This window comes from Pan paniscus, chromosome 7, assembly GCF_029289425.2.
Source record: "Pan paniscus chromosome 7, NHGRI_mPanPan1-v2.0_pri, whole genome shotgun sequence".
NCBI classification, from domain to species: Eukaryota; Metazoa; Chordata; class Mammalia; order Primates; family Hominidae; genus Pan; species Pan paniscus.
The window spans coordinates 85402520-85690877 of record NC_073256.2 but is presented as its reverse complement, the minus strand read 5'-3'; the positions used below and the strand labels follow the sequence as shown (position 1 = coordinate 85690877).

At 41.1% G+C, this 288358-nt stretch overlaps 1 protein-coding gene and 4 pseudogenes across 2 annotated transcripts; 3 read left to right on the top strand and 2 right to left on the bottom strand.

The window, feature by feature from the left end:
• Positions 1 to 14842: 14842 nt before the first annotated feature.
• Positions 14843 to 17855, bottom strand: LOC100978255 (syntenin-1-like; annotated as a pseudogene).
• Positions 17856 to 99288: 81433 nt separating this feature from the next.
• LOC134730979 (BAG family molecular chaperone regulator 4-like) lies at positions 99289 to 100573 on the top strand (annotated as a pseudogene).
• Positions 100574 to 103751: 3178 nt separating this feature from the next.
• LOC134730980 (uncharacterized) lies at positions 103752 to 104613 on the top strand (annotated as a pseudogene).
• Positions 104614 to 126357: 21744 nt separating this feature from the next.
• SLCO5A1 (solute carrier organic anion transporter family member 5A1) lies at positions 126358 to 287220 on the top strand. Of its 2 annotated transcripts, XM_003831340.7 has the most exons (9): positions 126358 to 127951; positions 197720 to 197852; positions 203947 to 204164; positions 221372 to 221536; positions 254311 to 254509; positions 277224 to 277383; positions 279941 to 280182; positions 282887 to 282951; positions 286231 to 287220. In XM_003831340.7, the coding sequence occupies exons 1-9, from the start codon at positions 127045 to 127047 to the stop codon at positions 286686 to 286688; spliced, it is 2547 nt and encodes an 848-aa protein (XP_003831388.1). In that variant the 5' UTR covers positions 126358 to 127044; the 3' UTR covers positions 286689 to 287220. The 2 variants fall into 2 exon arrangements, with proteins under 2 accessions (XP_003831388.1, XP_054972618.1); XM_055116643.3 differs by lacking the exon at positions 221372 to 221536.
• Positions 160841 to 167307, bottom strand: LOC130541730 (thioredoxin-related transmembrane protein 1-like; annotated as a pseudogene).
• Positions 287221 to 288358: the final 1138 nt, after the last annotated feature.

Below are 288358 nucleotides of genomic sequence, written 5' to 3'. Positions count from 1 at the left end.
ATATCTCTTGCACAGGATTATAGAAGCTGAAAGAGGAAACCTGGACCTATAAGTCAAAGAGAAACTATAGGTACATTCTAAAGGTACATTCCTTTCTGTGTATGTGACTGTTTCCTCCTCGCAGCCTTTCTGTAGGCAGATTGCTTATTTAATTAGAGAAAATGTTGATATGGAATGAGATAAACACTGTGTACTTAAAAATTAAATTAAATACACCAGGCACCATGGCTCACGCCTGTAATCCCAGCACTTTGGGAGGCTGAGGTGGGAGGATCCCTTGAGCTCAGGAGTTTGAGACAGTCAGGGCAACATAGTGAGACTCCCATCTTTATAAATAATAATAAAAAAATATATTAGCTGGGGCCGAGCGCGGTGGCTCACGCCTGTAATCCCAGCACTTTGGGAGGCCGAGGGGGGCAGATCATGAGGTCAGGAGATTGAGACCATCCTGGCTAACACGGTGAAACCCTGTCTCTACTAAAAATTAAAAAAAAAAAAAATAACTGGGTGTGATGGCGGGCGCCTGTAGTCCCAGCTACTCGGGAGGCTGAGGCAGGAGAATGGCTTGAACCCGGGAGGTGGAGCTTGCAGTGAGCCAAGATTGCGCCACTGCACTCCAGGCTGGGCGACAGAGCGAGACTCCATCTCAAAAAAAAAAAAAAGAAAAATATATTAGCTGGGTGTGGTGGTGCACGTCTGTGGTCCCAGCTACTCTGGAAGCTGAGGTGGGAGGATCACCTGAGCATGGGAGGTCAGGGCTGCAGTGAGCCAAGATCACGCCACTGCACACCAGCCTGGGTGACAGAATGAGACCCTGTCTCAAAAAAAAAAAATTGTATGTAGAAAAACGTGACATTCATAAGGAATATACACAGATCCTTTGCTCTTTATCACATATACTATAGATGAATAAAGTTGCATAATTAAAACAGCATGGCATGAAAGGAAAGTGTGTAACACCCCAGATGGTAGGAAGGCACCACTGAAGAAGGGGGCACTGTATGTACTCTGGATGTCTGTTTGTATTTTTTCTTTTTCTTTTTGAGAGGGAGTCTTGCTCTGTGGCCCAGGCTGGAATGCAACTGCACAATCTCAGCTCACTGCAACCTCCGCCTCCCAGGTTCAAGCGATTCTTCTGCCTCAGCCTCCCAAGTAGTTGGGATTACAGGCAGGTGCCACCATTCCCGGCTAATTTTTGCATTTAGTAGAGACGGGGGTTTCACCATTTTGGCCAGGCTGGTCTTGAACTCCTGACCTCAGGTGATCCACCCACCTTGGCCTCCCAAAGTGCTTGGATTACAGGCGTGAGCCACCGCACCTGGCCTAGATGTCTGTTTTCATGAGACTGTTAACTTTACCAACATCTGAAGAGGTTCTTTAATTCAGGACCTTATAATAACATCAAAAGTGTTCTTTGAGGACAGGCATGGTGGCTCACACGGGTAATCCCTGCGCTTTAGGAGGCTGAGGCGGGCAGATCACCTGAGGTCAGGAGTTTGAGACCAGCCTGGCCAACATGGCCAAACCCTGTCTCTACTAAAAATACAAAAATAAGGTGGGCTTAGCGGCAGGCACGGGTATCCAGCTACTCAAGTGGCTGAGGCAGGAGAATCCCTTGAGCCCAGGAGGCGGAGGTTGCAGTGAGCCAAGATCGAGCCATTGCACTCCAGCCTGGGCGACAGAGTGAGACTCCATCTGAAAAAAAAAGTATTTTCTGAGAATGGCTGAACTACACAATGAAGTGAGACTTCTGTTTTCTGAAACCACTGGCTTAAGCGTGAGTAAATATATCACAAACACCGTGTTGTGTGGCTTTGGTATTAAGCCCTAATTCATCCTGGGGCAGCTGTGGGGCCCTGGACTGGGCATGTCAGGAGATGTCTTCATCTGTCACACCCGGAACCCTGTGGCTGCCCTGGTTCTTTTCTGGCTCTTTCTCTGCTGCTCCCTGATGATAGGCACCAGATGGATACCAACCACGGAAACACTAGGTCTCTCTCTGCAGTTGCTCAGAGCTCTGAAGAGTTGAAGTTCGCTCACCTTTGGAAGTTCCCACTTCATCCTGGGAGGGTTGGCGCCTCACTGCACTGTCTGCAGCTCTCTCATCTGTCACTCTCAGAGTCCCCGTGAGCCAGGTGCTTGTGTCGGTGGGGATGCAATGGGGATACTGCTCAACTTTTGGATACTAGCACACAGCAGCTTCCAATTTGAATTGCACCTAAAAAATCCTCCTCCCCAAAGCAGGAATTATAGACTCTGAGATTCATTCAGTCTTTCGTTCATTCATTCATTCATTCATTCATTTTGGTCTTTTTTCCCTCGTAGTAGATAAAGCAATCAAACCCAAATTTGATCATGTTATTATTATTATTATTTTTTGAGACAGAGTCTCAGTCTGTTGCCCAGGCTGGAGTGCAGTGGCGCAATCTCGGCTCACTGCAAGCTCCGCCTCCCAGGTTCACGCCATTCTCCTGCCTCAGCCTCCTGTGTAGCTGGGACTACAGGCGCCTGCCATCACGCCCGGCTAATTTTTTGTATTTTTAGTAGAGACGGGGTTTCACCATGTTAGCCAGGATGGTCTCGATCTCCTGACCTCGTGATCTGCCCGCCCCGGCCTCCCAAAGTGCTGGGATTACAGGCGTGAGCCACGGCGCCCGGCGATCATGTTATTTTTCTGCTCAAAAAATAGCCAAAGTGCCACTGCCCTTAGAAAGAACTCTAAGTCTGTATCTTGGCTTACATGTCATTCTTTGGGTCTTTGTCATGAGCTCTATGCCATGTGCAAGGCCAGTTTTAAGATATTTGGGATGGATCGGTGCAGCAAATAAGACCCCCCATGCCACAGGGGCTTGCATTCTGGCCAGGGGAGACAGTAAATATAAACATGACATGGAAGTAAATTATAAAGATTGTTAGGTGATAAGCACTTGGAAGAAAGAAAAAGTAGTGCATGGGCCGGGCGCGGTGGCTGTTGCCTGTAATCCTAGCACTTTGGGAGGTGTAGGTGGGTGGATTGCTTGAGGTCAGGAGACCAGCCTGGCCAGTATGGTGAAACGCTGTCTCTACTAAAATACAAAAATTAGCTGAGCGTGGTGGCTACTGGGGAGGCTGAAGCAGAAGAATTGCTTGAACCCAGGAGGCGGAGGTTGCAATGAGCCAAGATCACACCACTGCACTCCAGCCTGGGCAACAGAGTGAGACTCTATCTCAAAATAAATAAATAAAATTAAATAAAAAGAAAAAGTAGTGCATGGAGTACAGGTGTGTGGTGGTGAGTTGTCCTTTCAATCAAGACCCGAACTGCTTATCCTTGCCCTGGGCCTCCCTGTACACCTACCACAAAGTGCTCTGCCTCAGCGCTTTTGTGCTTGTTCCTCTGCAGGGAGTGCCTCTCATACGGATCCAGTTTTTTTGTCACTTCAGTCAGTTGTCTCCTCAAACGTCATCTCCTCTGAGAAGACCTTCCTGCCCACTTAATCTAAAGTTCCCCCACCCACCCCCAGCAAACTCTATCTCCTTATCTTGCTGTTTTCTTCATGATAATTAAACAGGGTTGTGTGATATTTGCATTGGTTATATATTTGTCCTCTCTCTCTAGCCACTAGAACATAAACACCACAAAGTCAGGGATTTTGTGTGATATTTTTGCTTTTCCATCACCAACACCTAGCTTTTTTTTTTTTTTTTGAGAAGGAATCTCGGTCTTTCGCCCAGGCTGGAGTGCAATGGCGTGATCTTGGCTCACTGCAACATCAGCCTCCTGGGTTCAAACGATTCTCCTGCCTCAGCCTCCTGAGGAGCTGGGATTACAGGCGCCACCACCATGCCCAGCTAATTTTTGTATTTTTGTAGAGATGGGGTTTCACCATGTTGGCCAGGCTGATCTTGAACTCCTGACCTCAGGTGATCCACCTGCCTCGGCCTCCCAAAGTGCTGGGATTATAGGCATGAGCCACTGCGCCTGGCCTCTTTTTACATTTTCTTGTACTTTTGTTAACACTGAGCCTAGTATTTATTTCATTCTTGGTTCTGAATTGCTGCTGCTGCTGGGGGTGGAGGTGGATGCTGATGGGACCAATAAGTCCTCACCCAGAAGCTTCCTCAAATATTAAATATTCTCTCAGGGGACTGCCCCAGGTGTTCTTTGTCTAATGCTCACCTTTCTGAGGCTCCATGTAGGTCTTTATAATATGAATCCAGGGCTCCGATTATGCTGACACCAAATTGGCGTGTTCTAACCTCAGCTTCAAAAGCTTCATTAGAATCACAATGGCTAATATGATGGAGCACTTACTTTGCTGCCGACTTCCTGCTAATCTCTTTCTGTGCTTCAAACGTTTTCAGTCTCACCCCTCTGAGGTGAATACTATTATTGACCCCAATTTTACAGATGAGGGAGCTGAGGCTCAAGGTCACACAGCTGGTGCAAAGCCGAACCGAGATGGGAAAGCAGCCCACCCCACTCCAGGATGCTACCTTTCGCTGCAGTGGACCACTGGTTCCAGATTGGCCCTCATTTTGGAAGATGGGTTTCTGTACTCCCACAGTCCAAGCCCCTTTCTCAGCTTCTACTGAGATGTTGGTGCCCGCAGGCAATATTCTTCTTTTTAATTCCTGTTAAAAACTTGTCCCAAACCCCTGTCAGGTTTCTCCTACTGAGAAGCTTCGGGGGACAGCATGGAAACCTCAGACTTTCTTCCTCCTGTCTCAAGGCCCAGAGAAGAAACAGCTGGAATCCGTCTGTTCTGGGCTTGCTTCCTCTAACCTGGGCCCCGCGGGGGTCCTGCTGGGCCTGTTAGAGGTGAGAGCACCTCACAAGCTGAAGGGTCCCTAAAGCCCCTCTTTCTTGCACTTGTTTTATTGGGTGGCAGGGCCTTTTGAGCACTGTTTCTGTTCCCATAGAAAGTTCTACCCTCCAGTAATGTTACTAAATTATGCATCTGGTAGACAGGATTTCGTCCTTTATCAGAACTTCTCTGTAGGGTTGGGAATACAGGAGGGAAGGAGGCCTTGACCTCTCTTCCTAAAGGTTAGAGGGTCTGACCCAACACAAAGCAACATGCATTTGGACTTTAGGTTTCATTTCAACAAAGAGGTGATGATTTTCCAAAGTGACATATAATCATTAACCTCCTAGTTGGATTGGAAAATGGATCTCTCCTTGCAGCTTCTATGCTCAAACCACTTCATCACACTGTTGTCTTTGGGTAATTTCAATTAGAGTATAGACTGTCTAGCAGAGTATCATGTCCCCAATAATACGGTGGCTGGATAAAGGACAGGAGAGATGAAGGAGTTATGTAAATCATATTCTGTTTCCTAAAATGTTTTCTAGAGCAATATTCTGTTTCCTAGGTTTGCATGTCTGTGGGTAAGCTAGGGTGCTTGGTGACTCACATCTGCTTACACATTCAGATCTTTGTGAGGGAGTCGTATAATACTGAAGTTCAGCTAGGTATGTAAAAATCTATATATTTAGCCAGTAGGATAACATTTGATTGAAACACTTCTTCAAGGACCAAAGACTTTCCCCGTGCCAGGGAGCTGAAATACAACTTTCCCAAAAGATCTTGTTTGCTTCTAAGAAGAACCACATTACTGAACATTGAGCCTCAGTTGTCAATTTTATGGGTACCTGTGGATAAGATATTGTGATTCTTTGTTTGTCTTTGCCTATTGTGTGTGTAGACTGTGGTGTAGAAGTTCAAAAACAGAACAGTCCTTTCAGTACTCCCCCAGCTGTGCATCCCATAGACCCACAGGGGAGAACTAAAGCTTGTACCAGTTTATGCTGTTGAAGGATTCAGGTCCTCTTCCCTAGCCCTAATGCCCTAATGGCCTCTTCTTTCTTTCTTTCTTTCTTTTTTTTTTTTTTTTTTTGAGATGAAGTCTTGTTCTGTCACCCAGGCTGGAGTGCAGTGGCCCGATCTCGGCTCACTGTGACCTCTGGCTCCTAGGTTCAAGCAATTCTCCTGCGTCAGCCTCCCAAGTAGCTGGGACTACAGGCGGCCACCACCACGCCCGGCTAATTTTTTGTATTTTTAGTAGAGACGGGGTTTCACCGTGTTAGCCACGCTGGTCTCGATCTCCTGACCTCGTGATCTGCCCGCCTCAGCCTCCCAAAGTGCTGGGATTACAGGCATGATACACTGCGCCCGTCCTCTTTTTTTTTTTTGAGAAGGAGTTTCTCTCTTGTCGCCCAGGCTGGAGTGCAATGGCACAATCTCAGCTCACCGCAATGTCCGCCTCCCAGGTTCAAGCGATTCTCCTCCCTCAGCCCCCTGAGTAGCTGGGATTACAGGCGTGTGCCACTACACCTGGCTAATTTTTGTATTTTTAGTAGAGATGGTGTTTCGCCACATTGGCCAGGCTGGTCTTGAACTCCGGACCTCCGGTGATCCGCCCACCTCAGCCTCCCAAAGTGCTGGGATTACAAGCGTGAGCCACTGTGCCCGGCCTGCTTTTTCTTTATTTGTGGTGAGAGCACTTAAGATCTACCCACTTAGTAAATTTCAGGTATACAATACAGCCCGCTTCTATGCCAATGAAAATGAAACAGGAAAATGGTATTAATAGTCATGGAGCCTACAGAAGCTGGCAAGAAATTACTGAGATGAATTGAGATCGGTCCAGTTTAAGAGAAGGGATAGGTTCTTTCCTGCTGAAATTAGCAGATGGTATCCCAAGCGATGCACATTTTCTAGATCATATTGATGGCTACTGCTCTGTAACCCATAGATTCTCAATAAAAGTTTATAATTGAAATGGACATAAAAAGCATTCCACATAAAATTTAAAAAGCAGCTAATTTAATATGAAATGAAAATACTTTCAAACTAAAGAGAACATAAAACTTCATTCAATAAATACATCAAATGATAAAATAGATAATTTCCAGTAACCATTAGGGAGCAATAATAAAAGCAAACTAAGATGAAGAAGGGAAATATTTGAGCCGAGTCATAGATGTTCTGTTAAGCACTATGTCGTGCAGACAATAAAAAATAAAAGTGGACTTGATGGGCCAAATCAAGTATTACTAAATGCAATCGAGGATAAATGTCAAGGCCCTTGATTTGTCAGAAAAGAATCAGCTGCAGAAGTATGGAGGGGTAGAAATATTAATAACTTGGCACTTAGGTGTCAAATAGGCTTTATCTGTGTGTCAGCTGTCAGTGGCTGATTGAAGATTGTGTTGAGAAGGAACCTGAGAATACTTCTAACTTTTGAGTGTTAGAAGAAAAACCTAGGCTGGGCATGGTGACTCATGCCTGTAATCCCAGCACTTTGGGAGGCCGAAGCGGGCAGATCACCTGAGGTTAGGAGTTCGAGACCAGCCTGGCCAACACGGTGAAACCTCGTCTCTACTAAAAATACAAAAATTAGTTGGGTGTGGTGGCTCATGCCTATAATCCCAGCTACTTTGGAGGCTGAGGCAGAAGAATCGCTTCAACCCAGGGGGCAGAGGTTGCAGTGAGCCAAGACAGCACCATTGCACTCCAGTCTGGGTGACAGAGCAAGACTCCATCTCAAAAAAAAAAAAAAAAAAAGGAAAAACCTTAAACAAATTAAGTTGAACACAGTTTAACTGAGAAACAACCGATATCGAGTTAGGCAGCCTCCCGAGCCAGAGTAGGCTCAGAAAGTCCAGCGCAGCCATATGGTGGATTTTATGGACAGAAAAAGGAAAATGTCCTACAGAAAACGGAAGTGAGGTATAGATACAGCCAGATTGGTTACAGCTCAGTGTTTGCCTTATTTGAAAACGGTTTGAACACCTGGCAGCCTGTGATTGGCCCAAACTCAGTGACTGGCACAACAGTGTGTTATAGTCTGTTTACACATCAAGTGAGGTTACAGTTCACTATGTATGGAGACACCTTTAGGCCGAACTTAAAATACACAAGGAACCAGCTTTAGGCTAAACATGACTTAACACAGGGAACAATGTGACACATTGAGTGGCATTGCCTGTCATAGATGGCTGGTGGTACATATGTAGTAAATATCAATTCATGAAATCATCTATGCATTTTAGTAGATGGAAAGTTCTGAATGTGTCAACAGTGTAATGTGACTGCCTCACATCATTATACTATGTTAGAGGAAGTATAGTGTCAGGAAGAAAAGAGGCCATGCATCGCAGGAATCCTGTGCTCAGTACCGGGTCTGCATTTTTTGGAAGGACATTGATGAGCTCATTAGAGTGTGTTGGAGATGGGCATCCAGGGTGGCGAAGAGATTGAAAACCATGCCAAATGAAGAAGGAAAGTGTCAGGGATAGTCTGGATGTGAATGGAATTAAGGTGGCACTTACGGCCTAGATACATAACTATTATGTGAAAGAAGAATTAGGTTGAACTCAGAGGGTAGAAATAAGACCAGAGTCGAAGTTGTAAGGAGGCAGATTTCCACTTAACACAAGGAAGGATTCCTTAACAATTTAAGTGTTTTGAAAATGGAACGTAGGGCTGGGTGCGGTGGCTCACGCCTGTAATCCTAACACTTTGGGAGGCCAAGGCTGGAGGACTGCTTTAGCTCAGGAGTTTGAGACCAGCCTGGGCAACATGGCAAAATCCAGTTTCTACAAAAAATACAAAAGGTAGCTGGACATGGTGGTGTGTGCCTGTAGTCCCAGCTACTTGGGAGGCTGAGAAGGGAGGACCACCTGAGCCTGGGGAGGTCAAGGCTGCAGGGAGCTGAGATCACACCACTGCACTGCAGCTTGGTCGACAGAGTAAGACCATTTCAAAACAAACAAACAAAAACCCACAAAAAAATCCAACAGAATAATCCTTAATAAATGGCTCACTTTTAACATGAAAAATGATTTATAGTAATGTCTTTACCCTTGACTTTGTCACCATCTTATTTTATTTTTTGAGACAGGGTCTCACTCTGTCACCCAGGCTGGAGTGCACTGGTGAGATCTCAGCTCACTGTCTCCCAGGCTCAAGTGATCCTCCCACCTTAGCCTCTAGAGTAGCTAGTACTACAGGTGCATGCCATCATGCCCAGCTAATTTTTTTTTTTTTGAGACGGAGTCTCACCCTGTCGCCCAGGCTAGAGTGCACTGGTGCCATCTCAGCTCACTGCAAGCTCCGCCTCCCAGGTTCACACCATTCTCCCGCCTCAGCCTCCCTAGTAGCTGGGACTACAGGCGCCTGCCACCATGCCTGGCTAATTTTTTATATTTTTGGTAGAGACAGGGTTTCACCGTGTTAGCCAGGATGGTCTTGATTAATTTTTGTATTTTTTAGTAGAGATGCGGTTTTGCCATGTCGTCCAGGCTGGTGTCAAACTCCAGGGCTCAAGTGATATACTCGCCTTGGCCTCCAAAGTGCTGGGATTGCAAGCACAAACCACCATTCCTGGCCTTGTCACCATTTTTTATTTTTTATTTCATTTTTTTGAGACAGAATCTTGCTGTGTTGCCCAGGCTGGAGTGCAGTGGTGCGGTCTTGGCTCACTGCAAACTCCACCTCCTAGGTTCAAATGATTATCCTGCCTCAGCCTCCCAAGTAGCTGGGATTACAGGGACATCCCATCTCAACTGGCTAATTTTTGTATTTTTAGTAGAGATGGGTTTTTGCCATGTTTGCCAGGCTGTTCTCGAACTCTTGATCCCAGGTGATCTGCCTGCCTCAGCCTTCTAAAATGCTGGGATTACAGGCATGACCCACTGTACCCGGCTCTTGTCAACATTTTAATCAAAGACTTGGATGAATATAAATAAAATCTACTTATCAAATTGTAAATAACATGAAGTTGAAGGGGGTTGTAAATGTATGGCATCATAATTCTGAAAGATCAGATCATATTGCCTGGCTAGAATGATAGGTGAGATCTAAGAAATAGAAATGTAAAGGAAATCAGTATAAGGTTCTACGATGGAATCTGAAAACCCAACTGGACAAATTTGCATGAGAAAGACTCACAGACTGGCAGCTAATTTGAATAATTTGGAGCAGCATGATCTGATAGAAAAAGAATACAAGCCATGCATAAATTTTGCATTTTCTAGTAGATTCCTTAAAAAAAAAAAGAAAAGAAGCAGATGAAATTAATTATAATAATATATTTTTACTGAACTAAATATATCCAAAATACTCATATTGATTACATGTTGAACATGTATAAATTATTGATATATTTACATTTTTATATAAGGTTTTTGAAATCCAGTGTATATTTTATATGTACAGCATATCTCCATTCAAAAGCTAAATTTAAGGTTGAGGTCAGTGGCTCATACCTGTAATCCCAGCAATTTGGGAGGCTGAGACAGGTGGATTGCTTGATCCCAGGAGTTCAAGACCAGCCTGGGCAATAGGGTAAGACGCTGTCTCAAAAAAAATACAACCACACACACACAGAAAAACAGGCACATTGGTGTGCACCTACAGTCCCGGCTACTTGGGAGGCTGAGGTAGGAGGATTGCTTGAACCCCGCAAGTTTGAGGCTGCTCTGGGCAACATAGCCAGATTTTGTGTCTAAAAAAAAGAAAAAAAAAATTGAAAGATTTTCAGCTAGGTGTGGTGGCTCATGCAAATCCCAGCCCTTTTGGAGGCTGAGGCAGGAGGATCACTTGAGGCCAGGAGTTTGAGACTAGCGTAGGTGACAGAGTGAGACCTTCTCTCTCTCTCTGTTTTTCGTTTTTGTTTTTGTTTTTTGTTTTTGAGATAGAGTCTCACTCTATTGCTGAGGCTGGAGTGCAGTGATTTAGCCTTGGCTCACTAAACCTCTGCCTCCCAAGCTCAGGTGATCCTCCCACCTCAGCCTTGCAAGTAGCTGGGACTACAGGTGTGTGCCACCATGCTTGGCTAATAAAAAATTTTTTTTGTTTTTGTTTTTGTAGAGATGGGGTTTAGCCATGTTGTTTAGGCTAGTCTCATGCAATTCATCTGCCTTGGCCTCCCAAAGTGCTAGGATTACAGGCTTGAGCCACTGTGCCTTGCCTCTTCTTATTTTGAAAAATTATTATTATTATTTTTTATCTTCTCCACAGATAAAGAAGAGAACTTGTCTCTGACATATATATTTAGGAATTGAATTGAGTCTGTTTTTTACATTTAAATGATATAAAACTAAAAATTTGGCTGGGCATGGTGGCTCACGCCTGTAATCCCAGCATTTCGGGAGGCCGAGGTGGGTGGATCGCCTGAGGTCAAGCATTTGAGACCAGCTTGGCCAACATGGTGAAACCCCGTCTCTACTAAAAATACAAAAAAATGTAGCTGGGCATGGTGGTGCACATCTGTAATCCCAGCTACTCAGGAGGCTGAGGCAGGAGAAGCACTTGAACCCGGGAGGCAGAGGTTGCAGTGAGCCGAGATTGTGCCACTGCACTCCAGCCTGGGCAACAAGAGTGAAACTCCATTTCCCCCCCAAAACAAAACAAAACAAAACAAAACAAAACCCTAAAAATTCAATTTCTCAGTTGCATTGGCCATATAGTCAGTGCCCAATAATCACATGTGATTGGTGGCTACTGTATTGGATCATGTAGCTGAAGCGGTTTTAGTTGGTTTGAGTTGTTTAGGAGTTTACTAATAATTTGAAATAAAAGTACATATTTTGAACAAGGAAGTTGATGGTTCTGTTCTACTCCACTTTAGTTAAACTTTACCTGAAGCGTTTCACTCACTTCTAGGTAGTAGAGTTTAAAGGGACAAAGACAAACTGGGTGTGTGTGTGCTTGAGTGTGTGAATATAGAAAGTGGCCCTTGGAGCAGGAGTGAGGCTTACCTGAGGGTGTAGGATTAGGGCCAAGGCTTGGAAGCCCACACAGTATGGGTTGTTGTGTGATGTAATGGACTGATGACTCCTGGAGGACCACAATTTTCTGGGAGAGATATGGCAGAAAATTTCCAAGAGCGGAATGGCTTTTTGAGCTGGATTCCCCTCATAGTCCCTTTCAACTCTGATTTCACAAATTCTTTCCTTTTACTAAGGGATCATTTAGGATTCCTTTTGGGGGAGAACAAAGTAACATTTATGAATCAGATGGTACTTTATTATTATTATTAGATTCTTGCTCTGTCACCCAGGCTGGAGTGCAGTGGCATGATCTCGGCTCACTGCAGCCTCCTCAACCCAGGTTCAAGCAATTCTCACGCCTCAGCCTCCTGAGTAGCTGGGATTACAGGCGCACGCCACTATGCCTGGCTAATTTTTTTTGCATTTTTAGCAGAGACTGGGTTTTGCCACATTGCCCTGGCTGGTCTCAAACTCCTGACCTCAAGAGATCCACCCACCTTGGCCTCCCAAAGTGCTGGGATTACAGGCATGAGCCGCCGTGCCTGACCTCACCCTTATTATTATTATTTTATTTATTCTTATTATTTTTTTGAGATGGAGCCTTGCTCTATCGCCCAGTCTGTAGTGCAGTGGCGCGATCTCGGCTCACTGCAAGCTCTCTGCCTCCCAGGCTCACGCCATTCTCCTGCCTCAGCCTCCTGAGTAGCTGGGACTACAGGCACCCGCCACCACGCCTGGCTAATTTTTTTTTGTATTTTTAGTAGGGACGGGGTTTCACTGTGTTAGCCAGGATGTCTCGATCTCCTGACCTCGTGATCCGCCCGCCACGGCCTCCCAAAGTGCTGGGATTACAGGTGTGAGCCACCGCGCCCGGCCACCCTTCTTATTTTCTAGATGAGAAAGCAGGGACTCTAAGAGAGCCTGCTCAAGGTCACATGGCTTTTTGGCCTTAGAGAGGTGCCTGGGAGCTGGCACTTCTGCGGTGGCATGGGTTAGGTCTGCTCCAGATGGATACAAGTCTTGTTAAGGGGAGAATTTTTAGATGAAGGCACAGGGAGTGAGGCTATATTCTTTCTCTCTTACTTAGAATAAAAGGAGTCATTATGTAAGATGCATCTGTGCCTAGTATGATTCCGGAAAGGTCAACGCGTTCTTTCAGTTGAAACCAGTACACGGGTGCCACCTACAGGATTTGTAGAAAACAGATGTTCAGCATTTTCCTATCAATAGGCTTGGCTTTCAGCACAAAGGTATTAGACATTCATTTAAGGCCATCTGAAAATTACTATTATTAATATTCAAAGGGGGCTGATAACTGGTGGTTTTGCTGAGGAAAAATGTGTAGCCTAAGAGACCTAGGAGTGACAGAGAAGGCTGTGAGGTTGTGTGCCTATGGGATGTGACATCAGGACCATCTTTTTTTTTTTTTTTTTTTTTTTTTTGAGACGGAGTTTAGCTGTTGTTGCCCAAGCTGGAGTGCAATGGCGCGATCTCCAGCTCACCGCAACCTGCGCCTCCCGGGTTCAAGCGATTCTCCTGTCTCAGTCTCCAGAGCAGCTGGGATTACAGGCCACCATACCCAGCTAATTTTGTATTTTTAGTAGAGACGGGGTTTCTCCACGTTGGTCAGGGTGGTCTCGAACTCCCAACCTCAGGTGATCCGCCTGCCTCGGCCTCCCAAAGTGCGGGGATTACAGGCGTGAGCCACCACGCCCGGCTGGACCATCTTAACAAAACCTCTTTCCTTCTTCCCCATAAGGCCCATCATTTACCAAGGATTTACTCCTTTGTCTCTTAATTTCTTCTTCAAAACACTGTCATTTAGTGAAATACAATTCCTAGGAAGTATTTTGCTTGAGAGAGACATAATGGGCTGGGCACAGTGGCTCATGCCTGTAATCCCAGCAACTTGGGAGGCTGAGGCAGGTGGATCACTTGAAGTCAGGAGTTTGAGACCAGCCTGGCTAGCATGGTGAAACCCTGTCTTAACTAAAAATACAAAAATTATCTGGGAGTGGTAATGCATGCCTGTAGTACCCAGCTACTTGGGAGACTAAGGCAGAAGAATCACTTGAACCCAGGATTCAGAGGTTGCAGTGAGCTGAGATGGTGCCACTGCACCCCAGCCTGGGCAACACAGCAAGATTCTTTCTCAAAAAAAAAAAAAAAAAAAAAAAAGAGAGAGGCAGAATGGAGTAATGAGAACAGTGCAGGGTTTTGATTTCAGTACAGATGTAGGTCCAAATTCTGACGATGTAACATTTAATACATGACCACTGCCCTCAGTGTCTTCATCTGCAATGAGACATTAATACTGTTTACCTTGTAGGGTAGTACTGAGGACTGAAGATACACAAGATTCTAGTGTCAAGTCTGGAAGTGCTATAGGGCTAATGGTAATGATTTTTATCAGGTTTCATCTATGAGGGGAATTGATGCCTGTAATCATGGGGCATCTGTAGGTGCCTGAAACCTCTCCTAGAATACCGGCTGGGTTTGGGAGCGGCATGGCAAGCACTGAACCTCAAATGTTTTTTCATTATTCTCAGTTCCATGTGAACTTTCCTTGTCTGCTGTAACCTATTTGTGCCTCTCTGATGGTGTTGGCCACATTCTGGCTTGTAGAATATGATAATTTGTGTATGTCTAATCTTCACTTTTAGATCATAAATTCACTATAGACAGAGACTGGATTCAAACCTTTCAAATCTCCCCAGCATCTAGCATCTCCCTTGCCCATAAAAGGCACTTAAAATGAGCTTATTTATTTATTTTGAGACAGAGTCTCACTCCGTCGCCCAGGCTGGAGTGCAGTGGCCCGATCTTGCCTCACTGCAAACTTCACCTCCTGAGTTCAAGGGATTCTCCTGCCTCAGCCTCCCTAGTAGCTGGGATTACAGGCGTGCACCACACGCTCAGCTAATTTTTGTATTTTTAGTAGAGACGGAGTTTCACCATGTTGGCCAGGCTGGTCTTAAACTCCTGACCTCAGGTGATCCGCCAGCCTTGGCCTCTCGAAGTGTTGGGATTACAGGCGTAAGCCACCACACCCGGCCTTAAAATGAGCTTATTAAGTGAATGCCTGAAGTATGGAAGGATGGTATAATGGGACATGTTGGGGAAAATTATTTATAAAATAATTCTTTTAAAAAAATTTTATGTATACATATTTAATTAAAATAGAATAGGTATAAACCAAAAAGAAGAAAAAAATCGGGATAAAGCATCACTACCATTTTGTTTGCAAAAGGAGTCAGGATATGAAACAAATTACCAGAAAAATACTCTAAGTTCATCCCAAAGTAGCTAGGTTACAATCTTAAGAATCAAATACCATAATTAAGTATTATACCACTTAATCCACAAATGAACAAAAGGGGAGTCAAAAGTTTATCCTGGTTTAGGGTAATAATTTTTACATTAAATATATAGTGATTTGCTTCTCACAAAGTGGTACTGGCAACTTTTTTTTTTTTTTTGAGATGGAGTCTCACTCTGTTGCCCAGGCTGGAGTGCAGTGGTGCGATCTCGGCTCACTGCAGCCTCTGCATCCTGGGTTCAAGTGATTCTCCTGCCTCAGCCTCCCAAGTAGCTGGGATTACAGGCACGCACCAGCACGCCTGGCTAATTTTTGTATTTTTAGTACAGACAGGGTTACACCATGTTGGTCAGGCAGATCTTGAACTCCTGACCTCAGGTGTTCCCCCCCGCCTTGGCCTCCCAAAGTGCTGGGATGACAGGCGTGAGCCACCGCACCCGACCTCAAAGGCAATCATTCTAAATGTACTATGGTAGCATGTTAAAAATGGAAGTATGCTATAGAACTAAAGTAATATGAATAGCACTACTCACTACCCAGGAGAAAGGTACTGGTTCTCATGCAAAGCTAAGCCTGTATCAGTCATCCTAATCACAATGGCTTATAAAAGCATCAGGTTTCCAGTAGAGAAACTATTCTAGGAATGTCAGTAATCTCTTGAAAATTTCACATCTGTTAAACCAGGATAAGTCTACAACTATTTTGAAATCTGAACAAGGTATCACATGAAACAGTAAGATTCCCAGCCATAATGTAAGATAGAAAGGTCCTCATGCATATGCTTGCGGGCTCTAGGAAAGCTTCATGTGCATAATACAGAAGTTGCCAAAGAAGGAAACTGGAGCTACATTTCCGTGGTGCTGTGAATTTTAAACCTCAGGAATGGTGTGATCCATTAGGCTTTTCATAATGCTTGGTGCCATCCGCTTAATAATATGCTCACGGCTGGGTGCGGTGGCTCACGCCTGTAATCCCAGCACTTTGGGAGGCCGAGGTGGGCAGATCACGAGGTCAGGAGTTCGAGACCAGCCTGGGCAATAGGTGAAACCCTGTCTCTACTAAAAATACAAAAATTAGCTGGGCGTGATGGCAGATGCCTGTAATCTCAGCTACTTGGGGGGCTGAGGCAGAAGAATCGCTTGAACCTGGGAGGCAGAGGTTGCAGTGAGCCGAGATTGCAGCATTGCACTCTAGCCTGGGTGACAGAGTGGGACTCTGCCTAAAAAAAAAAAAAAAAGTTCAAAGATAAAAGGAGGCATGATTGTAATAGTAACTACAGTCCCATATGTTGACAGTATGTCTGCAATTTGAGAGTTCTTCAATCCAATGACATTCTGTCTGTTGATTTCATAGATGTTATGTTCTGTGAGAAGACCATTTCTGGCTGCAGAGCTGTTTTTCACTGTGGATCACTGTGGACGTTATTTTTCCTTTTTTCTTTTCTTTCTTTCTTTTTTTTTTTGAGATGGAGTCTTGCTCTTGTCACCCAGGCTAGAGTGCAATAGTGCGATCTTAGCTCACTGCAACCTCCACTCTCGGGTTCGAGCGATTCTCCTGCCTCAGCCTCCCAAGTAGCCAGGCACCTGCCACCATGCTCGGCTAATTTTTTTTTTTTTTTTGAGACGCAGTCTCACTCTGTTGCCCAGGCTGGAGAACAGTGGCCTGATCTCGGGTCACTGCAAACTCCGCCTTCCGGGTTCAAGTGATTCTCCTGCCTCAGCCTCCTGAGTAGCTGAGATTACAGGCTCCCGCCACCATGCCCGGCTAATTTTTGTATTTTTAGTAGAGACGGGGGTTTCACCATGTTGGTCAGGCTGGTCTTGAACTCCTGACCTCGTGATCCACCTGCCTCGGCTTCCCAAAGTGCTGGGATTACAGGCATGAGCCACCGTGCCCGGCCTATTTTTCCATTTTTAAAGATAAAACCAACATGTCCAGTGCTATCCTTATGCTTGGTAATCGTCCGTTCAAAGGGCCTGTCACGAATTGTCATGTCATGGTAATCTTCTCTCCAAAAGCCTGTTTGAGCACCTTGTGCGCTTTATCAGAGCTCCACCCGGCAGTTTTCACCACTGATCTGGAGTACTTGGTCCCCAAATCTCAGACCAACCAATGAGGCTGGAGAATTAGCCTGGACTAGCTGAACAAATATATCATTATCTATTGATTTAAGCCTGAGTCCAATTTTTCCATCTTGATCCTTACACAAAATGACTTCGCGAATCCCTTGTTTAATTTCTGCTCTACGAATTCCAGCATCATTTTCAGTTACAGGAACCACCATACAGATCATACCGGAAGGTCTTGCTACCAACTACATCTGAATTGATGCACCAGAAACCACGGCCACATTTGCACGTATTTCTTCTTCATTTCAACTCAGGCCCATGTATTATTGAGAGAGCTCCGGATATAGTTTGGGATAGAGATTTCCATCTTGAGGGATGGGAGCAGCAGCTTCTGACAAAATTGCTGGGTTGGCAGGGTTTGCAGAAAAAGCAGTTTGAGCCTGAGTTACATTGTCTTCCTTCAAGTCTTCAAGAGATGGATAGAGAGACATTTTTGCAGGATTCTTCTAGCTCACAAGGACCCACTCGCTGCCGCTGTCGCCTCCGGTCACTGGCACCGACTTCTGAGGCCCGAGGGTAAGAGAGCGGCGCGCGCCGAGGACCGTTCCCGAGGCGCGTCACGGCGCCGCCTAAAAGAATTCTTCATAGCTGGCAATATTTTACGTATTTTTGGTGACTGTTCTAAGGGGTGGCTTGCTGGGAAGGGCTGTTGAAGCTGCAAGGATTTCTCTGGGCAATTGCACGCTATCTCCTCCTATGTAAGCATACCTTTGAATTCCTTCGGGCTTCCATTCTTGTCTCAAGCCCCTGTATACCAGTTCTGGAGCTAGCCAGGCAACCAACCTAAACCTCCGGATTTTCCCCAGGAGTGGCTGACTCTGCTGTTCTTTCTACTTATACCAGAGCGCCCTCTGCTGGACACACCCAGAAGTAATTCTCAAATCTCGATGTTTGGAGTTGGCCCTCTCCCTCATTTGCCAGGAAAGTGACCCCTTTTCCTAGTGTGGGAGAAAGGCGAGTATTTCACTTCCTCCTATTTTCCCTCATCCCTCATCCCTCATCTCTCTCTTCCACCAAGACGGAGCTCTTCCCATGAAGCGAACATTTCTGTTCGTGAGGTGGCTCTGAGCAGGGGTGAGACGCTCAGTTTTGTCTTGTTGCTGAGCCCAGCTCCCAGGTGACCTTGTTCAGGGTGAAGTGACACTGTGCAGACCACTGGCCCCTTGGGAAGGGCACCTAGAAACTCTAACTTATTTGCATTGGGATGGAATCGTTACGAAGAATGAGGTTAGAGCCCAGAATATACAGTCAGAAGCGGGGCATAAAACTCTCTTTGAGCTTTTTAGCAACCAGCCCGAGGAGGATGGTGTAATCAGACAGGACAGTGTGGCGAAGAACAGTGACGGTCCCTCAGCATGTGTTGATGAACAGCAAAGCTGTCCTAACGTGCACTGAGATGTCAGGTTCACTCATTAGCAAGAGTTTCATATCACATCCTGGCTTTACAGTGGTTGTGAGTTAAACAACTGACATGTCTGTTTTGAATAGCTGAACATGCAAAGATCAAATCTGCAAATGCCAAGAATCTATGGTTCATGGTGTGTATCTAAAAATAAACAGGCTGCTAAGGGGAAGTACAACTATCCCTGGGGCTGAAACCAAAGACAATTTCTACTGTCTAGTAGAAGACATCGTATTGTGCAGTGACCAACATCCTCTGCAACATTCTTATGATAAATATGAATGCCATGTGGTTCTTTTAATATTTCCTTGTTGTAGACTGAAGTCATGCTACCAAAGCATAATTCACTAGAAAGAATTTGAGGGTGAGGCAGGGCTGTGTTTGGTATAAAAAGAATGGAGTCCAAAACACACATCAGGAGGAGGACTATTCTGGCGAGGTGGTAAGTCACTGGATGTTTGCCTGGGTACATTTTCTTCCATAGTGAACCTTCCAAGCTGATTGAGGGCACTATTTTCAGCAATGGATTATCCTCTTTCCTAGCTGCTAAATGATCATTTTTATTTCTTAATACTCAGCAAAGACCTACTCCATCCCAGTTAATGAACACAGGATTTTTCTGACCTTGAGCAGAAAATTAGATTATTTGAAACAAAATGTAGAATGCTGAAAAATTTGTGGTCTTGCAGGGAATGCAGAAGACTCATTAGTCAATGGTTTAATAACTCTAAGCTATTATGTAGCATCACTTCTTAATCAGTTTTCATAATTAGATTGATTATATATCATATAATGGTGTGTTAAACTCATGGAAGGTCATGTCGATTTAACCCAGACAAGATAATTTGACCAGGCTCAACTTTTCAAAAATTATCAGTGACGGGGCTGGGCACAGTGGCTTATGCCTGTAATCCCAGCACTTTGGGAGGCCGATGTGGGTGGATCACGAGGTCAAGAGATTGAGACCATCCTGGCCAACATGGTGAAACCTTGTCTCTACCAAAATACAAAAATTAGCTGGGTATGGTGGTGCGTGCCAGTAGTCTCAGCTACTTGGGAGGCTGAGGCAGGAGAATCTCTTGGACCCGGGAGGTGGAGGTTGCAGTGAGCCGAGATTGCACTACTGTACTCCAGCCTAGCAACAGAGCAAGACTCTGTCTCAAAAATAATAATAATAATAATAATGATAATAATAATCAGTGATGGAGTCTCACTGTGTTGCCCAGGCTGGGCTGTAACTCCTGGGCTCAAGCAATACTCTCATCTTAGCTTCTGGAGTAGCTGAGACTATAGGCATGAGCCACCTTGCCTGGCATCAGTAATAATTCTTTTCTCTTTAACAGTGAAGGAAAGTCTGGGTGTGGTGGTTCAAGCCTGTAATCCCAGCACTTTGAGAGGCTGAAGCGGGATGATTGCTTGAGCCCCAGAGTTCAACACCAGCCTGGGCAACATGGTGAAACTCCATCTCTACAAAATTAGGCAGGCATGGTGGCATGTGCCTGTAGCATGGTGGTGCACACCTGTAGGCCCAGCTACTCAGGAGGCTGAGGTGAGAGACTCACTTGAGCCCAAGAGGTTGAGGCTTCAGTGAGCCGAGATCACACAACTGTACATCAGCCTGGGTGCCAGGGTGATCCCCTCGTCTCAAAAAAAAAAAAAAAAAAAAAAGTGAACTAAAAAAATAGGTGATCAATATATTTGCCTTAATTTGTGTATTTGTTTTTGTGGAGCTTTTACATGTCTGAATTGAGGCTGGGTTTTAAGTGGATGGTCCTGCATCTGCTTGTGGCTTGCCTAGGCAATATTGTATAGAGGAACCACATTAGGGTGTGGGTCTTGACATGGAAGACAGGCTCATCAGAGGATTTCCAGGTAACATAGACCAAGCCTTCTCAGGAGGGAGATTTGAGAGGGTGGTGGGGGGAACATCATTACTAAGAGGTGGGAATTAATTCTGGGGAGAGAAGGGACAAAAAATCACAGATATTTATTTCAACAGATATTACAATGGCTTGTGGCTTCCAAAGAGCCACAGTACATACAGAGATACATGGTATATCCGTAGTATTAAAATTTCATGGTGAGGCATGATTAGGAAAAAATGTCTGCTGGTATAGAACGGTGCATTGATATGCTGGGGCAGCTCTTGAGGTGTGTTAGAGGCCAGGCGGTGATGATGAAGATGATCAGGGTGATGCCATGCCTTTGTTGAGCGTGTATTTATTGTATGCTAGGCCTGTGTAAACACCACATGTGCATGATGTCATTTCATATTCAAAAGACTAAGTACGGAAGGTGAGATTTGCAGAAGCTGGGCAAGTTGTCCAGGGGAGGAGGTAATGTTTAGTGTTTGAGAATTCAGGCTGAGGTATGAGACCCGGCCTCCAACGATAGCATTTACTAGTCATTGGACCTCTGTTAGGCCTCACTTCCTCAATTATAAGTTGGAAATATTAATAGTAGCTTCTAAAGGGTTACTGGGAGAACTATATGACAAAATGCATATAAAGTGCATAGTAAAATGCTGAATAAAGGTTAGTTATTATAAGAATTATTATATTAAATATTATAATATATTTAATACATATACTATTTTAAATACAATGACTATATATCATATCTATAATATAAACGTAAATATAATACATTCTATTTATAACATAAATATAACAATTATAATATTTTACAATATATAATATAATAAAATTTTATTATTATTATTAAAGTCTGCACTCTTCACCACTTCCTTTTTTGTTTTTTTTTTTTTTTTTTTTTTTTTTTTTTTTTTTTTTTGAGACAGAGTCTCGCTTTGTCACCCAGGCTGGAGTGCAGTGGCTCGACCTCGGCTCACTGCAAGCTCCGCCTCCCAGGTTCACGCCATTCTCCTGCCTCAGCCTCTCCGAGTAGCTGGGACTACAGGCGCCCGCCACCACGCCCGGCTAATTTTTTGTATTTTTTAGTAGAGACGGGGTTTCACCGTGGTCTCGAACTCCTGACCTCGTGATCCGCCCGCCTCGGCCTCCCAAAGTGCTGGGATTACAAGCGTGAGCCACCGCGCCCGGCCCTTTTTTGTTTCAGCTAGAGTGCTACACTTGGTTTCTTTTCTTTTCTTTTTTTTTTTTTGAGACAAAGTCTCGCTCTGTCACCCAGGCTGGAGTGCAGTGGTGCGATCTCGGCTCATTGTAGGCTCCGCCTCCCGGGTTCATGCCATTCTCCTGCCTCAGCCTCCTGAGTAGCTGGGACTGCAGGCGTGTGCCACCACACCGGCTAATTTTTGTATTTTTAGTAGAGACGGGGTTTCACCATGTTGGTCAGGCTGGTCTCGAACTCCTGACCTTGTGATCTGCCCACCTCAGCTACCCAAAGTCCTGGGATTACAAGTGTGAGCCACAATGCCCAGCCCCTAGAGTTGGTTTCAATGTGTGTACTTTTTTTTTGCTTGTCTCCACTTCTTTTGTGTTTGATTTCTTCTCCTATACATATATTTTAAATATAGAGACAGGGTCTCACTATGTTGCCTAGGCTGGTCTTGAACTCCTAGACCCAAGCAATCCTCCTGTCTCAGCCTCCCAAAGTGCTGGGATTACAGGCGTGAGCCACTGCACCTGGCCTCTTTTCCTATTCTTTTTTTTTTTTTTTTTGAGACGAGGTCTCGCTGTGTTGCCCAGGCTGGAGTACAGTGGCATGGTCTTAGCTCACTGCAGCCTCTGCCACTCGAGTTCAAGTGATTCTCCTGCCTCAGTCTCACGAGTAGGTGGGATTACAGGTGGCTGCCACCACGCCCAGCTAATTTTTTGTATTTTTAGTAGAGAGGGGGTTTCACCATGTTGGCCAGACTGGTCTTGAACTCCTGACCTCAGGTGATCCACCCGCCTCGGCCTCCCAAAGCGCTGGGATTGCAGGCGTGAGCCATTGTGCCCAGCCAACTTCTATTCTTGATAAACATCAATAAATACGTCTTTAGGGATAATAAGCTGACATTTTAGGGCATAGCCAAGCGCACATAAAATAATATTCAATTTCACAGATGCTATTTTATCTTTCAAATATATTTGATATTTGAAATGCATCTTCAATAAAAGACAGATGACCAACTCAAACATTTTTTCTACATATATGAAAGGATTGGTATAATTAATAATGAAATTGCTTTTAAAAATCACTAAAAGATGATAACTCTTCCAATAGAAATGGGCAAAGGACAAGATGAGGCAATTCATGCCAAAAAAGGAACAAAAATGGCTAATAAACAGGTAAGCAGTGTTTACTCTGGTAACAATGAATTGTCTTTCTTTTTTTTTTTTGGAGACTGGGTCTATCTTTTTTTTTGAGATGGAGTCAGGCTGTCACCCAGGCTGGAGTGAGGGTCTCACCATCTTGCCAAGGCTGGTTGTAAACTCCTGGGCTCAAGCCATCCTGCTGCCTTGGCCTCTCAAAGTATTGGGATTATAGGTGTGAGCCACTGTGTCCAGCTGAATTGTCATTTTTGTTCATGAAATTGGTGAAATTTATTTTTTATTTTATTTATTTATTTTTTTTGAGACAGAGTCTTGCTCTGTCACCCAGGCTGGAGTGCAGTGGTGCTATCTCGGCTCACTGCAACCTCCACCTCCTGGGTTCAAGCAGTTCTCCTGCCTCAGCCTCCCAAGTAGCTGGGATTACAGGCATGCACCACTCACACCCAGCTAATTATTTTGTATATTTAGTAGAGATGGGGTTTCACGGTGTTGGCCAGGCTGGTTTCAAATTCCTGACCTAAAATGATCCGCCCTCCTGGGCCTCTCAAAGTGCTGGGATTACAGGCATGAGCCACCGTGCCTGGCCAAAATTTAAAATGATCATTATATCTCTTGCTAGTGAGAATGTGAAAACATAAGCAATCATGCACTATTGTTGGCAGCATAAAATAATTTAACCTGTTAATAAAAAGCAGAGCTGTTTTTGGAGGAAAGTTTATATGTATCAAAAGCCTTACAAATTATGCAAGACTTTTGATCAGGGATTCCATTTCTAGGAGTTTATCTTAAGGAAAAAATATTTTCTTTATATTTTCATCTGAATGCAAAGATGCATATGTAAGGATTATTATTGCAGTTGTCTTTATAATAATAAACAATTAGAAACAAGTTAAATACGGGCCGCGTGCTGTGGCTCATGCCTGTAATCCTAGCACTTTGGGAGGTTGAGGCAGGTGGATCACTTGAACTCAGGAGTTCGAAACCAGCCTGGGCAAACATGGTAAATCCCCTTCTCTACTAAAAATACAAAAATCAGTTGGGTGTGGTGATGTGCGTCTGTAATCTCAGTTACTCATGAGGCTGAGGCACAAGGGTTGCTTGAAACCAGGAGGTGGAGGCTGCAGTGAACTGAGCTCTTGCCACTGCACTCCATCCTGGATGACAGAGTGAGACCCTGTCTCAAAAAAAAAAAAAAAAAAAAAAAAGAAACAAGGTAAATTCTTAGTAATAGCTATTTCAGTTATTATTGTCAAAGACACTATTGTTCAATAAAATGGAAAGATTTTTCTTTTCTTTTTTTTTTGAGAAAGGGTCACACTCTGTCTCCCAGGCTGGAGTGCAGTGGCACAATCATGGCTCACTGCAGACTGGATCTCCCAGGCTCAAGGGATCCTCCTGCTTTGGCCTCCCGAGTAACTGGAACTACAGGCATGTGCCACTAGCCCACCTAATTTTCTTATTTTTGGTAGAGATGGGGTTTCACCATGTTGCCCAGGCTGGTCTGGAACTCCAGGGCTCTATTGATTCGTCTGCCTTACCCTCCCAAAGTGCTGGGATTACGGGTGTGAACCACGGCACCTGGCTGATTTTTCAACTAATGTTGTCAAGGTAAAAAAATCAGAGCATAGAATGGTACCTGTTCTATGATACTGTGCTTGCTTAAGTAGAAAAATGTGTCCATATGGCCATAGAAAAATATTGGAAGCACATAGCTCAAACTGTTAAAAGCAATTGCCTTTGCATATAGAATTATGGGTGATTATTTTCTTTTTTGAAGTTTCTGCAACAAGCAGGTTTTATGTTCTAGTTATTATTGCTGCATTATAAACCATTGTAAACTTAGTGACATAAAAGAACAATTGTTTTATTATGTCAACAAGTTCTGGAATCAAGAATTTGGAAGGTCAGAGTGGGGATGGCTTGTTTCTGCTTCATCCTGTCTCAGATCTTAGCTGGGAAGTGACTAAACAGCTGGAGGCTGGAATAATCAGAAGGCTAATTTGCTCACCTGCCTGACACCTGGGCTAGGAGGACATTAACGGCTGGTCTGATGCCAGGCGCAGCAGCTCACGCATGTAATCCCAGCACTTTGGGAAGCTGAGGTGGGTGGATCACTGGAGGTCGGGAGTTCGAGAGCAGCCTGATCAATATGGTGAAACCTGGTCTCTACTAAAAAAGATACAAAATTAGCCTGGATGCAGTGGCTCATGCCTGTAATCCCAGAACTTTGGGAGGTCGAGGCGGGCAGATTATGAAGTCAGGAGTTCGAGACCAGCCTGGCCAACATGGTGAAACCCTGTTTCTACTAAAAATACAAAAATTAGATGGGCGTGGTGGCGGGCGCCTGTAATCCTAACTACTCAGGAGGCTGAGGCAGGAGAATGGCTTGAATCCAGGAGGCAGAGGTTGCAGTGATCTGAGATTGTGCTACTGTACTTCAGCCTGGGTGGCAGAGCAAGACTCCACGTCAAAAAAAAAAAAAAAATTACAAAATTAGCTGGGCGTGGTGGTGCATGCCTGTAATCCCAGCTACTTGGGAGGGTGAGGCAGGAGAATTGCTTGAACCCGGGAGGCAGAAGTTGTAGTGAGCTGAGATCGCACCCTTGCACTCCAGCCAGGGAGGACAACAAGAGTGAAACTCTGTCTCAAAAAAACAAAACACAACAAAAAGATATATAGGATTTCTGACATCGCCTGTAATCCCAGTTCTTTGGGAGGCCGAGGTGGACGAATCGCCTGAGCTTAGGAGTTCAAGACCACCCTGGGCAACATGGTGAAACCCCATCTCTACTAAAATACAAAAAATTAGGCAGGCATGGTGGCAGATGCCTGTAGTCCCAGCTACTCAGGAGGGTGACGCATAAGAACTGCTTGAGCCTGAGAGGTGGAGGTTGCAGTGAGTTGAGATTGTGCCACGGTACTCCAGCCTCGGGAACAGAACAAGACTTCATCTCAAAAAAAAAAAAAAAAAAAAAGGACTGGTCTGCCTCCTGCAGCCCCTACCTGCGGCTTTTCCATGTAGCTTGGCTTCCTACCACCAGCATGCTGGCCTCGGTATAGTTGGACTCTCATGACAGCTCAATAGAAGTTGAATTTCAGCAAGTCACAAGCCAGTCCATACTTCAAGTCGCAAACCTATCCATATTCAAGCCATCCATATTCAGTTTGAACTTCTACAAGTCTTAAGCCTGTCCATATTTATGAGGAAAGGGACACAGATACCACCTCTTGGTCACTTTGTGGAAAAGTGGGATGGGAGACATAGTTGCAGCCATCTTTGGAAATACATATATATTACTTTTGTATTTGGAAAAAAATCCATAAATATCATTGCAGTTAAAAAAAAGTCTATAAAATACCTAGGAGCCTAATTATCTGAGGTATTGATTGCAGAATCATTTTGCATAATTGAGTTGAAAAGAACTTTCCTAGGTTTTGGAAGGAAGGACATCTGTGTGTTGCTCCTTGTGTCCTGGGTGAAGGTGTTACCTTTGAGATAATCCTGTGTGTGGGTGCCAGGGTAGATGTGGGGAAGGATGGGGGCAGGATTGCCAGACACAACACAGGACATCCCGTTACATTTTTTTTTTTTTTTGAGATGGAGTCTTGCTGTGTCTCCCAGGCTGGAGAGCAGTGGCACTATCTCGGCTCACTGCAACCTCTGTCACCCTGGTTCAAGCTATTCTCCTGCCTCAGCCTCCCCAGTAGCTGGGATTACAGGTGTGCACTACCACGCCCAGCTAATTTTTGTATTTTAAGTAGAGACAGGGTTTCACCATGTTGGCCAGGCTGGTCTCGAACTCCTGACCTCAGGTGATCCACCCGCCTCGGACTCCCAAAGTGCTGGGATTACAGGCATAACCCATTCCATTAAATCTGAATTTTAGATAAGTTACAAATGTTTTGTGTAAGTGTGTCCCATGTCCCAAATATTGCATGTGCCATACTTATACTAAACAAATTTTCTTTGCTTATCTGAATTTCAAATTTAACTGGGTATCTCATATTATTGTTTTTGCTAAATCTGGCAGTCATAATTGGGGGCAGTTCTGGAGATAAGCCCGAATGGGCCATTGCCACCTTCTTATAACTCTCCCACTGCCCAGCAGTGACAAAAAGAGCTCTGGCAGTGGTAGGGAGATTCTATTTTCAGCGTGGGCATCAACACAGTCTGAGAATAGAACAGGGCAAGGGATGGGTGAAGGAAAGAATGTTTTCCAGTATGTGAAGGGGGATCTGCCAGTAGGGCTGGAAACCTGGACTTGATTCCTGGACTAGTTGAAAACTCACTTTGACCTTGGACAAGTCACTAAATCCCTCTATGGCCAAGTTTCTTGTATAAATCCTACTAGTCCAATAGAGGGTTCTTGGGAAGATGAATATGAAATGAGTAAAGCTGCTTTGAAAGCCTTAAAAAGGAGCCCTAGGAAGGAAAATTCAAAGTATTGGTGCTAGTTCCCTCATTCTGAGCTGGCCAACACAGGACACCTGAAGGGCTTTCTCTACAAACTTTTTCTGGATGAGCTCACATCATTGTTTTTTATTTTTCGAAGTATTTTATTTTATCTTTTTTACAGATAGGTCTGTCTTCATCACCCAGGCTGCAGTACAGTGGTGAGATCATAGCTCAGGGCAATCTCAAACTCCTGGGCTCAAGCAGTCCTCCCACCTCAGCCTCCCAAGTAGCTGGGACCACAGGAATGAGCCACCACACCCTGCTAATTTTTAAATTAATTTTTTTGTTTGTTTGTAGAGACAGGGTCTCACTATGTTGCCCAGGCTGGTGTCTAACTCCTGACTCCTGGTCTCAAGTGATCCTCCCACCTCAGCCTCCCAAAGTGCTGTGATTACAGGAGTGAGCCACCACGCTTGGCTAACATTGTTTTTAAACAAAATATCAAGCCAAAGTGTTGTTGCTTTTTAAAATCTATCCCCTGGCCCACTTTGGGCTACATGAACTAGGACAACACCAGACGTTTCTGTGAATTAAAGAGGTAAATGTGCTGTGTCATTAAGTACTGCTTTTTCTTCGTCTTCACTTATCTGCTATGACTAGTCTGCTGTGAAGTTCACACTAGTTAGATGCATAATGTGCTCTAAAAAGCTGTGTTCTTTTCCTTCTCTCTCTGCTAAGATGCAATTCCAGTAGCTAAAGTAAGGTTAGTGAATTTATGCCTATTTCCAAATAGAGATCTGGCCAATGACAAAGGTTTTTTTTTTTTTTTTAATTTTTTATTTATTGGTTACTAGGTAGAAAAGGCTCCTGCATGGCTACAGTCCGACATAGTTCTGCACAGCAGGAGGGAGGCAGGCAGCCTGCTCCACTAACAAGAGGAAGTCATTTTTACATAATTTTCACAAAGATAGAAGGGTTTCCATTTTCTGGGGGGGGGGGGCGATTACAGGCACCTGCCACCACGCCCGTCTAATTTTGTATTTTTAGTAGAGACAGGGTTTCACCATGTTGGTCAGGCTGGTTTCAAACTCCTGACCTCAGGTGAACCACCCGCCTCGGCCTCCCAAAGTGTTGGGATTACAGACATGAGCCACCGCGCCCAGCTAAAACCTCTATTAACTGGGAACCAGTTGTTTGGAATCTTCAAATTCACCCCACTTCCAAGTCTACATTTTAGCATTTAGTATATTTTTTATCAAATACTCAAATATTTTCTGAGTATTGATTTCGTAAAGCAAGCCACTCTTAAGAAAGTCACATTATAAGTTTATTAAAAAGGAATAAATAAAAACAATCTTAAGTATCTCCTGAGGTGGCTATACATTCAGCTCTGTTCCTTATTTTTGTATTTTTTATTTTGAGTGTAGCAACAGCATTGTAAACATAAAATGCATAGTGAGACTTTGGGTCCAGTGCTATGGCTAAAGCCTGGCAAAATCCCCAGGATTAAGTACCCATGTATTTTGACTATATGGGTACTTAATCAGTCAAGGGGAAAGGCTTTTGTTAAAAACAAGGTTTTTCCCTACAATTAAATAAATAAAAATGTAAAAAAATTCAGGATCTGCCGGGTGCAGTGGCTCACACCTGTTATCCCAGCACTTTGGGAGGCTGAGGCGGGCAGATCATGAGGTCAGGAGTTTGAGACCAGCCTGGCCAATATGGTGAAACCCTGTTTCTACTAAAAATCCAAAAAGTTAGTCAGGCGTGGTGGTGGGTGCCTGTAGTCCCAGCTACTCGGGAGGCTGAGGCAGGAGAATCGCTTGAACCCGGGGGTTGGAGGTTGCAGTGAGCCAAGATCACTCCAATACACTCTAGCGAGACTGTGTCTACAAAACAAAAAACAAAACAAAAAAAAAAAACGGGATCCAGGACATAGGCTCATTTCACAGAAATTTAAACAATTTAAACAATTGCATGAATAACATCTTCTTCATAATCATAGTTTTACCATATGCTAGGTAATACTAATATTAACTCACTCCTATTTCCATGACAACTATGATCCAGTAAAACACTTGCAAAAGTCATGTCTCATTGGAAATATGTATTGGATATTTGAAGGTTATTTGACGATGAGCTAGACCCGGCTTAGACTGTACCTAGAGTGCATAAATCCTGTTTGCACATTAGATTTCTATGGAGGTGGGACCTGGTTCACCTTATTCTCCAGGCACTGACAGATAATTGAATCTCACTAAATATTTGATGAACAAAGTAAATAAACTGAAGAATAGTATTTCTTTTTTTCCTTTTCTTTTTTTTTTTTTTTTTTTGAGACAGAGTCTCGCTGTGTCACCCAGGCTGGAGTGCAGTGGCACAATCTCGGCTCACTACAAGCTCTGCCTCCCAGGGTTCATGCCATTCTCCTGCCTCAGCCTCCAGAGTAGCTGGGACTACAGGCTCCCGCCACCACGCCCGGCTAATTTTTTTTGTGTGTGTGTTTTTAGTAGGGACTGGGTTTCACTGTGTTAGCCAGGATGGTCTCGATCTCCTGACCTTGTGATCCGCCTGCCTCGGCCTCCCAAAGTGCTGGGATTACAGGTGTGAGCCACCGCGCTCAGCCCTAAGGGTAGTATTTCTTTCTTTCTTTTTTTTTTGTTTTTTTTTCGCTCTTGTTGCCCAGGCTGGAGTGCAATGGAGTGATCCCAGCTCACTACGACCTCCGCCTCCCAGGTTCAAGCAATTCTCCTGCCTCAGCCTCCTGAGTAGCTGGGATTACAGGCAGGAGCCACCATGCCCAGCTAATTTTGCATTTTTAGTAGAGATGGGGTTTCTCCATGTTGGTCAGGCTGGTCTCGAACTCCCAAGCCTTAGGTGATCCACCCACCTCGGCCTCCCAAAGTGCTGGGATTACAGGCGTGAGCCACTGCGCCCAGCCAAGAGTAGTATTTCTTAAACTTGGGTCTTATAACTAAGGCTTAGAGAGGTTAAGTAAATTCCTCAGGGTCACACAGTAAGTGATGGAGTGGGGATTCCAAACCGAGGACCCCAGGTCCCATGGCCTTAACTGTTACTGTCAATTGCCTGTTATGGTTAATTGACTCCTTAAATTATACATTCATACATACATACATACATACATACATATGTGTGTGTGTGTATGCATACAGTCATGTGTTGCTTAATGGTGAGGACATGTTCTAAGAAATGAGTTATTAGGCAATTTCGTCATTGTGTGAACATCACAGGGTACACTTACAAGCCTAGATGGTATAGACTACTACACACCTGGGCTCTGTGATATAGTTACATACCTGTACAGCATGTTACTGTACTGAATACTGTAGGCAACTGTGATGCAATGGTATTTGTGTATCCAAACTAGAAAAGGTATGGTAAAAATACAGTATAAAAGACAAAAAATGGTACACCTGTATAGGGGGCACTTACCATGAATGGAACTCACAGGACTGGAAGTTGTTCTGGGTGAGTTGAGTGACTTTATATATTATAATAAAGCATTTAATAATAACAACACATTATTACTATTATTACTACCAATAAATTATTACTATTATTAATAACAAGAGATTATTACTATTATTAATAATAAATTTTTATTACTATTATTAATGTAAAATTTAATTTATAAAGCAGCACTCTTCTTTCTTTTAAAGACTCCAGCACTCAGTAGTCCTAGGATTCTCCTATCCAAGTCCTAACCAGGCCTGACCTGGCTTAGTTTCTGAGATCAGAAGAGACTGGCTACAGTCAAGGTGGTATGGACATAGGCAAATACTCTTCTTTCTTCAATAATAAATTAACCTTAGCTTACTGTAACTTTACTTTTTTTTTTTTTTTTTTTTTTTCTGAGACGGGAGCTGGCTCTGTTGCCCAGGCTGGAGTGCAGTGGCTCAATCTTGGCTCACTGCAACCTCTGCCTCCTGGGTTCAGGTGATCCTCCTGCCTCAGCCTCCTGAGTAGCTGGGATTACAGCCAGCACCATGCCTGGCTAATTTTTGTATTTTTTGTAGAGTTGGGGTTTCACCATGTTGCCCACGCTGGTCTCGAACTCTTGGGTTCAAGCAATCCACACACCTTGGCCTCCCAAAGTGCTGGGATTACAGGCATGAGCCACCACGCCCAGTCTAACATTTTACTTTATAATAAACTTTTTAGTTTTTAAATTTTTCAACCATTTTGTAATAGCACTTTGCTTAAAACACAAACACATTGTATAGCTGTATAAAAATATTTTCTTTTTATTTTATTAAATAGCGATGAGGGGGTCTTAGCTTGTTGCCCAGGTTGTCCTTGAACTCCTGGACTTAAGCAATTCTCCCGCCTTGGCCTTTCAAAGTGCTGCGGTTACAGGTGTGAGCCAGTGTGCCTGGCCAGTTTTCTTTCTTTATATCCTTATTCTATAAGCTTTTTCTCTGTTTTAAAATTTTTACTTTTTAAACTTTTTTGTTAAAAATTAAGACACAAACACATTAGCCTAGGCCTACAGAGGGTCAAAATCATCAATATCACCATCTTCTACCTCCACATCTTGTCACTGGAAGGTCTTCAGGGTACCCTAGGAGCTGTCATGCATGGAACTGTCATTTCCTATGATAACAAAGGTATTCTTCCTCTGGAATACCTCCTGAAGGAACTGCCTGAGGCTGTTTTACAGTAAATTTCTTTATAAGTAGGAGTACACTCTAAGATAATAATAAAAAGTATATTATAACCAGGTGCAGTGGCTCACGCCTGTAATCCCAGCACTTTGGGAGGCCGAGGCGGGTGGATCATGAGGTCAGGAGTTCGAGACCAGCCTGACCAACATGGTGAAACCCCGTCTCTACTAAAAATACAAAAATTAGCCAGGTGTGGTGGTGCGCACCTGTAATCCCAGCTACTCAGGAGGCTGAGGCAGGAGAATTGTTTGAACCCGGGAGGCAAAGGTTGCAGTGAGTCAAGACGGCGCCACTGCACTCCAGCCTGGGTGACAGAGCGAGACTCCATCTCAGAAAAAAAAAAGTATAGTAAATACATAAACCAGTAACATAGTCATTTATCTTCATTATCAAGTATTATATCTATACATAATTATATGTGCTATATGCCTCTACTGGCAGCACAGTAGGTTTGTTTATACCAACATCACCACAACACACATGAATAATGCATTGTGCTACAACATCGTTGTGCTATAATGGAGTTTTCAGCTCTATTATAATCTTATGGGATCACCATGTCCATGTTATGGGAACGTTATGGGAACACCATTTATATGTTTCACCACATTACTGAATACTGTAGGCAGTTGTAACACAGTGGTAATCATGTTTGTGTATCTAAACATGTCTAAGCATAGAGAGGTACAGTATAGAAATACTGTATTGTAATCTATGGGACCACTGTCATATATGGAGTCCCGTATTGACCCAAATGCTGTTATGTGGTACGCGACTATACTTAGTTCTTTGGCCAGACATTTTGTTGTTTCTAGTGAAAATACTTGTACAAACAGCATTAGTTAAGAGTATGGACATAGGCCGGGTACGGTGGCTCATGCCTGTAATCCCAGCACTTTGGGAGGCTGAGGCAGGCAGATCACCTGAGGTCAGGAGTTCGAGACCAGCCTGGCCAACATGGTGAAACCCCCATCTCTACTAAAGATACAAATCTAGCTGGGTGTGGTGGCAGGCACCTATGATCCCAGCTACTCGGGAGGCTGAGGCAGGAGAATTGCTTGAACCCAGGAGGTGGAGGTTGCAGTGAGTCGAGGTCGCGCCATTGCACTCCAGTCTGGGTGACAGGGCAAGACTCTGTCTCAAAAAAAAAGACTGGAAAGGTAGGCTAGGGAAAGACCTTGTAAGCAGTTTGTTGTTTTATTTTGACTTGTGTATACCAGTATTTCATGTATGCTAATAAAAAGTAATATAAATACACTTAACAATAGTGCATTATCAATAATTATAACATACTGATCTCTCAAAAGTGTTCTGGGAAATAAAAATTCATTTCTCAGTTTTTTTTTTTTTTTTTTTTTTTTGAGACAGAGTTTTGCTCTGTCATCCAGGCTGGAGTGCAGTGGCACGATCTCGGCTCACTGCAAGCTCCGCCTCCTAGGTTCAGGCCATTCTCCTGCCTCAGCCTCCCAAGTAGCTGGAAGTACAGGCACCCGCCACCAGGCCCGGCTAATTTTTTTGTATTTTTAGTAGAGACTGCATTTCACCATGTTAACCAGGATGGCCTCGATCTCCTGACCTCGTGGTCCGCCCGCCTCAGCCTCCCAAAGTGCTGGGATTACAGGTGTGAGCCACCGCGCCCGGCCTCTCAGTTTTTTAATCTTTGGGTCTGAACCATGTCAAGTGTTTTCTGTTACTCTCTGAAGGACAAAACTTCCTCTCTGTCTTATGGTTGTTAAACTGTTCTGCGGCTCACTGAGAGGTGGAAGGGACGCACGGCCTGCCCTGGCCACGTTTGCCTGGTGAGGCTGCTTCAGCTTCCTCTCTTGGTGGAAATGCCAGGGTCTCCCTTGATTTCCTTGGAAACAACACAGTGATGTGGGCTCCAGCTGTGACAAGAACGAGACTTTGTCTCAAAAAAAAAAAAAAAATCAAACTGCATTTATTTTTATCTTATTTTTTATTTTTGAGACTGAGTCTCGCTCTGTTGCCCAGGCTGGAGTGCAGTGGTGCGATCTCAGCTTACTGCAACCTCCGCCTCTTGGGTTCAAGTGATTCTCCTGCCTCAGCCTCCCAAGCAGCTAGGATTATAGGTACATGCCACCACACCCAGCTAATTTTTGTATATTTAGTAGAGAGGGGGGTTTCGCCATGTTGGCCAGGCTGGTCTTGAACTCCTGACTTCAAGTGATCCCCTCGCCTCAGCCTCTCAAAGTGCTGGGATAACAGGCATGAGCCACTGCTCCCAGCCATGTTTTCTCTGTATTTTCTTTCTTTTTTAAAAAATTATTTCCTCTAGTGTTTAAACTTAACATGTTTTCTTCTTTTATGGTTTCTTCTTTTTTACACTTAAATATTTGATTCATTTAGAATTTATGTAGGATAAGATAGGGATCTCTTATTTTTAATTTTAATTTTTCAGATGGCCACTCAATTGTCACAATATTATTTATTGGTTAACCTATCTTTTCTTTGCTTATTTGAAAGTCCACTTTTACCATATACTAAATGTCTATATAAGTCTGGGTTTATTTTTTACTTTTTTCTGTTCTATTGATGATTCCAAACAAATCTGACAACTTTTAAGGGATTTTAAAAATGATTTGGAATTTAATTGAAACGCAATATTTCCTATTATTTTAGACAATTAAAATAACCAAAAATTTAAGATATTTGATTTATTACTATTCCTCAATTAACCTTTTATTGTAGTCAATATGTTGAACCCAACCTTCATTAAAAAACGCCTCCATGTTGACTCTCTTAGTGAACATTGTGGGTTCCCATGGGAATATTATGCAAGAAAACGAACTATTTCAGATTTGTTTTACTCACTGTCTTCCTTGTTTGCTCTTTTGTCATTTAATATTAAAGTATACATATTTATGTAAAATAACTATTGTAAGCACAATGTCTTTGCACTTTATTGTTAAAGCTGAAACTTTTAAATATGTCTCCATCTACTTTTTCTTTCCCAAGTAAAACATTTTAAAATTATGGTAAAATATACATAAGAGAAAATTTACCATTTCTAGCCTTTTTTTTTTTTTTTTTGAGATGGAGTCTTGCTCTGTCGCCCAGGCTGGAGTGCAGTGGGGCGACCTGAGCTCACTGCAACCTCCATCTCCCGGGTTCAAGCAATTTTCCTGCCTCAGCCTCCTGAGTAGCTAGGATTACAGGCATGCGCCACCACACCCGGCTACAGTTTTTGTATTTTTAGTAGAGACGGGGTTTTGCCTTGTTGGCCAGGCTGGTCTCGAATTCCTGACCTCAGGTGATCTGCCTGCTTTGGCCACCCAAACTGCTGGGATTACAGGCGTGGGTCACTGCGCCCGGCCCATGTCCAGCCATATATAGTGTATATAGTTCAGTGGTGTTAAGTACATTTTTAAAGTGTATATAGTTCAGTGGTGCTAAGTACATTCATACTGTTGTGCAACCATCAGCACTAACCATTTACTTTTTAAAATAAATTTAAAATTTGTCTTTAAAAAGACAGAGATAAGCTTAAAATGGCATGTTGAATTCTTGGGAAGCAAAAGCCAGTCAGTAATTTGAAGCCGACACGCACGGCATCTCCCTGGAACACAAATGCATTCTATAAAAGGAATTTGTTTCTTGGCTCTAAATGGCAATACATTAAATTTGCCCATTTAGAAATTGATCTGAAAGCTGGTTCTTAAACTCTCAGATTCAGCATGAGCTCAGAGGCCAAGTTGTGACCTCAGCTTCTCCTGTTCTTAGGACAACAGGACACACCAGCATCACCCACTCAATCACTATAGACTTTGTGAATTTGTCCAAGACCTGGAACTTCTCATTTTTTTTTTTTGATGAGGGTCTCTCACTGTTAGAGAAATGGAAAAATGCCTCTTTCACACATCCTGAATGCTGATCCCCTGCACCCTTCTCACCTTGCTGCATGTGTCACTCCTACCCGATGAGCCAGTTCGTCTGGGAATATCTTTTTTCTTTTTCTTTTTTTCTTTTGCGTGTAGCCATATGCCATGGAGCTCCAGATGAAGAGGTGCTAGCACGCCATATTGCGGTGCACTGCCACATAAAAGGTGTTTCCAGGCCAGACTCTAAGGGTTATCCTTCTGAGTGTAGAGGCACTTTTAAAAAAGGAGTGCTTTCCTTCTCGGTCTTGTAGAGTGACATATGTTAATGAATGGGGCGGAAGAGAGTCAGTTAAAGGAAGCCGGGGCCTCGCTCAGCGGAGTCAGCTCTCAGGTGGTCCTTGCTTGGAGCCAGATTGGGAGCAGCTGTGTAGTTCTTTCCTGACAAAATCCTGACCCTCTGCACATTAAAGAGTCTGCTTTTCAACAGATTGCTGCAATAATGGAAAATGGAATGGGCATAATTTTCCCGTTTTCCTGTAGCTATTGCACTTTATTTTGTGCATCCTTTTTGGCTACGCTTATTGCATAACTTGTCTCACAAAAGTTAAAAATTGACATCATTACAAAAAATTATAGGACATAGTACATTATACGTATTACTGGAATTAATCTTTGAATGAGAAAGGAATGAAGATTTCCCCTCTCTCCGCTTTTGCAACCATGCCGAGAGAAGCTGGAAAGAAAAAAAATTGGAATGAGCATTGATCCAACTAATGAAAGTCATAAAGTGCAAGAAACAATGTCAGTATCTTGGTCATTTTTTTTTCCTGTAGATAACTTGAAGCTAAATTGATCAGTTTTTCTTCCCTGTAAAATGAGGATAATAATAGTGTCTTTCTTATAGGGTTGTGTTGAGGATTAAACAAATTAGCAGACAGTGCTTAGGACAGTGCCTAGAATGGAATAATCTAAATGCTAGTTATTGTGATAGGTATTTTAATTCTTACATCATTTCTTATTCCATCTCTGAGTACATTTGGAGACATCAGCATTTTTGAGAAACTCTCATATTTTTCTTCTCTTTGAGCATTGGTTCCACTTGTTCTTAGAGGAAAAAGTTACCACGACCCCCATCTCACCATAAAACAAAACAGTAACATCACTACAAATTATATTTTGATTTGGATCAGAGCTAGACATTATATTGCTTTTTTTTCTTTTTTCTTTTTTTTTTTTTTGAGATGGAGTCTTACTCGGTCACCCAGTGCAGTGGTGCAATCTCGGCTCACTGCAACCTCTGCCTCCCAGGTTCAAGCGATTCTTCTGCCTCAGCCTCCTGAGTAGCTGGGATTACAGGCACGTTTCACCACACCTGGCTAATTTTTGTATTTTTACTAGAGACGGGGTTTCACCATGTTGGCCAGGCTGGTCTTGAACTCCTGACCTCGTGATCCACCCACCTCAGCCTCCCAAAGTGCTGGGATTACAGACATGAGAAACCGCTCCCGGCCTCTCTTTTTGTTAGACAGATTCTCACTCTGTCGCCCAGGCTGGAGTACAGTGGCATGATCTCAGCTCACTGCAACCTCTGCCTCCTGGGTTCAAGTGATTCTCCTGCCTCAGCCTACCGAGTAGCTAGGATTACAGGCATGCACCACCATACCCAGCTAATTTTTGTATGTTTAGTAGAGACAGGGTTTTGCCATGTTGGCCAGGCTAGTCTGAAACTCCTGACCTCAAGTGATCCACCTGACTCGGCCTCCCAGAGTGCTGGGATTACAGGTGTGAGCCACTGTGCCCGATCTGCTTTCTTTTCTTTAATAAATACAGTAATGCTTTCTTTAAGTGTATTTGCTCATAGAAAGATATTTTGGAAGAGAAAATGGGTCCTGGAAAGTTAGAGTTGGAGAGTCCCTTTTATTCATTCATTCAACTGCCAGGTACTGTTCCCTTAGCTGAGAAGACAGAAATGGGCAAGCAGATGTGGCTCCTGCCCTTAGGGAGCTTTCCTTATTGGGGGAAGATAGGCAAGAAACATGCAAAGACAATTTCAATTTTATGAATATGTGTCACAAGAAAACAAGAACAAAACTGTATCTCATTGATAAAGAGGGACTTGGGGTAGTGGCATGCACCTGTGGTCCCAGCTCCATGGGAGGCTGAGTGGGGAGGACTGCTTGAGCCTAGGATTTCTGGGCTGTAGTGCGCTATGTCCATTGGATGTCCACACTAAATTCAGCATCAATATGGTGACCTCCTGTGAGCGGAGACTACCCAGTTGCCTAAGGAGTGGTGAACCAGCCCAAGTTGGAGACAGAGCAGGTTAAAACTCTTGTGCTGATCAGTAGTGGGATTGAGTCTGTGACTAGCCACTGCACTCTAGCTGGGCAACATAGTAAAACCCTGTCTCTTAAAAAAAAAATTTTATACATACATACATATATATATATATATGGGGAGGGGTAGGGGAGGGCTGCTTAAAGTCACATGGTCTTGTAAGACTTCTCTAAGGAGGTAACATTTGAGGTCAGAATGGTCAGGGGGAGGAATCAACCCTGGGAAGACCTGGGGGAAGAGCATTCAAATTAGAAGGAACAACGATTCCAAATCCTAACACAGCGTCCAGGTTGCTCTGTTTGAGGGACTGAAAGGCCAAGGGGGATAAAAGGATAAACTGAGGCTGGTGTGGGAGGCAGGGCCAAGGTCTTGTAGGGCTCCTGTTATAGTAAGGAATTTGTTTTTTGTGTTTTTTTAAAGACAGAGTCTTGCTCTGTCACCCAGGCTGAAGTGTAGTGGTGTGATCTCGGCTCACTGCCACCTGTGCCTCCCGGGTTCAAGCGATACTCCTACCTCAGCCTCCCAAGTGTGGTGGTGCATGGCTGTAGCTGGGACTACAGGCATGCACCACCATGCCTGGCTAATTTTGTATTTTTAGTGGAGACGGGGTTTCTCCATGTTGGCCAGGCTGGTCTCGAACTCCTGACCTCAGGTGATCCGCCCGCCTCAGCCTCCCAAAGTGCTGGGATTATAGGTGTGAGCCACCATGTCTGGCCATAGTAAAGAATTTGGATTTTGTTCTAGGTGGAATGTGAAGCTATTTGAGGGCTTCAAGGAGGAGATCATGACCTAATTTGCATTTTAAATTGGTCTAGTTGTTGAACAGAGAATGAATTACAGTAAGGGGCAAAGAGTGGAACCAGGGAGTGGGGTCAGGAACCTGTTGCACTGGTCCTGGTAAGAGAGACGATGGGGGCTAGGGTCATCATGCAGGACAGAATGGTCACTTTGTAGACATGTTGTGGACATGGAATCAACATGACATGCTGATGGCTGGGTGTTGGGTGGAGAGAAGGAGAAGCTTCAAGGATGACCCTTGCATTTTTGGCTTCAACAACTGGATCAACTCTGAGTTCATCTAGTCTAGTTCCCCAATTTGAATTCGATGAACCACTAACAGGACAAAATTGGTGTAGTCAGCATATTGATGCTATTGTTTCTTTTGTCAAGTCAGTTTATTACAAAAGCAATAGCTATCATCATTTCCTGGCACCATCATTTCCTAGAAGAGAGGATACTCTACCAATGAAAAAGTAGGAAAGGTTAATTTTGAATAATCTTAGAATTAAGAGAAATCCTTTCAATTCAATCAAGTGAGTTCTAGGGAAAATTCATGACCTTGTTCTTTGTTCTTTATTTTTTTATTGTTTTGTCATTGATCAGTAGAAATGTTGTCATACCTGGACAGGTACTTGGGAACCATTGGTCTATTTGATCCTTCTAATCCAGGCAGAACAATGATCTTCCAGCTTCTCCATGAATACTCTCCATGAAGGGGTACATCTCGCTAGGTAGCCCATTCCGTTGTGAAAGAGTCCTAATTAATAAATTAATACATGGTCCCCTGCCACCTCCATGTCCTTGCATTGCCCTCTGGATGTACAAGGAGTAACGCTAATCTCTGGCATCACAGTCTTTCTTTCTTTTTTTTTTTTTTTTTGAGACCTCCGTCTGTCTGTCTGACCTCTGTTGCCCAGGCTGGAGTGCAGTGGCACAGTCTTGGCTCACTGCAATCTCCGCCTCCCGGGCTCAAGAGATTCTTCTGCCTAGCCTCTTGAGTAGCTAGGACTACAGGCACGTGCCACCATGCCCGGCTAATTTTTGTATTTTTAATAGAGATGGGGTTTCACCATATTGGTCAGGCTGGTCTTGAACTCCTGACCTCGTGATCCGCCTGCCTCCGCCTCCCAAAGTGCTGAGATTACAGGCGTGAGCCACTCTACCCGGCCTCACAGTCTTTCAAACCTACGAAGAGGTCAGTCATGTCCGCCTTCTGAAAGGGCAAACATTTCTAGCTCTTTTAACCAACAATTCTCCCTTGATACAAATTCAGAATATATAGATAACATGGTGTACTAGTTCGTTCTCGCATTGCTATAAGAAACTACCTGAGACTGGGTAATTTATTAAGAAAAGAGGTTTAATTGACTCACAGTTCTGCAGGCCGTACAGGAAGCATGGCTGGGGAGGCCTCAGGAAACTTACAGTCATGGTGAAAGGCGAAGGGGAAGCAGACAGAGACACATCTTCACATGGTGGAGCAGGAGAGAGAGAGAGAGAGAAAGGGGAAGTGCTACACACTTTTTTTGTTTGTTTGTTTATTTTTTGAGACAGAGTCTCACTCTGTCACCCAGGCTGGAGTGCAGTGGCATGATCTTGGCTCACTGCAACCTCCACCTCCCGGGTTCAAGTGATCTCCTGCTCACTGCAACCTCACTGCAAAGGATTTAAAGGCTGGATACCTGGATATTTATTCTGGAATTGAGGCAGGATGAGGAATTTGACTGCACACAGAGGTCTTGATCTCATAACCCTCTAGAATATTAACATCATTTGTTTAAGAGAGACCTGGATTTAGAGGACAAATTAGTTCATGTTCAAAGCTTTAGGGCTTAAAAAAAAATCTGGCCCTGCTCATTGTGATGAATGTCAGAGGGACTATTTCTGACTTAACAGGCATGTAATTTAGAACTCGTATTTATGAAAGCACCTCACATGGTGTCTTGCTACTTGGTGAAGGTTTATTTCTTTTTCCTTACTCCCTTGCTGACTTCTTTTCCTCCTTCCTTTCTTCATTCTTCTGATTTGAATCTGTTAAGAGAACACTGCCAGGGTTCATTAAATATCTGAAGCATGTCAGAGCACAAGCTGAATTTGCAAATATCTGGCTTCAACTTGACAGTCCTTTGACCCTTGTATGCTTAATGACAAATGAAAAAACTATGTTCCTTTAACGTAGTTTTCTTTTCTTTTCTTTCTTTCTTTTTTTTGAGACAGAGTCTCACTCTGTCATCCCATCTGGAGTGCAATGGCGCGATCTCGGCTCACTGAAACCTCCACCTCCGGGTTTCAAGCAATTCTCCCACCTCAGCCTCCCAAGTAGCTGGGATTATAGGCACCTGACATCATTGACATCTTGCCTGGCTAATTTTTGTATATATATATATATTTTTTTGAGATGGAGTTTCATTCTCGTTGCCCAGGCTGGAGTGCAATGGCGTGATCTCGGCTCACTGCAACCTTGGTCTCCCGGGTTCAAGCAATTTTCCTGCCTCAGCCTCCTGTGTAGCTGGGGTTACAGGTGCGTGCCACCATGCCTGGCAAATTTTTGTATTTTTAGTAGGGACAGGGTTTCACCATGTTGGCCAGGATGGTCTTGATCTCTTGACTTCGTGATCTGCCTGCCTCGGCCTCCCAAAGTGGTGGGATTACAGGCATGAGCCACCGTGCCCGGCCCCAGCCAGGTAGTTTTCTAAGAAAGCTATTTCCTAGGTTGTATACATGTTGGACCTCAAGAATCCTAAATATATAGATAGAGTTCTTCTAGTTTAGATATTTGTACTTAATAGTAAACAAACTCATAGGCAGAGGATGAAAAAAAATTCCAGCTGGATATAGTGGCTCATGCCTATAATCTCAGCACTTTGGGAGGCTGAGGTGGATGGATCACCAGAGGTCAGGAATTTGAGACCAGCCTGACCAACATGGTGAAACCTCGTCTCTAGGAAAAATACAAAAATTAGCCAGGTGTGGTGGTGCACACCTGTAATCCCAGCTACTTGGGAGGCTGTGGCAGGAGAACGTGGGAAGTGGAGGCTGCAGTGAGCCAAGATCACACCATTGTACTCCAGCCTGGGTGACAGAGCAAGACTCTGTCTCAAAAACAAACAAACCCACCGCCCCAAACCCCCACAAACACCAAAAAGTTCCATGCAAGGGGCACAGAGAGCTCCCATAAAGTAATGGTGGGTCTTAATTTTTCCTTGTATTTGTTTGCTTTTTATTTTTGGATGCTGTGTAGTAGAGTTTTTAAAGGCCAGGGATGATTATATCTTCTACGTGGATGATACATTTTGCCAATATAAAGTGTGCCTTAAACCTTGTGACTGGAATTCCCCTTTCCTGATGTTAAACTTGAACTTCTTTTTCCTTTTCCGTAATAATGACCTGGCCTGTCTGTCCCAGTGTTCATGGTTAATGTTGGTGGGTGCTTGTTGGCATTTCAGAGGGGAGCAGGGCTTGGGGAGGGCGCAGTGGCCAGTGCCAAATTAACCTCTTCTAACAAAGCTTTCCTGATTTCACTCACCGTTCACCCTTTGCTCTGGTTGTGCTCTGCTGTCTGTCCCTGCTTGGTGAATATATACATATATATATGTGTGTGTGTATATATGTGTGTGTGTGTGTGTATATATATGTGTGTGTGTATATATATATATATATATTTTTTTTTTTTTTTTTTTTTTTTTTTGAGACGGAGTCTCGCTCTTTCGCCCAGGCCGGAGTGCAGTGGCACGATCTTGGCTCACTGCAAGCTCTGCCTCCTGGGTTCACGTCATTCTCCTGCCTCAGCCTCCCGAGTAGCTGGGGCTACAGGCGCCCGCCACCACGCCTGGCTAATTTTTTGTATTTTTAGTGGACACGGGGTTTCACCGTGTTAGCCAGGATGGTCTCAATCTCCTGACCTCGTGATCCGCCTGCCTCAGCCTCCCAAAGTGCTGGGATTACAGGAGTGAGCCAACGCGCCCGGCTGGTGAATATATTTAACTGTGGACATTCTGTCACCTGACCTGAAGTTGTGAGTTTCTTGATGACAGGGTTTTTTCATACACACACTGCAGAAGACCGCAGTCCACACTCTGATTAACTTTCACGTGTAGGGAACATTTTCTTTGGCGAATGCTTCAAGTTTAACAAACTACCTCTCCTCTTGAGTAATTTACTATTATTTTGTGCTTCCTGTCCATGTAAAAATGCTAATTCTACAAATCAAATGCAGTATCAAGTGCATGATTGCTACAAAAAATTCCATCATAGAGAATTGGGGGTCCAGTTAACTACCAATAGAATATTTACCATTATTTCTACTTTTAAAATTAAAGTTATTATTATTATTGCCAGGTGTGGTGGCTCACACCTGTAATCCCAGCACTTTGGAAAGCCAAGGCAGGAGGATCTCTTGAGCCCAGGAGTTCAAGACTAGCCTAGGCAACATAGTGAGACTCCATCTCTACAAAAAAAAAAAATTAAAAAATTAGCTGGGCAAGGTGACATGTGCCTGTAATTCCAGCTATTCTGGAGGCTGAGGCAGGAGGATCACTTGAGCCCTAGAGGTCAAGGCTGCAGTGAGCCGTGATTGTGCCACTAAACCCCAGCCTGGGCAACAGAGCAAAACCTTGTTTCAAATAAAATAAAATAAAAAAGATATATTGACTCGTGAAAAAAAATAACGGATTACAGCATGCTATATATAATATTATTATAGTTTTATAAAAAATTTTATATCTCCCTACAATTATTGAATAGCAATATTCCAAAAAATTAGCAGTGGTCACCTCTGATTATTTTTCCCTTCTTATCGCTTATCCGTATTTCCTAGATTTTCTACTACGAGCACACATTTCATTGGTAATAAAAATAAAAATAAGCATTTCTTTAAAAATATTTTCTAGGTATTTCTGAAGCTCTACCAGAACACAGAAAAAAATTAATTAATTTCATTTTTTTTGAGATAGAGTTTCATTCTGTTGCTCAGGCTGGAATTAAGTGATGTGATTATGGCTCACTGCAGCCTCAACCTCCCAGGCTCAAGTGATTTTTCCACCTCAGCCTCCCAAGTAGCAGCTGAGACTACAGGGGCATGCCACAATGCCTGGTTAATTTATTTTTATTTTTATTATTTTTATTATTATTTTTTTGAGACAGAGTTTTGCTCTGTCACTGAGGCTGGAGTGCAGTGGGATGATCTCAACTCACTGCAACCTCCACCTCTCAGTTTCTAGCGATTCTTCTGCCTCAGCCTCCCAAGTAGCTGGGACTATATGCCACCACGCTTGGCTAATTTTTGTATTTTTAGTAGAGATGGGATTTCACTATGTTGGCCAGGCTGGTCTCAAACTCCTGACCTCAAGTGATCCACCCACCTTAGCCTCCTAAAGTGTTGGGATTACAGGCCTGAGCCACTGCGCCCAGTCTATTTTATTTTTTTAGAGATGGGATTTCCCCATGTTGCCTAGGGCCTCTTGACCTCCCAGGCTGATTCGGATTTGAGAGGCCATGGAAGCGGCCAGGAAGCCAAGATGGTTCTGTTGCAGTTTGTCACAGACAACACTGTTAAAACACAGCATTGTGTATATAATCAACTGTTAAGAGAAATATATACTTATAAGGGCAAATCACAAAATAGCTTTCGGCTGGCTATGGTGGCTCATGCCTGTAATCCCAGCACTTTGGTAGGCCCAGGAGGGAGGATTGCTTGAGCCCAGGAGTTCGAGACCAGTATGGGCAACATAGTGAGACCCTATCTCTATTAAAAACAAAAAGGCAAAATAACTTTCAAAGCATGTCTAATAATGATATATATATTTTTTCTATTTAAAATGTATTTCACACAAATGTGCTTCTTATACCTCCTAAACCTCCCAGCTGGGGTCATTGATTTACGCATTCATTTTACTAATATTTTTGAGTATGTAGCATGTGTTGGGCACTGTGCTTCATGCCCAACTGAGATACAGCATGGCACTTGGGAAGGTGTAATTCACTCTTGCTTCCTGCACTTTTCCTGTCACTCCTGTGACAGCATCTGGCAGGTTCTAGTCAGGTTTGCTTATCACCATCTTATTTTCCCTTAATCTAAGGAAAGGAATGTTAACTTACTTTGATTAAAGTCCTCCTTTTTATTTGAGTTCAACCTCCACCTCAGAGTGACCCACTCTAAGTAGTTCTGTGATTTGCCTCTTCTGTTCCTTCAAAATGTCATATCTTAGGTCAGGCTAAGATGCCACAGACTGGGTAGCTTAAGCAATAGACATCTATTTTTCTCAGAGCTCTAGAACCTGGGGAGTCTAAAATCGTGGTCCAGCAGTGTCCAGTTTCTGGTAAGGGCCTGCTTCCTGAATTGCAGAAGGCTGGGGAGAGAGAGGGAGAGGAAGAAGGGGAGAGAGAGAGAGAGGGAGGGAGAGAGAGAGAGAGAGAGAAAAAGAAAAGAAAAAAGAAAGAAAAAAGAAAGAAAGAAAGGGGACTCTGTAGTGTCTCTTCTCTTAAGGGCACTAATCCTATCATGAGGACCTCATCCTCATGACCTCATCTAGACCTAATTACCTCCCAAAGGCCCCATCTCCAAGTACCATCATATTGGGGGTTAGGTTCTTATGAATATGAAGGGTTGCAAACATTCATTCCATAATGGTCAAGTCTGTATAATCAGATTGAAGTCAATAAACTTCTTAAACTGCATAAGAAGTCTCATACCTATTAATGTAGCGCTATATAGTGTCCCTCAAAAAGCATGTGCTGGAAACTTAATCCCCAATGCAACAGTGTTCAGAGGTGGGACCTAATGTGAGGTGTTTAGATCATGAAGGCTCCATCCTCATGAATGGACTAGTGATGATTTAAAAAGGGCTTGAGGCCGTGAGTTTGATCTCTTGCTCTCTTGTCTTCTCTTACTCTCTTGCCTTGTGCCTTGGGATGACATAGCAAGAAGGCCCTCACCAGATGCCAACACCATGCTCTTGGGCTTCCCAGCCTCCAGAGCTGTGAGCCAATACATTTCTGTTCTTTATAAGTTACCCACTCTCAGATATGCTGTTATAGCAGCACAAAGTGTACTAAGACACATAGCATAATTTTCAGACACATTATGATGACTTATTTTTCTTTTCCTTTTTTTTCTTTTGAGATAGGGTCTTGCCCTGTCATGCAGACTGGAGTGCAGTGGCACGATTATGCCTAACTGCAGCCCTGACCTCTCAGGCTCTGGCGATCCTCTCACCACAGCCTCCTGAGCAGCTGGGACTAGAGGTGTGTGCCACCATGCCCAGTTAATGTTTTAATTTTTTTTTTGTAGAGATGGGGTCTTACTATGTTGCCTAGGCTATGAGACCTTAGTAATATTACTAACATACATTGTAAAATAAAATGCATATCACATAAAATTGACATTTTATTTTAAGACAAAGTCACAGGGCAGAGATTTTCGAAATTTTTCAGTTCACAGTGCCCTGAGTTTTCACCTGTTAAGTAGTTAGGTCTAAGCAATAGTATTTGGTAGCCATTTGAAAATTATTAAACTCATAAATGGAAATAAAAAATTATTTTATTCTTAAATAACCATAATTACTAATAATATGTGTGTACTTCTTGGGCCCTGCACAACTTCTCAAATTTTGGAATCAGACAAGATAGCCACCTTCATTTCTTGTTCCACACTCAGTTTTATGTGATTATTATTATTTTTTTGAGAAAGGGTCTCACTGTGTTGCCCAGGCTGGAGTGCAGTGGTGTGATCTTGGCTCACTGCAACCTCCACCTCTTGGGTTCAAGCAATTCTCATGCCTCAGCTTCCCGAGTAGCTGGGATTACAGGCATGTGCCACCATGCCAGGCCAATTTTTGTATTTTTAGTAGAGACAAGGTTTTGCCATGTTGGTCAGGCTGGTCTCAAACTCCTGACCTCAAGTGATCCACCTGCCTTGGCCTCCCAAAGTGCTGGGACTACTGGCGTGAACCACCGTGCCTGGCCTGATTTTTATTTTTTTAAATTTATATAAAAGGAACTGGCAAAAATTTAGCTTTGCAAAGGCATGACATCATTGAAATGAATGTAGCTATCTTATGTTGAAGTTGTGAAATGCCTCAAGTTAGCAGCTTGCCTGGTGTCTGACAAATATCAAATGCCTTTAGAAAACTTTAAATATCCTGTTCACTGTGGTGCCACAGAATGTCTATGTTGTTGGAGAACAAGATCAATTCTTTAGAGATCCCTGTTCATGTAGGATTACTAATTCCATAAATGAGCACAAACTGCCATTATCCTTAGACTTGTTCAATTAGGATAGTTGAAAGGTAAACCCTTGAACTAGTCTTTTATTTATTTCTTTATTTCTTTTTTTATTTATTATACTTTAAGTTCTAGGGTACAGGTGCACAAAGTGCAGATTTGTTACACAGGTATACATGTGCCATGCTGGTTTGCTGCACCCATTAACTTGTCATTTACATTAGGTGTTTCTCCTAATGCTATCCCTCCTCCTGTCCCCCACCCCATGACAGGCCCCAGGTATAATGTTCCCTGCCCTGTGTCCATGTGTTCCCATTGTTCAGTTTCCACCTATGAGTGAGAACATGCTGTGCTTGGTTTTGTGCCCTTGTGATAGTTTGCTCAGAAGGATGGTTTCCAGCTGCATCCATGTCCCTGCAAAGGACATGAACTCATCCTTTTTCATGGCTGCATAGTATTCCATGGTGTATATGTGCCACAGTTTCTTAATCCAGTCTATCATTGATGGATATTTGGGTTGGTTCCAAGTCTTTGCTATTGTGAATAGCACCGCAGTAAACATACATGTGCATGTGTCTTTATAGTAGCATGATTTATAATCCTTTGGGTACATACCCAGTAATGGGATTGCTGGGTGAAATGGTATTTCTAGTTCTAGATCTTTGAAGAATCGCCACACTGTCTTCCACAATGGTTGAACTAATTTACACTCCCACCAACAGTGTAAAAGCATTCCTATTTCTCCACATCCTCTCCAGCATCTGTTGTTTCCTGACTTTTTAATGATCGCCATTCTAACTGGCATGAGATGGTATCTCATTGTGGTTTTGATTTGCATTTCTCTGATGATCAGTGATGATGAGCATTTTTTCATATGTCTGTTGGCTGCATAAATGTCTTCTTTTGAGAAGTGTCTGTTCATATCCTTTGCCCACTTTTTGATGGGGTTGTTTGTTTTTTCTTGTAAATTTATTTAAGTTCTTTGTAGATTCTGGATATTATCCCTTTTGTCAGATGGATAGATTGCAAAAATTTTCTCCCATTCTGTAGGTTGCCTATTCACTCTGATGGTAGTTCCTTTTGCTGTGCAGAAGCTCTTTAGTTTAATTAGATCCCATTTGTCTATTTTGGCTTTTGTTGCCATTGCTGTTTGTGTTTTGGTCATGAAGTCTTTGCCCACGCCTATGTCCTGAATGGCATTGCTTAGGTTTTATTCTAGGGTTTTTACGGTTTTAGGTCTAACATTTAAGTCTTTAATCCATCTTGAATTAATTTTTGTATAAGGTGTAAGGAAGGGATCCAGTTTCAGCTTTCTCCATATGGCTAGCCAGTTTTCCCAGCACCATTTATTAAATAGGGAATCCTTTCCCCATTGCTTGTTTTTGTCAGGTTTGTCAAAAATCAGTGGTTGCAGATGTGTGGTATTATTTCTGAGGGCTCTGTTCTCTTCCATTGATCTATATATCTGTTTTGGTACCAGTAACATGCTGTTTTAGTTACTGTGGCCTTGAAGTATAATTTGAAGTCAGGTAGTGTGATGCCTCCAGGTTTGTTGTTTTTGCTTAGAATTGTCTTGGCAATGTGGGCTTTTTTTTTGGTTCCATATGAACTTTAAAGTAGTTTTTTCCAATTCTGTGAAGAAAGTCATTGGTAGCTTGATGGGGATGGCATAGAATCTATAAATTACCTTGGGCAGTATGGCCATTTTCACGATATTGATTCTTCCTATCCATGAGCATGGAATGTTCTTCCATTTGTTTGTGTCCTCTTTTATTTTGTTGAGCAGTTGTTTGTAGTTTTCCTTGAAGAGGTCCTTCACATCCCTTGTAAGTTTGATTCCTAGGTATTTTATTCTCTTTGTAGCAATTGTGAATGGGAGTTCACTCATGATTTGGCTCTCTGTTTGTCTGTTATTGGTGTATAGGAATGCTTGTGATTTTTGCACATTGACTTTGTATCCTGAGACTTTGCTGAAGTTGCTTATCAGCTTAAGGAGATTTTGGGCTGAGACGATGGGGTTTTCTAAATATACAATCATGTCATCTGCAAACAGGGACAATTTGCCTTCCTCTTTTCCTAATTGAATACCCTTTATTTCTTTCTCCTGCCTGATTGCCCTGGCCAGAACTTCCAACACTATGTTGAATAGGAGTGGTGAGAGAGGGCATCCCTGTCTTGCACTAGTTTTCAAAGAGAATGCTTCCAGTTTTTGCCCATTCAGTATGATATTGGCTGTGGGTTTGTCATAAATAGCACTTATTATTTTGAGATACATTCCATTAATACCTAGTTTATTGAGAGTTTTTAGCATGCAGGGCTGTTGAATTTTGTTGAAGGCCCTTTCTGCATCTATTGAGATAATCATGTGGTTTTTGTCATTGCTTCTGTTTATGTGATAGATTATGTTTATTGATTTGCATATGTTGAACCAGTTTTCCATCCCAGAGATGAAGTCGACTTGATCGTGGTGGATAAACTTTTTGATGTGCTGCTGGATTCGGTTTGCCAGTATTTTATTGAGGATTTTCTCATCGATGTTCATCAGGGATATTGGTCTAAAATTCTCTTTTTTTTGTTGTGTCTCTGCCAGGCTTTGGTATCAGGATGATGCTGGCCTCATAAAATGCGTTAGGGAGGATTCCCTTTTTTTCTATTGATTGGAATAGTTTCAGAAGGAATGGTACCAGCTCCTCTTTGTGCCTCTGGTAGAATTCGGCTGTGAATCCATCTGGTCCTGGACTTTTTTTGGTTGGTAGGCTATTAATTATTGCCTCAATTTCAGAGCCTGTTATTGGCCTATTCAGAGATTCAACTTCTTCCTGGTTTAGTCTTGGGAGGGTGTATGTGTCCAGGAATTTACCCATTTCTTCTAGATTTTCTGGTTTATTGGCATAGAGGTGTTTATAGTATTCTCTGACGTTAGTTTGTATTTCTGTGGTATCAGTGGTGATGTTCCCGTTATCATTTTTTATTGTGTCTATTTGATTCTTCTCTCTTTTCTTCTTTATTAGTCTTGCTAGTGGTCTATCAATTTTGTTGATTTTTTCCAAAATCCAGCTCCTGGATTCATTGATTTTTTGAAGGTTTTTTTTTGTGTTTCTATCTCCTTCAGTTCTGCTCTGATTTTAGTTATTTCTTGCCTTTTGCTAGCTTTTGAATTTGTTTGCTCTTGCTTCTCTAGTTCTTTTAATTGTGATGTTAGGGTGTTGATTTTAGATCTTTCCTGTTTTCTCTTGTGAGCATTTAGTGCTATAAATTTCCTTGTACACACTGCTTTAAATGTGTCCCAGAGATTCTGGTATGTTGTGTCTTTGTTCTCATTCGTTTCAAAGAACATCTTTATTTCTGCCTTCTTTTCGTTATTTACCCAGTAGTAAGGAGTATTCAGTATTCAGGGGCAGGTTGTTCAGTTTCCATGTAGTTGTGCGGTTTTGAGTGAGTTCTTAATCCTGAGTTCTAATTTGATTGCACTGTGGTCTGAGAGACAGTTTGTTGTGATTTCTGTTCTTTTACATTTGCTGAGGAGTGCTTTACTTCCAACTATGTGGTCAATTTTGGAATAAATGCGATGTGGTGCTGAGAAGAATGTATATTCTGTTGATTTGGGGTGGAGAGTTCTGTAGATGTCTATTAGGTCTGCTTGGTGCAGAGCTGAGCTCAAGTCCTGGACATCCTTGTTAACCTTCTGTCTTGTTGATCTAATATTGACAGTGGGGTGTTAAAGTCTCCCATTATTATTGTGTGGGACTCTAAGCCTCTTTTTATGTCTCTAAGGACTTGCTTTATGAATTTGGGTTTCCTGTATTGGGTGCATATACATTTAGGAAGGTTAGCTCTTCTTGTTGAATTGATCCCTTTACCATTATGTAATGGCCTTCTTTGTCTCTTTTGATCTTTGTTGGTCAAAAGAGGGACCTGACTGTTAGGAGGAAAACTAACAAACAGAAAGGAATAGCATCAACATCAACAAAAAGGACATCCACATCAAAACCCCATCTGTAGGTCACCAACATTAAAGACCAAAGGTAGATAAAACCACAAAGATGGGGAGAAACCAGAGCAGAAAAGCTGAAAATTCTAAAAACCAGAGTGCCTCTTCTCCTCCAAATGATCGCAGCTCCTCACCAGCCATGGAACAAAGCTGGTCCCTCTTTTGATCTCTGTTTTATCAGAAAATAGGATTGCAACCCCTGCTTTTTTTTTTTGCTTTCCATTTGCTTGGTAGATCTTCCTCTATCCCTTTATTTTGAGCCTGTGTGTCTCTGCATGTGAGATGGGTCTCCTGAATACAGCACACTGATGGGTCTTGACTCTTTATCCAATTTGCCAGTCTGTGTCTTTTAATTGGGGCATTTAGCCCATTTATATTTAAGGTTATTATTGTTATGTGTGAATTTGATCCTGTCATTATGATGTTAGCTGGTTATTTTGCCTGCTAGTTAATGCAGTTTCTTCCTAGCATCAATGGTCTTTACAATTTGGCATGTTTTTGCAGTGGCTGGTACCGATTGTTCCTTTGCATGTTTAGTGCTTCCTTCAGGAGCTCTTGTAAGGCAGGACTGGTGGTGACAAAATCTCTCAGCATTTGCTTGTCTGTAAAGGATTTTATTTCTCCTTCACTTATGAAGCTTAGTTTGGCTGGATATGAAATTCTGGGTCAAAAATTCTTTTCTTTAAGAATGTTGAATATTGGCTTCCAATCTCTTCTGGCTTGTAGAGTTTCTGCTGAGAGATCTCCTGTTAATCTGATGGGCTTCCCTTTGTGGGTAACCCGACCTTTCTCTCTGGCTGCACTTAACATTTTTTCCTTCATTTCAACCTTGATTTCAACCTTGGTGAATCTGACAATTATGTGTCTTGGGGTTGCTCTTCTCGAGGAGTATCTTTGTGGCATTCTCTGTATTTCCTGAATTTGAATGTTGGCCTGCCTTGCTATGTTGGGTAAGTTCTCCTGGATAATAACCTGAAGAGTGTTTTCCAGCTTGGTTCCTTTCTCCCATCACTTTCAGGTACACAAATCAAACATAGATTTGGTCTTTTCACATAGTCCCATATTTCTTGGAGGATTTGTTCATTTCTTTTTCCTCTTTTTTCTCTAAATGTCTCTTTTTGCTTTATTTCATTAATTTGATCTTCAATCACTGATACCCTTTCTTCCACTTGATCGAATCGACTATTGAAGCTTGTGCATGTGTCACGTAGTTCTTGTGCCATGGTTTTCAGCTCCATCAGGTCATTTAAGGTCTTCTCTACACTGTTTATTCTAGTTTGCCATTTGTCTAATCTTTTTTCAAGGTTTTTAGCTTCCATGTGATGGGTTTGAACATCTTCCTTTAGCTCAGAGAAGTTTGTTATTACTGAGCTTGTGAAGCCTACTTCTGTCAGCTCGTCAAAGTCATTCTCCATCCAGCTTTGTTCCATCGCTGGTGAGGAGCTGTGATCCTTTGGAGGAGAAGAGGCACTCTGGTTTTTAGAATTTTCAGCTTTTCTGCTCTGGTTTCTCCCCATCTTTGTGGTTTTATCTACCTTTGGTCCTTAACGTTGGTGATCTACAGATGGCGTTTTGGTGTGGATGTCCTTTTTGTTGATGTTGATGCTATTCCTTTCTGTTTGTTAGTTTTCCTCCTAACAGTCAGGTCCCTCAGCTGCAGGTCTGTTGGAGTTTGCTGGAGGTCCACTCCAGACCCCGTTTGCCTGGGTATCACCAGCGGAGGCTGCAGAACAGCAAATATTGCAGAACAACAAATGTTGCTGCCTGATCCTTCCTCTGGAAGGTTTGTCACAGAGGGGCACCTGCCTGTATGAGGTGTCAGTCGTCCGCTACTTGGAGGTGTCTCCCAGTTAGGCTACACGGGGGTCAGGGACCCACTTGAGGAGGCAGTCTGTCCATTCCCTGAGCTCAAACACCATGCTGGGAGAAACACTGCTCTCTTCAGAGCTGTCAGACAGGGATGTTAAAGTCTGCAGAAGTTTCTGCTGCCTTTTGTTCAGCTATGTCCTGCCCCCACAGGTGGAGACTACAGAAGCAGCTGGTCCTCTTGAGCTGTGGTGGGTTCTGCCCAGTTGGAGCTTCCCTGGCTGCTTTGTTTACCTACTCAAGCCTCAGCAATGGCAGACACCCATCTCCCTGCCAGGTTGCTGCCTTGCAGGTTGATCTCAGACTGTTGCTGTAGCAGTGAGCAAGGCTCCGTGGGCATGGGACCCATCAAGCCAGCCATGGGATATAATCCCCTGGTGTGCCATTTGCTAAGACCGTTGGAAAAGTGCAGTATTTGTGTGGGAGTGTCCCATTTTTCTAGGTACCATCTGTCGTGGCTTCCTTTGGCCAGGAAAGGGAAATCACCTGACCCCTTGTGCTTCCTGGGTGAGGTGATGCTCTGCCCTGCTTCAGCTCACCATCCGTGGGCTGCACCCACTGTTCAACCAGTCCCAATGAGAAGAACCAGGTACCTCAGTTGGAAATGCAGAAATCACCTGTCTTCTGTGTCGTTCACACTGGAAGCTGCAGACCAGAGCTGTTCCTATTCGGCCATATTGGAATGGAATATATTTTTTTCTTTTGAGACAGGGTCCCACTCCGTCACCCAGGCTAGATTGCAGTGGTGCAATCTTGGTTCACTGCAGCCTCAATCTCCCAGGCTCAAGCAATATTCCTACCTCAGGCTCCTAAGTAGCTGGGAGTACAGGAACATGCCATTATGACTGTCTATTTTTGTATTTTTTGTAGAGACAGGGTTTCCCCATGTTGCCCAGGATGATCTTGAACCTCTGAACTCAAACAATCCTCCCGCCTTGGCCTCCCAAATGGACTCTTGAAAATGCTAAATGAGGCCGGGCATGGTGGCTCACTCCTGTAAATCCAGCACTTTGGGAGGCCGAGGTGGGCTGGTCACCTGAGGTCAGGAGTTCGAGACCTGCCAGGCCAACATGGCAAAACCCCATCTCTACTAAAAATACAAAAATTAGCCAGGTGTGGTGGTGTGTGTCTGTAATCTCAGCTACTCAGGAGGCTGACGCAGGGGAATCACTTGAACCTAGGAGGCAGAGGTTGCAGTGAGCCAAGATTGCACCACTGTACTCCAGCCTGTGTGACAGAGTGAGACTCAATCTCGAAAAAAAAAAAAAATGCTGAATGATTCTTAAACTGCAGGATGTCATTAAGTTTCACGGATAATTTTTTTTCCCTTTTCTTCAAGCTGTTAATACATTTGGGGAAATAAAACTCCAAATATTGGAGAAGGCTGTTTTTGAATTTGGCAGTCTGATAGGCATATGATAATAAAATGAAATAATATTGGAAAATTAACAAGGTTATCTTTTTTTTTAGGGTCTTCACTCTTTACTGCCTCTGTCACAGAAAAGGAGCCTTAGTCATTGAGAACCACGTTACACAGACTAGACAGACAGAATATAAGCATGTGCAGCCACTTACCTTATCATACAGCACAGACAGCTCAGCACACACAGAAGCTGCTGTTCCTTGCAGGGAATGGCTTCCCCCAGATCAGGCAAGCCAAGCCCATGCCCCCTAAGTGGGTTTGGAGATGAGTTGGACTTGCAGGTCTTTATGGCCAGGCTGTCTGTGGTGGCTTGGGCTTCGCTGTTGAGTCAGTCCAAGAAGGATTCCCAAGCCTACTCTTGGGAAGGGTAAGTTGGGTAAAGTTGGGAGTGGCCTAAAAATCTGGTCCTTGTGGTAGGAGAGGGCTGTACAGAGGCTCTTCCTGAGTCTGGGGGACAGTACAAAGTCAGGCTGTGCAGAATGGGGCAGGTTTGGCTCTGTGGTGAGAACTCCTCCTTGTAGTGTCCTGCAAGAGACTCCAGAGGTGATCTGGTGGGCTAGGACCTCCTCACATTGCAGGGCTTGCTCTCTGGCCTTCGGGGTGGCCAAGCCTAACTTTGCGTTTCCGTGTCTCCCCTTCCTCACTATTCTCTGAGCCCTAATGGCCTTCTTTCTCCTTCTGCAGTAAGCCAATCTTGTTCCCACCTCAGGCCCTTTGCATTTGCTTTTGCTGTAACTTTCTGCCTTTTAAATTTATTTTTCTATTTTTCTTCATGTTAATTATCTAAATTAATTTAATTTTATTTTTTTGAGAAGGTTTTTCACTCTTGTTGCCCAGGCTGGAGTGCAGTGGTGCGATCTCAGCTCACTGCAACTTCTGCCTTCCGGTTTCAAGTGATTCTCTTGCATTAGCCTCCCGATTAGCTGGAATTACAGGTGCCTGCCACCATGTCTGCCTAATTTTTTTGTATTTTTAGTAGAGACGGGGTTTCACCATGTTGGCCAGGCTAGTCTCCAATCCTGACCTTGTGATCCGCCCGCCTTGACCTCCTCAAGTGTTAGTATTACAGGCATGAGCCACCCTGCTGGCCTATTTATTTATTTATTTATTTTTTGAGACGGAGTTTCACTCTTGTTGCCCAGGCTGGAGTGCAATGGCACGGTCTCGGCTCTCTGCCTCTCAGGTTCTAGTGATTCTCCTGCCTCAGCCTCCCGAGTAGCTGGGATTACAGGCATACGCCACCACGCCCGGCTAATTTTGTATTTTTAGTAGAGGCAGGGTTTCTCCATGTAGGTCAGGCTGGTCTTGAACTCCCGACCTCAGATGATCTGCAACCCCTTAGCATCCCAAAGTGCTGGGATTACATGTGTGAGCCTCCATGCCCACCTATTTATTTATTTTTAATTGACAAATAATAGTTTTGTATATGTATGGGGTACAATGTGATATTTTGATGTATGTACACATTGTAGAAAGATTCAATCAAGTTAATTAACATATCCATTACCTTACCAGCTTATCATTTTTTTTTCTTTTGGTGAGAATGTTAAAAAATATTGTTTTAGCAATCTTTTTTTTTGAGACTGAGTCTTGCTCTGTCACCCAGGCAGGACAGTGCAGTGGTGCAATCTCAGCTCACTGCAACCTCCACCTCCCAGATTCAAGTGATTCTTCTGCCTCAGCTTCCTGAGTAGCTGGAATTACAGGCACACGCCACCATGCCCAGCTAAATTTTTGTATTTTTAGTAGAGACAGGGTTTCACCATGTTGGCCAGGCTGGTCTCTAACTCCTGACCGCAAGTGATCCACCCTCCTTGGTCTCCCAAAGTGCTGGGATTACAGGCGTAAGCCACTGCGCTTAGTTCTTTTAGCAGTTTTGAAATATACAATTATTAATAATTCTGGGCCAGCTAGGTGGCTCACACCTGTAATTCCAGCACTTTGGGAGCCTGAGGTGGGCGGATCACGAGGTCAGGAGATCGAGACCATCCTAGCCAACAAGGTGAAACCCCATCTCTACTAAAAATACAAAAATTAGCTGGGCGTGGTGCCATGTGCCTGTAATCCCAGCTACTCGGGAGGCTGAGGCAGAAGAATCCCTTGAACCTGGGAGGTGGAGGTTGCAGCGAGCCGAGGTCGTGCCACTGAACTCCGGCCTGGAGACAGAGGTAGACTCTGTCTCAAAAAAAAAAAAAAAAAAATTGTGGGCCAGGCACGGTGGTTCATGTCTGTTATTTCAGCACTTTGGGAGGCCAAGGCGGGTGGGTCACCTGAGGTCAGGAGTTGGAGACGAGCCTGGCCAACATGGTGAAACCCCATCTGTACTAAAAATACAAAAAATTAGCTGGGTGTGGTGGCGTGTGCCTGTAATCCCAGCTAGTCAGGAGGCTGAGGCAGGAGAATTCCTTGATCCTGGGAGGAGGAACCTGGTTGCAGTGAGCTGAGATTGCACCACTCTACTCCAGTCAGGGTGACAGAGCGAGACTTCATCTCAAAAAAAAAAAAAAATTGTGTTCAGGCTGGTGCAGTGGCTTATGCCTGTAATCCCGGCACTTTGGGAGGCAAGTGGATTGCTTGACCCTCGGAATTCAAGAGCAGCCTGGGCAACATAGCAAAACCCATCTTTATTTAAAAAAAAAAAAAAATTAGCCAGGCATGTTGGTGCATGCTGGTAGTCCTAGCTGCTTGAGAGGTTGAAGTGGGAGGATCACTTGAGCCTGGGAGATTGAGGCTGTAGAGAGGTGTGATCCTGCCACTGCACACCAGCCTGGGTGACAAAGCAAGATCCTATCTCAAAAAAAACACAAAAAACAAACAGAAAAACCAGCTGTGGTCATCATGCAGTATAATAGATTACTAAAGCTTATTTCTTCAGTCTGAGACTTAGTACCTTTTGATTAATACCTTCCTTTTGCCCATCCGTCCTCTTCCCCACCAGCCTCCAGTAACTACCTTCCTAGTCCCTTTTCCTATGCCTTTGATGTTTTTAAATCCCACATGTAAGTGAGATGATATAGCATTTGTCTTCTTGTGCTTGGATTATTTCACTTACCATAATGTCTTCCAGTTCCATTCGTGTTGTTGTGACTGACAAAAACTTTCTTCTTCTTAAAGACTGTATAATATTCCATTGTGTATATACACCACATTTTCTTTTCTTTCTGTTTTTTTAGAGACAGGGTTTTGCTCTGTTGCCTAGGCGGGAATGCAATTGTGTGCTCTCAGCTCACTGCACTCTTGATTCCAGTGGACTCAAGCGACCCTCTCACCTTAGCCCTCAGCCTCCTGAGTAGCTGGGACCACAGGCATGTGCTGCCAAGCCCCGCTCATTTTTGTATTATTTTGTATAGATGGGGTTTCACCCTGTTGCCCAGGCTGATCTTGAACTCCTGGGCTCAAGCAATCCACCTGCCTTGGCTTCCTAAAGTGCTGGGATTATAGGTGTGAGCCACCATGGCTGGCCTACCACATTTTCTCCATTCATCTGTTGATAAACACTTAGATTGCTGTCATATCTTGGCTATTGGGAATAATTCTGAAATGAACATAGGAATGCAGATATCTCTTTGACATTGTGATTTCAATTCCTTTGGGTATACACTCAGAAGAAGGATTCCTGATCATATGGTAATTCTAATTTTAGTTTTTTTTGAGGAATCTCCATCTACTTTCAAAATGGCTTAAATGTAAGAGCTGAAATCATAAAACTACTAGTAGAAAAGCTCAACATTAATCTGGGCAGTGATTTCTTAGATAGGACTCCAAAAGAACAGGCAATGAAAACAAAAATAAACAAATGGGGCTGGGTACAGTGGCTTATGCCTGCAATCCCAGCACTTTAGGAGGCTGAGGTGGGTGGATCACCTGAGGTTAGAAGTTCAAGACCAGCCTGGCCTACATGGTGAAACCCTGTCTCTACTAAAAACACAAAAAATTAGCTGGGCATGGTGGCAGGTGTCTGTAATCCCAGCTACACAGGAGGCTGAGGCAGGAGAATTGCTTGAACTGGGAGGTTGCAGTGAGCTTAGATTGCACCACTGCACTTCAGCCTGGGCAACACAGTGAGACTCTCTCTCTCAAAAAAGAAAAGAATGCACCAGGTGTCGTGGCTCACGTCTGTAATCCCAGCAATTTGGGAGGCCGAGGAGGGAGGATCACCTGAGGTCAGGAGTTTGAGACCAGCCTGGCCAACATGGCAAAACCCCATCTCTACTAAAAATACAAAAATTAGCCAGGCATGGTGGCAAGTGCTTATAATCCCAGCTACTTGGGAGGCTGAGGTGGGAGAATCGCTTGAACCTGGAAGGTGGTGGTTGCAGTGAGCCAAGATCATGCCACTGCACTCTAGCCTGGGTGACAGAGCGAGACTGTCTCAAAAGAACAAACAAACAAACAGAAAAAAACAAAAAAGAAAAGAATGCTCAAAGGATCTACATAGACATATGAACGGCCAATATATACATGAAGAAAATGCTTAATAGATACACGAAAAAAATGCTTAACATCTCTAATCATTAGGGAAACGCAAATTAAAAACCACAATGAGATATCACTCCATGCCTGTTAGGATGGCTGCTAACAAAAAGATATATAAGGCTGGCATGGTGGCTCAAACCTGTAATACCAGAACTTTGGGAGGCTGAGGTGGGTGGATCACCTGATGTCAGGAGTTTGAGACCAGCCTGCCCAACTTGGCGAAACCCCATCTCTACTAAAAATACAAAAATTAGCTGGGCTTGGTGGTGGGCACCTGTAATCTTAGCTATTCGGGAGGCTGAGGCAGGAAATCACAGGTTGCAGTGAGCCAAGATCGCACCATTGCACTCCAGCCTGGATGACGAGTGAAACTCCGTCTCAAAAAAAAAAAAAAAAAAAAGATATATAAGTATTGGTGAGGATGTAGAGAAAAGGGAACCATTGTACCCCGTAGGTGGGAATGCAAACTGGTTTAGCTTTCTGCCATTTTTAGATATTCATATGGTTGGCTCTATTGTTTCACTCAAGTTTTGCCTCAAGTGACACTTTCTCTGAGAATCCACCTTGATATCTCCCATCATCCCTTCTAGGCACAACGTCCTGTTTTCTTGCCTTCAATGCACTTATTTTGCACATTTATATACTTGTTGTCTTTCTTCTTCCATTAAAATATAATCACCAGAACAGCAGAGACCACATCTGCCTCATTCAGTGCTGCATCCCCAGTGTCTAGAATATAAAAGAAGTTCAATACCTGTTGCATGGATGGATGAGTAGATGAACCTCCCAGGAGTTGAATTTCCCTAGAAGACTGTCCAGTTCCGTTTTTGGAAGAGAGGCACAAGAGGCTGTAGCTTTAGTGACTTCTCAGTGCCTAGTGAACTTCTCCATGATGTGTGGTAAAACAGGCCCTCTTTTCCCCTTAGGTGGAGGGGACTACTCAGCTGACTTAGCTTGTAAGTTCTTATTTGAGAAAATGGTCTAGTGCCCAGTGGGGCGTGTGTGTGAGCGTGTGTGGGTGTCTGGCATCTCAGCTTTATCATGATAAAGCTTCTTTCTTCTTCCTAGTGAAGAAGAAAGAAAGAAGGGGAGGGAGTAGGAGTGGAAACTTTATTATAAGAAATCATCTTGGGGCCTGCCAAGGGAGGTGAAACAATATGGAAATACAAGATAGGCTAGTGTACAAGACCACAGTGTGGGTTCTTGGGGTACAGAGGGCAGAAGACCTCTAATCTTCCCTATTTGTACTCTGGGCTTTGTTCAATGGCAAACTTCTAGTCACATTTCTTGGTAGCCATAAGAAAAACCAATCATAGCTGGGCACGGTGGCTCTCGCCTGTAATCCCAGCACTTTGGGAGGCCGAGACAGGTGGATCACTTGAGGTCAGGAGTTCCAGACCAGCCTGGCCAACATGGTGAAACCCTGTCTCTATTAAAAATACAAAAATTAGCTGGACGCAGTGGCGTGTGCCTGTAATCTCAGTTACTCAGGAGGCTGAGGCAGGAGGATTGCTTGATCCTGGGAGGCAGAGGTTGCAGTGAGCTGAGATTGCACCACTGCACTCCAGCCTATGACAGAGTGAGATTCCATCTCAACAAACAATGAAGCAACCCAGAAAAACCAATCATAAGTAAGAAAATTATATTGGAAGGAGAAAGGGAATAAAAAAGTAAAATAGAGGTAAAAAGCTAGAGGAGTTAAAATTAAGAATCATAAGAAAAAAATTAAAAAAGAATACTAAGCACTTAAAGTTTAAGACATTTTGAAAATGAGAGTGATGTAAAAGAGTTAAAAGACATGGAAAGCTAGACTACTGAAATGAAAAGGTAACTCTGAAAGTGAGAAGGAAATATGTTAAAAATATAGCTAGAGTTGAGAATAAAGAATTCAGGCTTGAGCCACCGCTCCCAGCCTAACATAACTCTTAAGTGGTTGAAGAGGAGCTGTCTCTTTTTATCAGTGGAAAATCTTTTCCAGAAACCCTCCTTCCTCCCACAGCCGACTTTCCCTCATGTCTCATTAGTCAGAATCATGCCACGTGCTCATATCTCAACCAATTATTGGGTGAGGGAAATAAGAGTATGATTAAACCAGTCATGGTTAGGAAAGAGTCTAGACTCATGTGAAATAATGGGTGTGTGTTACTCGAATGAAACTGAGATACTATTAGCAAGGCAGAAGGTGGAGGCATGACTGTGAATATAGGCAACCACCAGTGTCCGCTTGTATGTCTGACTATGGAATGTTTTCAGATCTGACAAGAAGTCAGGCTGTAAACATTTTGCCCAAAAACTTGGTGTTACAAATGTGATCTTTTGAGAGAACAGCTTGTCAGGAGCCCAAGGAAAGAACACTTCATACAGTTGGAGATGGCTTTAATCATTTCTGCTTTACTCTGAATAATATTTGTCCTCTTAAATTGCTCTCCACATCTTTTTCAACCTTTTAAATCATAATTGTGGGTAAGCTGAGAATTTTTCTAAGTTTCAAATGGGAGGTAAGAACTTAGGAAATAATACATTCTGTGTGTACTGAATTCCAGGAGAAGAACGAAATGTGACTTCAAATTGCTGACATTATAAGATGTATCTGTAAACCAGAAAGTGGTAAAAATAATGTGAAGTTAGCCAAACTCTAGGGCTCACATCACGGGCAGCCGAGTGTGTTGTCATCATCCAAGGAGGAAATGGTCTCTTAAAGGAGACCCTGTCTTTATGCATTGCATTAGCCATTGTAATTTCATGCAAAAACCTTCATGCAGACAGTATGAATGTAGCAGATAGAATTAAATGGGACTTAGGAAATTGAACCGAAAGAGATTTTTTCCCCCCTATATGAAGTCATTTACGAAGTTTTCTGGAAACTTTTTGTTTTTAGCTGTGTTTAGTTTCCAACTATATTTACCCAGCATAAAGTATGTTTATTTACGTGAAACCCATAGGTTTATTTTGTTAAGAATTCTGTGGGAAGTGTGTGTGTAATGTCGTATTCGTTTGTTCCAACATTGGTGTAGTGAAGCTATGAGGACTGGAATCTGAAGGCTTGGAGTGTGTCTCAATTTGGCCACATGTTGCCATGACTTAATCAGTTAGATGAGCTAATACTCCAAGGGCATTTATCTCAGGGCCTGTCATATGATGAATACTCAATCCCAACCACAGTTAAATCTCACACATTATATGGTAGGTAGTAGGGTTATCCTCACTTTACATATAAGGGAATTAAGGCTCATAGACAGCAAGTAATTTATTTAGTTAGTAAGTGGTAGAGCTGGGATTTGAGCTTTTAAGGTGACGCTAGGCAGATAACCCTCTGAACCTGTTTTCTTAGCTGCATGAATAAGATATTGGCTGAGTGCAGTGGCTCATGCCTGTAATTCCAGCACTTTGGGAAGCTGAGGTGGGAGGATTGTTTGAGGCCAGGAGTTTGAGACCAGCCTGGGCAACATAGTGAGACCCTGTCTCTCCAAAAAATACAAAAATTAGTCAGGTGTGGTGGCACACACCTGAAGTCTCAACTATTTGGGAGGTTAAGATGAGAGGATTGCTTGAGTCCAGGAGATCTAGGCTTCAGTGAGCCATGATCACACCACTGCACTCCAACCTGGGTGACAGAGCAAGACTCTGTCCCAAGGAAAAAAAAGAAAAGGAAGAAGGTACTAGTGAACCCCTATTTCCTCATGGTTACACTACCGTGGGTAACAATTGCAATGATGTTTAGAGTCCCAGTTCCCCTCTGGCTCCTTCCCTTCTTCTATTGGGGGCTCAAGCCCTTTCTTGGACTTTACGCTTCAGATGTGGCTATTCACAGCCCTTCTCCTTGTATTTCCATAAGGGGCCCCGTCTTTTTGCTCTTATTTTTTAACCGCTTTTCTTACTTTTATTTATTTTTATTTTTTGAGATGGAGTCTCGCTCTGTCACGCAGTCTGGAGTGCAGTGGTGCAATCTCAGCTCACTGCAATCTTTGCCTCCCGGATTCAAGTGATTCTCCTGCTCCAGCCTCTTGAGCAGCTGGGACTACAGGCATGCGCTACGATGCCCAGCTAATTTTTGTATTTTTAGTTGAGAAGGGGTTTCACCATGTTGGCCAGGCTGGTCTCGAACTCCTTACCCCAAGTGGTCCACCCACTTTGGCCTCCAAAAATACTGGGATTACAGGCGTGAGCCACCAAGTCAGCCCTGTTTTTCTTTTATTTATTTATTTTTAATTTTTTTTCGCAGATGTATTTAGCTGCTTTTCTTGCAGTTGGTGGGATTGAAGGAAGTTCTTGTTCTATACTCACTGATTATATCCAGTTTCTAGGCCTTTGAAAGGTAACCCACCTCTTTTAGGGACAAAGGTTCTTGGGGCCAGTGACTGCAGGCATCTGAGGGACACCACTCAGTCTATAGCCTAATGCATTCCTTGCTGGCTATTTATTCACTTAACAATTGTTTCAATGTGCGCATGTGTTCACCATGGTCTTTGTTATTTTTACCTTCTTGTATCCCAGATGTTCCCTCTGGTATCACATTCTTTTTATTTTTTACTTTTATTTTTGAGACAGAGTCTCACTCTGTCACCCAGGCTGGAGTGCAATGGCATGGTGTTGGCTCACTGCAACCTCTGCTTCCTGGGTTCAAGTGATTCTCCCGCCTCAGCCTCCTGAGAAGCAGGGACTGTAGGTGCGTGACACCAATCCTGGCTAATTTTTGTATTTTTAGTAGAGACAGGGTTTCACTATGTTGGCCAGGCTGGTCTCCAACTCCTGACCTGATGATCCTCCTGCCTCGGCCTCCCAAAGTGCTGGGATTAAAGGTGTGAGCCACCGCGCCCAGCCTGGTATCACATTCTTTATACGTGGGAAGTAAAACTATGAGAACTTCCTTTAGTGAAGATTTGCTGGTGGTAAGTTCTGTTTTTGTCTGCCTGAAAATGTCTTTATTTTCTTCTTGTTAAGGCTACCTTTGGTCAGTATAGAACTCCATCTAAATTGATAGCTATACTTTTTCCATAACATTGAAGGGATTGCACTGCTTTCTGGCTTCCACTATTGCTGTTGAGAAGATGGCTGTCGGTCTAACTCTGTTAAAGTTAATTTGTCTTTATTCTTGGATAATTTTAAGTTTTTTTTTTCTTTTTCGCGACAGAGTTTCACTCTGGTGCCCAGGCTAGAGTGTGGTGGCACAATCTCCACTCACTGCAAGCTCCGCCTCCCAGGTTCATGCCTTTCTCCTGCCTCAGCCTCCCAAGTAGCTGGGACTACAGGCGCCCGCCACCATGCCCAGCTAATTTTTTGTATTTTTAGTAGAGACGGGGTTTCACTGTGTTAGCCAGTATTGTCTCGATCTCCTGACCTCGTGATCCATCTGCCTCGGCCTCCCAAAGGGGTGAGATTACAGGCGTGAGCCACTGCGCCTGGTCAATTTTAAGATTTTTTGGGGTTTGTTTTGGCCTTCTATTTTATTATGATGTATTTATTGATGGATTTGTTTTTGCTTATTTTGCTTGGAATACATTGGGTTCCTTGAATCTGTGTATTGGTGTATTTGATTATTTTGGAAAATTACCAGCCATTCTCTCTTCACATATTACCTCTGTTGCATTTTTCTGCCGTTTTCTCCCAGAACTTTGATTAAATGTGGCTTAAACCTTCTCTCTCTATATCCTCCATGTTTCTTCCCCTCTCTTTAATATTTTACGTATTTTTTTTTCTCCAAGATGTAGTCTTGCTTCTGAGGTACCTTCTAGTTCATTAATTCTCTATTTATTTTGCTTTAAAACATATCTAGTGAGTATTAAATACTATTATTCTGTTTTGTATTTCTAGAAGTTCAATTTTATGTGTGTTTGTGTGTGTGTTGCTTGTGTTATTTATTTATTTATTGAAACAGGGTCAAAACATTGAAACATTCCCCAAGAATATCTTAAAAGAATTGTAGAGGGTCCATGCCCCAATTTTTTGCTTGCATTAAGTGTTTGTTCTCAGCTTTGCACCTTATTGCCTCATGTGTTCTCTCTTTTTTATGTCGATACTATTCATATATTATACCAAAGAGACGTAATGCATCACCTTTTCCTTATGCTTCTCCTTACTCTATCATCCACATAAGCCTTATATGTAACTCATTTTATCAAAAGTTAATCACACCTGTAATCCCAGCACTTTAGCCGAGGAGGACAGATTGCTTGAGCCCAGGAGTTCAAGACCAGGCTGGGCAACATGGCAAAACCCTGTCTCCGCCAAAAATACAAAAAATTAGCTGGGCATGGTGATGTGCGCCTGTGGTCCCAGCTACTCAGGAGGTTAAGGCTGAGGGAGGATAACTTGAGCCTGCGAGGCTGAGGCTGCAGTGAGCTGACATCATACCACTGCACTCCAGCCCTGGTGACAGAGTGAGACCCCTTATCAATTAAAAAAAAAAGTTGGGAGCATTAAAGAAGGGCTGCACATCAACGATCCGAGAGCAGCAAACAATAACAAATTAGAATGAGTATCTCTACTCTTAAGAATTCCAGCAACTGGTCATTTCTTACTGGCCTATTTCTCACTGGCAGTTTTCTCCTAGGAACTTCTCTCATGCATTTTTTTTTTCATTCTCCTTTTGCATGAAGAGCCCTCATCACCCTTCAAATTTATGTTCATTTCTCATGCTGTGCAGTTTTAGGCCCCCAGCCTTCCTGCAAAGCACCTCCATCATTATCTTCAAATATCCAAGAATTCACTATGATGTTCTGTTGATTAAGTCTGTGCTGTGGTTTAAATGTTTGCCCCCTCCAAAACTCACGTTGAAATGTAATCCCAAAGTGATAGTATTGAGAGGTGGGGTCCTTAAGAGGTGATTGGATCATGAGGGCATTCATGGATTAATGGGTTATCATTAGAGGACTGGTGGCCTTATAAGAAGAGGAAGAGAGACCTGAGCTAGCACTTTAGCCCTGCATCACCCCTGGGACTCTGTGGAGAGTCTCCGCAATCAAGAACGCCCTCTCTAGTTGTAGCACCTAAACCTTGGACTTAGCCTCTAGAAATGTAAGCACCTAAACCTTGGACTTAGCCTCCAGAACTGTAAGAAATAAATTCCGTTTTAAAATAAATTACCCAGTTTCTGGCATTTTATTATAAGCAAAACAAAACAGACTAGGAAAGTCGTTAATCTCTTCTTTAACATAATCAAAGTTTTAAGTAAGCTTTCCCTCCATCATCAGCTTTTGTTAACAGAAGGAAACAGTGTAAAGTTTATCTCCTGGACTGGGCATGGTGGCACATGCCTAAAATTTTAGCAATTTGGGAGGCCAAGGTGAGTGGATCACCTGAGGTCAGGAGTTTGCGACCAGCCTGACTAACATGATGAAACCCTGTCTCTACTAAAAATACAAAAAAAATAGCTGGGCATGGTGGCATATGCCTGTAATTCCAGCTACTTGGGAGGCTGAGACAGGAGAATTGCTTGGGAAGCTGAGAGGCGGAGGTTGCAGTAAGCTGAGGTCGTGCCATTGCACTACAGCCTGGGCAACAAGAGCGAAACTCTGTCTCAAAAAAAAAAAAAGTTTATCTCCCTAATGATGTAAATGGTGGTGTCACTCATCTTCACTTATAGGGATAATTATTGGCAATTGGATTTTTTTGTTGAAAATAGCCTATTTCCCCCTTCTGATCAAAATAAATAAATATGTACTTACGTGTGCAGGAATGTACATATATTTGTATACCCACACCCTTACACACAACTTCCCCCTCTGAAAGATAACCTAGTGATATATCTAAGATTTTCCTAAAATCTCTGCTTTAGATTTACTACAACGCGTGAATAAATAGGTGACAGAGACTGTCAAGTCCTAGGTCATGGATGAGTGATTTTCTTTATTTTTTTTTTGAGAGAGAGTCTCGCTTTGTCATGCAGGCTAGAATGCAGTGGCACAATCTTGGCTCACTGTAACCTCCACCTCCCTGGTTTAAGTGATTCTTGTGCCTCAGCCTCCTAAATAGCTGGGATTACAGGTGCATTCTACCATGGCTGGCTGATCTTTGTATTTTTAGTAGAGATGAGGTTTCCCCATGTTGGCAAGGCTGGTCTTGAACTCCTGGCCTCAAATGATCCACCTGCCTTGGCCTCCCAAAGTGCTGGGATTACAAGTATGAGCCACTCTGCCTGGCCATGGATGAGTGGCTTTCAAATTGCGTTCTAAGAAACCCTGAAGATTGGTGAAGCCCGTTTAGGAGAAGGAGATGTGGGAGTGAGGGGTGAGGATAAAGAGGAGAAAAAGAAACAGATTAATTGGCAGGAGGATTCAAGCTCTCCTGCCTCTCTCACAACCAGATCAAATTTTGCCCCGTGTTACATATTTGGATACCGGTAAAATTTTGTTTGTATAGTGAGTTCAGAGGCTAGTAAAACATTTGCATTACTGCCATAAAACCTGGATCTGCAAACTGTGGCCCACAGGCCAAATGTGGCCTGAGTGAAGTTCGTCTTTGTAAAACCTGTGAGCTAGGAACAGTTTTTACATTTTTAAGGAGGTATAAAAACAAAACCCCCCAAAAACCCAGAAGATGAACATTTGAGAGACAGAGAGAGAGACAGAGAGAGAGAGAGAGAGAGAGACAAAGAGAGATCATATGTGACCTGCAAAGCCTAAAAAATAGTTGCTGTCTGGCCCTTTACAGAGAAAGTGTTATGGAACATGGAACATGGCTATGGAACATGGCTGTGGCACTATTTGAGGTAAAAATGAAAATCTAGCTAAATACACAGTAAAGAAGTAATTAGATAAAGCATATGCATTGCTTAGGATTAGATTCAGCTACGAATAAAGGAGATCCTCAAATATCAGCAGTTTGGGAAAATATAAGTATATTTCTCAGTCAAGCATTTGAAAGGTCTTCAGTGTTATAAAATACCGTGGGTCAGAGATCTAGGCTTCACTTCTCTGTGGCTCTACCATGGATTACTTTCATTCTCTGGGTCACTACTTGGTATCCAAGATGGTTGTTGGAGCTCCAGGCTTTTTGTTTGCATTCCAACCAACAGGAAGAATGAAGCAGGGAAGAAAATGAAGCATTCTACTTGTATTTTATTTATTTTTTTTGAGACAAGATCTTTCTGTTTCTCAGGCTGGAGTGCAGTGATGTGATCGTGGCTTACTGCAGCCTTGACTTCCTGGGCTCAAGTGATCCTCCATCCTCAGCCTCCCAAGTGTCTAGGACTACAGGTATGTGACACCACGTCTAACTAATTAAATGTTCCTTTCTTTTGGTAAAGATTGGGTTTTGCTCTGTGTTACCCAGTGTGGTCTTGAATTCCTGGGAAGCAATTCTTCCACCTTGTCCTCCCAACGTGATGGAATTGGTCTCTACTTCTACTTCTTTTTTGTATTTTTTTCTTTTTCTTTTGTAGAGATTGGGTTTCACCATATTGGCCAGGCAGGTCTTGAACTCCTGACCTCAGGTGATCTGCCTGCCTTGGGCTTCCAAAGTGCTGAGATTACAGGCGTGAGTCACCATACCCGGCCTTCTGCTTTTATCCCTTTGGGCATAGGTTAATTATATGGTCACATCCAGCTTCAAAGGAGCCTGGGAAATATAGCCTTGATTCTAGGCATTCCTGTAGCCCGTTAAAAATTTGGCAATCAATTATATGGAAGAAATGGAGACTGGATATTAGAGTCTCTATTACACTATAGAGAGTCAACTCATTAATTAATTTATTTGTTCAGCCTCCTACCATGTACCAGGTGCCCTGCTAAACATTGGGAATACAAATTGGATACAACATGGTACATTTCCTGGAGGAATTCAAAGTCTAGAAATCTTCTTATATTTTGAATGGCTTCTAATGGCTTTTCCAAACTCTGTGGTCTTGATTCATTGCAATTCAATGTTAGCTTTTTTTTTTAATTGGCTTGCTTAGAATGCATATTTTTGACCACTGTCAATTGTGCATTTAGATTGCATCTTTTACTTTTTTTTTTCTTAAAAAAAAAAAAACTTAAGAGTTCTAATGCACAGGGTCTGAGCAATGAACATGGAGTTCTTTGTCCTTCTGCTATCATTGTTAGGATGTTTGAATTATTCTGTAGGTATCTATCATTCTGGAAGTAACATTGACATATCCACAGCAGTCCTGTACTGGGAAGCAAAACAAAAAGTCTCCACGAGGATTAAATGGGGCCCTTTATTTTTAACTTTATACAAATTTGCATTAGACCAGTATTCATTAAATGAGTAAAAACCCTGCATACTCAGTGATGACAGGATGCATTTATAAATGCGTTAATCTCTCAGTCGGATGAGCGATTTTCTGGGAATCTTTTGCCAAAACCCCTCAGGCTCAAATGTATGGTGAGTGAGCTCGGGCTTTTATCCTTTTCTAGGTTGACTCGTGTAATTCTAAACTCTGATAACAACGGATATTCAAGGGAGGGGGTTGTTTAAAGTGAAAAAGCGTTTTTGTTTAACATATGTTTTAATCATGGGTTTGATCAAACTGGGATGCTTTCTCTCATTAAGAATTCCCTAAGCCAGTAAAATATTTGGGAATATCATTTATTGTTTATGAGTTTTACTTCGATTAAATAAATGCACATGCTACTAACATTCAGGCACTTTGTATTCACAAACCACTTTATGGCTGCTGCTGTAGTTTTACCAGTAAGTCTGGTTTTCAGTGATTTTTTTTTTCCCATTTCTTTTTTTCACTTGCCTTTGTTTCGCTTTGCCTTCTGAAATGTTTTCTGCCAAAAATCAGGTGAGCTCCCAGATTAGAGGTGAGGGAGTTGGGAAGACAAGACATAACCAAGCCCTATACACCAATGCCAACTCAGTAAGTGACACTTTGACAACTGAAAAATGTAATCTCAGAGGTATCGTGTGTTCTTCAAAATGGCTAATGTATTTTGGAAGGCAAGGATATCAGGACATTAAAAAAAAAAACTAATTTAAAACATACTTAGGCTAGTCCTGTCATTTTTTTTTTTTTTTTTTTGAGAGAGTTTTGCTTTGTCCCCCAGGCTGGAGTGCAGTAGCATGATCTTGGCTCACTGCAACCTCCACCTCTTGGATTCAAGCAATTCTCCTGCCTCAGCCTCCCGAGTAGCTGGGACTACAGGTGAGGGCCACCATGCTCAGCTGATTTTTGTAATTTTAGTAGAGAGGGGATTTTACCATGTTGGCCAGCCTTTCCCCCTGAACTCCTGACCTCAGGTGATCCTCCTGCCTCAGCCTCCCAAAGTGCTGGGATTACAGGCATGAGCCACTGTGCCCAGCCTAGACCTGTAATTTTTAACATTCGTGGTGATATGTGATATGAAAAACACAAATCGGTTATTAAATACATCTTTTTAGAAATGATTTCTAGTTTCTTAAGAAATAAGAATAAAAGTAATATGAAATCATATCAAATGTTTCCATATGAAAAATCTTTTTATGATTCAGCAAAAAGTGGCTTTGTTAACAAAAACAATACTATATAATATTCAATTCCAAGATTTAACCCTTTATGACCTGAATGTTTATTTTATTTTCTCTCTCTCTCTCTTTTTGCTTTTTTTTTGGAGACAAGGTCTCACTCTGTCACTCAGGCACAATCATAGCTCACTGCAGCCTCAACTTCCTGGGCTCAGGTGATCCTCCTGCCTCAACCTCCCAAGTAGCTGGGCCACAGATGTGCGCCACCATGCCCAGCTAAATTTTGTATGATTTATAGAGACAGGATCTCGATATGTTGCCCAGGCTGATCTTGAACTTCTGGATTCAACTGATCATCTCATCATGGCATCCCAAAGTGCTGGGATTATAAGTGTGAGTCACCTCTCCCGACCTATTTATTTCCTTTTCTTAGGAAAGGAATAATGTCAACCTAATTTACAGAGTCTCTGTGAGCCCATACTTATTCTCTTTTGGAAGACTATGAGAATATATATATATATTTTGGAAGACTATAAGAATATATATGTAAATCTTTGATGTCTACTATGTGGTACTCTTGTGCAGGCAAAGGCTGCACAGTCTTCTGCTCTGGTCCTATGTGGAGATGCTCTTGCTGGAGCATATTTGCGTAGCCTCTGCAGGTATTGGCTGAAGAGCACCTGCTCCCCAGTTGCATAGGATAGTCTGTATAGTAGAGAATCTTAGTCCTGTAATAATTAGTATCACAAATGGGGAATTCTCTTCTTTTTCTTCTCTTTCTCTCTCTCCTACTTTAATTATGTCTACTTCCTTCTCTCTTCTCTTGTGTCAATATTTTTTCTTTTCTTAAAAACTCAAACGTTTAGCGGGGCACGGTGGCTTACACCTGTAATCCCAGCACTTTGGGAGGCTGAGGCGGGCAGATCACCAGGTGAGGAGATCAAGACCATCCTGGCCAACATGGTGAAACCCCATCTCTACTAAAATTACAAAAATTAGCCTGGTGTGGTGGCGTACACCTGCAGTCCCAGCTATTCGGGAGGCTGAGGCAAGAGAATTGCTTGAACCCGGGAAGCAGAGGCTGCAGTGAGCCGAGATAGCGCCACTGCACTCCAGCCTGGGCGACAGAGTGAGACTCCTCCTCCAAAACAAACAAAACAAAACAAAACAAAAAACCAAAACAAAACTCAAACGTTTTTATTATGAGAATTAATTCTAATACACAGAATGTTGAAAGAGTATAATAAGGACTCATAGATCCACCAATTATCTTCAACAATTGTTAGCACTTTGTTATTTTGCTTCATATCTATCTTGGTTTAAAAACATTTTAAAATGTGGTAAACTATACATTACATTAAACACTAACTCCATTGTCTGTCCTGCCAGCCCCTGTTAACAACTATTCAACCACTGTTGTACTTTCTTCCTTTATGAATTTGCTTACTCTAAGTACCTCAAATATTGAAATCATGCAATATTTATCTTTTTGTGTATGGCTTATTTTATGAAGCATATGTCTTCAGGTTCATCCATATTGTGGCATGTGCCACAATTTCCTTCCTTTTTAAGGCTGAATAATAGTCTATTGTACACACACATATTTTGTTTGTCCATTCATCTGCAGATGTACTTTTGGGTTGTTTCCACCTTTTGACAATTATGAATAATGCTGCTATGAACATTGGTGTACAAATCACTGTTTTTATTTTTTGGCTGAAACATTTGAAAGTTCCTGAAACATGGCATTTTCCCTTTCAGTTCTTCATTATGTCTCTTCTGATAATAATTGAATTTTCCTATATCACTATAGCATCATAGTCACATCTAAGAAAATTAACAGGGATTCTCTAATCTAATGTCATCTAACACTTATCACATATTTAAATTTTTCCATTGTTCCAAAAATGTGTCTTAAAACTGTGTTACCTTTGATCAGAGTTCAGTCAAAATTTCTGCATTTCAATTGGTATGTCTTGTTAGTTTTTCTTTTTCTTTTTTGATACAGAGTCTTGCTCTGTTGCCCAGGCTGGAGTGCAGTGGCGTGATCTTGGCTCACTGCAACTTCTGCCTACCAGGTTCAAGTGATCCTCCTGCCTCAGCCCCCCTAGTAGCTGGGATTACAGGCATGCAGCACCAGGCCCAGCTAATTTTTGTATTTTTAGTAGAGATGGGGTTTCACCATGTTGGTCAGGCTGGTCTCAAACTCCTGACATGAGGTGATCCAACTGCCTTGGCCTCCCAAAGTGCTGGGATTACAGGCATGAGCCACTGCACCTGGCCTTTTTTTTTTGAGACAGAGTCTCACTTTGTCACCCAGGCGGGAGTGTAGTGGCGTGATCTTGGCTTACTGTAGCCTCGACCTGCTGGACTCAAGCAATCCTTCCACCTCAGCTCCCTACATAGCTGGGACTACAGTGGCACACCACCTTGCCTGGCTATTTTCTTTTCTTTTTTTTTTTTTGGTATTTTTTATACAGATGAGGTCTTGCTATGTTGTCCAGGCTGGTCTTGAATTCCTGAGCTCAAAAGATCCACCTGCCTCGGCCTCCCAAAGGGCTGGGATTACAGGCATGAGCCACGCTGTGTGGCCACTTGCTATTTTTTTTTTAACATTTTTATTTGGAGCATTTCAAACATACCCAAAAGTAAGTATACCCAAACATACACCAAAGTAGACATGATTGAACAGTGGCTGCTGGTTGGTGGAGCCTCTGATCCTGCATACCCAGCACTCAGTTCCACCAACCAGCAGCCACTGTTCAATCATGTCCATTCACACTCCTAGCTACTTAACCCTCCTGTAGAATTTTGAAGCAATCCCAAACATCATATCATTTTCATCTGTAGCTATCTCCATATACATTCCTAAAAGATAAAAACACTTTAAAAAACATAATAACAATATCATTATTACACCTAAAAGCTTAACAATAATTTTTTTCTTTTTTTTTGAGACGGAGTTTCGCTCTTTCATCCAGGCTGGAGTGCAATGATGCCATCTCGGCTCACTGCAACCTCCATCCCCCCCATTCAAGCGATCCTCCCACGTCAGCCTCCCAAGTACCTGGGATTATAGGCACCTGCCACCACGCCCTGCTAATTTTTGTATTTTTAGTAGAGACAGATTTCGCCATTTTGGCCAGGCTGGTCTCAAACTCCTGACCTGGTGATCTGCCTGCCTCAGCCTCCCAAAGTGTTAGGATTACAGGCGTGAGCCACTGCACCTTGCCAACAATAATTCTTTAATATCATCAAATATCCATCAGTGGGTGAATTTTACATGTATGAGACAATTTCCAGTTGTCTCACATATGTAAACAACATTTTAAATAGTTAGTTTAATTGAACCAGGGGTTTTTAAATTTATAAGGCCCCCTTTATCTCCTTTTTCTTTTCTTCCAGTTTTTGAATAAATTAGATTGTTTGGCTGATGGTTTCCCATAGTGGAAATGCTTCTGATTGCATTTCTAAGGTATAATTTAACACGGTCCTTAGTCCTTTGTATTTGCTTTATTAATTTTATTTTATTTATTTTTATTTTATTATTATTTTTTACTGTTCCTTGCAGAGCAGGGCTACCCCATGGGCCTGTATTTGCTTTAAATTGATAATTGGATCTCGAGGCATGCTCAGATTCAGATTGGATTTGTCTTGGCAAGATCATTCATAGCTGGTGTTGGTTTCTTTCATTAGAAGTCACTTAATAATTAGTTATCTATTTTTGGGGGATGTTAGCAGACTCTGATGCTCAATGGCTATCTATTAGTTCATTAGGGCTTTCAAAAGTATGAGATTCTAATCTAGTTTATAAAATTTATTAGCTGCAATACTTCCATAAAGATAATTTTCCCCTTATCTTCTATCTGGTTGTCCAATGCTATAATTCATATAGAAATAGCAGGAAAAATATTTGAGTCTTTTATCAGTTTTCAAAATAAGTTGGTTCCCTGGTATCCTTAAACAACACCTTTTAAAAAAAGTATCATTGTGAACTGAGAGATTGAAATATATCAAATATATTTCAATCTGTTGCAGTTATTTTTCTTATTGATTTTTACATTCTTCTTCGGCCAGTAGGAGCCTTTTCAAATTGGCTCCGTGTCTTTTTGACATTACCCTAGTAATATTTGACCACTTCTTTGCTATGTGGTAAAAGATGTTCCAAGAATAGATGTTATTTATTTCTTGCCCCAAACCTGGAATTAACATTTTTCTCCCCATGGAATGCTGGTTACTTATTGTACATTAACATGCAATTTTAAGAATTAATACAGAGAGACTTGGTGTACCCTTTATCTAGTTTCGCCCAGTGGTAACATCTTACAAAACTTAAGTAAAATGTCACAACCAGGATTTTGAAATCAGTACAATTAGAATAAAGATGAGTTCTATCACCACATGAATCCTTCATGTTTCCCTTTTATAGCCACACCTACCCTTCACTCCAGCCCTCTGCCCATTTCTGACTTTTGGCAACAACTAATCTGTTCCTTATTTTCATAATTTTGTCATTTTGAGAATGTTATATAAATGGAATCACACAGTTTATAACCTTTGGGGTTGGATTTTTTTTCAATCAGTGTAATTTCCAGGAAATTCATCCAAGTTGTTACATTTATCAATAGTTTGTTCTTTTTATTTATTTATTTATTATTATTTTTTGAGGCAGAGTCTCCCTCTGTTGCCCAGGCTGGAGTGCAGTGGTGTGATCTTGGCTCAGTGCAACCTCACCTCCTGGGCTTAAACAATTCTCCTGCCTCAGCCTCCCAAGTAGCTGGGACTACAGGTGCACGCCACCATGCCTGGCTAATTTCTGTAATTTTAGTAGAGACGGGGTTTCACCATGTTGGCCAGGCTGATTTTGAACTCCTGACCTCAAGAGATCTGCCTGCCTTGGCCTCCCAAGTGCTGGGATTACAGGTGTGAGCCACCCCGCCTGGCCAATAGTTTGTTCTTTTTAAATTGCTGAGTAGTATTCCATGATATGTAGTTCGTTTAACCATGCACCTGTTGAAAGACAAATGGGTTGTTTTCAGTTTTTGACAATTATGAATAAAACTGCTATGAACATTTGTGTACAGATTTTTGTGTATACATAATTTTTCATCTCTCTGTCATACATGTCCAAGTGTGCAATTGCTGGATCATAGGGTAGTTGCTTGTTTAGCTTTACTAGAAAGTGAATGCACCATGTTACATTCCCACCAGCAGTGTAAAAGCCTCAGTTTTAGACATTCTAATAGATGTGTAATGATATCCTATCAAGGTTTTAACTGAATTTTTCTAATGACTAAGGATATTGAACATCTTTTTTATGTGCCTTTAAAAATTTATTTATTTATTTTTTGAGATGGAGTCTCACTATGTCGCCCAGACTGGAGTGCATTGGTGCCATCTCGGTTCACTGCAACCTCTGCCTCCTGGGTTTAGGCAATTCTCCTGCCTCAGCTGCCAGAGCAGCTGGGATTACAGGCACGTGCCACCATGCCCAGCTAATTTTTGTATTTTTAGTAGAGATAGGGTGATGGAGTTTCACCATGTTGGCCAGGCTGGTCTCGAACTCCTGACCTCAAGTGATCTGCCCACCTTAGCCTCCCAAAATGCTGGGATTATAGGCATGAGCCATTGCACTTGGCCTTATGTGCTTTTTCCCCCCTTCTTCTTCTCTTTTTTTTTTCCATAAGCAGATCCTCTTTGGTAAAATATCTTTCCAAATATTTTGCCAATTTTATTATTGGGTTGTTTGTTTTCTATTATTGATTTTTAAGAGTTCATTACATATTTTCATAGAAGTTCTATACCAAATACATGGTTTGAAAATATTTTCTTCTGGTCTTTATGTTTTTATTCTTTTTAATCAGTGTCTTTCATAGAGAAGATGTTTTTCTTATTGAAATGCAACTTTACCAGTTTGTTTTTTTATGGATTATGATTTTGGTGTTACATGTAAAAAATGTTTGCTTAACCCAAGGTCATGAAGGTTTTCTCCTAAATGTCGTATAGCTTTAGATTTTATGTTTAGGTCTATTACATTAGTCTGTTCTCACATTGCTATAAAAAGCTACCTGAGACTGTGTAATTTATAAAGAAAAGAGGTTTAATTGACTCACAGTTCTGCAGGCTCTACAGGAAGCATGGCTGGGGAGGGCTCAGGAAACTTACAATCATGGCAGAAGGCAAAGGGAAGGCAGACATATCTTCATATGGTAGAGCAGGAGAGAGCAAAGGGGGAGGTGCTAGACACTTTTAAACAACCAGATCTTGTGAGAACTCACTCACTATCACGAGAACCACCTCCATGATTCGATTCAATCACCTCCCACCAGGCCCCTCCTCCAACACTGAGGATTACAATCTGAAATGAGATTTGGGTGGGGACACAGAGTCAAACCATATCATCTATGTTGTATTTTGAATTAATTTTTGTATACGGTACAAGGTATAAACAAAGCTTGTTTATTTATTTTTGAGACAAGGCCTCACTCTGTCACCAGCCTGGAGTGCAGTGGCACGATCTCAGCTCAGGGCAGCCTCAACCTTCTAGGCACCAATGATCCTTCCACCTCAGCCTCCAGAGTAGCTGAGACTACAGGTGCACACCACCATACCTGGCGAATTTCTGTATTTTTTTTTTTTTTTTTTTTTTTTGTAGAGATGGGGTTTCTCCATGTTGCCCAGGCTGGTCTCAAACTCCTGGGCTCAAGTGATCCATCCGCCTTGGCATCCCAAAGTGCTGGGATTATACGCTGGAGCCACTGCTCCTGGCCCAAAGTTTATTTTCGTGCATATGGATATCCAATTATTCCATCAGCATTTGTTGAAAAGACTATCCTATCTCTACTAAATTACTTTTATATCTCTGTTGGAAAGCATTTGTTCATTTAAGTGTGTGTCTAGTTCTGGACACTCTATTCTGTTCCATTGATTTGTCTGTTGTTATGCTAATACTACACTGTCTTGATTAGTCGAATTAGATTGTAATCTATAATATATATTCTTCTTTTTCTAAGTTGTTTTGGCTATTTTAGGTTCTTTGCATTTCTACACTTGATCTTAGCCAAAAGGCCGAGAAGTGATTGTTCTTTGCATTTCTATATGCGTTTTAAAATCAGTTTGTTAATCTACATAAATGCCTTCTAGGATTTTGATTGGGATTACATTGAATCTAAAGATCAATTTGGGGAGAGTTGATATCTTAACAATCTTGAGTCTTTGGACCAATAAACAAGTTATATCTCCCCATTTATTTAGGTCTTCTTTAATTTCTCTCTGAAATGTTTTGTAAATTTTCAGTGTACAGGTAAAAATTCTGTCAGATTTATCCCCAAATATTTAATTTTTAAGGACTATTGTCAATGATATTGTTTGAAAATTCTAACATCCAATTACTCATTGCTAATATAAATAATATTGACTATTGTAAATACATCTTGTATTTTACAACTTTATTAAACTCACTTATTAGTTCTAGTAGTTTTTTTTGGAGATTGCATCAGATTTTCTACATAGACGATTATTGATATGGTTTTGCTATGTCCCCATGCAAATCGCATCTTGAATTGTAATCCCCATAATTCCCACATATCTAGGGAGAGACCTGGTGGGAGGTGATTGAATCATGGGGGCAGTTTCCCCCATGCTGTTCTTGTGATAGTGAGTGAGTTCTCACAAGATCTGATGGTTTTGATGGTTTTATAAGGGGCTCTTCTCCCTTCACTCCTCACTCTTCTCTCTCCTGGTGCCATGTGAAGGAGGTCCTTGCTTTCTCTTTGCCTTCCACCATGATTGTAAGTTTGAGGCCTCCCCAGCCATGTGGAACTGTGAGTCAGTTAAACCTCTTTTTTAAATAAATTACCTAGTCTTGGGTTTTTTGTTTTGTTTTGTTTTTTGAGACGGAGTCTTGCTCTGTCGCCCAGGCTGGAGGGCAGTGGCGCGATCTCGGCTCACTGCAAGCTCCACCTCCCGGGTTCACGCCATTCTCCTGCCTCAGCCTCCCAAGTAGCTGGGACTACAGGTGCCCGCCACCACGCCCGGCTAATTTTTTGTATTTTTAGTAGAGACGGGGTTTCACTGTGTTAGCCAGGACGGTCTCGATATCCTGACCTCATGATCTGCCCGCCTTGGCCTCCCAAAGTGCTAGGATTACAGGCGTAAGGGTTTTTCTTTATAGCAGTGTGAAAACAGACTAATACAATCATTTTGCCTGCAAATAAGACCATTTTACTTCTTCCTTTCCAATCTGGAAACTTTTAAATTTCTTTTTTTTTTTGAACTATTTTACAGGTTAGAATTTCCAGGGAGTGTTGAATAGAAATAGTGAGAGCAGACATTCTTGCCTTGCTCCTCATCTTCGGAGGAAAGCATTCAGTTTTCCACTATTAAGTATCATGTTAGCTCTAGGGTTTTTTTTTGTAGATGCAGTTGCCTGTGCTGCTAGAGCCTGGGTACTGGGGGAGCTGCATATGTTGCAGCGACCTGCTCAGCAAGCACGCCTGATCCAGGAAAGAAAGCACTTTCTCCCTGCAATGTCTCTTCTATGCCCTCCACTGACAAAACTTAACATTAGTCAGCTGACAAAGCAAAACATATAAAGGGCCTACGCCCAGTTTTGTAGATTACACAAGGAAGGGCAAATATGGAGCCAAGAGGCAATAAATTCAAAATTGGAATACTGTCTTTCAGGGATTACTATCTGTCATTACCTCACATTCAGTATCTTGCAAACTGTCGTTTTGTGTATTTTGTCCGCTGTTTGGTTGCTTTAGGCAGGAGAGTAAATCTGGTCTTTGCTATCCCATCTTGACTAGAGGCAGAAGTACCCCCTTTACTACTTTTTTGAATAGTAATTTCAGCATGCCATCTGTTTCCTTCTAGAACCCTGATGGATGCATGCGTATTTCTTCTATATTTGTATATGTAGTAGTTAGGTTGAATGGTTTGTTCAGACTTAGGTTAAACGTTTTTTTGCAAGAATTCATTCATAGATCATGTTGTGTATCTCATATTGCCTCATATCAAGTTGTTTCACTTCTAGCCATACTAACTTTGATCACCTGGTCAAGGTGATGATCATCAGATCTTACTGTTATAAAGGGACTTTCCCCTTTATGTTTAGAAAGGAATATGTGGGGTGACACTTTTGCACCTTGTGACTATCCTGTTGCAGAAACATTTTCACCTTACATTTTTTAGTATGCACTGGTGATCCTTGCTTGAATCAGTGTCTTTATTAGGGTTTGGAAAACAGTGAATTTCCAGTTGTTTCATTCCTCCTACATTTGTTATCTGGCATTCTTCTGTAAAAGAGAGCTTTCCACCATCAGCTGGGGATGAAATGTTGATTTTCTTGAAAAGATAGGGTAAATACTTATTTTTCCACATTAATTACTGATTTTTAGAGAAATGAGTTAGTTTAACAGTCACCTCCAATGGTGAATGGGTTCTCTTCTCTCTCCCTCCTTTAGTGTTACTTCGGACTCAAGCATTTGATGTATCCAATATTTATAATAAGCTATAGTTATAATTTAAGAAAATTCTTGTATTGTCCCAAATTTGGCCACAGATATGCTTCCAGTGGTATCTGATCCTTTGCATGTGTCCCCTCAACCCTTTCCCATTAGTCTTTAGTAGCATCTTTGCTTTCTGGAATTGTATACCCATCTTGTTCATTCCTTGACCTACAGTTGGAATCACTGTTTCTTCAAGGAGTCTTGGGGAAGTTTTTGGAAAAGGATCTGTGTGTTAGGCGGATGTGTTAGAGTTTTCCAGAGAAACAGAACTAGTAGGATGTGTGTGTGTGTGTGTGTGTGTGTGCATGTGTGTGTATTTATTATGGGAACTGGCTTACATAATTGTGGAGGCTGAGAAGTCTCATGATCTGCCATCTGCAAACTGGAGAAACAGGAAAGTTGCTGGTGTAATTCAGTCTGAGTCCGAAGGTCTCAGAATCAGGGGAGCCAATGGCAAGACTCTGTCTCAGGCCAAAGGCTTAATATTTGGGGGGAGGAGGAGTCTGGTGTTAGTCCTAGAGTCTAAAGCCCCCAAAACCAGGAGCTCTAATGTCCAAGGAAAGGATAAGGTGGATGTCTCAACTCAAGAAGAGACAATAAATTTGCCCTTCTCTGTCTTTTTGTACCATTCAGGTGCTCAATGGATTGGATGATGCCCACTTTGCTGAGGGTGGGTCTTCTTTCCTCAGTCCACTGATTTGAATGCTAACCTCTTCTGGAAACACCTCACAGACACACCCAGAAATAAAATTTTACTGCTATCTGGGTATCCCTTAACCCAGTCAAGTTGACACAAAATTAACCATCACAGTGGGTTCATTTTCACTTGAGTCTCATTGACTTTAGGCTCTAACTATGAACAGGGCTACCAAATATGTTAACGGGAAGAAATCATGAGTTTATATTAACTTTCAATTCTGTTTCACATTATCAGAAAATATTTATAAATCATATTGATAAGAAACTTGTATCAAGAATATATACATATATACAATTCAACAATAAAACTCAATTAAAAAATCTAATTAAAAATGGGCAAGAGGCCAGGTGCAGTGGCTCATGTCTATAATCCCAGCACTCTGGGAGGACAAGGCGGAAGGATGGCTTGAAGCTAGGAGTTCTAGAACAGCCTGGGCAACAAAGCAAAACTCTGTCTCTACATAAAACAAAAAAATTAGCCAGGCATGTGGTTCATGCCTGAAATCCCAGCTACTCAGGTGGCTGAGGTGAGAGAATCACTTGAGCCCAGGAGATAGAGGCTGCAGTGAGCTATGACTGCACCACTGCATTCCAGCCTGGGTGACAGACCGAGAACCTGTCTTAAAAAAAAAAAGAGCAAAGGATTTGAATAGACATTTCTCCATGGAAGACATACAAATGGCCAATAAGCACATGAATGGGTAGATGATCAACAGTATTAATAATTAGGGAAATGCAAATCAAAACCACATTGAGATACTACTTAATCCCTACTGGGATGGCTAAAGTAAAAGACAGACATTAACAAGTACTTACAAGGATGTAGAAAAATTTGAATGCTTATACATTGTTGGTGGTAATGCAAAATGATATACCAACTTTGGAAAACAGTTTGGCAGTTCCTCAAAATATTAAACATAGTTGCCATATGACCCAGCAATTCCACTTTTAGTTATATTCTCTAAGAAATGAAAATATATATCCACAAAGAAACCTTATACATGAATGTTCATAGCAGCATTATGTATAATAGCCAAAAAGTAGAAACAACCCAGATGTCCATCAATTAAGGAAGATTTATATATATATGTATATATATATATATATACTCGGGAGGCTGAGGCAGGAGAATCACTTGAACACGGGATATGGAGGTTGCAGTGAGCCGAGATCACACCATTGCACTCCAGCCTGGGTAACAGATTGAAGCTCCATCTCAAAAAATATGTATATGTAGTATTCTCATTTCACAGGCCCACAGATGGAGAAGGATTTTTCCACAGGATGGTTCATATGCAGAGTCTCACTCATACCTGACTTAGATACCAAGATTTGAAACTTTTGAGCTGATGAGATTTTGGACTTAGTGTTGATGTTGCAATCATTGAGATTTTTTGAGGATTTTGGGATGGGTGAATGTATTTTGCAAGTAGGTTAGATGTGAACTTTTGGAAGTCTGAGGATAGACTGTAGTGGATTGAATGAGCCCCCCTCAAAAGATATATTTATATCCTAATCCACCATACCCATGAATGTTACCTTATTTGGAAAAGAGGTCTTTGCTGATGTACTTAAATTGACTACCTTGAGTTGAGATTATCCTGGATTATCCAAATAGGCCAGAAATTCAATGACAAGTGTCCTTATAAGAGTCACACAGAGGACAGAGAAGAGGAGAAGGCAATGTGACCACGGTGGCAGAGATTGGAGTGATTTGTCCACAAACCAAGGAATGCCTGGAGCCACCAGTAGCTGAAAAGCAAAAAGGAACAGATTGTCCATCTATTTGAGCTTTTGGAGGGAGTGCAGCCCTGCTGACACCTTGATTTTAGACTTTATTATTTTTTTTGATACAGGGCCTCCCTGTGTCACACAGGCTGGAGTGCAATGGTGCAAACATGGCTTACTGAAACCTCAACCTCCTGAGTTCAAGCAGTCCTCTTGCCTCAGCCCTCCTGAGTAGCTGGGACCATAGGCGTACACCACCACACCTAGCTAAATTTTTTTTTTTTGGTAGAAATAGAGTCTCACTGTGTTGCTGAGGCTGGCCTGAAACATCTGGACTCAAGGAATCTTCCTGCCTCATCCTCCCAAAGTGCTGGGATTACAGGTATGAACCACCATGCTCAGCTCAGACTTTTGGTTTTGAAAACCGAGAGAAAATAAATTTCCATTGTTTTAAGCCACCCAATGTGTGGTGATTTGTTATAGCAGCAACAGGAAACTAGGACAGATTTACTTTGCGAAGTCAAAGTAGCCGGTTACAAAAGTCTAAATATTGTTTGATGTTATTTATATAAAATGTCTAGAATAGGCAAATCTATAGAGACAGAAAGTAGGTAAGCGGGAGAGAGAATGGGAGAGACTGCTGATTGGTATGAGATTTTCTTTTGGGGTGGTAAAAAAATGTTCTGAAATTAGATAGTGGTGATTGTTGCGTGATTCTGTGAATATAACAAAAATCAGTAAGTTTTGTACTTTATTATTTATTTTTTTAGAGATGGGATCTCTCTGTGTTGCCCAGGCTTGTCTTGAACTCCTGGCCTCAAGCGATCCTCTTGCCTCAACCTCCTGAAGTAGCTGGCTTACAGGTGCAATCTACCACACCCGGCTCTGAATTTTGTACTTTTTTTTTTGTCTTTTGACAAAACCAAATGGGTTGTGGAATGAATTTTGTGCTTTAAAAGATTAATTTTATGGTGTGTGAATCATATTTTAATAAAGCTATATAAAACATTTTGGCCAAGTGTGGTGGCTCACACCTGTAATCTCAGCACTTTGGGATGCCAAGGTGGGCTTGCTTGAGGCCAGGAGTTCAAGACCAGCCTGGGCAACATAGTGAGACTCCAGCTCTATAAAAAACATAAAAACTTAGCTGGGCATGGTGGGGCACACCTGTGGTCCCAGCTACTTGGGAGGCTGAGGTGGGAGAGGCTCACTTGAGCCTGAGAGGTTGAGGCTGCAGTGAGCTGTGGTTGTGTCATTGTACTCCAGCCTGAGTGACAGAGTAAAACCCTATCTCAAAAAAGAAATCAATGTGGTTTTCTTAACTTATTGATTTTATATTTATATCTTTTTAAGTTGGAAATTGAAAAAATAAGATTAACATATTTATTTGCTTGATCCTAGTAGACACATAAAAGGGCTTCAAAATTACAATGTCAATATTATCACATCATTACAGCAATAAAAATATGAGGCGAATTTTGAGAATTTTTTAGGTAGTTCTTTATTTTTAGACTATATCCCACTAAAGAAGGAACTGTCCAATAGGTGTCTAAAACTCACTTGAAATAAATTTTTGCTTTGTGTCAGTATGTTGCTCACTGGATATAGAATTAAGTTTTCTTTTTCTCAATTTTAGGGTTTCTTTCCCTTTTTGATGTAATTTTACCTATTTCATGAACATTTAAAACATTTAAGTAGGTAAAAACTCAAAATTATATAAAAAGGCATATTCAGAAAAGTCTTACTACCATCTCTATCCTTCTCCTTATTCCCCACTTTCTAACCCCCATACAACTAGCTCTATTAGTATTCATTTCTGATTTATCTTTCTAGAGTTTCTGGAAAAATAAGCAAAACTAAAAACACACATATATAGTGTGTATGTATAATACATATATTGTGTATATATAGTCTTATTTTACCTATTTTCTTCCTCCCTTCCTTCTTTCCTTCCTTCCTTCCTTCCTCCTTCTCTTTTTCTTTTTTTCTTTCTTCCTATATTTAAAAAAATTTCATAGATTTCCTGTGTCACTCAGGCTGGTCTTGAACTCCTGGGCTTGAGTGATCCTCCTAACTCAGCCTCCCAAAGTGCTAAGATTATAGGTATGAGCCACTGTGCCCAGTCTACCTCCTTTCTTATATAAAATGTAACATTTTATGTATACTGTTGATATGATTTGGCTGTGTCTCCATGCAAATCTCATCTTGAATTATAGTTCCCATAATCCCCATGTGGGATCTGGTGGGAGGTAATTGAATCATGGAGGGAGGTTCCCCCATTCTGTTTTCATGCTGGTGAGTTGGTTCTCATGAAATCTGATGGTTTTTATAAGGGGCTTCCCGCTTTGCTGGGCACTCATTCTTTTCCTTCCTGCCATCATATGAACAAGGACGCATTTGCTTCTCCTTCTGCCATGATTGTAAGTTTCCTGAGGCCTCCCCAGCCATGCTAAACTTTTAACCCTTTTTCCTTTATAAATAACCCAGTCTTGGGTATATCTTTATTAGCAGTGTGAGAACAGACTGATGCAACTGTAGTGCATTTTTTTTTCACTTAATATATACTGGAAACTACCCCTTATCAATACATAGAAATCTTACTTATTTTTTCCATGACCGCCTATATTTCATTGTGGGGGTAGTTTATTCAGTCATTTTTTTATTGGTGAAACATTTGGGTTGTTTCCAATCTTTTGCTGTCACAAACAGCTCTACAATTACTATCCCAGTGAATATTTTGTTTAGTATTTATGTAGATTCAGGATAGATTCCTAGAAGTGAGATTGCTGGGTCTAATGGTAAATGCTTCTTTAATTTATTCCTGTCAGCAATGTATGAGAGAGCTGGTTTTTCCCCAGGCTTATCAGCCAAATGAATCGTCAACCTTTGGATTTTTGCCAATCTGACATGTGAGAAATTATATCTCACTGCATTTTGAATTTGCATTTCTCTTATGAATTGAGGTTAAGCATCTTTTCCACATGTTAACAAGCAAATGACCTGTCTTTTTCTGAGATTTCTTTATATTTTGTTTTTTAGAGATGACATCTCACTGTATTGCCTGGTCTTGAACTCCTGGCTTCAAGCGATCCTCCCGCCTCAGACTCCTGAGTAGCTGGGACTACAGGCTGTTTATGTTTTTAAAATCTTTTTCTATAGGTATCTTTGTCTTTTTTTTCCCTGAAATTCTAAGAGCTTTTGTATGTTAGTTCTTTGTGATGTAAGTTGTAAATATTTTCTTATAATCATTTATCTCTTAACTTTTCCTTGTCGCTTTTGAAATGGCAAAAATAACATAACAAAAATTAAAGAAAAAGTCATATTATTCCATGGCCTCAACATAACTATTTTTACTTTGCGAATGCCCTCCTAGATATGCCTAGATTTATGTTTAGGTCTAATCAATTCTAATCACTGGTCATATCTTTTGGATTCTGCTTTTATTACTTAAGATTAGGGGATAACCCGCTTGGATGGGTCACATTCTAACTGATTAATTTGTTGACACATGGCAATTACTTAAAATCAGCGTGCTCAGGTGTCTGGAGTCCTGATTCGCTTCCACACTTCTCAAGGTCACTGGAAATTGCAGGAGGGAATCAAATCCTCCCCAGCACTTGGAAGGCTGAGTCAGTTCTGTGGCCAAAAACAACTGGATGCCAGACTGCCATTTGGCGTTTTAGGACTAGTTAATTCCAAGGCTTTTATGTCTGTCCTCAGTCACCACCCTCAAGTGCCAGCGGCTGGAAGACTCAGTCCGTCCTCCCCTGTTCCCTCATTTTAATAGGCTGCTGCTTCCGACATGTACACAGTGATCTCTCTTTCTCCCCGTCTCCTCTCTTCCTCCTCCCCTTTCTGAGTCTTGGCCTTTTATAAAGAACATCACATTTATAGTTGTTAGTGTGGAGATAATTTACTAAGTGTTTAAATTGCGTCTAATCTAATTTTTCTCCTGGTAGCGGAGGAGGTTAGCGTTTCTATCTGCATGTACCCCGACCCCCTACAACCTTGCTTTGAATATTTTTCTTTGGCAAGTGCAAGGTGACCAGATTCAGAATTCTGAATAAATAAAAAGCAAAATTTTATGATTTCTTTTTTTTAAAAGCTTAAAAGCTTTTTTTGGGCCAGGCACGGTGGCTCACGCCTGTAATCCCAGTACTTTGGGAGGCTGAGGCGGGCGGATCACGAGGTCAGGAAATCGAGACCATCCTGGCTAACACGATGAAACCCCGTCTCTACTAAAAATACAAAAAATTAGCCGGGCATGGTGGCGGGCAACTGTAGTCCCAGATACTCGGGAGGCTGAGGCAGGAGAATGGCATGAACCCGGGAGGCGGAACTTGCAGGCGGAGCTTGCAGTGAGCCGAGATTGCGCCACTGCACTCCAGCCTGGGCGACAATATGAGACTCCGTCTCAAAAACAAACAAACAAAAAACCTCTTTTTGATGTACCATAAACACCTTGGGCATCTAAATTATCTGTAGAAAATACATAGAGCGGCCGGGCGCCGTGCCCCACGCCTGTAATCCTAGCACTTTGGGAGGCCGAGGGGGGCGAATCACGAAGTCAGGAGATCAAGACCATCCTGGCTAACATGGGGAAACCCCGTCTCTACTAAAAATACAAAAAAATTAGCCGGGCGAGGTGGAGGGCGCCTGTAGTCCCAGCTACTTGGGAGGCTGAGGCAGGAAAATGGCGTGAGCTCGGGAGGCGGAGCTTGCAGTGAGCCGAGATCGCGCCACTGCACACTCCAGCCTGGGCGACAGAGCGAGACTCCGTCTCAAAAAAAAAAAAAAAAAAAAATACAATGATCTTGTTTTTAAGTCTTATTTTTAGAACGACAGTTACAGAAGGATTATAACCATATTTTAATTTGAGTGCATTTCTCATTGCCCCGTTTTTTTCTTCATATTAAATAGGAGAATATTTGTATATATACACATGTGTATGTATGTATGTACGTATGTATACATATATTTTGGGGAGGTAGTTTTTTAAAGATGACCGTATAGGATACACCTCTTTTCCCCGTGCCTCTATTTCTTCTTCAGTCCCACTATTTCGGAAGAACTTTGAAAGCTATGGGACTATTAACAGTGGGGATATCTCTCTACAGTATGCTATGGTTCACAAATGCTTGAGTACATTATTTTGTTGGACTCCAGACAGTTATTTCTCTGATAGCTTAATTAACAGAATTTGTCAAACTTTAGAAAACTCTGAAGAGCTTGTCTAAAGTGTTTGCAAAGACTTTAAATTTTAACCTTCACTCAAAATCTTCATGAATTGTCTCAGTAGGTAATAAAGATAATGAACCGAAAAACAGCCTGTGTCTGGCTTTGCATCTGGCACCATTTATCTGTACTTCGACATGTCCAGGAACTGCTTTACATATGGACCTAAGCATTTGCAAAATCTTTTCACAATTTTGCTTTTCAAGGTCTAAGGTGTTAATTGGGAGATTACTATGGTAATCCAGTAACGATAATCATTATCCTGAAAAATTAGGGAAGACTTTTCTTCTAACCTGCTTACAGTGCTTTTAATTAAAAGGAAGAGCAGATGATGTGGGCTATTTCTATCTTAATGAAGGTTCATTCATTAGTACCATTGAACAGCTTTGTTTTAAAAATGGTTGGGCCTACTTGCCAGTTTGTTAAATGGTGGTTTTTATTTCTGTCTATGCTGTATAAACTATTCACTGTGATTTTTATAACCTAAACGTAGTATGTTTTTCCACTGATGTTCTTGCCCAGGGCGTTCTCTTCCCTGTATTATAACAGCTTCCTATTTTTGCCTCTGCAAATTGATGTAAGAGTGGATGAAGAATGGAAAATAGGGCTCTTTTGTTTGAGGCTACTTAGCAGTTATCATGAGTGTGTAATTTCTGGAACTAGACAGAGCCAAAGGGCACCCTAAGCCCTTTAAAAACACCCAAAAGAGATCGTTTTCCTTTGTTGCTCTATCATTACCGTGGGGTCGTGACATTTTCTGCTCGCATGATTCAAAAACAGATCTTCACAGCTGCCTGGGAAGTCCACCTGCCACGGAAAAATGATTTTCAGACAGTGCATGACTTCACTACTTACTGTGTGCAGTGTAACCAGCTCTCACTTTTCCAGGCTAATGAATGTTAACCGAGAATCCTCTGGGGTCTATTTGAGCCACGAGTTTTAGCCTTCTCCTCCCTTCAATGTCTTATGAGCTCTGCTCACAAGGATGGGTCACAATGAATGAAGTTGAGTTTAATCTCTTTCATTTCCCCTGCCCTCACTCCTAACTGGGGGATTCAAAGGATATTTCCCCATGTTATATCATTGATCTCCTCGTCCGTTTGAAAAATATGGTAAGAGTTTCTTCCAAAAGCTTCCTCCTCTCTTCCTTCCTTCCTTCCTTCCTTCCTTCCTTCCTTCCTTCCTTCCTTCCTTCCTCCCTTCCTTCCTTCCTTTTTCTTCTTGCTCTTGTTGCGCAGGCTGGAATGTGGTGATCTTGGCTCACTGCCACCTCTGCCTCCCAGGTCCAAGCAATTCTCCTGCCTCAGCCTCCCAAGTAGCTGGCACGCCCAGCTAATTTTTTTTTGGTATTTTTAGTAGAGACAGGGTTTCACCATGTTGGCCAGGCTGGTCTGGAACTCCTGACCTCAAGTGATCCACCCACCTCAGCTTCCCAAAGTGCTGGATTACAGGAGTGAGCCACCATGCCCGGCTTGCTCTGGTTCTTTAGGACTTGTTAATCAACTAATTTCCATTTTAGTCTTCTGGCTGCTACAATGTCTACTTTGTCAATGTCTCCTTGATCAACAGCTTCTAGTGGTTGAAAATCCCAGGGGCTCCTTGATCTCCTTGATACTCTGTGGGAGTTTGGACAATGGGATCAGTTGCCATCAATGCAGGAACTACTTGTGACAGTCGAATCGGCTTGCCTGCATTTCTCTCCCACTTTGTGTACCTCCCTGATTTAGGCAGAGCTCACCAACGATCTCTAAGCTGTCCCCTGGTTGTCAGGGCCATAGACTGCAGTTCCCCATTCAGGTCTTCCCGGGCTGTATTCCACGTGAAGTCTTTCTCCAGCTGAAGTCTTCCCAATCATTGAATCTCATTTCCTTGGGGCCTTGCTCTTCGGAGGGCCAAGGCCATCCCTCACCATGCCACCACCTGCCAAGTCCTGACTTAGGCACTGTGGACACAGAAATGAATAGGATGCAAACTTTGTCCTCAGGAGCTTTCCCTTGAGGAAGAGGATGTGGACCACAAACAAATGAGAAAATCATGTTCTGCTGAGGATGCGGAGTGCCTGGTGGGGGAATAAGGAGGGTGTGTGGTCAACTCCTGGTGGTTGCAGAGAGGGCTGTGGTCAGGTAAACTTCGGAGAGGAGGTGACTGCTGTGCTGTGTCTTAAAGGATGCTAGTGGGTTAGTTAAGCAGACAGTGGGGAGAAGGATAGTCTAGGCAGAGCAATGCTTATAAGAGAGTTTAAAGAACTGCCAATAGTTTAATATGGCTGTGGCATAGGAGGTGTAGGTGTGTGAAACTTTGAGAGTTGCTATTGAAGCAGATAGAGATCACGTGGTGGACAAATTTATATTTTCCGGTGGGCAAATGGGAGTCATGGAGGGAGGGCAGGAGGAAGATGGAAGGGACATTGTGATGAGAAGATGTTTTTATTTTAGAAAAACGTATCTAGCAGCATGTAAGATGATTGGAGAGGAGCTCAAGGAGAATGGAGGGCTTAGAAGTTATTCTAGTGGAACAGGAGAGAGACCATGAGAGCCTAGATATGGCAGCAGTAGTAGGAAAGGAAAATAGCGGTGGGTAAGAGAGATATTGAGGATGCAGAGCACTGTGAGTGTAAGGATGGGGGTAGTTAAGGAAGAGTAAAAATCAACCATAACTCTCACATGACCAGATTAGTGGTCCATTAATGTAGACTATGTTTCACTTTGTGAGAACAAATATCTTAAACAATTGCCTGCAGAGAGAATTTTATAAGTAGACTTCTTTTGGTAAAAAATTAAGCTTTTCCTGTAATCTCAGCACTTTGGGAGGCCGAGGTGGGTGGATCACCTGTCAGGAGTTTGAGACCAGCCTGGCCAATGTGGGAAAACCCCGTCTCTACTAAAAACACAAAAATTAGCCAGGTGTGGTGGGGGGCGCCTGTAATCCCAGCTACTCAGGAGGCTGAGGCAGGAGAATTGCTTGAACCTGGGAGGCGAGATTGCAGTGAGCCGAGATAGCACTACTGCACCCCAGCCTGGGTGACACAGTGAGACTCTGTCTCAAAAATAAAAAGTTTTTATTTATTCAATTGACAAATATTTATAGACAGTTTATTAGGTGCATAATACTTTGGTAGATGCAAAGCTGAAGATGGATACTCTCATTATGCAAAAAGGCATACATACATAAGATTTCCAGACTGTGAAATGAGACAGCATGAGATTAATTATTAAAATGCGATGTATGGCTGGGTATGGTGGCTCACGCTTGTAATCCCAGCACGTTGGGAGGCTGAGGCAGGTGGATCACTTGAGGTCAGGAGTTCCAGACCAGCCTGGATAACATGGTGAAACCCCATCTCTACTAAAAATAAATAATTAGCCAGGTGTAGTGGCATGAGCCTGTAATCCCAGTTACTCAGGAGGCTGAGACAGGAGAATTGCTTGAACCTGGGAGGTAGAGGTTGCAGTGAGCCAAGCTTGCACCATTGCATTCCAGCCTGGGCAACAGAGCAAGACTTCATCTCCAAAAAAAAAAAGCACTATATATTAAAATTTTTTTTAAAAATTGCTATGTACTGTAAAGGGACCATTTAAAACCATTTACAGAATACTGTTACAAAAAACCTAACTGTGCTCCATCCACTGCAGACTCCCATTAAAAATTAAGTCATAATAACAACACCGAGGAAATGATAGGCTTGCCTTACTTTATAGAACAAAACAGTTTTTATGCTGGATAGGGTATTGAAAATCACTGGGGTCTGGTGATTCCCAGCCTTGGAAATTCAGAGAGGGAGAGGCTGTTATGATTTCTCCTTCAACATTTACATGGAAATTAGTCCTAGGATGTGCTAGTGACTTTTGTTCATCTAAATAATAGGGCCTAAACAGGGCCTTAAAAAAATAAAATGTGTAGAACAAACTTTACATGAAGCTATGGAAACAGAATAGACTATTTTGCTTAAAATAGAACACCTATATTTAGGAGCTTTTAGTCTGGAATGACCTTAACATTTAAGGCAACACAGTAGTTTTAAGTCTGATCATAAACCTTCACGTTCTATCTTTTGTCTCTAAACCACTCCATGGGCTTAACTGTGTTGCCAGAGAAGAATGAAAATTGAATGTAAACAATATATTTTCTGCTTCAGGATTTGAGAACATCCCTCTTCCTCTCTCTGGCCAGCAAACCTTTGAGAGTGTGCACTACTAGTAATCTACTGAAATACTGTTTGTGATCATTCCTAAAACTGAACAGGGAAGGGACTATTGTCATGTTCTGGTCTGAGTGTAGGACATTCCTGGTCTCAGGTCAGTTTTACCTCACACCCACTGAGACTTGTGACAAGCTCCAGCCTCTCCCTGGTCTTTAGGTTCAACATCTGTAAAATGAAGAGATTAGGCTGGAACAGCAATTTTCTACCTTGGATGTACAATAGAGTCAACTGGGAAACGTTTAGAAAGTACCATGGCAGGCCCCATTTCCAGAGATCCAAGGGCCTTCAGCTTGAAAATCTTATTCTATGAAATGATGTAGGCCTGTCGAGAGACTAACTTCATGGGCCTTAAGCAACGTCAGGGACCATCTTTACTAAAAAGAATACAAAATTTAGGCCAGGTGCAGTGAGTGGCTCAAGCCTGTAATCCCAGCACTTTGGGAGGCCAAGGAGGGTGGATCACGTGAGATCAGGAGTTCGAGACCAGCCTGGCCAACTTGGTGAAACCCCCTCTCTACTGAAAATACAAATTAGCTAGGTGTGGTGGCAGGTGCCTGTAATCCCAGGTACTTGGGAGGCTGAGGCAGGAGAATCACTCGAACCCAGGAGGCGGAGGTTGCAGTGAGCTGAGGTTGCGCCATTGCACTCCAGACTTAGTGACAGAGCAAGACTCCATCTCAAAAAAACAAAACAAAACAAAAAAACAAAATTACAAACACAAAATTCAGTATAAAAAAGATTTATTTAGAATGAAAAAGAAATCCCAATAAATTACAAATTTTTAAAGAGTCAACAGATTTATCAGACATAAAAAATCCAGAAATATAAGATAATATTTTTATTAATTAACTACCAGACATGTCTTGTATCCCTTTTTCCTTTATATTTCTTGACTGCTTACTCTTCAGTTATTTCTTCATTTAACAGCAATTTTGCAGTATTTTCTTATTTATTTATTTTTCATCTTTGGCTAATTCTCTTGACTTTGAAATTTTTGCAATATTTTCTATGGAGACAATAAAAAATTTAGTCTTTTCTTTTGTGGTTGATTAATTTTTAAAATTATTGCTGGCTTAGAAAAGTTTATTTCATCTGGTTGCAGTGGCTTATGTGTGTAGTCCCTGCTACTCAGGAGGCTGAGGCAGGAGGACCTCTTGAGGCCAGGATTTTGAGGCCAGCCTGAGCAACACAGTGAGACCCTGTCTCTTTCTCTCTCTATTTTTTTATTATTATACTTTAAGTTCTAGGGTACCTGTGCACAATGTGCAGGTTTGTTACATAGGTATACATGTGCCATGTTGATTTGCTGCACCCATCAACTAGTCATTTACAATAGGTATTTCTCCTAACATTATCCCTCCCCTAGCTCCCAGCCCCCAACAGGCCCCAGTGTGTGATGTTCCCAACCCTGTGTCCATGTGTTCTCATTGTTCAACTCCCACTTATGAGTGAGAACATGTGGTGTTTGGTTTTCTGTCCTTGTGACATTTTGCTGAGAATGATGGTTTCCAGCTGCATCCATGTCCCTGCAAAGGACATGAACTCATCCTTTTTTATGGCTGCATAGTATTCCATGGTGTATATATGCCACATTTTCTTTATCCAGTCTATTATTGATGAACACTTGGGCTGGTTCCAAGTCTTTGCTATTGTGAATAGTGCCGCAATAAACACACACATGTGTGAGTCTTTGTAGTAGAATGATTTATAATCCTTTGGGTATATACCCAGTAATGGGATTGCTGGGTCAAATGGTATTTCTAGTTCTAGATCCTTGAGGAATTGCCACACTGTCTTCCACAATGGTTGAACTAATTTACACTCCCACCAAAAGTGTAAAAGCGTTCCTATTTCTCCACATCCTCTCTAGTATCTGTTGTTTCCTGACTTTTTAATGATCGCCATTCTAACTGGCATGAGATGGTATCTCATTGTGGTTTTGATTTGCATTTCTCTGATGACCAGTAATGATGAGCATTTTTTCATATGTCTGTTGGCTGCATAAATGCCTTCTTTTGAGAAGCATCTGTTCATATACTTTGCCTGCTTTTTTGATGGGATCGTTTGCTTTTTTCTTGTAAATTTGTTTAAGTTCTCTGTAGATTCTGGATATTATCCCTTTGTCAGATGGATAGATTGCAAAAATTTTCTCCCATTTTGTAGGTTGCCTGTTCCCTTTGATGATAGTTTCTTTTGCTCTGCAGAAGCTCTTTAGTTTAATTAGATCCCATTTGTCTATTCTGGCTTTGTTGCCTTTGCTTTTGGTGTTTTAGTCATGAAGTCTTTGCCCAAGCATGTGTCCTGAATGGTATTGCCTAGTTTTTCTTCTAGGGTTTTTATGGTTTTAGGTTTAACATTTAAGTCTTTAATCCATCTTGAGTTAATTTTTGTATAAGGTGTAAGGAAGGTATCCAGTTTGAGCTTTCTACATATGGCTAGCCAGTTTTCCCAGCACCATTTATTAAATAGGGAATCCTTTCCCCAATTCTTATTTTTGTCAGGTTTGTCAAAGATCAGTGGTTGTAGATGTGTGGTGTTATTTCTGAGGCCTCTGTTCTGTTCCATTGGTCTATATATCTGTTTTGGTACCGGTACCATGCTGTTTTGGTTACTGTAGGCTTGTAGTATAGTTTGAAGTCAGGTAGCATGATGCCTCCAGGTTTGTTCTTTTGGCTTAGGATTGTCTTGGCAATGTGGGCCCTTTTTTGGTTCCATATGAACTTTAAAGTAGTTTTTTCCAATTCTGTGAAGAAAGTCTGTGGTAGCTTGATGGGGATAACACTGAATCTATAAATTACCTTCCACAATGGGCAGTATGGCCATTTTCAGGATATGGGTTCTTCCTATCCATGAGCATGGAATGTTCTTCCATTTTTTTGTGTCTTCTTTATTTCACTGAACAGTGGTTTGTAGTTCTCCTTGAAGAGGTTCTTCACATCCCTTGTTAAGTTGGATTCCTAGGTATTTTTTTCTCTTTGTTGCAATTGTGAATGGGAGTTCACTCATGATTTGGCTCTCTGTTTGTCTGTTATTGGTGTATAGGAATGCTTTTGATTTTTGCGCATTGATTTTGTATCCTGAGACTTTGCTGAAGTTATTTGTCAGCTTAAGGGGATTTTGGGCTGAGATACGGGGTTTTCTAAATATGCAATCATGTCATCTGCAAACAGAGATAATTTGACTTCTGCTTTTCCTAATTGAATACCTTTATTTTTTTCTCTCGCCTGATTGCCCCGACCAGAACTTCCAACACTATGTTGAATAGGAGTGGTGAGAGAGGGCATCCTTGTCTTGTGCCGGTTTTCAAAGGGAATGCTTCCAGTTTTTGCCCATTCAGTATGATATTGGCTGTGGGTTTTTCATAAACAGCTCTTATTATTTTGACATACATTCCATTGATACCTAGTTTATTAGAGTTTTTAGCATGAAAGGGTGTTGAATTTTGTCAAAGGCCTTTTCTGCATCTATTGAGATAATCATGTGGTTTTTGTCATTGGTTCTGTTTATGTGATGGATTACGTTTATTGATTGCATATGTTGAACCAGCCTTGCATCCCAGGGATGAAGCCAAATTGATTGTGGTGGATAAGCTTTTTGATGTGCTGCTGGATTCAGTTTGCCAGTATTTTATTGAGGATTTTCACACTGATGTTCATCAGGGATATTGGCCTAAGATTTTCTTTTTTTGTTGTGCCTCTGCCAGGCCTTGGTATCAGGATGATGCTGGCCTCATAAAACGAGTTAAGGAGGATTCCATCTTTTTCTATTGATTGGAATAGTTTCAGAAGGAATGGTACCAGCTCCTCTTTGTACCTCTTGTAGAATTTGGCTGTGAATCCATTTGGTCCTGGGCTTTTTTTGGTTGGTAAGCTATTAATTATTGCCTCAATTTCAGAACCTGTTATTGGTCTATTCAGAGATTCAACTTCTTCCTGGTTTAGTCTTGGGAGGGTGTATGTGTCCAGGAATTTATCCATTTCTTCTAGATTTTCTAGTTTATTTGCGTAGAGGTGCTTATAGTATTCTCGGATGATAGTTTGTATTTCTGTGGGATCAGTGGTGATATCCCCTTTATCATTTTTTATTGCATCTATTTGATTCTTCTCTCTTTTCTACTATATTAATCTGGTGAGGGGTCTATCTATTTTGTTGATTTTTTCAAAAAACCAGCTCCTGGATTCATTGATTTTTTTGAAGGGTTTTTGTGTCTGTATTTTTGTCAGTTCTGCTCTGATCTTAGTTACTTCTTGTTTTCTGCTAGCTTTTGAATTTGTTTGCTCTTACTTCTCTAGTTCTTTTAATTGTGATGTTAGGGTGTCGATTTTAGATCTTTCCTGCTTTATCTTGAGCATTTAGTGCTATAAATTTCCCTGTACACACTGCTTTAAATGTGTCCCAGAGATTCTGGTACGTTGTGTCTTTGTTCTCACTGGTTTCAAAGGACATCTTTATTTCTGCTTTCATTTAGTTATGTACCCAGTAGTCATTCAGGAGCAGGTTGTTCAGTTTCCACATAGTTGTATGGTTTTGGGTGAGTTTCTTAATCCCGAGTTCTAATTTGATTGCACTGTGGTCTGAGAGACAGTTGTGATTTCTGTTCTTTTACATTTGCTGAGGTGTTTTTTTTTTTTTTTTTTTTTTTAAGGCAGAGTCTCGCTCTGTCACCCAGATTCGCATGTGGTGGCGCAATCTCGGCTCACTGCAACCTCCGCCTCCCGAGTTCAAGGACTGCTCCTGCCTAAGCCTCCTGAGTAGCTGGGATTACAGGCATGTGCCACCATGCCCAGCTAACTTTATTTGTATTTTTAGTAGAGACAGGGTTTCTCCATGTTGGTCAGGCTGGTCTTGAACTCCCGACATCAGGTGATCCACCTGGCTAAGCCTCCCGAAGTGCTGGGATTATAGGCATGAGCCACCACGCCTGGCCACTGAGGAGTTTTACTTCCATTTATGCGGTCAATTTTAGAATAAGTGCGATGTGGTGCTGAGAAGAATGTATATTCTGTTGATTTGGGGTGGAGAGTTCTGTAGATGTCCAGTAGGTCTGCTTGGTCCAGAGCTGAGTTCAAGTCCTGGATATCCTTGTTAGTTTTCTGTCTCGTTGATCTGTCTAATATTGACAGTGAGGTGTTAAATCTCCCATTATTATTGTGTGGGAGTCTAAGTCTCTTTGTAGGTCTCTAAGAACTTGCTTTATGAATCTTGGTGCTCCTGTATTGGGTGCATATATATTTAGGATAGTTGTATTACCTTTACCATTATGTAATGGCCTTCTTTGTCTCTTTTGATCTTTGTTGGTTTAAAGTCTGTTTTATCAGAGACCAGGATTGCAACTACCGCTTTTTTTTTGCTTTCCATTTGCTTGGTAGATCTTCCTCCATCCCTTTATTTTGAGCCTATGTGTGTCTTTGCACGTGAGATGGGTCTCCTGAATACAGCACACCAATGGGTCTTGACTCTATCCAATTTGCCAGTCTGTGTCTTTTAATGGGGGCATTTAGCCCATTTACATTTAAGGTTAATATTGTTATGTGTGAATTTGATCCTGTCATTATGATGCTAGCTGGTTATTTCACCCGTTAATTGATGCAGTTTCTTCCTAGCATCGATGGTCTTTACAATTTGGCATGTTTTTGCCGTAGCTGGTACTGGTTGTTCCTTTCCATATTTAGTGCTTCCTTCAGGAGCTCTTGTAAGGCAGGCCTGGTAGTGACAAAATCTCTCAGCATTTGCTTGTCTGTAAAGGATTTTATTTCTCCTTTACTTATGAAGCTTAGTTTGGCTGGATATGCTGAATATGAAATTCTGGGTTGAAAATTCTTTTCTTTAAGAATGTTGAGTATTGGCCCCCACTCACTTCTGGCTTGTAGAGTTTCTGCCGAGCAATCTGCTGTTAGTCTGATGGGCTTCCCTTTGTGGGTAACCCAACCTTTCTCTCTGGCTGCCCTCAACATTTTTTCCTTCATTTCAACCTTGGTGAATCTGACAATTATGTGTCCTGGGGTTGATCTTCTCGAGGAGTATCTTTGTGGTGTTCTCTGTACTTCCTGAATTTGAATGTTGGCCTGCCTTGCTAGGTTGGGGAAGTTCTTCTGGGTAATATCCTGAAGAGTGTTTTCTAACTTGGTTCCATTCTCCCTATCACTTTCAGGTACACCAATCAGACGTAGATTTGGTCTTTTCACATAGTCCCATATTTCTTGGAGGCTTTGTTTGTTCCTTTTCATTCTTTTTTATCTAAGTTTATTTCTTCTGGGCGCAGTGGCTTATGTCTGTATTTCCTGTGACTCAGGAGGCTGAGGCAGGAGGATCTCTTGAGGCCGGGATTTTGAGGCCAGCCTGAGCAACATAGTGAGACCCTGTGTCTATATTTTTAAAAATCTTAAAAAAGAGTTTGCTTCAGTTTCACACTTCATTATTCGTAATATCACATACGTTTTTAGGATTGTTGCCAAATTTGGGAAAATCTCTGCTAAGATTTCGTCATATGTGAACTGTAACATTTGGAAGGATTTTCTAGCTTTGTACACTTAATGGTTAATTCTGTGTGTCAACTTGACTAGGCCGTTGGACTCCTAGAAATTTGGCCGAACAGTATTCTCAATATGTCTGTAGGATGTGTCCAGATGAGATTAACCTTTGAATTGGTAAACCAAGTAAAGCAGGTTGCCCTCCCTAATGTGAATGGGTCTCTTTCAACCAATTGAAGACCCAAATAGAACAAAAAGGGTGAGCAAAAGGAAATGCTTCTGGCCTGACTTCTTGAACTGGGACATTAGTCTTTTCCTGCCTACTATTTGAACTAAAAATTCAGCTTTTCTTGGGTCTTGAGCTTGCCAGCTTTCACACTTGAACTTACACGGTCAGCTCCCCTGGTTTTCAGGGATTTGGTCTCTGACCAGAACTACACCACCAATTCTCCTCAGTCTTCAGTTTGGCAACTATAGATCTCAGCACCTCTAGGCCTCCTTAATCATGTGAGCCAATTCATCATAGTATATCTCCTTATATAAATTGTATATCTCTACCTCTATCTCTTTGTACCTGTATCTGTATATCTATATCTCCTTTAGCTCTGTTTCTCTGGAGAACCCTGACCAATACAGTAGGCTTGAAACCTTCTTTTTTTTTTTTTTTTTTTAATAGATGGAGTCTTGCTCCATCACCCAGGCTGGAGTGCAGTGGCATGATCTCAGCTCACTGCAACCTCTGCCTCCTGGGTTCAAGCAATTCTCCTGCCTCAGCCTCCTGAGTAGCTGGGATTACAGGCAAGTGCCACCACTCCCAGCTAATTTTTGTATCTTTAGTAGAGACCATATTTCACCATGTTGGCCAGGCTGGTCTCAAACTCCCGACCTCAGGTGATCTGCCCGCCTCGACCTCCCAAAGTGCTGGGATTACAGGTGTGAACCACCATGCTTGGCCTTAAAATTACTTCTCTATGCATCTGTAAAGAGAAATCCATAACCTGAAAAGAGAACTAAGTCTGAATTCTGAGTAAGGTTTTGGATCTTATCCAAAATTTTGTATTGTCAGAGCAAAATCACACAAGTTCTAAACACTGTCTAGGAATATGCAGTGGCTTGTGTAAATTAAAACTTAATTTGGCTTGCCCGATGGGTCGGCCGTTGGGGGTGGGAAGCACTTCAGGGCAGCGGAGCCCATGTCGGCCCTGAGGCGCTTGGGCTACGGCCCCAGTGACCATCTGTCCTACCGCCGCTACTACAGGCCTGGGGGTGGAGATGTGCCGGTGCACCCACCTCCACCTTTATACCCTTTTCACCCCAAACCTCCCCAGCCTCCCATTTCCTGGCGGGTGCGCGGGGGCGGCCCGGCGGAGACCACCTGGCTGGGAGAAGGCGGAGGAGGCGATGGCTGCTATCCCTCTGGAGGCGCCTGGCCAGAGCCTGGTTGAGCCAGAGGAAGCCACCAAAGTTTGAATTCTTATACAAATGGAGCATACGGTCCAACATACCCCCCAGGCCCTGGGGCAAATACTGCCTCATACTCAGGGGCTTACTATGCACCTGGTTATACTCAGACCAGTTATTCCACGGTAGTTGCAAGTACTTACCGTTCACCTGGCACAGCCCAACTCCAGTCTCTGGAGTCTATCCCCAGCAGGACTGTCAGACTGAAGTACACCTCTTAGGGGGCAGGTTGCAGGGTATCCAGCTTCACAGAACTCTGGAATGACCCTGCCCCGTTATCCTTATGGAGATGGTAATCGTAGTGTTCCACAATCAGGACAAACTGTACGACCACGAGAGAATGCGTGGGCTTCTCCTGGTGCTTATGGAATGGGTGGCAGTTATCCCTGGCCTTCGTCAGCGCCCTCAGCACCACCTGACAATCTCTACATGACCGAAAGTACTTCACCATGGCCTAGCAGTGGCTCTCCTCAGTCACCCCCTACACCCCCACTCCAGCATACACCCCCACTCCAGCAGCCCAAGGATTCTTCATACCCCTATAGCCAATCAGATCAAAGCATGAACCGGCACAACTTCCCTTGCAGCGTCCATTAGTACGAATCCTCTGGGACAGTGAACAAGAATGATTCAGATCTTTCAGATTCCTAAGTCCAATATAGTGCTGAGCCTCAGCTGTATGGTAATGCCACCAGTGACCATCCGAACAATCAAGATTAAAGTAGCAGTCTTCCTGAAGAATGTGTACCTTCAGATGAAAGTACTCCTCCGAATATTAAAAAAATCATACATGTGCTGGAGAAGGTCCAGTATCTTGAACAAGAAGTAGAATAATTTGTAGGAAAAAAGACAGACTAAGCATACTGGCTTCTGGAAGAAATGCTAACCAAGGAACTTTTGGAACTGGATTCAGTTGAAACTGGGGGCCAGGACTCTGTACGGCAGGCCAGAAAAGAGGCTGTTTGTAAGATTCAGGCCATAGTGGAAAAATTAGAAAAAAATTATGAAAGGATTTAGAACAAAGTGAAAGCCTGTTACTAACTTGACCAAAGAACACTTGATTTGGTTAATTACCCTCTTTTTGAAATGCCTGTTGATGACAAGAAGCAATACATTCCAACTTTCCTTTGATTTTAAACTTGAAAACTGGCAAAGGAATGGAAGAATATTTTAGTCATGAGTTGTTTTCAGTTTTCAGACGAATGAATGTAATAGGAAACTATGGAGTTACCAATATTGCCGAGTAGACTCACTCCTTAAAAAATTTATGGATATCTGCAAGCTGCTTCTTATCAGCAGGAGGGAAACACACTTTACATAACAGGATTATCAGAAACCTACAAGATGAAACTAGATATAATCTGAGACAAACAGGATGTGTTTTTTTAAACATCTGGATATCTTGTCACATTTTCGTACATTGTGACTGCTTTCAACATACATTTCATGTGTAATTACAGCTTAGACTTTAGCCTTCTTGGACTTCTGTTTTGTTTTATTATTTGCAGTTCACAAATATAGTGTTATTCGCTACTTCTTGGTACATTTTGTAGTAATATGTTTAATATAATTATTCAAGAGACTATATTGACAGCCAGAGAATATGGCAGTTCTGAAAGAATTTATATCTTTTCACCACTTGAATATACTGCAATGTGTAGAGAGTAAATTGTCTCCCTTTTTGTATAGATCATTAGGTTAGGGTTTTTTTTTTTTTTTTTATACCACTTCTGCTGTTCATTGTAGTAGTGGAAGGTGAATTTGGAAATGGCATTGACATAAAATGAAAATGTTTACGGACATTTTTCTTTTTTGCTTTTTTATTGTATTTGGATAAAGATCTACTTAAAAATTACCTGTTTTTTTTTCCCCAAAGTGTAATTATGTTTTCACTATTGCTGCTTCTATAGAGGGCATTGTGATAGAGAGATACAGATGAAACATTAAATGCCACAGTGAGTAGAAATGATGACTACAAAAAGTAAAAAATATTACTTGGTAATATCATACTCCATCTAAAATATTAGTTTCACCTATGAGCAGATTTCAGCTCAGTTTATAGTTAAAAACAATGAGGGTAAAAGGGGATTCATGCTCAGGGAATGAATCAGCCATAGTTAGAGGGGGAAATTATAATTTTCTTCATTTAAAGGTAGATTTCGTGTTTATCTTTACTTCCCTGAATTGCATAATATAAAATTGCCTGTTTAATAAAAAGACATTTATTACCATTATCAACAGTCATTTTAGAGCCTAATTTAAGAAAAGGATATTGAAAGAGTCTTTGTTGGCCTTGCTTGGGTAGCTCTATGCTGTTAGATAGAAGAGACTTTGGTAAATAACTTTTTATGTCTGAGGTGAGTACACAATATTGGTTCTTGGAAAAACAGCTGTTTCTTCATAAGATACCCAAGTGATAATTTTTTTCCCCCAGACTGTCAGGCCTGTGATTAAATACTAAATCTATTAGCTGTCTCCACTCATAAACCAAACCAAACCAACACAAACATATTAGATGAGGAGAGGAAATGCAGTAAAAATACCAGCTGGGTCTTATGGTTGGGATGAGTAATTTTATAAGATAATATGGTGATAGTTTTATTCTAGGATTTTATTTTTGGCCTAATACAGGAATGTTTTTTAAAAAGGCTTTTCTATGAAAATTAGAAATTTATACTTGGGATTAAAAGTCTAGAAGGGGGAGGACCTTAAAGCTAAGTTACCAGTAAGACAATGAATAATTCGGAAGAGAACACTACTGTTTTACTGACTGAGTGCCCAAGATGCCAATTTCCATGAAGTCTTGATTATATATATGTACACATGTTATGCACATATATACATATATGTGTGTTTTTTAACAGTTATTTTTTAAGTTTTTGAGATAATTTTAGACTTACAGAAGAGTTGTAAAAATAGTAGAGTTCTTGTATACTCTGCACCCACCTTGCCCTTATGTTAACATCTTACATAACAATAGAATATTTGTCAAAATTAAGAAATTAACTTTGATATAACACTAACTACAGTATAAAGTTTAAAAAGTAGAGAATTTAGTCTTTTCACTAATGTCCTTCTACTGTTCTAAGACCCAGCCTTGCATTTAACTGTCATGTCTATGTTGTGTCTTCCAGTCTGTGACAGTGTATCATAACAGGGGATACCTGATGTTGTAATGCATTTCTGGTGTTGTTAACCTTGATCACTATGCTAAGGTGGTGTCTGCTAGGATTCGCTACTGTAAACTTATTATGTTTTCCTTGTAATTATTGAATATTTGCTGGAGATACCCTGAAACTATGCAAATGTCCTGTTTCTGCTTAAACTTTCGCTCATTTTACTATCCATTGGCAGATCTTGCTTGTGGCAATTACTACTGTGGTGCTCTAATGGTGATTTTCTATTTCTCTGAATCCTTCTACATTTATTAGAATTCTTCTGTAAGGAAGAGTTGTCACTTCTGGATTTATATTTTTAATTATAATAAGATATTCAAGATAAGTATAGATTTAGAACTTAAAGATGTTAAGCCATGTTAAAATTATTCCAAATACCAATATCAAAGAAAACTAAGTTGGTAATCTATCTCAGAAAAGATATGAACTTAAGAAGGAAAGTAGTATTTATGATTTGTAGAATTGGTTCAACTTTTGACTTAATATTGACTTAGGACTGAATTCAAAGTTTTCTTGAAATTTCACATCTGGACTTTTTTTTTTTTAATATTTATTGATCATTCTTGGGTGTTTCTCGGAGAGGGGGATGTGGCAGGGTCATAGGATAATAGTGGAGAGAAGGTCAGCAGATAAACATGTGAACAAAAGTCTCTGGTTTTCCTAGGCAGAGGTCCCTGCGGCCTTCTGCAGTGTTTGTGTCCCTGGGTACTTGAGATTAGGGAGTGGTGATGACTCTTAACGAGCATGCTGCCTTCAAGCATCTGTTTAACAAAGCACATCTGGCACTGCCCTTAATCCATTTAACCCTGAATTGACACAGCACATGTTTCAGAGAGCACGGGGTTGGGGGTAAGGTTATAGATTAACAGCATCCCAAGGCAGAAGAATTTTTCTTAGTACAGAACAAAATGGAGTCTCTTATGTCTACTTCTTTCTACACAGACACAGTAACAATCTGATCTCTCTTTCTTTTCCCCACATTTCCCCCTTTTCTTTTCGACAAAACCACCATCGTCATCATGGCCCCTTCTCGATGGTCGCTGTCTCTTCAGAGCTGTTGGGTACACCTGCAGAAAGGCTGTCACTTCACACTTGGAAGATTGCACAGCGGCCAGGCAGAGGCACTCCTCACTTCCCAGACGGGGTGGCCGGGCAGAGGCGCTCCTTACCTCCCAGACGATGGGCGGCCGGGCAGAGACGCTCCTCACTTCCCAGACGGGGTGGCCGGGCAGAGGCGCTCCTCACATCCCAGACGATGGGTGGCCGGGCAGAAGCGCTCCTCACTTCCCAGATGGGGCGGCGGGACAGAGGTGCTCCTCACTTCCCAGATGGGGCGGCCGGGCAGAGGCGCTCCTCACTTCCCAGATGGGGCGGCCGGGCAGAGGCGCTCCTCACTTCCCAGACGATGGGCGGCTGGGCAGAGGCGCTCATCACTTCCCAGACGGGGCGGACGGGCAGAGGTGCTCCTCACCTCCCAGACGAGGCGGCCGGGCAGAGGCGCTCCTCACCTCCCAGACGGGTCAGCCGGGCAGAGGCACTCCTCACTTCCTAGATGGGGCGGCCGGGCAGAGGCGCTCCTCACTTCCCAGACAGGGCGGCCGGGCAGAGGCGCTCCTCACATCCCAGATGATGGGCAGCCAGGCAGAGGTGCTCCTCACTTCCCAGACAGGGCGGCTGGGCAGAGGCACTCCTCACTTCCCAGACGGGATGGCTGGGCATAGGCGCTCCTTACTTCCCAGATGGGACGGCTGGGCAGAGGCGCTCCTAACCTCCCAGACAATGGGCGGCCGGGCAGAGGTGCTCCTCACTTCCACATCTGGACTTTTTAAAGTGTCTACGTTTATATTACTTTGGGGATCATTTTGTCAAAGTCTTGAATAAAGTTACCCAGTCCTAGCATGGTAAAACAAAACAAAACAAAAGAACAAAAACAAACAAACAAAAAACCCAAAAAACCCTTAATTTTGGGTAATTAGAATCTTACAAAAGAGGCCAATTCAACCAAAGGGGAACATGGTCATTGTTAAGACAATATGATTTTCTGAAGCATACTTGTTTTATGGGAAGATTTCCGTGTAAGTATTGAATAATTACAGTGCTTTTGTTTGCAAGATCCACCAATCAACCTTTTTTGAAAGGTTGATGGTGGTAAGAATTCTGGCAGGAAGTCAAGATGGTAATGGCTTTGCTCACCATCAGGTGTTTGGCTATCTTCCTTGGAGGAAGCTGGAGGGTAACTCCAGTGAGGTATGTCTGTGACTAATAGGGCTGATTAAAAAGCAAACATTTTAGAATGTCTCTATCCTAATGAGCACTGTCCCTTTCAAAGTAGGATGCTAAATGCTACTTCCAATATTGCTACTGTTAAGCCCAATTTTTTTGGAATCTTTTGGAAGAAGGTTCAGATCTTATGGCACAATCTTTAGAATACCATCAGTGGTTGACACTATCTTTGGGGTTGGATTTTATTTTTTGGGGATTAAAAAGATTTTCAGAACCAACAACACAAATAAAGTATCTGATCAAATCTACTCACAGTGCTTTCTCTCAAAAAGCAAAATGTGAACATAAAATAATGAGATACAGTTTTCTTCTATGGCTGACAAGCTGGTTCTTAGGGCAATTTTGTGACAGATGCAGATGACTGGTCCACCTTTCTTGCATGCTTTTCTGTATCAAAGGGGCTAGGAAGCTATAAACTATATTTTCTGGGTCCTTCTGTAGTGTGGGCCCAGATGTTGCTGGTTTTGCCAAACAGGAACACTGGCAAGGAAAGTACAAGGAGGAGTGAGACATGGGGCGCATATGCCTCCATCCCTGTCTCTTATGTGAGAGTTCTACTGCCAACACTGCTACTGTTACCACTGATTTTTTTGGAATCTTTAGGAAAAAGGTTTAGATCTTATGGCACAATCTTTAGAATAGTATCAGTGGTTGACACTGTCTTTGGGGTTAGATTTTATTTTGGGGGGATTAAAAAGATTTTCAGAGCCAACAACACAAATAAAGTATCTGATCAAATCCATTAACAGTGCTTCTTCTCAAAAAGCAAACTGTGACTGTAAAATAATTAACATGTGTTAATTGCTGTTAGACACATGCTCATTTCAGTCTGAAAACCAAAAATGTGAAGCTCAGACAGGCTGAGTAACATCCCTGCTATCACACAGCCAGTCAATGGCCAGCCTAGATTTTAAGCAGGTTTGTCCGGTTTCAGAATCTTACACTAATTGTGTAATAAGAAAGACCTGGAAAGATCTAGGTTTGAACATTGTCTCCACCGCTGACCAGCTATGTGGCTTTGGGGAAGTTACCTAATCTTTCAACCCGTTTCCTCTTCTACAAAATGGGGATAATGATGTCTACTCTTAAGGGCTTATGAGGAACAGAGATCATATATGTCAAGTTGCTGTAAGGAATGGGACAGGCATTATGTCACATCATCCTTGCAGACTTTGCTACCAACTGTCAGTGAAACTTTGGGAAAATTCCTTACCTTCCTCGGGTTTCAGTGTCTTCATCTTTAAGATTGGGGTATGAATGGCAGGACAGGAATGGGACTAAATGAAGCTTAAGAGGATTATGCAGGGTGAGGGTCAGGTGAAGGCTTTCAGCCCAATATGACAATGCCAAATTTCAAAAATCCAGAAATCTGGGGTTTTCATCTGAAATCTCCCAATTTTAAAACTTGGGTAACTAATTCAGAAAACTAAAAAAATTATATATATATTTGTATACATGTTTATACACACACACACACACACACACACACACACACACCCGTGCACTTTACCACCAGTCTGATTTTGCCACAGGTTTGTGAATTTTTGGCAAAACAATTCCTAAATTCCCTCCAATCTAAAGTCATTGATTTGACATTAGAAAATAACAGTGGTCCAATACCTAGTCTTGACTTACGTAGCTGAGCCCAAGGTCATGGTTCAGTCTTTTGCCTGCATTGTTCTAATAGCTTTGAGAGTGGTCTTTCTACCTGCAGTTTCCATCCTATTTCAATCCCTCCCAGCTTTTCCTGAAAAATCAGTTTTCATAAAGTCCTGCTTGATCCTGTCACTGCTCTGCATAGAAACCTTTGATGAGTTTCTATTGCCTACATACTAGAGTCCAAACTTCTCAGCCAAGGGAGACGATCTTTTCTATCTTCCTGCCTGTTTTTCCCCTTCACATGCCCCAACTTTCCCAACAATTTGAGCATCCCTGAGACATCCTGCCCAGGAGTGCTTCTGTTTTGGTCTCCTTTATCAGGGGTTGCTCTGTCTCAGAGGCCGTGGGTTCTATTCACAGATATGAAAATTCTGCTTACTCTTCAGGGTCTAACTCAAGTCTTTCTTCATCTATAGAGTATTTCTCTCCATGGGTTTTGCGCCTGGCAGAAGTCAGAGTCTTGGTCTTAAAATTGCAGAGTGCTGATAGCATTCTGTCTTGGAGGCATGTGAGTAAGCTAATCTTATTAGGTTTTCAATAGCTTGGATTACTTTGCTTGCTCATGTTTTTGCATATTTGTTATACATATTTCTAAACTAGTAAAAATAGTTTCCAAGGTTTCAGACCTTTCTTCCTAGGGGATATTTTCTTTAGAGAAGATTGGGGAAGAATGCACATAGTACAGAGAGAAAATGCATGTTTTTGTTTACCTATAAATCTCTTCTTTTAATTTATTTATTTTTAAGGCAGAGTCTTGCTCTGTCTCCCAGGCTGGAGTGCAGTGGCACGATCTCGGCTCACTGAAACCTCTGCCTCCCAGGTTCAAGCGATTCTCCTGCCTCAGCTTCCTGAGTAGTTGGGATTACAGTTATGCATCACCACACCCAGCTAATATTTGTATTTTTGGTAGAGACAGGGTTTTGCCATGTTGGCCAGGCTGGTCTCAAACTCCTGACCTCAAGTGATCCGCCTGCCTTGGCCTCCCAAAGTGTTGGGATTACAGGCTTGAGGCACTGCACCCGGCCTCTTATTTCTTCTTAGAGCACTTTTCTTTTTCTTTTCTAGAGTTGAAGATTCATCACAGGTCTAATACGAGCTAATTTTCACAATATTTCTTTCTGGTTCAAAAAAAATCACAATTGTCTTCTGGTGTGAAATTTCACAAATAATGACAACTAAAGGAAGGGAAAAAGATCTTGACTTTTAGATGTTATATTTCTACTGACATGACTATTTGCCTGGCCATTTCTCAGTTTAAGCAAGCTAAACCTAGACTTTAAAAGCTCTAATTTTCACAAAGGGATTGACATGAGACAGTTCATTTATCATTCAAATCCCATTATCTGATGACAGGTTCTGCAGCCCCCAGATGGAATGCTAAATCCTGTAAAATCACTTTCTTGATGTTCCAGGTGGTACATTCTACTATGGGGTTATTTTGTATTCATCAGTTACAGCAAAAGAACTAGAACAATTGTCATGTATCCCTGAAATCCAAAGAGAATGGAGCATAGATGTCAGGCCAAAAATACAGGCACCTGTGTATGCATATGCTGAAACCAATAGCAGTGATGAGTGAAATAATACAGCACTTTGGATGGGCACAGTGGCTCACACCTGTAATCCCAGCACTTTGGGAGGCCAAGGCGGGTGGATCACCTGAGGTCAGGAGTTCGAGACCAGTCTGGCCAACATGGTGAAAACCCAGCTCTACTAAAAATACAAAAGTTAGCTGGGCGTGGTGCCGGACACCTGTATTCCCAGCTACTTGGGAGGCTGAGGCAGGGAGAATCACTTGAACCTGGGAGGCGAAGGTTGCAGTGAGCCAAGATTGCACCACCGCACTCCAGCCTGAGTGACAGAGTGAGACTCCATCTCAAAACAAAACAAAAATCAGCACTTCTTCCTGGCTTTTTGGAGTTTTTCTATAATCAGATAATTATCAAAAATGTCATCAATAATAAAGGACAGCAGAGAGGAGAGAAGGGAATTTGAGTGGATTTTGTAAAGAGCCCTTTTCAGGTATCTCAATATAAAGAAAAGGCTGTTCAAAATGATATGCTAAGGGAAGTGAGGCTCAATAGTGCACACCTGTGGTCTCAGCTACTCGAGAGGCTGAGGCAAAACAATTGCTTAAGCCCAGGAGTTCTGAGCTGTAGTGTGCTGTAGCAATTGGGTGTCTGAACTAAGTTTGGCATCAATATGGTGACCTCCTGGAGTGGGGGACCACCACGTTGTTTAAGGAGGGGCGAACTGGCTTAGGTCAGATATGAGCAGAATCAGTAGTGGGACTGGGCCTCTGAGTAGACACTGCATTCCACCCTGGGCAATATAGTAAGACCCTAGCTCTCTCTCTCTTTTTTTTTTTTTGAGATGGAATCTTGCTTTGTTGCCCAGGGTGGAACGCAGTGGCACAATCTTGGCTCACTGCAATCTCTGCCTCCAGGGTTCAAGCGATTCTCCTGCCTCAGCCTCCTGAGTAGCCGGGATTACAGGTGTGTGCCACCATGCCTGGCTAATTTTTGTGTTTTTAGTAGAGACAGGGTCTCACCATGTTGGCCAGGCTGTTCTTGAACTCCTGAGCTCAGGTGATCCACCCACCTCGGCCTCCCAAAGTGCTGGGATCACAGGAGTGAGTCACCGCGCCTTGCTGACCCTGTCTCTTAATTTTGAAAAAAAGAAAGAAAAAGACAATGTGGGACACTCTGAGTGAGTTCCCCACCTTTCTATGATATTTATTTAGACAGGGTCTCCCTCTGTCACCCAGGCTGGAGTGCAGTAGTGCAATCATGGCTCAGTGTAGCCTCCAGCTCCTGGGCTCAAGCGATCCTCCTGCCCCAGCCTCCCAAGTAGCTGGAACTACAGGTTCATGCTACCGCATGTGACTAATTTTTAAATTTTTTGTAGAAGTGGGTTTCCCTTTGTTTTCCAGGCTGGTCTTGAACTCCTGGCCTCAAGTGATTGTTCTGCCTCAGCCTCCCAAAGTGCTGGTATTACAGGTGTGAGCTACCACATCTGGCCCCATGATTTTATTTAAAAAAAAAACAACTAGTATGTGATGTTTGTGATTTGGAATCTCAGGAAGCCAGGTTTGATTTCATCTCTCTTTTGCAAGACAGGCCACCAGAGAATGAGGCTAGGTTTTCTCTCTCATCACTAACAATCAGATATTTCTCAACCTTACAGTGGAATGCAGGCTGGAGAGGGGCTGTGGCGCTCAGAGGGTGAACTTCAAGGGAAGCTTGTTCCAGGAGTGCGGCTCACTGTGTAGTAAAGGAAAGGCGGGCAGAGAAGGATGGCGAAAAATTCATGAGTTGGAAATGAAACCAGGGGTAGTTACTCTCAGCTTCGGCAGTCCTGTAATAAGCCAAATCCTAGTCATTAGAGATTTTGGTTATATGGGGTAGCTTATTTTGTATCTTTATTCAAAACTACAGCATGTATTATTTGCATTTGGATTGCTTCATCGTACTTAAATATTGCACTACAGAGAAATGTTTTGTCTTAATCAATAGACAAGCTCCTAAAAGGATCACAGCATTTTTTGGAGAAAATTGAGCAAGATGGCTAGGAGTGTAGATTCTGGGATGTAGATTCTGGAGTATAGCTGGTCTGCATTTGACTCTCTCTCCACACTTTCTATGCTGTGTGAATTTGGGCAAGTTGGTGATCATCTCTGATTCTCAGCTCCCTCCTCTATTAAAGGGTTTGGTAATACCTCCCTGATAGTGAAGATGAAATCATGTTTGTGAAATATGTAGTGCTAATATGGTAAATGAGAGAGATCATTTTTGTTTTACTTTTGTGAATTCTTGAGCAGTGGTGGAATTATTGATAAGAAGGGGATTCTGGTGATTGAAAGGTGAACAAACAAAATCAACCAAATATTGGACCCCCAAAGATAGGATGTTTTATTGGCCTGGCAGTAATTTTCTAGTCTGGAGCTAATCCTGGAGAAGTGTGTGACCCCTATGAAACAAAAGATACAGGTTCCCCTGCCCTCTAACAAGCAGAGAGAACAAATATTACTATTATTATTTTTTTCTATCTTATTCTTTGCCTATATTTTTTTTTATTATACTTTAAGTTCTAGGGTACATGTGCACAATGTGCAGGTTTGTTACTTGTGTATACATGTGCTATGTTGGTGTGCTGACCCATTAACTCGTCATTTACATAGGTATATCTCCTAATGCTATCACCCCCCCTTCCCCCACCCCATGACAGGCCCCAGTGTGTGATGTTCCCCTTCCTGTGTCCAAGTATTCTCATTGTTTAATTCCCACCTATGGGTGAGAACATGAGGTGTTTGGTTTTTTATCCTTGCGATAGCTTGCTGAGAATGATGTTTTCCAGCTTCATCCATGTCCCTATAAAGGACATGAACTCATCCTTTTCTATGGCTGCATGGTATTCCATGGTGTATATGTGCTACATTTTCTTAATCCAGTCTATCATTGATGGACATTTGGGTTGGTTCCAAGTCTTTGTTATTGTGAATAGTGCCGCAATAAACATATGTGTGCATGTGTCTTTATAGCAGCATGATTTATAATCCTTTGGGTATATACCCAGTAATGGGATGGCTGGGTCAAATGGTATTTCTAGTTATAGATCCTTGAGGAATGGCCACACCGACTTCCACAATGGTTGAACTAGTTTACAGTCCCACCAGCAGTGTAAAAGCATTCCTATTTCTCCACATCGTCTCCAGCACCTGTTGTTTCCTGACTTTTTAATGATTGCCATTCTAACTGGTGTGAGATGGTATCTCATTGTGGTTTTGATTTGCATTTCTCTGATGGCCAGAGATGATGAGCATTTTTTCATGTGTCTGTTGGCTGCATAAATGTCTTCTTTTGAGAAGTGTCTGTTCATATCCTTCACCCACTTTTTGATGGGGTTGTTTGTTTTTTTCTTGTGTGTTTGTTTCAGTTCATTGTAGATTCTGGATATTAGCCCTTTGTAAGATGAGTAGATTGCAAAAATTTTCTCCCATTCTGTAGGTTGCCTGTTCACTCTGATGGTAGTTTCTTTTGCTGTGCAGAATCTCTTTAGTTTATTTAGATCCTGTTTGTCAATTTTGGCTTTTGTTGCCATTGCTTTTGGTGTTTTAGACATGAAGTCCTTGCCCATGCCTATGTCCTGAATGGTATTGCCTAGGTTTTCTTCTAGGGTTTTTATGGTTTTAAGTCTAACATATAAGTCTTTAATCCATCTTGAATTAATTTTTGTATAAGATGTAAGGAAGGGATCCAGTTTCAGCTTTCTGCATATGGCTAGCCAGTTTTCCCAGCACCATTTATTAAATAGGGAATCCTTTCCCCATTGCTTGTTTTTGTCAGGTTTGTCAAAGATCAGTGGTTGTAGATGTGTGGTATTATTTCTGAGGGCTCTGTTCTGTTCCAAGATCTATATATCTGTTTTGGTACCAGTACCATGCTGTTTTGGTTACCGTAGCCTTGTAGTATAGTTTGAAGTCAGGTAGCGTGATGCCTCCAGCTTTGTTATTCTGGCTTAGGATTGTCTTGGCAATGCAGGCCCTTTTTTGGTTCCATATGAACTTTAAAGTAGTTTTTTCCAATTCTGTGAAGAAAGTCATTGGTAGCTTGATGGGGATGGCATTGAATCTATAAATTACCTTGGGCAGTATGGCCTTTTTCAGGATATTGGGTCTTCCTACCCATGAGCATGGAACGTTCTTCCATTTGTTTGCGTCCTCTTTTATTTTGTAGAGCAGTGGTTTGTAGTTCTCCTTGAAGAGGTCCTTCACATCCCTTGTAAGTTGGATTCCTAGGTATTTTATTCTCTTTAAAGCAATAGTAAATGGGAGTTCACTCATGATTTGGCTCTCTGTTTGTCTGTTATTGGTGTATAAGAATGCTTGTGATTTTTGCACATTGAGTTTGTATCCTGAGACTTTGCTGAAGTTACTTATCAGCTTAAGGAGATTTTGGGCTGAGATGATGGGGTTTTCTAAATATACAATCATGTCATCTGCAAACAGGGACAATTTGACTTCCTCTTTTCCTAATTGAACTCCCTCTATTTCTTTCTCTTGCCTGATTGCCCTGGCCAGAACTTCCAACACTATATTGAATAGGAGTGGTGAGAGAGGGCATCCCAGTCTTGTGCCAGTTTTGAAAGGGAATGCTTCCAGTTTTTGTCCATTCAGTGTTATATTGGCTGTGGGTCTGTCATAAATAGCTCTTATTATTTTGAGATACATCCCATCAACACCTAATTTATTGACAGTTTTTAGCATGAAGGGTGTTGAATTTTGTCAAAAGCCTTTTCTGCGTCTATTGAGATAATCATGTGGTTTTTGTCTTTGGTTCTGTTTATATGCTGGATTACGTTTATTGATTTGCGTATGTTAAACCAGCCTTGCATCCCAGGGATGAAGCCCACTTGATCATGGTGGATAAGCTTTTTGATGTGCTGCTGGATTCAGTTTGCCAGTATTTTATTGAGGATTTTTGCATCAATGTTTATCAAGGATATTGGTGTAAAATTCTCTTTTTTGGTTGTGTCTCTGCCCGGCTTTAGTATCAGGATGATGCTGGCCTCATAAAATGAGTTAGGGAGGATTCCCTCTTTTTCTATTGATTGGAAGAGTTTCAGAAGGAATGGTACCAGCTCCTCCTTGTACCTCTGGTAGAATTCGGCTGTGAATCCATCTGGTCGTGTACTTTTTTTTGGTTGGTAGGCTATTAATTATTGCCTCAATTTCAGAGCCTGTTATTGGTCTATTCAGGGATTCAACTTCTTCTTGGTTTAGTCTTGGGAGGGTGTATGTGTCCAGGAATTTATCCATTTCTTCTAGATTTTCTAGTTTATTGGCATAGAGGTGTTTATAGTATTCTCTGATGGTAGTTTGCATTTCTGTGGGATCGGTGGTGATATCCCCTTTATCATTTTTTATTGCATCTATTTGATTCTTCTCCCTTTTCTTCTTTATTAGTCTTGCTAGCAGTCTATCAATATTGTTGATCTTTTCAAAAAACTAGCTTCTGGATTCATTGATTTTTTGAAGGGTTTTTTGTGTCTCTATCTTCTTCAGTTCTGCTCTGATCTTAGTTATTTGTTGCCTTCTGCTAGCTTTTGAATGTGTTTGCTCTTGCTTCTCTAGTTCTTTTAATTGTGATGTTAGGGTGTCAATTTTAGGTCTTTACTGCTTTCTCTTGTGAGCATTTAGTGCTATAAATTTCCCTGTACACACTGCTTTAAATGTGTCCCAGAGATTCTGATATGTTGTGTCTTTGTTCTCATTGGTTTCAAAGAACATGTTTATTTCTGCCTTCATTTCATTATTTACCCAGTAGTCATTCAGGAGCAGATTGTTCAGTTTCCATGTAGTTGAGCAGTTTTGAGTGAGTTTCTTAATCCTGAGTTCTAGTTTGATTGCACTGTGGTCTGAGAGACAGTTTGTTGTGATTTCTGTTCTTTTACATTTGCTGAGGAGTGCTTTACTTCCAACTACGTGGTCAATTTTGGAATAAGTGCAATGAGGTGCTGAGAATAATGTATATTCTGTTGATTTGGGGTGGAGAGTTCTGTAGATGTCTATTAGGTCTGCTTGGTGCAGAGCTGAGTCCAATTCCTGGATATCCTTGTTAACTTTCTGTCTCCTTGATCTGTCTAATGTTGACAGTGGGGTTTTAAAGTCTCCCATTATTATTGTGTGGGAGTCTAAGTCTCTTTGTAGGTCTCTAAGGGCTTGCTTTATGAATCTGGGTGCTCCTGTATTGGGTGCATATATGTTTAGGATAGTTAGCTCTTCTTGTTGAATTGATCCCTTTACCATTATGTAATGGCCTTCTTTGTCTCTTTTGATCTTTGTTGGTTTAAAGTCTGTTTTATCAGAGAATAGGATTGTAACCCCTCCTTTTTTTTGTTTTCCATTTGCTTGGTAGATCTTCCTCCATCTCTTTATTTTGAGCCTATGTGTGTCTCTGCATGTGAGATGGGTCTCCTGAATACAGCACACTGATGGGTCTTGACGCTTTATCCAATTTGCCAGTCTGTGTCTTTTAATTGGAGCATTTAGTCCATTTACATTTAAGGTTAATATTGTTATGTGTGAATTTGATCCTGTCATTATGATGTTAGCTGGTTATTTTGCTTGTTAGTTGATGCAGTTTCTTCCTAGCCATCGATGGTCTTTAGAATTTGGCATGTTTTTGCAGTGGCTGGTACCGGTTGTTTCTTTCCATGTTTAGTGCTTCCTTCAGGAGCTCTTTTAGGGCAGGCATGGTGGTGACAAAATCTCTCAGCATTTGCTTGTCTGTAAAGGATTTTATTTCTCCTTCACTTATGAAGCTTAGTTTGCCTGGATTTGAAATTCTGCGTCAAAAATTCTTTTCTTTAAGAATGTTGAATATTAGCTTCCACTCTCTTCTGGCTTGTAGAGTTTCTGCCGAGCAATCTGCTGTTAGTCTGATGGGCTTCCCTTTGTGGGTAACCCAACCTTTCTTTCTGGCTGCCCTTAACATTTTCCCCTTCATTTCAACTTTGGTGAATCTTACAATTATGTGTCTTGGAGTTGCTCTTCTCGAAGAGTATCTTTGTGGCATTCTCTGTATTTCCTGAATTTGAATATTGGCCTGCCTTGCTAGGTTGGGGAAGTTCTCATGGGTAATATCCTGCAGAGTGTTTTCCAAATTGGTTCCATTCTCCCCGTCACTTTCAGGTACACCAATCAGATGTAGATTTGGTCTTTTCACATAGTCCCATGTTTCTTGGAGGCTTTGTTCATTTCTTTTTACTCTAAACTTCTCACTTCATTTCATTAATTTGATCTTCAATCACTGATACCCTTTCTTCCAGTTGATGGAATCAGCTATTGAAGCTTGTGCATTCATCACGTAGTTCTTGTGCCATCGTTTTCAGCTCCATCAGGTCATTTAAGGACTTCTCTACACTGGTTATTCTAGTTAGCCATTCATCTCATCTTTTTTCAAGGTTTTTAGCTTCTTTGCGATGGGTTCGAAATTCCTCCTTTAGCTTGGAGAAGTTTGATCATCTGAAGCCTTCTTCTCTCAACTCGTCAAACTCATTCTCCATCCAGCTTTGTTCCATTGCTGGTGAGGAGCTGCATTCCTTTGGAGGGGGAGAGGTGCTCTGAGTTTTAGAATTTTCAGCTTTTCTGCTCTGTTTTTTCCCCATCTTTGTGGTTTTATCTACCTTTGGTCTTTGATGATGGTGACGTACAGATGGGGTTTTGGTGTGGATGTCCTTTGTGTTTGTTAGTTTTCCTTCTAACAGTCAGGACAGTCAGCTGCAGGTCTGTTGGAGTTTGCTGGAGGTTCACTCCAAACCCTGTTTGCCTGGGTATCAGCAGAGGAGGCTGCAGAACAGTGAATATTGCTGAACAGCAAATGTTGCTGCCTGATCGTTCCTCTGGAAGCTTTGTCTCAGAGGTGTACCCGGCCGTGTGAGGTGTCAGTCTGCCCCTACTGGAGGGTGCCTCCCAGTTAGGCTACTCGGGGGTCAGGGACCCACTTGAGGAGGCAGTCTGTTCATTCTCAGATCTCAACCTCCGTGCTGGGAGAGCCACTACTCACTTCAAAGCTGTCAGACAGGGACATTTAAGTCTGCAGAGGTTTCTGCTGCCTTTTGTTTGGCTATGCCCTGCCCCAAGAGGTGGAGTCTACAAAGGCAGGCAGGCCTCCTTGAGCTGCGGTGGGCTCCACCCAGTTCCAGCTTCTGGGCCGCTTTGTTTACCTACTGAAGCCTCAGCAATGGCAAGCGCCCCTCCCCCAGCCTCGCTGCGGCCTTGCAGTTTGATCTCAGACTGCTGTGCTAGCAATGAGCGAGGCTCCGTGGGTGTGGGACCCTGGGAGCCAGGTGCGGGATATAATCTCCTGATGTGCCATTTGCTAAGACCATTGGAAAAGCGCGTATTAGGGTGGGAGTGACCCGATTTTCCTGGTGCTTTCCGTCACTGCTTCCCTTGGCTGGGAAAGGGAATTCCCTAACCCCTTGCATTTCCCGGGTGAGGTGATGCCTTGCCCTGCTTTGGCTCACCCTCGGTGGGCTGCACCCATTGTCCTGCCCCCATTGTCTGACAAGCCCCAGTGAGATGAACCCAGTACCTCAGTTGGAAATGCAGGAATCACCCGTCTTCTGTGTCGCTCAAGCTGGGAGCTGCAGACTGGAGCTGTTCCTATTCGGCCAACTTCGAACCGCCCCTGAGAAAAAATATTATTAAGATGAATGCAAAAGATAGCATGGCATAAGTATAACTATGGCTAACATTTAAGCACCTACCTTGGTCCAGGCACTGGTCTGTGTGTATGTTTGAAGCATATGTTGCATGTGTTATCCCATTTGATGCTTTGAAATAGGTATTGTGTTTAACCCCAACTTGGAAACTGAGTAAAAAGAGCTTTAGGGAATTGCCCAAATCCATACTGCCATAAGTGACAGAGTCAGGACTAAATTTATGTGGTTTAGCAACAAAGTCCTCTTTTCTCTGTTTAATCATTAAGGTGTGTGCCATTTAATTGGCAGCATTTTTTCCTTCTTAGTGGTCCATGAAATAATGGTGCATCTTAAAATTGGTGATGTCTTTCTTGTAATTAAAGTTGGTATAGTGACACCCACACACTCACCACAAAGATTTAATCATGTTGGTTTGCTATGAAGTCCTTTACAATTTTTTTTTAAATTAATGTATTTTTTAAGAGATAGGAGTCTTGCTATGTTGCCCAGGTTGGTCTTGAACTCCTAGCTTCAAGCAATCTTTCTGCCTCAGCCTCCAGAGTAGTTTGGATTACAGGCTCCAGCCACTGTACTTAGCTGGGATCTTTCTTTGTCATCATTCTATTCCGTCTGTCCTACAAATGAAGCAGGCCTTCTGAAGAGGGGTGGGGAAGTCAGGAAGGATAACAGCAGGTCTAAAGTGATACATTTAGAACTGTTAGAGAATCTGTTCTTTTCCATATTGTAAGGAAATGATAACCTGGTGCCATCCCACCTGCTTCGTAGAGGGGCTTCAGCAGTGTGTAATTGCAGTGATTGTGTTGTTTTGTATCATCTTGTGTTAATTATTCTTCTATGCTCTGGGATAAGACCACTACCTTTAGGTTCCCCTGAAACATAGATCTTTCTATGGATCTAGGAAAGAAGCATGTCCTCAGATAGGCAATGGAAACCCAGAAAGCAGGATGGAGAGAGAAATTCCAGCTTTCTCTGGGCTTTGCTCTCTGGATCTAGATTTTGAGAAGGCTACAATTCAGGGTTGTCCTTGAAGTAGATCCTAAAAGGGACTTCATCTACAGAGAGGCAAGCTAACAGCAAGGCAGAGGGACCCCAGAGTGTGACTGATAAGCTGTAATTTTCTAGTTGATGACCTAGTATTTTGATACTTGTCCAGGGCCAGGATAGAGCAACCACTTTGCATTTTTAGGCAGAAAGGGATTCACTATAGGAGGTTAGGGGCTTACAGAATATCCAGAAGATCTGGACACATGGTCTCTAGGGTGGGTCACCAGGAGTGATGCTATAACACTGCAGATCCATCCTGCCAGGAAAGCTGGTACTTCTGCTACAATCTGCAGGATGAGGAGTCAAAGGCATTCACTGGTCTCTTGACTTCAGGGCATCGTGTAGTGGCTGAAACCAGAAATCAGAAAGCAGCCAATACTGCAGCTGCCTCTCAACATCTAGAAGCTGGAATTTGGACAAAAGAATACCAAAGCAGAAAAATATCATGTCTCCATGACCAGCTTGCTGGTATAGACAGCCACAAAGGATATGGCCTGTGCCTCACCCTACATTCCCAAATGTGCCAGAGTACATCAATTCTTATCCAGAACCTGATACACAGGGAATCTGGAAAAGGTAGTTTTATAGCTTTTCCAAACTCTGCCATTTAAGAAAGAACAGAAAAGTAGGGAGTGCACACTGACTGCCCATCAACCACATCTAACACAGTTAGTTTTGTTTTATCACATGAATTTATTTTCCTTTATTAGCCTTTAGCCTTAAGGAAAGACCTGTTTAAAAGCTCAGACCTTAGATCAGCTGCACTGTAGAGTATAAATGAAGCTAATATCTCAGTGGCAGCATCAAATTAGGCAGTGCCGGTCAAGAATTGTGTAGGGTCTAGGATTTTCGCCTTCTTCCAAGATGACAAGTTATCCTGCTAGGGTTTCATGGATACTGGGGAGAAGACTCCAGGGTCAGAGACAAAGGATATTATCACTTATGGCAAAGACAGCAGCCAGAGGGTGAGAATGATGCTTGTGCCAGTTCCCCATGCCCCACAAGTCCCACAGGGTGATGCAAAGAGCTCACTATAGATGCCTGTGCACATGATGGGTTGCATCATGGGAGAGAAGCACTGAGCTTAGAGGATACATTGCTTTTCAATAAGCAGAAGCAGCAAGCCTGTCTTTGCCCAGGGGAAAATATTACCTCATCCCTCCAGGTTGCTGGCTGCAAACGCAACTCTGAGAAATGGCCTGGGTAAAGAGTGGTGTGACATTACTACACATACATGCACACACATCCATATACACATATAGGTTTTCATCCATGGCTCCTGACTTATAACAGTCATCTGTTCTGATGTTGGGGCACTGTAGGCCTCAGAAGCAGGCCTCAGGAAACACAATCTCTTTTTGACCCTCCCCTGTCCTCTCTTCTTCTGCCCAGGACAGTCTTTGCTTCCTTCCTTCCTTCCTTCCTTCCTTCCTTCCTTCCTTCCTTCCTTCCTTCCTTCCTTTCTTCCTCCTTCCCATCCCTTCCCTTCCCTTCCCTTCCCTTCCCTTCCCTTCCCTTCCATTCCCTTCCTTCTTTCTTTCTTTCTTTTTTTTTTTTTTTGACAGAGTTTCACTCTTGTTGCCCAGGCTGGAGTGCAGTGGCATGATCCTGGCTTACCGCAACCTCCGCTTCCTGGGCTCAAGCGATTCTCCTGCTTCAGCCTCCCGAGTAGCTGGGATTACAGGCATGTGCCACCACACCCGGCTAATTTTGCATTTTTAGTAGAGATTGGGTTTCTCCATGTTGGTCAGGCTGGTCTTGAACTCACGATCTCAGTTGATCCACCCGCCTCGGCCTCTCAAAGTGCTGGGATTACAGGCATGAGCCACTGCACCCGGCTCCAAGGTAGTCTTTCTGATCGGAGGTCATAAGACCCTCATCCCAGAGGCAGTCCTGCCCCATACCCTGAAGGAGCAAATGCAGCACAGAGAGGCCAAGGAGAATATGGACAGACAGGTCTTGCTGGGTTTCCCCCACTCAGTCTATCAGTATTAGAGCCTCTGCTTTTTGTCCAATCACCGTCTGACGTGTTTGTCTTCAGTCATGTCTATCCAAGGAAGTCTCCAAAAAAGGCCCAGGAGGACAGGGTTCAGAGAGCTTCTGGGACAGCTGAATATGTGGAGGTTTCTGAGGGGTGGCGCACCTAGAGCGAGTATGGAAGTTCTGTGCACCTCCCCCCATACCTCCCCTGTGCACTTCTTCATCTGTGTTCTTTCTGATATCCTTTGTATTAAACTGGTATACGTAAGTGTTTCCCTGAGTTCTGTGAGCCTGTCCAGCAAATTAATCAAACCCAAAGAGGGGTTGTGGGAATCCCAAATTGAAGCTAGTTGGTCAGATGTTCTGGAGGCCCAGACTTGACACTGGGTCTAGGGGAGAGAGGAGGCAGTTTTGTGGGACTGAGCCCTCAACCTCTGGGATGTGATGCTATCTTGAGGTAGATAGTGTCAGAACGGAGTTGAATTGGAGGATGCCCAGCTGGTGTCTTCTGCAGAACTGATTGCTTGTTTGTTGGTGTAGACTGCCCACCAACATCTGGTCATAGAAGTCTTTTGTGTTGATTGTTGCGGTATGAGAGCAGAGGACAATGCAGTTTGAGTTTCTCCGCATTCAGAAGTGGTTAGGGCTTTGCATTCTAGGTGCACCCAAGAGAAACATGTAGAGATGCTCACAGCCCATGGAGGACTGCCTCTTCTAACCTGCTTCCTTCCCCTTCGCATCCGACCTCTTTCTTTTCCAGGCCAAGGTGGCAGTGGTGGTAATTATGAAACATCTTTCAAGGGAACATGATTTTTTTTTTTTTGAGACAACTGTCTCCTCTTCACAGGGAAGTTTCCCTCCATCACTAGCCTTGGAGTATCTGGCTTTATTATTATTATTATTATTGTTGAGATGGAGTTTCACTCTTGTTACCCAGGCTGGAGTGCAATGGTGCGATCTCAGCTCACTGCAACCTCTGCCTCCCCAGTTCAAGTGATTCTCCTGCCTCAGCCTCCCAAGTAGCTGGGGTTACAGGCATGTGCCACCACGCCCAGCTAATTTTGTATTTTTAGTAGAGATGGGGTTTCTCCATGTTGGTCAGGCTGGCCTTGAACTCCCGACCGCAGGTGATCCACCCACCTCAGCCTCCCAAAGTGTTGGGATTACAGGCGTGAGCCACTGCACCTGGCCTGGCTTAATTATTTTTTGTTGTCATTGGTTTTTGTTTGTTTATTTTTTGAGACAGGGTCTTGCTCTGTTGCCCAGGCTGGAGTGCAGTGGTGCAATCACAGCCTACTGCAGCCTCTACCTCCTGGGCTTAAGTGATCCTTTTGCCTCAGCCTCCTGAGTTGCTGAGACCACAGGCATATGCCACCATGCCTGGCTATTTAAAAAAAATTTTTTTTAGTAGAAATGTGTTCTCAAGGGATCCTCCCATCTCAGCCTCTTAAAGTGCTGGGGTTACAGGTGTGAGCCACAGTACCCAGCTAATCTGGCTTAATTATATTAAGGGAGGTGGCAGTTTCTTTATAGGGAGCCAAGCCTCCAGGTGTTCATGGAACTGTGGTTTCCTGGGGGTGTGGGACTTGCAGTGCTAAGTCTCTTTGTTTGGACACAGTTGGTCACTATACTCCTTTAGCACTTGCAGGGCCCTCAAGCCACCAGGGCTGGAGTGATTGCCTGCATTCATTGTACCCCAGGGCCAGATGTGTTCCTTCTCAGGTTTTACCCAACCTGAAATTCACTTCTAAGGAATAGAACATGCCAAGTTCTATTAAGGGGCTACCTTAAAGATACAATGTGTCTCCTCTTAAACAACCAACACCTAATTCAATTATGGTACTGGCAACTATGTATTATGTTTTGCACCCACAAAATATTCTGAACCAAAAACTCAGTTCTTGTTGTATCTGGGAGATCTCTGAAGTGAACCTTCTTTAAGAAGGAAGGGAAGGGCTGTGGGAAAAGGCTCCTTTCAGCTTTCTTCTGCCCATTCTCCAGGACGGCCAGATTTTAAACCTGTAGACTGCCCTGGAAATTGCAAAGGCTACATACTTGTTATATGAAGATCAGGAAAGAAGTCATTTATTTATTTATTTATTTATTTATTTATTTTTAAAAAGAAGTCATTTATGTATAAAGTCGATGGACTTAGAAGAAGCAAACGTAAGTCTGAAAGTTTGAAGAGGGTTTACAGTCATATGCTTCCTCTCCCAAAATGCCAAAGAAGGCAGGCATTCTGGTTAAAGTAACTGTAATTATTGAGTGAAATAAGGATAGTAAACACTACCATAGGGGTAGTGGAACCCTGTGATATGAGTCCATTTCTTTGTATTAATCAGACAATTACGGCTAATGAGGCGTGCTCTTCTTTTTCAAAGTCATATTTAACTGGGAAAGATAAAGCAAAAGAAATGCTTCTTGCTGAATATTTTCTTCTTGTTTCTTATGTGAGTAAAATTGGACCTTTTAAAATTTTGCCTTTTTTAAAGTCATATTTAACTGGGAAAGATAAAGCAAAAGAAATGCTTCTTGCTGAATGTTTTCTTCTTCTTATGTGAGTAAAATTGGACCTTTTAAAATTTTGCTGTAAATCATGATCTATTAGTGGCAATAAAAAAATCCATAGGTTCTTAGAGTTGCATCTACTTTATGGTAACTGAGCATGAATAAAGACAGAGTGTTTCAGGGACATGATTGCTTGATTTTCAAGTAGGGAAGTCCTGTGATGTCCCCTGATGTATCACATTGAATTCACTGATGTCTGGAGCTGAGACTGAAATGAGCTTGGAAGGAGGTAATAGGAGGTAGGTTGATTCTGTTTGGATTTAGAATCAGCTCAGAAGAGTATTTGGGTTCAGGAAGTGCCACGTATCTTTGCTCACTTTATCAGCAGTAGAGGACTAAAATCTGGGCAGGGTGGCAGCGGGAGTCCTATTGCCTGTTTGTAGAAAAGTGACTGTGCCTGATGGCGATCTCAAGAGGAGGAGACAATGGCAGGGAATGAAGAAATGCCTCGGTTGATAGGTCAGTCTTGCAGCTGCCAGAAGATTGATGCTGTCTCAGCGTGGACTTCAAGTACACACTGACTGTTCTTTACTGTCAACTGGCCTTAATTGTTCTCTAAGGATCGCTGTAGATACGACGGTTGTTGGACTAAAGGGAGATAATCAAAAGAATCAAGGTGCATTGACGAGTCAGGATGCTATTCAATGGCAGAAGAGAGAGTAGAGAGTCAGGGTTAAGAGGTTAAGTAAGAACATAGTCTTTTGGAGCACATTGGTTCATATTGTCTACAGAGTAGCTGTGTGCCTATATAAAGTTACTTAACCTCTCTACACTTATCACATCTGTAAAATGGAGACAATGCTTTCATTGGGTAAGGCCAAGGGCCAGTGGAGGGGCTTCGACCTGGCAGCAATGGCCAGCATGGTCTCTGGTACTTGTGAGCAACCTCCTTTCCTCCATTAGAGCACTATCCTGCTCTGTCAATGGTCACAAGTGCCCCCAGATACTCTTTTTTTTTTTTTTTTTCAGTTATCATCCTGTTTGTCTTCCCTGCAGCCTGTACACATCTGACCCTTCCCTTCTTACAGTCATCTGCTCTTTTGGCTTTTCTGATGCGTCCCATACCTCTCTGACCCTTGCTTCCAGTCTCCTTCCTTTGGCTGTATGCTCTCCTCCTAGATCTCTTCACAATTTGGATGATCTTCCCTATTCATTCCATCCTTTCTCATGCCACCTTTGGGCTGATGACTACTGATCAATATTCCTAGTCCAAACCTCCTGTGTGTCCAGTGGCTTATGGGACATGTACACTGGGATGTCCCCCAAACATTTCAAACTCAACACATGTAGATGAGAACAATCTTTCTCCTAAAGCATGTTTCTCCACCTGTGCTTTTATTGGCTGTCAGGCACTTAGTCACCCAACTTGGTGCTAGAAACTTGGGAGTCATCCTACCTCGGCTGGTTTTCTTCTCTTGCAGATTGCATCAGCTGCCCAGTTCCCTCCTCTCCATGCCCCCTGCCAATGCCTCATCACATTTTGCTTTCAGACTGCCTCCCAACTCACTTCTGTGCCCGCAGTGTGGCCTCACATCTGTCTACCTGTCACTGCCAGAGCCAGCTCTCTGGTGAGGAAGTCAGAACGTCATTGCCCCCACATTATTGACAGTACACAACTTAGGAAACCCGTAGTGCCCCTTTCTACTCAGCCACTCTTGCAGTCTGGTCCTCTGCCCCATCCCTGCAATCTTCTAGGAAGCTTATCTACCTATTGACTGGCAGCACCATGCCCCTGTGCCTCTGTTCTTCCTGCTGCGTGGAAATGAAGGCTAATGGATATTGGCTACTCCAGTAGCAGGCTGCATAGATATACCACGTTGTTTTAAGCCATTTACATGAGTATTTCCCCCACAAGCCAGAGGTTTCCTCCCACCAAATATCTTGTCTTGTTTATCTTTGGTCCCAGAATCTACTATGGTGAATGAGACATGGTGTGTGCCCAAGGCACGGAATAAACGATCAGAAATAATTTATTTATTCAGAGTGGGCTGTCAGCTTCAGCCGCTGACTTTTCTAGAGACCGGCTCCCTCGGGGCTTCAGCGCTCTTCGGCCCCCGCAGCCGCGCAGGTGAAGGGCAGCGGGGTGGCTGGCTGTGGGAGGGCTGGGCTGGGTGGCTGCCCTCGCGCCTGCGCCCTCGGCTGCTCCTCTCCGGGCGCGTCTCTGTGCGCGTGTGTCTGTTTGGAGCGGAGGAGAGGCTTGGGTGACAGGCGAGGGGTGGGGGGAAGAGTTCAGCCTGAGTCACAGTCTCATTCACTGATTTCTCTTCGGCTGGACGGAGGCTGCCTCCTCACGCGGCTCCCAACTATTCCCGTAGCTCAGTGCCCCCCTCCCGCCGCTCTACTCAGCCAGGCAGACAGACTGACAGACTCGCTAGTGAGTAGCGGCGGCTTGAGCGCCCGGGGAGCGCGGCGGGCTGTCGCCGGCGGTCTTGTCTTCCCACGGGCTCTGTGTGTGTGTGTGTGTGTGTGTGTGTGTGTGTGTGTGTAGGATGTGCGTGTATGTGATGTGCGCGCAGGGGGTGTCCCTGGGATTCCACGCCTGCTCCAAGAGCTCCCTGCCGGGATCCGCGTGTCCATCCGAGTCTGCGATGCTGTGAGGGCGCTCGCCTAGGCAGGGGGTTCGGACGCCCCCCGCGAGCGGCGAGAGTTTGCTGGGATTCCCCGGCTCCTCACGCAGCGGCTGGTGGGGTTCCCCGGGAAGGCGCCTGGGTAAGGCAGCGGCGGGGAAGCCCGGGATTGTGAGTGGCTGGCAGGCCGGGAATCTGGGAGCGGGTTTGGCCCAGCACAGCCGAGGGAGATGCCGGAGCGGCCACCCTTGGCCGCCCAGCCTCTCTGCCTTTCTCCCTTGCCCTTCCTCCTTTCTTTTCTCAGCAGCATCACAAAGGCGCGCCGCAAAATGAAACCCAGTGTAGTGAAGCTCGGCTGTCTCCCACCTGGTGCATATTCCGCCCCCCGTCCTTGCCCCAGGCTGGAGGAGTGGAGTGGGGGTCCCCAAGATTAGGGGCGGGGGCTTACCACGGGGGCACACCTGTTTTCGATTCTCGCTGAATTCAAGCTGGGTGCGGGATCGCGAGAGAGGTTCCAGTACGCCGGGGTGTGTGTGTGTGTGTGTGTGTGTGTGTGTGTGTGTGTGTGTGTGGCCGCGCACGCGCACACGCTCCCCAGGCCCACGCTAGCGGGGTGCGCTCAGTCAATAGCACACCTCCCCGCCGGCCCGCGTGCGCCCAGCCGGCTCCGTGGGCTCCTCGCGCGCGCTCTGACAGCGTGCCGGGATCTCTTTGTTTGGTTGTGGCTTCCCTAGCTCTCGGCAAAGCAGACGGATTTTCGGTTTCGTTTGATACCGCGCTCTGGGACTTAGTGCGGGCCACAGCCTCGAATGCCCCTGGTATTTGTAATTGAAGAGTTCTTTCGGTCAAGGGGTTATTTTTGGTGTTGGGAATAAAGAGGCAAGCATGTTGACCTTTTTGCTGCTGCCTTCGGCTTTGAATGCGTGTCTCTGGTGGAGCAGACAGATTCAAATCTAGTCGCGCACACGTGCCAACGCACACCAGTGTGCACACACATTTCTACACACGTAGTTTACCCCCACCTTCTTTTTTCCTTTTAGAAAAATTGGGACAGGGAATACATTGTGTGTCTGTGAAAAAGTTTCCTTTGTTCTTTTGGGCATTTTCTATTTTGAGTAATGGAGTAGGAGTACGGAAAGGCTGCAGTTAGTTCACTCGATTAAAAGACACTGCCTCTGAGTCAGAGCTGCCAGGTTGATAATTATTAACATATAAAAGCAAACGCAATGTTTAAGGCAGAAGGGGCGGGACGGGGGCAGGTCCGCGGCAGACAATGAGGGAGAGTCTCCGCCGACCGCCTGCTGCTTATTGTTCCGGGACTGGAGACTGCAGCCGGCTGCTGCCTAGTCCTCCGGGGCTCCGCTCCTGGCTAGCTCCTCCGTCCCTCTAGGGACGGTTCGGGGTCACCTAACCCTGGTCCCCGGGGCGCTGGGACGCTAGCCCCAAGCCGCAGCCGCTCTTCGCTGACCACCCTCTTTCTGCTTTGCAGGTCGGCAGCTTCACTCCCGAGGGTGCCGCGAGCCCAGGCGGCGAACACCCGGTACCCCTGGCGCAGAGAGGTGGGATGCTGTACGGACAGCAGCGCTAAGTGCCCCCCACCCCCGGCGCGGGGTGCACTCGCTCCTGGCCGCGGGCCCAGCGGCGGCGGCGGCGGCGGCGGCGGAGGGGATGAGCCCGGGACGCGCGAGGCGCCTGCCTCAAGCTACCGCCCGGAGAGGGACGCCGAGTAGGGCTCATCGCAGTACCGCGCGGACCCCTGCCCCCCGTGGCACGCGGCTGCGGAGCCTTGAAGCCGCGTCTGTGATCAGGATGCACTGGGCGCCTCGCAGCTGGTGAGGATGCCCTGCTGCGCGGCCCTGCGCCCCCAGCCCCAGTCCCAGGTGGGCAAGACTGACTGGGCCCCTCTTCGGCCCCTCGTGCCGGTGGATGAAACGTGCCGGAGTGCTTGGGTGCCATCAGCTATCAAATCTGAATTCTAAGCGCCATGGACGAAGGCACTGGACTGCAGCCCGGGGCGGGAGAGCAGCTGGAGGCGCCGGCCACTGCAGAAGCTGTCCAGGAGAGGTGCGAGCCGGAGACCTTCAGGTCTAAGAGTTTACCGGTCCTCAGCAGCGCCTCCTGCCGGCCAAGCCTCAGTCCCACTAGTGGAGACGCCAACACGGCCTTTGGCTGTGTGGATTCTTCGGGCCACCAGGAGTTGAAGCAAGGCCCGAACCCGTTGGCCCCCAGTCCCTCTGCCCCGTCCACTTCGGCGGGGCTCGGGGACTGTAACCACAGGGTGGACCTCAGCAAAACCTTCTCGGTGTCCTCCGCCTTGGCCATGCTCCAGGAGAGAAGGTGCCTCTACGTGGTCCTCACGGATTCCCGTTGCTTCCTGGTGTGCATGTGCTTTCTGACCTTCATCCAGGCGTTAATGGTCTCTGGGTACCTGAGCAGCGTAATTACCACCATTGAAAGGCGCTACAGTCTGAAGAGTTCCGAGTCGGGGCTGCTGGTCAGCTGCTTTGACATCGGGAACCTGGTGGTGGTGGTGTTCGTCAGTTACTTCGGCGGCCGGGGTCGGCGGCCCCTGTGGCTGGCCGTGGGTGGACTCCTCATCGCCTTCGGGGCAGCCCTCTTTGCCTTACCTCACTTCATCTCGCCCCCCTACCAGATCCAAGAGTTGAACGCCTCGGCCCCCAACGACGGCCTGTGTCAGGGTGGCAACTCCACCGCCACTTTGGAGCCTCCGGCCTGTCCGAAGGACTCGGGAGGAAATAATCACTGGGTCTACGTGGCTTTATTCATTTGCGCGCAGATTCTCATTGGAATGGGCTCCACACCTATTTATACCCTGGGACCAACCTACATAGATGACAATGTCAAGAAAGAAAACTCCTCCTTGTACCTAGGTAAGACTTTCCTGTTCTCTCAGATATGTTTCACTCACACTGAAACTTACTTTCCTCACAAAAATCAAAAGGAAACATGTTCTTTCACATTTTCATGTATATTATAGATTAAAGTTCACTTTATTTTACGTTTTAGCCTTGCTGTAGTGTGTTTTCAGTTTGGGAGAGAATCAATTAGTTGAGAGTTCTTGAAACTAATTTTCAGACTCATACTTCATGTTTGTCTTTTCCCAAGTAACATAAACTTTAAACTGTGGGGTGATGCTTCTCTCTGTTGCTACCTACCTATGGAAAAGCTCCAGTTTGTCAAGTTTATATTCTAATACACTTGTTGAGGAAGGAATAGCAGTACCTCATGTATAAAGTTTTGATGATTTTCTGCTTCTATCTGCTGCTGCTTCTGATTTCTGTCCAGAGCAGCAGGGATGGTGGCGTGGCCAGACTACATACATCATGCTTTATTGCCTTCATACCTGTGTTTCTTTTTTTTTTTTTTTCTTTTTAAGATGGAGTCTTGCTCTGTCACCCAGGCTGGAGTGCAATGGCATGATCTCAGCTCACTGCAACCTCCGCCTCCTGGGTTCAAGTGATTCTTCTGCCTCAGCCCCCGAGTAGCTGGGATCACAGGTACCCATCATGCCTGGCTAATTTTTGTAGAGATGGGGTTTCACCATGTTTGTCAGGCTGGTCTTGAACTCTTGACCTCAGGTGATCCACCCTCCTTGGTCTCCCAAAGTGCTGGGATTCATACCTGTTTTTCTTATATGTCACCTGCACCACTATCTAAAAACAACAACAAAAATTTGAATAATGTCAAATGACTGGCTTACCTTTATGAAGAAGCAACACCACAGGTTATAAGGTTTATCCAAAGCTATTTTTATTGCTGTCAAAAACCCTCAATTGTATGAACTTGGGAGAAGAATCCATTCCTATTTTTCTGAAAAGCCGTGGCTGTGGGATTTGGTGTGTTGACTTGCATAAGTCAGCATCAGTGGACAGGGGTGCTTGAGTTAAGTACAGGGGGCTCATGTGAGGCCGCGCAGCAGTTGCAGAGGGTATGAAAATTTACATCCTAGAAATTCGAGGTTGTTAGCACCTCCCTGTAGTAGCTGGTTCTTAAAAACTGAACTTCTAAGGGATGGATTTGAACCCATAAGAAGGATCAATGGCTGTCATACCAGATGAGATTTTTGTTTTTCTATTTCTCTACTGGAGTGCAACCTAAACAAGCTAAAGGATTTTACTTTACTGAAAAAACTGAAATGGAAGCTGGGTGTGGTGGTGTGCACCTGTAGTCCCAGCTACTCGGGAGGCTGAGGCAGGAGGATTGCTTGAACCCAGGGGCTTGAGACCAGCCTGGGAAACATAGTGAGACCCCATCTCTTAAAAAAATTAAAATGATAAATAAGCAAATACTAGCTATACTTAGCAATTTATTAGCGATGTGCTGATAGGATTCTTGATTTGGGAATAGTAAGATTTTCAAAGGACGGTGTAAATGATATCCAATATAAGAGGGCTATGCTTTGTCCTCAGTATAGTTACTGTCCCCAAAAGCTGTTATAGAGGTGTGTTTGAGTCCTCAGTAATCCCCACTAACTGGTTCAATGGGTCAGAAAAAGAGTTTTATAACTTATTTTTATCACTACATGCAAGAGAAAGAAATTTTCTTTCTGGGTAGAGAAGAATAGCTTGCTTACCATCTTGCCTCTCTGTTTTCTAACATTTATTAAGACAAAATTTTAAACATACAGAAAAGTTGAAACAATAGTATAATAAGCACCAGTATACCCACGACATAGACCCAATGATTGTTTATTTTGTCATGCTTGCTTTATCAACCTGTGTGTGAGTGTATATATGTATAGAAATATATTTTGGGAGATGGGAGGCTAAGCCTTCTAAAAGTAATTGCAGACACTGCCAGGGCATCTTCTAAAAATGAGGGTATTCTTTTACATAACTGAAGGAACATCAACATCCTAAGGAAGTTCATAATCATTCCCTAATATCATTAAATATTCAGGCCATATTCAAATTTCCTCAATTGTCCTCTGAAAGTCTTTTATACTGATTGATTGATTGAGACAGGGTCTTTCTTTCACCCAGGCTGGAGTGCAGTGGCACAATCTCAGCTCACTGCAACTTCTGCCTCCCAGACTCAAGCAATCCTCCCACCTCAGCCTCTCAAGTAGCTGGGACTAGAGACCTGTGCCACCGTGCCCAGCTAATTTTTTGTGGAGATAGAGTTTCATCATGTTTCCCAGGCTAATAATAATTTTTTAAATGAGGAACTAATCAAGATTCATTCATGCATTGCATTTGGCTGTTAGCCACTTTAGCCTTCTATAATCCAGAACTGTGCCTCAACTTTTTTCTTTTTCCATGGCATAGACTTTTTGAAGGGGCAAGGCTAATGTTCCACATTCTAGATGTATCTGATCATTTCCTCATGGTGTGACTTACCTTGTTCCTCCATTCCCTATATTTCTTGTATACTAGAAGATCAGTCTAGAGGCTTGATCGAATTCAGACAAAACATTTTTGGTCTGACTATGTCAGAGGTAATGCTGGGTGTTTTATATTACATGCACCTTGCTGTTCATTAGTGACGTTAAGTTTAATCATTTGGTTGGGTGAGTGATTGGTGGATCTTTCCATTGTAAAGATACATTTCTCATTTTGAAAATAATGATCAATCTGTACAGTGATACCTGGGCTCTGTGTAAATATCCCAGTTGTTTTTCATATTCTTGCTGATCTTTGCCTCTATTCACTTTGAAAACTTGGATCTCCCTTTCATCCCACTTTTGGTAGCATCAATACAGACTTGCTTTGTCAAAATTACAGGCAGAACCCTATCGAAAGGGAGAACATCCACTAACAACAGCCCTGAGATTTAACTTTTCTGGTAGTGGTTGCCCATCCAGAAGAAAAATAGCAAGAGCATATGAAATGCATATTCTGTGCTAGGTACTCTGCTAGTTTTGAGAAGACCAAAAGTGAGACACAGTCCCAGCATTTGAGGTGTTTTTAGTGTAAAGCAATACCGCCAGTGCAAGGTAGGGGTGGAAAGTGACATGTGCAAGGGAAGAAAAGGAATAGAAACGGTATTCACTTTCTTTCCTCCTTCTTTTCTTTTCTTTTCTTTTTTTTTTTTGAGACGAGTCTCGCTCTGTCGCCCAGGCTGGAGTGCAGTGGAGCGGTCTCGGCTCACTGGAAGCTCTGCCTTCTAGGTTGACGCCATTCTCCTGCCTCAGCCTCCCGAGTAGCTGGGACTACAGGCGCCCACCACCACGCCCAGCTAATTTTTTGTATTTTTAGTAGAGACGGGGTTTCACCATGTTAGCCAGGATGGTCTCGATCTCCTGACCTGGTGATCCGCCTGCCTCAGCCTCCCAAAGTGCTGGGATTACAGGCTTGAGCCACTGCACCTGGCCCTTCTTTTCTTTTTTAAAGATACTGATTAAATTGCTTTTTTTTTTTAAAAAAAAATGATGAATGCGTTAGAACACATTCTTTAAGAAACCTGGGAGAATTCTTCTTTCTATTAAATGGATCTCAGTAGGAGCTACAGTAGTTTGAGTATCAGAAATCTTAGATATATTATTTCACTTAATGTTCTCAATGACCTTATAAGATGGAGATTATTTTCCCTATGTTACAGATGAGGAAACAGTCTCAGAGAGTTTAAATGACTTACTAAGGGCCTCAACCCCATGACTTTCTGACCCCAGGGCCCTTGAACTTCCTTCTACAGTGCATGGCTCTTTGGCAAGAAGCCCTGAGAACCAACTGTAACCTCAGGATGTGCCACGTTCAGCAGAGTTTTCCAATAGCGCAGAAGAATGCAGAATGTAGAATTGCCTTAAAGTCATCAAAACATGATCAAAATAAGATTATTCTCTAAACCGTTTAAAGTAGGTTTGATAGACTACCTCTGTACAAATTACAGACTATTATATCCTTAGAACATGAGCAGTATTGACCAATTATGATGTGAGACATTTCCCAATAAATAACGAATTAAAATGTCTTTCTTATTTTTCATAAAGCTGTTCTATTGCATTACATTTTTCGCCACCCACCCCTTTCTTAATCTTGCTGTCCGTTTTTCTAACTTCTCATTATAACCTCAGAGGAAAGAAAAAAATCAGGTAATAGGTTAGTAATTACAAGCAGAAACAAATATCTGCAGCAACGTAAAAACCACTGAAATGGAATGTAATTGTATATCTTAATCTTTTGAAAGTTCTATGTTAACATTCTGGCAGCTTTAACTGTAGAAGAGATGTGGTCGTAGGTGAGATACGGCAGCATTTATAGCCACTAAATGCCTTAACTTCTGCAAGGAGAGAGGCTTAGTATTGACTAGGAGCATAGAGAAAGCTTTGTAGGTATTAATAAGAAGCAAGGTTAGCAACTAGACTATAATTTTTTTTTCTCTTTATTATTATACTTTAAGTTTTAGGGTACATGTGCACAATGTGCAGGTTAGTTACATATGTATACATGTGCCATGCTGGTGTGCTGCACCCATTAACTCGTCATTTAGCATTAGGTATATCTCCTAAAGCTATCCCTCCCCCCTCCCCCCACCCCACAACAGTCCCCAGAGTGTGATGTTCCCCTTTCTGTGTCCATGTGTTCTCATTGTTCAATTTCCACCTATGGGTGAGAATATGTGGTGTTTGGTTTTTTGTTCTTGCGATAGTTTATTAAGAATGATGATTTCCAGCTTCACCCATGTCCCTACAAAGGACATGAACTCATCATTTTTTATGGCTGCATAGTATTCCATGGTGTATATGTGCCACATTTTCTTAATCCAGTCTATCATTGTTGGACATTTGGGTTGGTTCCAAGTCTTTGCTATTGTGAATAGTCCCGCAATAAACATATGTGTGCATGTGTCTTTATAGCAGCATGATTTATAATCCTTTGGGTATATACCCAGTAATGGGATGGCTGGGTCAAATGGTATTTCTAGTTCTAGATCCCTGAGGAATCACCACACTGACTTCCAAAATGGTTGAACCAGTTTACAGTCCCACCAACAGTGTAAAAGTGTTCCTATTTCTCCACATCCTCTCCAGCACCTGTTGTTTCATGACTTTTTAATGATCGCCATTCTAACTGGTGTGAGATGGTATCTCATCGTGGTTTTGATTTGCATTTCTCTGATGGCCAGTGATGGTGAGCATTTTTTCGTGTGTTTTTTGGCTGCATAAATGTCTTCTTTTGAGAAGTGTCTGTTCATATCCTTTGCCCACTTTTTGATGGGGTTGTTTGTTTTTTTCTTGTAAATTTGTTTGAGTTCATTGTAGATTCTGGATATTAGCCCTTTGTCAGATAAGTTAGGTTGTGAAAATTTTCTCCCATTTTGTAGGTTGCCTGTTCACTCTGATGGTAGATTCTTTTGCTGTGCAGAAGCTCTTTAGTTTAATTAGATCCCATTTGTCAATTTTGGCTTTTGTTGCCATTGCTTTTGGTGTTTTAGACATGAAGTCCTTGCCCATGCCTATGTCCTGAATGGTAATGCCTAGGTTTTCTTCTAGGGTTTTTATGGTTTTAGGTCTAACATATAAGTCTTTAATCCATCTTGAATTAATTTTTGTATAAGGTGTAAGGAAGGGATCCAGTTTCAGCTTTCTGCATATGGCTAGCCAGTTTTCCCAGCACCATTTATTAAATAGGGAATCCTTTCCCCATTGCTTGTTTTTGTCAGGTTTGTCAAAGATCAGATAGTTGTAGATATGCGGCGTTATTTCTGAGGGCTCTGTTCTGTTCCATTGATCTATATCTCTGTTTTGGTACCAGTACCATGCTCTTTTGGTTACTGTAGCCTTGTAGTATAGTTTGAAGTCAGGTAGTGTGATGCCTCCAGCTTTGTTCTTTTGGCTTAGGATTGACTTGGCAATGTGGCTTCTTTTTTGGTTCCATATGAACTTTAAAGTAGTTTTTTCCAATTCTGTGAAGAAAGTCATTGGTAGCTTGATGGGGATGGCATTGAATCTATAAATTACCTTGGGCAGTATGGCCTTTTTCAGGATATTGGGTCTTCCTACCCATGAGCATGGAACGTTCTTCCATTTGTTTGTATCCTCTTTTATTTCATTGAGCAGTAGTTTGTAGTTCTCCTTGAAGAGGTCCTTCACATCCCTTGTAAGTTGGATTCCTAGGTATTTTATTCTCTTTGAAGCAATTGTGAATGGGAGTTCACTCATGATTTGGCTCTCTGTTTGTCTGTTATTGGTGTATAAGAATGCTTGTGATTTTTATACATTGATTTTGTATCCTGAGACTTTGCTGAAGTTACTTATCAGCTTAAGGAGATTTTGGGCTGAGATGATGGGGTTTTCTAGACATACAATCATGTCATCTGCAAACAGGGACAATTTGACTTCCTCTTTTCCTAATTGAATACCATTTATTTCTTTCTCCTGCCTGATTGCCCTGGCCAGAACTTCCAACACTATGTTGAATAGGAGTGGTGAGAGAGGGCATCCCTGTCTTGTGCAAGTTTTCAAAGGGAATGCTTCCAGTTTTTGCCCATTCAGTATGATATTGGCTGTGGGTTTGTCAGAGATAACTCTTATTATTTTGAGATACATCCCATCAATACCTAATTTTTTGAGAGTTTTTACCATGAAGCATTGTTGAATTTTCTCAAAGGCCTTTTCTGCATCTATTGAGATACTCATGTGGTTTTTGTCTTTGGTTCTGTTTATATGCTGAATTACATTTATTGATTTGCGTATATTGAACCAGCCTTGCATCCTAGGGATGAAGCCCACTTTATCATGATGGATAAGCTTTTTGATGTGCTGCTGGATTCAGTTTGCCAGCATTTTATTGAGGATTTTTGCATTAATGTTCATCAAGGATATTGGTGTAAAATTCTCTTTTTTGGTTGTGTCTCTGCCAGACTTTGGTATCAGGATGATACTGGTCTCATAAAATGAGTTAGGGAGGATTCCGTCTTTTTCTATTGTTTGGAAGAGTTTCAGAAGGAATGGTACCAGCTCCTCCTTGTACCTCTGGTAGAATTTGGCTGTGAATCCATCTGGTCCTGGACTGTTTTTGGTTGGTAAGCTATTGATTATTGCCACAATTTCAGCTCCTGTTATTGGTCTATTCAGAGATTCAACTTCTTCCTGGTTTAGTCTTGGGAGGGTGTATGTGTCCAGGAATTTATCCATTTCTTCTAGATTTTCTAGTTTATTTGCATAGAGGTGTTTGTAGTATTCTCTGATGGTAGTTTGTATTTCTGTGGGATCAGTGGTGATATCCCCTTTATCATTTTTTATTGCATCTATTTGATTCTTCTCTCTTTTCTTCTTCATTAGTCTTGCTAGTGGTCTATCAATATTGATCCTTTCAAAAAACCAGCTCCTGGATTCATTAATTTTTTGAAGGGTTTTTTGTGTCTCTATTTCCTTCAGTTCTGCTCTGATTTTAGTTATTTGTTGTCTTCTGCTAGCTTTTGAATGTGTTTGCTCTTGCTTCTCTAGTTCTTTTAATTGTGATGTTAGGGTGTCAAGTTTGGATCTTTCCTGCTTTCTCTTGTGGGCATTTAATGCTATAAATTTCCCTCTACACATTGCTTTGAATGTGTCCCAGAGATTCTGGTATGTTGTGTCTTTGTTCTCGTTGGTTTCAAAGAACATCTTTATTTCTGCCTTCATTTTGTTATGTACGCAGTAGTCATTCAGGAGCAGGTTGTTTTGTTTCCATGTAGTGGAGTGGTTTTGAGTGAGTTTCTTAATCCTGAGTTCTAGTTTGATTGCACTGTGGTCTGAGAGACAGTTTGTTATAATTTCTGATCTTTTACATTTGCTGAGGAGTGCTTTACTTCCAACTATGTGGTCAATTTTGGAATATGTGTGGTGTGGTGCTGAAAAAAATGTATATTCTGTTGATTTGGGGTGGAGAGTTCTGTAGATGTCTATTAGGTCTGCTTGGTGCAGAGCTGAGTTCAATTCCTGGGTATCCTTGTTAACTTTCTGTCTCATTGATCTGTCTAATGTTGACAGTGGAGTGTTAAAGTCTCCCATTATTATTGTGTGGGAGTCTAAGTCTCTTTGTAGGTCACTCAGGACTTGCTTTATGAATCTGGGTGCTCCTGTATTGGGTGCATATATATTTAGGATAGTGAGCTCTTCTTGTTGAATTGATCCCTTTACCATTATGTAATGGCCTTTTTTGTCTCTTTTGATCTTTGCTTATTTAAATTCTGTTTTATCAGAGACTAGGATTGCAACCCCTGCCTTTTTTTGTTTTCCATTTGCTTGGCAGATCTTCCTCCATCCTTTTATTTTGAGCCTATGTTTGTCTGTCTCTGCACGTGAGATGGGTCTCCTGAATACAGCACACTGATGGGTCTTGACTCTTTATCCAATTTGCCAGTCTATGTCTTTTAATTGGAGCATTTAGTCCATTTACATTTAAGGTTAATATTGTTATGTGTGAATTTGATCCTGTCTTTATGATGTTAGCTGATTATTTTGCTTGTTAGTTGATGCAGTTTTTTCCTAGCCTCGATGTAGACCATAATTTGTAATTATATCTTACCTATAAGGAGAGAGAGAAAATGTGATCCTTTGGGGGCAAGACATTTGTAATTCAACAGGGAAAAGAGTAAGAATGCCGAACTAGGTAGGAAAAGGAAGAAAAGGATGCATATCTAGAATACAAAGCCACAACTCTGATTGGGTGATATTCAGGATCAATAATGATTGGCATGGTTCAGCCATCAGTTAAGCAGGGTGGGTGCTGGCTCTTCCACCTCCCTAGTGTGTCCCATTAATTGCCAGCCCTGACTTCACATGACAGAGAAGGGCTAGAATTGTCCCCATGCCTTAGAAAGAGCACTGGAAAAGAGGCAGAAAAATTGTATTTTAGTTTCACTCTACCAACAACTGGTCATGGGACTTCAGACAAACCCCTTGGCTTCTCCCAGCCTGTTTCCGCCTGGGGATTACTACATTTGTTTCTCTTGCTGTAACATTTTGAAGACCAGGTGGGATTCCATGTGTGCGAGTGTTCTGCAAGCTGTAAGGGACAGTGCTCTGTTCTGTCAAAGTAGAATTCAAACTTATCCTAGGGTGTGGGCAGAGAGGGGCGTGAGAGATAGTTTGCTCTTTCCAAGTATGAAAACCCTTAAATGTATCTATTCTAAAATTGGAAAAAAGAAAAGAAACATTGCATGGGAAATTAAAACATTGTATAGGAGAGCACTCCTGGGAAACATTGAACAGGAACATTTTGATCAGTGTTTTCGTAATGTTATAACCTGTTTAATTAAATTTTCTCAGGACTCAAGGTTTTATCATGAGAACTTTCTCCATGCCAACATTTGATGATCATCTTTCTTTAATGTATGAACATTTAAGTAATGCATATTTGCACCTAGTATAAGACAGTAAAAGCTCCTTTGAAGTTTGAGGGGCTTGTCGTGTGCCATTTCGCCACTGTGGGTCTACATTTGTCCACATGGACTGTGGCAGAATGTATGGTGAACAAGGACAGGCCTCAGGACACACTTGGAAGTAATTATTATTGCTTTTATTTTTATTTTTTATTTTCTATTTTATTTTATTTTGAGACAGAGTCTTGCTCTGTTCCCCCAGGCTGGAGCACAATGGCACTGTCTTGCCTCACTGCAACCTCTGCTTCCCTGGTTCAAGTGATTCTCCTGCCTCAGCCTCCCAAGTAGCTGGGATTACAGGCACCTGCCACCACGACTGGCTAAGTTTTGTATTTGTAGTAGAGACGGGGTTTGCCATGTTGATCAGGCTGGTCTCTAGCTCCTGTCCACAGTTGACCCACCCACCTTGGCCTCCCAAAATGATGGGATTATAGGCATGAGACACTGCGCCTGGCCATATTGTTTTTCTTTTCTTTTCTTTTTTTTTTTTTTTTTTGAGACAAAGTCTCACTCTGTTGCCCAGGCTGGAGTGCAGTGGTGTAATTATGGCTCACTACAGCCTCAAGTTCTCTGGGCTCAGGTGTTTCTCCCGCCTTAGCCTCCCTGAGTAGGTGGGACTACAAGTGTGCACCACCATGTGTGGCTAATTTTTGTATTTTTGTAAATATAGGGTTTTGCTATGTTGCCCAGGCTGTTCTTGAACTCCTAGCCTCAAGTGATCTGCCCTCCTCAGCCTCCCAAAGTGCTGGGATTACAGATGTGAGCCACTGCGCCTGGTCTATTCTGGCCTATCTTCTTCTTCTTCTTCTTTTCTTCTTCTTCTTCTTTTCTTCTTCTTCTCCTTCTCCTTCTTCTCCTGCTCCCTCTCCTTCTCCTCCTCCTCCTTCTTCCTCTTCTTCTTCCTCTTCTTTATCCTCTTCCTGTTCTTCTTCATTTTGCAAATTTTATTTTATTTTTTGAGACGGAGTCTCACTCTTTCACCCAGGCTGGAGTACAGTGGGCTGATCTGAGCTCACTGCAACCTCCACCTCCCAGGTTCAAGCGATTCTCCTGCCTCAGCTTCCCGAGTAGCTGGGATTACAGGGGTGCGCCACCATGCCCAGCTAATTTTTTTTTTTTAACATTTCTTTAGTCTTCTAAAAGTAGAGTGAGCTTCAAATCAGTTGAGTTGTATTTCTTCAAGATTTTATAGTAATATAAACATTATATATGTGTATATATGTCTATTATGTGTCTATTAACTGCCAGCCGTGGCTTCACATGACAGAGAAGGGCTAGAATTGGCCCCATGCCTTAGAAAGAGCACCAGAAAAGGGCAGAAAAATTGTATTTTACTTTCACTCTACCAACAACTGGTCATGGGACTTCAGACAAACCCCTTGGCTTCTCCCAGCCTGTTTCCGCCTGGGGATTATTACATTTGTTTCTCTTGCTATAACATTTTGAAGACCAGGTGGGATTCCATATGTGCATACATACACATGCATATATACACATATATATGTGTATATGTCTATGTACACATATATGATTTTAATATATGCATAGATATATTTTGCTCTTTTTGATTTTTTTTCTCTGAATATGAGAAATATTGTATGGAAAAATCTTTTTTTAAACTTTATTAATTTTTTTAAATATACTTTTTTGTAGAGACATGGTCTCATTATGTTGCCCAGGCTGGTCTAGAACTCCTGACCACAGCAATCCTCTTCCCTGAGCCTCCTAAAGTGATGGGATTACAAGTGTGAGCCACTGTGACTAGCCTATGGAACAATCTTGATCAGTATTTCTGCATTGTTGTATAGAGCAATCTACAGATCAATATCTATACAATTTTATTTATAGTGATATATACAATGAAAGATACATATATGTATGTTTCAGTTCGGTGTTCTCTGGAAACATATAACCATGTGTACCAGTGGTTTGACAAGTTAGGGGTTTCTTTGTCTTGAGTTATAAGCCAGCTGGGGTGGGCAGTCAGGGGCTGGTACAGCCTTGAGTGCTGCCAGGTCCCTGGGCTCTTCCTCCTGGGCTGTTCTTAGCGACAACTGCTGTGTCTCAGTTATCACTCACCTGTTCCCACAGAAGAAGGGAAAAGTGGAGGAGGCAGTACCTGTTTCCTCTAGGGGATGTCCTATTGCCCAAACGGAGTCACCTGGCCTATTCCAGTTAACGTGATTTTGAGAAGGCAGATTTTAGATTTTCCAGGCTATATGGGAGAGGAAGACAGGTGAGAGGAGGGTGGAGTGAGTGCTGAATGACTCCCGTCATATCGACCACACCAGTCATGTTCACACGGTTGCCCTAGTAGGCAGAAAATACAGAACTGTTTTGTTTTGTTTTGTTTTTGAGATGGAGTCTTGCTCTGCCACCCAGGCTGGAGTTCAGTAGCGCAATCTTGGCTCACTGCAACCTCCACCTCCCGGGTTCAAGCGATTCTCCTGTCTCAGTCTCCCTGAGTATCTGGGACTACAAGTGCCTGCCACCATGCCTGGCAAATTTTTGTATTTTTAGTAGAGATGGGGTTTCGCCATGTTGGCCAGGCTGGTCTCGAACACCTGACCTCAGGTGATCTGCCCACCTCGGCCTCCCAAAATGCTAGGATTATAGGCGTGAGCCACTGTGCCTGGCCCAGAACTGTTTTTTTCTGACCAGTATTAGCAACTATTCTAAGCACCCTGTAGCATTAGTTTTTCCGATTCTTTTTGTTGGGATTTTAAAGAGGCTCAGTAAATAGCACCTCTTTCCCCACCTTGAGTTCTGAGTTAATTGAGAAATATGACAAAGGGAACACATGGAGGCCAAAATATCACTTTTAAAAACCGATAGAAGTGAGGTTGCAGAATGTAGCTCATATCTTTGTGCAAGTGGACTTTCTAATAAAAGCAGAAATAAATAGGCTTGGCCATCTAGCCATGGGCAATGCTGGACCCAAGCAGTGTGGCTGCCTGGGGTCTCCCATGTGGAGTAGGGGGTGGCGGTGGTGTCTCGGTGGTACTTATGCCAGGAATGAGCAGGACTAAAGTTTCACTCCCTGCGTGCATACTTACTCCCAAGAGGCAAAAAAGAGGAGCTGTGCTGAGCATGCCCGGTTTATTCCAAATTCATCAGTCACATTAATCCCCTTCTCCCTTCCTGAGGAGGAGCAGTGGTGGCAGAGAGAAGGTAAGAAAGGAGACATTGAGAGTGGGAATACACATTGCCTCCTAAGACTTGTAGCCCATTTTAAAATGCTGCTTTAATTTTGCTTGTCTTGTTTACAATGTGTTTACCTCTGTAAACCACAAAAAATCCTTTTTGGAAGTAGTGTCTGTGCAAATCATGAATAAATAAAAAATAATCTCCACTGAAAACTAATATGAGGCTGAATGATGATTGAGGGATTTGAGGGGTTGATTCCAGGACACACAGATCACATTGAATGATGTGGGCCATGAGTGGAAGACCACAGAGCATCAGCTTCTTGTTAGGATGCTCATGAGTTTTGTGTGTGTTTGAGACAGTTAATTTGTGCCACAGATATGTCTTCTGTACAACAGTAATGATTGAATTTTGATCAGCTGTGTGGTGGTCATTTTTGGCCTCTAAGACAAATTCATCTACCAGGCTGGGAAACAAACCCATTTCGGGTCTAACTGCAAAACAAAGGGTTTTAGTGCCTCACTGTGGAAAAGACAGTGGGTGCATATTGATTTATTCAGCCCACCCACAAATAACAGAGAGCAGCCTTTTTAGTAGCATTTATGGTAGAGTTTTCAAATAGGGTTTTATTGATCTCTCCTCTCACATTGCTATGAATTCTGTTATCTATGTGGTCTGAAACAGTCCTTCTGAAACCTGAATGTGTGTGAGACTCTCAGGGGATCTTGTCAAGATGCAGATTCTGTTTCTATAAACCTGGCTTTGACCTGAAAGTTTGTGTTTCTAATATGCTCCCAGGGGAGTCCATTGCTGCTAATCCAAGGGCCACATTTTGAGCAGCAAGGATCGAAAGACCAGAGATATTTGGCCCTTTTCAGTGGCAAGAAGTCTCTCTCTCTGGGTTTGGGGTTGGAGCCACTGTTGGTAAAATCAGGGGCTAATTGCAGTTCTACTTCATCAGGAAAAATATCTTACTGCATTTGTGAAAGTAGATGTCAGTTTTGGGTATTTCATAAACTGTGGCTACTTCTTAGAATTTCACAGTTGGGTGATATGATCACTAATAAGTTCCGTGAGAGAAATGATGTGAGATGAATGGTATCCATTTTGATATTCACCAAAAGAAGTGCCACTTTCTATCTTCTCCTGACTCAGAAGGCTCTGTGCAGTTGAGTTTCTCCCTTTTGGTAGAACTCTTGATATCGGAGGTGAGTCTGCAAGCCATGTAACCCCAGGTGAGCTCACCTTCTAAGGCCCCTTGGTGGGGAAAAAGCAAACAAATCCACACATTTGGCTCTGCTTTTTTCTTTAAAGACAATCTAGAAATGTTAGCAGTGAATTGGGAGTTTGGTGACAGACAAATGTAAGATCTATATTGAAAATGGTTTTGGAGAATAAGGATCAGAAGTTTTTCCATTGCAAAGACTTGATCATACGGAGAAGGGGGCATACTGGCCTGGTTGGCTGAGGTTCTCTCCAGGGGTACTATTCAAGCCAAGATGTTTCCTAGAGATCATCTCATTTAACCTCATTTGTGAAAACGATAATTTGGCAGGCAAGGAAGCCCAGATTCCAAAGGATGAAAGGATTTGGGCAAGAGAAAACAGTATGGTAGTTCCTTAAAAAATTAAAAATAGAGTTATCATATGATCCAACAATCCCAATTCTGGTATAGATCCAAAATAATTGAAAGCAGAGTCTTGAAGAAATATTTACACACCAGTGTTCATAGCAGCATATTCACAATAGCCAAGAGGCGGAAGCAAGCCAAGTGTTCATCAGCAGAAGGATAGATAATCAATATGTGATATCTATATATCTATATAATATTATTCAGCCTTAAAAAGGAGGGAAAGTCTGACACACAACATGAATTAGCCTTGAGGATATTATGCTAAGTGAAAATAAGCTAGTGGCAAAAAGACAAATACTATATAGTTCCACTTATATGAGAGTCAAATTCATAGAAACAAAAAGTAGAATAGTTGTTGCCAGGGGCCAAGGGAAGGGGAAAATTGGGAGGGGGTTGTTCTTTAATGGATTTAGAGCTTTATTAATACTTTAGCAAAAGTTCTGAGAGATCTGTTGCACGATGATGTGAATATACTTAACACCACTGTATACATTTACACATGATTAAGATGATTTAAAAAATTAAGAGATCTGTCCAGGTTATACAGTCAAATTGCCTTGAGTCTGAATGGATATATGGACTATAAATCCATCTGAATTAAAAAAAAATTATGATACAAATGGAAATTCTAAAAAGTTCAAGTCCTTGAATGGTAAAGTCACTTCTCCCAGCCTATGCAGTATTCTAGCACATGTTAAATAATGTGAGTCTGTACTTCAGTTATGAGAATTGTTTTCTCAGGTGTGTGGGAATTTCAAGTCATTTCTTTTGGGCATAATTTTAAAAAGAAGACATAGGGACTTGGGAAGAGAAAAATAAAGGGAAAGTGGATTTTAGAGTAGGCATGTTAAGATTAAAGCCTTCAGGGAGAGAAATGAAGGTGAAGAAACATACCTGTGGATTTGAGTTGTTCTACTGTGTGTTTCTGGGGAAAGAGATTGGAATACTTGGAGGTAGAGACTATGGGTTCATGTCAATGTGTTCTGCTGTGTTGCGTGCTCCTGCAGTAGCCAGTGCTTGCATCCTGTTCCCTGTGTTTTCAGTTTCCTTTTGCTGGAGAAAAAGAGATGGGGGTCCCACAGCTGCCCGATCCCCCTCTTCAACTACCATTGGCAATTTTACAATACTCAGGTGGTGCAGGTTCTTCACTTCAGTTCCTGTGGAAAACTTTGTAAGTTTCAAGTCATTCTAAAACAGTGGTTTTCAATCAGGGATGATTTTGGCTCTCTGGAGACATTTGGCAATGTCTAGAGTAATTTTTATTGTCACAACTTGGAGAGGGTCTATGGTATTTCATTGTGTTTAGGTCAGGGATGTTGCTAAACATCCTACGATGTCCAGAAGAGCCCCCAGTATCCAATAATTATCCAGTAAAGCATTGCCAATAGTGATGCTCTAAACTTTTTTCATCTTAAACTTTCAAGTTACTCAATATCTTGAGTTCCTTATATGTTGGAACTAGAAGTCAAAAATCTCTAGATCATAGAATCAGAGAAGTATTGAATATATGGATGGAGGAGACTTAGGAAAAAGATCTTTGTAAGTAAGAAAGTCTTCTAACAAGCAAGGGATAGGAAGTAGAAATTAACTGTGTGTTACTCATTGCTACATTGTTGCTCAGTAGATACTGTAGTATCTATAATATACTATGCTGTTAATAGTTTAGAGAAGATACTATGGTGTGCTCCAGTGGATTATTTTTAGTGGGTGCAAAAATATTAGGGCTTTCATGGTTTCTTTAGTTAATTTAGTTCCCATCAGCTTAAAAAAATTTAACCGTGGGAATTTCCTGGACCATATTATTGGAATTGGGAATACTGTAATCCTTGAAGAGGGAATGATGTAATTGTGTGTGTGTGTGTGTGTGTGTGTGTGTGTGTGTGTGTGTGTGTTAATATCTTACCTCTCTTTTAGTTGTGGTGACTTTAGGAAAAGAAAACATCAAGACAAGGAATTGTGGAAAATTAGAAAGCAGTTAATCAGCATTCTAAAGCAGAGCTCATCAATGAAGTAATTGGACGTCAAGAGGAGCTGTAGGATAGATTTAATGAGGAGTTATAAGACCTAGAGTTTTTCTTAAAAACAAATGAGAGCTTAACTAAAACAAACAAATGGACAAAAAAACCCAACAACTGTGATATGGTTTCATAGGTGGAGGTCTAACAAGGACTATTTTTACAGCAAATATTTTTGAGTGTTTAAAATATGCCAGGCATTGTACTAAACACTTTATTTAATTTTTAAAATTGTAATTTGATAATTTATAACAGCATAAATTTATGGGTACAAAGTGATGTTATGATTTATGAATACAATGCAGAATAATTAACTCAGGCTAATGAACATATCTATCATTTCAAATACTTAACCTTTTTATGGTGAAAACCTTTGAAATTTACTTTTAACAATTGTGAAATGTACCACACTCTATTAACTATATTCACCATACTGTGGAATAGAAATTAAAAACATTTCTCCTCCCTGAAATTTTATACCCTTTTAATCATCATCTCCCCACTTCCTCCATCCCGCAACCTCTGTAACCATCAGTCTACTCTCTGCTTCTATGAGTTTGATTGTTTTAGATTTCACAAGTGAACATGATTTCATAAGTGAGAATATGTGATATTTGTCTTTCTGTGCCTGGCTTATTTCACTTAGCATAATGTTCTCTAACACCATCCATGTTGTCAAAAATGACAGAATTTCCTTCTTTTTTTTAAGGTGGAATAGTTTTCTATATCCATTCATTTATTGATGGACACGGGCTAATTCCATGACTTGGTTATTGTGAATAGTGCTGCAGTGAATATGGGAATGCAAATATCTCCTTGACAAAGTGATTTCAAATCTTTGGTAAGTCACTTTGGGTATTTTGGCAAACACCCTGCAGTGGGATTGCTGGATCATACGGTAATTCTATTTTTAGTTCTTTAAGAACCCTCCATACAGCTTTCCATAATGGCTGTACTAATTTACATTCCATTAGCAATGTACAAGTTTTCCCCTTTCTCCACATCCTCATCAAAACTTGATGATAATAGCTGTTCTGACAGGTGTGAGTTGATCTCTCATTGTGGTTTTAATTTGCATTTCCCTAATTCTTTGCAATATTAAGCATTCTTTTCATGTCTGGTGGTCATTTGTATGTGTTCTTTTGAGAAATGTCTATTCAAGTCCCTTGCCTATTTTTTAATTGAATTTTTTGTTTTCTTGCTATTGAGGTATTTGAACTTGTATATTTTGAATGTATGGCTTGCAGATGTTTTCTTGCGATCTGTGGGCTGTCTGTGCACACTGTTAATTGTTTCCTTTGCTGTGCAGAAGCTTTTTATTTTGATGTAATCCCATTTGTCTACTTTTACTTTTGTTGCCTGCACTTTTGGGGTCATATTCAAAACATTATTGCTAAGATCAATGTCATGTAGTCTTTCCTCTATGACATTTCCAATGTCATGTTTTTTTTCTTGTAGTTTGTTACAGTTTCTTGTCTAAATATTATTTTGTTTTATCCTCAGAACAACTATGTAGTAGTTATCCTACTTCTCACATTTTATAGATGAGGAAATTGAAATTAAATAATATGCTGAAGGTCATCTAAAAAGTGACAAAACCACAATTCAGGTCTTCCTCCAAAGCCGAGGATCTAACCACTGGCGTTACAAAGAGGGGAGGGAGAAGTCCATAAACTTCTGGTGTGACTTTGGCTGAGTTTTTTATATTTTAACAAAGGAGTAAGGCTAGTGGTTTCTTAGATTCCTGTCACCTCTTAAGTGTTCTAGTACTTTGGTTCTGTGCTTTGTTCAGTCCGACTTGATGTGGTCTTTTTCTGCAACTTGAGACTCAGGTCTCCAGAGGAGTCCTTGAGCCATTAGAAGCCCATCCCTTGAGCATGTTCTCCACCTCCCGGCGGCTTGAGAGATGTCGTAGGACAGCTGTCCCTGGGGAGTTAGGTAGTCCTTTTGCTCCTTTTTCCCAGCAGCTGTGTATTACCTGATGGTAAATTCAGAGTCTACTTCCCCTCTAGGGAATTATGACTGCTCGTTAAACTGTCACCCTGCAAAAACGCTAATCCTTGTTCCCTAATATAACTTAGAAAGACAGGGGCAGGTTACCCCTGCTTAAAAATAAAGAGCATATTTATGTAATTAATATTCTCAGCAGAATGAAATTATATAATATGCAAGTGTCTGAAATGGAATGGTACAGTTCCTGGCATTCTAGCATGTGGGAATTCTTAGCAATAATACTTTAATGAGTCTTGGTTTTGTCAGGTGTTTTCCTAATTTTTTCACTTTAAATTCTTACAAAGGTCATAGAAGTTTTAAGATACTTTTTTTTTTTTTATAAAGAGAACTGAGAAATTTAAGTGAGTAAGACTGCATAGAGTAAGTCCCTGATCTTAGACTTCCTGGCTGTAAATCAATTTCTGATCAATGTGTAATGACGGACCAACAATCCTCATTTGCAGAATGTCTTTACATTTTTTTGGGAAAGATATTTGCTAGTATTTTGTCTAGATATTTGCTTATGTCTCTGGTGTTTTATTTCAGCTGGAAAGGGAATGTGTCCTGATTTGAACTTCATTTTAATGGCTTTCCCTTAGGTGGAGGACAGCAGCAACTTTTAACAAGATGAAAAATCTTCGTAGAGAAATCTGAAAAATTACCTATGAGAAAGACTTCCTTAAAGATATACATAAGTCTAACAAAATGGTTCCAAAAGTTGGTTTTGCTGCTAAGATGTCTCCAGTTATTTTGTTATTGTTAAACTCTCAAAAGAAATTAGTTTGAATTTCTTCACTTAGGATTGGTGGAAGGCAGTGGTAGTGAATGCAAGTCATGAAGAGCGATGGGTAGTGTTACTCCAAATTGCTGGCTTCAGTTTTTTGGTTGTGCAAAGTTCTCCTCTGTACACACTTTCTTTCCTTTTAGGTTCTAGAGCCATTGTTGTCAGGGAGAGGTCTGCAGGGCCCTCACATGGATTCTGGTGGGGCACTTATTTATTTACTTATATGAGACTCATACTATACTTTGAAAATTATTAATTTAGGACATAAACCTTGCAGATCATCCAGTTTTGTAGAAATGGTAAATTATACATAGATGACTAATGTGCAATTTGACACAAACTAGTCCACAATTACTGACATGACTTTGACCAGATCACGTAATCTTTCAGCACCTCAGTTCCTTTTCTGTAAAATGTTTGACCTGTGTCTGCTCAGATGGTTTCTAATCTAAGCTGTGATTTTTTTGAAAGCTTGCTTAGGGTTAGGAAGAGTGGGAGAGGGGAGTTGCTATACCGTATATACTGTATTTCTGAAACTAACGTTAAGAAGTTGCTCCTGATCCCCAAGGGCTTTAAAATCTAGTTTTAGGGTTTCTTTAACACCATTTATTCTGGATGATTTAAGGTGATCTGTGAGCTTCGTGACCTCCAGCAAGTCACTCGACAACTCTGGGTTTCAGTTTTTGCATTTGTAAATTGATGGACTCAAATGAGAGGGGTTGCAAAAGGTCTTCTCAAAACTATACTCTGGTTTCTTCTAAACTTACTGTGGCCTAGATCCAGATGCTAGCATACTCGAAGTAGTTGATTGTTAAGAGAGTGGCCCCTGGGGTCCAGCTGCCTGGGTTTGAATTCCCACTTTGTCCTGGCCAGTGGTGCAAACTGGGGCAGCTTCTGTGGCCTCTCTGTGCCCAGTCCTGCCTCTGTTAATGCAGGGATCATGTGGGCCAGTGCCCAGGATGCACTTAAAACACAGCCTGGCCTGGCACATGGTTAAACACTAAAAAATGTGGGCTGTCATTACTTTTAAAATTTAATTCCGTTCAGGAAGAGAGTGGTGTTAGCTTTCATTTTAGCGGGCAGGGTACAGCTCTTCTTGTGGCTTTTCTGAGCGGGTTGCCTGCCTCACACGGTAAGCTTACTCAGCCCGTCCATGTTGACGACTCTTGCTTGGGTGCTGTGTATTTGGTTGACCCTGAGCCAAGAGGCATAAGAAATGTGGGCTTCATTACACCAGAGTGTTCTTGGCTGGGCTGAGCCTCTCCATTAGGCATCCACCCCATTCCCCATAGCGATGAATGGAATCTCTGCTTCCTTGTGTCTGGAGAGTCTGTTGAGAGCTCCCCTATGAAGCAAAGAGTGACACGGGAGAAAGAAGACGAAGCTTTCAGGTTATAAATAGCTTCCTTACAAGATGCTCTTGCTATGGGCTTCTGGTAATTACGACAGGCGCTGTTGGTTATAATCAAGTTTAATTGCTGAGGAGCGTAGGGAGGTAGCCCCAAACACGTAAGCTCACGGGCTATCTTTATGCTTTCTCTATCCAGTTCTGGACTTTAAAATCTCTGATTATGTCTCCAACCAGCAAGATCTGGTTGTGTATGGGAGTAACTCCAGAGCCCTTTGTGGTTCCTGGAGTGGGTCTGGAACTTTCATGGATAGTCTGCCTGCTGAGACGTTGGCTCATGCAGTTTACTGCATGTGGGAAGGTGGGATGGATTGAATAAAGGAGCAGAGAGCCAATGCCCTGGAAATGCAGATGTGGGCCTTTTTGCCTAACTTCTCTCATAGAGGCACAGTCTGTGTTCGTGGGTGTGCATGTGAATGTCTGTGTGTACTGTGTTTGGGGATGTAGACCGAAACAAAAAACCAGCAGAAGACATGGCCACAAAGCATTTTCAGGGGTTGTTTCATAGTGTCTTCCAGAAATGTGACCCAATCTTGCTGCAGCTGAGCAGGAAATTTTAGATTTCTTTTAATTCTTGTTTATCCAAGGTCAAATTATACTTTGTAAATTATTATTAAAGTCTCTTGTTCTTCCTTCTCTAACTGCAGTGAGTTTATTGTCTATTGATGCTCCATTCAGAGTTTGTATGGGCAAAGAAAGGAAATTAAGACCTCATTAATTGATTTTTCTACTTAATTACTTTTATAAAATATTTTGCCTGAAAAGTTGAAAGTGATGTCTGAAATAAAGTTTGGATTCCTGAAATTGGCCAACGTCACTCACGCCATGATATCACATACTTGCTGAGTGGTCAGTGTTTGTTAGAATTTGGCTTTCTTCTGTCTTTACTGTGGGAGCTGGAACAGCACTCCTCCAGCTTCCTTTCTGTCCACTTTTAGGCCTCAGGCTATGATACCAGCTTTAAAGTGGCTAAGAAGACCTCTGTAGGCTCCGCTTCTTACCCTCACTCCTCCACCATCTTGCTTTGCCCTGCTGCTTATGCCCACTGCCTGGGACCTGGCTTCCTTCTCCCAGCCCAGTCCCTGCAGATGCTAGTGCACTATTTCCTTGGATCTTAGCTGCGGCTTTTGCAGGATGCTGTGGTTTGATCTCCATTGGCTCTACTCTCCAGCATGGCCAGTTCCACTAAATGCGGTGCCTCCTCAAGCTCTCAGAACCCCCACCTGGGCCTGGGGCACTGGAACCTTTTTGTCCTGGCATGGAAATCAGATGTTTAAGCCATGCACTGGTGCTTTGCTGTACACAGCTATAATTCTCAGTGGGGGTTATCTTGCCTCTGTAGCTGGAGAACTCACTGGGTTAGGCATAGTCCAGTGTTAGTGAGACTTGTGATCATGACCATGAGTTATGTGTGAGTCATTCACCATTGTTGTGCTCCATATTCCCCTGCTCTCGTCTTGTCTTGTCAGCTTGCAAATGATGCTACCGATCTCCAGGAGGCAGGTAATAGAGCAATGCTCACCCATCCTAGCAAAGAACAAAACACAACCAAAGCAAAAAAAGTACTCCTTCCTTTTCCCCTCCTCACAAAACACACACACACACACACACACACACACACACACACACCACACTCCTTAGATCGGTAGCTGTATTTCCATACACGAAAGATAGCATAATAATAATCATAATAATCATAATAATAATAAAGTTGGCATAATAATGATGATATGGTAATTATAATAATCATCTTGTAAGTAGCCTTGGGGAGTCAGGGTGCTTAAATGTTCTAACCAAGCTGCTTTTAAATGACTCAAAGGATTCTAAATCTTTTCAAATTTTCTTTTGGAAAATTTGACTATATTCTAATGACTTACTTGTCCTTCTTTCTTTTTAAAATTTAGGTGCCATACAAAACATTTGCACATTTCGTTGGCAATTGTATTTAAGTTAAAAAAGAAATATTTGTTTTCCTCTTCAGTGATATCTTTTCAGATACTTAAAAGATAAATTGTCACTCTATCTGAGTTACTAGGCTAAAAATACATGTTGATTATTGTGCATTTTTATTAATCTGTTGATTTCAGATTATGCTGGTTCAATTTTGAACCTTTAAGCTTGTCTTGCTTTAAGAAAAACTGATAGATAAAAATGAAAACTTAAAATACATACTTTTTTTGGGGAGGAAAGGTAAACTTTTTACATTGTAACAAAGTCTTTTGCTTTATTATGAATTCTTTTATTTATTTATTTATTTATTTATTTTGAGACAGAGTTGCTCTCTTGTCCAGGCTGGAGTGCAATGGCGCTATCTCAGCTTACTGCAACCTATTCCTCCTAGGTTCAAGTGATTCTCCTGCCTCAGCCTCCCGAGTAGCTGGGATTATGGGCACCCACCACCATGCCTGGCTAATTTTGTATTTTTAGTAGAGACGGGATTTCATCATGTTGGTCAGGCTGGTCTCAAACTCCTGACCTCAGGTGATCCACCTGCCTCGGCCTCCCAAAGTGCTGGGATTACAGGCATGAGCCACCACGCCTGGGTCCTTTAGTTATGATTATCAAAATTTAGACTTGGTATGTAGCTTTCAGGAGAATATTTATCCATTAAAATCTCACACATCATGGCGATTCTTTAAAGACTTAAAGACAGAAATACCATTTGACCTGGCAATCTCATTACTGGGTATAAACTCAAAAGAATATGAATTGTTCTATTATAAAGACAAATGCACTTGTACGTTCATTGCAGCACTATTCACAATAGCAAAGATGTGGAATCAACTTAAAAGTCCATCAATGATAGACTGGATAAAGAAAATGTGGTACATACACACCATGGAATACTATGCAGCCATAAAAAAGAACAAAATCATGTCCTTTGCAGGAACGTGGATGGAGCTGGAGGCCATTATCCTTAGCAAACTAACACAGGAATAGAAAACTAATTAGCACATGTTCTCACTTATAAGTGGGAGCTAAACAATGAGAACACATGGACATAGAGAGTAACAACACACACTGGGGCCTTTTGGAGGGTGAAGTGTGGGAGGAGGGAGAAGATCAGGAAAAACAACCAATGGATACTAGGCTTAATACCTGGGTGATGAAATAATCTGTACAACAAACTTCCATGACACAAGTTTACCTGTGTAACAAACCTGCACATGTACTCCTGAACCTAAAAGTAAAAAAAAAAAACTTTCATTACAAAAAAAAAGAAACCTCACACATCTATTCACAATAGCCAAGACATGGAAACAACCTAAGTGTTCATCAATGGATGAATGGATTTTAAAATGTGGGACAGTGTATAAATACACAATGAAATGATATGCAGCCTTAAAAACCAGGAAATTCTGAGCTGGGCGCGGTGGCTCAAGCCTGTAATCCCAGCACTTTGGGAGGCTGAGGCAGGCGGATCACCAGGTCGGGAGATCGAGACCATCCTGACTAACATGGTGAAACCCCGTCTCTACTAAAAATACAAAAAATTACCTGGGCGTGGTGGCGAGTGCCTGTAGTCCCAGCTACTCGGGAGGCTGAGGCAGGAGAATGGCATGAACCCGGGAGGCAGAGTTTGCAGTGAGCCGAGATCGCACCACTGCTCCAGCCTGGGCGACAGACCGAGAGAGACTCCATCTCAAAAAACAAACAAACAAACAAACAAACAAACAAACAAACAAACAAAAAACAGGAAATTCTGTCATTTGCGACAACACGGATGAACCTAGAGGACGTTACATTAAGTGAAATAAGCCAGGTAAAGAGAAACAAATACTACATGAGCTCACTTATATATGGAATCTAAAAAAGTCAAACTCATAGCAGTAGAGAATAGAGTGTGGTTTCAGAGGCTGTGTGGGAGAGGGCCAGAAGTGGATGGGGAGAAGGGAGGCGCTGGTTAATGGATACAAAACTTCGATTAAACAGAAGGAATAAGTTTTGGTGTCTGATTGCACAGCTCGATGACTGTAGTTAATAATGATGTATTGTATATCTGAAAATAACAAAAAGAAAGGATTTTAAATGTCTTACCACAAAGAAATGATAAATATTTGAGGCAATAGGTATGCGAATTATCCTTACTTAATCATTCCACAATGTGTACATCCATCGAAACATCGCATTGTACCCATACATGTATACAATTATTATGTCAATTAAAAATAAAATAAAATGTAAAAAACCCCCTCACACATGTATATTCTAATTCCAGATGTTTATTTCTCACTGATCACAGATGTGGCCAGTAAATGGTTCTCTCTGTGTTTTGAGTTTCCGTTGCCCTGTAGTACAGTTTGAAATTGGGTAATATGATGCCTCCAGCTTTATTCTTTTTGCTTAGGATTGCCTTGGCTAATCGAGCTCTTTTTTGGTTCCATATGAATTTTAAAGTGGTTTTTTCTGGTTCTGTGAAGAATGTCATTGGTAGTTTGATAGGAATAGCATTGAATCTGTAAATTGCTTAGGCAGTATTAGCCAAGATTTTCTAATTAACTTCTGTTTTCCCACTCTACATCATGTTTATTGTTTCTTCGTTAAATGCATAGAATGTGTTCAAGGTTTGTCCAGAAGCTCCCGAGGTCTTATGCTTCTGAGTTGCACAATTGTCTGCCATGCAAATAAATATAAGACCTTGAGACATAGGCACCAGCTCTTCAGTGAGTTTGATATTAATAAACTGGAGCCAAGGTTTGATATTCTGTAAAGGGAGGTGGGTGAGACAGTGGGAAGGGAGTGGAGGTGGATCTGGAAGCCTGAGCCTGGATGTTAGGCTTGCTCCTGCACGTGTTCCTCTGCGGTCTTGAGCCACTCAGCTGTTCTGGTTCATCTTGTTAATTTAGGCATAATAACTTCTACTCCACCTATGTTATACAGGTGGAGATAAGATGTAACAAGATCAATGGCTACAGTGTACTTTCATTCACCAAAGATGATATACACATGCTCTGTGTTAAATGCCGGGTCCTAGCAGGAAGCAGGACTGCCTTGGTGGAACTTAGACTCTTATGTGAAGACAAACAATAAACAAGTAAACAATAAGGAATTACAAACCAAGGCAAGTGCTATAAATCAAGGAAACTATATATTGCATTTGGGGAGGGGTGCTTAAATAGGAAGATCATTAAGAGGAATCGATGTGTAAGCCAAGGCTTAAAGGATGCTTGAGAACTGTAATGTGTAATGTGTAATGTGTAATGTTAGTTCACGATTCTGATATCAAAAACCCTAGAGTGGATGTTTACACATGTATGAACATCATAATCATCTGAGGCACACCCTTCAAATTGCAGATTCATGGACCTTCCTCTGGCGGGGGTTGGGGGAGTCTAATTTAGTAGTACTGTGGTCAGGCTCTAGAATCTAGAATCTGCATTTTTTAAAAGCATCCAGATGATCCTGTTGATCTGTTAAGTTTGGAAACTATTGTCTTGGAGAAATCCTAGTGAGAAACAAGAGTTTCCTTTCAAAGGAATGACTATGGCTTAGCCTTCCTTAATTATGCTTCTCATCTGCCACGCTTTGCTTCTTACACCAACCTCCACGATTTGGAAACTTCTGTGATCTAGGACCCTGAGCCTCCCCAACGCTGCTATGGGACTTGTTCCCTTTTTCCCAGCAGGTGTATTATATGAAGAGAAACTTCCAGACGCTGTTAAGTGGGAGAAGGGGCTGTATTTCTAGTGCATATATTGGAATTCTGGTGTATACCATTGTATGTTGAGTTGACTGCTGTGGCCTGGTTTGGCAATCTAAGTCTTTTTGTAATTTTATACCCGCAGGAAAAATGTTTGGAATTCCATAAAAGTAGGCATGAAGAATTCTCCCACCATAATTCATTGTATCTTTGCCCTCTGCCTAGTTTTAATATAACTTTAATATGCTTTGTGTACATATTTAATATATTTAATGTAATTGAGTGGTTTCAAATTGAGTGGTTTCTTGAGTGGAACTAGAAATAGCTCTTATCTTGGGATCATAGGTTCTACCGAAGCCTATTTGAGTCTTGGGGAAAAGGAACTGAAGCTGCTTCCTCTCTTCTCTCTCCCTCCTGGGGGATTTCAGGGGATTCAGTAGCAATTTATTTGAGAACATTAGAGTAGCCATTGGGATTTCCCTGTGAGAGTTTTTGGTTTGTTTTAGAAATCCTCCTTTGCTCCAAGCTATGTTTTAAAAATGTCCAGTAGGTTAGTGGCTGGCAGGGTGTGGCTCGTGTCAAACAATCTTTTGGAACACAGCCTGTCACCTTCTGCTTCAATGGAGAATGGCCTGAATAGTGATTCTTAGTTATCTCGGATGTGCACTCCATTGCTTTTTATGCTCAATCATTGCTGCCTATAGGACCACCCCAACCTGAATGATGACTGTCATTCTCTGATAAGAGGAAGGAGTTAACACCTGGTTTGTGAACATATTTATCTTAATAAATCACAGGGAGTTGTTAGAGCTCACCCTTTTCTTTCATCCAGGAGAATCCAGAAGTGTCAAGGTTTCTCTGGCAGGAGCCCGGCCTGCAGGTTGGGTGAGAAACTCACGAATAGGACTCTGACATGTGTGTTCAACTCTCCCTTGGAATGTCTCACTTTTATTTCAGCACAATTCCCATGTTCACCTCTGAGGTGTAAGGTGGAGTGGGTAGCCTCCTGCTTGGTGTGCTAATAACCAAAACAGATTACCAATCACCTTCCCTTTGTTTTCCTTGGCATGCTGAAAAAGGCATACAAAAATACTAATATGAGCATCAGAGAAATAAATAAACTCAGAAAATACAAGAAGCAGCTGGGCACGGTGGCTCATGCCTGTAATCCCAGCACTTTGGGAGGCCAAGGTGGGTGGATCACCTGAGGTCAGGAGTTTGAGAACAGCCTGGGCAACATGGTGAAACCCCGCCTCTACTAAAAATATAAAAATTAGTCAGGGGTGTGGTGGCCTGTGCCTGTAATCCAAGCTACTTGGGAGGCTGAGGCAGGAGAATTGCTTGAACTCGGAAGGTGGAGCTTGCAGTGAGCCGAGATTGTGCCACTGTACTACAGCCTGGGTGACAGAGTGAGTGAGACTCCTTCTAAAAACAAAAACAAAAACAAAAACAACAAAAAAGAAAATACAAAAAGCTTAGAACTTGGGTAATTTTTAAGGTATAGATTTTAGATTTTAGCAAAAATGTCTTGCTTCTAGGACTGATTTTATCTTATGCCCTTTCTTGAGAATTCTAATATCTAGTCTCAGAGGACAGTGAAAAACTCACATATATCTAGTCAGACTTAACTTTTGCATGGTCTCTCGCTTGCTCCCACAAGGAAGGCAACTCTTTCCTAACCTGCTTTTCCTATAGTTAGAATTCTTATTTTTCAAGATTTTTTCTTGGCTGCTGTTTCAGATTTCTTCCTCTCCTTTCCCTCTCCCCAGTGGTGAGGTGAGGAAGGGAGTGTGGAACTCAAACTTTATTTTATTTTTTAGAGACAGAGTCTTGCTCTGTCACCCAGGCTGGAGTGCTGTGGCATGATCATAGCTCACTGCAGCCTCAAACTCTGGGGCTCAAGCGACCCTCTGGCTTCAGTGTAATTTTTCAATTTTGTGGAGACAGAATCTTGCTATGTTGCCCAGGTGGTCTTGAACTCCTGGCCTAAGCAGTTTTTCCACCATGGCCTCCCAAAGTGTTGGGATTACATGTGTGAGGCACCACACCCAGCCATACACTTTAGTGAGTTTCAGAATCACATAAAGGGCTTGTTCAAACCCAGATTGCTGGGCTCCACCTCTAAGAAGGTAGAGGGGAGCTGAGAATTTGCATTTCTAAAAAGGGTCCAGTGACGCTATGCTAATATCCCTGGTTTGGTAACAAGGCTCCGTGTTTTTTTTTTTTTTTTTTTTTTTGAGACAGAGTGCAGTGGCGTGATCTCAGCTCACAAGTGATTCTCCTGCCTTAGCCTCTCGAGTAGCTGGGATTACAGGAACCCGGCACCATGCCGGGCTAATTTTTTTTTTTTTGAGACAGAGTCTCAGTCTGTCACCTAGGCTAGATGGTAGTGGCGCAGTCTTGGCTCACGGCAACCTCTGCCTCCCAGGTTCAAGTGATTCTCCTGCCTCAGCCTCCTGAGTAGTTGGGATTACAAGTGTATGCCACCATGCCCAGAAAATTTTTTGTATTTTTAGTAGAGATGGGGTTTCACCATGTTGGCCAGGCTGGTCTTGAACTCTCAACCTCAGATGATCCACCCGCCTTGGCCTCCCAAAGTGCTGGGATTACAGGTGTGAGCTACTGCGCCTGGCCAATTTTTTGTATTTTTAGTAGAGACGGGATTTCACCATGTCTCCCAGGCTGATCTGGGATTACAGCTTTGAGACACTGCGCCCTGCCAATAATACTGTATGTTCTATAGAACATGATGTTCACAGGCTTCATTCATTGGTTCATTAATTAATTCATTCAACAAATATTTACTCATTCCTGCTGTTCTCAGACAGTGCTGTGGGTGCTAGAGGTTATGCTGATGCACAAGATGAAGTTCTCGCCTCTGGGAGCCTCTGTGCTGGTGCAAGAGGCAGACATATGTCATGTAATGTTTGTCTGGTATAAGGGCTATGAAGAAAAAGCAAACAAAGTAGGTCTCTTTGTAGGAGAGTGGTGGCTAGGGAGGATCTCTTCGAGGAGATGAGGACTCCAGGCAGAGGAGTGGCAGGGGTAAAGGCCTGAGGTAGGAAAATGTTTGGTGTGTTGGAGCCTCAGCAGGAAGAGGCTGGTCTTACTGGGAGTTGAGGGAGGGAGAGTGGTCAGAGCAGGCGGCACAATGTTGGTAAGAGTCACACACACAAATATTCCTGTGACCAGATACGTTCAGGAAATATTTGTTTCAACAACACTAAAACTTTTTTTTTTTTTTTTTAGTGTTTTTTTGAAATAGGGTCTTGCTCTGTTGCTCAGGCTACAGAGCAAGCTTAAGTGCAATCCCAGCTCACGGCAGCCTTGACTTCTGGGGTTCAAGCGATCCTCCCACCTCCACCTCCCGAGTAGCTGGGACTGCAGGCATGCGCCACCACGCCTGGCTAATTCGGTTCATTATTTTTGTAGAGATGAGGTCTCACTATGTTGCCCAGACTGGTCTTGAACTCCTGGACTCAAGCGATCCTCCCACCTCGGCCTCCCAAAGTGCTGGGATTACAGGTGTGAGCCACTGTGCCCAGCCGACATTAAACGTTTTTCTTTATTGAAGAATTTTCTAAGCCTTTTATCGTGCTGATCCCCATTATTAATCTCCAGGAGAGGGATAAGGTATTTTTTTCTCAAATTTACGTGACCATGAAAATTTTACTCCCACAATCACCTCGTAGACTGATGTTCTTTGAAATGCATTTGGGAAATCTCAATCTAGCAAGTCCTACTCTCTCATTCTCTAACTGGGAAAACTGAGGAGCAGAGAAATAAAATAGCCTGTTCCAAATAATAAAGCTTGAGGCGACATGAGGTGGTGGAAGGAACACAGAGTTTGGAGGTGGAAGATGAGGTTTGAGACTTTGCTCTTGCATTTTGTGAATGTGGGACCTGGCCTCTGTTGCCTGAACTCAGTGGGTCTTAGTTTCCTCAGCCAAAATGAGAGATTGCACTGTTTGCTCTCTGAGGATCCTGGAGTCACTCTGGGTGAGTGACTACTGATTTTTTTGACCAGGGAGCCTTGTGTCAGCTAAGCCAAAGGAAAAGCACTGGGAGATGCACATAAATACATTCATCAAATACCACCATCTAGGTTATTTTTGCATTCAAATGAATATACTTCCCAGGCAAATAATTAAAATAAAATCTGTCAGAGAATGTAAAACTCTAAATCATAAAATGTTCATTTAAAAAAAAAGAAGCAATGGAGAAAGACTAAGATCTATAGTAATGTACTTTGCTGTAAAATATTTTAGCATTGATTTCCATTTTTATGAAATTCATAGTTGATTTGAATACGAACAGTAAATCTCACCACAGGTGAAATCTATCTTTTTCTTGTTTGCTTTCCGAGGAATTGTTGAGGAAATAATTAGGAAAAAAAAGACTCTTGGATTTTAGTTTTTTACTAGCTGTAAGAGCTACTTTGAGTTGATGTTTCTTTATCTATAGGAGGGATCCAAATATTCCTTAAGGTCTTTACAGCTCTACTAATTTAAGATATCTGTATTTGACAATTTTTGCCTTGAAGGGATGTTAGCAATAGAATCTTGGTCAAGGTGTGGCTGGGACCTGAGGGTTCTGAGGACTTAGGATGTGAGCTGTGTACAGGTAAGGTAAAGTCATGGTAAATAATTATGTTAAAGAGAAGATGCCAGTTGGGAGCTCTTTGGTGAGATTTTCCTAAGGAATTCTGCTGTTCCTGCAGAGCAGCAAAGTTTGGGATTGTTTAAAGAAAGAATGAGGGTGTGTAAGTTCCATTATTATCTGTTCACAAGGGTGGGTTCTCCTCATTCTGGGCCCAGGGTAGGAATGTACTTTCTGGCACCTTTGGCGTTGGATGGGGCCATGTGACAAATTGTGGCCAAACAGTCCCATGTAGTTCTGCAAGGTATATATCCGGGCCGGAACACTTAACTGCCAGGGGAACACCCTTTTCCTCTGTCAAAGGGGTGGCAACATTCTGGTGCCATCAGCCTGGGTTCTGGAATCAGAAGTCATGGAGCAGATATCCCAGATGACTCTTGAATGGATTATGAATTGTGACCGAGGAATAAACCTTCGTGATTATAAACCCTAAGATATTTAAGACTGCTTGTTACTGCAGTGTAATGTAGCCTATGCTGACTACTGGATTCAATAAGTTGAGAAATCCCAATGAATCAAAGGGAGAGCAGCTATCTGGTAAATAATTATGTAAAAGAAAAGATGCCAGTTGGTAGCCCTTTGGTGAGATTTTCCTAGGAATTCTGCTGTTCATATAGAGTAGCAAAGTTTAGAGACCTGGCTAAAGAATGAATGAATGAATGTGTTCCATTGTTATCTGTTCAAACTGGTATAAGCTATAAAGCACATCATGCAAGAGGCAGTATGCTAGTTTGGGCAGGCCTCTCCTCCTCCTCCTCCTCCTCCTGGGAGGTCAAAGCTGCAGTGATTTGTGATTGTGCTACTGCATTCCAGGCTGAGTGACAGAGCAAGACCTTGTCTCAAAAAAAAAAAAAAAAAGTCAAGCGTCTGTGAATTTTCAAAATGTAAAATACCAAGGCTTTTCCAAATCAGATAAATCAGGAATGTTCACCTTTACATCCAAAAAAGAAAAATGACAAAAAGTTCAAGTAGAAGTTCAGCAGAATAATGTAAAGTCTGAAATAGGTGACCAAAATTTCAAATTATCAACAGATAGTTCAAGTTGATGGATCTTTCAGTAAACTTTGGTTTGAAACAACAGCAAAAAATACCATTTACCAAAACATGAAAAATATTTTCAGGAAATTATTATCTAATTTGAAAAATAAAAATGAAATCCATAGTAAATAAGAAAAATACAAAAAAGGAAATCAACCTTTGATATGGTTTGGCTGTGTCCCCACCCAAATCTCATCTTAAATTGTAGTTCCCATAATCCCCACATGTTGTGGGACAGACCCAGTGGGAGGCAATTGATCATTGGTTATCCTCATGCTGTTCTTGTGATAGTGAGTTCTCACAAGATCTGACGGTTTTATAAGGGGCTTTCCCCCCTTTTGCTCAGTACCTCTCTCTGCTATTGCCATGTGAAGAAGGACGTTTTTGCTTCCCCTTCTGCCATGATTGTAAGTTTCTTGAGACCTCCCCTGCAATGTTGAACTGTGAGTTAATTAAACCTTTTTCCTTTATAAATTACTCAGTCTCAGGTAAGTCCTTATAAGAGTGGGAGAATGGACTAATACAACCCTTATAGGAATCAAGAGAATATTATGGACAAATAAAAACTTCTTAAATCAATAGCGTATCCTGCATTACTGTGTGTAGAAAACTGTAATTAATATAAGGTAGTTTTTGTTAGTTGCATAATCTAAAAGCATGAAAAAAAGTTGATTATATCTCTAAAAAGACCACAGAGTTGTCATTGAAATACACATTTCTTGAGACAATGGGCAAAGTTCCCATTTGTGGGATATTTATTTTTATTTGTGGGAAATATCTTCTTCTTTTCATACAGTGAAACAAAGAAAAATTGTACCAGATGAGAAATCTTTTTCTCTAAAGTAAGCTTCTTAAATACCTCCAATAACGTAATACTTGTAAAATATAAATTTTCAAAACTCAGACTTGAAACAGGTTATTATTAAACAAACACACACAAATCTCATTGCTTGGCACCAGATTTTTCAAAAGTTAAAGAATTATTTAAACCACCAAATTGTGCTTAAATCATATTTCAAACTTTTATACTTAGTGCTTTTATGTTCTGAATGTAGACTCTCAATCTAATGACAGTCTAGTCTGAGCCCTGCAATATATAGACAAGCAAGTAACATTTCACTTCAAACCAAAAGAAATGATTAATCTTCTATTGTTGTCAAAATCATAATATTAAGATAACTATAAAAGTTAGGATTTATCCATGGCCAATGTATGGCATTCTATGGAAAGCCTTTCTTTAATCCTTCTTTACTTTCAGCTTCCTCTTTGGAAACTTCTTCATCCACCTTGTGTTCCTCCTCTACATTGTTCAAAGGTTGAGAAGATTCTGGTAATAATTTTTTGGACTGGTGCTATGGCTTGGATCTGTGTCCCTGCCCAAATCTCATGTCGAATTGTAATCCCCAGTGTTGGAGGTGGAGCTTGGTGGGAGGTGATTAAATCATGGGGGTGGTCACTCATCAATGGTTTAACACCATCCACTCTGTGGTGTTCTTGTGATAGTGAGTGGGTTAGTTATCATGAAATCTGGTTATTTAAAAGTGTGTAGCACCTCTTCCCTCTCTCTCTTCCTCTCGCATTGGCCATGTGAAGTGCCAGCTTCCCCTTTGCCTTTCATTGTAATTGTAACTTTCCTGAGGCCTCGTCAGCAGCCAAGCAGAAGCCGTCATGCTTCCTCTACAGCCTGTAGAACCATGAGCCAATTAAAGCTCTTTTCTTTATAAATTACCCAGTCTCAGGTATTTCTTTAGAGCAGTGTAAGAAAGGACCAATACAGAAAATTGGTACTGAGGAGTGGGGCATTGCCATACAGATACCTGAAAATGTGGAAGTGACTTTAGAGCTGGGTAATACGTAGAGGTTGAAAGAGTGTGGAGGGCTCAGAAGAAGACAGGTATTGGGAGAAATTCAGCCAGATATCAGGTGAAATTCACCCCCGATATTTCACGTAGCTTCTTTTCTATTTTCCCTAAGTGTCGGCTGGTCTGAGAAGTAAAGGGAAAGAGTACAAAAGAGAAATTTTAAAGCTGGGTGTCCGGGGGAGACATCACATGTCGGCAGGCTCCGTGATTCCCCCTAAGCCATAAAACCAGCAAGTTTTTATTAGTGGTTTTCAAAAGGGGAGGGAGTGTACAAATAGGGTGTGGGTCACAGAGATCACATGCTTCACAAGGTAATAAGATATCACAAGGCAAATGGAGGCAGGGCAAGATCACAGGACCACAGGACCGGGGCAAAATTAAAATTGCTAATGAAGTTTTGGGCACGCATTGTCATTGATAACATCTTATCAGGAGACAGGGTTTGAGAGCAGACAACCAGTCTGACCAAAATTTATTAGGTGGGAATTTCCTTGTCCTAATAAGCCTGGGAGCGCTACGGGAGACTGGGACTTATTTCATCCCTACAGCTTCAACCATAAAATACGGCCACCCCCACCAAAGTGGCCATTTTAGAGGCCTGCCCTCAGGGATGCATTCTCTTTCTCAGGGATGTTCCTTGCTGGGAAAAAGAATTCAGCAATATTTCTCCCATTTGCTTTTGAAAGAAGAGATATATGGCTCTGTTCCGCCCAGCTCACCAGCAGTCAGAGTTTAAGGTTATCTCTCTTGTTCCCTGAACATTGCTGATATCCTTTTCTTTTTTCAAGGTGCCCAGATTTCATATTGTTCAAACACACATGCTCTACAAACAATTTGTGCAGTTAATGCAATCATCATAGGGTCCTGAGGCGACATACAACCTCCTCAGCTTACGAAGATGACGGGATTAAGAGTTTAAAGTAAAGACAGGCATAGGAAATCACAAGGGTATTGATTGGGGAAGTGATAAGTGTCCATGAAATCTTCACAATTTATATTCAGAGATTGCAGTAAAGACAGGCATAAGAAATTATAAAAGTATTAATTTGGGGAACTAACAAATGTCCATGAAATCTTCACAATCCATGTTCTTCTGCCATGGCTTCAGCTGGTCCCTCCATTCGAGGTCCCTTACTTTCCGCAACACAGGAAGATGAAGGAAAGTTTGGAACTTCCTAGAGACTTGTTAAATGGTTGTGACCAAAATGCTGATAGTGATATGTACAATAAAGTCAAGGCTGATGAGGTCTCAGATGGAGATAAGGAACTTATTAGAAACTAGAGTAAAGGTCACTTTTGCTACGCATTAGCAAAGGTCTGGCTGCATTGTGCCTCTGCTGTAGGAATCTGTGGAACTTTGAACTTGAGAGAGATGATTTAGGGTATCTAGTGGAAGTCATTTCTAATCAGCAAAGTATTCAAGATATGGCCTGGCTGCTTCTAACATTTTATGCTCATATGTATGAGCAAAGAAATGACCTGAAAGTTAAAAAAAATATATACATACACACGTATATATACATATATAATATATATACATGTATACGTGTGTGTGTGTATATATATATATAAAATGTTTGAGACAGAATCTTGCTTTGTTCCCCAGGTTGGAGTGCAGTGGCATGATCATGGCTCACTGTAGACCTCTGCCTCCCAGGCTCAGGTGATCCTCCCACCACAGCCTCCTGAGTAGATGGGTTTATAGGCATATGCCACCATGCCTGGCTAATTTTCTTGTATTTTTAGTAGAGGCAGGGTCTTGCTGTGTTGCTCTTGCTGGTCTCGAACTCCTGGTCTCAAGTGATCCTCCTGCCTCAGCCTACCAAAATGCTGTGATTACAGGTGTGAGCCACTGCACCTGGCCCTGGAATTTATATTTAAAAAGGAAGCAGAACACAAAAGTTTGGTAAATTTCCAGCCTGGCCATGAGGTAGAAAAAAAAAAAAAAAAACTCATTTTCTGGGGAGGAATTCAGTCAGGATGGATAAATTTGCATAGTTAAAAGTAAGACAAATACTAATAGATAAGACAATGGGAAGAAGGCCTTGAAGGCACTTCAGAGACCTTCATGACAGCTCCTCCCATCACAGGCCCAGAGGCCTAGAAGGGAAGAGTGATTTCATGGGCCAGACCCAGGGCCCCCCCTGCCCTGTGCAATCTCGGGACACTGCTTTCCACATCCCGGCTGCTCCAACTTCAGCCATGCCTCAAAGAGTCCCAGGTACAGTTTGGGCTGATGCTTCAGAGGGTGTAAGCTGTAAGCCTTGGAGGCTTCCATGCAGTGTTAACCCTGTTGGTGCACAGAGCACAAGAGCTGAGGCTTGGGAGCCTCCACCTAGATTTCAGAGGATGTTTGGTAAAGCCTGAATGTCCAGGTAGAAGCTTGCTGCAGGGTCGGAGCCCTCATGGAGACTGTTTACTAGGGCAGTGCAGAGGAGAAATGTGGGGTTGGAGCCCCCACACAAAGTCCCCATTGGGGCACTGCCTAGTGGAGCTGTGAGAAGAGGGCCACCATCCTCCAGACCTCAGAATAGTGGATCCACTGTCATCTTGCACCCTTAGCCTGGAAAAGCCACAGGCACTCATTGCCATACCATGAGAGCAACTTTGAGGACTGAATCCTTTAAAGTCACAGGGCAGAGCTGCCCAAGGCCTTGGGAGCCCACCCCTTGCATCAGAGTGCCTTGGATGTGGGACATGGAGTCAAAGGAGATTCTTTTGGAGCTTATGATTTAACGACTGCCCTGCTGGATTTTGGACTTGTTGGACTTGTAAGGGATCTGTAGCCCCTTTTGCTGAATTTATCTCTTTTGGAATGGGAGTATTTACCCAATTCCTGTACCCTATTGTGTCTTGGAAGTAACTAATTTGTTTTTGATTTTACAGGTTCATAGGCTGAAGGGATTTGCCTTGTCTCAGATGAGACTTTGAACTTTGGACTTTTGAGTTAATGCTGGAATAAGTTAAGACTTTGGGGTACTGTTGGAAAGGGATAATTGTATTTTGCAATGTGAGAAGGATGTGAGATTTGAGAAGGGCCAGAGGTGGAGTGATATGGCTTGGATATGTGTCCTTGCCCAAATCTCATGTCAAATTGTAATCCCCAATGTTGGAGGTGGGGCCTGGTGGGAAGTAATTGGATCACAGGGGTTGTCCCTCATGAATGGTTTAGCACCATCCCCTCAGTGCTGTTCTCATGATAGTGATTGAGTGAGTTATTGTGAGATTTGGTTGTTTAAAAGTGTGTAGCACCTCTTCCCTCTCTCTCTTCCTCCTGCTGTGGCTATGTGAAGAACCAGCTTCTCCTTTGCCTTTTGCCACAATGGTAAGTTTCTTGAGGCCTACCCTAAAGCTGAGCAGAAGCTGTCATGCTTCCTGTAGAGCCTGCAGAATGGTGAGCCACTTAAACCTCTTCTCTTTATAAATTACCCAGTCTCAGCTATTTCTTTAGAGCAGTGCAAGAATGAACTAATATAACAAGTATGGCTGCAGTCTGCACCTTTTTGAAGGACAAAGGCAATCTGCCACAAATATTATAAAGAGTCCTAAAAACAGCCCTGAAAGCAGAATTGCTAAAGCAAAAACTGTATACAATTTCCAAACCGGTAATCTAAGGTCTTCAATAAAATAGTTATGACAAATCCTGATCCACATAGAGAGTTGAAAGAGTGCTGACATACTGCTCATCAGAAAAGAACCTGAACCAAACCATGATGGAATTGGTTCAATACTCTTCCACTTTTCATCACTTATAAAGTTTCTGAAGTCCTTCTTAGTCCTTGGACCCTGATGGTGTCTAAATTCACCATCTTTACAATGAATAAATAGTAGGAGAGCAGTTATGATGAACTGTCTACTCAGTCCTGGCTGCCCTGTGACATCTACTTTTGCTACATTAACCTCAAGAACTTCTCCCCATTCAGCAAAACTTTCCCATTCTGGTGGAAGCTTTTGACAAGCAGGGTACCACAGGGCACAAAATTCTATCATCCAGTCTCCTTCCAGCAACTGTCTTCATTTCTCATCCATGATAATGCATACATCTCTCTGCCACCTGTTCTGTTTCTTTCCATGCCCTCTAAAGCAATAGCACCAGGACTGTCAGGGAAACCATGACTCCCAGAAAGTGCCATGTCTGCTGCTTGCCCACCTCACAAGTGAGGCAGCCTCAGCAGACTTGATCTCTCTGGGCCCTGGTTTCTCCACCTGCATAAAGGGATAGTAATATTATCTAGCTCATAGAGTTGTTGCAAAGAATAACTGTTAAGATATGTCAAGAACTTAGACTAATGCTTGGAATGTAATAGGCAGTCAATAAATCTTAGCCATTCTTCTCTCTCCTCTACTCCCTTTCCCTCTCATTTTTAAAAATTTTATTTTATTTATTTATTTATTTATTTATTTATTTAGAGACAGAGTCTCACTCTGTCACCCAGGCTGGAGTGCAGCAGGGTGATCTCAGCTCACTGCAACCTCTGTCTCCTGGGTTCAAGTGATTCTTGTGCCTCAGCCTCCTGAGTAGCTGGGATTATGGGTGCGAGCCACCACACCCGGTTAATTTTTGTATTTTTAGTAGAGAGGGGTTTTGCCATGTTGGCCAGGCTGGTCTCAAACTCCTGACCTCAAGAGGATAGGCCAAGGCTGATCCGTCTGCCTCAACCTTCCAAAGTGTTGAGATAACAGGTGTGAGCCACCATGTCAGCTCTATTATTATTATTATTTTTATTGACATAGGAAAAAAAAAGACTCAAAAGATAAACATGTGTGAAAGTAGCCATCTCTGGGTAGTAGGGTTCTGAATGACTTTTATTTCTTTGGATTTTTTTTTTGATACCAAATTTGTGTGCACTGAACTTAAGTTACTTTATAGTTAGAAAAAAAATATTATTTAAAAACAGTATATTGGCTGAGCACAATGGCTCACGCCTGTAATCCCAGCACTTTGGGAGGCCGAGGCAGGTGGATCACTTGAGGTCAGGAGTGTGAGACCAGCCTGGCCAGTATGGTGAAACCCCGTTTCTACTAAAAACACACAAAAAGTGGCTGGGTGTGGTGGTGTGCACCTGTAGTCCCAGATACTTGGGAGGCTGAGGCAGGAAAATCGCTTGAACCCAGGAGGCGGAGGCTGCAGTGAGCTGAGATCATGCCACTGCATCCATCCAGCCTGGGCAGAGAGTGAGATTCCGTCTCAAAACAAAAAACAAAAAACAAAAAAACCAAACAACAACAACAACAAAAACAAACAAACAAACAAAAAACCTAAAAAAAACCCCAAAACAGTATATTTACTATGATTTTTTTTCCAAAGAGTATACCACTCACTACATTAAGTCCTATGATTAGTGCTTTTACCTCCGTTTTATGACCTATTTCCATTAGCTTTCATCTACTTTGAAACGTCTTGCATCTTGACTTTAATTTCATTAATGATTTTTTTTCCCTTGGCCACCTATTGTTGAGACCAGCGAATCTCCTGGTCTCTAATAACTTATCAAGTCTTATGAATCTTTTCTCCTAAACCTCTCACACTACTGTCCACTGTCCCAGCCTACTTATGATCCTTACCACTTCATGTCTGGACTATCGAGTTTTCTTATCCATCGGGTTCCTTTTAATTCTTACATAGTAAAGCCAGACAAATGCTCTTAAAATATCACCTTATATCATTCCTTTGCTCAAACACTGGCGTAGGCTCCTTATATTACCCATTGCCGAGGATAAAATCCAATTTCCTGGCTCGACATTGAAAGCTGTCCACATTACTCTATCTCTGCTATCTCAAATAATTCACTCCTTACCTTATTTACGGTCTTTTCCTACCATATTTCTGTACAGGAGCACTTTTGCCCTCTTGCCCCCTTTATGTCCAAATTTTACTTGTCCTTCAAGATCTTGCCTTAATATACACTTGTCTGAAATGTTCATTTTTTTTTTCCTTTGTGAATTGCAATAGCACTGCTCTGTTTGGCCATTAATCACACACTGGCTTGAGATTTTCTTATGTTGAAATGGTATTAATCTATATCTTTTAACATTTCTGTTGTCTGTTTCTTCTCTCCAACTAAATTATAGTATTTCTAAGGGTGCTTACATTTTCTAACACCCCAGTGCTCTACAGAAGAAGATGGGTAATAGCTAGGATATTGACAGATGGATTAATATATCTAATATTTGATAAAAATAGATGCTAGAATAAAAATACTTCATTTTATTTAAAAGCAAAGACAGAATTTTGACTTGGATCTTTTCCTTGTTGACTTTGTTTTGACTTTACTATTTATAATGTTGTTTATCCTGATAGTCTGAGCTTCTTTTAATGGTTAGATCAATATTTGCTTGAATATCTCCCAAAGCAAGCCTTCTGTAATTCACTTATTAGAGAAGGTCTTTAAATTCTTGGGTATAGGATTTTAAAAATGAAATAACGCTTCAGTTAGTAAAATCCTAGTTTCAGAGCAAATGCTTCTGTTGTTAATGACCTGGATGCTGTCACACTGGACTCTGGGCTTCTTGAGGGAAGTTACTATCTCTCAGTCGTCTCCATGATCTCAGTGCCTAACAGAGCCTCTGGCACATGGTGTGCACTTGCTGTGTCAAATGAAAACTGCGGAGCAGCACTGCAGACTTGGAAGGAGAGAAACATTACATCTCCGATATTTTTAAATGTATTAAATATTTGTCATGAATTTAGTATTTTTCTTCTAAACAAACAAAGCACAATTTTTAATGACTGTAATTTAACAATATAGTGTCCCTCCCTCAAATCTCTTATCTCCTGACTCAGTACATCCATGTCTTGGATTTACAGTGTCTACTCATTTTATCATGATTGCTGCCATTCTGGTTTTGCAGAGGTTTCACGTTTCTCTGTCCCTGCAGAGTGATCATGCTGGGATGGCTCCGTGCATGTTCTTGCCCCCAGTTTCTGCTCCTTTGAAATGTACCCTAGAACACCCAGGTGGTGGGTGGTGATGGGAGCTCAGCTAGCCAAGAATGAGGGAGGAAGGGGATGTGATCAGAGGACCTTTAGGCTGCAGGAACAGAGGGACAGTTACAAGAAGCCTCAGCTCTGCACCCTCTGACAGCCTGGGGAAATTCCAGCCCTTTATTCTTTTCCCTCATCCCTTCCTTCCTTTCTCCCCTCCTCCCTGCATTCCTCCCTCCTTTCCTTCTTTCTATGTAAGTAACATTGGAAGGGAATATGCTGTTTGTACAATGGCAGTCCTGGCAACAGCTCTCTGTTCTCTTCAAATCCCCTGAAGTCATGGTGTGCCTCTGGCCTTTGTTCTTTCTGGTTCTACTCACCCAGTTGTTACTCAGTCTTCCTGGGCAGCAGTTGTGTTTATGATGCCCTCAGAATGTCAGCAGGCTCCCTTCACCAATCCCATGTGACTGCTGATCTTCACCTTCACTGTCCTTGATTCTTTTTGTTTTTAGTTTATACTGCTCTTGTTCATTGTAGTTTAAAACCGCATATTATTCTGATGTGTGCACGTATCACAGTTTATTTCCTCAATTATTATTCTTTTTTTTATTTTAGAGATAGGGTCTCATTATATTGCCTAGGTTGGAATGCAGTGGCTATTCACAGGCACAAGCATAGCTCACTGCAGCCTCACACTCCTGGGCTCAAGTGATTCTCCCAGCTCAGCCTCCCAAGTAGCTGGGACTACACGTGTGTGCCACCACACCTGGCTCTCTTTCCTCAATTTTAATAGTTAAAATTTATTAGGGATATGAAGTCTTTAGGTGAGATAAATGTTACAAATATGTTTCTCCCACTTTTTAAGTATTTAGTAGTATTATTACATTTTTTAATTTTTAATTTTGTGGGTACATAGTAGGTGTATATATTTATGGGGTACATGAGATGCTTTGGTACAGGCATGCAGTGTGAAATAAGCACATCATGGAGAATGGGGTATTCATCCCTTCAAGCATTTATCCTTTGAGTTACAAACAATCCAATTACAGTCCTTTTTTTTTTTTTTTTTTTTGAGAAGGAGTCTCGCTCTGTTGCCCAGGCTGGAGTGCAGTGGCATGATCTCGGCTCACTGCAACCCCGCCTCCTGGGTTCAAGTGATTCTTCTGCCTCAGCCTCCCAAGTAGCTGGGATTACAGGCATCCACCACCATGCCCAGCTAATTTTTGTATTTTTAGTAGAGACAGAGTTTCACCATATTGGCCAGGCTGGTCTCGAACTCCTGATCTCAGGAGATCCACCCGCCTCAGCCTCCCAAAGTGCTGGGATTACAGGCGTGAGCCATCGTGCCCGGCCCAATTACCCTCTTTTAGTTATTTTAAAATATACAGTTAAGTTATTATTGACTATAGTCACTCTGTTGTACTGTCAATATTTTTATTATTTTAAAATAAATTTTATTGTATATATTTGAGGTTTACAACATGTTGTGGGATACATATATTAATAGAAAAGTTACAGTAGTGAAGGATATTAACATATCTATCATCTCAGATAGTTAATTTTTGGTGATAAGACAGCAGCTAAAATCCACTTATTTAACAAAAAACCTGATATACAATATAATTTTATTAACTTTAGTTCTCATGTTGTACGATAGATGTCTAAACTTGTTCATCATACACATCTGCTGTTTTGAATTCTTTGACCTGCATTTCCCATTCCCTGGCCACTCCCCCACCCAACAGGTGGTAACAACTGTTTCATTCTCTTTCTGAATATTTGAGCTCTTTTTATGATTCCACATAGAAGACGCTTACTGTCTTTGACCACTTACTTGATGATGCCTCAAGGGAGATAACACTTCTTGCCTAGGGAGCTAAAATGTCTTGCCTTTCCATGTTCAGGTTGATTCTCCTAGGTTTTAATTTTTGTCACACATCCAGCACTATTGCTTGCATACTGATTTTTGGGACAGTATGGGTCAAAATTGTTCACAAAACACAAAATAAATGGATAAAAGAGAAGCCAACAATATGGAGACATATTTGCTTTGGTAGATTGGCTGAAGGTGATGGTGCTCTATAGTAGCTAAGGCCCATTAGCCAAGAGGCACAGTGTTGTGTCCTGGGTGGGTTTTACTGCTTGAGAATGCGTTTTGTTTCTTGGGGGATGAACACACACACAATACTGAAACAGATGACTATGTGTGGAAATAAATACATATGTTTGGGGATATTTCAGAGACAGATAGTATTTAGAAGAATCAGCACAGGGTGTGGTATCTTTAAGCACAGTACACGTGGATTCCAGAATCATGCCAAATTACTTGCATTCAAATCTTTTAGGTTTGGCTTCTGAAGGAACTCAACCTAAGACATTTGCAATAGCAAAGACTTTCATATTTGTGAGAAGATAATTTTAGATTATACTAAGACTATAAATTTAGTTGGGATGCTTTCCTTGTTCCTTAATTAAGGTACACAGTAGGGAAGCATCTTAAAGAATAAAATGCTAATGCATTATATTGTTATAGTATCTAATTCATTGTTTGAACAAGATGAACATTAAAAATGATAATTATATGTATAATCAGTTTATACCAAGGTTGTTAGAGTGAATTGTTTACTGGAGATATGAGGGGTGATTATCATATCACTCTAGCCTCATATACTATGATGTTAGTAATTCTTAGAGTAATATGTTTATAAAAACTCCACAAGATGTAATCTGGGTGAGGAGTTTGCAAGCTGAGTTGGCATGATTTGGATAAGACCGAATCCAAATTAATAAGTTAAATGTAGAATACACAGCTAGGAAGACTGAGGGTCACTTGAGCTGCATATGGAGACTGTGGGCTAAGATAGGTAATGAGATTTTCACAGGTCTCAGTATACAAGTCCTAGACTCAGCAGATTACCATCCAATTCCATATTAACACCTTGAGCTCTCATACAGTCTTTTGTTTTTTTTAAATCAAGTTTTCCCTTGTAATGGTAGAGTAAACATAAATTTCACACTTTTGGGATGAGCATACTTCACAAAAGGAAGCAAAGCTCCTTAATGGGATAATTGTTAGTGTGTAATTTTGGTTTGAGTTGCTGAACTAGTGAATAATCTCAGGGTTGCCCTCCTGAAATAATTTGAAATTGTGTGATTTTTTTCTCTTAAATCTACCTCTGGATTTGTTATGTAGGACTCTAATGAGATTAAAATCCTATAATCAAGAACAGAAATGTCATTCAAAATGAGAAAGCCAGTAAAAGAGTGGGCTAATAACAATATTGGGTTTGATTCATGATTTGGGAAAGGGGTTTAAAACATTTATATATCATGTACATTGTAAAAAGAGTGTTTTTAAGTCAGTTTGTGTAAAACACCCTCTTGAAAGTAGTTTTGACCTCAAGGTTGTTGGGGAGATTAAGGAGATCATGTATAGCTAGTGCCTGGCATCTGTTTGCATATACCAGTTCTCATAATGATTTTCCACTGCTACTATTCCTCTGCTATTACTTCTATATTCTGCTAAAAGCTTTGAGATCCAATAGTTAGTTCATAACTCACGTGATGGCAAAGCCTAACCTGACCTGATTTGAGGCTATTTTCAAAATTATACTTAGTGTGAATACTCGTTCGTTGCAGAAATGTTAGTGTGCTTGATTTTGGAATGCCATTCCAGACTTCATTGGGATGTTACATAACATACATCCTCAGGCACCATTTTACTTTTGTAAAATGTGAAAAATTCTTAATTCCAAGACACATCCAGCTTTAAAGGTTTAGGCTGAGGGATTGTGGACCTGAAGTCATGTTATCATCCAATCCGGGCAACCTTGATTCATTACCATGGTGCATAAGCACATGTGGATGCTGATAACTAGGGCTGTCTGCAAAACTAACAGCTTCTTTCGGGTCAGTGGCCGGACACTACTCAATTGCAACGATCATGTGGCATAAAGAGAAAGTTATATATTTGAAGCACTTCCAATGCGGGAAAATCGTTTGTCAATTTAGGGCACGTATAGGTCTGAATCTTGATTGGTCAGAAATGTATCAGAAGTTGGAAAGAATAAAGTTTCTTTTTGTAAGAAGAGGTTGATATGTCAGTGCTAGATGCCACGAGTTGAAATGACGTAAGGCTCCTTCTGATTTCATGCTGTGGGTGATGATGTGAGACTCTCGCTGCATTCATGGGGAAGGGATGAGGACAAGTCAGCAGGGGGCAGCTGCTCAGCCCTGGGTTACAAACAGGTTTCCTTGCCTTCTGCCATGCAGACAGCTTTGCAAATTCAATCTACTAACATTTTAAATGCATCTTCACTCTTTCTCCCAAAATTATTGGAATGGATCCTTAACTATTCCCTATTTTGTTAGGCTGAGTTGTCAAGGTTTTTACTTAATTTCTTTCAGGCTGTTTAAGTAGTCAAAGTATTCATTAATTTAGAGCTTTCTCCAAATATTTGACATAGACATCTTTTTCCTCAATTACCTAGACAGTTCTATGCAAGATAATTTTTTGAGGGATTCTAGATGACCAAGTATGTACTTTAGCTCTCCATTTTATAGATGACTACAAAAACAACTATTAAGTTGTTGTTGTGTGTGTGTGTGCCCACATTTGCCAAATCATGAAGAGATCACTTTCTTGGGGAGAACACAATCATGGATTGTTTCTAAGGGTTCTTACTGATGAATAGTATTACCCAAACTCCATTAGATGAGCTGCTAAGATGCAGTGCACTTATGAAAATTTGGTACATCACATTAATTGTTGTAGCTTAAGCACTGAAGCCTGCTAGGGACAGCATATAATTATTTTTTAAAATGCTCCTCGTATTAATTTTTTTGTCCCTCAGCATATTTGCCTATTGGTGAAACTTCCTGAAAGTAGTTAAAAATTGAGGGATTGGATGGATCATGAGGTTTATAAGATCATGATAAATCTGTATCATTGACAATAAGCTAAACAGTTGTCACATATGAAATAATGTTACTTATTCAGGCCATCCCTGATATGAAATGCAGAACTCTTAAAGAGAGTATGAGATAGTTAGATACATCTAGAAGCAATTTTTGGTGATCACAGTTGACATTTTTATATACTAGTTTCTTTGGTATTTTTAGAAGTATATTAACTTTCCATTTTGAACTATTAAATATTACATAATAACTATATCATCTGTGGTCAGGCATCAGAATTAATGCTCTATAAGTGATGAGATTACTCCAGAAATGTCCTTGAGAATTTGATAAAATGTATAAGTGAATTTGAAAATTTCACATAGTGTATTTATGCAAACATCTCTATAATAACTTTGCTCTGAATATTATAATAGCTTCTATGACTACTCAGGATTCTCTATTTAAAAGATTAGGACTTGGTGTTGAGATTTCTTATGTATTATTTGGCTGTTGCACATATTAATATGCTTCTGCTAGGAGAACAGCAATGGTGGTTTGATTTCTTTTGGATGGTTTGCTCTTGATATTTGTTGGGTTAAAGTGTGATTTCATTTGTGGCTGTATTTAAATTACTTGGGAAGCCATGTGGTATAGTGTAGTACTTGGATTTCAAAGTCAGACTTGGGTTTGAATCTACTGCTTACTAGTTTTGTGACTTGGGTACATTTCTTACTATTTCAAAGATCAGACAGCTTCTTCAAAGTGCAAACTAACTAAACTTATATTTCAGATAACTTGTTGGCAGGATTTACTATTGTGTTTAGAAAGCACACAGGAAGCACTTTATAAGTATTCATTCTCTTCTTCCTTTTCTGTCTCCTGAGGTCTACAGTTATTGGGACCACTGTTAGGCATTTATCATAGAATAACTTATGTCAATAATTATATTTTTTTGCATCAATTTTATTGAGATATAATTTTAAATTACAATAAGATTTACTAAATTTAAGTATAGAATTTGGTTGCTTTGACAAATATCTATAGTCCTATATTTACCACTACTATCATGATAATGTTTCCATCACCCAAAATGTCTGCTTGTGCCATTGTGCAATCTCCACCCCCTTCTTGCCTCCAAAACCACTTGAGATGCTCTCTAGCACTAGTTGTGTGAACATGTATTTTAATTTGTCTTGGGTAATCTAAGAATGGAATTGCTGGGTCATATGGTAAATTTCTTTCTTTCTCTCTCTCTCTCTCCTTCCTTCCCTCCCTCCCTTCCTTCCTTCCTTTCTTCCTTTCTCTCTCTCTCTCTTTCCCCTTCCTTCCTTCCTTCCCTTTCTTTCTTTTCTTTTTCTTTCTTTCCCTTTCTTTCTTTCTTTCTTTCTTTCTTTCTTTCTTTCTTTCTTTATTTCTTTCTTTCTTTCTTTCTTCTTTCTCCTTCCTTCCTTCTCTTTCTTTCTTTCTTTTTTTTTTCAGACAGAGTCTTGCTCTGTTGCCCAGGCTGAAGTGCAGTGGCACACTCTTGATAGCCTCTGCCTGCCAGTTTCCAGCGATTCTCCTGTCTCAGCCTCCTGGGTAGCGGGGATTACAAGCGCACACCACCATGCCTGTCTAATTTTTGTATTTTTAGTAGAGATGGGGTTTCACCATGTTGGCCAGGCTGGTCTCAAACTCCTGACCTCAGGTGATCCACCCGCCTCGGCCTCCCAAAGTGCTGGGATTACAGGCGTGAGCCACCGCACCTGGCCTGTATGTTTAACTTTCTAAGAAACTATCAAACTATTTTCCATCATGGCTGTACTTTTATGCATTCCCACCAGTGATGTATGAGAGTTCTAGTTTCTCCACATCCTTGCTACTACTTGATATGGTCAGTCTTTCTAATTTTAGTCATTCTAGTGATAGTGGTATCTCATTGCTTTTATTTGCACTTATCCAGTGATCAATGGTGTTAAGTATTTTTGCATAGATTATTTTCCATCTTGATACCTTCTTTGGTGATACAACTGTCCAAAATTTTTGCCCTTTCTCCATTAGTGTTTTAATCTTCTAATTATTGAATTGTAAGAACTCTTTAGGTATTCTGGGTATGAGTCTTTGCAAATATTTTCTCCCAAACTTTGGCCTTGCCTTTCTAAAAAATAGACTTTAATCTAGGTGTAGCTTTTTAGGTTAAAAAAAAGATCTTATTTTTTAGAGTTTTAGGTTCACAGCAACATTGAGAGAAAGGTACAAAGATTTCCCGTGTATTCCCTGCCTCACACATGCATAGCCTCCTCCATTATGAAGAGTCCCACCAGAGAAGTAGGTTCATTACAAGTGATGAACTTACATTGCCACATCCTTGTCATGCAGGGTTCATAATTTACATTAGGATTCATTCTTGGTGTACATCTCATGGGCTTGTACAAATGTATAATGATGTATCTCCACCGCAATTATCATTTCATTCTCCATATAGGTCACACACTCTTTTTAGGAAGGGGCATGGCCCTCTTGTTCACTCATAATATTTAACATAAGATATTTTAAAAGTACAACTTCACCAAATAACTACTGATTGATTAATGATTAGGGAATAGGTGTTTTGGGTAATTCCAATTATCTGACAACCAGATATGCAAATTCCATTTTCAAAGACTCTGGTAACAAAAAAAATACACTTAACCATAAAATTGACATCATCATCATCATCCTTTTATGAAGATACCTTTTTTAATTTTTAAAATTTAAAAATTAAAATTTAATTAAAATTAAAATTTAAAATTTTTATATTTTAAAAATCATTTAAAAAATTTTTCGTGGGTACAGAGTAGGTGTATATATTTGTGGAATACATGAGGTGTTTTGCTACAGGCATGCAATGTGAAATAAGCACACAATAGAGAATGGGGTATCCCCTCAAGCACTTATCCTTTGAGTTACAAATAATCTAATCACATTTTAAAAGTTATTTTAAAATATACAATTAAGTTATTATTGACTATAGTCATCCTATTATGCTATCAAATAGTAGGTCTTATTCATTCTTTCTATATTTTTTTGTACCCATTAATCTGAAGACACTTTAAAGCCTGGCAAGGTCTCAGAATAATAATTTTAACTATAAAGTTATATATAATAGTAGAAGTAACAATAATGATCATTGTTATAGCTGACATTAATGAGCATTTAGTGTGAAGGGCTTTATGTACATTGTTTCATTTACTCCCCTCAATAACTCTTGGAAGTAGATAAATTATGATCTACTATTTATAGATGAGGAAGCACATCTAGTGGGATTAAGTAACTTGTCTAGGATCACAGAGCCAGTCCCTGATAGAGACCTACACAGACAGCTGATGCTGAAGCCAATACTCTTACGAACCTCTTGAATATGAGTTGAGTCATAATTGCCCTGAGGAAACTGAATATTACTTAAAACATTTTTAAAACAAAATGCCTGGTATTAGACGGGTCATTTGGCACTTTTGTCTTTTTCATAAGAGTAGACCGTAGACTACTCCACCTTTCCAAATGAGAATTTTTTTCTACTGCTATAAATTGAAGTGTTGTGTGATAGAAAAAATACAAAAGGCTTAGGCATGTTAACTTAGTAGTAAAACTGTATTTATAAGTTCTCTTTCTTATTGTCAGATAACAAAAATAAAGGGATTACTTTTTTTTTTTTTTTTTTTTTGAGACAGGGTCTTGCTCTGTCTCCCAAACTGGAGTGCAGTGGCAAGAACATGGCTCACTGCAGCCTTGACCTCCTGGGCCCAAGATATCCTCCCATCTCAGCCTCCTGAGTAGTTGAGGCCATAGGTACATGCCACCACACCTGGCTAATTTTTTAATTCTGTAGAGATGGGGTCTTGCCATATTGCCCAGGCTGGTCTTGAACTCCTGGTCTCAAGCAATCCTCCCACCTTGGCCTCCCAAGGTCTTGGGATTACAGGTGTGAGCTGCTGTGCTAGGCTGGATTATCTATTTTTTTAACCTTTTTATATAACTTATAATTTTTGATATTTATTTATTTATTTATTTATTTATTTATTTATTATACTTTAAGTTCTGGGATACATGTGCAGAATGTGCAGGTTTGTTACTTAGGTATACATGTGCCATGGTGGTTTGCTGCACCCATCAACCCATCATCTAGTTTTTAAGCCCCGCATGCATTAGGTATTTGTCCTATTGCTCTCCCTCCCCTTGCCCCACACCCGCTGACAGGCCCTGGTGTTTGATGTTATGTATTCTTAATTCAGATGAATTTATTATATTATTTCATTGACGAAGTGGTGACAAAGAAAAATTCTTTAAGTTAGGATAATAGGCCGGGCGCAGTGGCTCATGCCTGTAATCCCAGCACTGTGCAAGGCTGAGGCAGGCAGATCGCCTGAGGTTGGGAGTCCAAGACCAGCCTGACCAACATGGAGAAACCCCATCTCTACTAAAAATACAAAATTAGCTGGGTGTGGTGGTGTATGCCTGTAATCCCAGCTACTTGGGAGGCTGAGGCAGGAGAATCGCTTGAAACTGGGAGGTGGAGGTTGTGGTGAGCCGAGATCACGCCATTGCACTCCAGCCTGGGCAACAAGAGTGAAACTCTGTCTCAAAAAAAAACAAAAACCAAAAACCAAAAAACAAAAACAAAAAAGGATAATAATAGTATCTACTACATAAGGTTGAAGTGAAGATTAAATAAGAAAATACATATAAAGGCCTTAGCACAGTATCTTACAGACAACAAATGCCCAATGTTATCTTATAGTAACAGTTCTATTCTCAATGACTGTTGACTTTGACTACTAATATGTCTCTGAATTCAAGAATAAACTTTACAAGGAACCCTAGTGCAGGCAGCCTTACTTAAAGTGTACCAAGACTAATTCCTGTGGATTGATGCAAAAAACAGGGTAGTGTTAAAGGTGTCCTAAAGGGTTTATATCACTCAAATGTCTATAAAATCCAATGGATGGCCATGGTGATGCCAATGACTGCAGGGACTTTGCACAAGACATTGTTCCAATTGTGCCTTGGTGTTGCTCTGAGCCTGGATCTTTCCAATGGAAATCATGCTTCTTCAAGTGCCTGGAAAGTATAGTGTGTCACACAGATGCCTGTTGACCTGGAAGGTGCTTCCTTCCTGGCAGTGACTTAGCCTTCCCAGGAGGTAAGTTGAAGCTGCTCTTAACAGCTGGTATGCAGTTCTGAGGCTTCACCGTAATTACTGAAGTAAATGGTATGCAACAAATTTGGCATGTATTTTCCAGATAATGTACATTTCCCTGCCATCCTTATGGAAGCCTATTAGTGATGAAACTGGAAAAGGAAATCTAATAATGAGCTTCTTTTTCATTTAGAATGCTTTTAAGCCTCCTGCTACTAACAGCTCCAAAAATATTTTGAGATTTTCAGCTCTGATGTGATTTTTTTTTTCAGTAGCAGAGCCCTGTATGCTTCTTTTTTATTTGTATAAATTTATGGGGTACAAGCATAATTTTATGGTGTCTTAGGTAATTGGGTAATACCATGGATAGATGGTATAGTGATGAAATTAGGCCTTTTAGGGTATCCATCACCCAAATAACATACATTGTACCCATTAAGTAATCGCTCATCATCCACCATCCACCCTTACCCTTCCAAATCTCCATTGTCTATCATTCCACAGTCTACATCCATGTGTACACATTATTTAGCTCCCATTTGTAAGTGAGAACATGTGCTATTTGTCTTTCTGTGTCTGGCTTGTTCCACTTAGGATAATGGACTCCAGTTACATTCATGTTGCTGCAAAAGATAGAATGTTATTTTTTATGGCTGAATAGTATTTCATTGTGTATATGTACCAGATTTTCTTTATCCAGTCCTCCATTGATAGGCACTTTGGTTGATTCTGTATCTTTGCTATTGTGAATAGTGCAATGATAAACGTGTGAAGGCAAATATCCCTTCGATATACTGATTTCCTTTCCTTTGGGTAGATACCCCAGTAGTGGGATTGCTAGGTCAAATGTTAGTTTTATTTTTAATTCTTTGAGAAATCTCCATAATGTTTCCCACAGTGGCTATACTAATTGACATTCCCATCAACAGTGTATAAGAGTTCCCTTTTCTCTGTATCCTTGCCAACATCTGTTATTTTTTGTCTTTTTAATAATAGCCATTCTGGTTGGTGTAAGATTATATCTCGTTTTTGTTTTACATTGCATTTCTCTGATTATTAATGATGTTGAGCATTTTTTTCATATGCCTGTAGGCCATTTATATGCCTTCTGTTGAAAATTATCTATTCATGTCCTTTGCCCACTTTTTAATAGAATTATTTTTGTTGTTGTTGAGTTGAGTTCCTTATAAATTCTGGATATCAGTCCCCTGTTGTATATATAATTTTGCAAATATTTTCTCCTATTCTGCAGGTTGACTGTTCACTCTGTTGACTATCTCTTTTGCTGTGCAGAAGCTTTTTAGTTTAATTAAGTTTCTTATAATTAAAATTTTGATACCTTTTTGTGTTTTGGAGAAATGTGCCCTTAAATGAAAAGAGGACAGGCTTTGGGTTCAGATAGAGTTAAGTTCTAATTTGGGTTCTACCACTTACTAATTGCCTATCTCCTTAACTTCTCAGGGACTCAGCTTTCTCATCTGTAAATTGAAAATGACAGTATGCTTTTTTCCATAAGGTTGTTAGTGTTGATGGCACAAGTAATGTGAAGTACCTAGTGTAGTTTCTGAAAGGTAGTCATTAAATAACAGTTATGATTCTATTTTACTTCAGCATGAATTAAGGTTCAATTAAAATACTGCTTTGGGTTTATGCCTTTATAAGTTGAACCTTTGAGATACTGCCAGCTCTGGAAAAATTGATTTTACAAATAAATTTTCTTTTTATGCAAATAGTCTTTTGATTTCCTTGCATAATTTTATTCTACATAGTTAACATGTTAAAACTATAAACTTTATAGAGAAATGGCTTTTTCAGATATGCATCTAAACAAAAATTTACCCATACTTCTGTGGTTTATAGTCATAGCTTAAATAATTATAACTACCTTAGGGGTGAAAATTAAAATAATGTATGCAAACATTTTGCTGATACCTGGAACACAGTAAATGCTTAATAAAAGACTGCCACGGTTTATTATAAGGGCCAGCAAACTTTTTATATAAAGGGTCAGATAGTAAATATCTTAAGCTTTGTGGGCTGTACCATGTCTGTTGCAGTCGCTGAACTCTGCCATTTTGGTGTAAGTAGCCATACACAATACATAAATGAATCCAAATAGCTGTTTTCTAATAATACTGTATTTACCAGATCTGCTGGTAGTTTGTTAACCCTTGAATTGTTATAATAGTTTGGCCTATAAGAAGTCATCTTGAAGTACTAGGCAGATCAATCTTATAGAAAATGGGATGGTTGCTTTACAAATACTGTCCTGTACATACATTCCTCAGAGATTATTGATGTTCAGGATGTGTCAGGTGCCCCTGCAAGAAATGCTATAGGCATAAGAACAAATAAAACAAGTCCATTGTCCTGTAAAGGCCTTCTTCAAGTTAAAAAATACTGATTTGTCCTAACTTTATACAAAGATAGCACATTTGATGGCTGGAGTATTAGCAGCTGAATAATATAAAGCTACTGCTAATTCCGAAAGATATGTTTAATTTTTTTGCTTATTTTAATATGTATTCAATTAGAAAAAACTGAAAATATGAAAAGTTATAAGGAAAACACTGAAAAACCCCCATTGTAATTTCACTAACCTGAGCTAACAACTTTTAACACATGGATGCATTTCCTTCTATTCTATTTTTTTTTTTTAATGACTTTTTGGAAGCCTATTTTACATACCATGTTTACCTACTCTAAGTATACAACTCAATGATGTAAATGTATAGAGTTGTGCAACCACTTCTAGAATCCACTTTTAGATCTCTGGTCCTTCCTTTTATTCCTGAGATAAAATTGACATAAAATAAACTGTACATAATTAAATATACAATTTGAAAAGGTTTAACACATACACACACACACACACACACACACACACACACACACACCCCCATACATATATGTAAATATGCAATAGTCTCCCATTGTCTGCAGGGGATACCTCCGAACCCTTGATGCATGCCTAAAACCTCGTATAGAACTGAACCCTATATATACTGCCTTTTCCTATGTATACATACCTATAACAAAGTTTAATTTATAAATTAGTCACAGTAGGAGATTAACAACAACAATAATAAAATGGAACAATTGCAATGATATACTATGATAAAATTTATGTGAATGTGGTCTCTCTCTCAAAATATCTTATTGTACTGTGCTCACCCTTCTTGTGGTGCTGTGAGATTATAAAATGTCTATGTGATGAGATGAAGGGAGGTGAATGACGTAGGCACAGTTGACAGTTGTGGAGTTGACCTTCTAACGACACTCAGAGGAAGGACCGTCTGCTTCTGGCATCCAGTCACGACGACCTCGACGGCCGGATGTCAGGAGCAGATGATGTTGATGACTAACGCGTGGGTAGCGTAAACAGCGTCGGGACGCTGGACAAAGGGAGGATTCACATCCCCGGTGGGGACAGAGCTGAACAATGTGAAATTTCACCAGGCTACTCAGAACGGCGTGCAATTTAAAACTTAAGAATTGTTGATTTCTGGAATTTTCCATTTAATATTTTTGGACTGCAATTGGCTGCGGGTAATTGATACATCGGAAAGTGAAACCAAGGATAAGTGGGGACTACTGCTACCACCCCCCCCCCCCGCCGGCCCCACACACCCCAGTGAAGCCATCACCACAATCAAGATGGCAAAAAGATCCAGATCCAACATTGCCAAGAGTGGTTTTGGGCCTCTTTTGAATCCCTCCTTCCGCCTGACCTCCTCAGTCCCCGGGCAACAGTGCTCTGGTTTCTTATTACTATGGGATAGTTCACTTTTTCTAGAATTTCATAAATTGAATCATCCAGTGTGTACTCTTTTCTGTCTGCTTTCTTTCACTCAACATAATTATTATGAGATTTCTCCACATTTCAGCAAGTATCAATAATTCATTTCTTTATATTGCTAAGTAGTATTCCATTGTAGGACCATACTATAATTTGTTTATCCCTTCATCTCTAGATAGATGTTTTGGATGTTTCCAGTTTTTCACTACTACGAATAAGGCTTCTGTGAACATTTGTATGGACATATGTTTTTATTTCTTTTGTGATCATACCTGGGCGTGGAATGGTTGAATCATGTGATATGTATATGTTTGACTCCTTAAGACACTACCGAAATGTTCTCCAAAGTGGTTGTACCAATTTTACATTCCCACTAGCAGGGTATGACAGTTCTAGTTTGCATCACATCCTCAAGAACACTTGGTATGGTCTGTCTTTTTAATTTTAACCATTCAAATAGCTGTTTAGTGGTATTTCACTGTGGTTTTAATTTGCACTTTACTGATGACTAATGATGCTGAATATCTTTCATGTGCTTATTTGCCATTTATGTATCTTTTTTGGTAAAGTGCCTGTTCAGAAATATTTTCTACAATTGTTTCCTGCTAGATATTTTTTTTTCTTTGGTTGGTTTGTTTTTTTGAGACAGGGTCTCACTCTGTCATCCAGGCTGGAGTGCAGTGGCATGATCACGGCTCACTGCAGCCTGAAACTCCTGGACTGAAGTGATCCTCTCACCTCAGCCTCTTGAGTAGCCAGGACTACAGGTGCATGTCATCATGCTCAGCTAATTTTTCTATTTTTTGTAGAGATGGGTTCTTGCTATGTTGCCCAGGCTGGTCCTGAACTGAGCTCAAGCAATCCGCCAGCCTTGGCCTTGCAAAATGCTGAGATTACAGGTCTGAGCAGCCAGCCCAATCTTTTTTTGAAGGTTTATGTAATCGTGACCACATTATTAAAAGAATTTTGTATCCTTCATTTTCACTTAAATTTTAAAATAAGTATTTCTTCAAGCTATAAAAATTCTTCATAAACATTAAAATTAATAGCCACATTGTGTCTCAAAATTTAGTTAACAATCACCTTATTATTTATGTTGTTTCTATTATATACATAATATAGTGATAAATGTTACCATGATATATATATGGGAATTAGTGTCCAAAAGCTTGATCGTGTGACTTTGTACCATCATTGGACAAGAATAACTAACTCATTGGTTTTGTTTCTGCACTGAGTGTTATTTCAGTCTTTGTGAGTTTATTAAATTAGAACTGTATCTCATTGTTTGCAGCTTTTTTTCTTTTTCTTTTTCTTTTTTTGAGACAGGGTCTTGGTCACCCAGGCTGGATTGCAGTGGCACAATCATGGCAAACTGCAGCCTAGTCTGCTGGGCTCAAGCCATCTTCCTGCCTCAACCTCCCAAGTAGCTGGGACTACAGGCATCTACCACCACACCTGGCTAATTTTTAATTATTTTGTAGAGAACTAGGTCTCACTATGTTGCCCAGCTTGGTCTCCAACTCCTGAGCTCAAGTGATCTTCCCGCCGTGGCCTCCCAAAGAGCTAGGATTATAAGCATGAGCCACTGTGTCCAGCTGCAGCTTCTATTTCTTTGATAACTTGTGAGGTTAAAGTTTTTCATGAGTTCATTTATGTTTTGATAAGTCCCATCCATTTTCTGTTTGTGTTCTAAGGGGATTCATTCTTAACTTTTTATGAAAAATTTTTTGTTCCAAAATATACTTTAAAAAATTTGGCCTAATATTTTTCATGCCTTCCTGATAACACCCTGTGCTCCTTCCTGAAGATCTGATGAAGTGTATAAACCGTGGTCATTCACAGGTGGCAATCTGATTTTTTTTATTATTATACTTTAAGTTCTAGGGTGCATGTGCACAATGTGCAGGTTTGTTATATATGGATACATGTGCCAATCTGTTGTTTTGAAGCCACAGCACGTTAAACCCATTCCCCTTCCATGCCCCAGATGCTAATTAAGCATAACTGGCTGCTTCTTATACATTTGTATGTTCCTTTTTAGGGAACACATTATTCTCTAAGTAATTTTCAAATTACTTTGAAAATATTTCTAAAGGAAGTTAGTGAATTTCAACCAACGATTTCTCTCTATGGCAGCGAGGAGAAAGCTCTCTACATCTACTGAAACCCTCTTCCCCTCTCATTTGTGACCTGAGATGCTCTCTGGATGTTTCAGCAAAGTGATAGACTATTCCCTGACTGCCGTGGCAGCTGTTCTTTTGCTGTCAGGCCTGTGTCAAAATAATGGAATCACTTAAAAGAAAAAAAAATTGCTGCTCAAAATAACTGAGATCAAAGGCCTCTTATCTGCCTGTGCTTGTGCGTGGAAGGAATGAGTTGGAATACTTTTCTCTAAATACAGTGCTCTGGTGCTTTAAAGTACTTTGGCTATTTTTCAGGGAATATGCAAGTTGAAAGAGAGTTGGTATCACTGTTGCGGTATCGTGGCGACGTGGATTGTTCTTCATGTCCTCTTGTTATCTGCAGTGCTGTGTCACCAAACACATACAAGAGGGTGGCCTCCTATCATTATGCCCCACACCAGGGTTAATAGTCATTTGAGGACTTAGGCATGTGCATAAAATGTTTTTCTGTGGCACCACCCTGGGTGCAGTCCCAGACCCTGAGACTGGACCTATATTAAGCTTCTAACCTTAAACCACTGTGGGCACAGCTCTAAGCAGGGTTCACTGCCATGTGTGGCAGCTGAGAAAGTGGGTTACACACCAGAGGGAATATGGGGGAGCCATGGGGAATAAGCAGTGAGCTGGGGGTGGGGTGTGACTTGGAATCAGAAGGTGACAATTTAGAGACCGAGTTCAAATGAGGGAACAGTAAATCCAGGTCAGTTATAAGGAGGCTCTGAGGACCCAGCAAACCCACCTTGGGATGGTAGTGGCTTGTGGAGAGCCTGGAGAAGGTAAGAGTCAGGGATCTGTGACTGTAAACCATAGGGACCAACTCTGTAAATCAAGGACTCTATTGGGGTGGGATTGGCGGAGGTAGAGATGCTCGCTGCAACAGGGCAGCCCTGAGGGCCTAGCACCAGGAGCCTATGGATGACTCTTCAAGGCTCTGATGTAAGGACGAAGCTGCAGCTGCTTCTGTTATTTTACCCAAGATTCAAAGTCCATGTCTTCATCCCTTCTCCATTCAATAAAGGCTTATTAGTGCTTACAGTCAACACTGCTTAGGCACTGATAATGCATCAGTGAGAAAAACAGTCCTTGTTCTCATTGAGCTGACATTCCAGTGGGAGAGGCAGATAATGAACAAATATATAAATGTATGCAGTGCAGTGATATGCACCTTAATGAAAACTGCAGCAGGGTGGGTGACAGCGGAATGGAAGCAGGTGGCAGGTGCCATGTGTAGATGTGTGGAACACTGTGGCTTCTGTAAGGGGTAATATTTGGGCAGAGATCTGGAAGAAGTAAGGGAGTGAGTGAGCCATGGGCATCTGAAGAAAGACTTCCAGGGAGAAGGGTATCTGAGTGGCCTGGGTTGGTCACCTGTCTACTGATGAATCATGGAGGATGGGGCCCCATGAATGACAGGCTATCAGGACTGTGTGCAATAGGGGTGACCCCCAAAGGAAAATGGAATTGCTTTTACTATAGAAATTCAATAAGCAGAAAGAAAAGATGTCCACCACAGTTGAGGGTGGTGTTTCTTTCACTGAATTCTGCCCCAAAACAGAGAGAATGAATGAGAAGGGGAATTGTTTCCACTTCCAAGAGATGGGGACAACAGGAATGAGGTGGACAGAGAGGCCTTGGACAGCCTCTGGTACTCTGGACTCTCAACTGAATCCCAATGACTGGTGCAAAAGCAGAGAGGGAAGAGGGTGTGGGAGGAAAGATACAAGTGTTCAGGAGACCCGAGGATGAGCGCCTGGACTGCCCATTCTAGATGCTGGAGCCTGCCCTCAATAGCACAGTGGACGTGACTTGTTCTTCTACTGCCATCTGGGAAACAACAGAAGACCATTTCCAAATGCTATTGCATGGTAGAGGGAGCCAGTTCTGTACTGCCGTCACCCTCTAGGGCACGCAGAGAAGAGGGACTGGCAGACTGCATGCAGCTGTGTGTGCATCAAAGCCACAGGATGGGCCTAGGGTGCAGGCGATGGTGGTCACTCTTCTCTGACTCTCCCTGAGTGTGGCCAGTTGCAATTCCCTGAATACACCATGCACGTTCAAATCTGTGTGCCTTTGCCCATGTGTGCTGCTCAGCCTTTAGTGTCTAGCATCCATGAAGCCTTCTGTGTCCTCCCTCCCCAACTAATTATAACGTATCATTCCTTTCCCACAGTCCACAGCATATTATTGGTGCTTGTTGCACCTACTCACTGAACCTTGGATCATGGTGAGTTTTACATCTTTCTTTCCTGGAAGAAAATGCATCAGTTTTATTCACCTTTGCAGTGAGCCCTCCCTGTCCCAGTGCCTTGCATCACAGAGTGCATGGATGAGTGGGTGATCTCTGACCTTTTAGGGCATGAGGCCAGGAAGGAGGTGACTATGCAGCCCTACATGATGCTGGTTTTGATTGGGCCCCTCAGTTTCCCACATCCAGGGAGGCCCATGGCTCCCTGGCTGACCACGGTTAGGAGCTCCAGAATCATTTCTTTTCCTTTCCTTTCCTTTCCTTTCCTTTCCTTTCCTTTCCTTTCCTTTCCTTTCCTTTCTCCTCCCTCCCTCCTTCCCTCCTTTTTTTTCTTTTCTTTTTTCTCGCTCTGTCACCCAGGCTGAAGTACAGTGGTGCAATTATAGCTCACTGCAGCCTCAACCCCCATCACCCCACGGGCTGGAGGGATCCTTCCACTTCAGCCTCCCAAATAGCTGGGACTACAGGCATGTGCCACCACACCTGTCTAATTTTTAATTTTTTTTGTAGAGATGAAGTCTCACTATGTTGCCCAGGGTGGTCTTGAACTCCTGGACTCAAATGATCCTCCTGCCTTGACCTCCCAGAGTGCTGGGATTCTATGCCAGAATTATTTCTTGTGATTCAGGGGCATAGATTTCCAGGCAGGTTGAATTATTCAATATAGATTGTAGAGTTCAGAGAGTTGTTCCCCGAGGTTGCAACTGATCCCATGGAACAACGCTGTTTGAGATAATCCCTGATGTAGCCCTGTTGGGTTTTTGTGATGAAGAAGGAGGAGCATCTCTGAATTCTGCCAGGAATGAGGGCAGCAGTCTTGATGAGTGGTGAAGTAGCTCCCAGAGAATGTTGCAGGGTGCAATTTCTCCCCATCTCTAGAGAAGCCATTGGGAAGGTCAACCCATAGGACCCTCCCCAGGGCCAGGCTGGAGCTGAATAAAGAGCCCTCTGGCTCGTCTTAGTGTCAGCAGTTATTCATCAGAGAACTTGGATTAGAACTCACATTTCTCATTACTGGATAATGTGAGAGAGCAAGCATGGGTTCCAGCTAATCAAACATGCCATGTGCCAAGTGAGCTTGAGTCCTGGAGAGAGTTAACTCTAAGCCTCTTAGGCTACCATCCTTTACCCACTGGATGAGCCCGAGGGGCATCTGGGGCAGCAGTGACAGAGACCTCTGGGCAAGATATGCCCAGAAGAGGTGTGATGCTGCGCCCAGCTTCTCATGAGCGATCACCAAAACTGATCACAAAATATGCACCACATAAGAGAAGAGTAAGATAAACACTGTTAAACAAGATCATGTAAGAAGACTAAAAAAGGAAAGAAAAACCATTCAACACTAAAAAATAACAAAGGTTTAAAGTTCTAAAATCAAGATAATTGCCACAAATAAATTTAGCCTAATACAAACAGCACTAAAAAAGTAGGCAAACTTAAAAGTATAGGAGACAGAAAGTAACAACACATTCAAAAGAAAAACATGAAAGTTAATTTTTAAAATATAACACCCCAAGAAATGTTTTAAAAGATAAAATACATTTAAAATGATGTAAGATCAGGCAGGGCGTGGTGGTTCACACCTGTAATCCCAGGACTTTGGGAGGGTGAGGTGGGCAGATCACTTGAGGTCAGAAGTTCAAGACCAGCCTGGCCAACATGGTGAAACCCCATCTCTACTGAAAATACAAAATTAGCCGGGCGTGGTGGTGGGCATCTGTGATCCCAGCTACTCAGGAGGCTGAGGCAGGAGAATCGCTTGAACCCGGGAGGCGGAGGTTGCAGTGAGCCAAGGTAGCACCACTGCACTCCAGCCTGGGTGACAAGAGTGTAACTCCATCTAAAATAAAATAAAGTAAGATCAAAAGCTAAAAGTGAAAGAGAGATTAGAGTATAATAAAGGTTAAATCTGCAGGAGAAAGTTAAAAATGTGATGGTAAATGGGATTAAAAATAGCAGTTAATGTGCTTTAATGTCAAAAGCAGAAGTGATCATAGAATAAGGGGAAGAGTAATTTAAGAAGAAAATGAAATGCAAGTTCTGAAGGTCCAGGAGCTTGGGGCAGATCAGTGCAGGAAACACTGGCGGGGGCAGTGAGGAGTCAGCTAGGAAGCTGTGGCAGGGCCAGGTTTCTTGAGAGCTGCCTCTCGGCTGAGGCAGCTGTGATGTCCAAAGCCAGGGTGAGATGGAGAGCTGGCTTCCCCTGTTGAAGGTGGCCTTTTTGGAACGGTCTGAAAAGATCAGAAACCCCTTCCATCATAAGTGGCTTCTTAACTCCACGAAAGTACACAGCTGAGCTGGGAATGGATTTGCGGCAGGGGCGGGGTGTGTATATGTGGGTGGGTATCGCAATCTTTACATTGGGGTCTGCTTCATTAAAAAATTTTAATTAACTAATTAATTAATTATAAAATAATAAAGATGGGTCTCACTATGTTGCTCTGGCTAGTCTTGAACTCGTGGGCTCAAGTGATCGTCCCACTTCGGCTTCCCAAAGTATTGGGATTACAGGTGTGAGATACCGTGCCGGGCCGGGATCTGGTTCTTTGCAGCATATACATAATAAAGCTTCAAATAGGTCATACAATCTTCAGAGCAATAATCTCAGCTAGATATTTGTAACAGCATAAAGCTGGCGTCCATAGGGGATTGACTATGAAGTATAAGATAACCACCCGATGAGACACCATTTAGACGTAGCAAATGTTATAGAAGAATATTTATTGACATAGAAAAAGCTGGAGATAGCTACATGAAAAAACATAATTATGGAACAATAATTACTGTGTAATCTAACTATTTAAAAAGTTTATACAGTAGATGAATACATGAATAGTATGAAATATTTATTACTATTGTTATTGTTACTATGGTATTATTTGGGTAGTAGAGATTATGGTGATTTTTTAAAAATTATTTTTTGTGCTCTTGAGAGTTCTCCCTAAATAAATCCATCTTATATTTAGTAATCATTAGGAAAAACCCTAAAGTTTAATTTAAAATAATTATAGCAACAGGCATAGACACACACGTGTTCAACTCCAGAAAGATACCCTACACTGGCCTTTCTGCAAGGAAAGAAAGGCCAGATGTTCTCTTTCCCAACTCCCATCTCCCCAGCCTGTCACAAAAACCAGTTCCTGGATCAAAAATAATGAATCCAGAAGAGATAACTTACTAAGATAACATAAAGGTGTTAAGTATGTCATGTATTAAATAATGTATGTATGTTATCTATACAAAATTAATATTTAATAATAGTTATTAGAGAATTAATAGGTAATTATTCAACATAAAAATCCAACTTAATATTTCTTCTATGTTTATTATATTAAGCAGGTTATATGCATAATCTTATTAGGGCTCAGAGAGAGTGACTTTTGACATGGCACAGGTGTGGGGGCTGGGGTCTGATCTGAGGATGTTCACTTCAGTGCTTCCTATGTCAATAGTTCAGTATTTTAGGTTTTGGGGCAGATTCAGAAAAGTGTGATTCATGTTGCCTGCCCTCAAAGTCTGTCTAACCTAGCTGGAAAGATGGAAAAAAGTGATGAATGGGTGTGTAGTGATAATACACAACATAATAAAGTGGGCAGTGCAGATAATACTTGATGTGAGCACCCAGGACAGACATTCCTGTGGCCTGTGTGGGTCAGGCGAGTCCTCAGTGAAGCAGTGGGCTTTCAAGGATGGGGAGTGTAGCCCATGTGGGTCACTGAGCTAGCTCTAGGTCAAGTGTACACAGGATGTTCTGGAGAAAGAATGACCATGCGACCAGCACATAGACAGCAGACTCTGGGGACTAGGTCAAGCCTGAAGGGATGGTACCAGAAGATGTCAGTGTGCCGACTGAGTGAACGAGGTGGAAGCACAGTCAGGAGAGAAATCATGTCCAAGGCTGATGGAGGCAGGCTGTGGTCAAGGTGAGGACAGACATGTTAGACGAGCAGTGAAGTAATAGCAAGAGAAGGGAAAGAGGAATGATATGGCTTCAGTTGGGTTGGTATCTGCTAGGGACTGAATTGTGTCCCCCAAGGATTCATATGTTGAAGCCTTGACCCCCAGTGTGATTGTATGTGGAGAGGGAGCCTTTAGGGAGGTTGTTAAGGTGAGATGAGGTCATGTGCCTGGTCCCTAATCTATGAGGTCCTTATAAGAAGTGGAAGAGACACCAGAGCGCTCTCTTCCTGCTCATGTAGAGAGAGGCCAGGTGAGGACGCAGCAAGAAGGTAGCCAACCACAAGACAGGAAGAGAGGCCTCCTCAGAAGCCAGTGCCGATGGCACCTTGATCTTAGACTCCACCCTCTTAAACTGAGGAAATCAATGTCGGTTTCTTAAGCCACCCAGCGTGTGGCATTTTGTCATGGCAGCCTGAGATGACCAATACAGTCTAAATCTATGTAAGTCTACGTCTATGACTATGGGCAAGTGATGGGCATTCCTTTGATGTGTAACCTGTACATCTTGCCAAGGTTGGGAGGAGGTACACCCAGAGAAAGGAGGAACCAGAGACGTAGGATAAGAAATAAGGGTCATGGTCATTCTTTTGATCATGATATGTAATCAATCTATAAAAAATTCATATTGAATGCCTCCCATGTACAAAGAGGCAAGGTCTTACTCTGTTGCACAGGCTGGAGTGCAGTGGCATGATCATGACTCATGCAGCCTTGACCTCCCAAACTCAGGTGATCCTCCCACTTCAGCCTCCCGAGTAGCTGGGACTACAGGTGCGTGCCACCATGCCTGGCTAATATTTGTATTTTTGGTAGAGATGCAGTTTTGCCATGTTGCCCAGGCTGGTCTTGAGCTCCTGAGCTCAAGCAATCAGCCTGCCTCAGCCTCCCAAAGTGCTGGGATTACAGGCATGGGGATTACAGGCCACAACTGGCCTAAAACAGCTTATTCTTTTTCTTTTCTGTTTTTTTTTTTTTTTTTGAGATGGACTCTCATTCTGTCACCCAGGCTGGACTGCAATGGCACAATCTTGGCTCACTGCAACCTCTGCCTCTCGGGTTCAAGTGATTCTCCTGCCTCAGCCTCCTGAGTAGCTGGGACTACAGGCGCCTGCCGCCATGCCTAATTTTTGTATTTTTAGTAGAGATGGGGTTTCACCATGTTGGTCAGGCTGGTCTCGAACTCCTGACCTCATGATCTGCCTGCCTTGGCCTCCCAAAATGCTGGGATTACAGGCATGAGCCACCATGCCTGGCCTAAAACAGCTTATTCTTATATAGCCTGTGTGCCAGGCATTCCACATGCTTTACAGGTATTAACTCCTTTCATGCCTATGATAACCTGTGAGTAAATATTTCTATCATCTCAGCTTTACAGACGAGGAAACGGGCTCAGAGAGCTTAAGCAACTTGCTCAAGGTCCTAAGATTGTTGAGAATTGGAGCTGAGATTTGAACACATGATTTTGGAGTCTGTGCTTTATCCACTATGTAGTACTATGTAGGATGTGATTCCTGCTGTCAAGGATGCAGAGTTTCTTGAAAAGATCAGATATAAATATTTGACAGGATAAATAGAAATAAAAAGTAGGGCACATTTAATCTCAGATGAATGGAATGATTTAGCGTGCTCTCAGAGGGGAGTCGGCACTCCATTGCCTGTAAGATAATCCAATGGGGTGCAGGAAGGACAGATTGGGACTTCTATTTATGTTTATATTACTGGTTCATTGAATAGCCCAAACTTCCAAGTTCTTCATCAAGAGAGAAAACCAATGAAGGTGTAATCAGATCTGTTGGGACACAGTCAAAAAACATGAAATTTATCAAGTTCACTGCATGAAATATGGGTTGATATCTGCTGTTATTAGCTAAGATGTCAGGAGCTGGTGTACACTGAGGAAGAGTTTCATCATGACATCTACTGTTGTTCATGACAGTAGAGCGTTCACTGGCTGAATGGGAGCAGTGAGAGTAACGAGCTTGTGAGTGCAGAGGGCTGTGTGCCTCCTCCATGCGCGGGGCACTGGGGACACAGCAGTGAGCACCACTGACCAGCATCTCTTGAGGAGCTTATGTTCCAGTTGGGGAAGACAGATGATAAACAAGATGGACAAAGGAAATATGTAGTGTTAGGTGGCAATATATACTAGGAGAAAAATAAAGCAGAAAAAGGGGTGGTAAGAATTGGGCAAAGAGTCTTTAATTTTTAGTTGAGGTGGCCATGTCAGGCATCAGTGAGAAGGAACTGTTGGAGTAACTAACTGGAGGGAGTGAGTGAAGGAACCGTGTGGCCATGTGGCAGAAGAGCATTCAAAACACACACACGCACACACACATGCATACACACACACACACACACACAAACACACACATGTGCACACAGAGCAACTGGTAAGACCCTAAGGTGGAGATGTGCCTGGAAGGTTAAAGAACGAGGAGACCAGTATGACTGGAGCCTAGGGAACAGGGAGTGATGAGAGATGAAGTGGGGATACAAAGGAGAGGGTGCCAATGTGTCGGCAGGTCCCTGTAGCTACACATGGGTTTCATGCTGTGAGTGGGATGGGAAGGCACTGGAGGGTGTGAGCCAAGAAGTGACATGATCTGGCTCATGTTTCTAGAGGATATTAAGGCTGCTGTGTTGACATACACTGTAGGGAAGTAAGGGCAGAAGCCAGGAGACCAGCTGGAAGGCCTAGGGCAGTTTTCCAGATGAGCCTGGACCAGAGTATTAGCTATGGAGGTGAGAAGGGGCTGGATGCTGTATATAATTTGATGGGAGAACCAACAGGATTTACTGATGCATTCGAAGTCAGCTGTGAGAGAGAGACTAATAGTACCTATGCATTACACAGAAAACACTTCCATTCAGGATAAATGCTTAAAACCTTTTACTTCTAGAGATGCATGATGGAGTGTGAGGGCTGCTAGAATAGACAAAAAAGAGTCTACAGGGATTCTGAGGAGAGAGGCCACTTAGGGGAGGACAGTCAGGCCTGGACTTGGTTGGACCTTGAAGAATAGGTAGGATCCAGAGAGTTGGAAAGGCCCAGGCAGAGTATGGTGAGGTCAGCAAAGGAAGGGACCTGGTTCCACCTAGGCCTGTGCTGAGCATGGGGCCTGGAGTACAGGCTTTAGATCTTACAGTTTTAAGATAGAATGGTAGCAGGAGGCCGGTTTGTCCTGCACTTGAACTCCAGGTAGGACAGTTTAGACCTTTACCTTCAGTCAGTAGGAAGGACTGAGAGTTTTCAACTGGAAGAGTTGAGTGGTACGGGTTTGCTTCAACAATTTACTTCTCTTATAAGCTCTGAATGAGAACCATTGGTTAATCCACTAATGTTAGTGCAGTAGCCAGAAAGGCTTCTTCTAGCCAGAAATATTTCTTCCCAGAGAATGACTTATTTACTAAATGGGACCAGGTCAAGAATTATATATGTATATGTGCCTCTGTGTGTGTGTGTGTGTGTATATATATATATATATAAAATACTCATACAGAGTAATATACATATACACACATTCTTATATAACTGTAATATACAGTCATATATGTACATGTATACATATATAATTGCAATATACTGTAATATATACACATATACACATATATGTAGTTGTATATGTGTGTATATGTGTGCCATTGTGTGTGTGTGTATATATATATGTATCTGTATACATACAGGCACACATATACATACGTATACATACACAGGCACACGTATACATACATATATATACACACAGGCACACAGATATATATGGGAGTGATTCCACTGGACTTGCTTGCTATATAATAGAAATAAATGTTTCTGGTTACTTTTCCAAATTTTAAAAAGCTTTATCTATATTTTAGGGAGTAGTTAAGGGTTTTATTGGTGAATGCTATTTAATGAATTTTCCTCTTACTGGATATTGTGTGTCTGGCCTGTACACATCCTGCACAATCCCGCTTGCCACTCCAAGATGTAGCAGTCAGGTGCACCTGGCATAAACACTATGGCGGAAATACCCTTTGCCCTGTGTGTGTGTGTAAGATAGCTTCTTTCATGCCAGAGGAACTATTTTGGGAGAATGATTCATGTCACATTTTGGCCTCATTACAGTTTTAAGTTGTTAATGATGCCGGTTTGTCTGGAGGTGGAAACATAAGTGTTGTCTTCATATGCGTATGGGAATACCTATAACAGAAAAAGTACTTTCTATTCTTGAGTTACAGTCTAGACTATAAACAAAGAGATTAACAAGATCTTTATCAAAATTCTAATTTTATTGATGAGAAGCATGCTTCTGAAAAAGTACGAATTACTTGTGGCTCTGCCTCCATTCTCCATTTCCAAACACAGATGGAGAGTCAAAGAACTTAATGTCTTATTGTTACAAGCAGATGATTCTATAAAATAAACACTGTGCTTTCTCTTTTGAAATAGTGTGAAAAGTGAGAGCAGGTGTTAAATTACTGTCTTGCTGTTTGTGGTTAAAAGTAACAGGAGGTACAAAATCATTCAAAGTGTATTTAGGTGTGAATGATAAAGTAAGGTGAAGCCATTCTAATTATTCCAGTTTGCTTTCTGGTAACTTTAAAGGATATGGCAAGGCTTCCTTATTTACTCAGTGGTTAACAATGTATGCTGACATTGGAAATGAGGAACTCTTAACATCTGAGTTTGTTACCAGGCCTTGTACACAACAGTGCCTTAAAAGTGTTTATTGGCTGGGTGTGGTGACTCACGTCTGTAATCTCAGCACTTTGGGAGGCCAAAGTGGGTGGATCACGAGGTCAGGAGTTCGCGACCTGTATGGCCAACGTGGTAAAACCCTGTCTCTACTAAAAATACAAAAATTAGCCCGGTGCGATGGCAGGTGCCTGTAATCCCAGCTACTGGGGAGGCTGAGGCAAGAGAATCGCTTGAACTGGGGCAGCAGAAGTTGCAGTGAGCCAAGATCACACCACTGTACTCCAGCCTGGGCGACAGAGAATCCGTCTCAAAAAAAAAAGTTTATTGATTTGTCCCCAAATAACTGAGTTCAAATAGGAAAAAATTAGGTTTGGAATGTGGCTAGATTTTTCTATGATTCTCAAGGAATTCCATATCCTATCTTAAAATTTTAAAATTGACAAAATATTACTTATTTTATAATTTTAAATTATAAAAGTGAAAATTGAAAAATAAAAAATTAAAAGAATGCTAATGAATTTGTTGTTGTTTGCTATACACCCTTTTTTTTTTTTGGAGTTTTGCTCTGTTTCCTAGCCTGGAGTGCAGTGGTGTGATCATGCCTCACAGCAATCTCTGCCTACCAGGTTCAAGTGATTTTCCCACCTCAGCCTCCCACCCAGCATAGCTGGGATTACAGGTATGCATCACCATGCCTGGCTGATTTTTGTATTTTTGGTAGAAATGGGGTTTCACCATGTTGGCCAGGCTGGTCTCGAACTCCTGACCTCAAGTGATCCACCTGCCTCAGCCTCCCAAAGTTCTGGGATTACAGGCATGAGCCACTGCGCCTGGCCTGTTTTTCTTTTTTTTTTTTCTGAGATGGAGTTTTTGCTCTTGTTGCCCAGACTGGAGCGCGATGGCGTCATCTTGGCTCTCTGCAACCTCCATCTCCCAGGTTCAAGCGATTCTCCTGCCTCAGCTTCCCAAGTAGCTAGGATTACAGGCATGTGCCACCACACCCAGCTAATTCTGTATTTTTAGTAGAGACGAGGTTTCACCATGTTGGCCAGGCTGCTCTTGAACTCCTGACCTCAGGTGATCCACCAGCCTTGGCCTCCCAAAGTGTTGGGATTACAGGCGTGACCCACCGTGCCTGGCCTATATGCCCATTTTGATGGCAAGATTTTTGGATACAGTGACAACCTTTTTGATACACTGGCAGTGAGACATACTCTCCCCACCCCCTTTGGGCATGTGCTTTAAAAAATTATTTTCTGGTTCATCTGTGGTTGGTGCTTTCCATTTGGAACTTTTGACCCATGCCATTTAGGTAGATTTATTCATATTTGAGTAAGATACTTCAATTAACAGTAAACCAAATGCATTGTAACATCTTATTTAATTCTAACATGGTGGTTTGAAAAAATATTAGCAATCTGAGGACACTTAAGCAGTTTTGTCAATTCAGCTGAATCCAGCCTCATAGCAAAATCTGGTCTTGAATTCCCTCATTCTGCTAGAATCTTCTAGCTATGATGAGTGAAACCTACTTTTTCCTTTTTTTTTCCTTATCTTAGACATAAAAAAAAATCTTCTCTTGGTTATTCAGTGACTGCCTCATTAACTAGCCTGGGTCTCTATTTCTGGAAATTAGAATTTAGTGGTTCTGGAGTGGGGTCTGAACACTTATATTAAAAAACAGGGCCGGGTGCTGTGGCTCATGCCTGTAATCCCAGCACTTTGGGAGGCCGAGGCAGGCGGATCACGAGGTCAGGAGATCGAGACCATCCTGGCTGACATGGTGAAACCCCATCTCTATTAAAAATACAAAAAATTAGCCGGGCGTGGTGGCGGGCGCCTGTAGTCGCAGCTACTCAGGAGGCTGAGGCAGGAGAATGGCATGAACCTGGGAGGTGGAGCTTGCAGTGAGCTGAGATCGCGCCACTGCACTCCAGCCTGGGTGACAGAGCGAGACTCTGTCTCAAAAAAGAAAGAAAGAAAGAAAGAAAGAAAGAAAGAGAGAGAGAGAGAGAGAGAGAGAAAGAAAGAAAGAAAGAAAGAAAGAAAGAAAGAAAGAAAGAGAGAGAAAACAAAAGCCACCAAAAAGCTCTCCCAGTGATTCTTACGCTCTAAGAGGACAATAGGTTAACAAAGGGCAAGCTTCAAAACCAAGATGTAGACATGGACACAAATCTCCAAAGGTCCCCGTTTTTGGAAGTTAACTGGATTGAACTGTGAGATGTCTGTGGTATGAGAGTGAAATGAGAGAACTCCTAACATGTAATAAAATGTCGCTGTATTTCACATTTCCCCTTCTGTCTTCTCAGCCATCATGTATGTCATGGGAGCACTTGGCCCTGCAGTGGGATATTTATTAGGTGGACTTCTTATTGGTTTTTATGTTGATCCCAGAAATCCTGTTCACCTTGACCAGAATGACCCTCGTTTCATTGGAAACTGGTAAGTTCTGTTTTCTAATTTTTAAATTTCAGTTCTTACTAATAATAGTTAAAGTCATGGTACACTTGTATTTAAAATTTTTCCAATGGGGAGACAAAAAATAGCTGAAAGGTGCCTGGGAAGGGGTGACAGGCAGGTTAATAACATCCCAAAGAAAGCTACGTCCTAATCCCCCGAACCTATGAATATGTTATCTTACATGGCAAGAGGGACTTTGCAGATGTGATTAAGGACTCTGATATTATTTTAGATGACCTGGGTGGGCCCAGTGTAATCAAAGGAAAGACGGAGTCAGGAGGGCAAGAATCAAAGAAGGAGATTCGATGATTAAAGCACAGGTTGGAGTGTTGTGCCTTGAAGATGGAGGAAGGGGCTGCGAGCAAAGAATGCAGGTGGACTCTAGAAGCTGGAAAAGCAAGGAAATGGGTTCTTCCCCCAGCCTCCAGCCCTTTCAACCATTTTACACTTCTGACCTCCAGAACTGTGACATGAATCAGATTGTGTTGCCTGAAGCCACAAAGTGTGTGGTAACTTCTTATTAGCAGAGAGCTTATACAGAGGGTTTGGGGACACTGGCTTAATCCACATTCTTTAGGATTGGGGGGCTTCCTTTATAGCAGAGTGAAGGAAAAGGACTGCTGTGGCTGCGTGGGGACTTTCCTGCTGACTTTAATCATACCTTTCAGTATCTTTTCTGTGCCTCAAAAAAATACATTGTTTTCACTTTCTTATTGTATTTGTGTGTCTGCTTTACAACCCTCTCCCACTGCCTGGAATGCCAGGCCTGCTTTTCCATTGTCACACTCTCAGTGACCCTTTTTTCTTGCTAATATTTTGTTTCCTCATGTGTGCTAGAGATTTAGCTGCTTTCTCGCTTGCTAGGACTTAATTGTCCTGGAAAATAAGTAATGCTTTGGACTCAGAATGAGAACTTCAACTTTGGATGTTATGCTATTTATCCAAATAACAGAGTTGCATTTGAGTTCTTGCAGTCCTCAACTTGAACATGATAAGTTATTTTTCACAATTGCAAGCACTAACTGAAAATATTGGTGTCCTGAATTCATTTCATGTGGATTAGCAATATATATACATTGACAAGGCATTTTCACTTTATAGTAAAGAGAATACTTCAGTATTAGAAAAGATATGTGCCAAGTAATTACTCACTCACTTTTTTTTGGAACATAGACACACATGGAGAAAGTAATTACTTTCTAAAAAATGTCTTAGAGTACTTTATTCTCTCTGTGTTTCATTACATGATAATAACATCATAACTCCGAGGTTGGTAGGAATAATATTTAACACTATTGATTTTCAAAGCAGCTAACAGATATTAATTGTTATACACACTTCCTATTTTCATAAGTAATGCTCTTTGAAGCTGGAAATGCTTTGTCTGGTAGAATTTTTAAATCATACAGAAAGGAGTTCCCCTGTCAGCATTAGGGAAATAACACAGGAGTTTTAAGTTCTTGACTCATAGTGAAATTTTTGGTCTTGTCTGTTTTCTTTCCAGTTCTGAAATTAATCAGAGTAGAGATGTTTTTCATTGTCAGAAAACCAGATTAATTAACTCTATTTATGAACATCCAGCATATGTTCTGTGTTCTATTTAGAGGTCCTTAAGGAGGGCACAGTGACAGGGAAACATCTGGAGGGAAAGATGGCGAGAACCAACTCGGGTAGGGAGAAGGAGGGAAGGCAGGAGCTTTAGTCTTACCAGTGCTTTATGCCATCTTTTGAACTGTTTTTAGGAGATGTTAGTCCAGTTGGCAGCAAAATTGAGAGATGAGGGCCGGGTAAGGTGGCTCATGCCTGTAATCCCGACTTTGGGAGGCTGAGGCAGGTGGATCACTTGAAGGTCAGGAGTTCGAGATAACCCTGGCTAACGTGGCGAGCCTCCATCTCTACTAAAAATACAAAAAAATTAGCCGAGTGTGGTGGCGCATGCCTGTAGTCCCACCTACTTGAGAGGCTGAGGCAGGAGAATCACTTGAACCTGGGAGGTGGAGGTTGCAGTGAGCTGAGTTGGCAACATTGCACTCCAGCCTGAGTGACAGAGCGAGACTCTATCTCAAAATAAATAAATAAATAAATAAAATTGAGAGATGAAGAGTATAGACCCTGAATCCATATTCCCCTGGGTTTAAACCCTAGTCTGCCACCTAATACCTATGTGACCTTGGGGAAGTTACTCTGTGCCTCAGTTTTTATAATCCATAAAAGAAGGTAGTTATGGTACTTATTATCATAGGGTCATTGTGAGGAATGAATGAGTTTACATGTCTAGCACTCTAAGTTGTTCCTGCTGTACAGTATGTGTTAGCTATTCAGTCCTTTGAATTTAATCAGTGCTCAAGTAATTTTATCCATTTTTAATGGCTCAATGTTAGTTCTATACATGATAAAGATTGTCAATATAGAAATATATAATGAGGGTCTATTTAAACATGAATTTGAATTTTGTTGAGTAACTGCTTGTAACACACTTCTACCTTGAACAAAGACATAGTTATTTGATGCAATGTTATTTTATACGATGTCTAGCAGCAGTGATAAGTTTTCAATGGGCACATGCTGAAAGGCAGAAGGAAGGAAGGAATGAATTATGCTAAAATGTATTGGGTGCTTATTTTGTGTCAAGCATTACACTAAGCTCTACAAACATTCTCATTTAAGCCTTGGAACTACCTTGGAACAACCATAGGTAGTCACTGGTATGTGCATTTTGCAGCTGAGGAAATTGATGCTCAGGGAGTTCAATAATTTTCCATTAGCCTCAGAGTCAGTGAGAGCTGGGAAAAGAAACTGACTCCAGAGCACAGCTCTCAGTTCACTCTCTTAACTGGCCCCCTTAGTGAATGGTCTCTGAATCATGGTTCATGAAAGGGATTTAGGTAGCTTGGCTTTTCAAGTGTAGCTGTTATTGATGTGTCTTTTTCCAACAGGTACTGCACACTTTCTTGTCTCAGCTTTTCTCAGAGTCCTCTTTAGCATCATTATTATATGATGTGTTGTATCGATGTTATTTGAGACTGTTGAATAATGTGAGTTGGTTTGCTCTGCTTTGAAGTGACCCCACACTTTAATATTATTTTTGTATTTTTTTGTTTATTTGCTGTATTTCTCCCCTTCCTGTTATGCACCTTCACTTTGGGCTATTATGAGTAAATTTTTAATGTTTGCATATAATCTTAAGTCAATGGCTAGGGCTGGGATGGGCAGGGAGGTTGAGTGCAATGCTATGTAAAAAGCATGCCGGGTGCAGTGGCTCACGCTTATAATCCCAGCACTTTGGGAAGCTGAGGCGGGCAGATCACTTGAGCCCAGGAGTTCAAGACCAACCTGGGCAACATAGTGAGACCCCCCACTTCTCTACAAAACAATAAAAAATTAGCCACTGCGCCTGTAGTCCCAGCTATTTGGTAGGCTGAGGTGGGAGGATCACTTGAGCTCGGGAGGTCAAGGCTGCAGTTAGCCATGATCGTGCCACTGCACTCCAGCCTGGGTGACAGAGTGAGGCACTGTCTCTAAAGAAAAAAAATCAAAATAAATAAATAATTAATTAAAAAGCAAACCAGACACACAAAACTAGCTATCATGAACTGATTGTTAATTTGGGGACAGATGTTTTATGACATCCATCATAACACTGTCTTATTTAATTTTGATGATCCCCAAACATACTTAATACCCCACTTGTAGATAAGAAGGCTGATTTGGAAAAGCAAAATAATTTTCACAGGATCCTATAGTAAGCAAGTGGTAAAGACAAGATACAAACCCAGGTCTGCCTGAAGCCACAGTCCATGAGTTGTCCCCTATACTACACTGCCTGCCGTCTTCTGGAGAGAGTGTGAGAGCTCAGGGAGCTGCAGGGATTCAGGGGACTGGAATGGAGAGTTCGTGGAGAGAGGCTCCAGAGGCAAGTGAGCAGTGCCTGATGGGTAAGGACCTTGTAAGCAGCCAAGTACTAAGAGGGCCAGGCATTATCATAGCTATGTTCTCTGTAGACAGATGACCTTTTTAGTTATTTTTATTTTTTTTGAGACAGAGTTTCACTCTTGTTGCCCAGGCTAGAGTGCAGTGGCAAGGTCTCAGCTCACTGCAACCTCCGCCTCCTGGGTTCAAGCCATTCTCCTGCCTCAGCTTCCCGAGTAGCTGGGATTACAGGCACTTGCCACCATGCCTGGCTAATCTTTGTATTTTTAGTTGAGATGGGGTTTCACTATGTTGGGCAGGCTGGTCTCAAACTCCTGACCTCAGGTGATCCACCCATCTCGGTGCTGGGATTACACCTCAGGTGATCCACCCAAAGTGCTGGGATTACAGGCATGAGCCACTGTAACCAGCTGACATTTTTAAAATTAAAACTGTCTCTTTCAATTTATTTATTCAGCATGTTTTTTTGAGTACCTAATCTGTGTCAGGCACTGGGCTGGTGATTACATTCTGAATAACTGAGATTGCTGGAAGTCTGCCCCGAACAAACTTCTCAAAATAAAGCCCTTTACTGACTATCTTAAAATCTTCATTTGATGTAACTTTAAATATCTTTGAAAATAGCACACTAAATTATTAATGACTAATTGTAGGAATCATTCTCTCAACTGTGGCCTTTAGCAGCTGATAACAGCACTTTAATAGAAACATTATTTTAAAAAATGAATTTTCACTTTGCAATGGATCTATAGTCTTACTTGATTGAATTCAGCGTTAATACTTATGATGCTGCTTGCATTCTGGTTACAATTGATGGGAATGTGTTGAGCATTTATGAACTTGGAAGCTTGAATGGCAGAGTTTGGAGGTGAGGAATCATAGTTAGAACGTGGCTACCCTGTTAGGGAGTTCCAGGGACCTCTGATTGCTAAGGAAATGTTGAAAGGGAACTGAGAAATTGCCCCACGGGGCATCATGCAGTCAAGAAGCCCAGGGCTCTAATACTACAATTTCATTCTACTCCCTGTGTTTGCTTCCTAGTGCTCTGCAACGTGGCAATCTCAGGTGAATTTCAAGACAGAATTCTGAGTCTAATAGCTCCTGTTCTACTTCTCTTAGGAAGCTTTCCGATACACATTAATTTCCCCTCTCTGAATTTTGGTACCACTCATAATCTGTACCATATAACCTAATATTTAATTATATACATTTTGCATTTCTTAGAGGTTGTTTCTTATATTTTTGGCTTGCTTATGAACAGGTTGTAGGTTCTTGAAGGCAAGGACTAAGTTTAAATGTCTTTGTTGGTAACCCTCATACTTGGTGAAGTATTGTGAAGGCCAGCTCAGTGGGAGGCAATACATTCTCTTTTTTTTTTTTTTAAGTTTTGCTCTGTCACCCAGGCTGGAGTGTGGAGTGCAGTGGCCTGATCTCTGCTCACTGCAACATCCGCCTCCCAAGTTCAAGTGATTCTCCTGCCTCAGCCTCCCGAGTAGCTGGGATTACAGGTGCCCACCACCACACCTGGCTAATTTTTGTATTTCTAGTAGAGACAGCGTTTCACCATGTTGGCCAGGCTGGTCTCAAACTCCTGTTTCGGCCTCCCAAAGTGCTGGGATTATAGGTGTGAGTCACCGCGCCCAGCCGGGTCAATATATTCTTAAGTGTTTGCAGAAAAAATATTTGAATATTCTCAATAATTTAAAACATATTTCACATGTGATATTAATGCTTTTCTTATGACAAAAAAAGTCTATATTGGTCCACATAACATGCTATTGTCTACATTATTTTTCTATTGAATTTATAATTTAGGGATTTATCATAAAATACACATTGTAGAAGGTTAGCAATGCTAGCAGAACTAACTCGTTGGTGCTCAAAAATACTTGAATGAAATTCGAATCAGGTTGCTGATTATAATATTCAGTATAACACTGGTATAATTATTGAGTAGATTTCTCATTTATATCACAGAAAGAGAGAATTCCTTCATTTTCTTAGTTTGCTTAATTTCCTACTGCTTTACAGTTGATTACAAAAAGTTTTCTTCAGAATTTTTTCACCACAAACTTCTGCTTTACTAATTTGTTCTCACTCACAAAAGAAAAGACGTAAATGCTATTCACATTTTCCAATTTTTTAGGTGGAGTGGATTCCTCCTTTGTGCCATTGCAATGTTTCTTGTGATATTCCCAATGTTTACTTTCCCAAAAAAGCTTCCACCTCGACACAAGAAAAAGAAAAAGAAAAAATTTTCTGTTGATGCTGTTAGTGATGACGATGTTCTGAAGGAGAAATCAAACAACAGTGAACAAGCAGACAAAAAAGTTTCTTCGATGGGATTTGGAAAGGATGTCAGAGGTAAAGTATACCTCTTGAATAAATACATGCATGGCACTTTGATCAGTGCTACTCATAGTGTGGTCCCAGGCCCATGCTGTCTACCCACTGTCTGTGGTTGGCCTGTGGCCAGATAAGTACTAAGATTGAGAGTAAGTGTTGCAAAACTCTTAGAAACTTGACAGAGTAATTTTTTTGCCTGTTGCATCTAAGAATAATTTAAAAATTAAGGTTATATTTTGTATGTTATTTAAAAATTAATTTTTAAATAATTCATCATTTGTGTATCTTGCAAAAGTATTAGTAGATGACAGACTAGAAATAATAATTTAAAAAAATGGTTTTTCCTCACACGCAGTTTGAGAAGCACTGATTTAGATCATAAAGAAACAGATGTCTATTTATGTTATTTATTATAATTAGAGATGTCTGATTTTTAAAATATTAAAAATCAAGTGCATTGTGCCATGGAGGGTTTATTTCAGGGGAATAGTGCTTTGGCAGTGTGGTTTGATGCCTACATAAGTATAATACCTACCACTAGAAAGGGATCTCACTTAGCAGCTCTGTCAAATGCTTGCATGTGGCCCCAGAGAAAGGTGGCCAGGGGATGGACCTCCAAATGCAGTGTAAAAGCATCCAGAAGGTCTTGGTGATATATGGTTTATTTTTTTTTCATTTTTATTTCTCTTAAAAATACTGATTATATTAAACTAGATTAGGCAATCTATAACCTAAACAATTTGAAGTGATCATGACCAGACAATATTTGTTCAGTATTTCATATATCTGTTGAATGACAATAAGTCCCTTTAATTCCAGAAACCTATAATGTGACACTCCCATTAGTTTTAGTTTTGTTTCCAACATTCTCTGAATTGATTTTTTTGATATAAATTATGAAGCATAATATTTATCAAGTACTTTCATCAGTCAAGGTTGTGTTAGGTAAAATTTACCTAGGCACATTATCATCTCGTTTTGACTGTGTACACAGTGTGGCCAAAGAGGAACATTTCCAGCCTGGAGTAAAGTTACTCATATGTTACAGACATGTCGCTATGGCCTAAGAACAATAATAGTTAGATTGGACCATTTTTAAAGACTATATTTTTTGAAAGCAAATGAAGTGCTATTTCATTGAAAATGCCTCTTTCCAGTTACATTTTAGATGTGGCCCTCTCCCTTCCCATGATTTTGTGACAGTGTGCACTTTTGGAACTGTACATGACTTCTTATGCTCTAATAACATAAAGCATTCTCTGGATGCTGGCATGGCCTGATCTCTTCCCATGTGCACCAGCCCAGCATTTTTGTGAACCTATTGTAGACCATTATGGCTACTATCAAAAGAGTGATTTTTTTTCACAACTCAATTGAGATAAGGTTGATGTCAAAGAATTTAAAACATAGCAATAATCTTTGATTCTTTTTTTTTTTTTTTTTGAGATAGGTCACCCAGGCTGGAGTGCAGTGGTGTGATCTCCACTTACTGCAATCTCTGCCTCCCAGGTTCAAGCAATTCTCCTGCCTCAGCCTCCCGAACAGCTGGCATTACAGGCGCCCACCCACGGCCAGCTAATTTTTGTATTTTTTTTTTTTTAGCAGAGATGGTATTCCACTATGTTGGCCAGGCTGGTCTCGAGCTCCTGACCTCAGGTGATCCACCCTCCTCGGCCTCTCAAAGTGCTGGGATTACAGGGGTGAGCCACCGCACCTGGCCAGCCTTTGAGTCTTCATTTATGGAGACTATAAAGTAGACTCAAAGGGAGAAATAAAGTCATATGTAAGATAAAATTATATGTTTTATAGCTTAGGGTTAGGTGACTTGAATATGAAATATATGATCTATTGGACAGTAGAAAAAAGCGGGGAGAAGATTGATATCAAATACCAACAGCAGATACAACTGTTGCTGAGAATGAAGTTCTTTTGGAAGATGCAGTGTAGACAATGCTATCAATGCCCTGTCCACATTTTTGGACCCTACTGTTTTCATGGCAGAGGTCCACTAACTGCCAGGACTGAAATCATTTGCCTGAAGGTTTTTCTTTGTGGGCTGAGAAAACTGCTTGGCTCCTGCTTGAGGCGGTTTTCAGGTACCAAGGAATGAAACCCCTGGCCTCCCATGCCCCAGAGAAGTCTTAACCAGATGACTGGATAAACACCGCAGCTCCTGCGTCTCTTGGGGGAGGCAATTCTGAGGTGTGTTTCTGTGTCTTTCGTGGGCTCTCCTCCCTTCCAGTGCACTTCGACCACACTCTCCACCCAGTGTTCCCTGAGTTGCCCAAATAAATTACTTAGATGCGAACTCTTGTCTCAGGGCCTTCTCCTGGGGAACCTATACTTAGATATGCAAGTTCAAAAGCGATCAGGGCCATTGAGAATTCAAAAATGATTTTTGGAAATTGAATATATACACTATTTTATGGGATATCTTCTTGTACTGCCAGGGGTTGCTTTTCTCTGTCTTCTCTATGCTCAGTTTGATGGTTCAAGATATTTTCTTTTAAAAACGAGAATAAGAGGAGTCTTTGAATGGTGATGGGTAGTTGGTTTATAAAATCTGTTTATATTCTGATTTTCTTGTTAGTATTTTTGATAAAGTCTCCTTTTTTTACCCTATGCCTTGATTATCATGACTGATCCTACTTCTGCAGCCAAACCTCCTGACTGGGACACACAGCTGATTCATTTTATTATTTCCACTTGTACTGGATTCTCTAATCATATCAAGACTGGAACTTCAAGAGACACATTATCTTGTTAGAAAGAAATACTGTTTTAATTGAATTACACTGAAAATGTTTTGCTAAAAATGACATTGATGATATAAAATGATGTTCAATTAGAATATTTAAAATTAATTCATTTTTATCTTGTATACATTGATTTCCTTTAGTGTATCTAATACATATCACCTGAAGAAAGTGACTCATATTTAATATAATTTTCCAAAGGACAAATTAAATCTCCAGGAATCATTCTGCTATTGACATCACTTTTTTTTTTTTAACAAAGCTGAGATTTATTATTGAGGTTACTTTTTAACAAAGCTGAGATTTATTATTGAGGTCTTGCCTTAAAAAATGATTCATAGAAAAGTCCATTTTGAGTTAAATCTGAGTTTGAGTCCCAGATCCTTTTTTCCCTTCTATTTTCTGGAGTAGGGCTTCTTTTGGTCTTAATTTTTAAAATTTTTATTCTATTTTAGTTTATTGAGACAGAGTCTCTCTCTGTCACCCAGGCTGGAGTGCAGTGGTGTGATCTTGGCTCGCTGCAGCCTCAACCTCCCAGGCTCAAGTGATCCTTCCTGGCTCAGCCTCCCCAGTAGCTGGGGCTACAGGCCTGTGCCACTACACCTAGGTAATTTTTGCATCTTTTGTACAGATGGGGTTTTACCATGTTTCACAGGCTGATCTAGAACTCCTGGACCCAAGGGATCTGCCTGCCTCAGCCTCCCAACGTGCTGGGATTACAGGTGTGAGCCACCACGCTTGGCTTTTTGGTCTTTACTTTATATTTGAAATTTGGATACCAATATTAGTACCTTCAAAGAGGAGGTAGAAGTTGGTAACTTATACTTCCTTAAACAGAAAACTATTGGCCAGGTGCAATGGCTTATGCCTGTAATCCCAGAACTTTAGGAGGCCGAGGTGGGCGGATTACCTGAGGTCAGGAGTTCGAGACCAACCTGGCCAACATGGCAAAACCGAGTCTCTACTTAAAATAAAAAAATTAGATGGGCGTTGTGGTGAGCACCTGTAATCCCAGCTACTTTGGAGGCTGAGACAGGAGAATCACTTGAACCGGGAGGTGGAGGTTGCAGTGAGCCAAGATTGTGCCACTGCACTCAAGCCTGAGTGACAGAGGCAAGACTGCGTCTCACAAAAAAAAAAAAAAAAAGAAAAAAGAAAATTATTTGAGCCATACAGAATGGTGCCCTTTTGGGAAGTTCTATTGTAGAGAATGATAGAAGAAAATATACTCCACCTCCACATTTTAATGACAGACATTGAGAAAATCTGACTCAGTGTTTTCATACTCTTATTATAAATTATGCAGGAATAACGCTGATTTAAGACACCGCAAAGGGGAAAGTAGAATTCTCAGTATATCTGCATTACATTCCACAAAGAAATTAACATTGATTCCATCAAAAATCTTACCAATAAAAATAAACACTTAAAATATTTAAGTGAATCCATTTTCCTGAGGTTTGAGGTCCAGCATTTTAAAGCATTCCAAATTTAACTGGGCAGCCTTCTATCTAAAAAACTTTTGGTGGCAGTTAATCATAAGAATGATTTTACTTTCTATGTCCACTTTTTAATCTTTGAAGCTTAATTGCTTAGTATTATTTATTAAGCATAAAATGTAACAGATTTTTCTCTGCTAGAATTTTGTCTGTTAGAGTGCAATATATTTAAAATCCTAACTAAATAAAATAGTTACCCTGAGGTGATAAACTGATTTAAAGAGGCTACTGAAAGTTGGAGAATTTTGCTCATGGAAGGATAATGTTGGCATCATTGAATTCACTGAATGTTCACTCTATAGAGGGTGCTGTACTCCATGCTTTAGTTATACAGTCGAGTGAGCCATGGTTTACCCTCCAAGAGCTTAGAGTCCACTGAGGGAGCCAGGACAAATACAGATGGAAATGTATTAAAGGCCATAAAAAGAGAACAGGTGCAAAGGTGTGGAGTTTCAAGGCTGCAGAAGGAGCATCCAGTTGAGGGATCAGGAAAAGTTATATGGAGGAGGTGGCATTTGAGATGAACCTTGAAAGACTGGGAGGATTTCAGTATGTGGAGGCGGGTGTCAGGAATGTTCAGGCACAGAGAGCAAAGGCCAGAAAACTGGGACTGTGTAGATGTATTTGAAAGTGCTGAACAAGCGTTTTGTGGTTGGTCTGTTGGATATATGTGGCAGAGGCCTGGGAGATGAGGTTGGGAAGGTCAAGCAGGGCACATGGTGGAGAGTGTGAGTTCTAGTGTGAGTTCTTCGATTTCTTTTCTAACGGGGAATGGGGAGGTTTGAGTCAGTGTTTGGTAGCACTCAAAGAGGTAGATTAGGGAGGAGGAGGAGCAGATTGTCAGGAAGGGGCGCAGGTAGACAGCTGCAGACAGAGCCCAGTGAAGAGGTTTCGACTAGTAGAGAAGGAAAGGACAGCAGCCTGCTAAACTGGCCCTGCTGCTTCGACCCTTGCCCCCTTTCTACCTGCCTTCCCTTCAGCAGCCAGAAATGTTAAAATGCCACTCCTTTGCTCAAAGCTCTGTGGTCTCCCAGCTCATTCATAGAAAAGTCCACTCCTTTATGACCTATGATTTAACCCCTGGTTACCTCTTCGACTTTATCTCCTTTCAGTCCCACTTGTTAATTGTGTGTTCTGCTTCAGCCCCACTGGGCTCATTGTTGGTCCTCAAACGTGCCAGACAGTCTCACCCCAGGACTTTTACACTTGCCACGCTTGTGCTGGGAATGTTCTCTCACTTCCCTCAGTGCACTTCTCACATGGCCCCTTTTCAGTGAGGCCTTCCTTAGCCACCCTGTTAAAAATCTCTGACCTCTCCTTCAAGGCTTCTTACCTCCATCCTGCCTTTAGTGTTCTCCTTAGCACCCATCACTCACTCACCTACCATGGATTTTACTTACTTATTTATTGTCTCCCCAATGAGAAAGTAAGCTCCATGAAGACAGGAATTTTTTTTTTGTCCATTACATTTCCTGCTAAGTTTACACCACCTAGTAGGTACATAGTAAATATTTGATTAATGAATTATTGAATGAGAAAAAGAGGTCATTTCTTTTTCTTTTTCTTTTTTTTTGAGACTGTCTCGCTTTGTCTCACTCTGTCTTGCTCTGGAGTGCAGTGGCGTGATCTCTGCTCACTGCAACCTCCGCCTCCCAGGCTCAAGTGATTCTCCTACCTCAGCCTCCTGAGTAGTTGGGATTACAGGCACCCGCCCCCACACCTGGCTAATTTTTGTATTTTTAGTAAAGATGGGGCTTCACCATGTTGGCCAGGCTGGTCTTGAACTCCTGACCTCAGATGATCCATTGCCTCGGCCTCCCAAAATGTTGGGATTACAGGTGTGAGCCACTGTGCCCGGTGAAGCAGGTCATTTCTTTAGGGTGTGACAACTGATATGGGAATGATGGAGAGAGATACCAGAGGTGATTATAGGGTTTGAACCTCAGATAATGGGGAGAGGAACTAGTTGAGAGAAGCAGAAGGAATAGATTCTGAACTTGAGCTGCCTAAGAACACCCAGAACCATTGCATATGCTCCTTTGCTAGGTGTTTTGGAACAAGTGTAGTATGAATGTGTTCAGGTCAGTTTTTGACGCAGCCAAGAGGGATCACTAAAAGCTACATGCCTGGGCCCTGTGCTCTTAGTCTTCTTGCATACTGCCTTTGCTAAATAGCACTTTAATTTTGTGTTTGCAGTTTTATTGAAAGCTGCTGCTTGAATTCCCCATATTTGCCATAGGATGGTTGCTCAGTGCCCTTTATATAAAACCCCTTTCTTTGGATCAATGGTTCTCAAACCCAGCCTACATCAGCATCACCACAAACGCTCCCTAAAACCCAGGTCTTTAGGCCACAGTCCACAGTCTCCGATTCAGTAGGTCTGGAGTGCGGCCTGAGAATTAGCGTTTTTTAACAATTTCCCAGATGATACTGAAGCTGTTGGTCCAGGAACTGCACTGTGAAAACCACAGCTCCAGAACATAGTTAGGAAAAACTTTGTTTTCCAGGAAGAAATTAGAATGTTTCTGTGTTTCTGATAATGATGATTATACAGCTTTTTGCTTTGATGGCCAGGAAAGTCAGAGTCAAATCTAAAACCCAGGAAAAGTCTTATGGCCACATTTAATTCTTTCTCCCAGTTTGGATGCTCTGCTCTATTTATGTTTTCTGTGTATCGAATTATTTGTTTCTTTCCTGTCTATTATTTTATTGTATGTATGATTTCTGGTAGTAAGCCACATCTTTAGATTTGGACTTGCAGCTTAGGAGGTGAAAGGTAAATGGTAACAGTCCAGGCAGAGAATCCCTGAAAAAGAAAACTCTTTCTTTATACTCAGCAAAATAACTGTGGGGTGACTCATCAAAGTAGCATCTCCTTAGAAAGATAAGTGAACATACTCATGAGTGCTGATTTAAACAAGCAAGGTAGTACTGTGGCCAGGAGCCGCTAATGATGTATTTTAGGCCCTGGCAGCCATGTGTACCCCCTTGTCGTAGGCAAGTGTCTCAGGCTCAATGTGCTAAGCTGCGAGGTGACTGTGGCGTGCTAGTGTCATCTAGCTCCTGTCTTTTCCAGGCAAGCAGCAAATGCCATTTGCTGGTGTGTTTTGGAGGGGAGGGAGGACTTAGAGTACCTTCATGGGGCCTTATGATTGGGAAACCCGTGGGGTCATTTCTTTCAAAGAAAATGAGCAGGAAATGAGGGCACATAGGTCCTGTGTTGGCCGTGTTGCATATGATAAGCAGTCTTGCTTTTGCTTTTACAGAAAACCCTGACTAAAAATAGTTTGATTCTTCTGGATAACAGGCATGGAAAAGTTGTATCTGCCAAATGCTCAAGAACATACAGGATCATGCGAGATTCACAGGCCATAAAAGTTACTAAGGTTTTCACTGCAGGACGATCATATGTTTTCACCAGCTTTTTGATGCACCAGAAGGCTTTAAAGAATAAAAATGATAGGAACTGCAAGATTAGAGATAATGGAACATTTAAATACAGTCATCCCTTGGTATCCACGGGGGATTGGTTCCAGAACTCCTTGGTGGATACCAAAATCCACGATGCTCAAGTCTCTGATATAAAAATGGTGCAGTATTTGCATATAAGCTACGCACATCCTCTGGTATACTTTAAATCATCTCTTGTTACTTATAATACCTAATACAATGTTAATGCTATGTAAATAGTTGTTATATGGTCTTGATTAGGGAATAAGGACAAGAAAAAAGTCTGATGTGTTCAATACAGATGCACCCATTCATTTTTTTTTTCTGAGTATTTTCAATCTGTGGTTGGTTGAATCCATGGATGCAGAATCCATGGATGCAGAATCCATGGATATAGAGGACCAACTGCACTTTAAGTACTCATAAAAGGAGAGGATCAAGAAGTTTCATGAGATGTTAAAGGCTGTTCAATAATTTGCACCCGTGGGATTTTAACTTATAGAGATGTCTGAGTGATGATATGACGAGGTTAATACCGCTGGTAGAATAAATTACTTACACTTCCTAAGAGAAGGGGGCGTGCCTTGCCATGCAGGGCCGCAGGGGGAGCATCAGGTTGGTCAGGAGGCAGAATCGGAGCAAGGCCAGAGTCTAGGCCATAGCCTTTTTTGGGATCTCCTTGGGAAAGAGCTTAGGATTGGCTAGTTTGAATAATGTCCATAGGCTATGGGCTATAAGGATGATCTCCAGCTGTCTGGTACCTGACCCTGGGCAATTTAGGACAGGTGAAGTGTGTGAGTTAGATAAGGAGGTGGTTGGGGCTACCAACTTGGGATTGGTTGGTTTGCTTATGAAAGGTATGCTTGCAGTGGCAGCTGAGCCCAATGCTATCTCTAAGAAGTGGCTATAGCCCGGGAGGGCAGTCTCTCACTGGCCGGCAAGCTTTTTAAGAAGTCAAAGCATTATAAAATATAGAAATTTACAAACATGATTAATATAGAAGCTTATGTGTTCTAGCTGGAGTATCTGCTCACTAGCCTCCTTCAGCCATAATTATCACGTGGTGTTCCCTCTGTCTTTCTTTATTACACCACTTTTCTTCCTCCCCCTTGAGGAGGCCTTTCCTATGCCCTCAAGGCAAAGGCCTTGGTACTGCCCATGTGCTTTGCAAAGCACCCTGTATTTTGGCAGTATCACATTATTTTAAAATTTATCAATAAAAATCCCCATCTTTTATATAACTATGACCTTCTACTCTGGTTGCTTTCATCTTCACTCTTGGTCTCTGTGCCCAATGTGAATTTTATGCCTTGTTTGACTTTAGTCCCTTTAAGCTGCCTTTATCTGCTTGTTCAATCACTCTTCTCTCAAAATGTACTTTTATATAAGAAATGGGTGTTATTTAAGACTTTTAGGAAAGGACTAGATGGGTTTCCAAATGGAACCCAATAATTTAATTATTGAGATAAATGCCTGGCAATATCTATCCTAAGGAAATTTCTTTTTTTATTTTTCTTTCTTTTTCACAAATATCTTTATTGGACAATCACTACAGGACTAAGAACTCAGGATTCATACATGAAAAGTTACAGACCTTGCCCTCAAAGGGAGGCAGAAAAGAAAGTAGACACAACATTAATATGTTAAGTCCTAAAATGGAGGTATGCACATTCTAAGGAGGTGGAAGCAAGAGGAGGAAGGAATCCATGTTGGCTGCCTGAGTCAGGGAGGACTTTCAGGGATGACACATTTCTGCATCCTTTTAAAATTGCAGCTTTTAAAACAAGATCCTAAAAGTAATACATGTTCAGGACAGAAAATTTAGAGAATAAAATAAAAGTGAATTCCAATCCCATTTCTGAAAATAAAATGCTTAACTTTTTTTAATAGTAAGAAAGTATTTATATTTTGAAACTAGATAGATGTGGTGGTTGCACAACATCGTGACTGTACTAAATTCCACTAACATTTTTACTTTAAAATAGTTAATTTTATATTCTGTGAATTTTGGCACAATAAATTATTTTTTTAAAAAGGTATGTATTTTAGTGGAATTTAAACATTAGGAAGATAAACTGCCTGGGCTACTAAATTTTAGATAAATGTTAGTATGTCTGGATATATCCATGTCAAAAATTATAAAAAGCATTAAGAGGGGCCAGTATGTTTGTTTGGTATTTAATACTCATAATTTATACCTGGGTAGAAATGTACATTTTGGGGTAATAAAATTTAGTCAACTGCTTCATAGTAATACTAACTTATCTATTTTGTATAATAATAAAACAAGCACTAGTCCTCATCCCACCCCCAGTTTAAATTTTAAAAAAAGATGTAAAAGGAACAAAATTAATAGCTTATGTTTACTTTTAGAAGGGCTCTTTAGAAGAACATAAAAGAAATGTTGGTGTGGATGCACAATGTCGGTGGGTAAAAACAAACACACAAACAACACATCCTGGGGAAGGAATTTTCTTGCAACCAGAAAAAAACCTAATCAGAAAATTAATGAAGGTTAAAAAAGATGGTGAAAAACTAATTAGCATACAGAAATTAGTATTCCTAATTATGACCTTGAATCTTGAAGAAAATGTCAGATTATGCTATGCATTCACTAGTATTATCAGTTAATACAACAAAAATATTTAAAGCTTTGTTGCTTAAAGAGGCAATCACTCAGAAATCTGAAAAATTAAGCATATCTCTTTCCCAGATACGCTGGATAAAGGACAATATTGTATATTTTCTGTTTCTCCTGTTAGTATTTTAATTCTTCTTTAATGGACATTTTAGTTTATAATCTTATCTGATGCCATTAAGGGTTCTTTAGCATTAAAGAACCATACTTTTAAAAGGAGCATAATTTTCTATTTTCAGTGAGTTCACCACTGTGGACCAACTTTCATCTTATGACTTAGCTTTCTTAGCTCTTAACCTGCTCCCCAGGAGGAAATTATGTCTCTTTGGAATGGACTCCATTTTTTCACAAGTATATGGCTATTGCTTTAGTACAAATTATTGCAGTGATATAATAAAGAATGTTAATAAATGCATTCCAAGTATATTTTTTGAGTGCCTCCTATAGGCCAGATGAATGCTGGGAGCTGAAGATGTACAGATACCCCAAGGTCCTGCAGTCATAGCTTTTATAGTCTCCTGAAAGGAACAGACAGGTAAACACATGCAGCTACCTAAGAATTGATGACTAGAGCTATGGACCAAGTACATGGGAGCACAGAGAGGGAGCCCCCTAGACTGTCTAGAGAAGCTGTGGATGCTTCCTACAGGGGCAGATGCCAATCCTGAAAGTTGATGGATGAGTTTGACATTTGCCAAGGAGATAGGTGGGGAATACCACAAATAGTACAGAGATGAAGAAGACCATGCCATGGATGAAGCTTGGGGCAGGGCAACCGTAGGACTACAGAGTGGAAGGGCAGGCAGCAGCCCGCTCTCACAGGCCTGGCGCACTCAGTGGTGTTCATGGTAGCTGGGTCTTCTTCTTATGCTTCTTATGCTTGGTCAATCCCTTTGTTGGCATATGTTTTTCAAATATATCATTAAAACAAAGTTTGTTTCAGTAATCTAACACAACAGCAAAAAGACATGATATAGATCCTTTCAGGTTGTAAAGAGCAGCAGCCAGTTCCAGCCACCTGAGATACTGGGGTTCTGGTGCAAGGCTCCGGGGGAGAGGAGAAGCCCCAGCGGCTGGGCCCCTGGCAGATAGGGATGTGCCCATTGCCATTGAGCTCCACAGTCACTCTGCAGACTCCACTGTGGCTCCAGGTTCAGTTTTTCTTACTTTTGTCTCTCACTCAAATCTTCATACTCCCTGCCTAATTAGCCCTTTATAGTCTCCAATGCAAACACTCCAAGGGAAACAAAGTCAAGGGGTTTTTGGCCAGTCTTTGCTCACATAGGGTGCCTTAGGCCTCTGGTGGCTGTTGGGTTGCCTGTAGATAGCACCTCTGAGTCCCGCCTCCTTCCCTGGTCCAATCAGCTCATTTGGTGATATCAGGTCCTATGGTAAAAACCTTGCAGCTTCTGTATAAGGAGCCACAGAGGATGGGTCTTTCAATGTGATGGGGACTTGCAGAGCCCTCTCCAGCCTGGGATATATTTCTTATCAAACTAAATAAACTTCGGGAAGTTTGTCTCTCTGCCCACTTGAAAAGATGATTGCACCTTTCAGGTTCGCTGAAGTTGGTGCTTGTTTAAGCTTTGCTCATCCAAATAAAGGCCTTTGTAGTACTAGTTATTCGGGAGGCTGATGTGGGAGGATTGCTTGAGCCCTGAGTTTGAGGCTGCAGTGAGCTATGATCACTTCATTGCATACTGGTCTGGGCGAAAGAGGGAGACCCTATCTAAAACAAACAAACAAACAAAAATAAAGACCTTCATCAAATACAGACTTTAAATTATGACTTATTTCACAAATGAGCATAAAATATTCACACATGCTGGAACCCACTTGGCTAATGGTCAAAAAATTACAAACATATCAATACCTTCTGCCTTATATCATGCTGTGATCAATAGGTTTGGAGAATAAATTACGGCCTCTGCCCTCAGTGAGACTGATCCAGTCTCTCCTAAACACCATCCCTTATCAGCTTCCACAAGAATCTGGTCACAGCCAAGCACAGTGGCTCACGCCTGTAATCCCAGCACTTTGGGAGGCCGAGGCGGGCAGATCACAAGGTCGGGAGATCGAGACCATCCTGGCTAACATGGTGAAACTCCGTCTCTGCTAAAAATATAAAACATTAGCCAGGCATGGTGGCAAGTGCCTGTGATCCCAGCTACTTGGGAGGCTGAGGCAGGAGAATCACTTGAACCCTGGGGGCAGAGGTTACAGTCAGCTGAGATCACGCCACTGCACTCCAGCCTGGGCAACAGAGCGAGACTCCGTCTCAAAAAAAAAAAAAAAAAAAAAAAGAATCCACTCACACCACCTATCTCAGATTTTCTGAATTTTGACCAAAGGCTTTGGAGGCCCCTGGGTGCACCAGATTTATTGCAGCATAGCTCTGTTGTGATTGGAGTGCAATTTAACACCAGGTCCGCGTGCACGTGATCATGGGGCCACCTATACTGTCATCGATGTGCACCTGGAAGGAGCAAATGATCTGCCAATGCTATTAACACTTCTTTTAAAAGTGATTTCAGAGTATAGACCACCTTAAATTATAACCTCTTGAATTTTAGTGCTTTGTGTTGAATTTTATTCCTACTTTACTACTGTTTAAGGCATCTCCTGGTTTTAGTGCCAGCCTGAATTTGTAAGATTTCCTAGCATTAAATGATCAAAAAATGATAATCACTATCATTATTTCATCATCTCTCCTTCATCATGCTTTTTACTGCATCTTTGGTTTTACAATGACACAGTTATAAATGACACCAAGAAACTGATCTAAAATATATTCTGTAGCATAAAAATTAAGTATTTGGTTGCAAATTTAGGAAGGTTTAACAACTTCTTTGCTAACTTAGTCTTCTAAATTTTGTGTTTTTGAAATAATTTTGAATTTACATGAAAGCTATAGAAATAGCACAGGGCACCAGTGTACCCTACATCCTGATTCCCCAATTGTTAACATTTCTGAGAAATTGAGGGTGTGGTACTCTACTGTCCCTAATACTTCAGTGTATGTCTCCTAAGTACAAGAACACTCTCCTATATAACCACAGGACAGCCATAAGAATCAGGCAATTCACATTGATCTGGTGCTACCATCTAAACCATAGGCCCCAGTCAAATTTGCTGATTATCCCAATAATGCCCATGATGTCCAAGATTCAATCCAGGATCACATGCGTTTAGTTTTTGTGCCCTTTAGTCTCCTTCAACCTAAATCAGTTACTCATCCTTTTTTGTTTCTCGTGACCTTGGTCTTTTAAAAAAGGTACAAGCAAGTAATTTTGTATATCCATTAACTTTGAATATCCTTCAGTTTGGATTTGGTGATATTTCCTGATTTATGCATGTTTGCAGGCACACCACTGAAATGATGCTATGCTCAGTACATAGGAGCAGAGACACATAGTGTTAATTTGCCCTGTCACTAGTAGGCTTTTATCACTGGGATAAGATAGTATTTGCCAGGTTCCTTCATTCTAAAGTTAATAAGTATAATGTATTATTAATCAATGAGTAATTAAAAAGAACTTTGTGGGGAAATATTTTGAGGCTATGTAAATACAGTTGACACCTATTATTTGTGGCAGCTATGTTCTATAAAGTCACTGTGAACACTGGATTAGCCTGGACTGAACTTCACTCCTACGGAGGGTACAGGGTTGGGTTCCTATTACAACATAATTCTCAACCAATCAATCAATACATGACCTCACTTTATGTATCTTTCTGTTTAAAGACTCCTTATTTAATATATAGGGTTGATTCATTATCATTGAACTTATGGTCAATTGCACTGTAACTCATGCCTGAAGGAAGCTTATCTAACACGAGTATTTTCTCCGTAAGGCACATCATAGTCTTTTGCACTTTAGGAACCCTAGACAGCCTTGAAGCACAAGGGATTTTAAACAATGAGATCACCAACAAAAAGTACAAAAATGCAAAGCATGTGAGACAATGTATTATGGAAAGGACACGAGTTTACAATATGAGAGCAGAAACAAGAAAGCAGAGTGTCACCTTTTTCCACCTCAGCTGGGAATGTGTGCATTGGACGACTCAAATTTTTCTCTGGTCTGCATGTGACTGTGAAAGTGCTGTGAGTGTTAATTTTTGGGGTTACAAATAAATTTTAGCAAGTAGATGTCTTTGCAAATATGGAATCTGTGAATAATAAAAACCGACTATATCTCATTCCTATTAGATTTCTGCTTACTGGTTTAGCATCTACAGAGGTCAAATTGTCCCAGATTGGGCTATTGAGAATCCTTCAAGCTGCCTTCTGTGTCCTTATGACATGTCCTCACCATTCCATGAGCACATTTTTGCTTTCTTGTTCAACAAGATTTTCTAGGCTTATCTTGTATTATCTCTGCTCCAGTTGTAAAGTTAGACATTTTTCCAGGGAACTCTTGTTCCTTTTAGTAGAAGATGGTTTTTAGAAATCAAGAATTGGGTGCTAGGTGGATGCATTCCTACCAGGGTGTCATTACTTCTAAGCCTTGTGAGCAGACGGAGAAGGACGTATATTTATACCCACATACAAACACACACACAGTCTATCATCCATGTATCTATCTTCCTCTAATCTATTTATCTATCTGTCTGTCTGAACCATGAATTCATACCAGTACCTCCAGTTCCAATCTGATGTAGAACGATCCCCCTTTCCATATTTGTAACTCTCTTCTTTGGCAGTTAGAAAACTGATTTCCATTATTTTCAATGTATTTATAACTTGCTAAGTCTCCTTTGATGTAAAAAATCACCCAGTCCCACCAACCAAAGGTACAACCCTGTATACTGTTCTTCCACCCCAACTCCTGGAGGGCTGTAGGCTGAAAGCTCAGCCCCAGTAAAGGAGAATGAGAAAGGTAGAAGAAAGGAACTTAGAGTCATTGAAGGTCTGAACTTCTGCTAATTCTTCTTAGATAACAGCAGACTTTTTCAATAAAAGAAGAGAGAACCATCATGCATGTTTTTAGTTACCCTTGAAATTAGAAGGCTATTTTATCATGCCAAATGACTATAGAAGAAAAACCCGTTCAATATAACCAGTATTTCTTAAAATAGTCATGTGATAGTATGTTACTTTCTTATGTTAAAAATTTATTTTATATTTCTCCCAGATGTTTAAGAGTCAACACATTGGCTTTTAATATGCTGCTAAACTTAATTTGAATCTTTAAATGTGGATAGGTAATCTTAACTTTCTAAGTTCTAAATTTTGGATATGACATTTTAATTTACAGTGTTTACAAGAGGCTGTAGGATGATTTTATGAAGCACTTTGATTATGTTTTTCTCTGGTGTGTTTATCCATGTCAAAAAATAAAGCATGCATCTTAATTTTTATTTTAAATTGTTAATTTAAACTTTAGAAATTAAATTAAAATATAGAACATTAAATTTAGTTTAAATTTTAAAATGATGATAGTGAGCAGTCTTAACTTTCTAAGTTTCAAATTTTGGTCAACAGGAGGCTATGAATTATAGCTTTAATAAAAGTTCTAGGCTAATTTTAATGAAATGACTTTATTATGTTGAAAGAGATAACCGTTCTGAGATGACTGTATTGCCAAAAATAATACAGCTTACCTTTTCTATGAAGATACATAAAGATTACATAAATGTACATTAATTCACAGAATATAAACCCTTAATTGTCTGGTGTTATATATTTCTCCCAGATGTTTAAGAGTCAACACATTGGCTTTTAATATGCTGCTAAGCTTAACTTGAATCTTTAAATGTTGATAGGTAATCTTAACTTTCTAAGTTCTAAATTTTGGATATGACATTTTAATTTACAGTGTTTACAAGAGGCTGTAGGATGAGTATGATTGAGAAGTATATAGTTGACCATATAAAATACATTGTTTTGGTTTGTTTGATTTTTAATTAAATAGAATTACACACATATATGTACATCTATTTTTGCAGCTTGCTTTACACATTAATACAAATATTCCTTGGAGTCCTTTTATGCCAGTACATACAGCTCTATTTCATTTTTAACTACTGTCTAGTTTTCCATTATATGGCTGTGCCATCATTTATTTAAACATTTCCCATTGATGGAAATGTAGATTCCCCCCTCCTACATTTTTGGTATTATAAATGATGCTCCAATGAAAATACTTGCACATATACCTTGAAGCACATAGATGGCAGGTTCTGTGAAATAAATGCCTACAGTCAAGGGTTAGGCTTTACTTTCTTTCTTGGAGGCAGCTCAGCAGGTGCTAAACCCCCACCTTTCAGCTCTCCTTCCTTTTTGGAGATCTTTGTTCCCCAATTCAAGCACCTCAGAGTGTCTGACCTGATGGCCGCATTCTTTTAGCTTTTTAAACTGTGGCTATTTCCTGTTTCATAATGAGACTTGACAACCAGAAGTATAACATCATGTAGATGCCCACAGAAGCAGAATAGCTACATAATAATATTACTTGGGAGAAGTGGAAATTGTAATTTAAGGCTGCATTGCAGGCACTTTACACATCTAGCGGACTTTAAGGCCTTAACAATAAATAGCATTGCTTTAATTACTGAAGAAATGCAAATAATTCTAACAGTTTTTGAAACAGGAACTATCAGTTGGGTACTGCTTGTAAGGATATTTGTGTATGGGTATGTTTTTAGGTACTTTACTTAATTTCCATATCCTGGTTGAAAGTTAAAAAAAAAAACAAACAAAACAAAATCTATTTAAAGAGGATGGTTTCTAATCGTCATCAGATCTTTCTATTTTTGTTCTTTGGTGGCAAATGTTGCTGAATGGCTATTTCCAGTTCATTTCAAAAGCAATTCAGTTTTATTTTGTTTTCCATCCATTGTTTATAACATTCATTTGTCATTTTTGTCATTTTGTAGACCTACCAAGAGCAGCTGTCAGGATCTTAAGCAACATGACATTCCTTTTTGTGAGTTTGTCATACACAGCTGAGAGTGCCATTGTAACTGCTTTCATTACCTTCATTCCCAAGTTCATCGAGTCACAGTTTGGTATCCCAGCCTCCAATGCCAGCATCTACACTGGTAAGGCACTGCCGCTAGGGCTGCTTGAAAACATGATCATTTTGACCATGAAATGGAATGGGTGAAGAGAAAGTTCAATCTAACATCGAAGTGTTAAGCTAGTTCATTAACAGCTACCTTTCCCCCCAGATTTTAGGAGGAGGAAATCCTGGAAAGTGTCCTCTTTGATTCAGATTGTATTACCATGTGACACATTTCCCAACTGTGTTTTGGGAAGGGAGAGAATTTTGCATATTTATATTTCTATGGTTCTCAGTTTAAAAAATGAAATAGGCAATGACATTCAAATTTAAATCTAAATAGATCTTTTTATGGGTTGGCATGGGTTTTAAAGTGTTAAGTTAAAAAAATTGATAACCTGAAATATACATCAGTTTCATGGTAGCAGGATTTCCCCTTCAGAAATGTGAACAGATTTTATTTGAATTACTGGAGATGTGTGAAGTTGAAAAGGAAATGTATGAATTTTATTTTAGATGTTTGATGTCTGGGAAACTGATTTTTAGGAGACTTTGATGCATATACCCATAGTACTTAGTGCTTAAAATCTTCTTTCATAATAAATTGGATGCTTAGAAATGTGGAAACATTAATTCTCAGATATTGGAGGAATTTTCAGTATATTATATCATGTAATATTGTAGATATTTTCTTAGTGGTATCAAAGATGGCTGATTGGCCATATCTTCCTAAAGGCTTAATTTATTTAATAAGGTATATTTCAATAGTTGAAGTGTATTTAAATAGTGTAGAATTATGATAACTTTTCAAGTGACTTAGGCTCCTACGTTCTCCAATTCCACATTCAAATCCAGTAAACTTGAATTATCTGAAAATGAACAGGCATCACTGTAGAAAGAGAAATTGATTTGAAATATTTGGGTAATCACTTTGTTCTTTACTTCATCTTATACATATAAAGACATACAACATTGGGTTGTGGGCCCAGGATAGCACATATTTTTATAAAGAATACACTGCTGTGGACTATTGTAATTGTGACTTAAAATATGTTTTTCTTGATCTTGGTTGCAAAAATATATGATTTCCTATATTAAGGTAAAATTTCCAGATTATTTTATAGTTTGGTTGTGAGAAAATCTAAACCTTCTACTTGTAGTTTAACTCTTCCACTAACCCTTTGTTGAGCAATGATTTTTGGACATGGAAAACAAAAGTTGTCTTGAAGTTAGATTCAAAGCCACACAGCTGTTAATCATAGGGCAGTCTCCAGCATTTCCCAAACTAAGTTTCAATATTCAAAGGTGTTAGTGGGAAGACAGTTCATAATAAAATAAATTTGGAACTTGCTGAGTTAAACAAAGTATCGTAGGATTCTTTACTGCAGGCCCTTTCATTTCCTTCAATATGCCGATATGCATCGTGAAACTCCCAGAAGACGACTCAGACTACAGCCTTTTCCAAAGTCATTTGACCATGAAACCTGATTTTTTTAGAGGCATCTTTTTCATAAACAGTGTTCCCCAGGATACACATAGGGAAGCCATACTGTGTGCCCCAGTTCCAGCCAGACTAGGGAGCAGAGCTGCCTAGATCATCCCACTTCTCTGCAGATGCACCATTTTCACCCCAGGGTTAGTGGGAGAGTAGTGCAGTGCTGAGCTGGGTAGGCACTAATGAACCTTGAATGCATATGGCTAAAGCCATCTCTTAGTTACTGGTAGAGGCCAAGGCTAGACAGACAACTTGTGGAAAATAAAGGGTTCAGCTGGAGCTGGGGTGTCGGCTACAGAATAAAGGGTTCAGTTGGAGCTGGGGTGTCGGCTGCAGACTTCCACAGCAGTGTGGTTGAGGCAGTGGCCACTAAATGTGTCCCACTTGGCCAGGGAAGTGCAGGATTGAATAAGGCGAACTCACAGTGTTCATCCCATGCTCCAATGTCAGAGTTAAAGAAGCAATGTCTCAAAAATGCGACTTCCATTCTGATTTTGTCATCAGCAACTTTTGTTTGTTTGTTTTGATCATAGCCAATGCAGTTTATACAATGTTTGCTATTCCACTTCTTCTGATAAAAAGCTTTTTATTTCCAGGTCACATATTTTTTCTTCCTTTATAGATAGGCAACAAATAATAATAGTCAAGAGATATTAAGATTGATTAAGAGTAGAGGGGGGCCTGTCAAATTGCAGTAAGATTAAACAGAGATGATAATTATTTTTAAAACTACTCTTGGTTTTTCTTTTCTTTTTAAAAAAATTTTAAGTTCTGGGGTACATGTGCAGTATGTGCAGGTTTGTTACATAGGTAAACGTGTGCCATGGTGGTTTGCTGCACCTACCAACCCATCACCTGGGTATTAAGCCCCACATGCATTAGCTATTTTCCCTGATGCTCTCTTTCTCCCCTCAATCCCACAACAGACCCCAGTGTGTGTTGTTCCCCTCCATGTATCTATGTGTTCTTACCATTCAGCTCCTACTCATAAGTGAGAACATGCGACGTTTGGTTTTCTGTTCCTGTGTTAGTTTGCTGAGGATAATGGCTTCAAGTTCCATCCATACCCCTGCATATGACATGATCTTGTTCCGTTTTATGGCTGCATAGAATTCCATGGTGCATATGTACCACATTTTCTTTACCCAGTCTATCATTGATGGGCATTTGAGTTGATTCCATGTCTTTGCTATTGTAAATAATGCTGCAATGAACATACGTGTGCACGCATTTTATAATATAATTATTTATATTCCTTTGGGTATATCCCCAGTAATGGGATCGCTGGGCCAAATGGTGTTTCTGGTTCCAGGTCTTTGAGGAATTGCCATACTGTCTTCCACAATGGCTGAACTAATTTACATTTGCACCAACAGTGTAAAAGCGTTCCTATTTCTCTACAGCCTTGGCAGCATCTGTTGTTTCTTGACTTTCTAATAATCGCCATCCTGACTGGCATGAGATGGCATCTCACTGTGATTTTGATTTGCATTTCTCTAATAATCAGTGATGTTAAGCTTTTTTCGTATGTTTCTTGGCTGCATGTATGTCTTCTTTTGAGAAGTGTCTGTTCATGTCCTTTGCCCACTTCTCAATGGGGCTGTTTGTTTTCTTCTTGTAAATTTGTTAAAACTCCTCTTGGTTTTTTGAATTGTTATCAGTTTAATCATTCTTACTCTCTGGGCATAGATTTCATTTTTCAAAGAAATTTTAAAATTTGAGCTCTTTTGTTCTCTGAATCCCCTTTTTTAATGCATGTAGACTGAAATGGGGAATTGAGAAATATATCTGAAAAACAATTTATCATCTGACAAAGTTTTTGAGTTCAAATTCTCTTTTCACTTAAAAAAATTATTTAGATACATACCCTGATCTTCACTGCAATTTGTTTGCGTTGTGTTATGGATAGAGAGGAAGCACCAAACACCTACGGAAGGACTGACCTTCTATTGCTCGCTTGTTCACATTGCCATTGAATGCCAGCTCTGTGCACAGCACTGTGCCTGGTGTGTGGCTGGGGAAATCTAAAGACTCACACCAGGGCCTTAAGTTGCTTACACATCTAAGAGGAGAGAGAAAACTTATGAAATACATTAGAAAAACCTGTCTAAATAAATAAACAGAAAATTTGGATCACAGAGATCATTTTCGCTGATGGGGCAGTGTGGTTGAGTTTCATTTCATGGACAATGGCTTTTAACTAGGTTTTTAAGGGAAAGTAGAATCTGCCCATTTGGAGTTTGGAGAAAAGGTGTTTATTTCCTGTGGAGGACCAGCTTGAGCAAAGGCAAAGCAGCAGGGGTGGATAAAGCTTACTCTAGCGGCAAAGGAGGGTGGAGGGGAGAGTTTATCCCTAGGTCAGAAATAGAGCTCCAAAGGCAAGCAGGTGCAGGGTGGGAAATCTGCTCAGGGACCTTCAGCTCCACTTCTCTCATGCTGTAATCACTTGAGGACACTTGTGCCTGGCGGGAGGTGGTGACACCAATGTCTGACGAGGGCATCATCGCAATACCAGAGTCAACCCCACTTCACTCCTCTGGTATAGTGTGTTTCTACTGAACAGTGCGTCTGTGTCACAGTGCTCTCCCTGCTCATGGTCTTTCTGCTGACCCACTTGGGGTCACATTTATCTCTTGAAAGTAGTTAAATATTATGAAGTTGGTATTTTGGAGAAGCCTGAAATGATGGGACGACCCCTTGTATTAGTCTGTTCTCATACTGTGATAAAGACATATCCAAGACTGGGTAATTTATAAAGAAAAGTGGTTTAATTGACTCACAGTTCTGCATGGCTGGGGAAGCCTCAGGAAACTTACAGTCAGGGCGAAAGGGGAAGAGGCACGTCTTACATAGTGGCAGGTGAAAGAGAGTGAGGAAGAGCAGGAAAAACTGCCTTATAAAACCATCACATCTCGTCAGAACTCTCACCATCATGAGACTAGCATGGGGGAACCACCCCCACGATCACATCACCTCCCACCTGGCACCTCCCTTGATACATGGAGATTATGGGGATTACAATTTGAGATGAGATTTGAGTGGGGACACAGGGCCAAACCATATCAACTCTGAAGGAGCAGTTATACAGGGTGCCCGTGGAATCCATTCACTGCCGGTAACTAGTTGCATGGCTTTGGTCAAGTCATTTTCCTCCCTAAATTTCAGCTGAAACTGGAGTTTATCTGTAACTCGAGGATAGTCTCTCCCCTGTCTCTCTCTATGTCAGCATTGTTGTGAGGATCAAATGAAGTAGTGAATAGTGATTTGTTTTGAAGCTTACTTAACTTCAAATAGGTACAACAATATAAATGGAAAAATACAACCTGATCATATCACAGTAAAGAAAATTATTATTTATGATGATAGCACCTTACATCTGAAGTTGTGCACTTTGAATAGGTCTGAGAATAAAATTTCTGTAATAATAACGATGATAATAAAAACACTGCTGACATGTACTGAGTGTTTACTAAGTCCAAGGCTCTACCTAAGCAATTTTATATGGGTAACATCATTTAATCTATGTAACTAATGCCTATGAAGTAGATATTATTAATTATGCCAGTTTTCCGGATGAGAAAAAAAGGGCCAGAGGGGTTTAAGTAACTTGCTTAAAGGCAAATAGTAAGTGTTAGAACTGGATGCTAGAGTCTTGTACTCCTTGGAGTATATAAATATTGCTATGTGATTTTTTTTTTTTTAGACGGAGTCTCGCTCTGTCGCCAGGCTGGAGTGCTGTGGCGTGAACTCGGCTCACTGCAACCTCTGCCTCTTGGGTTCAAGTGATTCTCCTCCCTCAGCCTCCCAAGTAGCTGGGACTACAGGCATGCACCACCACGCCTAGCTAATTTTTGTATTTTTAGTAGAGATGGGATTTCACCATGTTGGCCAGGCTGGTCTCAATCTCTTGACCTTGTGATCTGCCCGCCTCTCCCTGCTCATGGTCTTTCTGCTGACCCACTTGCGGTCACAGTGCTGAGATTACAGATGTGAGCCACTGTACTCGGCCTCGCTATGTGATTTTTACTGAAATACTATAATACATATATGCTGTTGTCATCATTTCTATTTATTTTTTTCACTATTTCCAAAAAGACAATATTCCAAAGGTTTTAGGATTCCACTTCCATCCACTCAGCCATGGTCCACAACGTCTGTTTTCAGAGCACTGTGATCTTTCAGCATTGCCTTTGCTTGGGCTCTTGCCCTTCGATGTGTACAATTATAGAGTTAGAGCTATTGGTTTGTCTTTACAAGGGAAGTAGCCTTGGAAAATTCCATTTTGTTTTTCACTGTAGAATAATTGAGATACTTACTTCTGTGGTAAAAGAATTAGGTTGGGGTGTAATTTTAAAAATTACTGTAATTTTTATTGTTGTCTAAATAACCAAATATTTGCCATCCATCTTCAGCCACTGAATTGGGATTTGGTTGAAGTGATTTACAGCAGTGCCACTGAACTTAAATTGCAGCCTTTGGGAATCACTTCATCTTTAGATGCAAGAGACATATGAATGGGCTTTGATTTGTTTCATTCTTCTAAGGGCATCAACAGCTTTTATATAATTTTATGAGCAGTTTTTAAAATTTTTGTATAGTTTTGTAAATGTATACACAGATTTTTCTCTTTAATGTTGAGATTAAGCATTTAAATACAAATCTAAGTGTTTTAGGTGTAGATGTCCACTATCACTGGCCATTTCCAAGGTCAGGTGATGACACTTGGCCCTGAGACGTGTGCTGACACTACTCAAGCATGGTGGCTCTGAGAGAGGAGAAAGGTACTTGCAAACCAACATTTTGTAGCAGCTGCTAAAGTCTTCCCACTTATATCATTTTAATCATTATTGAGATGAATAGACGCTATTAGGAACAAAAAGTGAAAATTATAGGCTCTTTGTCTTTTGGGGAGAGAGGTATGTATTAATATCATGCTGAATTACATTTGTTTCTCTTCAGTGCTAATGAGAACTTTTGTAAGAGCTCATAGTGGACAAAAAGTCAGAACACTCAGCTTCTCTTTATTTATCAATCAACTAATTTAAGGAATGTTAGGGTGTCTACCATGTGGCAGGTTCTTAGCCAGTGCTCTAATGGCAGTTAAACAGGGTTCAATTGCTCTTTAACAATGTTTTTAAGACTCAGATGACCCAAAATGATAAGAAACACATTGGCATTTCTTGCAGGAAAGGATACTACATGGCATCAGCATTAAAGTAAAGATGATTAGGTTGGTGCAAAAGTAATTGCGGTTTTTGCTGTTGAAAGTAATGACAAAAACTGCAATTACTGGCTGGGTGTGGTAGCTCATGCCTGTAATCCCAGCACTTTGGGTAGCTGAGGCAGGTGGATCACTTGAGGTCGGGAGTTTGAGACTAGCCTGGCCAACATGGCGAAACCCCGTCTCTACAAAAAATACAAAAATTAGCCAGGCGTGGTGACACGTGCCTATAATCCCAGCTACTCGGGAGGCTGAGAGGCATGAGAATCGCTTGAACCTGGGAGGCAGAGGTTGCAGTGAGCCGAGATTGTGCTACTGCACTCCAGCCTGGGCAATAGAGCCAGACTTCATCTCAAAAAAAAAAAAAATTGCAATTACTTTTGCACCAACCTAATACTTTGCAGCCACAGGCCATCTCACATGCTTGAATATTTTTAGTATTTTCTTGGCCCCATAGATTCCTGCTATGTAACCAGTTTCAACAGCCGAGCTCTCCAGGGGTCTTAGTGAGACTGGTTACAATAAACATGAAATGAGCATGTTTGGAAAAATGATTTAATCTAAGATTTTAGAGAAGGAAGAAATTACAGAGTTCATGCTCATTTTTGTCAATAAACAATGCTGACAAGCTGGTACAAACCATCCTCAACCACTTAGGACCCATAGTTATAAGGCAGCACTGTTCATGAACATGTTTTGTGCCTTGACTAGGAGTCAGTGCCCTGCAGATGCACGTTGATGATTTGGCAAGACAGCTCAGGCTAATTCCAGGCCTGTGTAGTTACTCCTCACAGGGACTCCCAGGGCTTTCGCAGTACATAAGGTGGACAGTGTTTTTCTCTCCAGGTCTGTTTTCTAGTCTAGAAAACAATAACTTGAACTGAAATGAACTCTATAATTCTTCCTTCCCTAAAATCTTAGATTAAATAACTTTCCCAAAACCCTGTGTACCAAATACACATTTATTCTTACCTTCCCTATAGAGTTATATTGTTTTCTTAAAAGGGACTAGTTACTAACCAATTAATCACTCTGGTATTTGTAGTAATGTTGCATCCCCACAAACTCTGGCCATGTCCAGAATCAATATTATCTGTTTTGTTTTGCTGTGGGCAGCCTAATGTAGTACACAGACCTCTCTGAATCCCAGATCTGTGACTTAATTAGATGTAGGCTTTTAGTCAAGTTGCTTACCCACTCAGAGTCTCAGTTTCTCATTTGTAAAATGTGAGTGATCATTCCCCAGGGCTACTGTAAAATATTAAGTGAGCTAATTAGATCTTAAAGCATTTGGTATACAGTAGATAATCAAGAAAAATCAGTTTCTCCTCTTTTTCTTTTATGAAACTGTGCTAAATTTAAATTTCCTTTAGGAAATCTTGTTAGGTTTTCTGATTTTAAAACAAATTGTATTGGTCTACTTTACAGCGGTAATTGGAAGGCTTTTTGTTAAGTCCCACCTGCGAAGAGAGGTAATACAGTCATATAAAATGGTAAGAAGTGACTATTTTCATCTTGATCATAGGAGTAAAGTAGCGGAAACTTTCTGGGGCAGGAGACAGTAAGGAGGTTTAGGGAGGGATGTCCATGCTTGCAGCATATTACGAATCTCTCTCTCTCACACACACGCTCTCTCTCTCTCTCTTTGAATTATTCCAAATCAGTTCGCCAAATGACCAGCTTCTTGTTTGGCCAGTTCCCCCAATGACCGTAATTTCTTATATGATTCTTTCTCTTCATTTACTAGTTTTCAGAGTAAAAATTTATATTCTAGCAAATTTATATAGTGGCCAATAATTTGTTAAAAGTATTATTAACTCATTTTTAGGTGTTTGATGTGCTTTACTCCATTGCAGTTATCTTTTTTTTTTTTTTTTTTTTTTTTGTTGGGACGGAGTCTCGCTCTTTCGCCCAGGCCGGACTGCAGTGGCACGATCTCGGCTCACTGCAAGTTCCGCCTCCCGGGTTGATGCCATTCTCCTGCCTCAGCCTCCCAAGTAGCTGGGACTACAGGCGCCCTCCACCTCGCCCGGCTAATGTTTTGTATTTTTAGTAGAGACAGGGTTTCATCATGTTAGCCAGGATGGTCTCCATCTCCTGACCTCGTGATCCGCCTGCCTCGGCCTCCCAAAGTGCTGGGATTACAGGCGTGAGCCACTGCACCGGGCGCAGTTATCATTCTTTTTGATGCTCCAGTTGCCCAATCTTTGGCCATTGGGAGCCCCTTAAAGTCAGCACCTGTGTCCTTTGGCTCTACCTCAGTAGTCTTTGTGGTTTCTGTCATGACAAAAGGTGACTCACTTACCTTCCACATTTCCTGCCCTGGACCTCGGATCAGTCGTATATCTGCAAGGAATCTTGGTTTCTTTGACAGGAAAATGGTACTTGGACACCATCATCTGGACACTCGGGTTGCCCATTGCTCATTGCTACAAGATCGTCATTGTTTCTGGACTTTTTCTAATTAAAAAAAGTCATGAGATTATACTGATGTTTGCACTTCAAATGTTAATATCACAGTTATTACTTACTTTTTCTGATATTATATTTTATCTCTTTTGTTTAATGATAAAAATCTTTTTTCTAATGACTTTAACATAATTATTTTATTCAAGTGTGTGTGTGTTTGTATGTATGTATAATAATTTCAAACCAATTCGCAGTATTATTTATTAACCATAAACCATAAGACATATAGCACAGAAGTTAATCGTAAAATACTAAATACAGCTTTAGACTTTTGTAGTTTGTTTTGTTCAAAGGCCATTTCTTACTGCAGATGTGCAAAATACTGTTCTGAAGTTATCTGAAGTAATTCTTCTCTGTTTGGTTATATCTGATATTTTGTGATGTTTGTTTTAATTTGTTTTTGGTTTTTAATTTTAGAATTACCTTTTTAAAATTTTAAAGTTAAATTTGTATTTAAAATTATATAAAACATTTATATGGTTTGAAGGTCAAAACTATAAACAAAGTACATTCAGAGAGGCCTCAATTCCATTCCAGTTTCTTCCAATTCTCTTCCTCTCTCTATAGGAAGCCATTTAAAACATTAGTTTATCCTTTTTTATTTCTTTTTAAATACATAAGTAAATACATGTATTACATATGCAATATATATAATATATACATCGGTATTTTACATTAGTGTTTTTCACCTTTCTTTCCAAAGGTTGGCATGCTATATGCCCTGTTCTGTACCATACAGTCTAGAGACCTTGCTCATTTCTGCATAGCTGCACAGTACTCTATTGTGTGAAGTCTATTCAGTCCCCTAATGATGGGCGTTTGGTTGTTTCCATTCTTCTGCTATGACATGATAGTGATAGGTATAAGTCACTTCATACTAAATAACCCATTTTTCTAATACATTATACTTGTTCCTTTTAAACTATCTGATTGCCCAGCGTATAGTTTGCGTTTGCGCTGGCAGAGAAGCTGATTCCAGAAAGGGAAAGGAGACTGAGAGACTGTGAATATTTTTGTCACATAATACTCAGGCCTCATCCTTCCCACGCTCTTTCCTGCCCAAGATTTAGCATTTACCCTCAGATTCTCATAAAGATCAAAAGACTGAATCTTTGTGAAAATACTTTAAAAAGCCTATACAGCTTTTGGGAATCCAAAGCAAATTGACATCTTTCCTTCAGTGGAGCCTGTGCTATGATGGTGAAAACTGGTGAACTTTATTAGGCTTCCACTCTGAGCCAGGCATGGCATTAGCCAGGCGCCTTCCATGCATGCTTTGCAGTCTTCACCACAGTACTGCAGTGGGAGGGAGTCCTCTCTCCAGTGAAGAGTTGATGAAAATGAGGCAGGCAGAGCAGTTTTTGCAAGAAACACACCTCACAATCCATTATAGGTCCATATTATACAGATTGAACTGTATAATATGTAACTGTATAATCTGTAACTCAGAGAAGCTGCTTACAATTTGGAATTTTTATTGTGTCATTTTTTCTTCTCCAACTTTCATGTACTAGGTAAGACATATAGCATAGAAGTTAAGAGGGTCTGTTTAGGAGACAGATCTTGTTGAAATTCTTACTCTGTTTTTTCATCCACCCATCCATCCAGCCATCCCTTCGCCTATTCATCCATCTATCCACTCACCCACCCACCCATCCATGCACAACTATTTATAAAGCTTTTGCTATGGGCCTGGCACTATGCACAGGGAAGCCATATGAGAACACGGAGGGGTCCCACCTTCAAGGCCTCACAGTCTAGTGAACCTTGTAGGCTGCCTGTGACCCTGGACCAACTCATTAACCTCTATGGGTAGCAAAGGCTCTGAGGATTAAATGAGATAATGTATGTTGTGGGCTTCACACAGTGCCTGGAAAGTAGCTATTAGTAATAAATGTATTGCACATTTATTAGTAATAAATGAGATCTTCCAGGAAGAGGAATCTAAGGCAGAAGAGTAAATGCAGGACTTATGACATGTGGAAAACATTCATAAGAAAGATTATCTGGAGGGAATGGATTTTAAGAGGAAGAAGAAAAAGTATGGCTAATAGGAGGTAGAGGCCGGGCATGGTGGCTCATGCATGTAATCCCAGCACTTTGGGAGGCCAAGGCGGGCAGATCACTTGTGGCCAGGAGTTCGAGACCAGCCTGACCAACATGACAAAACCCCATTCTCTACTAAAAGTATAAAAGTTAGCTGGGCATGGTGGCACACGCCTGTAATCCCAGCTACTCAGGAGGCTGAGGTGGGAGGATCGCTTGTACACAAAAGACAGAGGTTGCAGTGAGCCGAGATCGCACCACTGCACTCCAGCCTGGGCAACAGAGTGAGACTCTGTCCCCTCCCCGCAAAAAAAAAAAAAAAAGGAGGTAGGAAAATGAAAGAGAAAGCAAGAGACTTGATACTGAAGTGAAAGGCTGAGGAATAATCTCATCTGAACTGAAGGAGGCTAGGAGATATAATATCAATGATAAAAATACAATTGCTTTAAACGTGTATCAGCTGAATCAGTGTAGGGTCAGGGTCAAATGTTTATATCTTTGATTTATTTACTCTGCATTTATTTTTCCAATATAAATGGCTACTTTTCACAACTCTTAGTGGGAAAAAAGAAATTTTAAGTGTTTTAATTTTATATATTTGGGCACAGTGCAGGAAAATGTCTGTTGACTAAATCTTTCAATTAACTAAAATGTTTTCTGCTTCACTTATCTTTGATGATTAATAGCACAGTCCGTATGTCTGGGATTTGTTTCCCAAGCACATGTGTGCACGCTCACACTGAAAAACAAAGACAAACATGACCTACTTATGTGGATATATTCTGGGCTCTGAGGACATTCACCTCGGTGCTCTCCACATTACCACCTCTATGTTCACAGCACGGTGTTCTGAATAGCCCAGAGCCCCTCGAGAGCCTTAGTCATAAAAAATATTATATGTTGTTCACAGAGCAGGATTTTTTGTGAATAGAAGTCAGGTTGAGAAAGATTAGAGAGCTTTTCAAAAAGACTGAAAATCCAGAGGAAACACTGAAGTGTCAGAAGCAGACGTAGGAGCATTTCTGCTACTGAGCGCATCTTATCCTTGGTTCAATCAACAAAGATATGCCCAATAGATTTGATGAAGGAATGAATAAAAACTTTCTTCTTCCTGACCCTTAGGGTTTGCATCTCTACAATGAGGATTTGAATTAGACAATGTTTCACTAAAGGGCAACTAACAAACATCCCACCATCCCCCACGACTTACAAAATCCTCTGATTTTTATGAATAGCTTCTTTTTCCAGGCATTCAAGTTAATCACTATCTTACCACTTTACTTTGGATCTATACCTTTTCCTGGCAGTTAAAATTTCTTCTGTGTACACATACATACATACATACATACATACATACATCTTTATTCTTTTTCTCCCTTGGTACATGAGATGGAACTGAGGTTGAATTGCTTCACTTTTTGCCTTTCTGGGGGTACTTTACAGAAATAAGGTAGCTCGATGGTTAAATTTCTGCCTTTGAGAACCCAGAAACTTCTTACTGGGCATGTTAGCAGGCCCATACCTGCTAAAATGAGTGATCCCTACCTGCTCTGTACTGAACCAATATGGTATAGGAGAAAGGTTGTGGGTTTTGGCATCGGAAGTTCTGGGTTCAAGATCTGCCTCTGCCCCTTACAAGCTGTGTAGCCTTGAGTGAGTCAACTAATTTGGCCTCAGTTTTACTGGCTGTGAAATGCTATAACTGTATCCATTTTAGAGGGTTTTTGAAGTTTTAAAAATTAAAATTTACTTAAGTGTAAAGAAAAACACAAATATTAATTATTAATGAGAATGACCCTGGCTTTTCTCCCTATTTATCAAATAGACCATCCTCCATATAAATGACAGGAGAACCAGGATTATTATTGAAAGAGATGAGGGAAGGGGAAAAGTAAGAGGCAGGGTAGATAATTAATAAAGACACAGGTGTGAATTCAAGCATCCATTGCCTCACAGTTAGTGGCACACTGCGGCTAGTGACAAACTGTTCTGACTCCCAGCTCCTGCTGCCGCCTCTTATTTCCCCAGAGATGCTTTCTGTTTACTCATAAAGATCACATCCTGAGCTAATGAATATCCTGGCCCTTAAATATGGCCAGGATAGAGTTATTACCACAAGGCAGGAAATACCTTACTCTTTTTTCTAAAGAATGAAACGTGCTTAGACATTATTAGAAGTGGAAGTAATGTCCTTTTGCTGAACCGTCTCACAATGGACCTCAGCAAATTAGCTTTGCTGCCAGGCTCAGCTTCCTGGTGAGGCATCTTTCCATTGTCCAGAAGGTAGAACTTGGGTTTATTTGGATATGTTACTGTTAGTCTGATTAGATTTCAGGCTAATAGTTAATTTTTTCAAGTCATCGTACTGAAATTCTTCTCCTATCTCTATTTGCAATAAAGATGAATATAATTTATGTTTGATTTTTGATTAAAGTGGTTATTTAGAAATGTAGGTGCACACTTCCCTTATTACCTGTGCAAGGGACAGTTTGTGTATGCTAATTTTATATAGAGTAGTTCAGTGATATTATTATTCAGTGATACATTATTCAGTAGTTCAGAAGATATTATTTAGCAATATCTTCCTTAAATTTGTTTGAAATAGGTACTGTATAAATACCAAACCCTTTTGAAAATGTAAAAAATTGAATAGGTATTTATATATTAAATGCAAAAATTGAATGCTTACATATTGTAGTATCCTTTTAGTCAATTGGCATATACTGCTGTTACTAAAAAGCATACTAGGCCCGGCATGGTGGTTCACACCTGTAATGCCAGCACTTTGGAAGGCTGAGGCAGACAAATCACCTGAAGTCAGGAGTTCGAGACCAGCCTGGCCAACATGGGGAAACCCCATTTTTACTAAAAATACAAAAAATTAGCTGGATATGGTGGTGCACACCTGTAGCCTCAGCTACTCAGAAGGCTGAGACAGGAGAATCGCTTGAACCCGGGAGGCGGAGGTTGCAGTGAGCCGAGATTGCGCCATTGCACCCCGTCCTGGGTGACAGAGTGAAACTCAGTCTCCAAAAAAAAAAAAAAAAAAGCATACTAAAATTGTTGTTAAACAAATGAGCACCTATCCTATTTCTTGGGGAAAAACTTCAAGGAAAGAGATTTTACAACTCTCCTTGGCTTCCTTTTCTATCAGTTAATAAACCTGTTCATATTTTTTAAAGTATGAACCTTTTCCTCTCACCTCAAATTTGTTTTTCTTTTGAGGGATATAAAGGATAAGTGAATTTTGATTTTGAGAAAGATGTTAACTTGGGTTGGGCATGGTGGCTCATGTTTGTAATCGTAGCACCTTGGGAGGCCGAGACTGGAGTATGGCTTGAGCCCAGGAGTTTGAGCCTGGGCAACATAGTGAGACCTCATCTCTACAAAAAAAAAAAAAAAAAAAAAAAATTAGGTGGGCATGGTGGCTTGTGCCTGTGGTCCCAGCTACTCAGGAGGCTGAGGTGGGAGGATTGCTTGAACCCAAAATGCAGAGGTTGCAGTAAGCCAAGATCGCACCACTGCACTCCAGCCTCGGTGACAGAGTGAGACCTTGTCTAAAAAAATAAATAAAATAAAAAAAGAAATGTGTTTAATTTGTATTCAAACATTCATCATGCACAACATTAAAATTATTAACAAAATTACCTTATAGACAGAATAAAAAATAGTTTTAATGTTATGCAAAACAAATACACCTTTACAAATACTTCAATATAGCTGAAAATAAAAGCTATGGTCTTGTGCTATGCTTTTCATGTTGTGGTCAACATAAAATCTAGATTCTTCAGTAGGTTTATTTTGTTGTGTCTTATACTAACATGAGTAAACGTAAAATGCCAATAACTTGCCAAAGAATATATATTTACTATAGTCTCATATATTGTGGCTAAATTATGCATCAAGAATAGTCAGTCACTGCCTCATCTCTGTATCAGCCAAATTCATTGATGCGTATGTATGTTCCTACATATGTATGTATACATTCACACACAATACATACATGCATACACACAAATATTCACACACACACACACACACCATGCATGTGTTAACAAATCTCATCATTTTTGTCTTGAAGATCTGAGTTTGTTTTAGGAGACAGTGTAACTAACTGAAAAAATGAGTAAGAGTTAAGAGACTAGGTTTCAGTTTTAGAAGGAACAATGGACCTGGAACTTAGGCAACAGATTTCTCATGTCAGACCTGAAAGAGCTCTGCCTTTGAAATCAGATTTTTGTCCTGTCTTTGTTTTGTTCGCTTGTGATCTTGGACAAGGTGTGTCATTCATGTATCTTAGTTTCCTTATACAAAAAATGGGAATAAATAATAATCCATAAGATTAAATAATATTAAGTGTAAGTACTTCAAGACTTGAAGTACTCCACATATTTATTATGATTATTACATTGTCATTTCATTTTCTCAGTCTGTTTTCTTATCTGTATAAGGAGATAATACCTGTTTATAGAGCTGTTGTACTGATCAATTAAATAATTGATGTGAATGTGCTTTGAAAAAGTCATAAGGGCTTATTTCCCTCCATGAGTTTAGGTTGTTGTTGGTAATCTTGGTTAAAGTTGAAGTCAGCTCACTCTAAATAAACGCATTTATTATTTTATTTGTTTGTTTTTTTGAGACGGAGTCTTTGCTCTGTCACCCAGGCTGCAGAGCAGTGGTAGATCTCAGCTCACTGCAACCTCCGCCTCCTGGTCTCAGGCGATTCTCCTGTCTCAGCCTCCCAAGTAGCTGGGACTATAGGTATGTGCCACCATGCCTGGCTAGTTTTTGTATTTTTAGTACAGATGAGGTTTTGCTATGTTGGCTAGGCTGGTCTTCAACTCCTGACCTGAGGTGATCTGCCCGCCTCAGCCTCCCAAAGTTCTGGGATTACAGGCATAGGCTATCGTGCCTGGCTTATAAATACATTTCATCTTTTAATCATAGCACTTATTTTTTTGGTGTGTACCTCAGGATCGAAGACAATAAGGGGGTAAACCCTTTGAAAGGAATTTTGAGTTTCCTGCTGTTTTAGGTGGAAAATTAATCTAAAATATCTTCCTTTCTGAAATAAATAGGATTTGAAAGAAATGATCCTGAAGTAAGTTTCTATAAATAAAAACATTTTTTCTTCATTTTTAGAATAAAACTGAGCACCTGTTCCTTCAAAAATGAAGTGGCTTAAATGACTGAAAAGATCTCACAAAGAAAATAACAAACATTTGTAATTTAAGTGTATGTTTATGGGAGCACTAGCCTCATATAAATCTAGAAAAAGCATTGGATTTAGAATCAGATAACAGTCTAGGCCTTGCTCTGGCATTAATTAGCCAATGATTCGAGGTGAATCACTCATCTTTCCAGAGTCTCACTTTTATTTTATATCTATAACACGAGGTAGTTAAATACATGATCTCTGGGCTCTTGTGTTAATTTAGGATTATATACTTTTTGAGAATATCAGAGACTCAAAGGAACAGAGGCTTGAACAAAAGAGATCATTATTTCTCTGTCACATGAAATTCTGGACATAACTCAGTGCTCGTATAGGGACTGTAATCACCCACAGTGCTTCCAATTTCTTCTCCATCACAGACTCCTGTCCTCATAGTCCAAAGCAGCTGTCCAGTTATTATGTCTGCATTTCAAGCAGCAAAATGGAAGGAGGAAGGAGGAAGAGCATGGATGTACTACTTTTGCTTACATCACATTGGCCAGGACTTGCCACATGGCCACACCTAGTTGCAAGGGAGGCTGGGAAATGTAGTCTATTCCAAGCAGCCATAAGTCAAGCTGTTACTCTAGAATAGGGATCTTGGGCCAAAGTTAGCCTGCTTCCTGTTTTTGTAAATAAAACGTTATTGGAACCCAATCACACCCATTTGTTTACACATGTCCATTACACTACAACAACAGAGGTGACTAGTGTAATAGACACTGTCTGGCTCACAAATTAGAAAATATTTACTATCTAGCCCTTAATAGAAAAACTTGTCAACTCTTGCTTTAGGAAAAAAAAGAGTAGTCATTGGAGAGTAAGTAGCAATCTCTGCTCTAGTGCCCTTCCAAATTCTATGATTTTGTGATAACACACAAACAAATAAAAAGCCCAAACACTTTATTTCATGAGGTAGTAATATATTTTAAAATGTTAGTAAATACTAAAACATGACGTTTTCTCTTGTTCCAATGGGTTGAAACTTGAGTTGTGCCTATTAAATTGTCCTGTTTTTGTTCTGTCCACTTCCTGATTTTATATGGCCGCTCTCAGTTCCCATCTAATTATCTAAGATGTTAGCTACTCTCCTGCAACTTTGAGTACAGAAATATTAACACTTTATTTGGCATGTGCCTTGCATAGTCTTCATTTTGGTGAAAATAAAAATGTGAAAAGATTCAGGGCTACCTTGGGTCCTGGTGAAGACTTCCTAGTATAACATCTGGGGTTGTTGGTGAACCAGGAACCATCACGCCATTAAAGAAGCCCGTGGTTGTCAGTGGGAGGTACATTACATTCACACTTGCTACATTGTATTTTCTTCCTTTGCTGGTTCACATGTATCTTTGGGGTTAAATTTTAAATATTTATTGCATTTACTTCTTATAGCTTTTCAAGTTATATTGTTGTCTTCCAAAGAGAAGTTTTATCTGAAAATATGTGATTTTGTTATTAAAAACCAAGAATAAATAAGGTCTGAGCAATAAGGGGAGAAGATTAGATGATTTGCTGAAAGATTTAGAGATGGGTCTAATAAAATTTAAATTTTTGTAGGCACACAGGAACCATGTCATCTGTTTCCTTTCTAGTAATTTCTACCCAATTGTTGCGGGAAATTAAGGAATTGGAGAGACTGAACGGAGTGCAAGAAAGTGTTTATTTAATGTGTACACCGGCTCAGTGGACATGTGTCCTGAGAGTCTGAGCCTAGAACAAATAAAATGAGTTTAAGCACTTTGAGGTGGGCACTACGTGAAGCAGGAAGCAGGCTTACAGAAGCGAGAACAAAGGCTGCTGTGACACTTTTGCAACATGTCTTACATGTCTGGGAAAACTTGGTTTGCAGGTTATGCGTCTCTGTCTTGTGATCTTGCAGCTGTGCAGGGAAGAAACGAACAGGAGTTTACAGAGCCTACAAAATATGAGGAGGGTAGATATGGTTAATGTTTCTTGGGAGAGACAGTTAATATTCTCTTCCAATTTTAACTTCAGGGGGGCTACTTAAATTCTTTTTAGCCTTGGTTAATACAGCAATTCATTCTATGAGCTATTGTTATTTCTCTTACTATTACTTTAATCTTTACTATTATTACTTATGCTATTATTCTGTTATTTTCTTAATTTCCTACTTCACAATGACTAGTTTCTATAAGATTGATTAATTAATGGATTTTTGAAACCTAAGTTCTCATAGACAGTAGGGTTGATGTTCTCCACAGATGCTCCGACCATTAGATTCCTAGAGTATGTTTGCGCTTGTAAAACTTATTTTGTGGATTTCATTATCTGGTGGAATTGTGCATGTCTTTTGAAACAAACAAACAAAATCTTCAGGTTAAAAGTGCAGTATTTAGCATACTGGTTAAGATTTTCAACCTGTCTGTCACTGTCTTGTCCAAAGTGGTTATTTTTTTCTGGCTTAAGCTATCTTATTCAGAGAGCAAGGTGAACTGATTAATTTTTGAGTTTCTTCTTGTTACAAAATGTTTTGATTTTTATTATCCTGGACTCCTGGTAAACTTTCTTTACTGAATAGATGGGGACAGTGTACAACTGGAGTATCATTTAATCCCCCTAATGCTGTGTTCACGTTGCTCCTTCAGGTTTTTGCTCAAATGGCCCCTTGTCAATGAGACTTTACCCAGGATCCCTCAGTTAAAAATGCAACTCCTCTCCCTACTCCTCATTTTCCTTTCTCCGCTGAGCATTTTTCTCTGTAGTATTTTTTAACTTCTAACATTCTGTACAATTTGCTTAATTATTGGTTTGTCTGTTTCCCACGTTAGATTGTAAACTCAATCTGGGCAGGAATTTTAGTCACTTTTATTCCCTACGTGTCTCCAGAGTTTAGAACAGGCCTTGGCACAGAGTGGATGCTCAATAATGTTTTCCGTTAAGTTAAATATATACTTTAAAAATTACATATTTTTGTAAGTTTTCTGAAAGTTGTTTTAAAAAACATGTTTGTAAATAACCCAAAAATGAATTTATGAATTTTAGCTCAACTACCATTTAAGTAATTGAAGATTAAAAACACAATGTGATAAGGGGCTTCTATGGAAAACCCACAGCTAACATCATACTTAATGGTGACAGACTGGATTGTTTCTCCCTAAGATCAGGAACAAGGAAAGAATGTCTGCTCTTGCTACTTCTATTCTTTGTTACACTGCAGATTATGCCCAGGGAAGTTAAGGAAGAAAATGAAATAAAAGGCATTCAGATAGGAAAGGAGGAAGTAAAGCTATTTATATTTACAGATTATGTGATCTTCTATAGAGAAAATCTTAAGGAATCAATTATAAAAACTATTAGAACTAATAAATATGTTCAACAAGGTTGCAAGATCTTACAAGATCAATATACAAAAATCTATTGTATTTCTATACACTAGCAATGAATCAAAAATCAAATTAAGGAAACAATTTCATTTACATTAGCATCAAAAGAATGAGTTATTTAGGAGCAGATTTAACAAAAGAAATGTAAAACTTATATTCTGAAAACCACAAAACATTGCTTAAAAGTAAAAGAAAATGTTGGTCAAAAGACACAAAATTTCAGTTATGTAGGAGGAATAAATTCAAAAGATCTACTGTACAACATGGTGACTATAGTTAATAACAATGCAGTGCATTCCTGAAAATTAAGAGTAGATTTTGTGTGTTCTCACTACAAAAAAGATAAGTATGTGAAGTTATGTATATTTTAATTAGCTCAATGTAGCTGTCCACAATGTATCCTCATTTCAAAATGACATGCTGTACCTGATAAATGTATACAGTTTTTATTTATCAATTAAAAAATTAAATGTTAAAAAATTAAAGAAAATGTAAATAAATGAAAAGACATTGCATGTTCATGGATTGGAAGACTTAATATTATTAGGATGTCAATATTTCCTAAATTGATCTATCTGCAGATTCAATACAATCCTCATCAAAATTCCAACTGGCTTCTTTGCAAAAATTGGCAAGCTGCTTCTAAAATTCAGATAGAAATGTAAGGTACTGAGTATAGCCAAAACAATCTTGACAAAGAAAAAAGTTGGAGGACTCATAATTCCTAATTTCAAAACTTACTGAAAAGTAACAGTAATCAAGACAGTGTGGTGTGGGATTAAAGCAGACAAAAACATCAGTAAAATAGGGTTGAGACCCCAGAAATAACCTTATATATTTATTGTCAACTGATTTTTGACAAGAGTGCCAAGGCTATTCAATGAGGAACAAATAGTATTTTCAACAAATGGTGCTGGGACAACTGAATAGCCACATGCAAAAGAATGAAGTTGGACGCCCTACCTCATACCACATACAAAAAGCAACTGAAAATAAATCGAAAGCCTTAATGTAAGAGCTAAAATTATAATACTCTCCGAAATAAACATAGGCATAACTCTTTGTGACCTTGTATTAGACAACATAACCAAAGGAAAAATAGATGAGTTGGAGTTCGTCAAAATTTAAAACTATTGTTCATCAAAGGACACCATCAGAAAAGTAAAAATGGGCCAGGCATGGTGGCTCATATCTGTAATTCCAACATTGGGAGGGCAAGACAGGAGGGTTGCTTGAGTCCAGGAGTTTGAGAGCAGCCTGGGCAACACAGGGATACCTCATCTCCATAAAAAATACAAAAATTAGCTGGGGGTGGTGGCGTGTGCCTGTAGTCCCAGCTATTTGGGAGGCTGAGGAGGGAGAATTGCTTGGACCTGGGAGATTGCGACTACAGTGAGCCATGGCTGTGCCACTGTACTCCAGCCTGGGTGACAGAGCAAGGCCCTGTCTTAAAAAAAAAAAAAAAAGGAAAAACACAGCTTGCAGAATGGGAGAAAATATTTGCAAATCATACGTCTGCTAAGGCAGTTATATCTAGAACACATAAAGAACTCTTACAACTCAATAATAAAAAGAAAAATAAGCCAATTAAAATGGGCAAAGTATCTAAGTAGACATTTCTCCAAAAAAGATGTACCAATGTCCAACAATAAGCACATGGAAAGATGCTCAACCTTGTTAGTTATCACAGATATGCAAATCAAAACCACAATGAGGTACCACCTCACACTCAGATGGCTAAAATCAAATATTATCTGTGATAATAACAAGAGTTGGTGAAGATGTGTAGAAATTGGAATCCTCACACTGCTGCTGAGAATGTGAAATGGTGCAGCCACTTTGGAAAACAGTTTGGTACTTCCTCAAACACAGAGTTAACATATGATCCAGTAATTCCATTTCTAGGCATGTATCCAAGAGAAACAAAAACATATGCTCACACAAAACTTGTACATGAATGTTCATAGCAGCATTATTCATAATAACCAAAAAGTAGAAACAACCCAAATGTCCATCCACCAATGCATGGGTAAATATTATTAATAAAATGTGATCTAGAAATGCAATGAAATGTTATTTGGTCATAAATAGGAATGAAGAACTCACACATGCTTTAACACAGATGAACCTTGAAAACATACTAAGTGACAGAAACCAGGCACACATATTGTATGACTCCATTTATATGAAAGATCTCAAATAGGCAAACTTATGGAGGTAGAAATTAGGTGGTGATTGTCTCAGGCTGGAGTAGTGGGGGGCAAGGGAGGGCTGGGTGTGATAGCTAATGGGTGTGGTGTTTCTTTTTAGGGCGATGAAAACGTTCTAAAATTTTAGTGATGATTGCATGTTTCTGTGAATATACTAAAAACATTAAACTGTACACTTTAAGTAGGCAAATTGTGTAGTATGTGAATTATAGCTCAGAGAAGCTGTCAATTAAAAAAAAGAAACACAATATGTCTAATTAGTGATGTGACTATATTTATGAAATGTCTGCTCTGGTCTTCCCTATTCACTCGGCAGAATTAATATGGTTTCTCAAGAGCAAAATTTCCACCTGGCCTTAGTGGGGCAAGGGCACTCTAATAGGTATAGTTCAGATGTGCAGACTTTTGTCTCAATTTTTTTTCCATATACAGAGTTTGAAAAATCTGCTTACTTCTCCCAGGGGAAGGGTAGCTTTGTCAGGGTTTTGCAGTTCTGCTATTAGCGGGCGTCATGACGATGAACTGTCTCGATGGAAAAGCTCCGAGGACTGCTGGATTTGGACAACAATGGACAGAGGAGAAGTTGAAAGTTGCTGACAGAAAATGGATCTTGCCCAGAGGGCCTCCAAAGAGGGTTTTGTACTTGGCATGGGCCACATCTGTGGGCTTTACTTGTGTGAATGGAAACCCAGTACAGAAAATTGATACCAACGTCGTTTGAGGCTTATTTTGATAGCTGAAAAAGTTAATAAGGTGCTCTTATTCTCCTGTGAAATTTCCTCTGCAAAGGCTCCCTACCCACCTTTCCAGTAGTTTGCTTAGCGGTTTTCACCTTCAGTTTCCCAGCACTAGGGAAAACGGAAGTAAATACTGTGATTTTTGCATTTCATCGTTTCAAGTGGTTTTTGCCCTCTGTGGGTTTATCGCGTGGATGCAGAAAATTCTTTTAGGTTTGTAAGCCATCAAAGATGAAATATTAATTTGATTTGATTTTTGAATCCCTTTCATAAAACAGCTCAGCATTCTCTTTTATGCATTATTTCAGCCAGAGCTTTACAGAAACCTGAAATGAAAAGCATGGTTGTTTTCACTGTTGAATGTTCCTTTTTATTACCTTTCCTTCAGTGATCCCCAGACCTTGAATCCTGAGATTGGGGTTCTCATATTTCTCTCCTACTGCACAGTGTCTCCCTGTGTTGGTAAAGAGTTGAAGAAAGTGTTATTATGAGTGAGTGAGATCCGTCTGGCCTAAGAGGAGTTAAATATGGGCTTTATATAAATATCTCCCGTTGAAGTCATCGAGGCTAAGGTTTTTAGAAGTGTGTAATTCCTTTGAAAGCCTTTACTAAAAATTTCAGCAAGGCTACACTAGAAATTCAAGGACATTCTCTTTTGGTTAGCTGTAAGTGGTCCCATGGGAGCCACACTATGATTGTCACGGGGAACCTGACAGAGGAAACTGAGGCTGATGAAGTCTACTTCTGTGTCCTCTAACTGAAGTTATAGAGGGGCAAAACTTGAGACAGCTGGGGTGCAGCAACTTTGAGCTAGGCGAGCTATCCCCCCAGCTTATCTGCCTCAAGAGAACTCCTAAAAGAACTTACTGTAAGTTCTTCTACTCTGCCTAAAGGCTTCTTCAGGTACTGGCAGCTTTGACTGCAACAAATGCTCAACGCATGCAGGCTGCCTTTCCTAATCCTAAGTCCAAATAGGGATTTGCTACCCCTCCTTTAAGTTTTGGCTTGAAGCTATGCTGTGAAATATTATGGCTTTAGAGAAAAATTTGTTCTCTGCCTTAAACAGCCACCGAGTTCAAAGAAAAAGGTACCTTAAATTAATTCTAATGATACATCTTGTTCATTGTTTATGAAGGGATTGCTGAAATTTTTTACAACAGTAAGATTGAGATATATGAAAGAGAAAGAGATACACTGTGCTTTTAAACTTTGTGGAGTCATTTATAGTTTGTGAGAATGTATACTTATCGTGCTGTCTCTTCTCAGATCAGTTAAAATTTGCTAGCTTCAAGGTTTGGGTTTTTTAAATAATCTTTTTAGTAGTTTCCTTCTGACAGTAATTGATACTTATTTCCTACAAGAAAATGTTTGCAAGAGAAAATGGAAGCTTAAAAGGATAAAATTATTTATTCTGAGCAAGAGGAAAAGATGTCTTTTGAATCATCGGGTTAGAAGCTTAGGCTTTAGAAGAGTGAAATAACCTTGAGTCAGTTTCCTTGCTCTAGAACTCTTTAGGTGTTTCTTCCTCTGTGATGTGGAGAGAATGCTGTATTCCTTCCAATCTGTCACACTTTTGCTGGCAAGGTGCACCATGATTTTGAGTTATTATGAAAGAAAAATGCTTCTAATTAGATTATGACATAAGGCTTGCATACTATTGATTGTAAGACACACTTTGGGTTCAGAGCATAAAAATCTGTAACATTTGAGAATTAAATGAGATACTGTATTTAGAGCAGTTATCACAGTACCTGGCATGTAATCAACATCTGTGTGTGTATGCAGTTGTTTGTGGGTGTGTGGGTGTGCACTTGCACACACAAAAAAAAGGGAGGAGGGAGGGAGAGAGAGAGAGAATGAATGAGTGAATAAATGGTACTTTCTTCTTTTCTAGGTACTCATTCTGCTTTCTTGTCCGTCCCATGTGCCCAGCCAGGCAACAGCAGAATCCACATGTCATAATGGCTTACAATGATATTCCTTAATTATTGATAGTCTCATGTTTGCAAGCCATTTATTTTCAACAGAACTTAAGAAAACTTTGGACATGGAAAACACAGAAAGGGCAGTGAAACTAGAGCAAAGAAATGACAATGTCTAAGATTCTAAGAGCCTGTCTTTATTAATTTAAGTCACCATGGTGGGATATTCTGCACCACTGTAATTTCACAACAGATAAGAGGTTTCAGAGACTGATATCGTACTCTGCATTTCCTTTGGTGGCTTGGCAGTTTAAGCTTTTGCTAATAATGTTCAATTCAGAATCTTGGTAAAAGTGAGATTTTTCAGGCACCATCTAGATATTTAGTGCTTATCAGTTTTAAACTGATTTTAGCAATTTATTTTAACCTCAAATTAGATCTTAGATTATCTATTTGTAAAATGGGATACAACCTAGTCCCAGGAATAATTGAAAATGGAAATTAATGAGCAAATCACTTAAATATTTTATATAATAAATTCAAAGTTATATAAGATTTTATATAATAAGTTCAAAATGAATGTTTGTTCTTTCATCCAAACACACACTAGGCGTTGGTCAGTGCTAAATAAATAGGAGGATACTGAAAATATAGACAAGAACCTTAAAGAAAGATAACAGAAAGATAGAGAATAAACACAATAGGAGTGACAGGTGTGATGAGAGGGGCTAGCGCTGGGTACCATAAAAGCACATTGTTGTTGTCTTAACAATAGCAACAATAGCACAATTGAAGCTCCCTGAACCTATAATACATTCTTGATAATGAATGGGTTGCCTAATTTTGTTCTCTCCTTTGGTTCAGGTTTTCCTGTGCTCCAAATCATGCTTTAAGCTCACGTATATTTTCTGTGTCTATTTACAATACAAATTGGCAAAAATTGGAGTGAAAGAGGAAAAATTCAGTCATTAGCTTTTATATTTGGTAATTAAATAAATATTAATTTTTCATAAAGACCCTTTGGCTCCATGCAGCCACAAAATTGGGGTCCAGAATAAAAACGTCAAAACCTAATGTTGTGGCATAATAGTGCTTGACAGAGAAAGAAAGAAAGTAGGACAATTAATGTCTATTTGCTTGGATAAATGACTAGATAAAAGATTTCCAGCTGGAAAGCAGCAGGATATTCCCAGACCTTTTATGAGCAAAGCAGAATCTTCTGCATTGTCAGCACTTAATGTTGCAGTGAGTTCTTTAGATTCAGATAAAAGACATGCTGCTAAATATCTAAGAGTTTTATGTGTTAAGAACACATAGTAAGTAAATATCAAAGGTTTGTATATTTAAAGAACACATAGAGGTTTATGTTGGGCCACTAATAGATCGCTTAAATTCAATTCTATAGATTAAATAGCATATAGGAATTTGCCTAATTATAATTCCAACATATGTGTGCAAATTTAAACTCATAATATTAGGCAGATAATGAAGTTCATACTTGTTAAAATGATGATGATGAAGATGATGATGGCCAGCATTTATTGAGTGTATGCTGTTGGTCAGACACTGTTCGAAGCCTTTCACAGGTCTTAATTCATTTAATCCTAACAATCCTATGAAGAATATACTATTATAATCCACATTTCAGAGAGGAGAAAATCCGAGGCCTGGAAATGTTCAGTAATTTGCCTGAAGACATGCAGCTTGTAAGTGGCTGAGCTGAGATTTGAACTTAGGGGATCTGGCTACATAGCCCAGACTCTTACCTGGATCTGCCTCTTGAACATATGGAATTGCGTTGGGTTCTCTCCTCTACGGCTGGCACCTCGGGCCTCGGGTGCCTGGGCTTGGTGCATCTTCCCACGCTCTGCCCCCCTTGCCCTCCCCACCGAACATATGGAAATGTCCTTGGGTATCCATCCATTGATGGCCTTTTCCCCACCTGCTTCTCTCCTGCGCTCCCCAGGTCTTGGCCATTAGAGGGCGCGTGGAGCAGGAACTCGGGGGTCCCTCCGAGGCTGGGAACCCGGCAGGGTCGGGGCAGAGGCGCAGAGAGGTGAGGTGCGCAGAGGTGAGAGGCGCAACGGAGCGGCGAGCTGACTCTTTGGGGCCTGGGGACAGAGGGAAGGGAAGGAGGGCACCAGCCAGGGACGTGAATTTGAGCTCAGAGAGGGCTAGCGGCAGGACCGTAACTTCTGCTGGGAGAACCCATCTTTTCTATTTATCTTTTCCACCCCCAGTAGGGAGTGGGAAGGCGGGGAGGCCTGGATGGCGCGTGGTGGTGGGTGGAGAAACTGACTCGCAGCCGCTCCATAAGCTCACCCGGAACTACTAGAGCTGCTGTACCTGGAGCCAGGGGCTTTGAGTGGGGGGGCAGCATGAAGGCTCTGAACTGTCCGACCCCATCCCTGCTGCTCGTCCCAAGACGGGTATAATTCCCCAAAGCAAACTTCGGATCTTTCTCTGACCGGAGATCCAAGCAGTGTCCATATTCGCGTAAATGAGTGGTCAGACCTTTCTGTTTTGATAGTGCAGCGAGATACAGATGATGGGGGAGCCGAAGAACATTTTCATGGGTCTTCACTCTGTTTGGTGTGCCCTCATATTTACTGATGACACGTGTTCTACTTTTGAGAGCCTAATGCTAATTAGGATGCATAATCAAATAAATTATGCTGCTGTTTAATTATGACTCAGCTACCAGCACGGAGATTTGTTATCCTGAGGCTGTAGTACAGTATCTGCGGCTCCATAATTGCTTAGTTGAAATTGAAATTTTATGAATAAAACGTTTTCATTCTAAAGGTAAATTAATCACATTGATAGCATGTATACGTTTTCTTGGTGAGGAGGGTACTTTATTCTCCAGCTCATCTCACCCTAGAGCTCTGGGTGAGATTCCAGGGACCTGTTGGGTGTAAGAGGTCGCTGTGATAATTAGGGCCCAGCTTGGGGCTGGGAACAGAAAATGTCAGTTTCCATCCAAACTCCCCTTTTTGTGCTGTGCACTATAGAGCAGGCCACTTCCCTGAGCCTTCAGTCTCCTCATCTGTAAAAGGGCCATTGCTGGTCGGGCGCGGTGGCTCACTCCTGTAATCCCAGCACTTTGGAAGGCCGAGGTGGGTGGATCACCTGAGGTCAGGAGTTCGAGAACAGCCTGGGCAATATGGTGAAACGCCATCTCTACTAAAAATGCAAAAATTAGCCGGGCGTGGTTGCCAGCGCCTGCAATCCTAGCTGCTTGAGAGGCTGAGGTAGGGGAATCACTTGAACCTGGGAGGCAGAGGTTTCTGTGAGCCGAGCTCACACCACTGCACTCTAGCCTGGGCGACAAGAGTGAAACTCTGTCTAAAAAAAAAAAAAAAAAAAAGCTGTTGCCGATTTCACAGGACTCTGGTGAGGATTACAGGATGAACACTAGCTGCCAGGCAAAACTGACTTTAAGTTAATCTCAGTCTTCCTCTGCTTCTCTTTGTGGGTTGTTGAACATGCCGGAGCATGCAACCGTGCAAGTGAATGCAGCTGCAAGCTTCTGGTGTCCAATATTTGTCTGGACCCATATTACCTTCTATTACATATTCTTAGTAGTGCCGACTTCACTTTCCCATCACGGTTTTTCCAGCCCTTGGCCACATTTAAAGTTCTCAATATCTCTTCCTTCTAAGAGGTGGTTTTGTTTTCAATTATACAGAAAAAAACCCAACAAAAATCAAAGGTATAAAAAATGAATCTACAGCATGTTATGAATTCTCGGAGGAAAAACGTCTGCAATGAAATATGCCAGAATGCAATCAGTGTATATTTGTTCCTTCCTACTTTTCTGTTTTCCTTCCTACTTTTCTGTGTTTTTCAACTGTTTTGTTACAATATGTATTACATTATGTTTACAGAATAATGGAAAAATAAAACAGAAAAACTAACATTGTAAAGCTACTACTCACCCACGGATTTATCCTCTGTTCTAGCCCAGAGAAAGGAGTCTCTCTCCCCCTATTCAGGGCTAAGTTGATTATCTGTGCTATTAATTCTATGTTATCCTGACTTCTCAAGGATCTTGCATTGTCATTAGCTGAAATTTCCCCTCCACATTCAACCATTCATTCCCTTTTTAGTTTATTTTCCTCAGTATATAAATGTGTTTAAGTCCTCTCTGCATCCTAGCAAACAGATAAAACCCTCCAAACCTCAACCCTGCCTTGTTCCCAGTCTAATTCTAGACCCATATCCCTTCTTCCTTTTACATGCAAAGTTCTAGAAAGAGCTGACTGGATTCTCAAACTCTAGGGCCTCATGACTGACTACTCAACCCATCGCAGTCTGGTTTCTACCTGCATGACACTCTTAAAATTGCTCTTGTCAGAGGTCCAGTGACACATTGTCTCACTTCAGTCTTTCTTACTGGACTTCTCTAAGGCACTTGATACTGTTGTCTATTTTCTCCTTGAAACTCTCTCCTTGGTTTCTTGGTTTTCTTCTTTTTTTTTGAGATGGAGTCTCACTCTGTCACCCAGGCTGGAGTGCAGTGGTGCAGTCTCAGCTCACTGCAACCTCCGCCTTTTGGGATCAAGCAATAATTCTCCTGCCTCAGTCTCCGGAGTAACTGAGATTACAGGCATATGCCACCAAGCCCCACTGATTTTTGTATTTTTAGTAGAGACGGGGTTTCTCCACGTTGGTCAGGCTGGTCTCGAACTCCTGACCTCAAATGATCTGCCCACCTCGGCCTCCCAAAGTGCTGGGATTACAGGCATGAGCCCCATGCCTGTCCTCTCTCCTTGATTTTCTATGGCACAGTTGTAATGGTAATAACTACAATTTTTTTTTTTTTTGAAACAGTGTCTTGCTCTTGTTGCCCAGTCTGGAGTGCAATGGCACATCTTGGCTTACTGCAACTTCTGCCTCCTGGGTTCAAGCCATTCTCCTGCCTCAGCTTCCCAAGTAGCTGGGATTACAGGCACCCAACATCTTGCCTGGCTAATTAATAACTACAATTTATATTATATACCGAATACTATATACTGTATCTACTTATAGATAGTGCCTGTAATCTTCATTCTAAGGCTAAGGTAAAAGGAAGACATCTCCATGACGAGGCAAAGAAGTCTGAGTTAGAAAGTTTAGGAAGCCTGCATGATTACATGGCTACAAAAGATGGAGTGAGGATTTGAACTCCAGTCTTTCTGAATCCAAAGCCCAAGTTTTTCCTGCTTCTGACATTTTTGTTTCCCACATTTCCTCTGGCCTCTGTGGCTGTTCATTTTCAACTTGTTCTGTGGACTCACCTTTTTATGATACCCCATTAACATTGGCACTCATCCGAATGTTGTAGTTTTGGCCCTTTTGTTTTACTCTGCACCGTCTTGTTGGAACATCTCATTTATGCCATGAATTCATCTCCTGGCTATAAATCACCCAGCCAGCTCTTTGTTGATCTTGCAGCCCACAGACACAACTGGGTGAGGCATTTCACCTGATTGTTCCTCAGGCCCTTCACAATCAACAAGTCTACAATGGGGGCCACTGAGCTGCTCCGCACACACATTTCTTCCTCATGTTCCAGATTTCTTCTTTCATCTGGTGTCATGCAGTCATCCTTCCTCTCTCCCTGTCCTTATCTAATTTATTGGGCCATCTTTGTGGGGCCCTACTGTGGCTCACAAGGACCTTTGCGGTCATCCTCCTGACCACTTCTCTGACTTGAGTTTTGACCACATTTAAGCTGTCTTGCATGTCATTTCAAGATTGATCTTTGTAATACACAGCTTCCATCCTGTCAACTGCAGCTCAGAATTCTTCAGCGCCCTCCATTATCAGAAATACAACCTGAGCTCCTTTTCATGGTCTTTCATGGTCTCCGTTTTCCCTACCTTTCTTCTCCAGGTCTTTCCACCTCCCAGCTGCTTCTTTTCCATAATCAATATTTTGGATTGCATTGAATCCTCAATTTCGTTATTTCATGCCTCTGTACATGTATTTTCTTTGTGCAGACATTTTCTTTGTGTAGGATATTCTCTGTGCTGGTCCATTGGGCAGATTCTGTCTCATCTATTGAGAGTCAACTCAAATACTGCCACTTGTGTAAAACCCTCCCAGATTTCATCCAGGGAAGACTCTCTCCCTGCACTTTGTATAATTATTTTATTGTATTCTAATTTCTATTAAGTTGTTTGTTTCTCTTTTAGATTGTAAGGTTCTTAGGGGCAGGCACCATGATGATTTCTTTATTTTATTTTTTTGAGGTATGGAGTCTCACTCTGTCAACCAAGCTGGAGTGCAGCAGCATGATCTTGGCTTACTGCAACCTCTGCCTCTAGGGTTCAATCAAGCGATTCTCCTGTCTCAGTCTCCTGCGTAGCTGGGACTACGCAGGTCCCACCCCTGGCTAATTTTTGAACTTTTAATAGAGACGTGGTTTTGCCATTTTAGCCAGGCTGGTCTCGAACTCCTGACCTCAACTGATCCACCAGCCTCAGCCTCCCAAAGTGCTGGGATTACGGATGTGAGCCACTGCATCTGGCCAATTTCTTTATTTTTTTACAGTGAAAAATAACATACCCAGAAGTACATTAAACATAATTTAAAGATAATTATAAAGTTAACACTGTGTAACTGTCTTAGTTCATTCAGGTGGCTGTAACAAAATTACCATAGACTGGGTGGATTATAAACAACAGAAATTTATTTCTCACAGTTCTGGAGGTTGGGAAGTCCAACAACAAGGCCCTGGCCCCGTGTGGTGAAGGAGGGCCCAATTTCTCATAGAAGGCTGTCTTCTCACATGTGACCTCCCACCATGTAACTTCACATGGAAAGGTGAGGTAGCTCTTTCAGGCCTCTTTTATAAGGGCACAAATCCCATTCATTAGGCCTCCCACTCTTGTGACTTAATCACCTTCCAAAGGCCCCACCTCCTAATCACTCTGGGGATTAGGATTTCATCATGTGAACCTTTTGGGGACACAAACATTCAGACTACAGCAGTAACTATTACCCAGGTCATGGCATGAAGTATTTTTCAGCACCAGAGGAACCTCCTGCATCCCTTCCTTATACCACGAATCCCTCTACTATCTTGGCTTTTATGTTAATTACTCCTGGGTTTTCTTCATAGTTGCACTACCTGTTTGTGCATTCCCAGACAATGCTGTTTAGTTTTATAAGTTGTTGAACTTCATACCAATGTAGTGATGTCATGTGCATTCTGTTGCATGTGGTTCCTTCCATTCATGATTGTCTTTGTATAATTCTTCATACAAAGTTGTGTGTAGCTACGTTTCTTTCCATTTAATGAGTGTATAGAAGCAATCCTTTATATAGACATACCATATATGATATATTTATTAATGGACATTTGGTTTATTTCCAGTTTTTTACAATTATAATGCTTCAAATATCTTGTCCACTTCTTTTGGTACCCATGTGCACAAGTTTCTTCAGGGTATAGATCCAAGAATGGAATTGATTGCCACAGGGCGTGTATATCTTCAACTCTACCAGATAATGCCAAACTGTTTTTCAAAGTGAGTGTTGAGATTTACATCCTGCCAACGTGTTGAGAGTTCCCAGTACGTTACATCTTTAACGTGTGGTATTTTCAGACTTTACAGTTTTCACAAACGTGATTGGTAGGTAGTGGTATTTCACTGTGGTTTTTAAATTAAAAAAATTTTATACATTACATTCGTACATATTTATGAGGTACATGTGGAATGTTGTGACATGCATAGAATGTGTAATGATCAAATTGGGGTATTTAGGGTAACTGTCACCTGAGTATTTATCATTTCTATGTGTTAGGTGCATCATCTATATTTCCTTCTGTGTAATGAGGTTGACCCCCTTTCACGTGTTTATTGTTTGTCTGGATTTTGTCTTTGGTGAAGAACTTATTCAAGTTTTACTCACTTTTGTAATGGATTGCTTGTCTTTCTTTTATTGCTTTATAAAAGTTTTTATTGAAATCTGGATGTGAGTCCGTTGTTGATTGTATGTGTTGAAAATAATATTATACTATAAAATCACACACAGTGAAGATGTATTGATTATAGTAATTTTTGATTTTTTACCTCAGTACTACTGAGCAAGAGACAGAATAGATAAGATGAATAATAGTGTACATGAGTTCAAATTAATCCTCTCCTTCTCTTCTCCCCAGGGGTTATTATCGTCCCCAGTGCTGGTGTTGGTATTGTCCTCGGAGGCTACATTATAAAAAAATTGAAACTTGGTGCCAGAGAATCTGCAAAACTAGCAATGATCTGCAGTGGTGTGTCTTTACTATGTTTTTCAACCCTATTTATTGTTGGATGTGAAAGCATTAATCTAGGGGGCATAAACATCCCTTATACAACAGGGTAAGTACCTCTTAAGAGCCGCGTCGTGTCTGCACGATGGAGGTGCAAAGCCCTGTGGTGTTTGTGCATCTGCAGTCAGACTCATACCCCTCCCTCCAAGCTGTTCTCCCTGTGTGTGCTCTGTGTGCTCTGCCTCTCCAAGTGGAGCATGCACTCCTGCAGGGCAGAAGCCAGGGTCTCGTCTTCCTCTGTGCCCCTTCTGACCCCACAGAGGGACTTTCATAGCATTTTAATTACATCAGATGAGGATGAAATGCTTATTGGATTAATGAAAATTGTTTGGTTTTTATTATAATGTTTTAATAGGGAATATGTGTTTCTGTAGCTCAAAAACATAAAATTCAATGAAAATACAAGGTACAGTGAAACCTCTTGCTCTTACCGAAGTCCTCCATCCACCTAGCTCTTCCCATTCCTGCAAGCAAAGATGAAACAGGTAACCCCTTTCATTCATTTTTTTGCATATCCTTCCAAGGCTTCTTTATTTAAGACATTGTGGATATATATTTTCAATTGTCCCTCTTTTGTATCTAAAATAGAGCATTCATACACGCTTTGCTGAGCTTTTAAAAAATGGAACAATATAGCTTGGAGATCTTTCTGTACTAGTAGTAACAATCTGAAGCATAACTCCCCCTTACCATGACTGTATTGCAGGCTGAGCATTCTCTTAAGTGCTTTACATATGTTAATCCATGAATCCTCTCAATAACCTATCAAATAGGTGCTGTTATCATCCTGAGTTTACAGATAGCAAAACGGAGGTACTGATCACATGTAACCAGTGGACTGCTGACAAATGTTTAAATGGCTCTCTAAAAAAGGCTCATGGCTGGTGCAGTGGCCCAGACCTGTAACCCCAGCACTTGGGGGAGGCTGACGCAGGAGAATAACTTGAGACTGGGAGTTCAAGACCAGCCTGCGCAACATAGTGGTAACCCATTTATACAAAAAGTAAAAAGTAAAAAAAAGCCCTGATTTGTGGCATTTGGCAATTCTGAGATGTAAATACACCTCTGTGGCTGATTTCACGTCACCAACTTGTCGACCCTGAACACCGAATTGGGAGGAGGTGCTCAGTCACACACCATTGTATAATGTTTCTATCATACAGGTAGAATAGACTTAAATAGCCTAGGCAAGAGCATTGATAATAGTAAAATAATTAGAAGGTGATGAGTTTTACGTATTTATTATCCTTGTCTTTAATATCATTTAATTGTATGTTTATATCATTTAATTTTTAAAAATAGTTGTGTTAAACAAACAATTGACAAAATCCCTTAGAATTTCGCAGTAGAATCTTGTCATCCAGGGTGGCTGCCTCCAGTGCAGCACTGCCCAGAACCCAAGACTTAACCTCAAGCAATTTGGCTACAGTGTCTGTGCCCATAAGCACTGCCTTTAACCACTGCATAGCGTTCCATTGTATTCCACTTTGTATTTAATTTGCCCCCATTTGGTGGGCAGTGGGTTGTTCCTAATCTTTAATTGTATTTATTTATTTATGTATTTATAGACATCATCTCACTATGTTGCCCAGGTTGGTCTTGAACTCCCGGTCACAAGTGAGTCTCCTGTCTCAGCCTCCCAAGTAGCTGGGATTATGGGCATATGGCACCATGCCCAGTTAATTTTTAGTTGTTAAAAGCAATGCTGCAATAAATAACTTCAAGGCATTTATCACTTCTCTTGTGTGCTCTGTATGTGCAGGATAAATTCTCAGAAGTGAGATTGAATAAATAGTACCAAATTACCTCCACAGGTATTGTACCAATACCTCACCAGCAATGGATATGAGTGCTGTTTTCCCCACACCCTCACCAAAAGGAGGTGGAAAGCTCTTCTGTGAGAGTTATGAAAACCTTAACTTTTATTTCTTTTTCTTTTCTTTTTTTCTTTTTTCTTTTTTTTTTTTTGAAACAGAGTCTCTCTCTGTCCCCCACGCTGGAGTGCAATGGTGCAGTCATGGCTCACTGCAGCCTCAACCTCCCAGGTTCCAGGGATCCTGTATCCTCAGCCTCCCAAGTAGGGAGAGTCTACAGGCATGCATCACCATGTCTGGCTAATTTTTTGTATTTTTTGTAGAGACAAGGTCTTACTTTGTTGCCCAGGCTGGTCTCAAACTCCTGAGCTCAAATGATCCTCCCGCCCCCACTTCCCAAAGTGCTGGGATTACGGGCATGAGCCACTGTGCCCAGCCAACCTTTACTTCTTAACCACACGTAGTTTTGTTAGGATCTGCTCATTTAACAGAGCTTCATTGTCCAAGTTTTGGTACTTGGTGCCAAGAAACACTTCTGTTTCCTTTTGTTTCTCAGTGGAGTTTTATGTTCAAAATGTTCCACTTTGCATTTGAATAACAAAAGCTTTGATTTCATCTAGCCAATTTAGAATGTTTGGGAGTGAGGAGAAGGAATAACAAATCAGAGTTTATTTAGATTACAGAATACTGTGCCATCTTTTGTCCTGGGAGTTATTTTTCTACCAGAAGACATTGGTGTGTGTGTGTGTGTGTGTGTGTGTGTAAGATGTGTGTACCGGGTATGTGGCTTCTTGATAGTGCCTAATAGGATGGCACAAACAATAAAGTCTCTAAAAATGAAAAAGCAGTATAGAATAAGAACTCAGGGTCTGGAGTGGAATTAGAATTTGGATCTTGACTCTGCTTGGCTGGTTGCTTAATGCCAAACCTCAATATCTACTTCTGTAAATTGGGGTGATGTTAGCAGCAATCTCAGAAGGTTGTGGGCAAGGGTTATGTGTGTAACACATGTAAAGCTCTCAGCTCAGTGTGAGGCACTGAAGGCTAGCTCTTGTCATTAGTCATCACTAATAAATTAAGAATAATTTTTATTTCTATCAAATTATGTTTTATTAAAATTAGAGAACACAAATAGAATTAAAAAGTTCATAACAAAAACCCAGCAGTCTTATGACTAGCTCTGATTTGCAGGGGCAATAATTTTAAATTCTTTTTAGCTGTTTCTTCTACAATGTGACTCTGTATTTTTCAGAAATACTATATAAATTAATCAAACTAAGGTATTATTTGTGACTTCCTAGCTTGGCAAATGAGGAGCTTCACTTTACCTTTACAAATTGTGGTCAAATCCTTTTTTTGTATTTTCATGTTAAATTTATGACATGTGTATTGTCAATGGAAAGAGTCGAACCCTGTAAAATATTTGAAGACATTTATTCTGAGCCAAATATGAATGACTATGGCCTGGGACACAGCCCTCAGGAGGTCCTGAGAACATGTGCCCAAGGTGGTCGGGGTGCAGCTTGGTTTTATACATTTTAGGGAGAAATGAGACTTCAATCAAATACATTTAAGAAGTACATTGGTTTGGTCCAGAAAGGCGGGACAACTCGAAGCAGGGGCCTCCAGCTTTTAGGTAGATTAAAAAATTTCCTGGATGACAATTGGTTGAGTTTATCTAAAGACCTGGGATCCATAGGAAGGAATGTCTGGGTTAAGATAAAGGACTGTGGAGACCCAAGTTCTTACTTGCAGAGGAAGTCTTCCAGTAGCAGGCTTCAGAGAGAATAGACTGTAAAATGTTTCTTATCAGATTTCAAGTCTGTGTTGATGTTAATGTTGGAGAGGTATAATGAGTCATGCCAGACTCCCCACTTCCCATCCTGGTCTGAACTAATATCTCAGGTTACATTTTAAATAGCCCTGGCTGAGAAGGAAGTCCATTGAGTTGGTTGGGGGGCCTTAGAATTTTATTTTTGGTTTACAGTATCATGATTAGATTTCCTTATTTGTGTACCACTGATTTTCCTGGAATTAATAATTGCCTTATTTTCATTTGTTTTCTTTGAATCTGCATCCAGTTTCCCACACCCTCTGAGAGCTCAAAAAGTATCTCAACATGACCTTCCACTTATCTGATGAGCTCAGGGTTCCATTTCCCCACTCCTTGGAGTCATCTGTGCAGGGCCCACAGTCCCCCTACTCTCATCTGGACACAATGTTTCTAGGCTGGCTGCCCGGCTGTCATCCCGAGAATTCCTGTGCCTCTCTCTGTATTGATCCTTTGTTTTTTGGACTCTGTGGAGTCCTCTTTTTTGATTTACTCCCTCATTTTGATGGAGCACATCCTCCAGTAGCTACAAAAAGGCTGTATAGGCTGTAACTTTGGTTTCTTGGGAGACTTTTTATTATATATATTGATAAATATTATATATAAATATATACACACACATACACACCGTTACATTTGATTGCCAAGTTGGCTGAAATTTTGGATGAGTCATTTTTACTCAGAGTTTTGAAGTTTTCGCCCCATCGTCATCTAATTTCTAATGCTCTTTTTGGAAGTCTGGCTTTTCTTTTTCCCAGTGCTTTGTATGAGATGTATTTTTCCTTCCTGGGAGCTTCCTTTTATTACTAGTATTTCAGAATTTTACTATGATGTGTTTTGAGATGGATCATTTTGATTTTTTGCTAGGCACATTGTGAGCTCTTTCTGACTGGAGACTATTATTTTTCAGGTCTGTTTTTAAACTTTAATTTCTTTTTTCTCCTTGCCATTTTTTCTCGTTCTCCCCTTCATTGATCTCTCCTTTTCTTGTTCTTGTTTGGGGATACTGGCAACTTTTTGCATGCCTTTGACCAAAGAATGATCCTCCTCTGTCAGAGAAGGTTGCCCTCTTTGACCAAGTGTGCAGCTTCAGAAGGGACGCAGGTGGAGCGGTGAGGGAGGCAGGGGCACACCCGTCTATTCAGCCAGATCAGCTGAATCAACCCTGACAATCAATGCGGTGGCAGGTGTCACAGCCAAATTACTCTCATATCCTCCTTTCCTTATTATTTATCACCATTTCATATGTCCTTTTCTGTTCTACTTTTAAAAAAGATTTCTTGCATTTTATCTTCTAAGTCCTCTGTTGAATTCTTTATTTTGGCTGTCATCTTTATTTTTTTGAAACAGGGTCTTGCTCTGTCATTCAGGCTGGAGTGCCGTGGCACGATCATGGTTCACTGCAATCTCTGCCTCCTGGTCTGAAGTGATCCTCCCACCTCATCCACTGCAGGTGTCCACCACTACACTGGGATAATTTTTTGTAGAGATGCGGTCACTCTATGTTGCCCAGGCTGGTCTTGAACTTCTGAGCTCAAGCAGTCTGCCCACCTTGGCCTCCTAAAGTGCTGGGATTACAGGCGTGAGCCACCTCACCCAGCCTATCATATTTTTAATTGCAAAATTCTTGCTGGATTTCAGAATGTCCCTTGTTTCTAACCATCTTGCTTTATGAGTGGAATATTTTCTCTTACTTTTCCAACATTATTTAGATTTCCTTTTCTTTCCTAATTTGTCTCTGTGTCCTATGAGTGCCTAACTTTCTGTTTATTTTGCCGTCTTGATTGTGTTAGCAGCTCTGCTCAAATTTCTGGTGATCCTTAGCTTGCTCATGGTATTGAAGAATGAGAACTTAAAAAGCTGAGCAGTTGCTGTGTGTGTGTGTGAGGGTAGGTCTTGTCATCTGGTGGGTCTCGCTGTGGGAGGTGGATACAACTGGAGTTTTCATCAGGGTGCTGCAGTGTCAGAACCCAAGGGCTTACCTCTGAGGTGCTTCAGTTCCTCAAGAGATGGATGCTCCTTTCTCTCCTGCTAGGGCCCTGCTGGGGAGGACTACAGGCTTGTAAGCCTTGCTGCTGGCATCCTAGAGCTGAGAGTTGGGGGAACGGGCCTGGGTCCTCACTGTTCATTTTGCAGGCTTTTACCTAACTTCCCTGTCATCATTCTAGCATCTCACCGAACTTCTCCTTTATGTGTGGTGCTCTTATGCCAGAGCCTTTGGTGCATTTTCTCCAGAAAACAGGGAGTATGAGGGAAGGAGCAGTTATCTAAGTAGAGAAGGGATGGGAATTTGCTTAAAATTGTGTCGTAGATGGACTATATCTTTCTTGTGTTACTGTCCTCAAGGTCTAAGGGCCTCTTCTTTCTCTTGCTACTTGCCTTGATCATGTCCATATGTTTTCCTAAGTTCTCATTCACGCTTTCTGTTTTACTGAATCTTCCTCTTTCCCTGAACTCCATCCTCCTGCTTCACATTGGACTGCTTGCTCCGTTGACATAACTTACATCCTGGGACCTCCTTTCAGAAGTTTCATCAGTTGTATCCACTAGTTTTTGTTTGTTTATTTATTTGGTAACTCCTCATTTTGCCAGAAAAAAACCTCAGATAACTTCCGTGGAAAGGGTACATGGGAAGAAAGTATTTCTGAGCCTGTGAGCATATTAAAGCATCTTTGTTCTTTCACATTGAAGTGATAGTTTAAGCAGGCATAGAATTCTAGGTTAAAAAATTATCAGCCCCATTAAAAAGTGGGCAAAGGACATGAGAAGATACTTTTCAAAAGAAGACATACACACAGCCAACAAGCATATGAAAAAATGCTCAACATCACTAGTCATTAGAGAAATGCAAATCAAATCCACAGTGACATGCCATCTCACATCAGTCAGAATGGCTATTACTAAAAAGTAATAAAATAACAGATGCTGTCAAGGTTGTGGAGAAGAGGAAATGCTTATACACTGCTGGTGGGAGTGTAAATTAGTTTAGCCATTGTAGAAAGCACTTTGATGGTTTCTCGAAGAACTTAAAACAGAATTACCATTCAACCCAGCAATCCCATTACTGGTTATATATCCAAAGGAATATGAATAATTCTACCATAAAGACACATGCACACATATGTTCATTGCAGTATTATTCACAATAGCAAACACATGGAATCAATCTAAATGGCCATCAATAAGAGACTACATAAAGAAAATGTGGTATATACACACCATGAAATACTATGCAGCCATAAAAAAGAATGAGACCGTTCCCTTTGCAGCAACATGGATGGAGCTGGTGGCCATTATCCTAAGCAAACTAACACAGGAACAGAAAACCAAATACCGCATGTTCCCACTTAGAAGCTAAACACTGAGTACACATGGACACAAAGAGGGGAACAACAGACACTGGGGTCAACACTGGAGGGTGGGAAGAGGGAGAGGTTGGAAAAACTGCCCATTGAGTACTGTGCTGATTACCTGAGTGATGAAATGATCTGTCCACTAAACCCGCTTAACACATAATTTACCTGTATAATAAACTTGCACATGTACTCCTGAACCTAAAATAAGTTTAAAAAAATTGAAACAAACAAACAAACAAGTAAAAATAAAAAAAATTATCTTTCTGGGGACTTGGAAACCATTGCTTTATTTGTCATCTAGCATGTTCTGTTGCTGATAAGAAACGTAATTTCAGCCTTAGTTCTCATTTCTCTGTGGCTAACTTTATTTGGAAGTTTTCAGAATACTGTTTTTCAAGGTGTTGTGAAATTTCATAAGGAATGATTTACCCTCAGATTTTGTCATGGATGGAGCCTTCTTATAATCCTAATGCCACCTTCTCAGAGAGGCTTTCCATCTCTGCCCAATCTAGGGGAGCCCGCTGTCCCCCCACTCTTGATTACATTATTTCTCCTTAGTTTCCTCATGGCACTTAACATTATCTGAAATTATCTCATTTAATGATTTGCTTTGCTTTTGTCCCCTCTGTCTAAAATATGAGCTCTTTGGGCACTGTTCGTAGAGCTGTGTGTGTGTGTGTATATATATATATATATATATAATTTTTTTTTGGAAACAGAATCTCGCTCTGTCGCCCAGGCAGGAGTGCAGTGGCACAATCTCGGCTCACTGCAACCTCCACCTCCCGGGTTCAAGCGATTCTCCTGCCTCAGCCTCCCGAGTAGCTGGGATTACAGGCATGAGCCACCATGCCTGGCCCAGCTATCTATATAACAGTTGCATCCTCACCATCTAAAACATGTATGATATTTGTTGTGTGAATGAATGAATGAATGAGTGCCTCGGCACAGGGCTTTGTTCATTCATTGTACTAGGCACTTTCTGACCCTTTTAATGCAACATATGTCTTTTTTTTTTAAACTCATTTTCTCTTTTCCCTGTGTTCTCTAGTACTGTTGTTAGTCAGATGTTGGAACGTATGGACTGGTTGCCTGTGTGTTTAATTTATTCTCTCATATTGCATGCTTTTGTCTTTTGCTATGAGAGATTTTTTTAAGCCTTGTTTTCTATCTTTATGTACATTTTTTTTTTGAGGATTTTTTTCTTTGCTGGATTCTGAGTGTTCCCTTTTCATAGCATTCTGGTGTTGTTTTATGGAGTAATGTCTTCTCAGATCTCTCTGCACATATAATTAGGATCTTTTTTTTAACTTTGTTTTTATGCCTTGCATTTTATCATTTTGTTTTAAAGAATCAGTTTTTCTGTTTGTTTATTCTGGGCTTTGCAAGTGACAATACTCAGCCTAACATATCTCAGATCGTGTCTTTTCTCTCCCTCTACCTCAAATACAAGAATGAGGGGATTTTATTCAGAGTTCTCAACATCTAGAGTAGAAGTTTAGCTTTTTAAATTTCTTCCAGGTTCCTTAGAGAAGCACTTCCTAATGAATTTCTGGGCCGTAAATTGGAGATGGGAGGCAACGGACAAATGAGAATGGAAGGGTTCACTGATACAATTTGTCTTCCTTAGATCTCCAGGGAGGCCCACAGTTTTTTCTCCACATCTCACTTTTGCCTTCTGTCACATCTGCTCACTTTGAGCTCAGAACCCATGGAGATTCGATCGGGCAGGCTGGCTCCTCTTTCTCCAAGGCGGCCTCTGCCTGTCTCATATAAACCCATGCCTATCTACTTGCCATTTTGTGGAGTTTGGTGTCATGCTTTCCTTTTAACCCTACTCTGCTTTTATTTCAAGTGTGTTCTCAGAAGGGAACGGAAAGCACAGTCCACGTCTTACCTGCTTTTAAACAGCAAGTTTCTTCAAGACTCTTAAAGCCCCTGCTTAACACCACACCTACCCCATCCATCCTGAATCAACTGCGGCTGGGCTTGCCCAGCACTGCTGGGAAAAAATTATATAATGTGCTGATTGGCTCCATTACAAATTTATGAGTTCCAATCTTAGCAGGACCTCATATTTGCTGAGCAATCCATTTACTTCATCCCAGTCAGCTTTCTTTCTCATGCCCATGATGGTGGCTCTGTTTTTATTTTTAAACCCATTTTTCAAGTCCTTTATCATACCCTGGTCTTGTTTTTCTTAGCAGACAACCTAGTAGCCCATATTAGTTACAGGTGAAGTTATGAAGAATGAACTTTCTGAACTTCTTTCTTCCATCCCCTCAAACTCATCTGTGTAACACAGTATTGTTTTCAAAGGCAAGTACTGGCTCCATCATTTCCTAACTGTGTGACCTTGCAAAAAAATTACATACCATTGTTGAGTCTTGGGTTTCTCATATATAAAATTGGTGATAATGTCAATCTCTCCTGGTTACAAGCATAATTAAAGTTCATCTCTCCTGGTTACCAGCATAATTACTTATACATTTGGTTGAAAACATTAAAATAGTGCGGAAGGGTTAAAAAAGAAAGAGAGAAGTCAATGTCTCCTTTTCTCATCCTCAACCTTTCTTTTTTTTTATTTTTTATTTTTGAGACGGAATCTCGCTCTGTCATCCAGGCTAAAGTGCAGTGGCACAATCTCGGCTCACTGCAACCTCTGCCCCTTGGGTTCAAGCAATTATCCCTGCCTCAGCCTCCTGAGTAGCTGAGATTACAGGTCCCGCCAACATGCCCGGCTAATTTTCGTATTTTTTAGTAGAGATGGGGTTTTACCATGTTGGCCAGGCTGGTCTTGAACTCCTGACCTTACGTGATCCGCCTGCCTCTGCCTCCCAAAGTGCTGGGATTACAGATGTGAGCCACCACGCCTGGCAACCTTTAGTTTAAATCATGTGAATATTTTAAACAAACATTTGTAGTTTTGATAATGAGGATGATACAGGGAAGTTTCTCATATTTCCTAGCACAGAATCTAGCACTTTGTATATGCTGAAAAAAGTTAGTTTCTTATCTCTACTCCCTTCCTTTCTGGATCATGCAGAGCAATTCCATTTTCTTCTTTAACAGATGAATGAATGTCTGGCACCTATCTCTGCTCAGGGATGTTACTCATATAGTGAGGCTGCAACTCTTATGAACTCGATGGAAATTTACATCTTTATTATCTAATCCATGAATTACAGTACACCTTTTCTCACTTAGTTGTATTCAATCTAGAACAAGTAACCTGATTAAGAGTGCTGGAAGCTGCTGCAAGGACCCAATTGTTTTAGTATTTGCAGTCTGACTTTAAAGGAAGTTTATAAATTGTAGCAAAGGAATAACTCAGTTTCCATGGAGAATTTTTCTGGTTTCTCAAGTCCTAGGAATACAGTCTAGAATGACTTAATGAAAACACTACTGGGTGGTGCAGCTGTATAGGCGTGCCACTTTTAGAGTAGCAGATACCTTTGCTTGAACAAAAATGGAATCCTTTCTCCAAGCAGGGTGTGAGCTACATTTCAGCTTTGCTCCCTTGGCTGGGTGCCCTTGTGCAGTGTACAACCTGCTCAACAGTATGTGGCTGGCCTGCCTAGTAAAAACTGTTTCTTGTTCTGCATGATTTTAAGACTTGCATGTGGCTTTTTTCCCTTTCAAGTCAATAAAGAGAAAGATGAAGGGAGTGGCAGTGAAGAGAGGAGTCTTTGTAAGGTACATGTTTGGTTCAGTGTGATTGGCACTTACACATGTCTTGTGCTTACAACATCCCTCTACTGTTTATATTATTATCTATGTTTTAGTTAAAGAACCTGAGGCTTAGAAATTAAGTGATTTATCCAAACTCATCAGTTAATAAGGAGTGGAGCTGAATCAGATCTAGATGATTTATGTCAGAGTTTGCATTCTTTCTGAACACCTCACTGAGGTGCTGTTTTAAATTGTGTATTTCATGCACGTACGCACCTGCATGCACACACAACCTTCTTGCTGAATGAGCTATTGGGGATGTATCTACTTCTCAATACTGCATGGCTTTCTGATATTTCAAAGCAGCTGAGTTACAGACATCGTGCTACATGCTGTGCATGCCTACAGCATTTGCTCTGTGGCTCTCACATCAGCCAGTCTAGATTTTCACCTGAGCCTTGCCACATACTGGTTGTCTGGGTATGGGCAAATTATTTGACTTTTCTGGGCTTGGTTTCTACATCTTTAAGGTGAGACTACAGATAGTATCTATCTAGTCGGATTGATGTGAGGATTGAGTAAGATACTTGGCCAATTCTTTAACCTTTCTGTGCCTCAATTTCTTCAACATTAAGATGTGATCAATTATAGTACTTATCTCTTAGGATTATAGGGAGGATAAAATGGGATAAAATTCATAAATTGTAAGCAATTGATAAATAACTATTTAATGATTTTTTCTCCTTATTAATGAGGATAAAGTCTCAGAGAGGTTAAATAACTTGCTTGAAGTCAAACAGGTAGAAAATGGCTGAGCTAGGGTTTGAAATTAGGTTTCTTTGATTCTGGATGCAATGCTGCAATACTTTTGATTATTACACTATTTTGACAGAAGAAAAAAATACAAAGAAGAAAGCATGCTATATAAGCCAGTTCCATTCATTAAAGTTTATGTGAAGGGCTTCAGGTTTACCGGCATGGTGAAAAGACTTAATGACTGACCCATCTTTGATTAGTATCAAGTACTCATGAGTCACCTAAGTGCCTGAGATGGGGTTGGGATGTTTTAGGAGAATGAGCTTTTCCTGTGAAGCCAAAATGGAATCACAGTCTTTTTGTAGAATGAACCTGATGTGTTATTAGTGGTTTTCTTAGAAAATTCAGATTTGATAGCCAAGATATGGAAGCAACTTAAATGTCCATAGACAGGTGAATGAACAAAGAAAATGTGGTATGTTCATGCATCACATAACAATGTTTCAGTCAATGATGGACATATACAATGGTCATCCTGTAAGATTGTAATGGAGCTGAAAAATTCCTATTGCCTAATGATATTGTAGTCATAAGGTTGAAGTGCAATGCGTTGGTCATGAGTTTGGAGTGATGCTGGTGTAAAGAAACCTACTGTGCTGGCAGTCCTTCAATAGTACAGCATATCTAGTTGTGTAGAGTACATAGAACTTGATAATAAGCACCTGTGTTATTGGTTTATGCATTTACTATACTATACTTTTAATCATTATTTTAATGCATACTCTTTCTACGTATTAAAAAAGTCAACTGGGAAACAGCCTCTGGCAGGTCCTTCAGGAGGTATTCCGAAAGAAGGCATTGTTATCTTAGGAGATGACAGCTCCATGCATGTTATGGTCCGTGAAGATCTTGAGACAAGATATGGGGGTGGGAGACAGTGATACTGATGATCCTGACCCTGTGTAGGTGTAGGCTAATGTGTGTGTTTGTGTCATAGTTTTTAAGAAAAAGTTTAAAACGGCAAAAAAAGAAAACAGTTTATAGAATAAGGATATGAAGAAAAAATACTTTTGCACCACAGTTCAATGTGTGCTTTAAGCTAAGTGCTATTACAAAAGAGTCAAAAAGCTAAAAAATAATTACAAAGTGTATAAAGTAAAAAAATTATAGTAAGCTAAGGTTAATTTATTATTGAAGAAAGAATTGTGGTTTTTAATGGATTTAGCGTAGCCTAAGTATACAGTGCTTATGAAGACTACAGCACTGCACAGTCATGTCCTAGGCCTTCACATTCACTCACCACTCACTCACTCATTCACTCACCCAGAGCAAATTCCAGTCCTGCAGGCTCCATTCATGATAAATGCCCTATACAGGTGTATCATTTTTTATTTTTTATACTTTTTTATTTTTTGAGATGGAGTCTCACTCTGTTGCCCATGCTGGAGTGCAGTGGCACGATCTTGGCTCACTGCAAGCTCCGCCTCCTGGGTTCATGCCATTCTCCTGCCTCAGCCTCCCAAGTAGCTGAGATTACAGGCGCCCGCCACCACACCTAGCTAATTTTCTTGTATTTTTAGCAGAGACGGGGTTTCACTGTGTTAGCCAGGATGGTCTTGATCTCCTGACCTCGTGATCTGCCCACCTCGGCCTCCCAAAGTGCTGGGATTACAGGCGTGAGCCACCGCGTCCAGCCTTATACTTTATTTTTATTGTACTTTTCCTATGTTTAGACACACAACTCCTTGCCATTGTGTTGTAATTGCCTATGGTATTCAGTACACAAATATGCTGTACAGGTTTGTAGCCCAGGAGCAATAGTCTATACTGTATAGCCTAGGAGTATAGTAGGCTAGACCACTTAGGTTTGTGTAAGTGCATTCTATGACATTTGTACAGTGATGAAACCACCTGATGATGCATTTCTCAGAATGCGTCCCTGTCATTAAGTGACACATGACTATATACATACAATGGAACACTATTCAGCCTTAAAAAAGAAGGAAATTCTGCAATATGCAACAACATAGATGAACCTTGAGGACATCATGCTGAGTGAAAAAAGCTGGTCACAGATTTCACTTACATGAGGTATCTAAAAGAGTCAAGTTCATAGACTCAAAGAGCTAGAATGGTGGTCATCAAGGCTGGGGCGATTGGGAAATGGGTTGTTACTAATCAGGAGCCATATAGTTTTAATCAAGCAAGATGAATAAGCTCTAGGGATCTGGTGTTCAACATCATGTCTAGAGTCAACAATACTGTATTGTACACTTAAAACTTTGTTAAGAAGGTAGATTTCATGTTAGGTATTCTAACCACCGTAAAATAAAACAGAAACTTCAGACTTAAAAATCTGATGAGTTTTCATTTTGAAAGATCGTGAGAGCTCTAGCAAAATCCTGGCCCATTTCCAACTCACATAATTACATTCCCAGCACTCACAATTTTCCTCCCGTTTTAATTAAGAAATGTGTTTTGCTTCCTCTCTGTGGCTGCCAGACTGTACTTCATACAGGTGTGTCCTAATCACCTTGGACCCGAAAGAGCTGGCATTGACCATGAAAACTTTGGTTAAGTGATGCTTTACATAAATCCATTGTGTAATGTGAGTTATTGCCCCTCACTCTGCCTTTTCTTCAAATAATTTTTTAAATGGGGTTAAGTCTGATGTCTGTATAAAGACTTTTTAACCAGTGCTATGTGCTGATAAATCACTTAGTACTTACTTACTGTCTATGACTATCTTTCATTTATCAATTGCCATCTTTTTGAACTTAAAGCAAAATCTGTTATATTATCTGGGTTTGTGACTTAAGCTACTGAGCTGAAACTTCTCCAGGGGTGATTCTTGAGCTACCAAATGACCAGGAAGAGTTTTCTCAGTTTTCTGCTCTTGGCCGAGACTGTTGGACAGGATGATTCACTCAGTTCCACCCAGCTCCGAAATATTTCCCTAAAGTATCTTCTCTGAATATAGCTTTATTGCCCCATCGTATTCAGACTATAGAAATTAAATAAATACAGTCTGTTAATTCAGACCTTTGCCACATGCACAACTCAGCTTCCTCTTCACCACACTTGATTTTACCATAGGACAACATGGTGTCTTTAGATAGTTGACCAGCCCTCCCAGTTGACTGGCATTTCTGGCCATGTCATTCCTAAATCCTCCAATTATATCATTCAAACCATTCATCTCCTTGCCTGTGTCTCATGGGTAGCTTAATCTACTTAAGAGTTTTTTCTCCATTGTTTAAATATTTTAGCACCATTCCACAAAGGCCCGCGGCGGGTGTTGACGCGATGTGATTTCTGCCCAGTGCTCTGAATGTCAAATTGAAGAAATTCAATGAAGCGCAGGTAAATGGTGGGAGTAACTATGACTCTCTTAAGGTAGCCAAATGCCTCGTCATCTAATTAGTGACGCGCATGAATGGATGAACGAGATTCCCACTGTCCCTACCTACTATCCAGCGAAACCACAGCCAAGGGAATGGGCTTGGCGGAATCAGCGGGGAAAGAAGACCCTGTTGAGCTTGACTCTAGTCTGGCATGGTGAAGAGACATGAGAGGTGTAGAATAAGTGGGAGGCCCCTGGTGCCCCCCCGTACCCGCAAAGGGGCGGGGCAGGGTCCGCCGGCCTTGCTGAAATAAAAGAGGATACAAACAAATGGAAGAACATTCCATGCTCATGAGTAGGAAGAATCAATATTGTGAAAATGGCCATACTGCCCAAGGTAATTTATAGATTCAATGCCATCCCCATCAAGCTACCAATGACTTTCTTCACAGAATTGGAAAAAACTACTTTAAAGTTCATATAGAACCAAAAAAGAGCCCGCATCACCAAGTCAATCCTAAGCCAAAAGAACAAAGCTGGAGGCATCACACTACCTGACTTCAAACTATACTACAAGCCTACAGTAACCAAAACAGCATGGTACTGGTACCAAAACAGAGATATAGATCAATGGAACAGAACAGAGCCCTCGGAAATAACACCGCATATCTACAACTATCTGATCTTTGACAAACCTGACAAAAACAAGCAATGGGGAAAGGATTTCCTATTTAATAAATGGTGCTGGGAAAACTGGCTAGCCATATGTAGAAAGCTGAAACTGGATCCCTTCCTTACACCTTATACAAAAATTAATTCAAGATGGATTAAAGACTTATATGTTAGACCTAAAACCATAAAAACCCCAGAGGAAAACCTAGGCATTACCATTCAGGACATAGGCATGGGCAAGGACTTCATGTCTAAAACACCAAAAGCAATGGCAACAAAAGCCAAAATTGACAAATGGGATCTAATTAAACTAAAGAGCTTCTGCACAGCAAAAGAAACTACCATCAGAGTGAACAGGCAACCTACAAAATGGGAGAAAATTTTCACAACCTACTCATCTGACAAAGGGCTAATATCCAGAATCTACAATGAACTCAAACAAATTTACAAGAAAAAAACAAACAACTCCATCAAAAAGTGGGCAAAGGATATGAACAGACACTTCTCAAAAGAAGACATTTATGCAGCCAAAAGACACACGAATAAATGCTCATCATCACTGGCCATCAGAGAAATGCAAATCAAAACCACAATGAGATACCATCTCACACCAGTTAGAAGGGCAATCATTAAAAAGTCAGGAAACAACAGGTGCTGGAGAGGATGTGGAGAAATAGGAACACTTTTACACTGTTGGTGGGACTGTAAACTAGTTCAACCATTGTGGAAGTCAGTGTGGCAATTCCTTAGGGACCTAGAACTAGAAATACCATTTGACCCAGCCATCCCATTACTGGGTATATACCCAAAGGACTATAAATCATGCTGTTATAAAGACACATGCACACGTATGTTTATTGCGGGACTATTCACAATAGCAAAGACTTGGAACCAACCCAAATGTCTGGCAATGATAGACTGGATTAAGAAAATGTGGCACATATACACCATGGAATACTGTACAGCCATAAAAAACGATGAGTTCATGTCCTTTGTAGGGACATGGATGAAACTGGAAATCATCATTCTCAGCAAACTATCGCAAGGACAAAAAACCAAACACTGCATGTTCTCACTCATAGATGGGAATTGAACAATGAGAACACATGGCACAGGAAGGGGAACATCACACTCTGGGGCCTGTTGTGGGGTGGGGGGAGGGGGGAGGGATAGCATTGGGAGATATACCTAATGCTAAATGACGAGTTAATGGGTGCAGCACACCAGCATGGCACATGTATACATATGTAACTAACCTGCACATTGTGCACATGTACCCTAAAACTTTAAGTATAATAATAATAAAAAAAAATTTTAGCACCATTCAAAATCATTTATTGTAGATATTACTAATTTTAACGGAAGTTTCTGAGAATTAGAGGGGAAAGAAGTTTGCTTAAAAGAGCATAGACATACATGTTTTTGGATTATCCTAGCTCCTTCTATTTATAGTCTTAGAGTTCATTTCTAGATGTAAATATATGAGTTCATCTTTTTTTTGGCTCTATTTGGAGACACAAACAATGTTTGTTTTACTTCGTTTTAGGAGTATCAGGGGGATAAAAAGTATAAGCAAATTTTCTTTCTGCCAAGTTTGAAATTTTGTAACCAAGATCTAAACAAATCAACATGAAGTCTGTAAGGTATCGTGTTTTAAGATATATACCCTTACAACATGATAAGTTTTTATTTCAAAAATGCCTATGAGTATCATTAAACTTAGGACCAAGTTTACCTTTCTATACCCTTATATTAACATATGTTATGTTATATTATGATTATGTATATGTTAAAATTATATATATGTTAAAATATGTTATATTAACATATTAACATAACAATATAATGTAATGTTAGGAGGAGACAAAATAGAATTTAAAACTTTACATACAATCTTGGTAGCAATATGTTATTAATGTTAATCTATACGTACATTGAGAAAAGACCAGAACAAAATATACTAAAAGCATTAAAAGTGGATATCTCTGGGTGTTAGCACTATGCATGAGTTTAATTTTTTTGTCTTTGTGTATTTTAAAATATTTCTACAATGAGTATGTATTACTTTAATAATAAATAAAGATATTTTGAAAAGCCATATAAGTGACACATTATTTTATTTGAAATGATTTTGGACTTAAAGAGATAGTTTGTACACATTGTGGGTTATTACATGTAAGTTTCAAGTTATACCTGATTCAAATTTGTTGTCTACAAAGCTGAAGGGAACTTTAATGATAAAAATAACAATTAGACGCAGTAATCACAATTTCCTTGAATATAGTCCTCTTCTAAACCTATGCTAGCACATATGCTATGACATACTGCGCTTTGTTGATTAGTCTTACTCTCCTTCGTGTAGTCAGGAGGGGTATTTAATAGCCATAGACGAAAAGATGTGGCCCAAGGTCACATAGCTACTAAATGGCAGGCCTGAAACTAGATCTCCATCTAGTTCTTTTCCCACCATTCTCTGTAGGAGTAAATTTAAAAACTATTTTATCCTTTTTGAAAGGAAAAATGTCATGGTAGCCTTTTGCACTCCTCACGTTTGTGATTGTGTTACTGCTATTCATTCATGCTTCTGTTAAGTGCGGAAAGATAGCACATCAATATCTTAGCGCGTGTTATGTCCCAGGCACAATGCTGGACGCTGGCCATACATTCACCCGCCTAATCCCCCACAATGACCGTGTGATACTGACATTTTGATATCTGTTTACAAATATAAAATCTGAAATTCACAGCACTTGTGAATTGTGGATATGAAATTGAACCCAGCTCTTTCCGACTCACACTCAGGAACACTGAAAGCAGAGTGCGAGAAAAACTGCATTAGAGCTTTCTCCAGGAAGAAGAAAGTGAAATAAGCCACCCAGAAGACCTGTGCTAGAGGAGTAAAACTAGGGACAGTTACACAAAGCTTCCCTGCCAGTGTTGGGGTTTACAGATGCACACTGTGGTGAAAGATAAAATTGGGTTTAAATCCATTTCTGACCCTTACTAGCTGTGTGACTTTGGCAGTGCCTATCCTCTCAAATCTTCAATTTCTTCGTCTGAAAGATGGAAGCGTGGCAATAATAATGACAATTCTCATGGGGAATGCATGAGACAACTTTTGCTGAGATCTCAGGGTGCAATACATGGAACAAAAATAGGGTTCTGCTGATGTTAGTTTTAAATGATAATGATGATTATGATGATGATAATAATATTTATAAACCTGAAGTTGCTTAGCTCTGTATAGCCAAAGAAGGGTTCTCATATGAAGCCAAAAATTTAAGTGGCATTGAAAAGAAACATTCTCATTGAAGTCTTCTTGAAGACTGAGATAAATTGATGAAGATTAAGAAATTATGAGAAAGATACTGTTCTAGTTTATTAGTATATTTTGCTAAAGAGGTTTTCTCTCTCTCTCTCTCTTTTTTTTTTTTGCTGTGTGAAGCATGTTCTTTTAGTCCACGTGGCATGAGCATAGTATGTATGGATTTCTACTTGTCACATCTTTTAATAGAGAGGAACTCAAAAGGAGGCAGAAGTCCCTTAAAAAAGTTAGGGGACTTCTCCTTGATTTATAGAGACCAGTAGAAGTATGTAGTAGAAGTATGTTTAGATGGGGAAGTTGAAGTGTTCTTTAGATCTTGGGGTAGGGTGATGGGACACAATTGCTGTGGTGTGAATGTGATTTTTGAGGGCCACTGTGTTCTTACATACTTAGCTGTAATGACCCTATAGCAGAAAGTGTTTGAATTATGTTTAACAATCATCTGTCTTGCTGTTATATATTACTTTACATAAGCATCGATCCCTGAGTGATTGATTTAACAAAGATTGGATAACAAAGTTGTTGTTTTTACTTGTTTTCTCTTTTGCTGTCTCCCCAGGGCTGGTTTTCTTGAGGCCTCAATGATTGTGGGGCTTGCCATGATACCTCTTATAGTTTCCCATTCTTTAAAGTTAGCAAATTTGCCAGATAATCTCAGAGATCCCTCCATCTCTCTAGCTCTGTAATTCCATGATTTTTATAGTAAGATGAAATGTGTGACTCTCAGGCTTACATTGTGGACCACCCAGGTATTGCTATCGAGGCCCCGTGCCTCACTCAAAATTAACACTTACATTGATTCTTGAGTTAACACGATCCTCTTATCTGGAGGACTACCTTCAGTAAGAAGCCCTTGTGCATTTTATATCTTGCCGGAAATGCTTTTTGTTTGTTGGGAAGGTGCTGCACAGTCCTTTTGCACAAGGATGAGGGCAGCCTTCAGTAAGTAGTCCTTGTGCATTTTGTGCTCTCATGATGGGTTCACTTCAGGCTAATGAGAGATTGCTTAGTGTTACTCAGGTTTAAACATTTGTGCTATTATTAGAATCCAGTATGTTTTCTGGAGAGTGAATGACAATCAGACAGGACATGATTATTCTTAAAAATGATTTTCAGCGCAGTGTAAAGGATGAACCACGTCAGCAGCTTTTTGTGTGTGTACCATGATCACCTTCTCTCCTAATAACTTTTTCATGAATGCCCACTTCCTTTCATTGCTATTTATATTTGTTGCATGTATTGATTTTCTTAGTGCCTTTCATTTCATAGCATTTATTTGTATCAGACACCATGATCTCATAAGAAAAGCAAACATACCCCAGGGTGACCTGGGTCTGTGCTCGTTTCCTAAACTCAGGAAAGCTTTTTGCCTCCTGGAACAGTGTGAAAGTTGGTCTAGAACAGAGTGTCTCATCCTCAGCACTATTGACATTTGGGCCAGATAATTCCTTATTATGGGAGGTGGTGGGGGCCTTCCTGTGCACTGTAGTGATGCAGGCAAAACCTCAAAATTGGGTCTCAGCTAGGAGGAGTTCTTGGCTTTGCGCAGGAAAGAATTCAAGAGCAAGCTGGCAGTGAAAGAAAACAAGTTTATTAGAGCAGCAGTGTACAGCAAAATGGCTCCTTCATAGAGCATAGGTGGAGTGGCCCAGAGAAGCACTTGTGGATTGCTGGCTGGCTATATTTATACCCACTATTAATTATATACAAAATAAGGGGCAGGTTATTCACAAACTTTCTGGAAAAGGGGCAGAGAGTTCCCGGAACCATATAAGGTAACTTTTGGGCCATTTGCCATGGCATCATTTATAAACTGCCATGGTGGTGGTGGGAGTGTCTTATGCAAATGTATTATAATTAGCATATAATTAGCAAAGTAACCAGAGGTCGCTTTGGTTGCCATCTTGGTTCTCCTGGTTTTGGCCAGTTTCTTTGCTACATCCTGTTTTGATCAGCAGGGTTGTGACCAGGGCTCAGAAAGCAGGTCCCGCTGATCTTCTACCTCAGTAGGAACTACTGGCCCGTTAGATGCCAGTAGCACCCCCTCAGCTGTGAGAACTAAAATTGTCTCCTGATGTTGCCAAAGGTCCCCTGGGGGGGCAAAATTGACCCAGTGGAGACCCATTAGTCTAGAATAATTTTTTTTAGGTATATACAAACTTTAAGATGATATGACACTAGGAGTTTGTGAATGTAATGATTATTAGAGTCTTGTGATACTTTTTTTCTATGCAGCGACATGAATGAAAAACAGAATTTATTTGCCTTTTGCATTGTTAGGAGGATTTCTTGATAAGACTTTAATATTGTTTTGAATTTGTTTCCCCCATTACAATTTAAGGACTCATTATCAAAGTTTGAAAGAGGCCACAGGAGAAAAACCTTTGAACAAACACCAATTAACACTCATGGTTGGGATGGGCTATGCTGCTGTATAAGTGGTACTAGCATAGTCATTAAAGATAAGTCTTGGCCAGGCATGGTTGCTCACGCTTGTAATCCTAGCACTTTGGGAGGCCAAGGGGGAGTGGATCACGAGGTTAGGAGTTCGAGACCAGCCTGGCCAACATGGTGAAACCCCATCTCTACTGAAAATACAAAAATTAGCCGGGCGTGGTGGCAGGCGCCTGTAATCCCAGCTACTTGGGAGGCTGAGGCAGGCGAATTGCTTGAACCTGGGAGGTGGAGGGTGCAGCGAGTGGAGATCACGCCACTGCACTCCAGCCTGGGCGACAGAGTGAGACTCCTTCTCAAAAAAAAAAAAAAAAAGATAAGTCTTGGTGGTGAGGGAGGGAGTTGAGGGGCGAGAAATTACCTATTGAGTGCAATGTACATCAGTCAGGTGACGGGTTCACTAAAAGCCCAAACTTCGCTACTACACAATATATCCACATGACAAAATTGTACTTTCACCCCCTCTAAATCTATTTTAAAAAAGATAAGACCTGGTACGTAACAGACATTCCAAAATGTTTGTTAAATGGGTAGATAATGGAAAAATGGATGGTTGGATGAAGGATCCGCTATTGCTAACTCATCTAGTCTTGGGAACAACATTTCATCAGTGATACACAAAACTGATGGTCACAAAAGCAAAAGCGGTCATGGGGTACGAGCAGTACAGAGCCCCTTTCCTTCTCCTGTGGATCCCCCAGGTGCTCCTCTGCTCTTCCACCGCTGTTTGTTTACACTCCTCTCCCCAGGCCTATATCCTTACCTGCCTTTCCTTCCCTCTATATTTGTTGCCTGAATTTATTTTCTTCAAGCTTTTCATATGGTATCATTTCTTTGTATCAGACACCATGATCTCAAGAAAAGAAACCCATCGTATTTGATTGTGGATCCACACCTGGGCAATCCTGAGTGAAGAACTGCTTAATCTTTATTCTCTGGTTGTTTAAATCAAACTAGCAATGTGATTCCTAATCATCTTTGAAAATACTTCATTTTGATTGTCTAGAGCCCCAATGCCTTTCTTTGATAATTTATTCTAGAATACAAGTTTTTGGTCGAAGGAACGTATATTAATAACTGGGATAGATGGATTTTAACTGTGATCATGTGCTCACAGTGATGTTATTGATTCAATACTAAAAAGTATTTCCTCCATTTTATAAAGAAATTGAGGTACAGATTTGTTAAGATGTAGAGCCTGGTGCCTACAGTAAGTGAGTAGTTATATTAGGGTTGGAATTGCAGAGCCCAGATGTTGAGACCAGGTTCATAGCACCAAGAGGGAGGGTGAAATTGATGTGGGGCAGTAATTTGATAAAAAGCATTGAATCTGTAGTACCAGTAAGTTGAAACATTTTTCTTTATGTTTTGTTTTAAAGTCACAAAAATAATTGTTGAGGATGACTACTTCGGGTATCATGGCTTTGATTCAATGGGAAGAATATTTTCTGTAAAATGGACAAATTATTAATTTCAAGACCTTTCCTATGAGTTTTATTTTGGTAAGTGTTGCTCATGATCTGCTTCTCTTCTCTCTTAGACCTTCTCTCACCATGCCCCATAGGAATCTGACAGGAAGCTGCAACGTTAATTGTGGTTGTAAAATACACGAGTATGAGCCAGTCTGTGGATCAGATGGAATTACATACTTTAACCCTTGTCTGGCTGGCTGTGTTAATAGTGGTAATCTTAGCACTGGGGTGAGTATATTTCACAAGTTCCTCTTCTGTTAGTCCAACATCCTGTGACAAGGATGTGATGAAATTCATATGCAGCTACAATGACTTCAGTCTTTCTTTTCAAGAGGCTCCAAGTAACCTACAAAATACCTCTGATGAAAACCTAGAGGAAAGAAAATTATGCATTGCTATTATTTTTTTTTCCAGGGATGACTGGAACATTTGGGTGCAGGGATTTGGTTCCATATCAGCCTTCTCCTACTTTATATTCTGCGCCAACTCAGTGAAACTTGATAAGGTTGAGCTCTAGGCCTGCCATTTGTTTCTCTGACAGGGCCCTTGTGATAGATTTGAAGGTCAAGATGACCACATTTGGTGCTGATAAAAGAGTATAGGAAAGCACCTCCCCTGACTGGAGTCTGTGAAGATGGGTGATGGCCATTTTTCATAGACTATCAGTTCAGTTCAGGCTTAAAAAAAAACTTTCAAAGTAAAGATATTTCTGACAGTTCAAGAATAGGCTATTTTGAGAATTCCCTTTCCTGTAAATTATAAATGGGCTGTAATACTGTGGGAGAAGGTTTTCATATTCTACTGTTTCTTTTTTTTGAGATGGAGTTTTGCTCTTGTTGCCCAGGCTGGAGTGCAATGGCATGATCTCGGCTCACCTCAACCCCCGCCTCCCAGGTTGAAGTGATTCTCCTGCCTCAGCCTCCCTAGTAGTTGGGATTATAGGCATGTGCCACCATGCCTGGCTAATTTTGTATTTTTAGTAGAGACAGGGTTTCTCCATGTTGGTCAGGCTGGTTTCGAACTCCCGACCTCAGGTGATCTGCCTCCCTTGGCCTCCCAAAGTGCTGGGATTACAGGTGTGAGCCACTGTGCCCAGCCTCTACACAGTTACTTATTGAGCCCAGTTTGATTCTTTGTGAAGAACAGATTGTACGAAGTTGCTTTCACTAAAAGGTTAAAATGCATGTGCTTGTTCTGTGCAGGTGATAAGGGATTATACCATCCACTGAATGTTTTGGGGATATTGTTTTTGATGTCTGAGTTTTAAACTGCAGTGATAAATTGAGAATTCCTGTTGTTTGTTCCCCATTATATAATTGGTGAACTCCACTGTGTCGCCATGTTGAAAGGGTGAGATCTGTTCTCTTGGTGGCGAAGTCCTTTCTTGAGAGTGAGTGTTCATCCTTTAAAATATGCCAGCAGTCTTTTGAGCATGACAGCCAAACAGTGCCCCATCTTCATACTTTTTCTTATGACTGCTTCAAGTATTCAAAGGTTGCAATGAAGGCCAGCTGATGTCCATTTAGTCTGACTCTGTCACAGTCCAGGAGCAGTACTGGGTGGGGGCTGTAGTAGCGAAGTTACATCCATGGAGCTGGTTGCTCTTCTATAGGGTGTAGGGCACCAGCTAGCTAAAGGGACTTCAAAGATGTTTAAAAATGGAAGCACCAGAATGTATATTAACTTAGACACCGTGGAAAGCAGTTTGGAGATTTCTCAAAGAACTTAAAACGACCACTCAACCCAGCAATCTCATTCCTGTGTATGTATCCAAAAGAAAACAAATTGTTCTACCAGAAAGACACATGCACTTGTATGTTCATCGCAGCACTGTTCACAATAGTAAAGACATGGAATCAAGCTAGGTGCTCATCAGTGATGAATTCCATAAAGAAAATGTGATAATATACACCATGGAGTACTACACAGCCATAAAAAAGAATAAAATCATGACCTTGGCAGCAACATGGATGCAGCTGGAGGCCATTATCCTAAGCGAATTAATGCAGGAATAGAAAACCAAATACCGCATGTTCTCACTTATAAGTGGGAGCTAAACATTGGGTACTCATGGACACAAAAATGGAAACAATAGACACTGGAGACTACCAGAGGGTGGAGATGGGGAGGGAGGTGTGAAAAACTACCTGTTGGGAACTATGCTCACGATTTGGGTGATGGGATCATCTGTACACCAAACCTCAGGATCACACAATAGACCCGTGTAACAAACCTGCACATGTACTCCCTGCATCTAAAATAAAGGTTGAAAAAGAAAACGGAACACCAATGAGATGTTCACTATTATTGGCGCTAAAGTCATCACGATTGCACTATAAATTCTCTGTATTTAATAGATGTTTACTTTAGGGCCCACTGTGTGCCCAGAGTTGTGCTAGGTGCTCTGTGAGCACAAAGAAAAATAAGGTTTGGATCTGTTTTTTGAGGGGCTTCTCTAATTGGAGAGCCCAAGAGTTAACAGCAATGGAGGCAGAATATAATGATGACAAAAATGAGCCTGCGGAATGTGAATGGTATTGAATGTCGAAAGCTTCTTAGAAAAGTTTAGGTTTAAACAATTTTGACCAGCAGACTTTGATTCTGTTAGACACACACTTGAGATCCTTACTGTTACCAATGAGGAAGGTACTTTCAATGAAATATTTTGTGTTTGAAAAAATATTCGAGCTATTTTAGAGTACTTTTACTTAACTTTGTCTTAATATTCTTATGCCACAGTTAGCTTTTGAGGGGCACACAACTTATCTTTATTTTGCTCACTTAGATACGGAATTATACAGAATGCACCTGTGTCCAAAGTCGCCAAGTGATCACTCCACCCACCGTGGGACAGCGAAGTCAGCTCCGTGTGGTTATTGTCAAGACTTATCTCAATGAGAACGGCTATGCTGTGTCTGGGAAATGTAAACGGACCTGCAATACTCTTATCCCATTCTTAGTTTTTCTTTTCATAGTCACCTTCATCACAGCATGTGCCCAACCATCAGCTATCATAGTAACACTCAGGTGAGAACAGCATTCGACTTGTGGGGTGGGTTCTGTACTTATAATTTCCAGAGCACATAATCCAGGACAAGGGGCTTATGTGGTAAATCAGAGAGCAAAGCAAAATTAGCATGTGCAGGAGGGCGCTCAGATATTTGCCTGGTGAACTTAGGAGGGATTTTTCCCTGTTGGGAAGGGAAAGGAAGGTTGTAACATTTCATACTTTGGAAAGTTCTTTATTCAGTTGGGTTATATTCTTACTGTATAATGAAACGTCTTTTGATGTTTTTGATTCCTGAAGTCTCTGCCCTACGAGGTTCAACTTCAGGAGTTGAAAGTCATCACTCTGTCAGCTGTGAGAAGCTGGACCCCAGAGGAGGGCAGGAAGTAATTTGAGAAAGTTGCTAAATCGTGCATACAGCAAAGGCTATTATCTTCAACCTTATAGATAGTTACTACCTTCAGGATCAGTGGTGATTTATGCTGGGCCTGCAATTTGAAATGCTGAGTTCATTAATTTTACTATCATATAAAATTTCGGAGTTGAGTCAAGAAAAGGGCATATTGGGGAATGTGATTTCTCTCTTTTTTTTTATTCCAGTTTTTCAGGCTGTGCTTTCTTTGCCATATCTTGTTTGGATTTTTTGTTTATAAGAGGACATGGAAGCTACTTTTGTCCTATTAAAAATGTTGGCACTGGTGTTCCTGGACCACAATGATGGTCGGGCTGCTATTTTTTTGCACTGCAATAACGCGATACTGATGAACAGGGGAGGAAGAGGGTTTTTATTTCTGTAACCAGTTACAGGGAGAAGGCCTGGAAATAAACACCAGACCAACTCAAAATTACAAAGTTTATTAGAGCTTATATACATTCTAAGCTATCTGTCTACGTGTAAGTGTGCATTCATTTAAAGACATAAGTGATTAATTTCTTTTAATTTATAACTAAGATCTGAATCTTGAAGACCTTCTTCTGGAGCCTCAGTAAGTTTACTTAATCTAAATGGGTCCAGGTGCTGGGGTGATTACCCTTATCTTGTCTCCTGCTAAATCACGGAGGTTTGGGGAGTTCCTTCAGACCCCCAATAAACCTGTTTATGGAGGCCTAGGGAGTTTTTTCAGACCCCCAATAAAACTTGTTTAATCCTAAATGGATCCTGTTAAGAATTTGTTCATTATTTTGTCGTGCTTTAAGGCCCAGGAAAGACTTAGGCAAAATTCTTGATGGACTTTTGTTACTTTCCAGCATTTGTATAAGGACACTGGCTTTTAATATTTAACTTAAACACTCAGTCTGTACTGAAACAGTTGTTATGGAGGCCTGCCACACTGATACATTCACATCGGTGTGTTGATATTTACAGTAAGGACTGCAGTGGACAAAGGAACTGGGCAGCATGGTGAAGCCAGAAGAACTCACCCATGGGTCTGGGCAGCTTCTGCCCAGATTAGGGGGTGCAGTGCAGGGAAGGGGATTAGGGGGGATTAGGGAGTGCAGTGCAGGGAAGGAATGAAGAAAGGGAGTCAGTTCTTACTCTTTCTCCAGGCTCCTCAGATGCCACAATGCTGGGCACCTTGCAGGAAGCACCTGCTGAGATGTCATTGCTTAGCAAGGGCAGTTGGCTGCACCAGACGTATTCTGGCTTCCTTCCCACTTGGTGCTGAATCAGGCATTTCCCAGCAAAGCTGTTCCTTGACAGCCAGATAGTAGCGCATGAAAGGCCCACTGGTTTGTTTACTCAGTTCTTCCAGCAGCAGATATTTATGGAATAACAACCTGTGTGCAGCACTTTGCAAATTGCTATGAGAAATAAAGAAATTGGGGAAAAGGTGACAAGGGCACTGGTCTTGGGAAAGTTCCTATTATATACCATACTCTCATGGGTATGTGATGGAGAGGTTAAGGTACTGCAGCATTAAAAAGACATGAATCATTCATAAATTTACTCAAATAATCTTATTCTTTGCACTTTAATTCCTCAAGAGATGTTAAATAACCCATAGGCTACTTTTTCTTTTGGTGTTCATAAATGGCAAATCGCCAGTTGACTTCTAACCTACAATTTCAGAAAAGGAGCCCTTTAATCTTTGCTAATTACAGAACCAGTAGACTCCAATCTTCCTGTCACATGGGAATAACTTGGAGTATAAATTTTTAAAAAAGAAAAAAAGATGTGGTTGGAGGGCTTATGCTTCCTCTGATCTTTGACTTGTTTCCTATACATTTTTTGAATATACTTTTATTCTTTACTCTTCTTTCTTCCTGTTTTGGAAGAATTATTGGAGTAATTTTCAATGTATGCATCTACCACTCTGGAAGATGCAGGCACACAGGCAAAAAAACAAAAACAAAAACAAAAACAAAAAAACCGTGCAGTATTTAAGATGAAATTCTATAATTAAAAAAAAATGGATCTGATTTTGGAAGCTCAGTTAGAGGCATTTCAGCTTCTTCAGCCAAAAGCCTTTAACCCTCTACCAGTATTTTTGTAGAAACAATTAGAGATAGTCAGAGTTTCTTTGATGTCTACATTGGGAAAACCTTTATTCAGGGATTTAGCCACCAGCAATCTTGTGTGGCTATTGTTAATAAATAATAGTGAATTAAATATTTTGGCATGGCATCTTTAGTCCCTGGCTCTGCACAAAGCCGACTTGATTTGACATTCATTTTCTTGGGGCTACTATTTAAAATGCATTTCCTTCTTTCCCTTCACTGTAGGTCCGTAGAAGATGAGGAGAGACCTTTTGCGCTGGGAATGCAGTTTGTTTTGTTGCGAACACTTGGTACGTCCCTGAATTTCCAAGTGTACCTCTTAGTTCCTCTTTGCAGATGGCAAATTTTCACTGTCCTTTAAAAATGGCAAGTCATGTCATTTATTACCATGAGTAAGATTTTACAGGCTAGTGGTGAGGGTACAACTTCCTTGTTTTCTGATTTGAACTAGAAGCTGACAGGTTCTGTTGTTTGATGAAACAAAACAAAACCAACGTTAGGTTAGTTTCTTTTTCATTATGAACATAAACTTGGACAAAATTCCCCAGACTTTTGCACAGTAAGAAACAGGAAATCAACCAATTTGTGAAGAATTTGTAATCCTAGCATTTTGACCCCTTTATGCCTTTTTACTATGAAAGCAGTAGAAATTGGTCTTTATTTGTGAAGTTTTCAATGCCTCACTTCTTTACAGTAATTTTATTGGACTAAACAAAGAGTATACCTATCAAGTTTTCTGAGAAAAAGAAAAAACTTTAAAAAGGAAAAGAAAGGTCTCCAAAGTGACATATAGGGACTGCCTTGTAAGTATTTACTTATCAACAAGAGAAGCTCAGTAGTGCTGTGTCCATGTGATAAACCACAGAGTACATTTGTACGGGTGGAACATAGGTCTTATTTTTACAAACACCACATCCCTCTGTGAGTTCTTGAGACAATGGGAAATAAGCATGTAACATATAACATTCCTTTGATCAGTTTCAATGTATTTTAAATTGACGTCTTTGTCATCAAGCTTATTTTTCCTTTTATAATGTCTTTTTCTCAAGTGGCAGTCTGTCATTTCCTTCAGCTGTTATTTTCTCCTCAGTAATCAGTGTCATTGTCTACAAGACAAAAAAATTGCTTTTGATTCAAATTTCTTATTTCAGTTTTGAAGAGGTAATGTTTAAAAAGGGCATCTTCTGACCCCCTGAAGCATGAATCCCCTGGCATTCTCCATTTGTCATATGTTGTGGTTGATGGCCCAGTCCAAGAATGAGCATTTTCAATAAGCCCCAGGAGGAAAATGCTTCTAGTTCCATTTAATGAGTGGCTTGTTTTTTTCAGTACTAATAAGACTCTGAGGCTATCATTTTTTAAAAAACATGCTGTTTAAAGGAAATTCTGACACACTTAGATATAGTGAAGAAGTCTGCCTTAGGCCGGGTGCAGTGGCTAATGCTTTAATCCCTGCACTTTGGGAGGCCGAGGTGAGTGGATCACCTGAGGTCAGGAGTTCGAGAACAGCCTGGCCAACATGACGAAACCCCATCTCTACTAAAAATACAAAGAAATTAGCTGGGTGTGGTGGTGCCTACCTGTAATCCCAACTACTCAGGAGGCTAAGGCAGGGGAATTGCTTGAACCTGGGAGGCGGAGGTTGCAGTGAGCCGAGATGGAGCCACTGTACTCCAGCCTGGGCAACAAGAGCAGAACTCTGTCTGAAAAAAAAAAAAAAAGTCAGTCTTATAGATCTTGCTAAAAGTTAAACAGTATTATTTAGAAATAACATTTAGAAATAAGGAGATTTGTTAACCAAAGGGGTAATTGAATAAGAAAAGAAATATATATGTATATATATATGTATTTTTTTTTGGAGACAGAGTCTTGCTCTGTTGCCCAGGCTGGAGGGCAGTGGCACAATCTCAGTTCTCTGCAACCTCTGCCTCTAGGGTTCAAGTGTTTCTCCTGCCTCAGCCTCCCAAGTAAGTGGGATTACAGGCACTTGCCACCATGCGTGGCTAATTTTTGCATTTTTTTTTTTTTTTTTTTTTTAGTAAAGATGGGGTTTCACCATGTTGGCCAGGCTGGTCTTGAGCTCTTGACCTCAGGTGATCCACCTGCTTTGGCCTCCCAAAGTTCTGGGATTACAGATGTGAGCCACAATGCCTGGCCAGAAAAAGATAATTTCTTCTTTTTGCTTTGCTCCTCTCTGATGCCGTGGAGTTGGGGTCATTTGATATGATTTGGAGGTAAAGGTGAGTCAACAGATGTATGCCACAGCATCAAGAATAAGTGGAGGGAGAACATTTCAGACATTTATTATGTAATTCAACTTTATTTTAACTTCTATGGATTGTGAAAAAGTCTAGTTGGGCCAACAAGCCAATTTTCATTTCCCCCCAAATTCTGAAGCAGAAAAAGAGTTTTAAAAACTTTAATAATATTAAAATTAAACCAATAGACTTTATTTTAAATAAAAACAACTTATTTAAAACGTATCACTCACAGCTTCCTGGGTTATCAGCCTGCCTATCCTCTCTGCCTTCCTTTCTGTCTTCCTGGCTCCCTTCCTCCTTTCTCTCTTTTATTCCTTCCTCCCTCCTCCCTCCCATTGCTATCTTCCATAAATGTTTATTGAGGTCTTTGGGATGCAGAGAATAAAAGGCGTGGCCCCTGCCTTGAAGAAGCTTATGGAGTGACAAATTTGTAAACATTTAAAATACTATGTGATAGTTAATAAAATGGAGGTAGATCCAAAATGCAGTGAGAATATGATGGCATCTGAGTAAGTCAGGAATTTAAAGGGGGCATAGATATTTGCAAAGTGAATGAGTTGGGGGAACATTTTGGTAAAGGGAGTAGCATGTGACACAGGAGTCTATGTACTAGGTATACTTTTTTTCTCATTGGATTAAGGAAATGTCTATGTCATAGCCCAGACAACGAAGCTACTATTCATCTCAGATGTTTCACAAACTTCAAAGATGAAATTTATGCCATAATAAAGTTCCTTTATATATATAATTTCTTAGATTTATAAGTGCTTTTACAAAGTTGCCATGTTATGTGGTTTCTGACTCATAGGAGATGCTGCTTTTCTCGTACTTTTCCTGCATCCAAGGACTAAAGCCCAACCCACAAGAACTAAGCGTATCGAATTTTGGTGGGTAATAAAGGGTTCTAGTATAGCCTGTTGAATACGTAATGACAAAATCCAATTTTTAAGATTAAAAGGATTCTCTAATTGTATTTTTAGCAATACCCCTTTTTTCAGCTTTATTGAGGTATACTTGACAAATAAAATTGTATATATTTAAAGGGTACAACATGTTGATTTGATCCTAAAAATCAACAGCGCATTCTGGGTGGCAAACTCGACTTTAAGTGTTTATCATATAGTGAATGCTTTTATGATAAATATATTGTGATAAAATATGATGCGTCTTAAAAAAAATCTGGTAACACAAGAAAATCCCTCCCCTCAACTGGTTTTAGAGCACACAAGTACCTTGCTAATTTACAAACCTGTTCTCCCTTGGAAGATGTGCTAAGTCTTCGTATTTTCTTCTTCTCCACCCCTCTAGCATACATTCCTACTCCAATCTACTTTGGAGCAGTCATTGACACCACCTGCATGCTCTGGCAACAGGAATGTGGTGTGCAGGGTTCTTGCTGGGAGTACAACGTGACGTCGTTTCGTTTTGTGTATTTTGGTTTGGCTGCCGGCCTCAAATTCGTTGGGTTTATTTTTATTTTTCTGGCCTGGTACTCCATAAAATACAAGGAGGATGGACTGCAGAGGCGGAGGCGGAGAGAATTCCCCCTGAGCACCGTGAGTGAGAGAGTGGGACACCCCGACAATGCCCGGACTAGATCTTGCCCAGCTTTCAGCACCCAGGGAGAATTCCACGAAGAGACTGGCCTGCAAAAAGGGATCCAGTGCGCAGCACAGACCTACCCGGGGCCCTTCCCAGAAGCAATAAGTTCCTCTGCGGACCCGGGGCTGGAAGAGAGCCCCGCTGCCTTGGAGCCGCCCTCCTGAAGCTTGAAAATGGAAGAATTTAGTTTTGTTGGTTGAATTGAAAATGGCGACTTGAGAAACAACTGTGCCTTCTTTTCTTTCTTTTTTTTAACCTCTACAGACACAATCCTCAAACCAACAAAACTCAGTATACACAGCCGCTATTCATTGAGGGCTGGATACCTCAACAATCCTGAGAGCCTTTCCCCGCTTCTCTCCAAGAAGGAGACGTTCAGCTAGATTTGTTCCCATTTCCGTTGTGTTAATTCAAAGCTCATGCTCCCCTACGGTACAGGCTGAGGTACACGGTTAGCCAAATCATGGGAAGGGGAATGGCGGTGCATATCATTAACTAACACTCCAAACAAAGGTGAGCTTGCCCAGGACTTGGCATTTCCAAATCAAAGTTTTTAGATATGAACACCTACTGTGAGTTCTGCTACAAAGCACAAATGAATTTGTCTCAACTATGCAATTTGATTGGAAAAATGTATGTGCAGCATGTTACGTTTACTTTCACGGAATAAAGCAGATATGTTTCTGAAAAGAGGAAGCTGAACTTTCCATCCAGTACTGTTGATAGCATTTTAAGCCATAGCAGTTATAAATCAGGTAGAGTTTTTCAAATGCTTCAGAGGAACCATAGGCATAGTGTGATAGAAGGAACAGCTACTTCAGGTCATAGGACACATTCTCTTTCAGTCTGCCTGCCCCATCCTAAGATAAAGAGGCTGCTGAATCATAAATCTGATAGCTTAAATATAAACTCCAGTATTCTTTTGTAAGGAGCATTAAAACTAGTGTGCTAAACAATATGGCTAGAAACTGTAATTTGAAATGCATAATAAGGAAAGAAAATGACGGCTTTCTCATCCAAGAAAATTGTTGCAGAAATTTTCTTTAGCTCTACGGGCCCACAAAGTCACTGGGAAAAGTCCCACCTGAGTATTTTAGTTACATCTTGAAAGCACTGGCAAATCTGTGTGGTTTTCTTTTTTTCTGGACAGAAAATTGCTGTGGTTGCTCCTGAAAATGCATACTTATATCAGGAAATCTGTGCCTGGGATATGAAAATCACTTAGAATACAGGAGGAGGGAGATCTGTGTTCTGGAACAGAATATGATCTTAAGTAATTGTTGAAAATTATGTAAAATAAACCAGTCCATCCGAAAGAACCCTACTTTATCAGAGATAGAATCGTTTTACACTACCCTTTGATTCCCCCTTACTGTAAGTTTCTGGCAGTGATTCTGAGAGAGGATTTTTCTGTTCCTAAATGCACTTTGGGTTCATTACCCGTCATTCTTTTCAGTACCTCCCAGCACATCACTTTGAAGTAAGCATCATAGAGAATGCTTTCTACATGGCTCTTAAGATAGATGATGCTTCCTGACAGCGCTAACGGATTGACAGCAAGTTAGCTCATGGGTTCTGGCTGTGAGGGAGTGTAAGGGCCAAATGCTGATATAATTGTGAACTTTTTCTGCCAAGGAGCCTATGGTCATGGAGGGCTAATTAGGGAAATGTTTTTCTCTTCTGGTTTACCCTTATCCCCAGAAGAGATGTGATTGACAGACTGTTCCATGATTCAGGCTTCTGCTCTCCAACCTTGCTTGACTGCACAGGTGGAATTGTGCAAATACTCCTGGGTATAAGGCTGTTTCCCTCTCTTCCTAGGAATGACATTGGT

What these genes read in the sequence shown, in the direction of transcription:
- SLCO5A1 (XM_003831340.7), top strand. Translation starts at nt 127,045, where the DNA reads ATGGACGAAGGCACTGGACTGCAGCCCGGGGCGGGAGAGCAGCTGGAG. An exon ending in CCTCGTTTCATTGGAAACTG is followed by an intron (nt 197,853 to 203,946) that starts GTAAGTTCTGTT and finishes CCAATTTTTTAG; the next exon opens with GTGGAGTGGATTCCTCCTTT. An exon ending in ATTTGGAAAGGATGTCAGAG is followed by an intron (nt 204,165 to 221,371) that starts GTAAAGTATACC and finishes GTCATTTTGTAG; the next exon opens with ACCTACCAAGAGCAGCTGTC.